At 39.1% G+C, this 288,358-nt stretch overlaps 2 protein-coding genes across 6 annotated transcripts; one reads left to right on the top strand and one right to left on the bottom strand.

Moving 5' to 3' along the window:
- The first annotated feature begins 73,117 nt into the window (after positions 1-73,117).
- Positions 73,118-214,257, top strand: BANK1 (B cell scaffold protein with ankyrin repeats 1). Its single transcript, XM_074904489.1, has 17 exons — positions 73,118-73,169; positions 75,667-76,065; positions 84,796-84,861; positions 98,140-98,288; positions 98,666-98,804; positions 100,834-100,976; positions 107,518-107,638; positions 120,543-120,739; positions 184,132-184,237; positions 185,786-186,085; positions 190,468-190,749; positions 201,260-201,332; positions 204,346-204,445; positions 206,180-206,243; positions 207,686-207,756; positions 211,150-211,199; positions 214,164-214,257. Exons 1-16 carry the CDS (start codon positions 73,118-73,120, stop codon positions 211,192-211,194), a joined length of 2,307 nt encoding a protein of 768 aa, XP_074760590.1. The 3' UTR covers positions 211,195-211,199; positions 214,164-214,257.
- Positions 214,258-253,698: 39,441 nt separating this feature from the next.
- On the bottom strand, positions 253,699-288,152 carry SLC39A8 (solute carrier family 39 member 8). 5 transcript variants are annotated; one of them, XM_074903996.1, is made up of 12 exons: positions 288,021-288,152; positions 286,459-286,524; positions 283,825-283,889; positions 280,424-280,471; positions 278,311-278,432; positions 269,830-269,998; positions 264,831-265,000; positions 264,170-264,292; positions 262,871-263,038; positions 257,907-258,114; positions 257,223-257,407; positions 253,699-254,613 (listed from the first exon to the last, which is right to left on the bottom strand). In XM_074903996.1, exons 5-12 carry the CDS (start codon positions 278,329-278,331, stop codon positions 254,467-254,469), a joined length of 1,191 nt encoding a protein of 396 aa, XP_074760097.1. In that variant the 5' UTR covers positions 278,332-278,432; positions 280,424-280,471; positions 283,825-283,889; positions 286,459-286,524; positions 288,021-288,152; the 3' UTR covers positions 253,699-254,466. The 5 variants fall into 5 exon arrangements, 4 of the variants coding, with proteins under 4 accessions (XP_074760097.1, XP_074760098.1, XP_074760095.1 ...); XM_074903997.1 differs by lacking the exon at positions 286,459-286,524; XR_012633490.1 differs by lacking the exons at positions 280,424-280,471; positions 283,825-283,889; positions 286,459-286,524; positions 288,021-288,152 and adding an exon at positions 255,800-255,947 and having other exon boundaries at positions 254,500-254,613; positions 278,311-278,766.
- Positions 288,153-288,358: the final 206 nt, after the last annotated feature.

Below are 288,358 nucleotides of genomic sequence, written 5' to 3'. Positions count from 1 at the left end.
TGTTGCCTGAAGGTAAACTGCTGCCTTGGTAGCAAAAAACGAAGTACAGATGCCCTCTAGGCCAGAAGAACTAAAATGCTTAATAGTGCTGCATCCTGTACGCTTAAGTTTTGCTGTTAAACGTTAACACATACAGTCCAAAGCAGAGAATAACAAATGCTGACCTCTGCACTCAGGCATTTGTTTTTAACATCTACACCTCAAGAAGATTCAAACAGCTAGCAGAAACCTTAACATGAAAAACATAATATGTGAAAGACATGAAAGATGAGAACAAATACAAACATGAGATAGAAGTGCAACATGCATCCTGGTGCAAGTTCTGAGTATTTATAGTTCAAAGGATACTAAAACACACAGCTTCTGTACCTGTGGCAAAGGATAGTTTCTATTACTGAACTCTGCTGTGAACACTAATTTGTGCTGTGCCATATGCCTGTATGGTGATGTACAGCCCCACCCTTCGTTGTCTTGATTAATGCACAGTATTCAAAGACAGTAGTTACTGTTATGTTAAATACCTTGTCTCATGTATCTGTCTTGACTCTGATCCTGGATGCAGAAGTCTTTTCAAAGTTTTCCTCTGTGGCCTAATAAGGTCACTCTTTGGCTTAAGAGGTTAGGGTGTCTCTGGGATGTGGTCACTTTCCGCATTACCAACATATAATGTATCACATACACTGGCCCTTGGCATCAGCATGACATTCAAATCAGCACATGGCACAGCACATAACCCTTTTGTATTTCTGGACACTAGCCCAGGATATTTCACTGTGCTATGTCACCAAAGAGCCAAACTTTGTGCAGTAATGACAGGATTTCCTAGTGTCTGCCCTGTATATTGAAGGTGTTGCTGAACTGCCAAGAGTAAAAGCATATACACACAAACTATCATAGCCATCTTGTTCATACCAGTTGTGCTTCAACTATTTTGTTCCTATTTTTTTTTATTTCAGTGAATTAGAATAGCTGTCTATGTATGTTTAGAGAAGTATATTCATTTATGCTCAGCTCATCTTTGCATCTTACACCAAATACACAGCGACCCAAATATACAAATTTACACAAGATTTTATAGAGATCATAGTATTATGCACAATCCTGAAAGCATTCATTCAATACGTAAGAAAGATTTTCATTTAATCTACTTTGGCAGGGGAGGCAGGGGGGGAGAGACACAAAGTGCCTCTTCCATAAACTAAATTAAATTGCTTTTCATTGACTCAGGCTACCCTGGGCACTGCTCATTCTAATGCAGCCTTATTAAATTCAGGGAAAGCTGCTACAGTCAAGTCTGGGTTAAACTAAACAGTGTTCAGATGCTACACTTCAGATACATATTTCAGATGCTGTCTTTGAAGAATGACATGTAATGGAAATAGTGCTTAACTTGCACCAGGAATGCATCTTTAAAAAGTCTTCTGCTGTCTAATTACAGCAACTCAAAGACATTTAAGCTAGAAAGGTCATTAACATTTTAAACATACACTACGCCATGACTACTGCATATTTCCTGATGTTCCTATAAAACCTAGTGCTCTTGGGAAACTGATGGCTCATGGGGTTGTTAATGAGTGAGAGACCCTTTGCCTCTTGATCACTGGTCCGAATTTTGTTTAATTTGGAAGCAGCAAAAAACTGTCAGTGGCTGATGGTGTTTATGAATTAATCTGATAACTACTTTTGGTTTAGACTGTAGCAGCAAAATGTCCCAATTTAAAAACCTTTTCTTACCTTCCTTGCCCCCTTATTCATTAAATCATCTCTGATGTGTCTGGATCAGCATGGCATAGAGAGCTACAGACTCCTACAAAAGACTGCGCAGACAAGATGTCAGTAGTCATACAGCTTCATCTTCAACTTGCTGAGGTGACAGTATAGCTCACTGGGTACACAAAAGGTCCTACTGACTCCAGGTCAGATTAAAAACTCTTTTTTCTTCCCAAAGATACCACTGTGTTCTGGAAAGAAAGATTCTCCTTTATGAATGAGAAAGATCAAGTTACATGATTTGCTTTAAGGATTGTGCTGGGTGCTTCTGGAAAACATTTTTCAGAAAGGGCATTTCCCCCTTATTACCTCATTTGCTTGTAATGAAGTTTTCCTCTAAAACATGTTTTTGGTAGAGATGGTTATAAAATCCCTTTTCTTGCAACTTGCCAGACACACAACCCAGACATGGCCCCAAAAGTGGTCTGTTTCCCTGGCATATGGGACTTAAAAATGCATTAGGGAAGAAACATCCTGGAGGGGTAAGTAACAGAGGTGGCACTCCTCTTACCTGGCAGACCAAGGCAAAGATTCTCCTCCCTTTCTGCTTCCGCTTCTCTTTCCTCTCTTTTTGTGCCATACCTGTGAAAAAATAGTATGAATTACAAAGGAAGAATGGTCTGAATCACACAAGGTATCACGAGATGGTTCCCACTATCTTTCTACTGCACGTCATTCTACTATTTGCTTTTCAGCCTGGTTAAAGCACCTTCCTAATATATTGAATTAATACCTTCCTATGACATCTAAAACAAGGAGCATTATTAGACCATCTATGAAACAGCAGTATCTCCAGGTAAAAAGACTGATCCGTTCTATACGATAGACATTATATTTGTTATATAACTATATAGGCTTCTCCATGTATTGGTACCCACCTTTCATTCTGAAGACAGAGATTCTCTTAGGCTGCGTCTAAAGTGATATGTGGATGTGTGCAATGATGTTGTCACGTGACCTGTGATCATCCAGACTTCAGACAAGCTCAGAGCAGACCAGGATTTCTATCCATTCCATATGCCAAGATTCCCACTCAGTAGAAATCAAGGCACCAAGAAGTGGAGAACCTAATGAATGCTTAAGTTTTACCCAATATGCAGCTGGGATGAGGCTAAGTGGGACACACCAACTATATATATCTAGTCTCCAAAAATGTACAGCAAGTGATTTTTTGAGTCTTTTTCTGTTAACCTGGTAGAGTTTTAAGTACTAAGAAGGAAATTCTGACTCCACTGGAGACTATGATGAAGCTCCCATTGACTTAAGCAAGGATAGCACATTAATCTGGTAACAGCATTGCTTAGCTTCGCACTCTTCTAAAAGTTCTTCCTGGTTCGTCTCTGATCTACAAGGAGGCCACAGTTTACACCACCCACAGCTCTGCAGTCCCCAGATCAAAATATTTTGCTTCTGTTTTCTGACATTATCTTACTGTAGTTAAGTCTAGCAGCTGCCTGCTCAGAGAGACAGAATGGGAATAAGTGTGATAGAATGTAAAACATTGCTAAGTCTATATTGCTTCTCACCTTTTCTTAATTACAGGATCAGTAGAGAGAATCATTCCTCACCTAATTTTCCTGCCCCTTCATCTGCCGTATGCAACTGGCTACAGAAATCAGCTCACTAAGTAACTGTATGTGGCCCAGCATCAAGACTGATTCCACAGTGATCTGAGATTAATATTAATGACTATTTTTAATTAAATTGGTATAGGATGGAGATTGTTGAGAACAAACTCAAGATGCTATAAAATGGGAAAGGATGACAAATTATTTAAGGATAAGATTAAAGTGCATCACAGTTAATGAATGAGAGAACCAGACACAATCAGTGGGGCAAAATATGGGTAGTAGCTGAGATCCCAGTAGAAGATGGAGTATCCCAACCTTCTCGGTGGCTCCTATTCCTCAGGTACAGTTTGTGAGAAACCAGAGAAAGTCAAGTGTGCTAGGGAGGCTTCTTGGTCATTACCTGCTGTCTAAAAATGGTTCTGAATTACCTCGAAGCTGTCGTTATGTCTGTACAAGTTTACCATATGTCTAAAGAGGGCATGAATTTCAGCACTAGATCATGACCATTTATATTGTCTAATTGTTCGCATACTGCTTTGCACAGATTTGGTCCATACCAATTAGTGCTCCACCAGACAATGCTACAGCATGGCTCAGCAGTAGGACAAGGTCCATCTTCTGTAAGTAACAAGGACAGATTATACCAGAAGACCTTAGTCATATAGTTATAAGCTCTGACATGACTCTGCCAGAGACCAGGCCATGGCATTATAATGTTTATTAGCACAAAGAGATGCAGCCCACATATTTGCATCGTGGCATGCCTCTGGAGGAAAACCGCATATGCAACAAATCTATCCATTTCCTCTCTTTTTAAAATAAAGTTGTTATTGTCTTTGAAGGCGGACCAGATATTGTACAGAAATACTAATAAATGAGATGTCTTATGCTACTTCAGACTATACAGACAATAGCCTCAATGTATGTGTCATAAGAACTGTAGAAACCAGCTTTGCAGAAACTAACTAGTGCGTGAAGCAGTATGGGTGTTCCCCCAGCCATGAGACATTATCCCAAACATAGATGTCTTTTTATAGTTAATGATTCCTTCTGAACACATATTTGTAGCTGCAACAACAATGATAGAGCTGTGTCTGATGGATCTTGAAACAATACATTTCTAAAGTCTCAACCAAAAGGACCATATTGCTAAGGTGTGTCATTCCCAGTCATCACTGGGTGTATGCAAAGCACCACAGTGAAAACTGTGGGCAATCCCTTGTTCAACTATAACATGGCCAGAGTCTGGCACCCATTGTTATCCTCACCTGAGGAACAAGCCTCCTGCCTTCCTGCTTCATGTCCACAAAGCCTGTTGACTTTCTTGTCCAAAGTCTGTTGACCTTCTTGTCCAAGTTGTTAACCTTCAGGTCTTTCTTCAGGCTGGGTTGTTTTTCCTAGTCTCTTGGGGAGAGATGCAGTTTATGACGAGTTTACAAGTTTTTGGTGAGATTCTGGTTGTAAGATGTGCATTATTTTGGTGACAGAGTTACTTCTGTAATGCATAGTATGTCTAGAACATGCAACGGGCAGGGTTTTTACATTTCTTTTTATGCTGGTATGTTTAAAAGGTTTATTTTTCCTGTCAAATTTAGCTATGCTTTCAAAAGCGCAAACATTTCTTGATAGGACAGCAGACATACTTGTAAGAAACTCCAATTTGTTTCCATCGCCCACTCCCCATTTTAGATCATCTTTCACATGGGAACAGCTTCCCTCCTCCTCACACACCTCCTCCTCCAAAAAATTTCTGACATCTGTTCCTTTACCTCTCTAGCAGCCACCCTCCCCTCATCATTTGCCTTTTATTTTATGGTACCCACTTGTGTACTTCATTCTATGCTCTTTGGGGTACTAAGCTGTTATGTGTGTTGCACTTCTAACCCTTTGTAAAGCATCTTAAATATTGTAGACATTTACAGCACAATGTAAATGATAATGTAGTTAGACTGGAAAGGCAATTCCCTAGTTAACACCTCCCACATGTGGTGATTAAGTACTAGGCTCAAAAGCATACAGCAAACCCAGTGCAGATACATCTCTAGAAAGAGACTGCAAATTCCTAACTCCAGATGGTCTGCAGTTGGTGAATTATTACATGGATTGTTTGGTGCTTCACTAATCAATCATGACAGCAACAAGGAGAAAAAGCATGTCTGGCTAAAGGAAAATGTCCTTTGGATAAACCCCAAGTTATCATTTTGTGCATTTGATTTGCTCATCAAACATAATTTTTTTCACCTTTTCTGGTCTTACGCTGTTCTTAATTGTTTAAAAATAAACCCAGAAAAAGCAATTGGTTTTTACCCTATAAAATACACAAGAGGGGAGGCTGAACAGCATCAGCATGACTGCAAAGCTGCATTGTACTTCACAGAATGCAAAAATTATAAATGGGAGAGGAAGAGGCAGAGAATTCATCTCCTGCATTAAGTTCTGGAGACTTCTCCAACTATTTCTGTAACATCAGCACAAAACCTGCAATTTAGGATGTAGAAAACAAGGACTGGAAGGAAGAATGCCAGTCTCCAAATTTCTTCCTCACAGCATGAGAAGAGTTTGATTTTAAACAAATAAAATTAATTATCTAAATCAGATCATAAGCAATGAATATAGGGTTAGCTTTAACTGAAACATACAAAACAAAGTCCAACATTATCTTGGTTACATAGTGTCCAGTTTATTTTGATTGCTCTGTGCATCAAAAGGAGAGACACAGTATAATTAAATACCTAAAAGATAGAAAGGGTGGATGGAGATACAGAAGGAGTCAGAAGTAGATTAGGTGGTCTGGGGGTTTTATTTGCTGGGGGGAAGGGAAAAAAGTACTAAAAAGTCCAGTTACCCTACTGATTCTGTTGTTCTGAGTGCAGATATCTTTGTGGTTCCTTGAACGTGTGTACAGTATTTTGCAACCTAGTATGTGCAAATGGCCCCAGGTAACTTAGAAAACCTCCATTTTCTTCCAAAGCAGTAAGTCTTGAAGAAATGAACTGCAAGGCAGTAGACACAATAAATTATAATAAGCATGATAAACTGTGTGGCTGTTGTTCAAAGTTTTCACATAAGAGCAGCAGAGAGCAGAGACACAATGTGCTGTATTTCAATCTGTCTGGATTTTCCATCAAATAAGCAAAACTGGTTTTCAATTACTGTAGGCATGACTCAGAAAAATATAAGTGGGCAATATAGAAAGTCTGTGAAAGCAGTGAGGTAAGAAGGGCAGAATAACTGGATTGCAAAGATCTAAAATTACAGAAAATTTATCATATTAAGGCTAATTACTGTTTGTCTCTCTGTAGTACTTCATTAGAGTCCTGTAGCATATACCTGACCTGATCTTCTTAGGGAGGACAGTTGCCAAAAGGTGTATATAGTGCACACTGATGACATTAATACTTCCTTCTCGTACCAGCCTAAGTAATTTTGAATGAGATCTATATAAATTATGTGCAGATACTGCTGGTGGCAGTGCTTTTGCTAATATTTTAGAAGGTATGCCCACAACACGGGCTAAGCTAACAAAATACTTACCCATGTATTATACAATGGGAAGAAAATTAGGTGAAGAATAAGCTTTTATCTGCTTTTCTTCATTACCTTGGACTTAAAATGTGTTGAAAAAAGTCTAAAATAGAACAGTAACTCATAGAATCATAGAACCATGGAATAGTTTGGCTTGGAAAGGACCTGAGGGCCCCAGAGCTAGACACAGCACTGCAGGTGGGGTCTCACAAGAGTGAAGGGGAAGAATCCCCTCTGTCAACCTGCTGGCCACACTTCTGATGCAGCCCAGGACACAATTGGCTTTCTGGGCTGTGAGTGCACATTGCTGGCTCACAGTCAGTTTTCCATCCACTAATACCCCAAGTCCTTCTCCACAGGGCTGCTCTCCATCCACTCCTCGCCCAGCCTGTATTTGTGCTTGGGATTGCCCCGACCCATGTGCAGAGCCTTGCACTTGGCCTTGCTGAACTTCATGAGGTTTGCACAGGCCCACCTCTCCAGCCTGTCCAGGTCCCTCTGGATGGCAAATCCCTTCCCTCCAGCGTGTCGACCTCACCACACAGCTTGGTGTTGTTGGAAAACTTACTGAGGGTGCACTCAATCCCACTGTCCATGTTGCCAATAAAGATGTTAAACAGCGCCAGTCCCAACACCGACCCCTGAGGAACACCACTTGTCACTGCTCTCCACTTGGACATCGAGCCATCGACTGCAACTCTGAGTGCGACCATCCGGCCAATTCCTTATCCACTGAGTGGTCCATCCACCAAATCTGTGTCTCTCTAATTTAGAGACAAGGATGTCATGAAGGACAGTATCAGAAGCTTTGCACAAGTCCACATAGATGACATCAGTTGCTCTTCCCTTATCCACCAATGCTGTAACCCCATTGTAGAAGGCCACCAGATTTGTCAGGCATGATTTACCCTTAGTGAAGCCACACTGGCTGTCATCAATCACTTCTGTATTTTCCATGTGCCTTAGCATACTTTCCAGGATGATCCACTCCATGGTCTCTCCAGGCACAGAGATGAAACTGTCTGGCCTGTAGTTCCCTGGGTCTTCCTTTCTTCCCTTTCTAAAAACGGGGGTTATGTTTCCCTTTTCCAGTCATCAGGAACTTCACTGGACTACCACAACTTCCCAAGTATGATGGATGGTGGCTTAGCCACTTCATCCACCAGTTCCCTCAGGACCCGTGGATACATCTCATCAGGTTCCATGGACTCGTGCACCTTCAGGTTCCTTAGATGGTTTTGAACCTGATCATCTCCAACAGTGGGCGGTTCTTCATTCTCCCAGTCCCCACCTTTACCTTCTGCGAATTGGGTGGTGTGGCTGGAGCACTTGCTGGTGAAGCCTGAAGAAAAAAAGCCACTGAATACCTCAGCTTTCTCTAGATCCCAGGTAACCAGGTCTCCTGTTTCCTTCCAGAGAGGGCCCACATTTTCACTAGTCTTCCTTTCATCACTGATGTACCTATTAAAGCTTTTCTTGTTGCCCTTGATGTAACTCTATCAGGGCTTTCTCATTCCTAAACTGATCCCTGGCTGGTCGGACAGTTTTTCTGTATTCCTCCCAGGCTACCTGTCCTTGCTTCCACCCTCTGTAGGCTTCCTTTTTGTGTTTGAACTTGTCCAGGAGCTCCTCGTTCATCCCTGCAGGCCTCCTGGAGGTCTTAACTGACCTCCTCTTTGTTGGGATTAATCACTCCTGAGCTTGCAGGAGGTAACCCTTGATTATTAACCAGCTTTCTTGGGCCCCTCTTCCCTCCAGGGTTTTATCCCATGGTACTCTTCCCAAGCAGATCCCTGAAGAGGCCAAAGTCTGCTCTCCTCAAGTCCAGGGCAGTGAGTTTTCTGTGTACCCTCCTTGCTGCCCTAAGGTTCTTGAACTCCACCATTTCATGGTCACTGCAGCAAAGGCTGCCCTTGAGTTTGACACTCCCGACCAGCCCCCCCTTGTTGGTGAGAACAAGGTCCAGCACAGCACCTCTCCTTGTTGGCTCCTCTATTCCTTGGAGAAGTGATAATCTTTTATTGTTCCAAATGACCAAAGTTGCTTTTCTTACATTCATTTGCTTACAGACCACTATATGGTCTATTTCACTATGTGTCCTGATCAAAGGGGACTCATCTTTAAACAATGTTTTTTAAGGTGGCATCTAAAGCAAGCCACTGAGAAGCTAACAAGAAACGCAAGAGAGTTCAGGACTGGTCAACTCTGAACAGTAAAAGGAAGAGCAATGGATTTAGCTGGGAGTATTTCTGATGGAATTTTTAGAAGGCTTCTTGAAAGAATGCATTGTTGAGATGCAGAATACAACACAGTACATGCCACCTTTCTGTATCATTCTAGTTGTTCCCATCTGGTACAAAGCACTGTCATTCCCTCCTTTGTAAACCTCTCATTCTCTCTTCTTTATGTCTTAAGCACCGATACCCAAGTTCATAGAATCACAGAATCGTTTGGGTTGGAAGGGACCTTAAAGACCATCTAGTTCCACCCCCCCTGCCATGGGCAGGGACACCTTCCACTAGCCCAGGTTGCTCAACGCCCCGTCCAGCCTGGCCTTGAACACTGCCAGGGAGGGGACAGTCACAGCTTCTCTGGGCAACCTGTGCCAGTGTCTCACCACCCTCACAGGAAAGAATTTCTTTCTTAGATCTAATCTAAATCTACTCGTTTTCAGTTTAAAACCATAACCTCTCATCCTATCCCTACACTCCCTGAGGCAGAGTCCCTCCCCATCTTTCCTGTAGCCCCCTTGCAGTACTGGAAGGCCGCTATAAGGTCTCCCTGGAGCCTTCTCTTCTCCAGGCTGAAAAACCCCGACTCTCTCAGCCTGTCCTCACAGGGGAGGTGCTCCAGCCCCCCGATCATCTTCGTGGCCTCCTCTGGACCTGCTTGAACTGGTCCATGTCCTTGTGATGTTGGGAGCCCCATAGCTGGACACGGTACCGCAGGTGGGGTCTCACAAGAGTGGAGTAAAGGGGGAGAATCTCTCCCTTGGCCTGCTGGCCACACTTCTCTTGATGCAGCGCAGGATATGGTTGGTTTTCTGGGTTGTGAGTGCACATGGACAGCTCACAGTGAATTTTCCATCCAGTTGCTCCTGCTTCTCTCTTACAGAAGATCATTCCTATCTTTCAATATTTCTACCAAGCATTTTTATTCTTTTCTATCTACAATATGCGTACAGGTTACACATCTCAGCTGTCTTTCTGTGATCAGGCTTAGTTTCCTACAATTTGCTTCTCTAAGCCAGTGTTGAAAAAAATTAAGCTTTTCACCTGTTGAACCTTTGTACTTTTCTAAATGCTTCTAGGGTTTCCCATGCTTTTCTCTGTGGGAAGATACAGCTGAATCACAATTCTGCCTCCACTTCCCTTTTAATATCTTTGTGGTTGAATGTAAAAATTTCCAGATAACTGAACTTATCTATTGTTTCTGCAGTTGATCACTAGGTAATGTTTGTTTGCATGCTATCTGTGATAACTGAGTCAGGATACAGGCGTTTCATTCCCTCCCACATTAAGGTCCTTAATGTGCTTTTTGCGGTTTTCACTAACTCCAGCATTTGCTGCCTGTTATCTAGGATGCAGCATACCTTGTTATCTCATCAGCACATCTGACTTGTTCCCCATTTGGGGGGGAGGGGTGTGGGACATTCTATTCCTTGTTAGTTTGCAAAGCATTTCAGAGATTCTCTCAAAGCAGTTTCTCTATACACACTGAAAAATTCTGGGCAGCATATGTTACTGTTTCACACGCCACCGGATCAAATGGTTGCTTGCTGCTCTTCACAGATGTTCAGAGTCCAGTACTGACTTATCAGGAGGTGTTTATTGGTAGCTTACACTTGGCAGTTTTATTCCATAGCCCATTTGGGTTAACTGACTACTCCTCCATGCCAATACCACCAACCTCCTCTGGATAGACATCACACAGATTTTTCTGCCTCTGGACAAGAAGGAATGAGCTCCTGAATATCGATCTTTTGAAATTCTAAAATCTAACAACTGATCTTCCAACTCAGGGTGTCTTTGCTTGCTACATGTTTATCTTTCAGCATCACTTGGCTCTTAGCTGTGATACCATACTCATCTGTACAAATATCTCGGTCATTCAATTTAGGTGTTAAATGAAGAATGAATGAACATGAAAGCAACAAAGATCAACCAGCTGCCTCTTTCATTCAGTAAACCAAGACGAGTAGTCATTTCCCGATACTTCTATTGGAGAGCTTATACATCCCACAGCCAAACTTTCACAGTTAGGTCCCCAGTTGCAAGGGTGATAGCTTTTCTTCATTTTTAATGAATGTCTCTTCAAGCTGTTGATAGAACTCATCAACTGCGTCTTTGTCATCTGCTATCGTAGGAGTGTTAATCTGTATGATCGACATATTGACTGGATTTGCTAGAAAAAGAACTGTAATGATTTTATAGCTGATTGGATTATATCCAAGCATATACTTTGATCTCCTCTTGGATATGACAAACACAGTGCAAGTTTCTTCTAATTTTTCTGAGCTAAAGCAGCACCCTGAGTAGCTGTTCATCATCCTAGAATGACACCTATTATTCCACTGTAGCACTGATTCTATATTTATCTACTTCAGATTTTTCCCATTCTTTTGTCACAATAATGCACTTTTTCCCCCCACGCATTTCATGTTCTTACATTAAATGCTTGATCTGCAAAAGACTGGTGGTATAACCATCAGGAATTATCTCCCTAGAGGCTTGGTAGAACCACAAATACTCTATATAACCAAGGACTCTATATGACCAAATACTCTATATGAACGTCTTCTGAGCTGTAGTGTCTTGCATTCCATCATGGGAGAAAGATAAGAGGATGGATCTGTTGACCATTGCTCTGCCATGCTCTTTTCCTAACCCAGCACCCTCTCCAGTTGTCATCTACTCTGTATTTACATACTGAATTTTTTCAATTTACCTGTACCATAATCAGCACTTGGAATTTGCATACTCCAGGTGAATATTTGATCCAGAAAAAAGACTGATGAAAGTGTAAGTAGAAAAGGGATGGATTTGGTAACTGATGGAGTGGGTCACAGAAGTTGGAGGAAGTACAGAGCAGTTGAAAACCAAATTGAGAGTTTGAATATTGAACAAGTTACTTTAAGGAATGCATATATGTGTTGTTTAGCTGTAAGTGCAAGTTGGGTGAGCACTGTGAAACCTCCAAAATGTAGTAGATGTAGTTGACACACCTATGCTCAATCTTCTTTTGCATCTCATAACATTTTATATTTATATTTGATCTGGAAACACAGCAAATGTCAAATTACTTAAAATCAGAACAGTATTCAAACTAAAGCTATGACTCAAGTTCATTTTTAAACTGATTCCATGCTTGATAGAGCATGTTTCTCCTTTGAAGGTACTTCTTTGCTACAGAGCACAAAATGGTAGCTTAAGGAAAAATTAAAAACCAAACCAAACCAAACAAAAAACCCAAAACCAACTTCCTAGTCTTTCTTGAATGCTTACATAATATTTTAAATGTGTTTTTCTGAATTGAAATAAATTTTACTTCTAGGGCGAAACCACCCACTGATGTTCCACTAAAACATTTTACTTTTCTGGGGTGCAAGTCAAAGCAGAATTTGGAATATTTCTGGGTTATCTTTGTAATTTCACATTATATTCCTCAGTGGCTTTCCTGGCTTCATCTTCATGACTTCTCTCATATTCATTTTTTTAATTAACCTTTTTCTTCCTTCAGGTACCTGTGGATATGACCTTGTAGACAAAACAGTGGTGTCAATATTTTCAGTTCAGTCTGTAATTTCTTCCATCAATCCCTCTTCATGAGAAAAAGAAACAAGTGAATTACAGGATCAGAGACTGCATTTTATTGATCATTATAAGATGTTATTAGGACAGATTGCTTGCTTTTTTTTTTTTTTTTTGCTGTTTACCTGAACATGCTACAATTTCACAGAATCAGAGAATCGTTTAGGTTGAAAAAGACCTTGAAGATCATCTAGTCCAAACGTTAACCCAGCACTGACAGTTCCCAACTACACCATATCCCTCAGTGCTATGTCGACCCGACTCTTAAACACCTCCAGGGATGGGGACTCCACCACCTCCCTGGGCAGCCCATTCCAACGCCCAACAACCCCTTCTGTAAAGAAATGCTTCCTAATATCTAGTCTAAACCTTCCCTGGTGCAACTTGAGGCCATTCCCTCTTGTCCTGTCACTTATTACTTGGTTCAAGAGGCTCATCCCCAGCTCTCTGCAACCTCCTTTCAGGGAGCTGTAGAGGGCGATAAGGTCTCCCCTCAGCCTCCTCTTCTCCAGACTAAACACCCCCAGTTCCCTCAGCCGCTCCTCGTACGACCTGTGCTCCAGACCCTGCACCAGCTCCGTTGCCCTTCTCTGGACACGCTCGAGTCATTCAATGTCCTTTTTGTAGTGAGGGCCCCAAAACTGAACACAGGAATCGAGGGGCGGCCTCACCAGTGCCGAGTACAGGGGTCAGATCCCTTCCCTGTCCCTGCTGGCCACGCATTGCTGACACAAGCCAGGATGCCACTGGCCTTCTTGGCCACTTGGGCACACTGCTGGCTCATGTTCTCTTAAGGATTTGTTGACTCTAAGCTGTGATGCAGATATTTTAGGAAACTATATACATTACCAGAAAAAGATAATTCTGATTGAGTCCACCCACTGGTCTAACTCTCTGTCACAGATCTCAGGTTCAGCAGCTGCCTAGAGGCTCTCCATATGACCACAGAAACCTTTAGATGGTAACAAAACCACTGCAATGTGAATTAGGACCTGGTGCTGGCAATTAAAGTAGAATCTGTTTAGTCTGTTCTTCTCAGGTTCTTCGTGTACTTCTCCAGAGCAATCCTGCAATGCAGGAAGTCTCATTGGTTTAAGTAGACTCTTTCGCTTGGAAAGGCCGCACATGAGATTTGAAAAGTAAAAAATTGTTATGTCTAATCTTCTATCAGAAGAATTTCATAGATTTATGTAGCCACTTGTTTAAACTGCTTAGAATGATATCTTGGTTCTCTGAAAAAAATGTTTTCAATATGTATAATATAAATCCATAACCTTTACCTCAGATTTCTGAAATATAGAAAAGAACTATTCTTTTTCTTCTCATTTTTGCAGTATAGTAAGCAATCATGAATGATATTTTATAGACAGATACTCACCCACAGTCAAAAAATCATTATAATTTTCATTACCACCAATTAAAATACAACAATCATTTCAGATACGCTTCATTCTTCTCAGAGGCTACATCCTTGTAGCTGCAGTATCATAAAAATCAACAGGAAGTAAACGAAAATGCAAAAATATGAATGAGGATCAGTAAAGAACTCAGAGAAACCACCTGGCTGGATCCTATCTCAGGAAAGTTTGAGTGGAGCTGCAGCGTTGTCAAATCTTACAGAACTCTGAAAAGAACCCCAGAAGAGTCATTGTAGTGGGTGACTCCACTCTAAGGGGTGTCGAAGGCCCCATATGCAGACCAGACCCACTTCATAGGGAAGTCTGCTGCCTCCCTGGGACCCGCATCAAGGACCTCATGGCAAAACTCCCCGCTCTAGTGAGACCCAAGGACTACTGTCCTCTTTTAGTTTTTCAGGTAGGTAGCGACGACATTACCAGGAGAAGTCCTAAAGCAATGAAGAGAGATTTCAGGTCCTTGGGGAAACTGATTAAGGGGTAGGGGGCACAAATTGTGTTCTCCTCCATCCCTTTGGTTGGGGGGACGGATGAGGAAGTTTACAGGAGAATTCAGCAGATGAATGGGTGGCTCCAAGACTGGTGTTACCATCAGGGCTTTGGATTCTTCAATCATGGGTTGGTATACAGGGCACCAGACCTTTTGACATTAGACAGGATGCACCTGTCCCGGAGAGGGAAGGGGATTTTGGGGCAGGAGTTAGCTGGGCTCATTGACAGAGCTTTAAACTAGATTTGAAGGGGGAAGGGGCAAAACATCGGCCCATCTGAAGTGCATGTATACCAATGCACACAGCATGGGTAACAAACAGGAGGAGCTTGTAGCCGTGATGAAACAGAAAAATTACGATGTTGTTGCTATTACAGAAACATGGTGGGATGTCTGCCAGGACTGGAGTGCACCAGTTGATGGCTACAAGCTCTTTAGGAGGGACAGACAGGGAAGGAGAGGTGGTGGGGTGGCGCTGTATGTTAAGGGCTGTTATGATTGCTTCGAGCACAGGTGTAGTGAAGACAGGGTAGAGTGTCTGCATTAGAATCAGGGGGAAGGCCAACAGGGCAGATGTTGTAGTAGGAGTCCACTATAGGCCACCCAACCAGGACAGAGAGATGGACGAGATATTTTATAGGCACTTAGGTAAAATCTCACGATCACTTGCCCTTGTTCTTGTGGGCGACTTTAACTTCCCAGACATCTGCTGGAAATACAACACGGCAGAACGAGACCAGTCCTGGAGATTCCTAGAATGTGTGGGAGACAACTTCCTGATACAGCTGGTGAGAGAACCGACCAGAGAAGGTGCCCTGCTGGATCTCCTCTTTGTGAACAGAGAAGGACTGGTGGACAACATGGAGGTTGGAGGCCGACTAGGGCACAGCAATAATGAAATAATAGAGTTCTCCATTCTTAGAGAGATCAGGAGAGGGCTAAGCAGGACTGACATCCTGGATTTAAGAAGGGCTGACTTTGTCTTGTTTAGGCACCTGCTTGAAAGGATCCCCTGGGAGACTGTCCTGAAGGGTATAGGGGTCCAGGAAGGCTGGGTGCTCTTTAAGAAGGAAGTTTTAATCGCTCAGGAGCAGGCGGTCCCCAGGTGCTCTAAGAGAAGCCGACGCCAGAGAAGACCACCCTGGCTGAACAGGGAGCTTTGGCCGCAACTCAGGGAGAAAAGGAGAGTTTACAGCCTTTGGAAGAAGGGGCTAGCCACTCACAGTGATTACAGAGAGGCTGTGAGGCTATGCAGGGTGGAAATCAGAAGGGCTAAAGCCCAGCTGGAAATTAATTTGGCCTCTGCAATCAAGGATAACAAGAAAAGTTTCTATGTCAGTATCAAAAGAAAGTCCAGGGAGAGTCTCCATCCCCTGCTAGATGGAGGAGGAAACTTGGTAACAAGTGATGAGGAGAAGGCTGAGGTGCTTAATGCCTTCTTTGTCTCGGTCTTTAATGACAAGATTAGTTGTATTGATGAAATCCAGCCTCCACAGCCAGAATACAGAGACTAGGAGAATGACCCCCCCTGCAATCCAGGAGACAGTCAGGGACCTGCTGCATCACACAGACACACACAAGTCTATGGGACCAGACGGGATACACCTGAGGGTGCTGAAGGAGCTGGCTGGGGTGCTCGCCAGGCCACTTTCTATCATTTACCAGCAGTCCTGGCTGACCGCGGAGGTCCCGACTGATTGGAAATTAGCCAGTGTGACGCCCATCTGTAAGAAGGGTCAGAAGGATGATCCGGGAAATTACAGGCCTGTCAGCTTGACTTCGCTGCCCGGGAAGCTGATGGAGCAACTCATCCTAAACACCATCATGCAACACATGCGGGACAACCAGATGCTCAGGCCCAGTCAGCATGGGTTTATGAAAGGCAGGTCCTGCCTGACAAACCTGATCTCCTTCTACGACAGGGCGACATGCTTATTGGATGGGGGAAAGGCTGTGGATGTTGTTTACCTTGACTTTAGCAAGGCTTTTGACACCGTTTCCCACAGCATTCTCTTGGCAAGAATGACTGCTCGAGGTTTGGACAATCGCACACTTCGCTGGGTAAAAAACTGGCTGGGCGGCTGGGCCCAGAGAGTTGTGGTAAATGGAGTTAAATCCAGTTGGTGGCCGGTCACAAGTGGTGTCCTCCAGGGCTCGGTGTTGGGGCCACTCCTGTTCAACATCTTTATTGATGACCTAGACGAGGGGATTGAGTGCACCCTCAGTCAGTTTGCAGATGACACCGAGTTGGGTGGGAGTGTTGATCTGCTCGAGGGTAGGGAGGCTCTGCAGAGAGACCTGGACAGGCTGGAGCCATGGGCTGAGGCCAACTGGAGGAGTTTCAATCAGGCCAAATGCCGGGGGCTGCCCTTGGGCCACAACACCCCCCAGCAGCGCTACAGGCTTGGGGAGGAGTGGCTGGAGAGCTGCCAGTCAGAGAGGGACCTGGGGGGATTGGTTGACAGACGGCTGAACAGGAGCCAGGAGTGTGCCCAGGTGGCCAAGAATGCCAATGGGATCCTGGCTTGTATCAGGATTAGTGTGGCCAGCAGGGCCAGGGAAGTGATCTTGCCCCTGTACTTGGCACTGGTGAGGCCACACCTCGATTCCTGTGTTCAGTTTTGGGCCCCTCACTACAAAAAGGATATTGAATGACTCGAGCGTGTCCAGAGAAGGGCAACGGAGCTGGTGCAGGGTCTGGAGCACAGGTCGTACGGGGAGCGGCTGAGGGAACTGGGGGTGTTTAGTCTGGAGAAGAGGAGGCTGAGGGGAGACCTCATCGCCCTCTACAGCTACCTGAAAGGAGGGTGCAGAGAGCTGGGGATGAGCCTCTTTAACCTAGTAGAAAGTGACAGGACAAGAGGGAGTGGCCTCACATTGCACCAGGGAAAGTTCAGACTAGATATTAGGAAGCATTTCTTTCCAGAATGGGTTGTTGGGCATTGGAATGGGCTGCCCAGGGAGGTGGTGGAGTCCCCATCCCTGGAGGTATTCAAGAGTAGGGTCGATTTAGAGCTTAAGGATATGCTGTAGGTGGGAACTGTGCTAGGCGAACGGTTGGACTAGATGATCTCCAGAGTCCCTTCTAATCTAGATGATTCTGTGATTCTGTGAACTCATTTTTTATAGCCATGTTATCATGCACCTTATTATTTTTGTTAAATTGTGGGTTTGGGTTTTTTTAATTACTTGAGAATATGGAGAAGAGTCAGTCAGCAAAAAAAGTCAGGTTAACCATTTTATTTAGAATGTAAAGATTTTTTAAGTTGACCTGATGATAACCCATGTGTTGTCATTGTTTGGGAAGCCTGTATAAAAGACACAGTGACCAAATCCATACTGCCAGCATGAAGTATGGTACTGACCTACAAAGCTCCTTGGCCGTTATTTAATTTCTGGTGAGGACAACTGACTACAACACATACTAGTATGAAATATTAGGGCTGCTGTATCTGCAGAAGCAGAGATGACAACTTTCTCTTTTCCTATTGCTATTGCAGCTCATAACTGGTATGTTCTGGTGCACCAGTAAGGAAATATCTTTGTTTACCCTTACTCCTGCAGTTGTACTATTCCTGACTTCAGCTGCACAGACCTTATGCAGCATACGTGTCACATTATGTTGGAGGATAAACTTTTAGAACAATGTAGCAATATTATGCTTAGGTCAAGAAAGATGTTCTTTGTGTATGTTAAAGCTAAAGGCATCCCTAGTCAGAAGAAAAAGTAGATATCCTTCTTTGAGCAAGGACATCCAGGAACCATTAGACCTTGAGAGGATACACTGAGAACTTGGCAAGCAAACTCAAGGTCTATGTATATACAGCCCAAGAAGTGCCATTGGTGCTTGATTTGTTGAAAACCACTGAGCACCTAGGCTTGCGCAACACTAAAATAAATAAGCAATGTCTCTCCTGAGGGTGTGATTATTGACCGGGTGACAAATCCACTTTTTGGACAACAGTTTTGCTGGCCTCCTGACTAAATGTCTCTTTCTGACCAGGGAAAATGCCAGCACTAGGAAAGTAAGCACTAACATAGTATTTTGGTCAAAGTCAATGTCCACATTAGGGCTTTTCAAGCCACACCTAAGAAAGCAACGGTGTTTTAGCTGTAATGATGCAGAAAGTGTTCATTCCCTGTTTTGCCACACAGTTCTGGTGTTACTTTGAGCAGTGATGGAATTACAGAGCTTGGGCTAGGAAAGAGCTCATGAGGTTATTAAGTCCATCTATCTGCCCTGAGGCCGGATCAGCTGCACCTCTGCCAAGTTTTGTCTAACTGCTCTTAAAAAACACTCAGTGACCAGGGCTCTAAATCCTCTATGCAGTCTATTTCTGCGATTAATTAATCCTTACCTTTAGGAAGATTTTTTTTTTTCCTCCTAATGTCTAGCTTAAACCTCCTTTACTACAATTTAAGCCTGTTACTTTTGTCTTATCCAGCATGGACTGAGAAATATTTTCCTTCATTTTCAGCAAGTTATTAAGCATTTGAAGAATGTCAGTGAATCTCCACTCTTCACACCTCAAGTCTAAACAGTATGTAAACAGTTTAGATGTGTAAACCCACGTTTCAGAAATTACTTAGCTGGGTGGTATACCGCACATATCCCTTCACCAAAGGGTGTTCATACCTGCAAAGCCATTGTTAATATCAGATACTGTACTTCTAGGAACAGGACTGTTGCCATTGCCAACTTCCACCAACAGTCTTTCAGTAGTCTTTTCATTAACAGCTTCAGCTAGAACACAATGGTTTTGTATTTAAAAGTCAGCCAACTCAGCTGTTTACCACTGATATGCAACAAGGACAAATGGACAAGTGCCAAAAGGACTATTTAAAAGTGAGATTATGATTGTAAGATTTACCTAAGCAGTAAAGTTCCAGAAAAAAACATCCAGAGACTCCTAAGTACCAGTTTGTGGAAGTCCTTCAGGAAATCTGCATATTGAAGTATTTTAAGAAACATGAAGAGCTTGTGGGGGTAGCAAGTTCAGAACAAGGCTTCCTTGTGTTCAAGTGGGCTGGAGAATAAGAAAACTGAAACACGCTAACTGCTTTTTAAATACTGACAAAAGAGATTTGTTCTAATGGATTTTGCAGTGAACAATCTTGAAGTTCTTACTCAGAATTTACATTTACCTAGTCTCCAAATTTCAGGAAGATCTCTACAGAAGATATAAGGATTTTCATGTACAATTTATGCTTGTACACGTGAAACATACCTCATGTCAGGAGGACACAACCTGTTAAGAGGAAAGTACTGTCCCATGTAAAACAGTAAATAGAGGCAGTGATAACCAGAAGGCTGCCTGATAAACCAGAAGGCTGCTTGATAACTCAGAAGAGTTGTGTTCCTCTGTGCTTTGTACGAGTAAGGATCCTTCCCCCCTCCACCTCCAGGGACAACTGTTCTTTCAAGAAGAGAATTTTGAATAGTAAGAAATGTATTCAAGTAGAATTGAAGGGAGGAGCGCAAGAGGAAAATGATTCATTACCATAACTGAAGTAGAAGAATAACCCATTCATATGCAAGGTCATCTGTTGTTCTATGTCATTGTGCTAATGAATCACCGTTTGTTTATACACTGGGAGTAGTACCTTGCCAGTACAGAGAGGAAACAGAGACTATTTGCAGCAGGGATTATGCCAGTAATTTTAGTGAATACCTCTGATTTCAAAACACCCGGCCGAAGAAAGGGCTGTATTCATACCTAAACCTGCAGAGACTTCCCCACTTCTTTGGGCTGTGTGAGATTTCAACATATTTGTCCTAGTGCCAGATCTGTGGCCATCTGATCTGAAGCAGAATCTGACAGTGCAGACACTGATCTACTATGAAATGCCAAAAGTACAAACTAGGGAGCACAATGTTTGTGCTTCTTCTACAACTAAGTTTTCATTAGTGGTTTAGAGGAGAAGAAAAATGGAAAGGCTGTGGCAAGGAGTAATTTTACAGGCAATATGACTAATTTATGCTTTAATTTTCCATCTAAAAGTTTTATGAAATAAGTTACATCAACTATGAGCCATTTATTCCAATAACTCTTCATCTGGATATTTAGGAATTTTTCGGTATGTTCAAATGTTGCCAAATAATCTAAACAGAGAGAATCTCTTAGCTAAATTCCCAAGAGATGATCTCTTGATTTGACTAGACCAGTTCAAGGGGCTGCTCTCTGAAGAGGACTCTTTTCTGAGTTGGTTTGTGGACATGAAAACCTATGATTTGACTAAACAAGTGTTGAATTCCAGCCAAAGCCTAAGTGACAAAAGACATATCAATGAAGTTTAGGAATATTTTTCTGATAAAAGCTCTTTTTCTTCCTCAACATGGTAGATTTCTCAGTTTTAAAAACCATTTTTTTTTCCTTGATCCACATGATTTGAGGATTCCTCAAGGCCAAATTCTGAGGTCAGAATGCACTTCTTTGAACTGAGCACATTCTTGAGAATCACTGTGGGATCAGGACGCTATCTGTCTTGGATAAGCTGGTTGCAATGTTCAGTCATAATCATCACAGGCCAGATTTTGTCATCCTTCCTCAATGGAGAACTCTTGCATTAAATGTCCAACCAGGTTGGCACTACATAGATAAACTTTTGCTTTAGGAACCTGTTTTCAGTCATGGTCAGTGTATTTGGGAACCTGTTGCCTAAAAGTATACAATGGCATCCTTCAGGTGCTTGACATTTCTGAGATTCTCAGACACTCCACATTTAAAGAAAAAAAAAATCATGTATGATTTAAATACATTTTTTAAGGTTTGGAAGGAAAAGCCTTGTTTACTAGCCTGATATATAAAGCACAAAGTAATCCCACCCCCAGACATAAATGTTAGAAAATCCAAATGTGGGAAAGATTAATAATTACACATTTACAGAATTACAATCAATGGCATTGCAAAATGCCTTTTTTATCCCCCTCTGTCATAGGAGCCCACTGCATGGACGCTTATCCTAACTTTATCTGAAAGACTATAAAACAGAAGTGGCAAACAACAAGAGTCTGGATTAATTTGAGGACTTTCATGTACTTCTCCTTTGTTACTGTTTAAATGAGGAGTATGTGCAGGGAACAGTTTGTATTTTTTAACAATTGTTCTGAAACCTGAAGGGGTGTCACTTACATGCTTCATGAGGCGCAACCATGGGCCTCCCACTGTATCTCACTTCCTGACATGCAAAAGTAATTCAAGATTCAACGATACATTCCTTCAGTCCTCTACTGATTTTTGGGGAGAAAAAAAAAAACACTCAGGAAACAACTTCGGTACACATTCTCACACCCTTGTGAAAACTGAACAACACAGGTGGTACTGCAGAATTTCAACTTTCACTGCCAGATCTACGAGCAATGGACAAATAACTACCCTAGCAGGAACAGAGTAGAGACAGGAATGAGGCAGATATGTACTTCATCTGGTACTCCATAAAGCCATGTACCTCTGAAAAGAGCCTGGCACTATCCATCTATCTGTACATGATGAATGCTCCACAGCCCTTCAGACCTCCTAGTTCTTTCAAGGGATCAAGCTCATGTTATTGTCCAGCTTTCCATGTGAGCTGCTAAGCCCTAGATTTGCTTCATTACTCCCTCCTCTAAATCTCTGAGAGAACTCCCAGGCTCCTGGTGATCAAGTCAGACATCCTCTTACAAGAAAAAACATGGAACATATTGTATCCAATTAAAGACACAAAAGAGCCACCCAGAAACAACCAAAAATGGTACCTTGGCTTGATACCCAGGGAAAGTTTCAGATATATCAGTACATTCATAAAACTATAGTTCTTGTTATGAATTAAAAAACCAGAAAGAGTATGGTTTAGGGAGTGGTAGGAATAGAAATTGTGGGGGAATTATAACAGATGAAAAACATTTTAATGTTACCTTCAGGAGAGAAACTGAATGGAATTTTTAATAGTTTCATAGAAGGCAAATGGTTAAATTATTACTAATAGGCCCTTTCTCTAGTTGTAAATTTATTCAAAGAGAATAAGAGAATAACAACATTTTCTTTTTTTTCCCCCTAACATTGCAGGGGAAGGTATTTGGTAAGCACTTCGCAAACAAACAGAAGACAAGGAGTTGTGCTTGTTGCTTAAATTTTTGATGCTTAAATATACTAACTACTTCACTATTTCATAAACTTAGTTATAGTTTCACCTAAGTTTAAACACCTGCTTTACTTTGTTACAGCTGTGGACTAATAACTTTTATAAATACCTCAAAGAAACTTTGCCTTTCTTTTCTTTTGTTTGCTTGTTTCTCTATTAGACTGTCTATCCTAGAAGATGTTTGCAAAAATAAATTTAGAATGTAAAGGAAGAAACCCATTATAATATCTTCATCTTCCGATTCATGGGAAGATGGGGAAGAAATCAGAAAAGACAAATGACACAAATGACCTTATCTGGATGAAAACGGAGTTGTTGATAAAGATTTGGAATAACCTGGCTGAACAAAATGGGCTTGATATGTCAGCTCTGCACAATATCATTAGAAAATTCAAGAGGAAGAACAGGTTATGCTCAAACATTACAGGGCAGAAGGAATCTTCACATCTTTGCAGAAATTCCAAGACACTATTCAAAACTTCAAGTATTTAGCCTTCTGCTTCTCTCCAGGATCTACTTAACCATAAATATACTATCATCAGCATGGCTTGGGTTAGCCACAAAAAATAAGCCCTAATTTATGTCTTGAATACTAGAAGATATTGCTAACTCTTGTAGCTGTAGTTGAACCTTATCTTTTCACATTTACTAGCCACTATACTGCATATACTGTTACACACAATAAAGTAGTTCATTAAATAAGTCAGTCAAACGAGGTAATCAAAAAAGGTAAAGAAGAATGAGAAAAATATGAGGGCCATCTTCCCCCTACACTTTGAACTCACTCATAAGCTGGTGGAGAAGACTGTATTTCTTTTGGAGTAGAATAATTCCATAAACTTCCTGTCAGGTCAATAAGAAAGTTACACAATTAAGTTTATACTAATAAATTAAGCAGTGCCAGAGTATGTTTTCAAGCTTGGCACGCTCATCTCTACAGCTGAATTACTAAAACTGTCCCTGGCACAGGTTTGTCCTGTACCAACTTGTGCTCTTCTAAGCATTTCCAGGGATGTTTAAGGTGTGAACACAGATGCAAAGCCACTTCCAGTAGCAATTTAGACAGAATGACAAATAGAGATATGGCCTATATAGGGCATGCATACCAGTATGGCCCTTATGGATCTCTTCAGACTACAGGCATAAGCAGCTAGAAAATCACATGAAAAGATTAGGGCATCTGCACAAACACAAAATGTCTATCCCATCATATATTGGGCCACAGACACCTAAGTATTAATTACAGTCATGTTAATTTCTCTTGGCCATTCTTGCAGAATGGGCATACATAATATCCATTTCAGGCAACAGTGTTCCACCTTTCTTTGATATGTGTGACGTAAGGCAGCTATTAGTACATGTATGCAAGTTTTATAAAGGACTGTGCCAGAGTTCACAGAACAAAACTCTACCATTAAGTGTCTCAGAGTTACACACATCTGAAAATCATTGAACTGCAAGATAATAATGCTTAGTAGGCCAGCGAAGCATAAACACAGGCATTGCTAAAACCAGTTTCTTTTAAATGGTACAAATAACTATGCAGTTCTTATAAAGAACTCACCTACTGATCTGGAGAAAAAGATCTGTTCAAATATAACTTCATTGAAATGGATTATCTTCAATTTCAGTCTGTTACAGAGTAATTCTATTTAAGAGCTGAATTCCTCATTTTTCCCCTACTAGGGATGTTAGTCAGTTCCTTGATATGATATTAGTTGTATTTAGCTTGAAAGGAGATGGATTCACTCATGCTTACATGACTAACTCCGTTAAAACATCAACAGAACAGAAAATCTACCACGTAGATTGTAACTAACTAACAAAGGCCACGTTTTGAGATTCAGGGCCCTAAAATGTCAATAACATTAAGTCTGTGACAAACAAAAAACAGTAAGTGCAAAGGATGACCCTCTTAATGTGTACTTAAATGAAAAGGTAAAAAAGAATATACACCTTACACTTTATTACAATTTAGCCCATACTCTAAAGGTTTTCAGAGACACAGCTGTCTATTCCAAGCAAATCAAGTGGCATTTAAGCCACCTGAACTTTATATAGTCAGAGACCTGAACATTCCACAAATTAACAGATGCTAATTTTACCAGGTATTTCATTTCTTGGTACAGACTTACACTGTGGACTTAGACCTCTATCTTGACAAAGCCTTTGATTTGTTTTGACACAAGGGAGACTATTAGAAGGGTTTAACTGTACCCTGATGTGTTAAAGATTCAGAAGACAACTCTGACTTCACTGATGGAATACAGTTGATACCACTGGGGACTAGTGAACTCAATCCCACCATTTCTTTCCACCCTTGTGTCTTCTTGATTATGCAGGGCAGAAAATGTTTTTCAAAGGAAGCAGAGCAGAATACATTTCTCATAGAGATCCAGTATTTCCCAAACTTCTGGTTTATATGCACTAGGTGGAAAGAGGTTCAGGAATTATCATCTGCAGAGAGTAATAAACTGTCTTTGAGAAGAAAGACCTTGCCACCTCTCATTCTAACAATAAGTCAAGGAATAGAAAGGCCATCAGTATTTCCAAATAGTTTTTCCTGGCAGCTCTGCTAATACAGTTTGCTGCTTCTAACTCTTAAAACAAACGACCCCCAAAACCATATTTGGGTGTGGGAGGGTACCAGAAAAAAGTATTATCCAAAATAAGAGACAAAGAATTCTGTGTTCATCTATTTGGTTGATTTAGTCAAGTTTCCCGGTCACTACAGTGAGGTTTAAGGCTCAATACAAATCTTTAGCCATCCTGTGCTTTAGGATATATATTCCCCACTAGCCTCTAGCTGTCATTCCAGAAGGGTATAAAGCCCTTGTAGGGTTTGTGACATAACTCATCCATCTAAATGTATAAAACTGCACTAGATGCCTTGGTTTAAGCATCTGCACAGAGGTGAATTACCTAAACTCTGAAGTATTTGAAGTGGTTTTCTGTGGTGGCAAACTGGATTGGTTACAATTCAGATCAAATTAGGTGCACCACACAGGCACTCTTCCCTTTTTCACTGATGAATAGGTGGCTGAACTAGAATTTTCCCCAGGAATTCTTCTTTTTCCTCTCTCTTCATTACTGCTCATTATTACAAGAAGGTTTTTACAGAGGCCAAACATTTGTCCTGAAGGCATTAGAGAAGGCTATCATATCTTTTGCAGAAAACACCCTGATACACACATACCCCCCCCACTTACTCCATCAGTGAGTTTCGTCCTTCTTAATCATGACTAGAGGCAGGTTGGGACATCCTGGACACAAAATCAGGTTTTGGTTTCATTTGGTTTGGTTTGGTGGGGTTTTTTTAAAAGATCAATAGTAAGAGTTTAGATTTCATTGTCTTCTGATACACTGGAAACCAGAACCCCAAATCAACATGCTGGACAACCTGCTTGGTGATAAATAATCCATCTTCTGGATGTGGCATGAGTTACTGAGGTTTCACAGTTTAATTATTATGAAAGTATAATCATGTAACTAGAAATCAATGCCCCAGCCTAGTAATTAAAAATATATTGATCGGAACTGTGTTTGAAAGAACTCGCTTAAAGATTGAAGATAGTTTTATTTGCTATTACTAATAGGTCCCCACCAATTCTGTGTATCCAAAGTCACAACCTTTGAAAACACAGCCCCTCACCTGACTAGTCAAGCACCGCAACAGACCTGCAATCTGTTTGCAAGAGCCTGCCTCCAGTCAATTTACAATCACAGAGTGTGTAGTTTGTTTCATTCTAGTTTAACATTTTAATCTAGAAATAGACTAAATCTTTAAAATCAGAGCATTCTGCCTGGGTTATTAAATCAGTAGTCTAGATGAATAAAACTAAGAGTGGGTAATACATTCCTTATTTAAATAATCCTAAATTCTCTCTCTCTTTGTCTGAATAGATAGTCAATATTTCAGTGTACAACCATGGGTGCCCCAAATACTTAACTCAAAACACAAATACTTTAGGATTTCTACCTCCTAAACAGTGCCACAGTGCTACTGTAAGACAGTTTTCCTTAATTACAACAAACTACTAAGACTGACTTACACTGCTATGGAAAAAACAATGCATTAGCACTTGCATTTCCTTCCCCTTAAACTCCAACCATGGTTCTTGGCAGGCAACACTGGGCCTTTCTAAGCACCAAGGGCTGTGGTCTCTGAGGTTTAAAGGAAATAGAAAATTGGTCCTCCTGGATCACACTCTTTGGCTCAGGCAGTCAACTTGCACCAACCTGAGCTGAGCTGCAATCACTGCTTCCAACAGGACTCGTGGTTTTGCCTTCTGAACTCCCACAGCTGCTAATGCCAAGAGGACCCACACTGGAGTTCACGAGGCTAAATATCTGTTTCCTACCAGTGATATTGTTTGGTTACATGCTGTAAAACACACAAGCAAGAGAACAAGCTAAAACCTTTTTTTCTGGAGGCACAGTTGCTGAGGAAACCATCTTCTCTCTGTATTCAGTACTTCAATAACACTTTAGCTTCAATAAAACAAACAAACCATGGTCAATTTGCCTAGGAGCATGCATAGCATTAATGCTATTATTTTTTTGTCTTGCACCTCCAAGGCAACAGCTTTTCCTTTACAAGTTGTACTGGTTGATATGCCTATTTTCTGTCTGTCACTGTACTGCCACACTTATTTTTGAACACAGATGTAAACCAAATATATACAGTGTAACACCATTCATACTAGTTTGCTTCAGACAAGGTAAGCTGTGGAATTTGTTTTAGCCATTACAACAGAAAAGCCTATGTACCTGTAAGATCTGCTGAAGTGAGTGGGGAAGCAGAAGCAGCAGAAGGAACCTGACAGATGAAAATGGAAATGGTCTTCCTAAGAAATTCTGCAGCCTGATCGCCCCTGTTTAATGGTTTTACTATTGCTCTCAGTGACTCTGGAGATAGTATCATTTAAGAAACACTACCCTTACCTCTAGCCTCAGACAGTCTCAATTACTTTAAATTGCAGCGAATGAAACAGGTCAGGTTCAAGCCTGCAGGAAACCATCACACATTTGAAAATTTTTCAGAGGACCACATGCTTATGTCTGTAAGGCTGTTTCTCCTGACTGAATCCTCTGCAAGATCATGGCTCTGCTTTGCATCTCCTTACTTCATGAGCTTAATGTATCTTCAGATGAATATAAATTTTGTCTTCATATTATAATAGAACTGGGGTATTTATTTGAAATTATTTCTTACTTTTTAACACTGAATAAGCAGTACTGTGTTTATTTACAATGGCTACTGCTATTATGTTCTTGAAAGCCACCGAACATAAAAAAAAATCTTCCTAATATTGCAGATTTTGAATAACCTCTGTCAGCAAACATCATGACCTTAGATTAGGATGCATTTATAAACTTGTAGTAGTGAATGAAGAATTATATAAACATGCTTAAAAATTCTTGTCCTGATTTTGCAAACTACAATTATTGCTCTGTTTAAATGCACATGAATTTCTCCATTAGGTTTAACACCAATTACCTCTTTGTAATTGTAAACACTTGGGTTATTATTTCATGCCCTCCCCTGAAATTATCTTCTGAAAATTATTTTGGAAAAAAAAAGCACAACAAAACCTCATCCCAAATACAGATATCAAGAACAAGAGCAGTGCAAGCTGAAATAATTTGATTTACAGTAACAACAGACTGGAGCTACCCACTACTTGTTTTAACTACAAATCACTATACAGAATAACCATTAGTTATGCAACCTGAGATGAAGCTCATTTTTCCTGCTATATAAAACAGACATAAATGACCAAAAATGTACGATGAGTTTGTTAATTAAAACAGTGGCAGCATTCCAGTAGGACTACTTTATGAAGTTTATTATAATATAATCTCTTTTGAGTCTAATAATGAATGTAAATTATCATATAATTTTACCGGTTTGCAGAAAGGATGGTTTTTAATTTTTGCCTTTTAAAAACTGAACATGAAAAAGTTCTTCCTAGTTCAAGTTAGTCTTACTTACTTCATTTCTTTCCTCTCTTTTTGTGAAACACTAACCAAGACATTTAAAGTTCTATACAAGAAACTATTCCTTTCCATTCCTTCCAGTGTGAAATTGCACACTGCATGCTAGCCTCTCAAACATTATGCAGGAGTTTGTATGTAGGATTACTGCAGTGCATGGAGAGGATACAGCAACCAGACCTAATGGGCTGCCTGTTACCCAGCTGTCTCTTTACATTTTGTATGTAATGCAGCGAGGGCTCAGTGCCTTCAGCCATTCAGGAACTGCCCAGTTGTGCAAAAAACCAAGCACATTTAGCATGTTTAGAGCAAATTAATATTGGAAATCTCATTTTGCCAAACAGAGCAAGAAGACAAGGGAACCAAGGCCTAGCTAGGCTGAAGTTTTAATTACCTTCACAAACCTGGAATTATAACCACTAATTCTGACCAAAGAATTATGCTGAATGACTAACTGTAATGAATGTGTTTATTCTCCTATAATCTGGACCTTTCATAATGTTTTTGCCTATCTCAGAGGCTGTTCTTTTTATAAGTGCTTGGGAAATGGTAGGAACACCTTCATGCCAGCCATGAGGAGTGTAGACTTCCATTCCACAGCCCCTGAGGCCTCTCCCATACTTCATCTATCAGGAAAATTATACCTCTCCACAACCTTCTGTACAATGCACCTTCAGGTATGCATCATCACCTCCTCAACATAGCTTGACACAAACCTCTTTGCCAAGACCTGGGTTACTGACAGAAAACCCACTAAAGCCTTCCAAAAACTTGAGCTAATGAAAACATCTAATTCCTTGCTATAAAACATTTCCAGCATGAGCCCAAAGAGAAGACCCCATAGTCAGTCTCACCCCAGCCAAACAAAAGAAAAGGCTGTCATTGCAAAACAGCACTTAGATATCCAGGCTTAAAAACCCTTTCCTCACATGCAGGAGGCCACAGCATTATTAGCTGGCAATATTCCCCCTTAGTGCTCCCAGATTCATGAGGTAGCTGAGCATATCCAGGATGGCATCCTTTTTACAGAAAGGCTTCTTTTTCTTGCTAGCTCATGCTGTTGCCTTTTGCATAAGCTGTGATCTTATACATCAACCTGAGGTGGTGTCAGATCTTTGGGTTTAGTTCTTCATTAGAAAACTGTTTTATACTGCTTCAGAAACCCTGCTTTGTACTTACCTTCTCATTTGCTCTCTAGAGGAAAGTATCTGCTTCCTGTGGGATTATTCTCTTTATGCAATTTATTTGGCCTGCAAGGTGAGCACACTCCATAGACTACTCCCTGTAGGCTAACACACCTTTAATATTTTGTCTAAAAGCCACATAACACCCCATTTTATCTTATTTTTATTTCCCGATCTAAGGCTCCTCTAACTATTTCCTTAATCCTTTTAAGTAGTCTTGCTAAATTACTTGTGCTAATCAAGTGATCTAATTGCTGACAGAGAATGAAGTGGTCTCCAGGTTAGTTTACCAAATGCTGATCTTGCACATATACCACAACTTCTAACCGGGAGCCAGTATGTCTGCTGACAGGTGGTAACTCCTCCAGGATCTCCTGAGTTGTTTTCTTGGCTTATTCATTTATTTCCTGAAGAAAGAAATAGGATCCTTCATAACTTTTGCTTGTTAAGCCTGGCTCATGTGCTCTCTGTGGCTTTGGCCAGGAACCATGTGGTTGGAGGATTTATATGAAGTGAAAAGGTTGTGAGTCTAGTAAGAAATCCACAGGACCCATCAGCTATGATTTATTGGTCCCTACAATGACCTAAAAATATGTTGAATGGCTATATTCTTTCAGCCAGTGCTCAGCATTTGAAAACAACACTTTTTCAGGTGATGCAAGAATGCCTTCACATCAGTGCACTGGGGAAAAAATTTTTCAGTAATGATTGTTAATGTCTGTAAGACATGCACTGTAAGGCTATTGTGATGAGTCACGACAAAGTCTTGTCTACCTGATACTTCTGCTCAAATTTTTAGGCTTTTATTGACATTACTGCAAGTCCATTGTTTAAAACAATACACTCCTAGGGCACATAACTAATAAAATTAACCTGTCTACTGTGGGCATACAGCTGTCATAATCAGAGAGCTTTTATGTCACATTCCTTTACAACTACTCGGATATTTACTGTCCCTGTCCCCTTACTGCCACATCCAAGTGTTTTCCAGGCAGTATGGAATGTCTCTTTCGGGATGGAAGGAGAGGGTAGACATCACAGAAAGACAAAGTAGAAAAGGGGTTATATACCAAACAAAAGAGATAAAATTGTCTAAGGTGCCTTAGCAGAATTTAGGAGGATGTGGCCAAAACCAGTCCTGAAACCTAGCTGTTTGTCAGCAAACTCCAGAGCTTTTGGCCTTTCAGTGCTGTCAGTGTCAAAAGCTCTCTTCTATGAATATGCCAAAGCCCATCATCACTGCATGGTGCATACTTCTTCAGCCTTCTCTTCCATCTTTGTCTCATTGTGTGTTGGAAATTCAGTGGTTGTCACCTATATCCTTGAACATGCTTGATAGGCTCATCAGACACCCTCCTCTCCTAACAGTGCCCTGACCACCATGCTATTGACAGCTCCTAGCCCTTGTGTAGCTGACTGCTTTCTGCACAGTGACACATCTTCAAAATACGGGGAGAGAAGGAGAAAACAGAACAAACACAATCCTGCAGCAGTTATAGGCCTAGTCTCTGCTCAAAGGACCAATTTTGCAGTTTTCTATTAAACATTCATCAAACAATGCAGAATTCTGTGTAGAGGGACTAGAGCCCAGGTCTGCCTCTCCTTTCCCTGTAATAAACAGTGCTCTATCTATTAGGCAGCACCTTTTCCTTCCTGTCAGACAATGTTAATTCAGGGAAGGATGAAGTCCTGGATATAGTAGAGGGCAGAGAAAACAAACAGTAAAACACTCCGACAGCATTTTTTTTTTTGGTAAATCATGTAAGTCTGAACCTGCCACACAGCAACTCAGTTCCTCCTCAGAAATACCCTCAACCAAGCTGCTTAACCAAGCATTCTCCAGTGCCACTCCAGAGGCTGTGCAGTGATCAGAAGTACTTATCCCCATGCTATTTACAGTGACCAACTGATGCTGTTATGCTACTAGGAAAAGACTACTGGACCAGCACAGCACAGCATTTATATCCCTTTCTCAACCCTGCTCTTATATCCCCAAACAGCCTTCATTGCTAACCAATCAGAATATTAGTCAGGAAACTAACCTTTTACAACACAGTACAAAACACAAAACCAAATGTTCTAATAAAAATATATTACCTTTCACTTGTTCATGCTCTTCTGTTAATAAAGTGCACACAAAAAAACATGTTTATTTATTTCAACTCCAGTACAACTGCTAAATTCATGCAGTGATGCAAGTGCTCTGTCTTCCAGCTTTTCAGTGCCTAACATGGACTTTTCAAAAGATCAAAGCAATTAAAAAAGAAATGAGTGTATGAAACTAGCCTCAAAACTGTCTCAGTTCTCCTGCTGTTCCTGATGTTTTTAATGTGACTTTTTCTGCTTTCTTCTTTCTGCATCTCTGTTCACAGAGTGAAGAGCTATGGCCACACACAGGGTTTCCTTAAGAAAGGTTTCTACATGGTACCGATAAGAGGAGAGTTTTCCTTCTGTATAAATTGTATACAGGCTTTTTAATCTCCACTGAGAATTACTTTTATATTAGATAATCAAAGAAGACATTCCCACTCTATCTGGACTGTGATTTGAATTTGATTTGTGTTGCAAGAGCAGTTAAGTTACTACACCTAGCTGAGCTGGAGCTGATAGCATTCACTCTCATAAACAGTATGAATTAGATACAATCCTTTACAGAGGTCTCTTTCTTTCTGCTAGCATGCAGAAGGGACTTTAAAATTTACTGGAAAAGTTCATTTTTGAATTGATTAAGATCTGTGGACCATATTCAGATCCTGTAGTTTGGCTGTAGCAAACCAGCTCATTTTTCTCTAAGATTTTGTGGACCTAGGAGCTACAAACAGAACTACAGGTGGTTCCTAGCTGAATAGTTTTCTGGACCTCACAGTCAGTTTCTTTGAACCTCTTGAATAGTGAATATATTAGATTTTACTTTTTCCAATAGACTTTTAAATGTCAGGAGATCTGTTATTGTGAAAATGTAAATCTCACTGAGGAAGTTTGGGATCTATCCAGAAGCTGCTGAAATTGGTGGAAGTCACGTGAATGATTTTGACATGCAGATCAGAATTCCTGTGGATATAGGAACATGCTGATGAATATCACAGAAGATGATTCTTTACCACATAGAGTTGTTGCCTCCTTTGTTTTAAGGAAAGGAGGAGATCAAAAGTTTTTTCCTTTATTTTTGACACAGCTGGACACACTGGAGACTTACTTGCTTCATAGCGTCATCTTTTTCAAAATAGTCAGGGAACCAACCAGGGACTTTTTAACATGCTTGGAAACAAAAATTTCTCAGCCAACATACTCTAAAATCTTTAGCAATGTTCATATCTCATCCTTTTACACTGAAGAGTTATTTCCCATGCTTAAATATGAATCAAGAGTTTTTAAAACAGTATAGTTCTAGATCTGTTTGTTTAATTCTCTCTGTGTAATTCAAAATAGAGCTTGAGAGCTAAGCAAAATTCTCATAAAACAAACTTAGACACATTACAAAACACTACAGCATTTACAGAGTCAAAGAAAATGTCATATATAGTCTGTCAGGTCTTTTTCCCCAGGATTTCTTTAAATGAATGTTTCATAAAACCTCAGGATTGCTCAGTCCGGTTTATGATTGGTCCTTACCTCAATTTGATTAACCACAATCAGAATTTTGGCATCATTTCACCAGTGAATTCCCTGAAGTTGTATCTGTACACCAAAGAAAAACATGCTTTCAGATTACTCGTGATACAAGGTATAGCAAATTAAAAGTTGTATGCCTTATACTATGTAATTGTGAAAAGAGGTAATTTATGGTTTGGGGTTTTTTTTTTAACTTTTGCTTTTCTAGAGGACAGAGAAGAGAAGGAAAGATTATTATAATGGCAAAGGTAGCTGAGTTGTCGTCACACTTACAAAAGCGTAAGCATGCACTGTGCAGTGCAGCACCAACTTGTAGGCTCAGGGCTGGCGATTCTGGATGGCAGATAACCACTGGGGTGAATTCCATTGAATATGGGTAAAAGTAATAAATTTTGTGCTGTTCTGAAAGAGCTGAAGCTAGTGCAGTGCCTGAGTCAGTTGTCCATTAACAGCTCTGTCGTGCCCTTGAGTCTGTTCACCTCATCTCGCCCTCATGGCAGGCTGAGCATCCCTTCCCAGCAGTGCACTACTACACACTTCCTTCCACTGGCTGTGCTGGTTACAGTAAAGGCAACAAAAGTACATGCTTAGTAGGACACTGGAGTAACATCATCAGTTTTATAGACATCTTTTAAAAAGAAAAGCAACTACAAAATATCTTTCACTAGGTTAAATTGCTTTTCTTGGACCTTGGACTTCTGACATTTTCTTGGAATAACATGTATTTCTTGCTGTTAAGACTGAATTTCTGTTACAATTGCCAACACAGCATTTATAGTTATTAAGAAAGCATCCATCGATACAATCCAGTATAGCAGAGGGTCTGCAACATTGTTGACTTTTATCCTATTATATATAAAGAGTGAAAGTAAATTATCATAATAAAAAATAACAACCTATTTTGTAATTTTAAAAGCATGAAGGCAGGTGAACTTTCATCTTTTCTGTTCTGAATATAAGTACAGGCATGATTTACTTCTAATGAAGACCATGGCTATCACTGTTAGTAAACACTGGATTAGCCTAAAAAGATAATAAAAGAAGTGGTTCGTAGTTCACATTCAGTCTTTTGAGCTCTGCTGTTAAAATTTACATAACACAAGATATAAATAACAAAAGAAAATGCCTTGTAGAAATGAAAGCATTCAAGATACCCTGATATCTTTATCTTGGTAAATGGTCAATACTGCCATGCCCTGCTTTACAAAGCATGTGTTATCTGTGCAGCAAACTGTGAACAAGTGAGGGGTTATCCTTGTTCCCACTCATAGTCCACCTGAAGTAGGAAAGAAGAAAAAGGTTTGCATGTGGTCCACATAGCTGCTGTGCAGAGGAAAAGACAAAAGCTCAAACCTGCTGATATGAAGTCTAAACGACTAAACTTCCCAGCTTTGCAAAGCAGAATGTAAAAGAAGTGAGAACAACATCTGTAAAGAGGGAAATGTAAAACAGTGGCAAGATGGTTGGGTTTTTTTCAGTCCTGGTATCAGTGCCTGATGATGAAGACTTCTAAAATGAACTTTTCTAGTCTTGCAGTCTTTGAAAGAAAGAAACAATGCTTGATTTTCTGGTCAACAACTAAGATGCCAAAATATTTCTAAATGAAATAGGAGTTTTCACTTAGAGACTGTTAAAAAATCACAAGAAATTTAAATTTATATTTTTATATTTATGTATACATAGAATAATTATATTATATGATTATATAATTTTATATTATTAATGATAACCTACATAAATAAAAAGCCAAATATAAGAACTAATCTATCAAATTCCTATGTTCTGCCTCCCTAACATTAAAAATATTTCTAGGCCGGCCAGTGGTAGTTGGCCACCAGAGGGAGCCTGCACAACTTCAAAATTTGCAGAGAGACAGTAAGATTGACAAAAGAAAAAATGTCTATGTGTTTTGTATAGCGACTAAGAGGGTAAGTGAAGTCTTGAAGTATTTTTCAGGTTCCACGGAAACGTTGCACATAGAACCCTGGCTTCATGTGACATTATTTTGCTGCTTCAGTGTGGAAAATATACGAAGCTATTCCAAGTGAATGAAGATACTGAAAAAACTTGCAGTAATCATGCAAGAAAGGGGACAATAAACAGCTAACTAGTTCAGCTTCATATAAAACATGTAAAATAGGAAAATAATAATTTATAATGTTAATTCCATCATATTCCTACCTCTGTTCTGTTTGTATAGGGCCTTATCTGCCTACAGTGGAAGCCATTTCAGAAAAGGAATTCTCTCATTTCGTATCGGCACAAGTATGGACAATATGGGTACAATGAATAAGAAACAAAGCAACAGACTGTCTGCACTTGTACTTCTCCAAATACCTGATATTGCTTCAACAAATGTCTTTATGAATGAGAAAAAACACTTCTGGTTATTCTAAAAGTAAAAAAACCTGCAGATCTTGAGAACAGATTTATAACTTTCATCATCCACTGGTCAGATTTGCTTCTCTGAAGATCACTGTACCTTTGGATGCCTTTTATTTACAGTCATAGCATTCTAAACACATTCAGTTATTTCTTCTCAAGCAACCCTGTGAAATGCCAAGTTGATGTTTATGAACGTGGTAAGATTTATGAAATGCTCATTCAGAACAGATTAGACATTTCCTGTGATGTCTTAATGGGAAAAAGGTCAAGGAAACATCTCTCTAATAATATTGATGTTGTTATGATGGTTACTGTGTATTTTCCTGTGGGACATGGAAATGAAAAAACATCAAAAGGGAATGGGGAAAGTGGGCAAGAGATGAAGCATGGAAGGGAAATGAAGGCAAATGGCAGGGTGGTCAATCTAGGTAATCAAACTGTCCAGAAACTACATGCAGTGGTAAAAGAGGAAGCAAAAAAGGCAATGTGTATGTGAGATGTCGGCATCTTGAATTCAACCTATTACACAACATCCACCAGTGGAACTATTAGTGCCTCCTGACACCTCACTAGAGAGGCCTGCCGTCTTCTTGAATTACAGCTTCAGTGCCAATAGGACTATTCCTGCTGACTGCAACAGATGCAATATGAATAGATGGCCACATACTCCCTCCCTGCTTGTCACAGAGGGTGATTAAGCTCCTTAGAGGCCTACATCCAGGCTCTGATTTCTGCTCAATCCAGCAACCGCTGGATGTATGGCAAAAGTCAAAAGACATATGTCTTGGGCCTGACAATCAGTGGAACAAAAATACTGTGGTATCCTAGAGTCAAGTGTCTTCACTCACAACTTTGACTCTAGCTACTGGTAGGCTACCATAACATTGTGCTTGCTTACACTGTTTTTCTAAATTCTCAGGTCCTTTATATATCTTTCCCAATGTCATCCCACACTATAAATGTCTCAGGTAGTTGGAAAAATTGCCACAGGTCATAAAAAAGTCGAAGGTTTGGTTTCTCATTTCTACATTTTTGAAGAAATAGCCACTATGATTAGGCCTGTTTGCCAGTTATGAGTTTCAATCTGTTAGGAAACTATAATTTCAAGCATATTTCTTCCATTTCTCACCACCTACAACAGCATATATTGGCAGAATGAGCAGTACAGAGAGCTAAGAAGCTTTGATTAAAAAAAAAAAGGTCCAATATTACCTCATCCTAACTACAGGACACCCCTTCTGCAGTGACTAGAACAGCCTGTTTAATTGCTCTCCAACTTCGGCAGTTTGCTGTTACAGGAAAATTTTATAGTATTTGATATTTTTTTCTTTTGGGTCAAGTATTGCAGTCAGTAGAGCCCATGGAGAATCTCAGTTTTCACTTCTAAAGAAACTGACGCTTCTGCATGGTGCAGTTCTGATTTACCTCCAAGAGCACCCAGTATTAGAAAGTAATTAGAAGAATCAAACAGCTCTTGTACATTTTAAGTTTCGTACGATTCTGTGGGGCCAGACACATTTCCTATCTGACTGATTTTCTGATGATTTTCAGTTTTCATTGTTGGAGGTGGTGGTGCAGGACTGATACAGCACTGACAGCCACATGGACCATGCTTTACACAAAGCAAGCCAGGGTTCAGAGCCTCAGTGTTGGCAAACACCACACAGAGGATTTCTTAAGTTCTTCCTTCTTACACTTCTGACAGACTTTTCAACTGACCAAGTTACAAATGAAAGAAAAGCACTGAAAACTTTACAGAAAACAAAAGAATGCAGGCATGGGCTTTGCACTGAACATTTTAGTTCTTGCATTGGAAGACCTTATATTGTTCAGATCAAATACAAGATTTGACTCGGAGAAGTCAGTGGTATCTTCAGTTCCTACTTTCCTAATCCAAATAATAAAAGGAGGTATTTTAAGGGCCCTAAATCATCTGAATAGAAGCCTGAGCATTTGGGATCTGACATCATGGCTACTTTGCAGTGAGGCATTCATCTCTCTTCACGCAGATGCTTCTTTGCACATTTAGTATGTTTTACAAGGTTCTTTTGTTCTCTCCCCTACACTAAGACAGACACTGAAATGTTGCTTCACAGTGTCCCACATAACATACTATCTAAGTGATGTTCTGTACCCACCTGCCTTGCTACACTCATGCAACCCACTTAAATAAAAAGCAGCATTTTTCAAATAGGAAAAAACAGCAAGAAGTTAATTTTAAAACTCATTAACTTGGAGCTTCAATTTAATATTCTTTGTTACCTGCAATGTTTGAATAATCAGATTATCTCCTGAGGCCTGCAGTAGTTTCACATTACAAATTGTACTGGTAAATCAGGACTTGGGTTGGAGAGATGAAGGCTTTAAGTTTAAACCCTTTACACCACTTGTGAACTAAGTATCTCAGTGTGCTGCTATGTTTTGATATCAAATTGTATTTGCATGTATTTTTAGTATTTATACGAGAATGTCCAACTGAGATGCAATGTTTTGTTAATAGGAACATCTGCTGGGTTCCATTACAACATACTAATAATGGGAACATGCCTGGTATATTTAAAAAATAGAATTATGTGTATCTGTGGATACTGCATAGATGTGGTGTACATATACACACACAGGATTTTCAATTACACACACTGATTTTATGTGTCTCTCCTGTTTATTCTCTAAAAATTGAAGAGGCAAATAATTTTGGGTTAAGCACTTAGAATTATGTATATGGTAGACGATTATGTTTGAGTAGAGATCTAAAAATGAGAATACATGAATGCTATAAATATTGACCATATTTTAAAAAGAATAGACATAGCACTCCATCCCACATCCAAAGCTGCCACTTTATATTTGGAAAGAAAAGTGATACCTTTATGAAGCATACACATGCATCTCCTTTGCTGCGTTACCTCCTTATTCAGCAAAGATCATATTCTCTTCACTTTCCATTCCAATTCAACTGTAGGGAAAAACTGTATGTACACAGTGTTGACCTTTTATAAGGAAGAAAATAAATATGTAAAACTGCTTAGAAGGGGTCAAGTAAAAAACCTACCACATCTAGTGTATTAAAATTGTGAACTGCCCTGCTTTTATTTAATCAAATACATAAGAGGAAAACAATCTGTTACAAGGCTATACAATACTTTCAAGGTATTGCACAAACATGCGTAGCCTGGATATGAAATAGGTAGTACCTGTGGTGTGACATGAGTTTAGGTGGCAAGAAATGCACCAAATTATCCATGAACAGCATAGCAATTAAAGCATAACAAATGACTGCCACTAAAACCACTATTCAGCAAACACAATTTACTGTACACAATTGTTTCAGAAATATTTTAAGAAATTTTATGTGTGTGTGTCTGTATCAGTATTTTTAATTCATACATATACATATATTTATATTTCAACATTTGATTTTGCATCCTTCTGCATCTACAGCCAGCTACAGATCTAAAGGACCAATCTAATATCCACTAATGCCGACAAGAATCTTTCCACTGTTTTCAGTGGACTTGGTTAACTGGTTTCAAAAGGAGAGAAAAAGAATGATCAATAAAGCACACCAAAATTCCAGAAAGAACAGTTGCCTGGAACACAAGTATGCCATTGTTTTTCGGTGTAATATTGCCTAGCTTTTTAAGCTAAATCTTTCATTTCTAGTCGCTCCAAACAGACATTGCACCATAGCTTCCACCTAGGCTGTCTGCCTCAACAATAATTATTGTTCTTCCTCCTAAAGCAGCACTAGCCACAGCCACAGACAAAAAACATACGACTAAATGGCTCCTCATTGTGCACCATAATTCTAATTTTGGTGATAAAAACCTGACTAACTCTGAGGATTTCAAATATACAATACTGCATACAGTTGCTGCACATCACATCTCATCTTCCCTGTTCTGCACAAACATAATGGGTGAAAGGGCTCAGATGAACAATTGTTTGCTTTCTACACCATAAAAGTCAGCAACTGCCTGCCTTCACTTTGTAGCTTTTATTGCCTTACTTGCTTAGTGTCCAATAATCCCTATGAGCCATGACAGAGTTTCACATCTCTGAGCTACTTTCACACAGCCCACGCACCACTCGGCATCCTGCTGCCACAATAGTTATTTCCAAAAACTTGTTTTGAAACAGTATATTTAAAAGGCAAGTCCCACAGAACTGCATACTAGCAGAAAGCACAGCACAATTTATTCTGAAGCATGGGAACATGACAGGAGAGTCAGTATTGCCCAAAACCTTTGATTTTGTATCGGCACATGCACCATAAAACTCTTCACATGAGACTGAAAACTGCATAAACCATTTGCTTACTGCTTAGGATACTAAAGTAGGTGGGTGAGAAATAATGGCTCCAATCCAATGCTTTTACTTGCAATAATACGTGTACGTATTCTTGCATATATGAACTGATGGAAGAAGGTATGACGTATTACTGATAAGGGAGAAAAGCTAACTTTTGCTCTCCCCTGGAGCACAGAGAAGCAGGAGAGAAAGGTACTGTAATTCTGTATTTCACCTTTTGTATATCTAGTCCAGAATATTGTCCCTGATAGTAGTTAGCACCAGAAGTTTGAAATAAAGGTGACAGATACCTTCCATCATCTATATCTAAGGTCTTGTCCTAACCTCAATATCTCATATTTAATCTCACTTCCAAAGTTTTTATTTCAAAGTACTGTCACTTTGGATTTGTTTCCAGCAGTCTTCAGATCTGCATAATTTTTGACCTTGATACTATTCTGTTTAGCTAGAATCTGCATAAGAAGTATTTAAGGAAAGTCATTTTTGGTGAACTACGACCCAGTGGTGTAGCTCTGAATCACCGTGGCCCTGAGAGTTACTCGCAGGGCATGACAAGAACAGCTTCAGGCAACATGGCCTTCCAAGAGCTTGGAAATATAAAAAGGTCAGTGGTTTCCTTTCCCCTACAACACTACTTCCTTTTTCACTTTGGCACAGCCCATACCATGCCCTCTACCCTAAGCTGATCATACACTCATGCCCTGGTCCATTAGAGCTTGCTCTGACTCTGCACACTGCAATGCACTGCAACACTCAGGGTAGGTGAACACTGGTAGCCCATGACCTACCAATTCCAATAAAAGGGGCATACGAAAGAGGCAGCAGTAAAAAAGGTGATGCAGAGAGGTGGAGAGTAGTGAGGGACGAAGACAACTATCATGCTTGGTCTGTGGAGGCCTTGGAAATCCTGGGGGTTTGCCTAGTTGGGGGCCTCCTGTTGTCAACTGCTGTAAAGCAGCCAAACATGCGGATACATTGCAGGTCAGTTAAAAGTCAATTGAAGTAGCATTACAGGGTGATTACACAGCTCTAACAGTGCTGATTACATGGGCAGACCGCCATCAGCATAAACCACAAGAACAACTGCTGAATCAGCTCCTTCTCTAAGGAAAATAAAGACAACCTATAAATCCCAGCAGGTACCCCACTAAGTCAAAGAGGATCATCCCCACCACAACCCCTTCCTTCCATTTTAATTTAGTCAGCAATGAAATGCAGGGAGATTATTCATTGGAAAATAACTCATTCAAATACTCATGAGGGCTGTTTGGTAGCTGGACTCCAATTCATACACAAAATTCCAGCATATAACAAGGAGCTCAGTAAGGCAGCTACTTCCAAACACAAGAGTGCCAGATGATGGGGGAAAAATTCTTTGTTCGATCATCAGTACACGGTACATATTTTACCTTCTCATCCCTAAAAGAAAATAAATGGTTGTTACTCTCATTGCCTGAGGCGAGTTTCCCTGGGTCATATCCTTAAAGACATAAGTTTTTATTTTAATTTATCATATATGTACTTTGGAGAGTTGAGTTCTGCTGTGATAATTCCCCTGGAGTCTTTGAAAACTTAGCTTAAGGAAGCTGTGACAAGATCGGTTTTGTGAGACAATAAACACCTCAGATCTGTCCAGGTTTTGAAGGAAGTCCATTCCTCAAAGAATGATTTCTCTGTGTCCACTGCAGGAGTTATAGGATTTGTGAAACTCTCATTCTAATCTGGTTTTTGTAGCTTGCATTTATCTTCATTTGTATTGTCTGCCTTTTGCATGACATTCATAGTTCTTCTGTATAACGGTCCCAGCCTGAACAATTCTGCCAGCAGAAATGAAAAACTACAAAAACATGTATTACTGTAGAAGTTACTACTGATTCATAGGATGTAAACAAACACGCAACCATCTGTAGGTCTCCGTGTAAAACAAGTTTAAAAATGTTAAGTGCAGAATTGGGCAGACATATTCTGATTGCTTTTAAATTTGTGATTGTAGACGTGCCAGATATTAACTTTATTGTATTTTGTCTTTGTCCTGGTTCAGCTAGGATAGGGTTAAGTTTCCCCAGCAGAGAAGGGGGAAGGGATCTCCAGCTGTCAGGTCTGGCGCAGCAGCGCGGGGAACTTTTTCCTTTGTGGCTTTGGTCGCGGGGAGCACGGGGCTGTCTGTATCCATTGCGGTATTTCTCTGTATATCTTTTGTCTTGTTCACTGTTATTGCTCTTTATTGTTGTCATCATTGCTACTGTTGTTGTTCAGATTGTTTGTCATACTGTTGTATTAAATTTCTTCTTATTTTAACTGGGGGTTTGTGCCCTACTTGTGTCCGAGGGTGGGGGAAGGACAACAGCAACGTGGTCTCCAGTGTTGGAAGGGCCTAAACCAACACAGTCTTATACAAACAGATTCAAGGCTATTTGTCAATTATGGCACATCCTCCTCAGATTACAAAAAACAAGCAATGGACATTCCCCAAGTACATTCTTCAATACAAAGCTACAATCATTAACCAATGTTTTAGCCATCTATGATGGGCTGTTTCCATTTTAACATAAAAGGAATTGCTGATGACCGTGGCTTGCTGGGATTAAGTGCTTTGTTATGTATCTCTTTGATTTTACTTTAGAAACTCAGCTATTATGAATATCAGGCAATTTTGATTGTCTTCATCATTTGTCCTCTAAACCTGTAATTGAGAAAAAATCTAACAAGCAACTACAGCATTCATCAAACAACATTAATATATATTGTAAAGAGAGGGGATGGGAAGAGGGAGTGAGGGACAGAGAGATCTCCTAGAGCACACTGTGCCATGTGGGAAATTACATAATCTAGGCAAAGCGTGATGCAAATATTTCTTCTTTTTATGTGTGTCTGTGTGAAGGAAAATATAACATCAGCTTCATTCTTTTTCACGCCTCCTCTTCATAAAGCAAAAAACCTGCTGTCCACTGTAATAGGAGGTGGTTCTGGGCATTTTGTGTACTGAAATGCTACCCATAAACAAGAAAAAGGCAGCATTTTGTTGCATTTGGCCTGGGATATATAGTACTCAACACTATAATATGTTCTCCAGTGGCCTAGATATCAGGGTCTAACTTGGATGTAGATGAAGATCTTTAGTTTTTAATTAATAATACATAATGCAGAATCTGAAAGGCAATCTATAATTTATGTATTAGTGTCTCAAAAGCAGTCGTTCATACATTACATATTCAGACAGAAAATTATCTCACTTCTATTCTCCAATAAAAAGTATATTAAGATGTTACTATGTACCCTCCAAAATGGATCAGTGTTACCCAGAGCTTCATAGCTCTCAAAAATGCCAGGTTCCACTGAGTTCTGTTTGCTAGAAGAGGTTGAATGTGCAGAAGTATTACTGACTGGGCATCTCTCTCTTCTGATGGGCTTTTAAAAACGATCAAGCCATTTCTTGTATATGTGCTAATTTAACCATAGAGGGACAGATAATATGAGAAAAAAAAAAAAAAAAAAAGTTTATAAAAAGGGAAGGAAATGATTTAACAATAAGGGGTTTCCAAACTGGACTTTAGAAAAACTGCTTATGGTAATATATCACAAGACTCCTATAAAACAGAGGAAGAAAAAAGTAATTTTTTTAATACAAGTTTATGCAAAGCTATTGCATATAAAGTATGTTTAATATTAACAGTCATCATGCTGTCCTATTTTCTAAGCACCCACCTACTTATGGGCACTTTAAAAAGTAAAAATAAAAAATGCATACTGTGTATGCCAAACATGCAACTCTTAAAAGTTGCTTTCAATGCTATATTTTCACCCTCTCTCTATCAAGTAGCAAAGCCTAAAAATTCTGTATTTTCTCCCTCTCTCTATCAAGCCACAAAGCCTAAAATAGTGATACCAGGCTACACGGTGCAAAGAAAGTCAGTCTGTGTTACACTACAGTCTTTGTCACGCCACTTTTATGTGTAAAACAATGTAGACAAGATGCCAGCAGGATCAGTCAAGCCCTCCCTCCTGCCTCAGGTGCTGCGGAGGTCATTTCTGGGTGGCTGGGACTCCCAGATAATCTGACAGACTGTCTGAACTCATTCAGTCCGGGACACAGAGAAAGGAGTCACAACTCCACTTGCTTTGCTGCAGCTCCACCACAGCAGACAGGGGACCAGCCAAACTATGAGTTGTGGTTTTTTCAGACTTGCCCCTCTTCCATGTTCTACACCTCTAAAAAACTGTTCATTTTCTTCTCCTAAAGCACTGAAATAATCCAGCCTCAACGGCAATTTAGTGTAACTGAGATAAGAAATATTCTCCCATCTCAAAAGGGCAAGGAGATAATTAATTAATATTTGTCATGCATCTGGATGTATGATGATTTGTATGTAGTGAGACAGTGAGGTGGGAGATTAAAATTCACAAGACAACTTGCAACAAAGCGAGAAAAGGAATATCAACGCACACAGAAAGAAGGTATAAAAATTATCAATTTTTGAACGTGGATCTAAATTTGCCATCTGAATTTTACTTCCTCAGTACAATAATATTTTGGAGAAAACAAACCAAAAGAGTTCAGCATGACCTACAAGCAAACAATTATCACCTCTCAGAATTTAAACTTGGGGATGGAAGGACTTTTGAGAGACATTATTATTAGTAGACTGAGGTGTTATCAAACAGAATATTTAACTTGACTAGTCTAAAATCATTGCATATTTTTCCTTCACAATTTTTAGCTCAATAACTAGGATTACCAACTGGCTCTTAGCAGTTATTTTGAAGATTATAGTAATTACACGTCAATGAATTTCTTCATAATCATCTGCTTCTTGGTATAGTAAAATTTTAGAATATTACAGTGTATGAATTAGCAGGTAGTTACTACAGAACTCTGGAATACAGCAATCCAAATCCACCTCTCTTTGAATTTTGAAATATTATTTCTTAACCTTTTAAAATGTCCACTCTGGTGGTGAACAGCTTCTAATTTAGTTTTTTTTAATCTCTGATGAGAATCTTTTTTTTCTATTCTGTAAATTTGCATCACTAGGTATTTTAAATAATCTCACATGTTTTTCCTTGTAGGACTCTAATGACAGTTTTTGCATGACTATGCTACAAAGTTGTACTTCTCTGATATGGAATCAGTAAGAGGAAAAAAGATGATGAGGGAAAAAAAATCTATTTTATCATATTTATCAACCATTCTAAAAAAAGCTTTTAAAAAGCCCTGTGAAACCTCAAACTAAGGCAAATATGAGAAAGAACTGTATCTTTGCAAGTAGTTAACTGCCGGCAAATGGCAATGTATGTATGCTGAAATTGCTTCTGCAACAGGAACTGTTGCATTTTCTCATTAGTTGAAAAGTAAAATATTGGCAAATTAGACTATAATTTCAGCAAAAACCTCTTAGGTCACATGGTCTATTTCTTCTATTCTGACAGGACTGAGCTGTTCATTTTGAAGTGTTTTGTACAACCTGGTTTTGAGTAACTCCAATTAAAAATTGAATAAGATCATTCCAGTGAAAGGTTCTTTATAATTCATTTGCCACCTGACAAGTTGTCTTTGAAAACTACCACAAAGTACCTAAACTTCATGCTATTAGAAAAAACTCCTTAATAGACACGTTATTGGTTTCTTCTTAATGCTTCAGTTGTATCTGAAAAGGTATTTCTGACTTGAAGAATAATGCCTGTAATCTGGACTAAATTAATTCTATGGTCAATGGTCAAAAGTATGCACATCACTAAACTCACAGGAAGCGGCTGTAAATCAATGTTATTTCAACAAAACATTACAGGACAATAATTACATTCTGAAAAACTACAAATAGTCCTCAACAAATCAAATGCCAGAACTACATAATGTTACATGGAGAAGAAAATAATGTCACCTTAGTCTCCCAGGCACATACGATCAATAAGAAGCGAGTGCTGAGTATTGGTCAGGAACTGTACATCACCTTTGCTCTGATTTCATTATTGGATATCTCGCTTTGCAATGCCAAACATTGAAGTCAATAACCTCATTAGTTTTAAATCTTCACATGTTGCTACGATCCTATTAAGTCTTAAATTAGTCCTTCCCTGATTGCAACATGTACATTTGCTATTTTTCAAGAATGCAATTCAAGTGTCCCCTTCCTTTATCTTCCAGACTACTCTTAACAACCGATTTTAAAGACAACCCAAACATTACTCCTGTGTCGTTCAAGCAGTCACTAGTTTGCTAGACATACTGGCAGATATTTCACTAATTTGAAAAGAACATACAATATGATACAAAGGAAGAGTGATGCAAAGGAAGGTATGTCCACAGACTTTGAGGAGAGTGAAGAGGGAATAAACCTGACTTGCATCAGCCAAGAATACAGCCCAAAGACACTGAGTAATCTAGGTCTAACAAATCCAGGATGTATGAATCCAGTGATACCTTCACTGAAGCGAAGAAACACAGTACTCTGCTACTGGGGGTCTGAACTGACTTGAACAACTATTTATTGCCTCTCTGGTCATTCTTTTGTTTGTGGGTTGCATATGGGAAGACAGTTCATTTATGACCAAGCTTTACTTATAATCCACGAGCCTCTCTGTTGTCTATTTTATGGGATTTGAGTCCAAATCAATTAAATCTAAATTTTTCTAACATCCTGTTGGGCACGGCATCAAGTGATCTATTAGCAGTGTAGTTCTTCAATACAGATTTTCAAATAAAGGTATAAACCAAGCATGATGGCAGGCATTAAAAATTCATATTTACCAACAATTATCATGACATAGACAAGATAGGAGGCATTACCTTCCCAAGTACGTGAGTACCTTTTTATACAGCATTATATTGCAGCATTGACTTTCTTATGCTGTGAATGGCATTTGACCTGTTTCCTAATCACAACATGATTAATTCAGCTGGTTACCACTAAAGGCTTAAATGTCACCCAATTCATAGATTTTTGTTAAGCAAAATCTTGAGGATTAACATGACCTGTACATGCGTACCAAAACTTAAATCGCAATAACAGGTAATTCTACATGAAGCTATATTCCACAGATTGGAGGGAGGGGAGGGAGAATTTAATTTCTGTTCTCTGTTACACCTGTAAAGTGACTTTTTTTAAATCCACACAGAAGTATCATGTATGTGAAGTTTCTTCAAAACTATATAAAACCCTGTTGTGACCACTAAGGACACTATAGGAGGAAACAGAATATTTTTCTATATAAGAATGGAATTAAAGAATTACACAAATAATTTTCATTATATACTGGCAGTGGTTTTATATTCCAGGCCATGTATTTTATATTCTCTATATTTCATTGCTGTCATTAACCAATTTAATCATAATAGTGCTAGAGAAAGAAGCTATTAGATTTGTCTCACTTGACTCATTTTTTCCTTAACTGACAGTGTTACTGTGTACTGTAACATTTTCTTTTGGACTCATGTTCCCTTCTAGATCTGCTTTATTATCATTTTAGTAGGCGTGAACTTAAGTAACAGAAGGAAGGTCTCAAGCACTATTTTCTTGCTTCCTTGAAAGCTATCATACAAACTGAGTAACATTCTTTATTTCTTTTATATCTCTTCATAAGATTTAACCAATATTTAAAAATATATCATGTACTTAGTTTCTCCTTTTTTTTCCACTACACAAGAAGAGTGGACACTCAGCTAAATCCATGTTATTTCCTATAGTAAAGTCTGATACCAAAATCAAGTATCTGTGTACATGGGCAGATAAACTAACATGACTACAGCTGAATTTTAAAAACCTCTCATGCATATATAAAACCCTGCTAAAAAACAAAACCAAACAGTATCACCTGAAATGCAATACTCCAAACGGCTTATATTAGCGATTATAGCAATATTACCTGCATTGTAGTATAACCCAGCAATATTATTTTACAATGAAAGCTGCAAGTAAAATTAGGAGTTAATAATGAACTGTGAATAAATCAAGACCACTTCAAGCTTTTTAACAGACAAAAAGTTGTTCAAACCTTAGCAGACCTGTAGGAAACAAACATGTAATATATGTAGGAAATTATACTGGCAATGTATTGAAGATTAATTATATCCAAATGAGAAGCCACTATTCCAACAATAGCAGTATATTATGAAGGGGAAAAAACCCAACAGCATTAGCAAGAAATTCATTTTGAGAAGATCAGTGAGAAACTAAAGCTAAAAAGCATTACAGAAGTATATAATTATCCCCAAATGAGTGTTATGAATCTAGGATGTTTGGAGGCAAGCTTAGCCTTGAAGTAAATTTATTAAAATTGAAGTTTGAAATTCATATTGAGGCCACCCAGACAACTTGAACACAACACTGACGTCATTCCAAAGATGTGTTTTTCATGTTTTAACATGGATTTTTTTGTTTGTTTTCCAGTACAGCACCACTTCATGACAAGTGCTAGGTTGCTTAATAATTTAACTGTTTTTTTCTTGCCTAGAAACAGTGAGTGTTTTTACACCTCCAACATGAATTATAAATTCCTTGATTTTATGATATATACAAAGTGTAGTCATTAGGAGGTTGAAGAATTGGGAAAACCTAATTCCTCTGTTGGGCTTGTAAGAGAAGACCTCGATGTGAGAGATTTCACAGCAAAGTCCATTTGTCAGCAGGAGTCTTTGCTGGAAACGGCATTGGCAGTAATATCTACTCATATGCAGACGTTACACCTCACCAGAGAAAACCTTCATGACTGGGCTGCTATAGGAAGAAGTATAAGCTGATGGCAATAACCCTGCAGTTAGAAAATTCAGCTGCTTTGTTCTTAGAAATAAGGCTGCTGGCTGTAGGCCTCACTATACCCAATAATGTCTTGAGTTGCAGAGACCAGAACCATACCCCTGTTCTCATCATTGTCCTGGACAGGCCAGCATCACTGTCTCAAAAGCTCTGATGGCAGCACCATAGCTCAGGAAAACTGTGTTCAAGTGAACACTAGTTCAGCTCAGTAGCAAAGGCTCAGTCAGGTTCAATTAAAAGCACAGACCCAACACATACAGCCTGTCATCAGGTAGGGCTTAAAGTGCACAGCCCATGACAATCTGCATTAAAACTGCCTCAATCCTCATCAGGTTTTATCCTCTCTTAAACTGTGATCTAACAACCCAACTCCTGCATTATGTTCCATCTCCATCTTCTCAGCAACCTGTCCTAGATGGCCTCCTTCCAGCCTTATCTGGATCACCCTACACCCAGCAGCATCCTTCCTTTTTCCCCCTGGATGAGAAAACACATTTTGCCCATACCATTGCAAGCCTTTGTGCATGCCATGCGCATCAACTAATGCTCCAGCAAGGCCTCCATGTGGAGTGGAGCTTCTTGCTTTTGGACTCTGCTGAAAGCTTATCTTTCTAGGACTAGTAGAAGCCTGCCTGTTTGGTTTAAAATCTGAGTAGAGCAAATCTTCCTTTCAGGATTCATTTCCACAGTGCTGGCTTACTTTTCTTTCCTCTCAAAATGTAAATAGTGGGCCTATTACAATTCCGTTTTGTCCGTCATCCCAACACCCTGGAAAAACTCCCAATTTTGTTTTATTTTTACTGGAATGAGAAAGTTTCAAGTTCCATTTTAGTTATTTTTATATTTAAATACATTTATTATCTTTTTTCTTTTTATAAATGATTTCTACAGTGAAGGTCATCACAGTTCAGACAGCTAAATCATCCCAACCACATCCAACCACATTATCTAACCTGTCTTTTAAGAAGCAACAATCATTATTGCCTTGGCAAAATAGTCAGATACAGTATTTCCAAACGTTTTATCTTTGACATATTGCTTCCTCCACTATAAGGTATCTCTTTCCTGTTCATCCTGCTCACAACTGACTACTACTGACACTGTAGTGCTGCAGACCCTGTGTCCAAAAATACAGTACCGGAATGAGGTATTGCCTAGATACCTGTCACTTCAGTGAATGAAACCTGAAGGGAAAAATGAGCAGAAAGGAACAATGGGAGGTATTCCAGGCTCTTCTCAATGTTCATGAGGACTGACATGAATTGATCGATTCTGGATTTTCCCTGTGTATGTGTAGCTAGAGGTTTTGTCTGTGTGGTAGGCCAGGCCAAGACAGACGTTCACCAGAAACACCCACTCATTGGCAAAAGCATAATGAAAATAAAAAACACCCAAGACCACCATAACAAATAAAAATCAAGTATCTACCTGTGTAATGACAGAAACAGGAACAGCTTATGATGGTTCAGCTTTTCACATATTTCAGTTCAACATGGTCCCTGCAGTGTGCAAGGGCTTTACAGAAGTAGATTTTTGACTGTCCAGGCTCCTGCAGATTTGTGGTTTGTGGTTGATTGCAAACTGTGAGGGCTTTGCCATGCTGAGCCATCGATAAAGACTGCCTCTGTGTGTTTTTTACTTTTTCTGATACTGTTTGTATTCACTCTGCAGCCTTCAGATCAGAGAGAACTGAGCATTTATCTCCTCTATTTTGGACACCCACATTCCTGAAGCTGATACTTAGCAACTTCATCTCTGAGATCTTTAAAACCTTTGACAAATTTCACTAAAATCAGCCACAAAGCATTTAAGTTCTGGTAGGGAAGGGGAACATGTAAGTTCAGATGGGCGAGAAGCATGCATCCGTGCACTAAGTGCAGTCAAACAAGCCTTGCTTCCTTTGGACACCAATTTAATAATTTTTTCTTCCAGAAGGTACTTCTGGTTCTCCTGTAATCCTATTTTAAGGGGCAACTCCAGCTCCACGTGGTGGGCCTGGCCTTTAGTTTGAACTTGGAAAGATGCTACCTTTATCAACGGCTCCGGACTAAATTTGAGAGCCAGCATTCCAGTGAGCGAAGTGTTTGCAGTCTCTCTCACAGGTTACTTTGTCTCACTTCTTTAGGTTTTGATTTTCGTCTGTGTCACATAAAAAAAACAAATATATTGCTTAGTGCCGTGGAGGTGTTAAAATCACGCCACACCCCGTCCTGGCAGGGCACTGAAACTGTGATGCTATGAGAGAGATCTCGGGGGATATCGCCCAGGCACCCTTCGTGCGCGGTGGGCTTTCCACGCAAGGTGGCGGCTCCCTGGGATGGCCTGTGGTCCCTGCTGCAGCCTCGTACCGACCTCTGAACCCTGCAGAGCTGGAAAGGCCCGGTTCCCTCCTCATTTTCTCTCCACAGCCAACCAACTTCGACGGTCGAGGGCTCTCACCGCGTCTAACGGAGAGACGGGGCTTCAGCGGGCGTTCCCCTCACACTCCTGCCTCAGAGCCGGGCGGCGACGCTTCCCGCCGAGGCATACGGAGGGGCCGGGGCGGGCAGCGGAGCCCCACGGCCGGGAGGAGCCGGGGGCGGCCCCACGCTTCCGGCCCCGGCGGCGGCGACCTCAGCGCCCGGCGGCGGCGAGCAGCGGCGTTGGCGCCATGCGCCCGGCAGGTCGGTGCGGGCGGCGCCGCCACGGGGTGTGAGGGAGGGAGGGAGGAGGGTGGATGGGCGCGCGGCCGGCCGAGGGCAGCGGCCCCCCGCCACGGCCGCCATCTCCCGGCCCGGGCGGGGCAGGGTGCGGCGGGGCTACAGCCCCGCACGGGAAGGCGTCGTGGATGAGGAGGTTACTTTAGAGCTCGGCGTGAAGGAGGGTTTTGCTGCCGCACGGATGAGGCGGGTTTCTCCAGGGCTGCCCCCCGGGGCTCGCGGGGGTAGGCAGTGGTGTGTGGTGGGATTCCTGTGGAGAAAAGGGATGCGCGGCTCCCCGGGAAGGGCCTTTGCTTCCCAGGGTGTTGTCCCAGTGTCATGTTGGGGAGTGGAGAAACCTACATGAGGGATTCTCTGCCTTTTCTTGATAAAGCGGGGTGCTTAGTGGGTGTGTACCCTGTTATCATGGCTAGTCCAAAAAAATGTTTTTCCCTTTTGATATTTCATCTTATGTTACCTGTTTGCTGTTTGAATGACAAATTATGCCAGAGTTTTTACTGAGGCCGCCATTCTTAGTACCTCGAGACAGTTTTAGATAACTAACTATTCCTTGAAAACAGTCCTCAGTTGCGAGTGGTGTTCAATGCACCTATTATTGTTTTGCAGTACACAATGTAACTTTTCTGAAGAGTGGAAAATCTGGCACCAAAAAGTTAAGAAATGAAAGAATAAAAGTTGTATGAGCAATGTTAATTCTGTCCTACATGTATATCCACTCTGGGATAGTCTTAATTGGCTAATCACATGCTATGTTATTAATTAAAAATTGATCATCCTTTTTCAGTCTCAGCACTGAAAATGGGATCTAGCCTTATTTTATACTGTACAGCAAAACCCTGATAGACTTTGCACAGCAGTATTCATTTCCTTATTTATGTTTTCACTGGTGTTTGTTGCATTATCTCTGTGCCTCAAAACGGTGTATATTTTGTTATCCCTTGGTAGTATTGGAATGTATTATCATCCCATTTACTGGCAGAAAAAATTGATGAAAAGATAAAATTACTTACAAAGGTCACATGTAAATCAGAAGCAGTCGTGAATCTGAACCAGGAACCCCTGGCTCCTTGTCCCTGTGTTCATGCTTCCCAGTCCTGTTTCCTTATTCACAGAAATACTATGTATTTACTGCTCCCATTTTCTTCATGTGCATTTGCAAGGCTCAGCAACACAATCTAACCAGTGACTGCAAAGCTGGGCACTCAATAAAGGGGAAATAAAACATGTACAGCCAGATGCCAGAGGTTTGACTTGCTTGCAGCAGGGAGCTCACCTTTATCTTTGTGTCTCTTATATTAGTTGGGATGATATTTTATCCTCGTTTTATGAATGAGGAATCAAGAAAGAGAGATCTGAAGGCCGGACTCTGCAAAGGTGACTCAGTGCTTTGGTTTACTGTTCTGGTTCATCATTTTAAATGACTGCTTCAGATGTCAAGACAGTTTTTTTCAGAGTACCTAATATTTTATATCCTTTTATAACATCCAAGTAACCATATTAGATAATAATTATCAAATGCAGCATCCTAATGACATTACCATTGCAAGACATCTCTACCTACTACTCTCATTTACAGAGAAATAAGGCAAAGTGACTTTCCTAGCTGTTGTGTAATAAGTTAGTTGTAGATAAAATATCAAAACTGCTTTGCTTTCTACCCAAGGCTGGTTGTAAAATGGGTATAGTTATTGTACTAGTATCTAGCCTTTGACAGATGGGATTTTCTATCTAGAATCGACCTGCAGTATTGCAGGCTTCTTTAAAGAAACGCAGTGTGCATGAGCAAAACCACATGTTTAATAGCATTTCAAAATATGCATGTACTATCCCAGTTATTAGGCAGACAGATATTTCTAGATATGAACAGTCAGTTGCATTCGGGTAATCACAGACATTTGCTTAGTGATCATTTTATATAAATGACAGTATGCAGTTGTGCGTGCCCTGGGGACATCCAGTTTAAAGTCTGGCTTATGGTGTATAAAGGCAGTCAAATCCTGCGTATGCATGTGAAATTGCTGGGGTAGTTGCTGAGCAAATACATAAGAGCATCAGAGAGGGATGGCCAATTTCCCAGCTGCTTGCAGCCGGTTGCACTCATTGGCATTGGCAGGGAAACAAAACTGTAGGTTCGGCCAGCAGTGAATGTGCTGGCCTTCTACTCTGTCATCATTTGTCTGTCATTTTTTTCACGTATTGCTCTGTACAAGCCTCATCCACCTGGGACCTCCATGCATAGGCCCCTCTCTTGCAGTTTTACCACAGCACCAAACCTTTCTTTCCACAATGACAAGAGGTCTGTTTTTTCCTGATGGGACACTAGCTTTGAGGTATTAAAGTTGCGTTCGGTGGATTGCCCAAGACCTAGTCTAACTCAGATCTGAAGACTGTTTGGGATGCTCGGTGGGAGAGGCAGACGTGTTACTTGTCAGCACTTTGTACAAAACCTTAGCTTAGATGAAGATTTTTATGCAAATTCTGCTAAACATGCTGTACCTAGTAGAGTAGAGATAAAACATCCGTAGCGCATGATCCTTGATGACATCTGTCTTCACTTGAGACAGGAGGCACTGACAGGATAACATGTTAATGGATATGCCATGTTTGAGTTATCACTGTTCTCGACACTCACATGAACAGAAATATCACCCCTGAAATCTTCCACTGTGTGCTCTTTCTTTACATGATGTACATTTCTGTGCCTCCAACTGTTTCTGGGACAGTGTTTACATGATGGATGTTCTGCAAGGGAATGGAGCCAGTGAATAGACACAAATAATACTTGATTTTTGTTTTTCTCAAGAATTAGGGATTGCTTGAATTTTTATTAGTCTTAAAAATTTCTAGGCTCCTTCACTTTTAGGAACAAAATAGGTTTCAGACCATGATTTGATTAAAAATCTAAGGGGACTAGTGGTGGAGTTTTGAAGCAGATTCGAATAACATTATAATATGAATAATTAATATTACTACTAATAATATATTAGTAATTTGAGTATCAAACTGAAAAAGCTGTGGTCATCTGTTTACAGTCTTACTATTCTGAAAGGGAGTTCCTGTTTTTTATTATTGATGAAATATTTTGATATTCCTGCAGTGAGAAAAAAAATGGGAATATTCAGATATTTTTAAAGCTGAAATATGTGTCCTTAAAATGTAGAAGTGGTTGAAGAAGTTATATACTCCATTTTCAGATGAGTCTGTTGGCTAGAAAGTAGAATTTTATATTTTAAAAAAATATTGTATGAGAAAAAAGAAAAATAGGATCATTAAGCTTTGAAACTCAAGTGGCTTATAAGTAACACAAAGCTATCATTTGTCTTCAGAAGCATTGGGTTGCTGAGTCTGATTCAAAAGTGGATCCTATCAGGATCTTTTCCTTATGCTAATCCTCTCCCATTTCCCATTGTTGCAAGCAGTGGTTACTGAAGTTTGCATATAAGCAATTGACCACCCACATTAGAAAAACTATCACTGATGCCAGAATAAAGGTGAAAGAAAAAGCAGCAATCTTAAGTTTCTGAAAAGAAGAACGTCAGGAGCCACAGTGTCACTGTTTTCTTGTCTGTGTATCTCTTGAAGCTGGTTTTGGAGCATTTGGTTAGCTTATATGCTCCTTTATTTCCTTGTAGGTAATAAATAATGTTTTAACTCCTCTAATAAGCTTAGTGCCACAATGTGAACAGCAGCAATAGCTTGTGATATAATTATATCCTCCTGGGAGATCCAGTCATTTCTGACTATCATTTAAAAGAAAAAAAGTTGTCCTGACCTTTTGTATAAATTAAAATCAGACTATTACAATGTGATCTGTGATTAAACAGGTGGGTGTTGTTAAATGTAAATAAGTTCAGAATGATATTTTAAATACCTCAGCATTTTGAAACTGACATGAAGAAGGGAGTCACAAATACCAAGATCTAAATTTTAAACCAGGATCTATTTCATGTAATAATATTGATGATTATTTAGTGGTTATTGGTTCCCTGTATAGTAAGAAAGCAAGGCTTTGTATTAAGCCAGAGTATAATTTATGCTATCCTGGGCTTGACAGTTAAAGCAACTTGGTCTTAAGCGGTTCCATCATTACTTTCTTTTTCAATGTTTCTGTGAGTCCTTGTGTACAATCAAATAAGGTTTACACATGTTTGGCATTATGATAGTTCAGGCAGAGGTATAGCTGAGTTTGGAAAGCACCCTTTTGCTTTCAGATCACATGCTTAACAGCTCTAAATGACTCAAAACTTTATACAGGTGTTTATAAATAGCTACAGTTTGTGGTTATGGTTCATAGCTTCTTGTAAGCTTAGGGGTGATGGGCAGTTGTTTTTATTATATGACCAATTGTTAATTAATGACATATTAAAAGCAAATTTACAACAGCAAGTACAATTAATTTGAGCAGTATCTTGAAGTTACTTTTATAATAAATGAGAACTCAGAACATATCTATATGAAATATAGTTAACTGAGTATAAACTACTTGGAATATCAGCTATTCAGTAATACTCAGTTACTGCCATCATCAGAGAACCGTGTTTTAGTGGTATACCATCTGAGCACTGATTCAGAGCATTCAGTCCCTGAAGTACACAGTAATGTATATTGCCATTAGAAAAGGAAATCAAACTTCCTCCTTCCTTCCTTTTTGGATCGTGAAAATGGTATCAGTGTACTTAAAAAATATAAGTAAATGACAGATGTTATTAAAAAATATGCCAAGCATGTAGTGCCAAGTAGTTCCCATTATTTTTAGGAGATGAGCTTATCTGAATATTTGGTATAGACAGTTCACAGATAGATTTTCTGAAATATCCACATGTTTTTTAAGAGCCTGTTTATTTACCTTCCTTGAAGTACTTGTGATTTCTCTTCAGAATGCTTAGGAATTGCTGTTATGCTTTACCACAGGTAGAGTACTCAGAGTGAGAGTACTCAGTCTTTTTGAAGGGAAATCTTAGATGGGTAATGCGGATACTGAAAATATTCAGGTCTGCAGTAAACGTTAACTGGTCAGTTGCATGAGAACTTCCAGGACAGTACCCTTCAACATGTGGGGAAACAAAACATTAAAAGGATAAAAATATATTTATTGTTTGATTTCTGTGTTCATTATGACTTGCGTCTGTGGCCTGTTTATAAAATTGACTTGAACATGGTTATTAGAGTGGTATCTCTTATTTGCATATAAAATGCTAGAAAACTGTTGTTAATGTTCAGGTATATGTGGAAGACACATTAGTGTCTTATATCAGGTCAGAGCAAAAATTGTTGTGAATACACTTAATTACAGGTCCCACACTGTTCTAAGCAAATAAAATGTAATTCTGATGAGGGCAGAAAGAGTCAAGTATTCAGGGTGCTGTAATAGTTTGAAAAAAGCAGAAGGTAAGTCTTCATACAGCAGTTGTTTGCTGTGCAGATAGCACAGGAATATGTTAGCATATTCCCAAGAATATGATAGTCCTAGCAATAAGAATTCCCTTGGGTGGGATGCTGCACAGAAGGATTTTGTTCTTTTCAGTATTTGGTAGAATCACAGAATGGTTTGGTTTGGAAGGGACCTTAAAGACCATCTAGTTCCACCCCCCTGCCATGGGCAGGGCCACCTTCCACTAGCCCAGGTTGCTCAAAGCCCCGTCCAGCCTGGCCTTGAACACTGCCAGGGAGGGGGCAGCCACAGCTTCTCTGGGCAACCTGTGCCAGTGTCTCACCACCCTTGCAGTGAAGAATTTCTTCCTTAGATGTAATCTAAATCTGTCCATTTTCAGTTTAAAGCCATTACTCCTTGTCCTATCACTTCATGCCCTTGTAAAAGGTCCCTCCCCATCTTTCCTGCAGCCCCCTTGCAGTACTGGAAGGCCGCTATAAGGTCTCCCCAGAGCCTTCTCTTCTCCGGGCTGAACAACCCCAACTCTCTCAGCCTGTCCTCACAGGGGAGGTGCTCCAGCCCCCTGATCATCTTTGTGGCCTCCTCTGGACCCGTTCGAGCAGGTCCATGTCCTTCATATGGTGGGGGGGGCCCAGAGCTGGACACAGTACTCCAATTGGGGTCTCACAAGAGTGGAGTAGAGAGGGAGAATCCCCTCCCTCGACCTGCTGGCCACACTTCTCTTGATGCAGTCCAGGATATGGTTGGCTTTCTGGGATTCAAGCGCACATTGCTGGGTCATGTTGAGGTTCTTGTCAACCAACACTGCCAAGTCCTTCTCCACAGGACTAGTTTCAATCCATTCATCACCCAGCCTGTATTTGTGCTTGGGATTGCTCTGACCCATGTGCAGGACCTTGCACTTGGCCTTGCTGAACTTCATGAGGTTTGCACGGACCCACCTGTCAAGCCTGTTCAAGTCCCTCTGGATGGCATCTCTTCTCCCCAGCGTGTTGACTGTACCACACAGCTTGGTGTCATCAGCAAACTTGCTGAGGGTGCACTCAATCCCACTGTCCATGTTGCCAATAAAGATGTTAAACAGCGCCAGTCCCAACACCGACCCCTGAGGAACACCACTTGTCACTGCTCTCCACTTGGACATCGAGCCATCGACTGCAACTCTGAATGCGACCATCCGGCCAATTCCTTATCCACTGAGTGGTCCATCCATCAAATCTGTGTCTCTCCAGTTTAGAGACAAGGATGTCATGTGACACAGTGTCAAAGGCTTTGCACAAATCCAGGCAGATTTCATCAGTTGCTCTACCCTTTTTTTATGGTAGTTCAGTGAAACTTGTTATGTTATCTTCATGTTGAATGACTCACTTTTTGACTACAGTACTCAATTGCAGTCTTTTTGAGCATCAATACAGAATTGGGACACAGTGGTGGTATGCAATGTGCAGTGCAGGGATTAGCTTTCCTGTTCAGAGAAGCTCTTAGAGGATACTGAGATGAGAAAGGTGATGGTTTGACAGGCTTATATTCCACCATCAGTGCAGTAGCAGGTTCCTCAAAGCAGGTAAGAGTAGTGGGCTTTTCTCTGAATGCTGGTTTTAGCATATCCAGCTGTCATGATGTACTACCCCACAGTTTTATTTCTACAGCTGAGATCTATGTTTGTATCAACCACAGATTCATATGCAATTTTTCATTTTTACTATTGATAAATACAACACTAAAATGGGGAAATAAAAAAGCGCTCAAGAAAACATTGAAAAATTGCTAGAACTTCATTGGTGATCTGTTGGTATTTTAAATATTTCCTTTGTATGTGGTCAGTGTGATGTGCGTGTGTTTGTGTGAAAATGTGTATGTATATACCTAAGGATGTGGTTTAGGAAGGGAGAATGGAGATGTTCATAACTGCTGTTGTGTCTTTTTAAGAACTAGAGACAATTCATGTAAGACTATGAAGCTGAAAGGCAATACCTTTGTTAAGTTTTATATTTTTCCCTATGTACCTACTGGTAAATGTATTTCAAATGAGTTGCTTAATCTTGCAGATTTTCATAGCTAAAAAAGAAGAACTGCAAATGTGTTACCCTTTTCCACTAGAATGTCTTAGTAGATATTGTTATTTCTTAATTCCTTCATCTTATAAGAAAACTTTTCTTCCTCTGCCTCTGAAGTCCATTGGTCCTGCAAATACTTCTTGTTCTTCTCTTTGCCCTTGTGAAACCTGGGCAGTTTCCTGATTTTATGCATGAGTTTGGAGTAAAGAATTTGGAAGGAAAGAAGAGGCTGTATTCTTAGAAGGTTCGCCATCTGACTCTATTTAGCAAAACCTCTTAAAACCATAAGGAAAACATCCATCTCATCAGCCCCTACATCATTTTTATGGACATGTCTGGTCTTTTTGCTGAAGTGTACCACAGATTCTGTCCTGCTCACATTCTTGGATTTTCTTTCTATGGAAGGCAACATCAGAGGAGGGAAGGAAGAGAGGTTTTCATGGATGTCCCAGTTTTGCCCTGACATCAAGTTAAGATGCAACTGAATAGTGCAGCTGGATCTAGGAGCTAATAGCTGATCTTAGATCCTCTACTCCAGACAAACTGTATTAACCGAAGAAAAAAATCTGCCTACAAGAAATAGATGCAGGAGGAAATTTGGTAACAAGTGATGAGGAGAAGGCTGAGGTGCTTAATTCCTTCTTTGCCTCAGTCTTTAATGACAAGATTAGTTATATTGATGAAATCCAGCCTCCACAGCCAGAATACAGAGACTGGGAGAATGACCCCCCCTGCAATCCAGGAGGAGACAGTCAGGGACCTGCTGCATCACACAGACACACACAAGTCTATGGGACCAGATGGGATACACCTGAGAGTGCTGAAGGAGCTGGCTGGGGTGCTCGCCAGGCCACTTTCCATCATTTACCAGCAGTCCTGGCTGACCGTGGAGGTCCCGACTGATTGGAAATTAGCCAGTGTGACGCCCATCTGTAAGAAGGGTCGGAAGGATGATCCGGGAAATTACAGGCCTGTCAGCTTGACTTCGCTGCCCGGGAAGCTGATGGAGCAGCTCATCCTAAAAACCATCATGCAACACATGAGGGACAACCAGATGCTCAGGCCCAGTCAGCATGGGTTTATGAAAGGCAGGTCCTGCCTGACAAACCTGATCTCCTGCTATGACAGAGCGACCTGCTTATTGGATGGGGGAAAGGCTGTGGATGTAATTTACCTTGACTGTAGCAAGGCTTTTGACACCGTTTCCCCCAGTATTCTTCCGGCAAAAATGGCTGCTCGAGGCTTGGACAATCGCACACTTCGCTGGGTAAAAAACTGGCTGGGCGGCCGGGCCCAGAGAGTTGTAGTGAACGGAGTTAAATCCAGCTGGCGGCCGGTCACGAGTGGTGTCCCCCAGGGCTCGGTTTTGGGGCCACTCCTGTTCAACATCTTTATTGATGATCTGGACGAGGGGATCGAGTGCACCCTCAGTCAGTTTGCAGATGACACCAGGTTGGGTGGGAGTGTTGATCTGCTCGAGGGTAGGGAGGCTCTGCAGAGAGACCTGGACAGGCTGGAGCCATGGGCTGAGGCCAACTGGAGGAGTTTCAATCAGGCCAAATGCCGGGGGCTGCCCTTGGGCCACAACAACCCCCAGCAGCGCTACAGGCTTGGGGAGGAGTGGCTGGAGAGCTGCCAGTCAGAGAGGGACCTGGGGGGGTTGATTGACAGACGGCTGAACAGAAGCCAGCAGTGTGCCCAGGTGGCCAAGAATGCCAATGGGATCCTGGCTTGTATCAGGATTAGTGTGGCCAGCAGGGCCAGGGAAGTGATCTTGCCCCTGTACTTGGCACTGGTGAGGCCACACCTCGATTCCTGGGTTCAGTTTTGGGCCCCTCACTACAAAAAGGACATTGAATGACTCGAGCGTGTCCAGAGAAGGGCAACGGAGCTGGTGCAGGGTCTGGAGCACAGGTCGTACGGGGAGCGGCTGAGGGAACTGGGGGTGTTTAGTCTGGAGAAGAGGAGGCTGAGGGGAGACCTCATCGCCCTCTACAGCTACCTGAAAGGAGGGTGCAGAGAGCTGGGGATGAGTCTCTTTAACCAAGTAACAAGCAACAGGACAAGAGGGAATGGCCTCAAGTTGCACCAGGGAAAGTTCAGACTAGATATTAGGAAGCATTTCTTTCCAGAAGGGGTTGTTGGGCGTTGGAATGGGCTGCCCAGGGAGGTGGTGGAGTCCCCATCCCTGGAGGTGTTCAAGAGTTGGGTTGATTTAGAGCTTAAGGATATGCTGTAGGTGGGAACTGTGCTACGCGAATGGTTGGACTAGATGATCTCCAGGGTCCTTTCCAACCTAGATGATTCTATGATTCTATGAAATAATGTCAGACTAAAAGATAAACAACACCACCCCTCCAAAACCTGACTGGGATCCTGTCAAAGGCTCTTTAACCCATTCAGGTCCCTGTGTGAGAATATACATATGGTTTGGTTCATGCCTTAATGTACTTCACTCTCCAGGTTTCTCAGTGTTTGGGCCATGCGTGTGTTCTGTCTCTTGAACAAAGCAAGCTATTTTCCTATCAAAATGCAATGAAGTAATGATATTTTCACTTGCTATTTATCGTTATACTTTCCTCCAAATAGCAACCTCCACTGAATATTACATTTTTTAGTTACTCTCTATGGCACAGGGGGAATGTTAACTCATGAAGAATAAATAATTCAAGTTTGTTACTATAGTCAATAAAAAGTGGTGGGGTTTGTTGGGTTTTTTTTAAATATCAGATTAGAGGTACGATTGAAACAGTAAGCATTATTTATTTTCTAATGGAAAATATCAAAAATTCCAGAAGCTTTTGAAAAACTAGAAAAATATATGGAACGGCATTTAAAAATTGAACTGTTAAGAAATGGAATAATATATATGTTAAACATATTTTCATATAGTGCACTCTTCTGTTATTCATCATTTTCATTTATTAATGCAACGTTTACAGCTTAAATAGCTGAAAGGAAAAAATATAGTATGCCTAGAGTGAATTGAACAAGGACAATTTTGATTCATTTGAGGACAGAAAATAAAACTCCCCGTCTTAAGCAATACTAGTGTCTTCTGTAAAAATGAAAGGCTAAATAAAGGACAGGCTTCAAAGTAGTTTAATGCTAATGTGATAGTGGGTACTAAATGAAAGCAAGCAGTACGTCTATCAGAAGCCGCAAGTGTGGTGTTCCTCTGATTTATTAAGATTTATGTGATTGAAAAGACTTGGGCACTTGCTCTTTGTTAAACTATAATAGGCATGACTGATAGAAACCAATTTTTTTTTAATTAACAAAACCATGCAAACAGCAAAACACACATATCTTCTGACTTCGATTAGCTTCCTTTTAAAAATATGAAATACAGTGGGAAACTGGTAGGTATGCAGTATTCATTATAAAATCCTTCATGACATAGTGATTTCTCTAAGATTTTGTTACTAAGATTTTTTTTTAAGTACTTGCAATAGCATTCACATAATTTGGTTATGAGTGATAAGCACGTAATGCTAACCAGGAGTGTATGCTTGAGCATATGTATGAAAAATCCTGAGAAGGTGGCCAGTGCAGCTAGCGGTATACAAAAAGACTGTGTCTACCGAGAACACCTTCTTCCCGTTATAAAGCTCAGTTTAATTGATCATTTAAAGAGAGGCTGGCTCAATAAGATCTAACACATTTACAACTTTGGAGATGACTTAAAAAAACCCCAAAACAACCCACAACACAAAAACCCCTCTGGAAAATGACTGTTTGATCATCATTCTTTCTCAAATGCCTTTTGTTTGTTCAAGGGAACTAAAATAAACAATCCATGTGATTTATGAGTCTCAATTCACATCTACTTCAAAACAAGTTGATTAGACCTTTGATTAAACCAGATAGACCACACAACATCTTTGTGAGTGTCTAAATGATATTAGCTATGTCCAGAAAGTAATTTCTAGCAGCTTAATCTTGCTTTTACTATATAATTTACATTTAAAATTTATCTGAATCTTTTAAACAGTATTTTTAAAAGGTAGGGCTACATTACCAGAAAATTTAATAAATATTAAATCAAAGAAAAGAAAAAGTCTTACTTGGAAATGATGTTCAATATCATCTAGAAAATCCAGTAAAAATGCAGAAAAGGTAATATACCTTTTTTCCTTCACCCCCCCCAAGATGTTTGCTGCTAGAGCATTTCACTGAATCTCCAGTGATAGATGCTTCCTCCCTATAAAAATGTAAGGCTAATTCCCCAGCTATTCCTGTCAGAATAGCTCTGTTTAATCAATGAAGCCTTGTTGCTGTGCACTATCAAAGGAAATTTTGTCAGTGTTTTTAATCAAAACTTCTTAAGGTTTTCATACTTGCATTCTGGTTTTGTAACACCATAATCTTATTGTCAATACTTCCAAACTTGTTTCCTTATCAGTTCTGTTTCCTGTTCAAGATAAACCATTTTAGAGGAGGCCAAATATAATTTGGCTTTGAATGCATGAAACAACCTGTGAAGATTGAATTGGAGAAAAGATACTTTCTGTGAAAGTTTAAGCAGATCCTATATTTATCAGTATGGAAACAGAAGTATTTTCTGCTTACAGGGTACATTCAGGACAGCTTCATTTAAATTTTCTGTAGCACTCTTGCCAAGCTATTGTCAGTTGGTTTTCTACGAAAGTTTAAAATGAGCTCTGTTTCACTGGCAAACTTGCAGCCTGTATTTCAACACTGAAGCTTATAGCATTCACTAAAATGGCAATCTGTATTCCTGTATTTTAGCTTGCAAGTAGGTAGTGTATACCATAAATTTTGTACTCCCACCTGCGGTTAAACTCATATTGTTCTTTGTGGATAACATGTATAATAACCATTATTATTCATTTTGTACACAACCTCTTCTTTAAAACATGGCTTAAATAACATATAAGGCAGAACTATCCTTTGAAGCTGTGACAATGCATTAATTGGATTTAAAGTTTTGGAGACTTCTGTGAAAAGCTTGTCCCTTTTATCAGAAATCAAGGGTTAAACATTAACCATATGTAAATACTTTGAAAGTCAATTATACTATTTTATTTATTTTACCACAATTATGTCACAGATGAGCATCGTAAAATTTAAATGGCCAAACAAACTTTCCCCAAAACAGGCTGTTTTGCTTGGTACACTGAAAAAAGCAGTTTTCACACTTACCTTGCCTGAAACAATCCAGTACTGGATAAATGACACTTAAGAATCTGTCTTTAATAAAGCAGTAGGAGACTTTAAGTTTCCAAACTTAAATTCCTCTCTTTTTATAGGTTTATGTTTCTTACTGGAAGATCAGATGGATGAAAAATTTCACAAGAGGTTTAAGCAACTGTCATTTTTTGAAAATGACTTTAAAATGTTGTTTTCTTTCTGGATATTTCCATTCTTAGTATATTGTTAAAGTCTTGTTCACTGAATTTTAATTTCATAATAAGCATTTAATTTAGTGTTTCATTTCGTTACAGTCCTAATTAGCCAATTCAGGTACCTGTAAGTGTATTAAATACTACAGGATCATATGGCATTGCAGTCTGTACCAGCTATGAATTCAGTGTTCAAAAGTGTCTCTTGAGGAACCTGCTTTGGCACAAGTGTGCAAGAGTGAGCAGGACCTTAGATGCACACTCACATTACGGTACTTTATCATTGAGTGGCTGTGGCCAAGTCAGTGGGCACTCTCACAACTTGGTTTCCCAGATGCTGTAGGGCTGCTTCCACAGTTTTAAATAGTGCTCCCTACAGAATAGGATTTGTCGAGGCCAGCAGTAGGTGCTAAGGACCTGACAGCCGTGCAGGGTACATTGAAGGGAGCTTATTTTGAACTCGGTCTAGTCTGGTCCTGTGGCACTAGCAGGTAGCATGCATTAAGTGTGATTCTGTAGCACGGGTTCTGCTTTGCTTTCAGCTGAAAGGTACGCAGTTTATGTGCTCCAGGGCCAGTCAGTAAGGTGAAGCAAAGCCTGGTAAGTGAAGACAGTCAGATGATTTGTTTTAAAAGTATACTCATGATCTTAAGTGAATATTAATGTTGACTCACTCTAAGCCATAGCTGTTGCTGCAAGTGGCAATCTTCTCCTCCCGTTAACTTCAGAGGCTGAAATTTATCCTATGCCTTGTTTTCCCTTTTGTCAACAGAAGTGTTTAGGCAACTGCAAGGCAAAGCAGGCTGGCGAGATGATTGAAGTAGCAAATTAAAAAGTTGCCAGGATGGGTATAAGCAACTGTAGAGTAGGGATGCGTAGGACTGCCCCTTCTAGTAGTGGTGAGAATTTTTTGTGTGTGTTTTTAAGATGTTTGTGCAGTTATTGTAGTAATCTGCAGTAAATGGAAGATGGAGCATGGGCAGTATAAACCCATGGAGGTTGTATGGAGGAAAAATTTAAGACTGCACATTGTATTTCATATCTATACCCAAACATGCAATCAGCTATTGCTGAGCAGCTGGCGTGTGCTAGCAGGTTAAACCGTGGTATCTTGAGGGATCTTAGATTAGATGCTAATAAAATGTATGTACAAAGAAGATGGTGATAGACCTATGACAGCATCAGCCTGATTTTTTTAAGATTTATCTTTTTCTGGATATTCAAGAGGAAAGTAAAAATTTGGTTATATAGATTTGGTCAAACAATGAGGGGCTTGATCATGTAAAAAGCAGGATGCTTCATAATACCTTAGTCCTGTCCTGTATCCTCAAGCTTCTGAGTTTTATTATATTTGAACTACATAGGTTCTCTGTCTGTAGTGAGATAAGGTTTAATCTGGTCTCAGAAACGGCTCAAGAAGGATTTGTTTTCACTTTATATTCTGTATTTTTCTAACTAGAAATGGAAGATAGTGTGCTTGAAAAGCTAAAAGTACAGGTGAGAGAGTTTTCTTCCAGTTTACATAATTATGTAGGTATAGTTTTCCTGTTTCTATCCAACAGTGAGAATATATGGTAATAACAGTAAAGTATGGTAGGTAGGTACATATGGTATGATAAATTTGTTTGCTAGAACCTGAACATACAGAACTTCTAATTGATTCATTTCCAGGAAGCAACCTATTTAGTCAAAGGCAATTAGTTATATTAAACCTTTCTGTGAAGACTGTCCTCTAGAGGAGTACCCAAAATTCATACCCAGGTAACTCTCCAATTTTTTCCTATTGTAGGACTGGTAATTATTTGACAATTTCTATTTTGCAGGGGGGGAAAAGATAATTACATGTGTTAAACTTATACTGAGGAGATGTGCTTGCTGCAGAAATGTCTTTTGAATCACATGTAAGCTTTAACAGTATTTGGGCATTGTGGTTGATTTTGCAATCCTCTGGGTGACTTGTGAGAAGGCAGGCTTCCATTCATGTGACTAACTCAATTTCTTTCTGTCTGATGGGCAGAAATAAAAGTCGTTTGTTATATAGCTAGTGTCTAGAATCTTTGTCTTAAGGCAGTAGAGAAGAAGATGAGATGGGTTTAATATAGAGAAGTCAGCTTTCTACTGAGGTAGCTGCTGAATGTTTTATTTAGCTTGGTTTCTAACTCATGGCTGTCATTACTCATTTTATGAAGATACACATTTATGTAATGATTTTCTACTTCATTTACTTCTGTGTGCATCATTAGCATGAATGCTGTTAAAAAGGTCAATACAAAAATATAAAGTTTTCATCCAACACTCATTAGATATTTGCCTTGGGTTTTTGTTGTTGTTACTGTTTGGGTTTTGGTTTGGTTTTTTTTTTTTTTTTTGGTGACTGTCAGGTATTTGTCAGAAAGGGATAAAAGAAAAGAGCTGAAACCAGAGGACACTTTCTTCAACAGCCTCATAGCTTAGAAGTGTTATATATCAAATAGAAACTGATTCTCACACTTCCTTTAATTTCTGGGTGAATGCTCAAGTGAATGAGATGCATAAAAAATGGATTAAAAACCAGTCTGCAAAAGCAGGAGAAGATCAAGCCATTTGGTTTATGAGGTGTTGGAAGCCCTCCCTGGATACTCTGATGACTGGCTGCCCCCTCCCTGGCAGTGTTCAAGGCCAGGTTGGACGAGGCTTTGAGCAACCTGGGCTAGTGGAAGGTGTCCCTGCCCATGGCAGGGGGGGTGGAACTAGATGACGTTTAAGGTCCCTTACAACCCAAAATGCTCTATGATTCTATGACTGCTTAAGAGAGTTCTATCAAGGCAGATTTCTTGTATCAGTGATAATCTGTAATTTAGAAACTGTTGGGATGTCATCTATGATTAATTCAGTGTATTTGACCACGTTACAAATTCAGGGAACACAGAAATCTTGGAGCAGAAATTGCAATAAGTGGTGATATTTATTGAAAAGCATTGTCATATAATGGTGATTGTCTGATGATCAGACAGTCTGCAAAGTCCCTGGTGTACAAATTATGCTACGTAATTTGTAAGACTTTTTTCCTTGTGTTCGATACAACAGTGCTACTCTTTGACATCACCATATCACAGCAGTTGGAATCACAACAACTTGCCCAAAATGGTATTGCTTGCAAGATCAGTGCTTTCTGTTTTGTTGTATATGCACGATTTTCTGTGGTATCTGCTCTTGTGATAGAGGTAAATGTACTGGTTTTCATGAGACTGTTTCCCCTGGTGCTAATTAATATCTGCAGAACACGTTTTCCATTCTCTGTTTCAAATGAATTAGATATAAGAATTTGCAAGAAACTGAAGTAAAAATGGTATCAAAGGTGGCAGAAAAAAGCAGCAGAAGGCAGAATAAAAAGCAAAGAAGCTGAATTTAAACAAGCAGAGTTTGAATGCGATCATAAATCCAAAAATCCCCAGGGTAAGTCAGGATGGACGCATCTAGAAAGATGCTGCTAAGAGAAACACTGGCAATTTAAAAAAAAAAAAAAAAAAAAAAAAAGCACACTTTGGTTTATCCTAACAGTGAAATTTTGAAATTGAGGGTTTTTTTAAATGTTTCAGGCTTATACAACTATAGTTATAGTGATAGTGTAAGTGAACAGTAAGGGACATTCTAAGTTCAGGTGGTGGTTGTTTCTAGTAGTAATAGCATCAGTTAAGACAAAGCTGAGACATCTTGTTCAGGTTTTCATATGACCTTAAAGACTTGTTCTACAGCAATCATATAAAAAAGTAGGGTATTACTTCAGTTCTTTATACTGTCATTACAGTGTATTTTTCTCTTCATGATTTGTTCATGTCTAAAGCATTTCTGAATTACCTGATTGTGTTCTGCTAAAATTTACCAAAGGGGTGATTTCCTCTCAAGGAAGTGAGTGTGATGACACAAAATTTTGCCTCATTGTGATGGTGATAAAGGAGGAGGTGTACCTGGAGATAGAGAACTGAGTTCTGACCTTTATCTTGTTCATTAGAAATGAGAGCACCAGTCCATCGATAGGTATTCAGCTGTGGATGGACAAGACCTCCACAGGTGAGGATGCTGTGCTAATCATTACACTTGTGTATGCAGGACAGATCAGAGAGACCTAAACCAGGGAATAAGGCCATATTACTCTTCAGGAGAAACAGGTTTTTGGGCATAATGTTAGCTTTGTCAGGTATCTTTCTAGTCTACCTGGGTCAGGTCAGTGCCCCAGGAACTTAATTTGGTTCTGTGTTCCCATTGTCACTGTAGAGAAGGTCAAAAGAATTTCTTTTCAGAGAAAGCCCACCAGATCAAGCGAAAATTCATCCCGTTTGTAGAATTATTTCTCTGTGTAGAACCTCATTTTGCCTGTGCCAGACCTCACTGAGCTTAGTGAGAAGAGTGACGAAGATGAGGCTTGATTTTATACAGCTAGAGCAAGTATTTGCTTTCACACACAACTTAGCAATTAGCAGCAGAAGGTACATAAACAATGAAAATGTTCTTATTACATGTTAGGTAAATAGGCATTTGAGAATAGAAGTGCAGCCACTCTGCTGTCTGATATGAGAGATGGCAGGAATGTCCCATGCTTTAGGATAATTGCTTTAATTGAAACAGGTGTGCCACTGCGCTGCAGCAATTTAGCTACTTGGTGATCTCACTCTAAAGTTTACAAGCAGGCTTTTATGATTTTCACTTCCATTAGTGGAACATCTCAGAGAAGCAACATGACTTACTTGAAAACGTTTTCCATTATTTGCAAGTACTTCTAAAGTGCTTTCTGCTGTCCTTCCCACGATGAATCCATTTTGGCTTGCTTCAGGGGATTTGCCTTGCAGAATTCCAGCAACCAAGAGCTAGAGATGCATTTTGAAATACATTTACTGGATGTGTGTCAGGTGTGCTGACTGGGAAAATTAATGCTTTCTGCATGAGTGAGGGGCAGTTCATTATGCTAAGGCCACTGATTAGTGCTGAATTAAATGTTCTCATTCTGTTTCCAAATGTTAAATTGCAGGGGTTGTTTGAAGTGCTAGTGAAACTTTTACCATAGTTCCTTATTATGTCATTTTAGGTGATCAGGGCAAGCAGTATGACGAGATGGATGGCTGAATCTTTGTGAAAAGATTGCAAAGGGGACAAGAGACTAAAGGTCTTTTATTTCTGGAGTCTCATTTGAACTAGTGTGTATGCTTGCCATTCTCATTCTATTCACAGCCCAAATGGAAAAGAATCTTCTTAAGAACTGAAGAAAGGTTTTGCAAATTTCTGAGGAAAGATGGGAGTCTGGATCTCTTATGCTTCCTTACATTTCCCATGCTCCATTTTTTGTCATTGTGTCATGACCCTTGACTACACCCATAGTTTTATCCTATATGGTGAAAGGAATGTGGGGGAAAGGGAGAGCAGAGGAGCTGCCTCAGAGGGAAAACAAGACTTTTTCAAACCCTAGCAGTTTTAAAAAACATGGACTTAAGACTCTCAAGATGAAGAAGGCATGTTTCTGTAGAATGGGAACTAATCACAGAATGTTATGCATTCATCTTGGGTGACATTTCATTTGGACAGTGAAACTAGAATCTTAAGATATGTGAAAGTCTAATCAGATGAGTGCAACTGACTTCTAAAGTCTTCGATTTCCCTACCCTGGCTCTCCTTGACAGGAAAAAAATACTATTCTTTTTGTGTTAAGTTCTTCAGCATACAAGATACTCATGGTAACCCTGGAAGGTGTAGTCTGCTATTCACAAAAGAATTAAAGACATAGTGGATGTCATTCCATATTGCTTATGTTGCCCAAATTTTCCATCAGTATATTACGAGAAAGTGAGCAAGAACTTCCATTCTGTGCTTTTTCCACCTCCTCTTTGAGATACTCAGCAACTGTACTTATTTTAACAAATTTTTGCTGATGGACAGTAGCTCATTACATGCTGACAGAGTTCATACACTTCCTTCTCAGATGTCTTTCAAGACTGCCATTTAGAAAAAAAAAAAAGAGACAACCTCCCCTTCCCCAAGTGAGGACATCTGGGATAGGAAGAAATAAAATGGATGAATTTATTTTCTTTAGTAGTTGATCCTCTCATTTCTCATTATAGTGTCTGAGAACAATTTGAAAGGGAAGTTTTCACACAGATATCAAAAGCTAATACGATTGAGGCAAGAATTGTAAACAGACTTGGATTACTTTTTCATTAGGGTTGACTGTGTCAAGTTTATTGTGTGTTTGTAGGAATTTCTGGGCAGCTGAATGAACATCAGGGAATGACTTTGTTGTGCTCCAGTGCCCTAAATGGAGAAGGTTGACCCTGAGAAATATAGTGATCCATCTTTCTGTTAAAACTTGGGTTAAAAATGATGTTTAAGTGTCACTTTTTTATCAAAGCGTACTAAGGCAGTGGGACTGTAGAACCAGTTTTTAAACCCTAGCCTAATTGAAATCAGCCTTATTTAAGTCAAACAAAGTATATTAATGCTGATTTGCTGGAAACAACTGTAGTAAAATGCAAATAGCCAGAAGTAAAGCACATCATCCACAAACATTAAGCCTTTAAAAGAGGGGGAATAAGTTGGCATCTGTGCAGAGAACTAGCTTTTCTGAATCTATCATTGTTATCAAAAATGAGTGTTACCAAGTACTTCTTGCTCACTTCTAAACACATAGAAACTATCTTTTCCAAGATTGCAAGATTCATAAACTGAGATACCTGTTTAAGAATAGCCACCAGACCCCAATCTTTGTTTCCTTTGTCTTCTTGATGTGTTTAGTGCATTACAGAGTTCTTGAGATTTCCTTTCACTTTGTAATATACTTGTCTTTTTTTTTTTCCTCCATACAATACATTTTAATTGTTGCCTTAAAAAACATGTTCTTTCTCTTTATATGTGCAAGGTTTTGGTTCCTGCTTGGTCACGCTAGTCTGCAAAGATGTTCTCATCTTGTTTGGTTTTCATAAAATTCACAGGTATTTTTCAAAGGGGGCTTCAGATGTCATGTTTCATGAGATGTGTTTTTTTGGGCAACCTTACACCAGTAACTATAGTTTTGCATGTCAGAAGAACCCTTTCAAGTTATGGATGACTGCATAAATTCTCTTACTGTTTCTCATTGCTGAACGAATAATACGTTTTATTTCTACCTTTGAGTCAGTTTCTAAGTTGTTGAAGCATGGCTTAATTTTTTCAGGATATGATAGTTTCTATTACATTAACTTTCAAGAGAACAAAATTCATCTCAACATTATAATCCAAGTGCAGTAACTTCAAAGAAATATTCAGTGAGAGGTGAAAGTGATGTAAGGGGAAGAAACTCTAGTTGAAAAGTTAATCATTGTTAATGTGTGTTCAATATTGGGTAATATTGCATTAAAGCTAGACTTCAACTTTTGTTGTTTCAGGTTAAAATGATACTGTTTTGAAGGCAGAGTTTTGGGTGGGCTTTAATTTTCAGGTTCGCTGCATTCAAGCATCTACATCTTAGTAAAATTTCTGAAAGCAAACATGTTGTGTAACAGGAAGACCTAAAGGCACGTGAAGTAGATTTTGGATAAGGGACTTCTTAACTGTTCCTAGGATAAACTTTGACTCTACATTTGAAGTCAGGTAGGCATTTAAAAATAGTGATATTTCATCTTCTAATACAATTTTGGGGAGGTAAGATGTAAGATGTCTTACATTTCTGCTTAACATCAAAGTTAACATCAATCTAGAAAGTAGATCAATGGCAGAAAAAACCCTCAACCATATAATCCAAAACAAACCCTCATTTGGTTTCCCACAGGTAACCTGATAGCAGTAGCTGCTTTCTTCAGACCAATAAACATTGCACCAAACTGTAGCATGAAATAGCTTGCTTGTATGAGATTCTTCTCAATAGTATGACTTCCCTCTATATATAGATAGAAAAGACAAATTAGATATGGCAGCCATATTAAATTAAAGTTTTATGAGATGTATGTTGCAGGGCCTTTCTTCCATCAAGTGTGGTGTTAGATATATTTCACTCCCTTTTCTTATATCAATAAAGCTTTTTCTCATATATAAACATAAATATAGTTAAAAAGAAATGCAGTTGAGCCTTCAATAAACATCTTAAAGCCCCTTTCTCATTCACACTTAGCTAAGATCAAAGCTGCAGACTTAGGTGCAGATACACTGTATGGAAATAGAATTACTTCATCTTTTAGTATTTCAATGCAACTTCCTCACTTTTTTCTTTAGAATTTCTTGAGTACTCAAGACTTGTATTGTCCATTTGCACAAGGGTGAACTTTATACCTTATGTATATTTTTATTATGAATGTTATATAATGTCAGCTCTTTAAGAATATTTCTACCAAAGGACTTACTCCTCCATGCCCAGCACACAATAAGCTCTTTAACTGTGCCTGAATAATGGGTCCCGCAGTTATTTCTGGCTCTGGGGTATGCAAATGCCTTTTAGGTGCTTCCAGTCTGCATGGGGATGAGACACAGATGTACACCATTCCTTACCAGAGCTCTCCTACATGGAGAGGAAATTTAGGATCTTGGCCAAGTGGGTACTGTGGAAGACACCAGTAGATCCCTCTTCTGCACAATTAGGCCACCAGGATTCTGTGAAGATCTAAAAATGTATCATTCAGTTTAAACATGCTTTTTTACCCCAAACACAGCTGAGCAGGAACTTAAAATGAGACCTTTTAACTTAAAGACTGAATTTGAACTTTCTGTGCATATCCAAGGTAAACTCAAGCGAGATTATTTTAGTTTTCCCATACATTGTATCAAAGAACTCCTACTCTGTATACAGTTTTGGGTTCCTCAAAAAAGTATTTTAACAGGCAGGAGAGTTCGCAAAAGTGCCGAAAGAATGGCAGGAGTTCTACAAAGCCTCTCTTGTAGTGGGAAGAGTAATAATCCCAGTTTACAAACTGTAATGAAGGCAAGGCTAAGAGTCACTTCAGGAGAGTCCTGATGACCTTAGGGGACAGATTTCTGGAGCAGATAATTTTTTTAAGCTTGCAGAAATAGATAAAACTATATTCCGTGGCTGGAAGTTGAGACTAAACAAATTCAAATGAAGTATAAAGAAAGAATTCTTAAATCTTCTTCATGGATTAAGCATCCTCTTTAAATCCATATTTTTAAAGGACCACTATGGTGCTTTTAGTAAATAGGGACTGAAAATGGAAGGTATTTGGTAATTCCATTTCCTGTGATATGAAACGGTGTGGTCAGACTGAAAGAGCTTCTGACTTTACAACTCTGTTAATGTAATTTCTTCTCTTGAAATTGTCCAACAAGCTTCATAGCTTTTTGTTTCTATTTTTTTGTGTGTGCAAGATTTACAGAAAATCAAATGAGATTCTGAAAACAAATAACATTGCAGCACTGCAGCAAGTGGCTTATCCTAATGTCATAAAACACATAACTTTCCTCTGAGTTAAATGAGAATACACTACTATTTATTTTTACAATTAAACTTCAGCATTTCAGCAGAAATGGGCATTTTTCAGAATGCTTTTACCATGGAAAATGTATCAGTCACCTTTCCAAATACATTTTGACAAATATTACCCTGCTCTAATGTATTGGTCAGGGTCAGTCATCTTGAAATATCATCATCCACTACCATATTAAGCATGGCTCTATATGATTTCCTGTGACAGAAAACTTTCTGAAAGGGTGAGTGTTACAAATGTTTAAAAGATGGCAGCTCTCCTCCAAGCAGTTTATAGACATGTATTTGAACTCAAGAGACTAATCTATAGTGTCCCTATTCTGCAAGTTTCAGTTAGCCTTCAGCTGGGTAAACTTTGTTTGAGATATCTCCTGAGTAAAGAATGAATGAACAAAATTTAGAAATAAGTTTTTCAAAAAAAGAAGGGAAGTCCATTAACTAAAGCAGTAATCCTGGACTGCAGATCTAGGTTCAGTTTCCTTTTTCTATATGAGGACTTACGTGGGATCCTTGACAAGTTTTCTGTCCTCCTTAGCTACATCTGTACTATGCTTCCAACAGTGCATCCCACTCTCCAGATCTGTTGTGTGCCCAATAAACATTTTAATTCTCTGTATGCTCACCATTTCCATTTTTCTTAATATTCACAAAGAAGTAGCTTAGATACTCACCTGCAAAGAAGCTCTGGCGCACTGCAGACAAGTGCAGGTCAGGTTGCCTGACCCATCAGGAGCCTGGGAGACACAGTGAAGTTCAGTGGAGGTGAAGTGCAGCAGCTGTATCTATTCCTGCGTCTCCTATTGTTGCTCCAGAGGGCTGTGATTGTGAACTATTCCAGGGGTATTAAGCTACCCTGGCATTTTAATGTATACTGTATTGGTCAGCAAATCAGTTTTTTATGGTTTCACAGAATCACAAAATGGTTAAGGGAACCATGAAAGGGACATCTGGAGGCCATCTTGTACAACCGCCTTGCCCAAATAGGGCCACCTAGAGCTTGGGACCTTGTCCAGGCACCTTTTGAGTAGCTCCAAGGAGGGAGATTCCACAGCCTCCTTGGGCAGCCTGTGCCAGTGCTTACAGTAAAAAAAGCATTTCCTGATGCTCAGAGGGAGCCTCCTGTGTTTCAGCCTGTTGCCTCTGTTTCGCACTGTCACCCTCGTAACAATGTGGAAGAGTATTAATCTTCTTACTAGATTCATGGTTTACATCTTAAAAGGAAAGCAGAACTAAAAAAATGTAGTTCTAAATTTATTTTTTTCAGGTTCTTAAGTAATTTTCTTAGAATAAGGACAGTGAAGAAAGATCACTAATGACTATCCTAATACCACGCTGCCAAAATATCCTAAACATACCGATCCTGTTTCTAATGAAGTCAGATCATGTCCAGTGTTCAAATATATGTTTTTGTGCCCTTAAAAGCTAACTGCTGCATTTTTAATATTATCACCTATTTGTCAAGAATCTAGGAGTGAGCAGAATGCATGAACATGCTCAGCTTTCTAAACTGCAATTTCAGTATTTCTTCTGAAATACTAGTTGAAGCTGTTCTGAACATAAAATATTCTGAGGTATTTTATCAGCTTCTCTGTGGATGATCTTTCTGCTTTGGTCTAGAAATAAGCAGGTGGTTGTCAATTCAAGGTAATGACCTGTTCTGTTTCTTCAGCACCTCAAGTTTTTAAGAGGAAGGAAAAAATAATGAACTGCCTGCTGATGTTTATAATGGATTCAAAGTGCATTGGATTATTTTTTTAAAAATGTTTTCTTCTCTCTAGAAAATACGAAGGATATTCTCGTGATATATGAACAAGAAGCAGAAGAGTGGGCTCTGTATTTAAAATCTCTTTTTGGACATGTAGTGAACGAAGGAGGAATCTTACTCTACAACCTAAAGACTTCATCTTTCAAGGACCAGGAGCTATTCACTTTACCGTGTTACAAATGTAAACTCCTGATACTATCATGTGGACTTCTTAACTGCCTGAATCGAAAGAGAAGTTATTTTCTGGAACAAGTTCTAAAACCTTCGGATAATGTGGTCATTCTACTTTGTGGGGTGGAGAATTCAGAGATTCTTTATGAGATAGTGACCTTAGATGAAGGCAGCAAAGAGATTTCCACTGATCAGGAGCCCGAGGAATATCTCTCTGTTGTTGCTGGAATTATTCAACCAGGTAATCTAAAAATTAAAATTTTGTATGATTATTAAACAAATTTTCTTAGCTGTATTATCATTTGGAAGAGAAAAAAAGTGATAATTCAGATTTTCTGGAGAAATTATCTCTTCAGCTTGGTCCAAGCAGTTTTAGTTTGATATATTTGTCACTGAAGTGTGATGAAACTGTTGTACTCTTAGTCCAGCTTCCTTTTCACAGGGAAACAGCTCTGGAAAGTTTAAAAGCTGCCACTGACACCTGTGAATCTACCATTACTACTTAATGGTAAGACTGTTGAACTGACATACACATACACTTGTTTCTCTGTTCCCTGAGTTTACGAATCTCAGAAACTGTACAAAACTGCTTCAGCTCTTTCAAAATGCTCTAATGTGACAGTGCATATATCTTTTTAGATAAATCTGGCAAACTGAAAAATAATTACTAAGACCCAGTTTTGTGGATGGCAACATTTCCTGAGTGACACAGAAAAGCTGTAAGAGCAGAAGTTCCCCTTCCCTTTCACCAGCCCAAGTAATAAGTCTGTACTGGAAGGACTACATCTCTCCAGCTTGTATGTATTTGCACACCCCTGGAAACTACAGAGAAACATTAATGTAAAAATAGCACTTCTGAAATGTAAGAGAAACCCTTCTCCTGAGGGTGAGAGGTACTGAAATGGGAAAGTCTGTGCACACAGTTTAGTTTAACCCAAAGTTTAACTTTGCCAGGCTGCACAAATGGAACCAAGAAATAGCTTTAGAAAGACAGATGCATGGGCCACTTTGGAACCACAATGTAAGTTGTGCACAGGTTTGGGGTAGATGGCTATGTGTTTTCCTCTGAGAGCATATTGGCTACTGCTTCTTTGTAGTCTCTAAGTCTCTTACCTCCTCCTAGATCTTACTATTTTGTCATGATAATCATCTACTAAGCAGAACATTGTGCTTCTGTCTTTGTTACCAGCAAGCTGCCATTTTACTGTCAGGGGAGCTTGTGCTTGAGAAAGTTCAGGAGTTTTACTTAGAAATTAACCTGGTTTGGGATGCAGATGAACAATCGAGAATATTCTTTTGAGCACCAGGGTAGAGAGACTCCAGCTGGGTTAGTGACCTAGCTGCATATGCATGCTGCTTTGTGCTTGAACAGATAAGCCTAAGCATACTATAAGGCCCAGAATGTGTCTACACACTGTCTGGCTATATCAGATCAGTGCTATCAAAACTGAGTTTTAGACTCCTCTTTCCCAACCATCTCCTGTTTTAACATTTCTTACTGTTCAGTATTTATTAACATTTTCCTCAGTATATCTTTTTTTGAGCATCTCAAAGACTTAAAGTTTTGGGGGTAATTAACAGTTGCCTGGTTTGGCTTCAGGAGGTAATGTTTGCAAGTTCTGACTGTGTCTGATACGTAGCTTCAGACTGAAGTTCCTTGGCAGCTTTTTAGTGGAATGAAAACAGTGGGTCTAGACTATGCGTGTGTATATATAGGAAGGAACTGGGCCCAGAGACAGTTAGTTGACTCATGCACAGGAAATTGCAAACTTTTATGCAAAGATAAACAGTTTCCTAGAAGACAGATGATGGTTCTTTGCTTAGGTCTGTGCATTCACAAAAATATTTATTGCATCTGCCCTTGGGATTTTACTTATATTGCAATCTCAAGTGACTAATAAGTGCTCAAATGATCTTTTCTTTGGCAGTGGTCAGTATCAGCATCTTCAGAGATGAATACAAAGCTGAATTAATGAATAGTTGTTGAAGGCCTCAGACAGTGTGTACATCTTTACCAGGGATGCATAGACTGTCGCTGGGATCAGGCAAGTTCAATTGATTGAACTAGATCCAGTACTGGGAGCAGTGTTGCTGCCTGACGCTTCAGGGTGTAAACCCTGCTCCATACCCGTAGCTGAGAACTTCTCTGGCCCTGTTTTTTCTGTACTGGTGTACCTTGGCCATCAGGCAGGCCAGCTCAGATCAGTGCTTGCTACGTCGCAGACCTCTGCACTGCTCCCTGTTGCGCAGTGAAAGTATTCTAAGTGCAAGGTTTGCAGTCTCCTGGGTGTTGATTTAAGCTCTGAGGAATGGAGATGTGCATGTCTTATCATTATTTACCTCTGCTTAAAGATAATAGTGACTCTTTGTAGTGTTTGTACTTACGATGCTCTTTTGTAGAATTAGGCTATCTTAGCCTTTGTGATATCTGTGCAGGAATTTTGACAGATTACGCATCTGGGAAAAAGATTTTCCCCCTGTATTTAAAATGGCTTGCAAAGGGGTTATTAAGTATACTTGCATTATTTTTCCTTTGGAGCAATTTTTTTATGCCTTTCTTCAGGACTGTGCACTCACAAGTTTTCCCATCTCTCTTCATATGGATCATCACCTTCTGTCACTTATAATTGTTTTTAGTGTTTATCCCTCATCCCTTATATTTCTGGTTTTGGAGATAGTGATGAAAACACTTTTGTGTGCATTCTTCATGCTTTTCTGTTCCTTTTTTTCCGCTAAACTGTTCATTGCTGTTAACTTGTTCCTCCGTGCATTTCTACCTCCTTGTCTCCTCAGTATAAACGAGCTGTCACTCTACCAAAATCTGAAAATTAATGATGTGCTTTGCTTACAATGATTACATGGCACCATGCTGTTGTGCACTACCACAGCTAAATTCTGTTAATCCCTTAGGACAGCAGGCCATCGAGATCCTAGGTCTAATTGATGCCAGGGCTCAGGAGTGGCTTGTGGGTAGTTAGAACAACTGAAGATGGATGCTAAATCAGGTTATTACCTCACAGTCCTGAAGTGTTAATACCAACATAGTTTAGGTGCTAGTAATCACCACCCTTCCACTGCAGCTTTCTCCATAGTCTGCCCTAGGCAAGGTAAGTTCTCATCTATCTCTTCTCTCCTAGATGCTATTCTCTTTGCATTGTCTCTACAGTGTGAGATGGGAAGAGTGCAAAATAAATCTAATTTTAAATGCCCTCTGAATTATTTTGCCAAAACCTTTTGCCTACCAGATGGTGCCAATTTCATCATGTTGGAGCAGGTAGGGCTCTTTGTTAAAACTTCTTTCTTCCTCTAAAGTAGTATATATGCCAAAAATTCTAGGCAAAAAACAACACTAATTAAAATGTTCTGTAAAACTAAATAAAATGAAAGATGCAGTGGTTTTTGTACTCAGCAGAGAGCTTGTTTGTCCTGTAATTTGATTCGAACACAAAATCTGAAGAGTTTGACGTTCCTATTTGAGCATGTTCTTGGAGGAGTAAAGGGAGAACTGGGACATGGAAACTGGCCTAACATGTTTCCTGGATGGTTACAAATTTTATTATATTCACCTTCTGCATGAGGAAGAATGCAAATATTTTTATTGTTGTCAAAAGGTTTCTTTAGTAGTACTTGTTCACAAGATACCTCACTGTCTGAAACTGCTACGTTCAGATTTACAGTTGGTTTTTAATTTTGTGTAAGGACATGTTGTCATAAAAAAAAATAAATCTTTGGGAAAGAGTAGAATGCACAGAAATTTTATTATTGTATGTTAACATCTAAGATGGCCCAATATGACTCTAGAATTCTGACTTTGCTTTAACAGCTTTCCCTAATATTGCTTAAAGTAGAATCAGGAACCACATTTTGTTTGCACCTGTCTTTTCCTTCCCGTTTTTCTTTCTACAGCTTCCCCTTGGTCTGCTGAACTGTGTAGCTCTTTTTATATTGAGTTGACATGCTTTCAGTGTATTAATTCAGGACCCTGGGGGTTTTTAGCCTAGACATAGCTGGGTTTTTTGTTTAGTCCTGAAATACTTCCCCTTCAAATTCAGGCTAGCCATATGTTTAAGCAGAGGATTTGCAGATACAGATAGATATTTGCAGCTGGATATAGTTACTTAGATCTTTAAATGTCCTGAATTCCTCCTGTAGTTATTTGTGCCTCAGCACTGATGATGCAAAAAGAGAACAGGTCTTTTCTAATACAAATGATTTTCTGTGACACTGTTTCTAAAGTGTGCTTACACTTCTATGAGACTTCTTGGTGGGACTTCTCAGTACAGCTCAGAAGTCTTAAGTATCCATTAGTCTGCTTGCTGTTTTATTAGGTTTCATTGTTCACATCTCAACAAAACAATCCTTGTCACTTCCACTTCCAGCCTTTTCTCTGAGCAGTGTTGTCCTCTTTTTTTGCCAAAATATGAAGAGAATCTGCTTCTATAAAATTCGATAGTTGAGAACTGCTCAACAAACCTACATGTATCCATTCATTACTTGCTATTGTACCAAAAAATGAGAGGAGGTGTATAAAGTAACATAACCAAATAGAAAACTGTATCCACGGTATTTGACAGCCCAGGAAAGTTTATCAGAATTAATATGTAACTTTCACCTGAGACAGCAATATGCCATTGATTTCTGATCATTACCTAGAAAGTATTCAGTGTACCTGCACCCAGTTTTCATCACCAAGAAGAATAATGTTAAGGAAACTACTTTTGCAACCACTAGTAAGGTACAGATCTGGAATAATGAGATACTGGCATTGAGTATTTGTCTCTAATATGTAAATGTAGGACAAACAGGCTGGGAGCTTAAAATAGGGCTTAACATATGCAAATCTTCAACACGCTTAAAATATGGTGTTAATTTCCATTGTACAGGTCACAGAAAAGAGAAATAAATAAACTATATTTTTACCATAAGCTTTTATGCCTCCTGTTTCATTTGTAGTGCAGTGGCATGGATTTTATTGGAATTGTACCAGGAATTTGGGTATAATGTTGAATAGTGAAGTAATACTTCACATTTTGAATCCACTGCTTTGCTTGTTCTCCTGTAAAATCGACTTCACATTGGTACTCAAATGAGTAACCAATGATGATGCATTTTCTTAGGCTGTCAGCAAGACTTGTGCTGATGAGCTAAAACCCATAATTTAAGCAGGAACTTTATCATTGTCTTCAGTGAGCAAGTGTTTCACCTGAATTTTGACCTGACTTGGAGTCTACAAAGAAATGACGCTAAAGTGCTAATAAGAACCAAATTTAAAGGAGAAACATAATCACTAGATTATTTAGTTTTGTTTGTGAATAGTGAATACAGCATGGTTTTCTGTGTGTGTGAACTAAAGTCTTGGTGGTAAGGATTTCTCAGATGGACACACAAAACTGTGTAAATAGAGGGAAGCTGGTAGGGAAGGGAGGTTGCAGTAGATGAGAGCACACAGTTGTGCCTCACTTTCCTCCTTCCTTAATGTATTTACATTCAGACAGTGCATATATCACTGCTTTAAGCAGTGAGGTCATCTGCTTATGGAGGAGCACCTCAAATGCCAATTAAACTTTTTTATTAAACTGAAAATAATCTGTATGAATTTATTGCAAGCAGAAGAGCAGAAGGGGCATTTTGTTAGCTGAAGTATGTTATGGTATAGTCCTCATTTATATTTTGCCCTGCCAGAACTGCTCTGCAGAGACTGCTGCTAAGATTACCAGATTACTAAAACTTCCTGAGATGATGCGTTTCTCCATCTCCACTCTGAATTATCACCGGCTTGCTAGGGCAGTTATGGGGATTTGTAACAGGGATGATGTCAACAAAAAAATGTGGTTAATGTCACTAACTTGTTTCATCTGGCACGTGATCCTGGCTATTTCAAACCAGAAGAAAAACTGAAGTGGCAGCCTGGAGGTGTCAACTGTAGATAGGATGATGAGACTGCCATCCCTTGCTGCTTAAATTGTTTAAGTTAGTTCTTCCTTCTCTTATTTCTGCAAAATCCAGAGAAGATTTGTCATTATATAATCAGGTTTCCTAGCAGCTCATGTTTCGATCTGTCTAGCCAGTCATGGTGACCTGTATACATCATGTATGTGATTTTTTTCACTCTTGTTTTTGATACTAATTGGATGAAAACTGCTTACACCTGGAAAAGTGAATGCACTGACATCTTAAAGTGAATGATTTTTAACAGCATTTAGGACAAGCTCATAAAAAGTTTTTTTTAATAATAAAAGTCAAATGACTAGAACATAAGCATTACTGCAACAACATGTACTAAATTAAGTTAATGTACTGTGATTTTACTGTTGTTTATTTAGGTTATAAATTTTTTATTTTTAAAATGTATTAATGGATTTGTCATCATTAGTCTGCTCTTTCAAGGTTGCAAGTGGACACCATCCAAATTCATGTCTTGTTTATGGCACAACAGTCATCAGTCAGTATTTAGTTGCAGTTATGGGGCTATTTCTAAAGCTTACAAATAGGTTAGGATTTCCAGTAGATATTTTGCAGATAGAACTGCAAAATGGCTGTGTGAATCTGTACTCTTGCATGTCCTTCATATAATGTTTTATTGACTCTTGTCAGGTTTTGCACTGTGGTTACCAATCACAATTACTGAAAATTATTATTGGAATTAATAATTATTATTGTAAGACATCTAGAGAAGTCCTCTGGAAATGTCTTCTTAGTATATTTTCTGGCACACAAGTGTTGTTACTACCAAATTGCTATTTGTAGTTTCACCATGATGTATTCATGTTAAGTTAGTGTCAGCTTCCTGGAAATAGGATAAAATAAGGGGGGGGTGTGTTTTCCAGATTTAAAAAATTGTATCACCTGTTCCTGAAAAATTGAAGTGTAGCACGTATTTAAGTTCACACTGAAAAAAAATATTATGATAGCAAGAGAACAACTTCTTTTTGTATAGAGTAAGATTTTGTTCCTGGTAGGATATCTCTTCTACTTACCTAAATGGCTATGAGGATAGAACTTGGTCCAGAAAATGTTATTACAGTTACAAAGTTAGGTGTTCAAAAGTCAAAAAGTTACAAGTACAAAGTAGCTTATTAAACTTTAGTTATGACCCTTGTTCATAGCATTGATTGCCTTTAATTATGTAGGTGCATTCTTCCCACCCCCCTGCCAAGAACCTGCCCTCATTAGTGCACAGGATAAATAGTGCTCAGTTAATTAGCAGTTACCTGATACTTTGTTTTGTATTTGAGTTTGTGGTTGCATTATTTATGTATTGAATGCCATTCAAATCCTTCTGAAAAAACAATTACTAATTTCTTAATGTGCTTTCCTGTAGAACTTTTTTCTCTATTGAGTGCTGTCCAGACATTATTTTATTTTATCATCATTGTACATACTAGTCGTTAGAAAGATTAGGGTGAAGCATTTCTTCCATTTCTGATACCACTCTAAAACATTACTTTTCGTAACATGACTATATAGTATTTTTAACATCCATATTCAAACTCCCTTTAATTTCAGATGCATTTGTGACTGCTCAGATGTCTGCAGGTCAGCTGTAAGGTCTTTCACAGAAAGTGCAATACAAAACTAATGAGTGCTTCTGAAAAGCATGTTTTAAAAACCTTCTAGCTTTTTGCCTCAAAACTTCAGGATAAAATTACCTGAATTCTCTAGAGCAGCAATCAACTAATATCACTGTCCTTCCTCTCACTGGAACCCTCTCCTCATTCACTCAACACTTGTTAGTACAAATATAACTGAATCAGAATACAGTAAACAACGCCTTCCTTAAGTATAAAACTACAAGTCCATGCCAGAGTAGGTGTAACTTGTGCACTGTCCACAGTACAGATCAATATAAAAGAAATGGTCAACAATATACTACAGAGGAGAAAGACTGCTTTTGAGTGTTTGGTTTTATGCAACCTTAATAATCCCAGGCTCTTCTTCTCATTTTAGCCTTGGTGTCTGTATCCAGTGACTTACTTTTCAGTCTTGGGCCCTTGTTGTAATATTAGTTATTAATTCTGGAGTACCCAGCAATCAGGGTCCCACAGATGCTGTACAACAGCACGTTTGTCGAATTAGCTGGATCTCACAGTATGGAGCTCAAGCAGGCCTTATATCTCTTATGTCAGTGTTACCTCAGATATGGAAAAACAGGTGCTAACTTGATCCAACATAAAGAGTGGCATAGACAGATATTGCATAATATGGCAAAGTCTCCTGGTAGTTATTAAGGCAGAGTTTTTTAAATATTTGACCAGTGCTTTAGATAATTCCATTACTTTTTTGACCCATTACTGAGAACTCTAGCCAGATTTATTGTATTATCAAACACAGCCCTGCACAGTTGTCTTGTCTTCCAACCACCTGCATCCATTTTCCATTTCTCATTTTCCTGCACATGATTCCATTCTCCTTCCTTTTGCTTAACTCCTCTCCCATTTTTTGCTCTATTTACTGTCAGGGAAACTCCTCTTCTTCCTCAAGCCCATATTTCTTACCTACTATACTAAATTGAAAAAGTCAGTCACAGGGATGTTTACTGAAAACGCATAAATACTGCTCCATATAAAGATCTCTCTAGGCTTGTTCCTCTCCACTAGCCCTTGGATTTTATTTTTTAAATTATTTTTTTCTATCTGCAAAACTGTAGCTTTAAAATAGCTCTATCTTACATCTAAAATAGCATACAGAATTTCATCTAAAAGAAGAAAGTGGAAATCGGTGTAATGGTATTTCCTTATTTCTGATGGTTTAGGTTGCTTGTCCATTTGTTTTCTTGACTCTTTTATTTTCTTTTATTTTTGCAGTTTTTTCTTTTTTTTTCTCAGCTTGATTTCCAATGCCAATATCTTCTTTAGAGTAAGCTAAACATTCTGTGAAGCAATAAATGAAGCGATGATCACTGTCGTCAGAGTTGATGACCAGTTACAGATATTTATGTTGATACCATTAAAGAATTACTCTTTTTCCCTAGGTAAGCCACAGAATGAAAATCCTGAAGACTCTTTGTCTTACATCTATGAAGCAGTTCTTGCAGATGGTGAGTTGAATTCCCCTTGTATTTCTCAAATAAAGCCAGCACCCTTCAGAAAATTAAATTTGTTTTCTTACATGTTGTCAGACATGAAAGATAATAAACTAACCTTACCATAGCATACAGTTGTGAGGAGGAACATCCCTTGTTCTCAAACATCCGCCCACACATCTATACCCACATATTCTTGTGAGGGGTGTGAAATGGGGAGGAGATTCAACAGGGAGGTTTCCTTTTTCTTTTAATTTCAGAGTAGAGAAAAAGGAAGAGATGGAGAGCTTTCCTTTTCTGCTCCCAGCATAAGGAGTTTCACTTGTAATAAAGAGAAAGCTGATTTGAAATTTCAGATAGGTCAGTCCTGCTCGCATTACATTTGCAGCATCATTCATTGGCAGCCAGTGGTTGGGAGAAACTCTGCATCATGACTTCAGCACCTGTTGACATTTGCCATTCTGGTTTATTTATATTTGGGAAAACCCATAAAGAGTCTCAGTAGGGAAAACAGCCTGGCAAAATCTCCACCTGCTTTTAGTAAAGAGTTACATAACATGTTTCCTATCCCAGTTCTTACTTAAATAATTTTATTTCTGGGTTGACACTGTTGTGAAGTGATCGGCTTAACAGCACCAGCATGCTGACTAATGAAAAGGACAAGTAAGTTATTTCAGAATTCCTGGCATGGCAGTTCTGTGCTGCTGGACTCTGAGGTTACTGGTTCTGTGGGTCTGTTTTGCTGGCAAGGTGTAAGGGCAGAAGGATGCTGCAAGCTCACTGGCTCTTCCTTACTGTCAAAAATTCAATATACATGTCAGTGATGTATGGCGTTTAGAATTTTAGCTTCTTCAGTTAATTTCAAGACACAAGCATCAACCTGTGTGCTTTTAAATACTTCAGTCATTCCTGCTCACCATGCTTTGCTTCACAGTGCAGAACAATCTTGGAGCATGTGGACTGGATTCCTTTCAGATAAAACTAAAAGGGAAAGTGCACTCAGGGATCTCACTGGGTGCACATCAGACACTAAAAGGTGTCATTTTGGTCTGGTCCAGACCAGAACTAGTTGGAAATATGCCCCTTTAAAATGTGTATTGTGTGGATGGGAGTATTTAGCACCAGCCGTTTCTCTCTACTGAATCTTCTCCTATTAGCTCCCCCTCCTTTCTGATAGGGACTGTGCGTGACTCTCTTGGCATCTCGCGTGTATTAGTGGGATCTTAAGCAGAAAGCTGCTGTAAAGCTGCACTGTTTTATCCCTACAGACCTATTGCTAAGGTTTCTAAGGATGTCTCTTTTTGTTCTGTGTTGAATGTGCCATGGGTTGGTACATTGTAGAAGTTCATTGGTAGAAAGAAGGCTTTTTGTCATTACTGGCTCATCATCTAGGTGCTCAGTAAGCTGGCATCAATGTTCCTCTCATTCAGGCTCATGATGTCCAAAAAATGAGACAATGAGAGGGTGAATGGTCAGAGAAAACAGAGAATCACAAGAAAAGAAAGGACTGGGGAGATATTCCTCCAAGCTACTCCTGCTTTAAACCCTGACTTTTTATATTAATCCTTTTCTGCTTTTATATGGGAACTTGAAGAGCAGCTTTAAGTCCAAGTTTCCCATCACATGAATGGTTGATATTGTCATCAAGTGAATTGACGATTTTCCAGCTAAAAGTCTTGCATTAAAAGCAAAAATTTCACTTGAAATCTTTGCTGAAGTTGCCTGGACCCTGGTTCTCAGTCAGATTTTGACAGTCATCTTGATAGCACTGATTGTATGTAGCCTCTGCTGGTTAATGATGTCTGGTTATTGCTAAGAGGACCAAAGCAATTCTCAGCTGCTGTGATGAGTGAAAGGGACAACTAGAAAAGAGGGATCTCCAATAATTGTTTCCTGTATGTAAGGTTAAGACTGACTACTGAATGAATGTAAGGAGATAGGTAGTCAACATTTTTTCTGTGGTGGTGCAACAGGGAGCAGTTATCTGATACTACTGCAGAACTTTGGAGGGAAAATAGCCCAAGAAGTGAAATGATTGCAGTTTCCAAGATTCAGCATGTCAGTCTTTACAAAGTGAAGAAAGGTAAGACAGCAGCTGCAAATGAGCCAGTGTTTGTGCCCTGCAGAAAGTAGGTGAATCTTTGGGTAACCAGACAGGATTTGACTTTGGATGAATTGTGAAAAAATGTTTCCAGGGACTCTCCTCTTTGCTTCTTCCTTAGAAGGAAGTGTATGCAGTGCTAAATTCTATGTGTAAGACGAAACAGAAGTGTCAGGAGAAATTATAAACCAAGAAAGGATTTTTGCTAGAACCCTATAAAATCATAAAAGAACAGCACTTTATGTAAGGTCTTAAGTGGTGACTTCAGCTCAAAGCTGAAGTTTGAGTATACAGATACTGTACAAAAGAAAGGATAAGTTAAGGGAAGATGGAATTTAGACTTGAACTGGAATGGAAATTGAACAGATCAGAAGTATAAAGCTAAATGAGAAGTCTAAAGCAACAAGGGTGGAAAGAGCAACAAGTGGATGACAGGACATGCTAAAAAAAACCCCTGACAATCGTAAACAAACTATATACGATAAAGCAGAGATAGATGGGGAATGAGCAAGCGTTAACAATCAATGAGAAGTGATTGACTGAAGTGAATTGTGCAAGGCCTTGAGGGAAAAGGTCAGACAGTACATTGGAAAATGGAAAACCAATATAATCCTTGAGATCCTTTAGGGAAATATGAGCTATAAGCACATGTGAAAACAATTGATTTGCTAGTGAGTGATGGAAAAGATCCAGTTGTGGATGCTAATGACTATGATATGAATGTATGAGAACTCATTCCTGTAGGTGATAACTGAACAAATTGTCTCTTTAACTACTCACAAATGTGTTTATTTCTGGCTTTTATATAAGAAGACTTTTATTACTAGAAATCTGTATTTTGAGAAATTCTTTTCTGATTCCTTAGGAAATTTTCTGCTCTCCAAAGAATCATTATTTATAATTTGTAATAAGGTTGGAAAAGTGAAGCAATCTTACTAGGATCTGGGTATACAGCCTTGTAACCACATGGAAAAAATGTGAATGCCTTATTGTGGAATTGGCATTCATAATTTTACCGGCAAAATAGAGCTAACATCAGAATTAGATACCCATTAGGTGATACTCAGCTTCAGAAAAAGCTGCTCCCCTTCTGCAGAACAGCTTTGTCTTTTTTAACATTTACCATTAAGGCTTGTATCCTAGCACTAATTAACTGGAGCAATTAGGGGTGGGCAAGTGGAGCACAAAAAGATTATTTGAAAGACTGTAATAGCTGTCTGCCTGTTCAGTTAAACAGCAGACGTCTTTTGGTCCTGCTCAGAGGTCTCATCAAACTAACATATATATGCATACTGTTACCTGTATCCTTTGTCAAACTAAACTAGAGAAAGGCCAGTACTTAAACAGAATAGATGGCATCCCTTCTGCAGATAAAGAATAACTATCAGAGTACCTCTGCTGAGCTATTCTTTCCTATACTGGTATCTGAAATCCTGTTTTAGTAAAATGTGCCTATTCTGGGGTCTGATTTGTGAAGGTGTTGGATTAAAGGACAGTGTTTTAAAAGATAAAGAATTCAGATTATTTTCCTATTCATAACCCTAACAAAAGGAAAATAATCAGGAGTTGGAAAGCAAGCATTGTTTTCAGATGTGTCTAAAAATACCACTCTTGATTGTGTTCCTGAGAGACCAGTGTACCTTTTAGCCTGCTTTAAGGGTCAATAGATCTTAGCTATTTCAAACCAAAGGTGGGAGTAAATTGCAAAGCAGCCTGTCCCCTAGTGAGTCAGTCTTGCTGACAACTCACTTTTTTTTTTTTCTTCTTTAATACCAAATGTGTCTGGCATGAGTCTTTCTGCTGACAGCAGCTGTGGCAGCATGGCACAGGGAGATGTGGTCCCTTGATAGACAGGTCCCATGCAATTTAGAGCTGTACAGATCAAGAACAGCATCATAAATTTCATCCAGGCATTGATAAGAGCCCTCTGCAGGTATTGGAGCTCTGCTGTCATACTCAGCTAAGATATACTATTTGGTAAATGAGCTGCTGCAGTCCAAGCCAGCTTCTGTTGCCAGATTGATTTAAAGGATGCTATAACATGGACTATATTGTCTTGTGTTAGTAAATGTTTGGGTACTATTAATGATGTGTATCCTGTACTTGGAATAGGGTGAAGGCTGAGAATGCCAGCCACCAGTGTCTCTCCCCAGAGCCTCTCCCGATGCAGTTGTTTAAGGACTTTTCAGATATGTTAAACTTCATGACCTTTCATCCATGTCATTTTTTTTAACTTTGTTGACTGTCAGGAATATTCTTCATCAAGACAATAGCTTCAAACATGGCCAAGAGGGGAAAGTTTGGCTACTTACTAGGAATTTCTTGAAGGTGATACCTGTAAAATCTTAAACCAGGCCTGAAATTTGAGCATCTGTCCTGCCTGCCAGTTGTGCTTCCCTGAAGTAGAACTTGATTATAAAATGCTCCTCTCTATCTGTGTTCTTTTTTATCTATATAATTCAAAATGTGGCCACGTGCCACTTCTGTGTCCAAGCATAGTGTGCAGTTTGTGCCAGGCCACTTATAAGAGGCTTGAATTGTGGTTTAGAGATAATAGAGCCACTAGGCAGCTGGATTTGGCCCCTTTGGAATAATAAGGAAGTTGCAGGACTATTTTATCAGGCAAAAAAATTTTGTAGGTCTTCTCACAACCTTTGGATGCTCTGCTATCAGTCCTTTTGTCTTTGGTGGTAATTTCAGTCAGCAACAGGAGGATAGCCTATCTCTGTTGTTGTAACAGCCCGTCTCAGATTTTGGGTAATGTTTAGTGTCGTATAATCCTTCACTGAAACAGAGGTGAGATATGTGTGTGCTGATACCACAGAGAAATGGAACAGAAATGCCAAAGTGTTCTTCCTGTGATAGAACTCCAGTAGCTCTTTAGTGGATAGATGGACTCTTTAATAAAACATTAGGCTTTAATAACTGAGAACTGCTGGTACACACAAAGGGCCAGACTTCAGTTTGCTTCTCCCTGGAGAAGAGACAGGATGAAAGTATGCAGAATGTAGAAACTGGAAGTAACAGACTCGGGCTCCAACAACAGTTCTGCTCAGCACCTAAATGACCTCAGACAGGTAGTTATTATTTCCAAACTAATCAGTGTGCTTAATCGTTTAGAAACTCTTTGAGACAGTCGGTATGTGTCAGAAGCTCAGCAGAGCGGTTATATTATTAGTGCTGCTCCTGCAGCTGAAAATCATTTATTTGATTGCAGTGAAAATAATAACATGAATTGATATATAGTAAAAGATAAACTTAGTCCCAAAAAAGCCTCTAAATGTATGCATCCTAACCAAAGCACTGGTTGCTGAGTTTAAGCCAAATCTTTCTTCCAAGCCACAGACAGGTTAGGAGGTGATTGTCATAGCCTTAGATTGCCTCTGAATATACAGTTAAAATCATATGCAAGTGTGTGTGTGTGTGTGTGTATATGTAATGGAACACCTACAGTTTCATGCAAATTATTTCTTAAATATTATTGATAAATTCATGGTAAATTACTTTGTGCTGTTTTGCACTTGTTTGAAGGCAGAATATTTTGGTTTTACTATCAGATCCAATATGGCTACACATAATAAGACTTTTATATTGTGTTTAGATGCTTTTACTATGACTCCATTAGGCTACAATTAAATCAGATTTAATTGTACAATTTAATAGTTGTGTACAAAAGCAAAACTGATAATAGAAGAACAGGTGGGTATGCACCTTGGCAATCAACTCTGTCTTTGCCTAGACGTATATAGTAATGCATAAAACAATAGATGTGGGGGGGTTCCAGGGATTGCTCCATTTTGGGAGAGAAATAGACATGAATGAAAACTGCAGCGCCATCCATTGCTAAGATGACATAAACACCTACACCATATATTCAGAAAAGGAAAAACTGTTCTTCGTAACTTTTAAGGGAACTGTCAATTTGATGCTTATTTGAAAGAAAAATTGTTCACCGTAAATAAAGTAATAGAAACATTTTGGAGACATGGGCAAAATAGGCCAACTCACAGGAAGCTACTCTTTTTGACAAGAACTCAACCATGCAGGAGAAACTGAGACTGAGAATGCTTTTGAGAAAAACAAAGATAACTGACAATGTATTTGCAAAAGACAGATGATTCAGCATAGAGAGAAACATTTAAAGCTTGTTCAATAATGAATAAGTTTACCCTGGTCTAGAATTTATACATGATAGAAAACAAATATAAAAAATTAAGATTTAAGTTAGATGTTTATATGTTTGAGTGTGTATTTAATAATTTTCTATATTTTTTAGGAAACTTTCTATTCCTAAGCCATCTCTCACCATCAATAAAATAAATCTTTTCAGCAGAGCTTTGAAATCATATCCTAGAAAGGGCTTGTGGTAAAAATGAATAAATCCTGTGTTCATGCTGAGGAAAACATGCTCACTGAATGAAACCCAGTGTGGTAGATTTTTTCTGTCTCCATGTTTCTCACAGCCTTTCTTGGGTCATTTGTAGAGCAATTTATGCAGTTAGAGGCCGCCTTTCAATCCCACTCTGCTGCACTCTCTGCTGAGCTCATACAGCATTTACAAATACCCTACTTTAAGAGGATTAACTTTCATAAATATCTATGGTAAACTTATGGTGGATTGGAGGAAGAATATGATGTGCATAAGTATTTTTTCCTGATTTTTCCACATTACAGAAGATTACTTTGTTTTTTTTCTGTATGACTATACTTTCATCCATACTTCTGCAGAGCACTAACACACGTTTGACCTGAAGCTTTTGAATTGCAAGGAAGTCACTTACACATGAGCACCTTTTTTTTCAGTTATACCTCACAGAACCCAGTTGGACTGCCTCTGCCTTTACCTCTGTGGTGGTTTAACCGTGGCTAAGTGCTCACTCTATCACTTCCCCCTGCTTCCACCTTTTTTTCCCAACAGGGCAAAGAGGGGAAAGAAAATAAGATAGGGAAAAAAACCCCAATCCTTGTGGGTAAAACAAAAGCAGTTTTAATATAAGAAAAAGCAAAGCAAAGGTCCGCGTGCAGAAGCAAAAAAAAAAGAAAACAGATTTATTCTCTCCTTCCCATGAAGAGGCGATGTCGGGCCTTCTTAGGGACCAGGGCTCCAATACACGTAGTGGTTGCCTTGGAGGACCGAGGGTGACCCTGCCCCTTTCCTCCTTTTTCCCAGTTTTATACTGAGCAGACGTCACGTGGTCTGGAATATCCCTTTGGTCAGTTCGGGTCAGCTGTCCTGGCTGTGTCCCCTCCCAAGATCTTGCCCACCCCGTCCCACTGGGGGGGAAATGTTGGAAAGAGCCTTGGTGCTGTGTAAGCCCTGCTCAGCAGCAGCCACAACACCAGGGTGCTATCAACACCCTGCCAGCTCCCACCATAAAACACAGCACCATGAGGGCTGCTATAGGGGAAACTAATTCTGGCTCAGCCAGACCCAGTACAACCTCACATTGTGCGGTGGAGTGGTCCTACCATATTACATGGGATGACTCCTACACTTAAATGATCTGCTGAATTTAGCCTAAGCGCTCTTCTCTGTAATCCTTTTTATTTTAATCTTTGACACTGAAACACCCTATCTTTTCTTTCATGTGGTAAGCTGGCCACATGTACTTAATTACCTTTCCATTCCGAGTCATCTGCCTAACCTGATTTGCCCATATTTCTCATTCTATTGATACAGGGTTAAATGAGGACCTTTTTGTAATACAATTTCAGTTCTTCTGTTCAAGCTAGCCTTGCTTTAGCAAGACTGGAGGAAAAACTGAAATTTGTAAAGCTAGCAGACATTTTGCTTTTGTAAAACCAGCTATATTTTGGCAGTGACATTCATTCCATGGGTAGCCTTAGAAAACACATAAATCTTTCATAAGTTTATTTTTTCTGCTATTTTTAATACCCCAGATCTGTCACATACATTGTTGACTCAAAACATGTAGCTAGAACCAAGTAATCAAATACACAGACAATTTATAATGCTCATGTACACTGCAGTAGGGATAGCTAAAGAGTGTATTTGAAAAGTTAGAAATTGGGGGTGGGGTAGTGGTTGGTTGTGGCATGGAAGTTGTTCAGAAGCCATGGTGAGGCATTAATTGTTGAATCCACAAGAGGCTAGAGAGGCTTCATTAATATTTCTGAGCTTATGCAAAGGAATGCAATTTCAAAGTCATTTCAAGAATTCAGTTAAAAATGTTAAATTGAAAGCAGTAATGCATTCAAAAAGGTTTTGTGTAAAATATACCAACTTGATGTATTGAAGTTACATAACTTGAGAGCACATTGAAGTAAAATTGAAAACATCAGCACTGTACCCAATTAAGTGAATAACTGTTACAGTAAATGTGTGTAATATTTTATTACTTAAATATGAACTTAAATTTCAGATCAGTCCTTGCAGTGTGACCATCAGCAGTAGATATTTGTCAAAAGTAAGCCAGTAAAAGTAACCTGATGGAAATGGAACATTACGCTCTCTAATAGATGATAATTCCCAATAGCACTGCCCTGAATATTCAAGGGACAATTATCAAAGATTTCCCTTTTTTTTAGCTTCTAGCTCATAGTACTGTCTAAGCATCATTAGATATGGTTAATAATTTCTTATACTTCGATCCTACAAAAAAGGGTCTGGTTTTATTAATCCATTATTTTAATCATTACAGCTACATTTTAAGAACCTCACAGATAGGTCACCATTATATGAAACATTAAAAGAACAGATTCACCAAACCACAAATACCGTTTCATAAATCCTCTCTCTTAGATATTCCAGCATTATAATGATGTTCCTTTTATGTTTCTTTTAAGTTAATATTCACCTACAATTGTAAATTCTTGTTAAATGATAATTTTTCTGAGAGCCTTAGCAATTAGTGGAGCTCCCTAGCCATTACTTTCAGGACTGTAAAGAGGATTCACAGTGGAGATGTCCAAAATTTAAGTGTTCAAAAGACCTGTACATCAGGTGACACCTTCTGCCCACACTAAACAAACGTTGTCTACATATTGCTTCATTTGTATTACTAGAATGTTATTAATTTAATATTAAGCCCTTATGAGCTACATTGTTTTAGTTAATATGCCATCGAGAGAAGGCTTGCTTAATCTCTGGTGTGTTTCTTGTTCAGCATTTACTAATAACACTTTACATGGTTGTTTCGTGTTCCACATTTTAGGACAGATAGTGTGCAGCTGGTAGGAATCTGAGTGCAGAAGATGGTGGCTCTGGAGTTTGGTTATTAAATATATAGTGGTGATAATATAGATCCTTCTTATTCTTGGACTGCTGTACATGGCTTTCATTGATTATCAGGTAGACCTGACATATAATGAAAGAGGTCTTGCTTGATGGTTTTTAGCTAAAAAATTGCTAACCACGTTCACAGTCAGCAGGGGAATCGCTCATTCTCTTAAATATCCTAGACTTTTATGTAAGAGCCACATTTCTTAATAATTTGTGTAAATTCTAGGGCTGTGCAGTCCCAGTACTGACTGGGTTGGAGTTCTGATATTGTAGTTATATGTCACTAGGCATAATAAAAATACTAAAGTGGAACTAATGTGGGAGGAAAACGTTATCCTAATTTAAACCAACTTGTCAGCACAGGCATTGACTTTCTCAGTAGATGAGTTACTGTGGACATGAAAAGGCGAAGGTAACTACTGTCACCTTCAATAAGTAGAGTGCAGACTGTAGAAATAAAGTTGCCATGAACTTCACATAGATTAGAATGAATCCACACGATCCTTGAAGAATAATCACTGACAGAAAACTGACATCTGAGAATCCAGTGCCTACCAGATCTGTTCTTCAGTCCTTCCATTTTGTCAATCTAATAATGAGATGTTTCTTGTCTTTGCAAGACTCCTTTTCCTGAAGGGACAGAAAAAATTTCAGAAGCAGTTTGCACCTCATATGAGTTTTCTTCTGAAACAAGTTCTCTGTGCTTAACTGTAAGATTTATGAGTGCCTTAAAATATGAACACATAATATTCCCAAAGTATGTGCTGCAGGCATACAGTATCCTAACTGTTTTCTTCAGCAAGGATGCAGGCCTTCCTTATTCTGAAGGGTGATGCTAAATAAAGTCTAGTTTTCATAGTGATAATCAAAGGAATTAAGGTACTTACCTTTTGAGCTGGGTTAGTTAAACTGCACTGGACTGTGGGTGGATTCTCATTCAGAATCAAAATCATCTTTGTTCAGTGTAACCTATTAAACTTCAAAAATAAATTAAAGCAAATGGAATTACAACTTTCAGTAAAGTATGTCTACACATAGGTTTAGTGTAATTTTATCAATCTGCACTGAATTCACAGCTTAAATTCAGAATTAGTTTGCCTTAAAGGCATGAGAATATAAGCAGGAATAGTCTGGGAAGATTTTACTAGGTGGTGATGAACACTGAGCCTTAGGTGTTCTGAGAGCCTTTAACTTCCTAAAGAAACATCGACATGATTCTTTTCTTTTCTTTTCTTTTCTTTTCTTTTCTTTTCTTTTCTTTTCTTTTCTTTTCTTTTCTTTTCTTTTCTTTTCTTTTCTTTTCTTTTCTTTTCTTTTCTTTTCTTTTCTTTTCTTTTCTTTTCTTTTCTTTTCTTTTCTTTTCTTTTCTTTTCTTTTCTTTTCTTTTCTTTTCTTTTCTTTTCTTGAGATCTCACTAACAATCAAAGCACATCTCTGGGAAGAAAAAATCTGCATCAGACATAGCATACCCAAGTTTCTGTACTACATTCCCTGGCATAACTTCACTTAGCAGGCACATTTATTACAGAAGTTTATTAAATCTGTGTCTTCTTAAGCAAGGTAAGGTTGGTAAGAAAAGGGAACACTGTATCTGACAAACTGTTACATATGAGGAAAATAAAGGCAAGCAAGAAGTAAGAAAACTAACTGTAAATTACCAATACTGATGCTGAATTGAAAGAGTTCTGTGCTGCTTAGAATCACTGTGTGGCTTGTGTACCTCAGTACTTGGGCACTTTTGGAAAAAAATTAAAATGGCTGTGGTACTTGTTTGAGCAAAAGCAAATTGCTACTGTTCTGTATTCTGCCCATCACTAATTTATATTAATATTCTACATCTATTTAAGAGCAAAAGATGTGCCTTAAAAGTTATTTGTGTCCTTGAATGTAATTCACTGTGAGTGTTCCATAATTTACAGTAATACAAGATACTGCTGATGTCTCTCAGGATATTTTCTCACCAGCCAGTCAGGATTTTTTAACTCTGAGCTGCTTGGAATGGTATCATTAATCTAACTAGGTGACTGCAATATGCTGGGTAATCCTGCATGATGAAGAGCTGCTGCAGTCCTTTGAGATGGGTGGCAAGACCGTTTTGTATGGGGTAATAGAGTGTCTGGAAAGAAGTAGTAATGATACAGCTGAGAAGTAGCAGGTGTGAAGAATAGCTTATCTAAAACAGAGGCTTAGTCAGAGCTCTGCAGAAGCAGTTGTCAGTTCTTTTATATTTCCTCATTAAAATTCTGTGATTTGGTGAAGGATTCACTATGGCTTGCAGGCCTTTACTGGTACAGCAAAACAGAAAATAAACTGGATCTGTATGACTGGCATAGCATTTCCAAACCCAGAATATCCTACACAAAATATGTATGCCTTCAGTCCATCGTTCTGTCTGTGAAGGAAGACAAAGACTTTGGAGTCTGTGTCAAGGAAATCTCTGTCTGCTGTCATAGTTACCTGGTCACAGGTATCACTGCCCTCACATAAATCCTTACTGTACACAGGTGGACTGGTGTAAACATGTAGCATCTTCTTATTATCATATAGGGAAAACAAGACTGGTAAAAATCTGTGTTGGGTTTGTGAATTGCGGGGATTTTTGGTAGCAGAGGAAGGAGCTACAGCAGTGGCCCCCCCCATGTGAGAAGCTTCCTGAAGCTCCCCCGGCTCCAGGTCAGATCCACCTCTGCAACAAGACCAAGCCACTTAGCAATGGTGTCTGTGCCTCTGCGATAACGTATTTAAGAAGGGGAACCTGGACAGAGAAGTGGGAGTTGTGAGGAGAAGTTGTGAAGGAGACACCTATGCAAACACCGAGGTCAGTGGAAGAAAAGAGGAGGAAGAGGGGGAGGTGAGCAGGAGCAGAGACCCCCCTGCACCCATGGGTGAGAGGGCAGGGCCTCCCGCGCTGCTGCCCATGGAGGTCACCAGTGGAGCAGATGTCAACCTGCAGCCCATGGAGGACCCCACACCGGAGCAGGTGGCTGCGCCCAAAGAAGGCAGGGACTCTGGGGGAAGAAGCCCCCGCTGTTGTAGTTTGGCAGTCGGAAGATAGATGCACAGGAGGCATCTACACCAGAGCAGCTCTGGAAGAGCTGAAGCCCATGGGAAGGACTCATGTGAGATTGTGGAGGACTATCTCCTGTGAGAGGGACCCCATGCTCAGAGCAGAGGAAGAATACGAGTTCCACTCCCCCCAAGGAGGACTGACTGTAACCCCTTCCCTGCCTCTCTGTCCTGCTAGAGGGGAGGAGGTAGAGAATCTGGCAGCAAAGCTGAGCCTGAGAACAAGGGAGGGGTGAGGGAAAGGTGTTTTTAAGATGTGGTTATACTTTTCACTGTCCTGCTCTGTTTGTTAAGTGTTGTTGTTAGTGTTTGAATTAAATTGATGTTCTTTTTTTTCCCCTAATGAGTCTGTCTTTTGCCCATGACCATAATGGGTGAGCCATCTCTCCCCATCCTTATCTTGATTCCCAAGCCTTTTGCATTATTCTCTCCTTCCCATTCCTGAGGGGGAAGGGGTGAGTGAGCAGCTGTGTTGTGCTCAGTTGCCCTCTAGGCTCAAACTATGACAAAATCCCAGTTTATTCCAGTGTCTGAGAGTTTGTTCTTTTGAGACTATGAAACTGGCTGATCTCTGTGACCTCGTTGGTCATAATGACTTTGTTCTAAAGGCTACATCCCTTTTGACTTTATCAAGACAAAGCATATGAGCAGAACTTGTTCATATATATAAAGGCTTCAGGATCAGAACTTCAGAGGCCAGCTCTTCATCAAAGGGGGAAATCTCACTACATTTACATGAAAAGGAATTTTGCCAGGCTTTGGTGCAACACGCTTAATGTGTCTCCAAATGCCATATGAGTAATAAGTTAGAAACCACATCATTGCCATGTTTTGTTGATCTGTGATTATTAACAATGTCCTCATTCCATGTTATTTATTTCAGATAACCAGACTAACTCTGATGTTAACTTGTCAGATGTCAGGGGAGCATCAGAAAAAACAGACCTCAGTTCTAAAACAGAGGTACTTTCTGAAACCTTAGAAACTAATGACCAGTCGATATTGGTGCTTCCAGGAAGAATATCATGTGAGGTAAGGTTTTTGGATGCTCAAAACTTCGGGATAAGAGTCAGTGTTCTTCTCCTCTTTCTGCTGCAACCTCATTCATACTGTAACAGTTTTGAAAACAAATCGCAGATAAGGGGCCAAAATGAGAGTGTCCCTGTGTAATTTAAAATACTGTTTTAAAAGATTATTAGGTAAGCTGAATTTAAAATACTACATTAATTGTGTCATTTATGCCAGTAAAATACAAAAGGCTAACACTGAGATGGCATCATGTTTGGGTATTAATATTATTTTGTGTGAAGCTGTTGGTAAAGGAACTTTCTTTCCAACTTATGTTTTGCGTTTTACACTTCCAGTATAATTTTCTGAAGGACTAATGGGAACCTATTTTAATTTTATAGAACCCTGGTGAAATATTCATTTTGTTGAAAGATGAAATAGATGACGAAACTTTAGAAATTGAATTCATAGCAGATAATCAACGAATTAGGACACAGCCATGCTCTTGGAATAAGAATGTGAAGTACATGAAAGCCTTAGGTAAGAAAAACATTCTTTACCTTTAAGTAAACAGAAAATTTTGGTCTCCCTTCACTTTTTCTGATAAGTAGTTTCACTTCCCACTATTTTGTAGCTGTTTCCTGTACATGGGTTTTGCACACAGTACATTTATTAATAATGCAGAAAAGCAAGGCCTTGTGATTTATGGGAAACTAGGTTCTGTTAGATTGTTTTTGTGTGGTTAAATGGCAGGTGGCAGACTTAAAATGTCATTGATTAGTCACAGATTAACATTCTTCAAAATTACTGCCATAAAACGCAAAGCTAATATTCTTTTCTTACTATTCTATTACTAAAATGTTTCATTTTATATTCAATGCAGTAAACTTGGTTATACTTCTCTTTATAATTCTTACTGATACAGAAAATAATTTCTTTTCTTTGTTCATGTCCATGCCTTTTCTCAGATCACTCAGCTCTGCTGGTTTCTAATGATTTTTTAAACTGCTCCATCCATAGCTAGTTGCCAGCAGTTTCAACTATTTAACAACAGTTTCGCTTAGGAGATGTGTGCAGATTTAAGGGCCACATGTATCCCCACTCACTTGGTGTTGGTTAAGATTTAAAGAATTTTTCACCTAAGTATTCAGTGTAGCTTGCTACTGCACTACATGCTGTGAATTCCCAAAGAAACTTATACTTTATTCTAAAACCATTGCAATATAACATCAGATAGGAAGAATTACATATATATGTGGCTGCAGTTTTCAACTGTGGCTTCTTGGAGCTACATTTGCTAATTCTGTGGCCTGATTTTCTTCCTGAACACTGTCCTGAGATGATGGCCACATAATTGCCTGAGAGTTCTTTATCAGCGTGATGGTGCAGAGAGTTTGTTTTTAGAGACCTGATTGGGAAGTACTTGGTCAACAAGAAACTTTCATCTGTAACTGGATTTCAGAGAAGGAAAGCTGAAATCCTCATTCACAAATCTTAAAAGATTCTTCCAGAATTATTCTGTGAGAACATTGTTTATCACAGGAAGGTTTCTATAGTGGATGGAGAAATAAAATATGAACAGAAAATGAAATATTATGAAAAGTTTGGCAGAGCGCTGCAGCCCAAGTTTGATTTTGTTTCTTCTATCATTTGTATTTAATGCTTCTCTCTAGGGTTTTTTTCTATTTCAAAATCTGGAAAAGCTGGATGTTTGGAAGTACTCTTTTTTAATAAGGGTCCAGCTGATCTGATGTTATAAGAAAAATAGGGGGTTTTATTTGAGGGGAAAAAAAAAAAAGCATTTCCATTGAAGTGATTTAAGGTGGTGTTCTATTCATTTAGTTTCTTTGGCCCTATTACTCTTCTCCATTTTCAGGGTTGCCCATTTTTATCGCTCTTTTGTGGGCAGAGTTAGAATTTCAAGAAAACCGTGCTAGTGCTGGTATGGTACAGCAGGATGCCTGGCACAATGAATACTAATGAATTATAAAATGTGCTCATAAAGAGGGCTTATGCTGCATACACAGAGCAAGTCATACTTAAGTAACAGACTGTACAAATGCTGCTTTCCTTTGCTTTTACTAGGTAAACAACTGGAATGGAAGTAATTATACTGCAATTGCTGCAGCCTAGTTCAAATCCAATTTTGAGAACCTTGCCTGCAGTTAAGAAAAATGTTTCAAAAGATGAATAGCAATTCCACTATTTATAATAAATTAACTTTTCCTTAATTTGTAGGCATAAGGGAGCTGATTATAGGTCATCAATCTATCAAAGGAAGGTTGGAAATTTGAAGCATACCATTTTCATCTTTCTAATGTGAAGCAATACAATAGCTTTGTTTTATACAGATGTACAGATACATATTTTCTTTTGCCAGATTTTTAATGTTAGACTGAAAGACCTGGATAAAAAACTAACTATGCTGAGTCGTCTGTGAAATGCAGATCCAGTTTGTTGACTTTGTGCATTTTCTGTTATATATTCCTGTTCTTTCACTCATTCCCCAAGACCTCCAATCTGAAACTTAAAATATTTTCACCTACTGTTCTGATTTGTGTTTTATAAGATTTTCCTGCTGGCCTTGTATATGTAAATGTCTACTGTGGGGGAGACATTAAGGCCACAGCGCAGATCGAGTACTATACTTCACTAGAGGAGATTGAGCACATATTTAAGAAAGTGGCTGACCCAATAGCTTTCACTTGTCAGGTAAGTTGACTTCTGCATTTTTAATAAAAAGTAGAATATAAGTGCCTATATGAGCTAAGAGATAACACACAGTCTTTTGATTGCACAGTAATGAGTAATGGCTCAGTAATAGGCAGAGGATTACAGAGGCCTGTCTTTGAGATGCCTTGTTGTAAGTATGTCAAGCAAGTGAAAATAAATTTTCTCTCTTCTTTTGTTTCTGTTTAGAGAGTGATATAAACATCCTCTGTGCTGTATATCCCCAATGAACAACATCCTGCATTACACAGGATGAAAATAATAACAAACAGTAGCAATGTCACTCTCCATGTAACGTGTTCTTTTTAGTATGTTCTAAACTTAATAGAAGCAAGTAGTCTCAAATCACATTGTATTTGGAAGATTATTACTCATTGACTAGAAAGCGGGATTTTTCTGGAATAGCTTGTATGGAAGACAGTAGGTTGCTGTTCATATAGAGTCCATTTACAGCTGCTGAATTATCATTCGTATGGTTTGCTGGTTGCCATGCACATTCTTTGCATATATTTAGAAGAATTCAGGTTTTGAGCTGGGTTTCAAATCAGCACAGCAGGCTGCAGTGCTCTGCAGCAAGTCCAATGGTATATACAAAATAATAATAAAAAAAAGCATCTGTTAAGAAAGGATGGAATCTCAAGTATCATTTGTTGAATGGTGGGTAGCCCAAGCAGACTTGTCATGATGTCTATATTGTAATTGCAGAGCCAGAACAAAAATAATAGTCTGTGTTTCCAGTGCAGGCAGTCTCATTTTCCTGTTACAAATCTACCTTATCTACCACCTAAGGCATTACACTCATAATGAAAGGATTAATAAAAAATGATGTATTACATTATTAGTGTTCTATTAAGGATGGGAGTAGATTTCTTCCAAGTACAAGTCACTTCTGTTTTAAGAAAACGGGCTGTTGCACAACAAGAGTGCAGCTCTAAGTACAAATCCGTTCTTAAAATCTTTAGAATATCCATCATTCTTTAGTCTGTAATTTGAAGGACATTGAAGTAAGCTTCTAACAATTTTCATTTAAAATTTTATGCATAAGTGTGTTGTAATGATTTAAAAAATTATAATTAACATGGTAACCTAGATACCTACAACACAGCTGGTATTTCCACTGGAGAATTATTTGCGTTATTCAAGAGTTTGACCCTTCATTTAACCAGCATGACTAATATTTAATAAGACACATGCAATTCAAATTATGTTCAAATGCAAAAATAATCCTGTGCAGAGCAGTAGTGCACACCATGATATACAGCTGTAGTGTTATGCCTAGCAGGTATATTTAACAGTTTCCTCACCTTTACTCATCTGGATAATAAGCAAAGGTTTAAATGAGGAGACGCTGTTTACCTGCTCTTAATTTTATTGTTTTAGCAACTGAAGAATTAATGCTGTGAAAATTTTTATAATTGGGTAAGTTTTACAATCCACACAGAATCTGCTCTGTGTAAATGTATACTAATGGTAATTCTTTTGTAAGTGTACATATGGGTTGGAATGTTTATCATCATTTGCTGGACCACAGAGTGAGGTACACTAACTAGCTAGGTAAGCTAAACTATTTCCACAAACTTTTAAAATACTTTAGGCTCTGATGTAAACCTGATTTAATGGCAATAAGATAGGTCATAAAGATGCAAATTTACAGAACATGATTTAACTTAATCTTTAAAAATATGTTCACACAAGGAAAAATAAGACTTGATACTAATTAGAATTCTATCAAGTAGCAGGAGTAGTAGTAACTTTTATTTAACCAGGCTAATGAAAACCTTTGAGACTATCATCTTATTTGCAAAAGTATCCTAGGGCAACAGTGGTTTATCTATACAAAGTAACAATATAACACAATAGAACAAAAATTAAAATAAAATAGAAAAGCTTACAGCAATTATTGATCAAAGCAAAATCACTCTGTTGTTCAAAAAAAAGTTCAAGATTTTAGAAATGCTTGCAACCTGAGAAGTATCTCCATATTAAAATTCTGTGATGAAAGCAAATCGCTACAATAATGCATACCAAAACCACAATGGTTTGGTAAAATTCTCTCATTTGTAAATTCACTGGATGAAGTTCTTTGCCACATCTGATAGATTGTAATTTTCTATGTTCCAAATTTGTCTGAGTTTAAAAAGCATTTACCAACATTACCAAGACATTTTAAACAACCAAATAAACATTTAAAATGTAAGGAGATAAATAGAGTAAAAAATTAAATAAGTTTCTTTGCATATATTTTCAAAGAAAAATACCTGACATTTTATAGTCAAGTAGGAAGAGATAACTGAATCAATGAACTTACTATCCGTATATATGAGGGTGCGCATTGGCTAAAGGCCATGAATTTTTTTGTTCTCTCACTCTACTATAATTCTACATTAAAGAAACTCCCTTAGGGAGTTTGTGTTCTTACAGTAACCCAGTGCACAGACTGATTTTAAGGTTCTCATAATTCATAAATGAACTTTTTCATATTTTATTTTGTTGTTTTCATCAACTTCTCATTTCAGCATTCTACGGGATTGACATGCTGTGTTGATTTTTCTCTCACACTTTCTACCACGTGATTCAATTATTCAGTGTTAGGGTTTCCTGGTAGTGATTTCTTAGGGTTTCAAAAAAAATTGAAACTAAGGTCATATCCTTATTACTGGAATTGATGGGTTCATGTTAGTTTGAGTATCTTAGAATATCTGGAGAGATGCAAGTCTTCATGACAAACTTTGGTTGAATAATACTGCTAGGATTCTGAGACGTTTGGCATCTTAAAGGATGTTTTTATCATAGTCATCAAACAGGATTCCAGTTACAGTGTATATTGAAGAAGAATGAAAATAAACTGCAGCCTTTTTTATGAAAACTTGTAAAAAATAGCTATATGGCTTATGTGGTGATACTATGTATGTGCCTTTCCCTGCTCCCCAGAGATATTTCCTTTGAAACTGTTTTTAATATTTCAACCTTGTAAGCTCCATCAGTAGCTCTAATTTTAAAATGTTTCTTTCTTTTCCTCTAAGTATGAAACCTCTCCGTATTCTGTCACTGGCTAAAATTGTCAGAAATGCCAAAGTGATTTTTAAGCCCAGCCTATTCTGTTTGGCAGAAGTAATCTAGATATTGAAGTGCATATAAAGAAGTATCTAATATGTAAGAACTACGGAAGAAGTTAATTTTTATGAAAATGTAACTTTGTTAGTACTGTTAAAGCCAGTGAGAAATATGTTAATTTGTTGGCTGCGTATGCTCTGTTTCAGTGGTACACCTTTTCAGGGCTTTGTTAACTGTTAAACTTTGTTAACTGTTAGTTGTTAAAGAATGTAGATCATCTTGTTGACAAAAGTTGCAAAATATGTGCCTGGTCTTCTCCTTTTCAAATATGTTTTTGGAAGGCCAGGTGTGATGCTAAGCATTTAGGGCTTCTCTGTTGTTCACAGCTGTGTCCTGTTGCTCTAAAAAGGAGGAAAGGGAATGGAGATAGTGCCTACACCTGGGGAGGTGATACTGAGCGAGGACAAGTTGCTGGTGATGAGTTTTGGGACAGGTATTGTTTGCAGAAGGACTGAGATTGAAGGGTGGAGTAGAGACCAGCTGGCTGTGCTTTGGAGAGCATGGGGGAATTTCCTACAAACTCTAGCATAATTCTGAGCAGCTCCTAGAAAGAACTTGCCTGCAAGGACACAGGAAGAAGATGGTACTTTTATTTCTTCTCTGTCATGTTTTAAATCTTTATTCATATAAAATGTGGGCTCTTTCAAACTCCCTACTGGTTCAATGTTCACAGAATGTTTTAAGTGTTTAACTTTAAATACTTTTGGTGGATTTGGTGAAGCTTCAGTATGAACTCCAGGTGTGTAGAGTTGGTGGAATTTCTTGGGAAGATTTCATGGGCCTCTGGAGATCTGTGTAAGGTACATCAAACTAAGTAAATGCACCATACTTAGAGTCTATGAGTGCTCTGGAGCAGGAATGGACAGTAAAGTAGAAGTCTCTAAACTGAATTTCTTCTTGGGGGAGGTGACCTTTATGTTAGTATGGAGCTGGATAGTGCAGGGTGGTCCTATTGCTAGTTCTCTTTCACTGTTATTTCTGTTATTATTGTCACATAGGTACTCTAATGGGTGCCTCTGTATGTGAGATAAAAAATGTTAATGTATACTTTCTTTTTAAAAATAACTAGATTTTCCTACTGTGTAGAGCAACAGAACAAAGCTACTATGCTTTAGTTAACAAGATAGCTTGTTAAATCATTGCTTGGGCCTTCAGATTTTAGACCCATGGAGTAAGAGAAAAAAATCTGAGGTGGAAAACTTGAAGCAGTTTGCACTGATAACTCTTACAAGGAGGTGTATTGTGCCTGATTTGGGAATCATAGAAATGGATAGGCTGGTCATTGGAAGGCAGGCCTGTTAAAGCATGGGAAGTTTAGCTCTAATTTAATCTGTTACCTTTGAGAGATCAGACAACCTAACTTCTGCCTCAGCAGTTTGTAAAAACTGAGCTAGCCTGCTGTGGTTAAGCCATGCAACTGTTTATGGCCTTGCAAATTTTGCTGCGGTATTCTCATTTCAAGAACTTGTTCCATCTCAGTTTGTGAAACAATTTGGTTGTCTGAGTGCAAAGTAAGAGTTATACACTCTTAAGGTACTCCTCCCCCAGATTTTTGTCTGAATAAAAGGAAGAAGGAAGGATTCCTGCCTCAACTCATTAAAAAGCAGAGGAGCTTTGTAGGCAAGATTACCCTCAGTGCTTTCTGAAAAGAGACTGTGGAGTGTTTATTTGGCTTTCTTATACAAGGCAGTCTGAAATGGATTCTGTCTGAAATTGCTTCTTGGGCATTTCAGGACAGATGGTAAGAGGCAGGTGTTGCTGGGGTGTGTGCTTGTTCATTTTCTTTTGAACAGAGAGAGCTAGATAGGTAGCAAAATGTGTAAGGGGTGTCCCTGCCATTTTAAATGGAAACTAAAAATAAAGTTCAGGTTTAGTTTGTCTAGAAGCCCACCTATATATTTATTCTCTGTTTAGTGGAATTTTTGCTTTACAGTTGTTTCAGTGAATACCATTGGTTTTGAGCTTCTTTCTTCATGGCACGATATTTGCATATACACACAGCTGAGCTAGTTCCAGTGCTACTACATTTTTGTCCTATTTTAGATTGAACTCTGTTAAGGGAGTACCAATGATGATACCATATCGAATAAGACCTACTTGAAATAAGAGAGAATAGTACAGTTTCCTAACTGAGTTTTAATATTCCTTTTAATGTGGTTATTCACGGGGGGGAGTTGATAGATAATCCAAGGAGGTTTTGCATAACTTTTCTCAATTCCCACTGTAAATCTGGTAAGGACCAGTATTATTTGTGGGGAAAATAAACAATCTTATTTCATTATTGGTAGCTCCCTACCTGCATGAACCTGGCTTCGAATTTTGGGTAGAACTCAGGTGAAAATTATATCCTGCCTGTGTACTCAACATTTTCATATCATGTCGTACTTATTCACTTTCAACAGGATTGGGAATTAAACTTCATGTTTCATCAGTAGAGACCTCTGTCCTTTTCTCCTTCTGTCAGTCACAGAGTTTCTTTTTAAGTTTATATGCTAAGTGTGTCTGCAGATATTCCCTGTTAGTGATCCCAGAATTGTCTTTACCAGAAACAGTTCAGCTATGGGAAGGCAGACTTCAATGCAGGGCTGCTGATATCTGAGCAGAGTAAGCCAACTCCTCCTGAGCACTTGTCTGCTGTGGCTGAGCTCTTTTTGGCACCCAGTGCAGCACAGACTAGACTAGTACCATAGTATTCAGTGTAAAATGTCCTTACTGTTCAAATCTCTGTAGTCTTGCTTCTCTTGTCACACCAAACAAAGAAACACCATTAGGGATAGATCTTGGCCTTCTGTCCAGAAAGAGGCAATCAAAAAATGGTAGTCAGTGAGGTTTTCCCTTGTCTGAAGGCTATGTATTTAGTAGGAAGCTAATCTAACTGGTTGCTATCAGTTTCTTAATCTGTCAGCATGTTACGCTTTGCCTGATGGAACTGAAGGTGTTTCCTGCCTAGGAAAGTACGCAATCTTAATGTAAAGATTTCAGGTAACAGAGAGCTGCTGTAGTCTTTAACTCAATTACTGCTATAGTAAGACCTTGGATTTATTGGCACCTCACATCTGTCAGAACAGTTCTTGGTTTTTACATTGCATTGTTGTAGCTAAATTGAGAGCTGATGAATACAAAGCTTCCTGTCCTTACACTTACACTCCTTACCCAATCCAGAAGTTTTTGGTCACAGCTAAACTTCATAAGTTACAATACCTGTTTTTCTTCAATTGGATCATGTTACCGTGATCCTTCTATATTAGAATATTTCTTCTGTAGCTTTCAAAAACTATGCTGCGGTTACTAAGATTGAGTTTGTGATAATAACTGTTTTGAGTAATTTGATTCACCAGCACTCAGGATAAAGTTAAAAATACACGCACAACAAATGCCCTAATTTAAAAAAATTTTTTCTTTTAAACAGGCTTTTAAATTTTCTTCTGTAGAGAAGCTGGACAATGTTCTGACTTTGTTACTGAAGAGCAAGATATATGCTTATGAATTCAGCCCAGTCCAAAGTGAAGAGGAGCACTGTCAACGAGCTAGTGAGTCACTTGTTGTATGCATTGATTTTTATTACTGATGCTATGGTTATTACTTATAAATGTTAATAAGATGATCTTTTAAGTATTTAAAGCCACTAGTGAAATGAGGAATCCACAATAAAGACAACGTAACCAGGAAAAATGGGAAGAATAGTTCTGTAAATCATTACTTCGTGACTCAGTACTATGTATTTATACTTCTCCGGATGTTTGATCAGTTTTGGATTAACTGCAAATTGACAGCTTTACAGCCAAGCAAGTTCATACTTAGAGAGAGCAAGCAATAAGAGACATGAGGAGGAGATGCCTGTACACTATATATTTTTTTACTAACTGCTCTTCCACAATACAATTAAAACTTCACTTTCTCAGAGTTTGGTGACATAAAAAGAAAATCGAAATATTTGTTTATCTGAAGAGAAAAGATGACTTTTGAACTTAAAACAGCACTAAACTTCTCCATTCGCTTTCATACCTATGCACTTAGTAGTTTCTGTTGCTTCTGGCCAAAAGATAGTGGTTTTTTTTTAAGGGGCATCCCAGTGAGTCAAAATAGGATTTGTCTATAAAGTAGATACACTGTGCGCAATTCAATAGTGTATCAACAGAAGCTACTGTTTAGTACCAAATGGAGGGTCCTGGTTGATTTCATTAACCATTTAAGGATTCAAATGGATTTGCAATAAACCGGGAGTGTGATTATTTAGCTTGTGTTTTGAAAGCATCATTACAATGTTATTTCAGCTGTGTGTTAGACATCAGCTTTTCTAAAAATCTTTTTGGGGAAAAAAGCCAGGAAAACGTGTTTCCCTTCTGAAATACTTGAGAAAGATGTGTTTGAGTTGTTGCCTGACTCCTTGTACATGAACTATGATTTTGAGAGAAAATAAGCTCACTAGAATCAAATACAACATAATACTACTTATAACCAAATCTAACAAGTTTTGAAGGTAGCCCTACTGTGATCACTATCATGGTTCACTTTTTTTGCAGTGAGGTTTCTTTGGAATTCACCCCTCTGTACTAGATAAACATGATTCCACTTGTATTTTAAAAATGAGCTTAAGTATGAGTCTGGGTTAGTGGAAACAAACAAGTAGGGTGTTACAGGTAGGGTGCTAAGTGAGGCACCTGCCCTTGACATTTTCCTGTGCAAGGCTGCAGGATGGGGGTGTATGGGACACATTAAAGACTCATTCCCAATGTGAAATGTTAGTTCTGATGAATGAAGGATTTTCTGCTTCTCTAGTAACCAGTTAGATCTGGGCATGCTTTTGAATATTGAGAGTAATGCTTACCAACCTGCAATCCCTCCCTAAAAGGCATGCGTGGTTCAAGAGCAGGTTGATTGCTTGTGAGCTTTAGTCAAGTAGTGACCTTTTTAAAATGAACTGGTTTGATGTACAGCACAACAAGAAAGTACATAGATGCCTAGATTCTCCATGAAAGAAAGATGTGGTTGCAGAGCTGAAAGCACTCAGAATGTGGGAGGCCTTCGACTCTGATCCCCCTTCTGCCTGAAAGGTAGTTTGAGCATCACAAGCAGGCATTACACATATTGGGTATAATAGAGGACTATCATCTACTTGTTCAGCCATTTTTATAGCATTCTATTCCAAGCACCAATTTTTCTTCCAAAGACAAAATATCAAAGAATAAAAACTAATTAAATACTTCTGGGAAGGAAATGAAGCTATCGGAAGAAAAGCTCTTTAGCACTGAGATGAGTTATTCTTGTATCTCTGAACAGGCAGATGAATCAGTCCTAATTTCACAATTCCTGTATGTGGTCAAAATAGGCTAACTTATGCCAGAAATCCAGTTGTCTGTTTCCAGGGGAAACACAGACACTTTTAATTGAGACATACTTGGCTGAAAGAGGCATGTCAGTAAGTCAGAATACAGATACACTTTCAGTGACTACCTGTATGTGAATTCTACAGGATTCCTGCCCGCTTCCTAATTTTGCTTCTAAAGGCTTTAAAACCGATGGAACTCAATAAAGGTTCTGATTAGACTTGGTATCAAATGCTTAGTTCATAAAGCTTTGAATATATAATTTTTTTTCAAAAGCTGCAGTGAGTTTTTTGTGCATCTAGCATCTAATGGACTGTACTTAGTAATCTTCTGTCTTTCCAGTCTGGAAAGACTAGCTTAGTCTTATATTACCTATAGCTCTAGCTTAACAATAATACCTCTACTCAAAGGTAGATGCACTCCTTGGAAGCTAGATGCTTCCAAAGTAAAGATGCACTCTTTTCAACCTCAATGCTAAAAAAAAAAGTTTACATCTCTTTAAATCTTATCCTTTGGAGACTGTTTCATGACTCCAGTCATGGCCATGACTACAGGAGGTCAATCCTGCAGCATGAGGCATAGATAAGAGAAACATTTCTCAGTATAGTTTTACCATGATACATTATTTTAACATTATAGCTAGCACATCAGGGTATAGCTGATAAATTGCTGTACTTGAGAGTTCTCAATGTGTACTCAAAGTGAAAAAATAATGAAGAACTCATGATTAATTTTATTGGATACTAATGAATTGCATAGTTTGATTTCTCTCAAAGTATATAGCTGTGTGATTAAAAACTTAGGAGTGTAAAAAAAAAAATAAAAAATATAAGATCTAATAGGGAAAATGTGTGTGATGTAATCAAAGAAAAATGCAGTGTGATGCTTGCCTCTATTAACAGTGGTTTAGATATAAAGACGTCACCAGATGCATGATGCTTACATAATTTTTCAAGAGCCACTCCCTTCCCCAGAATGGCTTTTCAACAGTTTCTTAGTATGATGAATGCAGTACTTGCAAGAGGTCGGTGTCTAGGCTGGCAATGTCAAAATAGATGGCAAAAGCGGAGAAGGTCAACTCTGATAACATCTTATTTTCAATGCATCTATTACAAATGTCTGAATAATCCTCTCAGCTAGCACTTCTTTGCTTAATTCACTCTTCAGTGCATAGTTTCAGGTTGCCTAACTTAAGGTAATCTTATAACTGTCTGTATTTTGAATGCAGAATTTCCACCAGAAATGAAATGTCATCATTCTAGATGATAAGAATGAAAGTATGTATGTGATGCTGCTATAGCTCTCACTGTGTGTTTCCTGTCATACACATACATGATCAATATTTACAGTCTTTTTTCTTACAAACCCTGAGGCTGTTTACTTGTCTTTCAGATTACATTCATTCAAATTAAGTTGGAGACTTTGAACACTTGATGACAGGCCTTATGTGTCGTTCCTTGTTTAATATGGTCTTTTCTGAATGGTCTGTTATACCCAGTCTAGTATATCGATATAACCAGGTCTCATAAACATGTGTGATTACCTGTCTCTATACTAACATATGTATATGCAAGCACGCCTATAAATAAGATGTGCATAGGGTAAAATCATCCATTGTTAAGTCCCTGGGGTACACCCAGCTAGAGTATTTTCAGTATTCCTATTGCTTTTAAATACTAATTAAAAAAGCAAGATGTACTGACAAACTTACTATGTTACCATCTAGCAGAACAACTTTACTTGCTTAGAATAGGTATAGCGCTGAATGCAATAATTTCTGATAAGGGAAGTTTTTCAAAAGATGCCATGGATCTCAGATATGTATTCTGGAAATCTGAATCTCTTGACATCAAAGCAAGGAGAACTTTTTTTAGCAGCCCACCAGACTTGGAGAAATTCCTTGCAATATGAAAACCTAGGGCTATAGCCCTACAAGCACTTTAAGATGTACATCATATTCTTTCTCTATGGTATCTCACTTGTTGGACTATGTGCAGGAAGAAAATTACATCTCTACCTAAATGGAGGCAATGATGATGCTATATCTTTACTTGCTGTTTGACCTCCTTTTTAGTTTGTCAGTATTATTCAAAATAAATTGGTTTATAAAAAAAGCAGCAATTGGAAATGGTAAAAATAGACATTTGTGCTGATGGTTTCCAGTGATAGGCATTGGAATGTATTTTGCCATGCCTAAGATGAGTTTCATTTGCTTGCTTTTGATGAAGTATCGTATTGTAATAGTTACTGTAGTAACCAAAAAGTAAATTTTGAGTCTCTACCAGAAAAATACTGTTGGAACTGCCGTATATGTAAAAGCTTGTCAGAAGTAAAGTACACACTTAAGACCTGAACTGTGCCTTTTTTTGTTTAAATTGCCTTTTTGTTGTTGTGATAGTTTTACTTAATTCTAAAGAATATAGAAGTATCTGAACAGTGTCAAAATATATTTAGGATTATGCATGGATATTACCTACTAGCATATACAAGAATTTAGATAAAGACTTTTATTCAGCTTATCAAGGGGAGGAATGTTTTATTAATGTGTGATATTTAAAGAGATTATTATGCAGTCTCTGAAGGGGAATACTGGAAGCCCAATCAGGTAAGAAAGCTAAACACAGACTGGATAGGAGCCCCTGGAAAAACATTGTGTTTAATAACAGCATTAACTGAAAGACAGATCTAAGTCATTTATGGGATTTTTATTGGTGGTGGTGTCTTCCATCCCTTGTGGAAGCATGTAAATAAAACTGGAGGTACTCTCCCGAATGTTTTAAGTTCTGTACCAAACTGATTTCAGGGTACCTTGCATGTATATTATTCCTTCATATTCTGGTAATAGAAACATACCAACAAATCCAAACTCCTTTTCCAAAACTTTTCTTGAGCTTGGGAAGCTCTGATTCTGCTCTTGAATCCACAGGTTTAAGAATTCTTGCTGCATCAATTCCTGTCCAAGAAATGGCAATTTACTTGAGGAAAACCATGTTTCTTTTTCCACTATTTTTACAAGTTACCTGTTACTATTTCTCTGATCGAACTCAAACATCAAGGCTTATGAAAAGTCCCAAATTTACTCTCTTTGTAGAAAATAGCGCTTTTTGTCACCTAACACTGCTAGCAATATAAGTCCTATCCTGATTTTTGTAATTCCTTCTTTCATGCTGAAACACCTATCTCAAAAGCAGAGATACAGTCTGAGTTTTCAGCTGCTAGTGAAACAATGGATGAAAAGATAGACTGGGGAGAAGAAATATACGGAGCTTTAAGTATTTCTTTGGTTTAATTGATATTGACACTGTAGAATTAATTTTGTCTGTTTAAATTGCGTTTAAAAAAAGTAATGTCCTGTATCAACAATTTGGGATGTAAAAGAAGGATGTCTTACAAGACATGCAGAAATATCACCGTAGGCTGTTCTGTTTGTTTATTGCAATTTTATGAAAATTCCCACAGGCTATGACAGTACTACAATATAGTAATATTAGATTTTGTGCTCTCTTTTGTAGATAAGGTATTCCAGAATGCTTGGCAGAGAAGAGTAGAGAAGGGATTAGGACAGGACAAAACAGCAATTCCCTTTTAACCTTGTGTATGTGAACTAAAACTTTAATTAAAAGCAAGCATGGGCCTTAAAGTAAGTTGAAGAAGCCACCTTAATGAACTTGAAAATATGCCACTTGGGCACTTTCTCTTTAACCTTTCCTTCCTGCTTATGATCATCAGCTAACTAGTTCTTAGTGGAGGTGCCAGTGTGGCTGCTTTTCGCTGTTAACAGTCTTCATTAAAGGACTGCTGCTGACTAAAAGCTGTTCACTTCTGGTTACCCTAATAACTGCTACTTTTGTTCAGTTCTGTATATTTAGCTGAAATGTATCAGTTGTACCAGTTTCACAGCTGACAAAAGTTCCAGCAATTTTCCCCAATTCAGTGTGACAAACTTGTAAGTTCAAGAATGGTATTTTCTGCCTGAAGCATGTGTGCTTTCAAATAATTATAGCCTCTTCCTACTGTGTATAATACAAAACTTCAGTTAAAGCAGTTAAACACAGTATGGTGGAAATTTCTTTACAGTAGAACATCTAATTTGTCTGAAGAGCTCACTGAATTTTGTGAATTGGCCATTAAGTGAACAATTATAATTTTAAAAAGACCCAAACAGATCTTGCAGTGGGTTATTCTTACTTGGTTGTTTTGACAATGGTACCCTTACTTGTCACTGATGTTTGCTGCACAACCTGGAGAAGAGAGATAACTACTTCAGCTTTGTCAGGTGACTTGGGATGGATTTAAACAGTTAGTGGTGCCTCTTTTCAGAGTGAGGGCAAATAGACCAATAGGCTTCAGCTATCTCTTTTGAGGTCATTAACCTTTCTGAGTTTTTTGATTAAATATGTATGTAGGGAGGGAATTTCTGAGTAATCAAGTCCAACATCTTTTTCTCCTCACTGCACAGGTGGCAAAGACATCTCATTCTCAGCCACAAGGCATAGAATGACTCTACTGGTACCATGGCTGCATGTGGAAATGGGCACTGAGGTGTTACTGAGGTTGCTCAATGAACAGCAGCCATCTCAACTGTTAGTATAGCATTTACCAAGGGAGCAATTGTACCAGGGTGGCCTTCAGTAGTTAAGAGTTTTCTATTGGCAAGATTTGGAAAGTTGAACTCTTGGATCCTACTTTGTGTAAGTGTGGGGGGTTGCCAGTTGTGTTGCCTGAAAAGGTTTTGCAAATCAGAATGTTAAAAGCTGTCTTAAATTGGTGGAGCTCAGTGTGGTCATCGGATGATCCTCACAATAACTTTTTGCCTTGTGTCACAGCTTGATGGCACCAGGCTTCTGTTTCATGGTCCACTTGAACCAATCAATAAAGCCTTTTCATGGGTCTGCTCTAATGGGCAACTGATCCTGCACAACACAAAAATAAGATGTGGAAGTCCTCCTTTTCTGAGAGTAAGGCTGGTGGTGCTATAGCAACCACTATGAAGATGACATGAGGTTAGCACCTGCAGATTGAGGGCTTGCTTATTTTCTCTATTATCAATATACCACCATATAGGGCAAGGTGACAAGTCAGGGGCCTTCTAATCCCAGCTGGTGATCTATGTAACTAAAGGAAAAACAGTGTGCAACTGTGTGTTGAACCTGAAGACACTCTTACTGTCCTAAAGTGTTGTGATAACTAAATGAAATGGAGTCTGAAAGCCCAGGACCACGATACAAAGATGCATACCTGCTTTCCCCACAAGTTTATGGTGTTTGTGTGGCTCCATCCCTCCACACCACATGCTATATATGAACCATCTGTGGGAATAGCTAGTACAGTTTGATGTCTGAAACAGTTCGTGGCTGAGTGGAATGCAGAAACAGCCATCCTCGTGGCTGTTACGCTTTATGCTCCTATATTGTTCATTGCTGAACCTTGAACTCTACAGCAGCAATTGGATCATCCTCATGCCTAGCATTAATTCTTTGAGAGGAAGAAAAAAGAAGTCTGAACAGATCTTTCCCTGCTTCTAATCCCAACCTTCTTAGTAGCCATCCTAGGCTAGAGATGAAATATTATCATGCCCAAAAGAAAGCACCTAAGTCCAGAGTAAGGTACTGGGAATAGCATGATGTTGTGTTTCAGCAATGTTTGGATTCCTTAAAGGAAGAGCCTACCCAGGTGGTCTCTTGAGTTAGAAGTCTGTATTTCTTGTCAACAGAGTTTTTGGTCGCTCATTTGGGAGTAGGGACACCTGGTTAAGGAGAGCATGATGGTGAGTTCTGTTAGCCAGGATTACCAGTTTAGGGTGGTAGGACTTTCATGATTCAGCTGTTTTCAGACAGCTCTTTGCTCTTAGTGCATCTGTACAATAGGAAGCCCCAGAAGCCATGTGTGTGCTTATCTGATGTGCGTTTTTCTAGAAAGTGTCCATGTAACCACCCTACTGCATGAGGCCTGTGTAGTTTAGATTTTGTTGCACAAGAAAATAGGTCTTTGGGTTCTGCTTGTTTTGAGCAGAGTAGAAGCACCAAGAAGTTCAGTAATGTCTAAGGGGAAGGACTTGAAACTTCTGAATGTGGCTGTGCATTGTGTGTTGTGATCATGTCCTCTAGCTGACAGTGATACTATATACGATGTTGCATGGCCCTGGAAAAATCCAGTGTTTTGTCAATACCATATTTTGCTAAATCTTTGCTGGGAAGAAGAGTGTGTTCATACAGTTATGTTACTAAAAAGGAACTGTGTTTAAGTTCATGGCTAAAGAAATACAGTCATTGAAAGCACAAACTATTATTTAGCAATACAAAATATTTCAGGCAGCCAATTTTACTCTGTATTGCTTCTCATAACAGTATAGCAATAATGGTATAAATATGATTTATTTTTTTCCTCAGAGCATTCAATTCCTGTTAAAATTGCCATTATGTCATCATTTTCTATATTACTAAAATACTTTGAATTCAAGGGTCAGTTATTCATTTATTTATCGATAATAAAGCTATATTTATTATAGAAATGGATTTCACCACAATATTTAAATTTATCTGTAACAATAGGTGTTGCAGAGAGAGCTCTTGAATTAAATTAGAAGATGGGTTACAATAATTTTGTAATCCCAGTGCAATTTCTGTTATTTGTCCTCTCTGGATTTAGGGTCTTTTGACAGCACTCTTGTCTGTTGCACCTGTTTTAAGCATCATGGGGTGGAAATTCATTCTGAAAAAGTCTTTTGAATTGCTCTGTGAACAGAAATTTTCCTTTTATGCTCTTTTTTGAAGTGAATGCTATGAAAAAATAGAAAAGATGAAATTTATTTGTAATCACTGTCAGTAGAATTATGTCTCAAGCAAGATTTGTATCCTGGAATTAACATTTGAATAATTAAATTCAGTCTTTACATTTAACACACTCCCAAGAAAATAATGTAATCCTTGTAGCTTCTTTGTTCAGAGATGTAATAGTGATGCTTGTTTAAAATTAACCTCTTAAGAAATTGCCTTTCAATCTAACATTTCGTTGGGTCTTGTACAAAAAGAAAATTCCTCTGCTATTGAATAAAAACAGTCCTGCCTGTATCTGCATATATGTATGGAATTTTGTCGCATTATTGCACAAAGTTGCTGACTGATAGGTAGGCATGTAGCAGTAGCACTATCCTCAATGACTTCTTCACAAATGGTTATAACTAGAACCAAGATTTTGAAGCTGTATGATCTTATAATAAAGCTCATGTAGCCCAAATAGTTGGGAAGGTGTACAAGTCAGATTTATCTGAATACTCATTCTCAAAATAAGAAACAAATAATTTTTATCTCCTGTTCTTGATTAAAGTGCTTTCATATTATGTTGTGTTAAAAACATTTGTTTCACTTATGTCTTTTCTAAGTGTTAGGTAAAAGGTCTCCCTACCGGTGCTGCTCTTAAAGTTTTCGTACCTGAAGACAGCCTTTTTTTTTTTTCCCTGCTTACTGCAAGAAGTAATAAAAAGTTTATTTTAGGAAACTGGTTTATTGATTTACTTTTTTTTACCATCCTCCATGGCTGGCTGTGGTGTTTCATCTGTTAATGATGTAGTCTTCTGTAGTGTTCAAAGTATGCAAGTGTAGCAATCCTAGCTGGGGAAGAGTTTGAGTGGTGAGCAGAAAAACAGCTCAACTGCGAAGGAGCTGAAGGGGTTTTTGGAGTAAGTTTTTTTGGATACCTCTGTTTTGTGTTACTTTGGAAACTTAGATATAAGCCTAGAACAGGCATATGAATACCACTGACTCTTTTCTCTTTACATTGATGAAGAGATCATAGCATTGGTAATATAGACTTGATTCCCTGTTTGGATTTGTAACCAATTGTTTCAGCTTTCATTATCACGAGTGGAAATTATTTTGTTTCAGCTTTCATTATCACGAGTGGAAATTATTTTAGAGCATGTTATTAATATTTTGTTAAGGCTCTTTTTTCTGACTGTATTTGACCTTGTAGAGTCTGCAATCAGGATGCAGACTAATGAGAGTTCATGTAATTTGCTCTTGTTTAAAATTACTACTCAACTCCTGTTTCTTTGCTGGGCATGTCCAAAAAACCAAACCAAAACAAAACCCCAAAAGACAGAAGAAAAGCAATTTGACAATGATTTGTGGATATTTTTTTAAATATTAGCTTGGGCTTGGACACATTTTTGTTTAAGAGAATCCTGTGTAATATGTAAAAGTAGTTTTAGCTTTGCTGTCATCTCAGCATCAAAATTACTTGCATACATTTTTACGGCTCATGTGTCAGCTCCTTAAGTTGGTGTATATCTGCGGGGTGGGGGGGGAGGTTAGTTTTTCCCTGCAGTTATTAAAGTGTAGACAAAAATAAGAAGTCAAATGGCTATACTCTAGGTAACATTTATAGTTATTGTAATTACAGAATTAAATCCAGTTAGTGGAACTTCAGTTAAAATGTTGAGTAATAAGCAGTAAAGAAGTTGTGCAGCACCTACTTATCTCAAAAACCTTGGTTGCTATACAGTTTTAAGATTCCCTGTTGTAACTCAAAGGATTTTAAATCACGCTGCAATTACAAAGGAATATAAGCTAAAACATGCCTGTTGACAGAAGCTCAGCCTGCTAAGGCTTTTAAAATGAGTTACGTGATTTACACAGGTGCTGTGTATTTACAGTTTCTTGGTTGGGTATTTGGTTGTCTGGTGGAAATGAAAGTCAGAAAACATTCAATTAGTTTAAAAATCAGTCTAGGGTTGTTGATATGACTTTTGACTAAAACGTGGCCCACTCAAATAGCTTGTGTCAAAACTATTGGAGTGGGATAGTGGTGGAATATTATTTGTCCAAAATACAGTCAAGAATTGTCCTAACAATTTTTCTGGTCCATCAGTACTTAGCTATGCCTGTTCCAAGAACTGTTCTTGTTTCTTGAATCCTTATATCTAATGGTGGGGTGACATTTTGTGCTCTTTTGTTGTAGTGTTCTGCAGTAGAAGAAAGGGGGAGAGGGAGGAGTACACAAATTCACCACCACTGAGCCAAATCTTAGTATGTAGGAGAATGTAAAAATTAGAAGGCTTGTTAAAGAATGGCAGCTAAGATAATTCTGAAAGAAGTCATAACTACTATTGAATCTTTCTTCTAGCACACAAATAGCTGAAAATGTGCTGGCTAGCCTGTAGGACAACTGATGACTGGGATATAAAAGACAACTCAAGAAAGCTAGAAGAAAATGTGTAGGTTCCTGAGCTGTAGTCCTGGCTGGGAGACACATGGAAAGAGACTGTCTGTAGTTGAAGGAATCATGAAGTTATAGCAAAAATGGGCAGGTTGAGCATTGCCAGGACTGGTATTCATTAAGAGCTCTGAGGAAATTTAGAAGTAAAATAGCTGGATTTCTAACAGTAGTGTGCAGTTTTTCAGTCCTGTAGTACTAGTTAACTGTGGTGTCAAAACCCAATTTCTCTGGGGACCTTGAGAACTAGAAGCAGGTTAATGTGTTGTCTCTACCAGAAAAATTAATAGAAACTGTAATAAAATTTCTGTAATGTGGAGTCTTGCTTTATAGATTTCTTGTAGTTTTTTGTAGGAAACAGCAAACCCGATCAAGTCAGTAATTGATTGGGCATGGCCAAAACCAGGAGGCAGAAAGTTGGAAAAAACTTATGCTAGTGATACAGTGTTCAGGGTAGTAAGGAAGAGGGTTAATTGGGGGGGGGGAAGGCCTTATGAGACTTAGTAATTATGTAGTAAAATGTCAGATGATATTCATTGTAGGTAAAAATAAAATGATGCAAGTAGAAAAAGCAGCCCTATGTTGTCATACAAAATGAGAGGCTTTGAGCAGACTATTAGCACTAAGGAATAAGACCATGCAGTTATGTGATAACATCAACTTGTTGCTAGGCAGCAGATCAAAAAGCAAATGAAATACTAGGAATTATTAGAAAAGGAATAGAGAACAGGACATAATTATGACAATGCATAAATTACATGGCTCACGCACAAGTTGAGTATCGTGTGCAGCTCTTCTCCTATCATCTCAAAATAGTTGCATTAATGCTGGAAAACGTTCAGAAAAGAACAGTGGGGGTGATGGAGTTGACTTTCTGTAAGACACAATTAAGTAGACTGGAGTTCTTCAAGAAAGAAATTCTGGGAATAAGTAAATCACTAGAAGTGCAGAGAGGGCAGAGAAGGATGGAGAACAAGATGAATTAGGGACTATGTGTTGAACCTCACAGGAGCCAGGTTCAAAACCAACTAGAGGAAGCACTTTTTCAGGCAGTGAGTAGTAAAGATGATGCCAAAAGACCCTCAAGGTGCAAGAAGCTAACGGTGCTTGGGGCAGGCTGGATGCATACTTGGAAAAAAGGTACAGTGCATGCTGATGTATAGGCAAATCACTACACAGCAAACCACAAGTGTTTAGAAAGTAGAGTATGAAGGCAGAGAAAGGCATTATTTATGGTTGATCTTTTTGATTGTTTGTTTTGTTGTTATATGTAACTTGTGGCCACTTGTACAGTTAGAATACAGGACTATGCTGAAATAATAAACCTTTAGCCTTGTCCCAGTTCTCAGAGGTGAAAAATAAAGTCTGTGATTAAAAATTAATATCATGCTGTTTCAGACAAATCCTAAAAACCATTACCAGATACATTAATATTAAAATAATCTGATATTTCATTTCAGGGATAAGCAAATTTTTGCAAGTCTCTGGTAGTGACGTGAATTTTCAGAACCTATAAAGGTGTCCCATTCAAATGTCTCAAAAGTATTCTTAAAGCAGTAAATAATGTACACTTAGGCAAAAGTGTGTCTTAGCTGTAGAATTTTCTCCCCTTGCAAGAAAACTCATTTCTTAATAGAACCAAAGTACTTTAGAATCTCTCTGCAGAAAAAAAGAAAGATTTCTCAGTTACCCTAAAGGCTCCTTTATTAAAATATGTATGTGAATTGTAAAACTGTTAGTTGGAGGAATTGTTCTGTAGATGACAGTTCTGCATTGCCAGTTAGATAACTGTGATTCTGTAGTACTAATATTCAAAGGACTTCAGTAAAAGAAGGTGGAAGGTCTTCTATAAAAGCAAAACTGTTCTTTACGAGAACTTTGTTTCCATATACAGATAGCCATTTGGAAGAATTTCCTACTCTCCTTCACTGCGCAGCCAGGTTTGGATTAAGGAACCTTGCAACACTGCTGCTTAATTGTCCTGAGGCTATGCGAGCTTGCAAGATAACAAACAAATATGGAGATGATCCAGCAAGTATCGCTGAGAAGCACGGGCACAGGGACCTAAGAAAATTAATCAGAGAATTGTCTGTAAGTCCATATGCTTTTTTTCTATGTCGTTTCTAACCAGGGAACTACAATGATGCACTACAGAGATCACATAGTATCGCCTCTTGTAAAGCCTAATATATTTTAGTCCTTCTGCCTGAAAATTTTATTATATTCCTTTTGTCTCAGAAAGAGGGGGTCGAAATGGGGTACAGCCACTTTCTTTGTGCACTGTTGTAATGGAGATGAGGTTTTTGCACTGCTTATGTTTTAGGCATGTAATGGAAGGGGAACAGTGAATCAGAAGTAGCTCATGTGGCTTAGCTAGATTGGTGCTTTCAGCACCCAAACAGTGGTTGTATTGTAAGTAGTTTAGACAAACCTTCTAGAGTATGAGATAAAGACTACGTTAAGAGAGTTCAAAATCACTTTTAGCATTGCCATTCTTGAGCATTCAACAAAGGGTGGTTGCCCTGCCTTGGCTGCCCACTCCACTGTGAAAGAAGTCTAAATTATATCACCCTTTGTTAGATGGAGCAAATCTTTCTTCAGCCAGGTATGCAGGAGGGGTTTTGGGCAATAGTTGCCTTTCCACATGAAAGATAATGGTAGAATAAAGGTCTGTGCATAGTTCTAGCATGGAAATTATTGCCAATAAAATCTAACAGAATTGGTAGTATAAAAAGAAATATACTGTAGTAATGTTTGAGAGTCTTTATTGTGCTAAATATAATATCAGCAGAGGTGGTAATTCTTGCCCCAGAGGTTCTAAAGACTAGAGAAAATTTCAGGTAAATCATATATCCAAAGAAAGACAGGATATGAACATTAGTGTTAAGTAAGCCTGTGTTGTGAAAGCCTGGTGCAGCTTTGCTGATGGTGTGACTTTTCTTACTGTTTGTTTGGTTTTGGTGCCAAACTCCATGTTCACAGACAAATGCTAACAACAGATACTTAAGAGGAGAAAATACAGGAGTGAGAAAGCCAGAAGTTTCACTTTTCTATTAACCAGTCATTTTGGTATAGACATAAGACCAAAGATGGCATTTGAAAAAATGTAGGGCGGAATGTTTTGCATGACTAAGGAGGAAAGTGCAAGAAACTTAAGGGTGGTTTAATGTAGAAAGACCTATCATAAGGAATGGAAACACTGGTTGACTGAGGTGAAATGACTTACCAAAATTCTAGAACAAGGTCATACGGATTGGTAAAGATTTTTCTTTGATAGAGTTGGCACCTGGTGTGAAGGTGAAGGACAGGTACTGGAAAAACTGAAGACAAGTTTACTGTGATCAGTGTTGAACCATGAAGATGGCTTTAGCCGTGTCTTACAAGCAGATTTTTTTTTTCAGTGAGTTCAAGGGAACAAAATTGCAGACCCTAGAGCCTGAAGGTAAGGCATTTTGGCAACGGTCAAGATGCTGGATGAGAATGCTATTTAACATGTTGTTGAACAGCTGTCGATACGGGCTCTGAAAACACTGAGGGTGGGAGAACATCTGCCAAGCAGGTATTTCTCCTTTTCTAATACTGTTAAAGTCTGTACCTAATTGAGGATGTGATTTAGTGTCTTTTCTGAAGTGGCAGAATATCTTCTTGCATTTACTGGACAATGAACCTGATCAGATCTCAGAAGCACTGCAGAGCTTTTTCTATTGATGGAGTGCAAAGGGGTGTTGTACTAGAGATGATGCTTTTACCTCAGTTTTTGATACTGTAGTTGAGATCAAATTTAGCTGAAGAAAATGTGATCCTCCTTACCATCCAGCATAAAGCTGACCACAAAACCAGGCCGTCTTCCTGGATCAACATGTTACTAATTTCACATTTAACAATTTCTAATTGCCGTAGTTGTCTCAGTCACCCAAGCACTAGTTGGAGAACTCGTGCAAGTAGCAGTCTGATGTATAAGGTCAGGCCCCTCAGCTTTTGGAGTTTAATAGTTTGCACTGAAGAGAGTGGAATAGTGTTCCCCAACATCCGTACTTGTGGATCTGGATAGATCTTTGTATGGTCAGGTACCCCCAGTACATGCTATGTGTAAAGAATTAGTAAAACTAGGCAGAATATGAATAAGGTGATATTTACCTCTCAGTGAGACACCTAGACTTCTTTTCTAAGATGATCATATGAGTCGGAGTTGAGCATGGAAGCATAGTTTCTATGGTTAATTTACTGTGTTTAATGATAATGGTTAATTCCATGGGACGCTTACTTTCTATGCTACACCCCTGCACTTCAGATGTGGTTTTGCTGTGCACCCTACATGGAACTGGATACTTCAGAAAATGAACAGTTTTCTTTTTATCCTTAGAAATGTACTCATGTTCAACCTCATGCTACAGTTTGGGGCCTCTGTAAGAGGAGATATAAGCACATGTGATACAGGCAGACTACAACTGATATGCACTGAGAGAGTATGTTATACTTGTATTTTTATATTTTGGTAGACAGTGACAGAAAGCAGTGTTTGTGATGGTGATATATTTCACTCTAAAAAGCATGCAAAGTATGTGCATAGGTCTGATTAGGTTTTCTTTTTTAGTAGGATTATTAATTGTCCTAATAAAGTCTCAGTATAAAATCATCAATCAAACATATAAATGGATTTATAATGGTTATTCTGGCTGTATAAATTGTAATTTTTCATTAAAAGGGTTCCTTCATGGTACATATCTGCAATTGTTTGCACATAAATAGTTAACAGTAGTTGTTCTCTGTTCATTATGACTGTTCTCCCAAGTGTGAATACTTACACCATCACTGAAAGCAACTCTACTACCATTGTAAGCATGTGTAGTCTGGTTAGGGCATGCAGTTGCACTGCCCATTTTCAGTTGATTCAAATGGCATGGATTACTAATGCAACACAGTTAAAAACTAGAGCATGCTTCAAGTCTGCCAAATGTGTGATATGGTATGTTAGAAATGTTAGCTCCAACCACTGGAAGAAAAATGGCTTATTTGTGTCCTCTGTAATAGTGCACTTCAGAACATAACTGCTTACTGTACTTCAGTAATTGATGGGAATGTGGAAAAGAAATATTTGCATGGCTCTGAGCCGAGCAGAATTTAGTTTAAACACATTCCAGGAACTTCCCTTTACAGCTGGAATATTGAAATTGCTCGTTATTACAATAGAAGTACTTCTGTATGTGGCATACCTCTCACTGTTATAGTTACCTGTGTTTTGCCATTTCTTTAAGGAATAGCCCCAAAATATATACCATAATTCATCGTTTCTATCTCAGAGAAGTAGGGTTCCAGAAAAATGAGTGTATTAAAACGTACATTCAATTTGTCCAAAATCACAGAAAGTGTTTTTCATTTATTTGCCTTTGTGATTGGAGTATCCTTAGGGAAGTAAGAATTGCCTGAAATGGTTATAGAGAGCAAGAGCAGCAAAAGAAGTGGCAATACCATGGCTACTATTTCTACCTGCAAGCCGGGGGCTTTGCAGTGCCCTCTTTGGTGGCTGGTGAGCAGATCTGTGCTCAGGATTCTTGGTGATGCAGCTTTGCTGGTAAGGACCTTCGGCTTCCATGGCCAGCAGGCTCATGGGCAAGGTGCTCAGGTCTCTGTTGGCAAAAGCAAGCTGTAGGACGTGCTGACTTGCACACAGGGCATAAGTTCCCTGTCCTTCTTTAAAGGGAAAATGTCTTTCTGGAACCGGACACTGACAGTGTTGGTGTGAGGAGTGTTACAGCCACAGAAGACAGATCTGGAGTGCCTGGTGGGCTTGCTGGGAGCCAGTCTCCTGATTTGCATCAAAACAAAGCAGAACGGAAAGATCATGTAACATGTGGCATGCTTTTGTTGATACAGCTCTGTGAATGGTGGGGAAGGAGGTTTTCCCCTTTTAGTACCAAAATTATATGCAGGGTCATTCAATGCGAAAACATCACACCCTTTGAGAACCTGTATAAATGTGTGCTTCCACAAGTGGTAGTGTCTGCCTTCTGTCAGAAATTCTGCGTTTGAAACGCTCCTTGAAAATGTCTCCTTTGTGCTGAGGGAACACTGCAAGACTTGATCCATTTGTGTTAAAGATACTAAATTGATGGAGCTGTCCCTAAAAAAGTCTTTAATGGGGATTATGATAAAGCAAGTTGTATTATTTGAGCACAAAGCCACCTAAATGAACATTCATTTCCAATTTCTATGTGTTTGATTATAGTTTAGATGAAGTAATTCCCTCTTCTATAGCATAAAACAGAGATACCACTTAACATTCTGTGATAACATCCTGAATTGTTACTTTGTCTTGTGATTTTATTCCTCTATAGAACCAAGTACTTGAGTATTTTCCATATCTGCTTTTAGGTTGGATTGCTTGAATCAAGTATGTGAATTGAACTAGTAGGAGACATTCAGTAGGAATACTGGCAGGAATCCTTGTCTTGGAGTATCTGAACAGGGGAAATAATGACCCTTTTAAGTTTAGTTGATCCAGCTGATGACTCAAATGTTAGTAAGAAAGACCAAAGTACTTTGCTTTCCATTAGCCACAGGCTTGAAACATTATCTGCAGTCAGTTGTTACTGTAACCATGATGGGTAGTAGTACCTTGGAAAGCTGCAGTAGTTTCTTTGGATATCAGGGCCCTTTTCCACATGTTTCTTTTGCGTATGCTCTGTCCCTGAAAGCTACTTTGACACTAGCTTGTTATTTTTGCCAACTGTGGTCTTCTAAGCCTGTGTAAAAGTACCACCTCCAGAAAATAAAGAAATCACTTACGTTCTTATCCACCACACAAAGGAAAACTAAAAAATAGATGAAAGAAAATCTTGAAGCATAAAGTGACTAATGAGGGGAGTGTGTTCAATTTATGACCTAATGGCTTAAAATTCAAGGTTGCACTTATAGCCAGTTTAGGCACTTATGCTTTGGTATGGGCATAATTCTTTCTTTCAACACTTTGGGTTGCTAATTTCCCCTTTCTTTTACCAAGAACTGTGCTGCTGAATGTGTCAAAGTCAGAAGATTACTGTGTACCACTTGTAGTATACATCACAATTTCTAAGAAAAATAGAATTCAGAAAGTGTTTTATTGGTTGTTTAATGCAGATAACTTCTGATTGTTGGCTTTGGCCTTTAAAGCAGGTTCCTAAGGATGAGATAAATGTTATTTAAATATAAAACTCAGAACAGTCTTCTCATGTTGCAATCACACAGTCAAGACAGCACAAATTCATTTTTATTTTTAAATTACCTTCTAACATTTCAGATTTGGTTTCCTGAAATCTAAGGCAGAAAATGCAGGTAAATTGAGCTTTTTTTAACCTTCCCAAGATCTGTGGCCAGGCCTGTGACAGTCTAAGGTGGAACAGTGGACTTATGGAAGAATCTTCTTCCTCTGCCACCAGCAAAACTCTGTCTGGTTTTCTTGTTTAACATTATTTTCTCTCTGCCTACTTCAGGCATCCCTTAAGCAGTTTTTGAAAATATAGTAGGTATTTGATTCTGCACATATTGGTGAAGTTCCTTTAGAATTGCATAGATGGAGACAGTGCCCTGGATAGACCTTTGACAAGAATCTGGGGGTTTTTTTCCAGAAGGCAGAGTTAACATCAATTCCTCTCTAACTCTCTTGAGGTGCATCCTGCAAAATCTAGATTTGTAGTTAGTGAGTTCACTCCTGTTAGCAGTTCCCTCAGTAGCAGAGAGAAACATAATCATACAGACGGTTATAATTTTCACTTGGAGCCTGTTTTATGCAAGACATGTTTTGGATAAACTTGGGGGGGGGGGTAGTTTTTATTTTGAAAATGTCAAGTTATATTTTTATTAATCTTAGTGAACTTAAAGGATGGGCAGGGATGTAGGTTGACAAGTAATTCACCATTGTACATCTCTCCCATCTCATGTCTGTCTTATTTTGAAGTGAGTGGTTGAACTAGAATACAGAATTTCTTCTAGTATCTTCAACTTGATGAAATAGAAAAGAATTTACAAAAAAAGTGTATTGTGGAAATTAAGGGTACATTTTTCCTCAGTTGTTTTACGCTAAAAGAATCTTATCTGACTTTGTAGCTACTATCACCAAATGACAATAAATCTTTAGATGGCAAGAATCCTTCCAAGGGTCCTCATGATTTGCTAGGGAGTTCTAGAAGGTCATTGAGGAATCAGCTTTTTTGAGCACAGAAGTATTATTCTTACATTTACATTTAGCTTTGTGTTTCTGTAAAAGGCTACATGATATGGCAGAGCTCCTCAGCACGAAACTATTATATTTTTTAATCTGGTTGCGATATCTGCCCGAGCTGTTAATTTGCTGCTGGGCAAGGACCATGTGTAGACAGATGAACTTGAGATATATATTAGACTCTTAAATTAATCTGGTTGCTATCAATATTTGTTTAATTACTTTAAATGCTACTGTAGTATTGCAGTGGCCCATAGCTCATTATTTTCAAGTAGCTGGAAGAGTATGTGAAAGAGAAAAAGATTAGTCTGGCTTCTGAAATTCATGTTAATCCACTGGTGATTCTTCAGTGAGGCCAGCTGGGATTTTATTCTTACCACAGTATTTTAACACTCAGAAATGTTGGTTACATGCATCCTTTGGTACACCGCAAGTTACTTAACTGAAATGTGTAAGTGAACGTATTCTTTGATACTTCTGTAGTGGCTGGATATTCACAAATCAAATTCTTAAACTTCTTGAGGAATTGGAGCTAAATCCTATGAGTTTCTGCCAACTGATAGGCAAATATTATCATATGATTTCTGTCAGATATTTATTCACTGGGTTCCATTTCTTTTCCAGAATTGCTTGTGAAGAGGCTTTGCAAGATTTGGTTTGGGGAGTTTATTTTTATTTTTACTGGCTGACAGGGTTTCCCTCTTTTTCACATGTTCTCAGAGGGACCATGTGCCCTGTAATAATAACTTGCTGAACTTTTGAAGTCAGTTTACATTTTAGTGGAGAGAATAAGGTTCAGACTGAGCATGAAAAAGCTTGGCTTTCAGGAGAAAAGGCTAGATTTCTCATTTTTAAAAAATCACTGTCATTACATTAAACACACTTTTGAAGTTTCTATGTAGACTTTTATTCAGGCTAGAACCTTGCACCTTAACAGTGATTAAATCTTCTGTCATAACTATGCAATTGAATACAGCCTTCTTGCAAAAAGAATGATAAATGGAACTGCAGATTTGGAAACCTTACTTCTGTATGAAATGCCTATTGAAATTTGTGTGTAATTTAAAATGAGCTAGGATGGTTTTTCCAAAGAATTGTCTGGTATTTTGTCTCATCTTTTGATATGCTATAACTATAGCAGTGACACAGTGGAAGTCAGTTATTTGCGATTCATTATTTCAAAAAGCTTTTACAATTTTAAGGGAAATGTGAATACTAATGGAATTTCAGGCAAAATGCTTGTGAATTAGGAGCAGGGTTATGTGGTGACACTTCTGTTTTTAAATGTGTTTAGGTTTGTAAAGCCAAGGGGTTTCCAGAGGTCCTTATGACTGTTTTGTTGACAGGGCAATATCAGCAAAGATACTTAAGGAAGGGAGTTTTTAGGAAAGTGGGATGGGGAGCATCCAGTTTTTCAGAAGTAGTATTTAGGCTGAAAAGATTCACCTGCATTATTAGGTTCTGAATTTTTTTGAACGTGTTAAAAACATTTGACTGAGCTGTTGATGTTAATGAAAAATGCAAATACAATACTTTACAGAAGTGAGAGAAAATCAAAGTGACCATGTTATGTTGTTGTAGAAATCAATGGCATTCCTATGTCAAATATGGCCTCCACTTTTTTTAAAGAAGTGTGGAAATAAATAAGGTCCTGGTTGACAAACCTGATCTCCTCCTACAACAGGGTGACCTGCTTATTGGATGAGGGAAAGGCTGTGGATGTTGTTTACCTTGACTTTGACACCATTTCCCACAGCATTCTCCTAGCAAAACTGGCTGCTTGAGGCTTGGATGATAACACGCTCCACTGGGTAAAAAAAACTGTCTGGATGGCGGGGCCAAAGAGTTGTAGTGAATGGAGTTAAATCCCGTTGGCGGCCTGTCACGAGTGGTGTCCCCCAGGGCTCGGTGTTGGGGCCACTCCTGTTTAACATCTTTATTGATGATCTGGACGAGGGGATCGAGTGCACCCTCAGTCAGTTTGCAGATGACACCGAGTTGGGTGGGAGTGTTGATCTGCTCGAGGGTAGGGAGGCTCTGCAGAGAGACCTGGACAGGCTGGAGCCATGGGCTGAGGCCAACTGGAGGAGTTTCAATCAGGCCAAATGCCGGGGGCTGCCCTTGGGCCACAACAACCCCCAGCAGCGCTACAGGCTTGGGGAGGAGTGGCTGGAGAGCTGCCAGTCAGAGAGGGACCTGGGGGTGCTGATTGACAGCTGGCTGCACAGGAGCCAGGAGTGTGCCCGGGTGGCCAAGAAGGCCAATGGCATCCTGGCTTGTGTCAGCAATAGCGTGGCCAGCAGGGACAGGGAAGGGATCTGACCCCTGTACTCGGCACTGGGGAGGCCGCCCCTGGATTCCTGTGTTCAGTTTTGGGGCCCTCACTACAAAAAGGACATTGAATGACTCGAGCGTGTCCGGAGAAGGGCAACGAAGCTGGCGCAGGGTCTGGAGCACAGGTCGTACGAGGAGCGGCTGAGGGAACTGGGGGTGTTTAGTCTGGAGGAGGCTGAGGGGAGACCTCATCACCCTCTACAGCTACCTGAGAGGAGGTTGCAGAGAGCTGGGGATGAGTCTTTTGAACCAAGTAATAAGCAATAGGACAAGAGGGAATGGCCTGAAGTTGCACCAGGGAAAGTTCAGACTATATATTAGGAAGCATTTCTTTACAGAAGGGGTTGTTGGGTGTTGGAATGGGCTGCCCAGGGAGGTGGTGGAGTCCCCATCCCTGGACGTGTTTAAGAGTTGGGTCAACATAGCGCTGAGAGATACGGTGTAGTTGGGAGCTGTCATTGTTAAGATTAATCTTCGGACTAGATGATCTTCAAGGTCTTTCCAACCTTGATGATTCTGTGATTATGTTTCTGTGTTCAGGTAAACGAAGATTCTGTACTGGTCTGAAGAGGTCTTAGAAGGTATATTGTGAAGATATGTAGAATAATGTTTTGAAAGTAAATGAGCTGCTTCTGATTAACTTCTCATGGTTAGTAAACAAACAAATAACATAAAGTACTGTTCTGTGTAAGATGTATAAGAATTTTTCTATTCAGCCAGTTAAGATACTGTTGAAGCTAGAAGCATAGGAAGGATTCAACAAGCTAGAGATTTTTGTGGATGTTGAGAACTTTTAGTCACTGTGTAGTGTGGTGTTTCCATCATGAGTGCCTGAATCCTCTATCTCAGTTGCAAACTGGTTGCATTAGTGTGGTGGTTTAGTCCCTGCTGGGACCTGAGACGATGCTGCCGTTGTTCCTTCCCCACCCTCAGACGGGATGGGGCAGGAAGTGAGATACAAACCCCAGGGCTGAGATAAGGAAAAATGTAATACAGCAATGCAACAATTAATAAACCAAACAACAACAATAACAGTAAGCGGTAATAACAATAAACAGGACAAAAGATATACAGAGATACACCGACAGGGTAGAGCAGCCCCGTCGCAGGTACTCTCTGGGACAAAAGCAACACACAAACTGTTCCCGTGCTTGGGCGCCTGGACCTGATGTCAGCATGGTATTGAATAACTTGGCTGGAGATCCCTTCCCACTGCTGGGGAAACTTAACCATATCCTAGCTGAACCAGGACAGTGAGGTTAAGGAAGAAATTTTCCCAAGGAGGAGCTACCCCATAGTTGTCCATTAAAGCAACTTTACTTGCAGCTTTCCATCAATTTTGTTGCACTGACTGTTCCAATAACTGTATTACTAGGTGAGAAGGTTGCCTTTTTATTTCTTCTTCCTCAAATACGAACATCTCGGAAGCCCTTGCAATGCAAAGGAAAGGGCAAAATGATCTAATAATCTGCCAGCTCCAGTTTTGTTACGAAAGGAAGGATTGTTGGGGCATTCCAATGGGAAGTCCGGAAGGAAGTATTGGGTCTTCCCTCTGTCACTTGAATTAATTTGAAGGTATATGTGTAACTGTCAAAAAGCAGGTTTACCTTGATACAGTGTATTCTCTCAGTGAGACTGTCTGGAGTATGCCCTTTGGCTGCCTCCCAGTGATCTAGAAGGAATCGGACATCAGTCACATCTTACAAGTTGTTGAGCACAAAGAAAGATAGCATATCAACAACACTTTTTTTTCCAGCCCCTCAGAAGGGGGGGAAGGAAAAAAACAACACCCGAAAACACAAATAACAAGAAAACCAAACAAAAAACACATAGCAAAACTGTAATAAGGGGGTTTCAGCTTCATGGGGGAAAATGAAGGAAAATTAGGTGGGGGAAGGAGCTGTTAAAGTTATTGTGGTAAATAAAATCTGTGAGCCAGAACCACCTACCTTCAGAGTGACGCTGTGAGGTCTGAAGGGAGCTTTTGATCTCAAAGCTCTAAGAAGGTGGAGAAGCAAGAATTAATGAGTAGAGTTAGGTAAGAGGCTTGCTGTGTCCTTAGCAGTCTGAAGGTTCAGAGTTCTGCACAGATCTAATAGTGACTTAACAGACTTTCTTACAGCTGTAATTCATTGCTTAATTAGAAAAATTGTCATTAGGCTCTACATCAATAGAATGGCCATTAGGGAAAGGCATTTCTCAAAGCTACCAAGCCTGTTATATGGAAACTGCTTAAGAAAATCCATTTCTGTCCTGCATAGTGTTAGTTCTGTTTAACACAGCCATGTACAGCCTCAATTAATAATGCTGAGGACTTTACACAGAAGGCACGCTCTTTATATTGCCTTGTATTCTTCTCGCCCCCACATATTGTTTTACAATAAGTAATGCGGTATTTCATTGCCAGGTCTATAGGCTGTTTAGCAATAATAATTTCCTTTTCTTATGTTTGATGCAAACTTAAAAATGGCCTCTGAGTTCCCACACTACCAAACTCAGTAGAACATGCAGCAATTAACATACATTCACTTTTATAAAGAAAGCAAGTATCTTAATAGATTGCTTCATGTTTAATAACCATGTTTAATAACCATCACAATTGCTATAATTGAAATTGTATGCTGTGTCTGCATGGGCAGCCTTCTTCAACCCCATGAGCTATGTGCCAGAATCTTCATTTGGTTGGCAGCAGCAGTGTATGTATGTCAGAGGTCTGGAAGTTGTTCAAGCAGAAGTTGTTAATGGTTCTTTATAGGTCTTTCTGTAAGTGTGAGGTTGTTGGGGTAGGTAGTGGATCCTAGCACTCTCTGATGATGACGATCTTATGAGCCACACTGGCTTTATTTTACTTGCTCCTGAGATTTCAGGTTATTTTGCTGCCTCTATATAGTCTTGGGGTGACCTGGGAGATATTAGAGAACTGCTTAAGACCTGCAGTTGGCCACCTGTGGCCTTTTGAATTCAAACAGAGTTCATCTGCTGTTAATAAATACCACTTTCTGAGACCCACAAGAGTGAAAGTAAGCAGAAAAGTGTCCTGCCATATGGAAGACACTAGCAAGTTCCCTTCAGGCTGCCTAAGAAAACACAGAAATCAGTATCTGTACCAGGCATGGAAGTAATAAGTAAGTGTGATTCCTAATTGGATCACTTAATCAAACCTTCAAAGATCTCTTTTAATGGAATATATTTTTTAAAAATGCTGTCAGTTGATAGCATGTACTGTCTTACGTAAATAGGTCAAAGGATTGACAAAAGTTTCCATGGAGACTTTATATGACTCCAAGGTGCTTTCCAAATTTAATTAAGTCTTGTGTTGCAAGGAAAAGAGGTTAAAGGCAACAAAATCTAGTACTGGTATATAGATCTGCAGCCAGTTCTGGCAAGCTTGTCCTAGGGACACCTGTCATCATTGACAACATAGTGAGTGAAGTTAAAACTGTAAACACTAGTGATTTTTATTGATTTCTTTGTTCCTCTCTTTAGAAAAGTTGAACAAGACAGACCTAGGTGCAGGCCTGAGCTTATCATGCACAGGTAGAACAAGAAAAACGTCGTCTTCTGAAAAATCCAAAATAGATAATTTCAGAATTTTGAAATAAGTCATGATTGCGCTGGTTAGTGAGAACTGTTCACCTCATTTTTTTTCCAAATTATTAAAGAATAGGGTTTTATTTTGTTTTTTCCTTTTGGGCATGTTAAATGCATCCATGTAATGCAAAGAGAAAGGTGATATTCCTTACTAGCTTTTTAGTAAATAAAATTACAGAAGCAAGTGTGCATATACAGTACATTGAGACTGCATTATGTTGTGTTGCGGCTCATGAAATATGATGTGTTTAGTTAGAGCTTGGGGACTCAGTGAAATAGGCTTCTGTCAGGCCCTTGACTGTGAATCATTACTGAAGAACAAATAATGCACAGTGCCAGGAGCAAAATGCAGCGCATTGTTCAGGCAGCACTTAACTAGAAAGAGTAGTTAAAAGACTTATTAGAGTTGAAAATCTCCAGAAAGGTGGTAAACAACTGGGTAGAGTTTTAAGTGATTCATGCTGTATCTGCAAGCAGTAGATGCCGGCAAGAAAAGTAGTTGGTAGAAGTGCATGAGCAAAGGATTTAAGCAATCTTGGAAAAATGCAGAGCTCGTGGGATACTGTGGAATAAAAACATTCATTCCACATACCCAGGGCATAAATGAACAAAACCTTACCTTCATAAGAGCTGAAGTTTTAATTACCTGCCATAGTAGAGGTGAAAAAAAATAGGAATTTGGGACAGTAGTTACAGGTATTTGCACTTACTTGGAACTGAAAATTCGGTTTTAGGGAATCTCTTCCAATTTGGCTCTTTCCACCAGCAACTGAAGATCACTGGGGGTGAAAACAGACATTGGACAAGGTGTGGTGATCTATGTAGAGATGGAGAAGCTAAAAATGATCACTAAAGTATGGAGTTCTGAGGTACTGTGACTGAGCATCAGTTATACTGCATGGCACCATGTTCTTATAAGCATATGGTCAAAATCTAGTGCTTGTGGTTTCTGTAGCATGACCACTAGTAAAAATAAATGCTGCTATATCAAGCAAATTAGAAGGTTTTAGCAGGATTCCAAGAATTTTTAAATATTAATATCCTTTTGAGAAGCTTGTGTTAAATGAAAGGGATTATACTGCTGTTGCCTGAGGAGTCCATGAGGAAGGCTAGTTAGGGATTCATGGTCTGAACACCATACGTGGCAGTCTGGTTATAAAGGAAAAATTTAAAAGTATGTATTGGATTTGGGGAAAGTGAACTTTGTTATCTGCTGCAAAAAGGGCTGTGGAGGGTTTGCAGATAGTAATGATGACAATAGTACAAAGCAACAATGGTTGCCAGTTATTACAATAATAAGTAGCTTTTCTGCTATATAGGTGGAATTTCTTCTCTTTAACTGGGTGAGACTGGAAACTCTTATACTGTTTTGGGTCAATACATTATAAAGGATACAAAAGAACATGAATGCATTTAATAACAGAAGAATCTAGGGCAGGGGAGGCAGAGATTTTTTTTTTTAATAATTGTGTTGAATGAGCCATATAATTGGAGACACAGCTAAGACTTTTCATATATGTTAAAAATATAGGCCAGGTCAAGTGAAAGAAATAATTGTTGATAGTTTATGAAGAATTAGTTCCCTAGAGAAAAGTAGACATAGGTTTATTTATATTGCCAGGGGCAGGAGGAGTTGTGTATTCTATATTTATATTTTAATTTTCATTTCCTTAAGAGAGTTTCAAAATACCTTTCAGTAGCTCTCACAGCAAATGTAGATAAACTAGTGATTGGATATATCAGATCTTGGGTTTGCTAGATAATGCTATACTTCACCTAATAATATATGAAAATTGACCATATTTATGTGGGCAAGAGTGAATGGCTTTGCAATTAGATTCATGTTTAAAAAGCTGAGTGCTGTTATTCATTATGTTCATTCTTACACGGCCAGTGAAAAATTAGATCTAAAAGTAGCTATATGCTATCAGACTATAGAATTAAACATGGATCTTTATTAAATCCTGTAAATTGGCAGAATAATGCAAATGAATCATGGATTGTCATTTTCTGTAACCAAAAAGGTTGTGCTCTTGGTGGTAGAAGAGAGTTGCTGTAAATGTGAAGGGCTACAGCGACAGTCAGAACTCAACCTAATTTTGTGATCTAGCAGATCTCTACGCAAGACTGTTATTAGGGTGGTCTCAGTGATGGCAGATATCAGGGTTTTTTCACAAAAAGTAGTGGACTATTTTGCAGACTAAAAGACTACCATAAAAAACTGAAGCATCAAAATTTCAGGATCTAACCTACCTAGAAAAAAGAAATGGGTTGTTGCTACCTGACAGCGGTGATGTTGACATTTTTGAAGAATTGGAAATCTACCCACATTTACAAGGAATCACATGGACTATTTGAATGCTACTAGTTTGTTTAGTTACTAAATTGTAAGAATTCTAATTGCCAAAAACCCTGGCTTCATGATACTCGTTTCAAACATTTTCTCTGATATTTTGTGAGACTTGAATTCATCATAGCCTCAGTAAGTTTGTGAGTCATTTTTGATATTCAGAATTGTAATTTGACCTTTCTTTTGGATTTCTCTAGTTACAGATATTTCCATTTCTAATATTTAATAGTTGGAAACTTTGTATTCATTATAATTCAGTCAGCAGTGAAATATTAATTGAATAATGCTAGTTTGTTTAGATAATAGCTCTAGATTAATTTGCAGATTTTTCTGATTGGAGGAAGTTTTGTATTAGATTGGTACACAAATTATTGTAATGGTCTTATAACTGTTACTGATTCTATTAGTACTGCACCAAATTCATAACATGCTTGTATATAGGATAGGAATGTGGTTAAGAATTGTTCCTGAGTCATTTGGGGAGTAAATGCTTCTATAATTACTGAATTTTTCAATTTTTGGTCTTGGCACTGAGAGGAAATGTATATGAACATCCCTATCTCTAAATCAGTGTCAATAGCGCTATTTAACAAAATTATTCTAGTCTTTGCCTCATAACATTTCCAGTTCTATGTTCTTAGTGAAACATTTTGTAATTTTAAACATGTTCTTGATTATATCCTTCAGTTGTTGCTTTACACATATCAGTGTAGCTTGTATGTAAAAGTACATGGTGATATTTCCTAGAGATTAGACACATGAAATGTCATGCATTAAAATGGGATATTATGAATAACAACTATACTTACCTCACATTACAAAAATCTGCCAGTATTTGTCATCCTATATATCAACGGTTAATTACCAAACTGTATACTAAACTTTTGTTCCAGCTCTTGCATGTTTAAAGCATTGCATGCTCAGAGTATGCTAACTCTTTTCAAGATTTAAAGCTTGGAGTTCATTTGATAAATACACATTTTATACAGATTAGACACCCTCTGCTGCCATCACTTTGAATGATCTACAAAGATGACTAGAGATCTGAGTTCAGAAATCGCGATAAAATTATTGCCTTGACCTATTAAGCTCATATTCTGCATCTGGATGCAGAAGAGGGATAGAGACAAACTGAGTTCAGACTTTACATGTGTTATTCCACATTTTAGCTGTCTGTAGCTACCAAGAGGAGTGGATGTCAGAGCAGTGCCTATGAAAACATTTATTTTTGAGAAATGGGCCTACAGAATCTCAGCCTTCCTCTTATTTGCAAGTTTGAGTCTAGCTGGCTTTCTGTTACTCCCATCACAGCTAGTCTCTGAAACAGGCCAGAGTTTGCATGGTGTAACATGCGTGACACAATAAAAATGCAGATTCCATTTGTGATTTTGATCTATTTCTAATTATAATCACATTTTTTGATAATGGGGCTGATTAGGCATGAGGTGCAATTTCATTAAAGATTTTTCCCATTAACACTAGGATTGTGGATATTTTAACATCATAAATAAGGAACTTACTCTACCCAAAACCCAATACCAACAATACGCAAAATAGTGATAGTTATGTGCAACTTTTGAGTAGTGTTTACAGGAACACAAAACTGTGATGGAGAATCCGTTTTCCCTTGTTCAGGTTGTACGTGATGGTTAGGCATTATTGCTAAGTAAGGTTGGTTGGTCTGAGATTGAAGAGGCCTAAATTTTATTCCTAGAGAAGCTTTAGGTTCTGGGAGAGGCCTTTGTATATAATTTTTTGTAAAATATGTTGTTGCGATCCCAGTTATATCCATGTGAAGAAGCTAAGATTTTTCCTCAGGGTGGTGCTTGAAGCTACTCATTTTACCTTTATCAGTTCTTTTATTCTGTCTTTTTACTATTACTTTATCTCTATGCACAGGAAGCTAGTAAAAAAAAAAACAACGTAAGTGTTAAGAGTCTTTAAACCAACCTCTGTCTGGGCCTTAATCTTGCACTGTGCTTTGCAGTCTGGCACTTGTAGACTTAATTGTGCTTTGAGAATACTCAGCAAGTGGAGTATTGGGCCCCTGAAGCATCATAGGTTCTGTGGATGCCACTAAGCCTTTGGAAAGGAGAAAATGTCCTTCAGAAAAGTTCTTCAGGAAAAGCTTCTTTTCCTAACCTTTTTATACAGAAAGGACTGAAGTAAGTAGAAGAATGAAATGGAAACAAAGCAATATTTAGGTGAGAGTCCTAACAGTATTTGCAAAGCATAGGGCAGTGTTGAGCAGAAGGCAGAACGCAGGTAGGACTCATCTGTGGGCTAAGCAGAGATCAACAGGAGGAGGAGGAGAAATCAGTGCAGAAATCTAACAATTATTTCTAAGATACCAACCAGTTCTGCTGCATAGATGTTTTATATGTTACATACATAAAATTTAGATTGGTAATCAGGTCATTGTTTATTTTTCTCCACACTAAAATTTATGATACGTTGTCATGAAGTTGCTGAAGTTACAGAAACAGATTTGTGGGCATCTCTGAGAGTCGGCTTGTAACTCCTGTCTGAGTGGGATGTGACAACATCTACCCAATTCTTTACAGTTTTGGCAAGTGACAGTGCTATGACTTGCCCATGACATGAGCTTATGTCCTTTGGGCTGAGTGAGTAGATGATTCTGTCCCAGGAAACTTGGTAGATAAAGAATGGAATTCCCAGTTGAATATAAAGTTATGAAAGTTAACTCTGATTATTGTTTTTTGTTAGACCTGGTTGCTGTTTTTACTGAAAACCATTTATTTGTTTTTTTTTTTTTAAATATGTGTTCAGTTTATCAATTTATTCACAGCTACTGCATTTTGTTATGACTGTTACATAGTTCTAAGCCCTCTGTAAACATGTCATAGTTTAAGTGGTTTCACTGTTGTTTCTTCTTTGTCACTTCTTTCCTCAGTCAAAATTATGTTCTTTTTTTCTGTTGAATTGTGAAGTGCAACACTAACTAAGGAAAGGATGAATGTCATTGGGGCTGTCAGGTTTTACTTTCTACACAGAAATAGTAGGAAGGAGTCTTCTACGGTTAGATAAAGGTAAAGGGAGTAGAAGTCAGGAAATTTTGGGGGGGGGGTGTATATATATATATGGGGGTTTTATGTATGTGAGCTTTTTGTTTAGTGCTGCTTAAATTATGCATGCTAATAAAATTATAGTACTTGTATAAGATGCTTTTGTATTAATTATGTATAATGTGGATATGTTAAGGTGTGAAGCTGTTTTAGTCTGGTGTCAATTTTCTGACCTAGCAGAGCGCTGACTGTTGGGCTTGGAACATGATAGAGCTGCTCTTCAGCCTCGTGCATTCTTATTCCATACAGAGGAATGTTTCATACCTTTACATCAGAAGAGTCTCTTAGTTTGAGGTGTGGGTCTCTGACCTCTCTCTCTTCCCCATTGTAACTCCACTTACTGCCTTCAGTAATATTATGATGAATTGATGAATAAATGATATTACCCTTGGACACTACCCCTGAAATAGGTCTGGAAAAAAGGCAGTGAATCTGCCCTTTTGAAATTACAAGTTACCCTATTCAATGCTGCTTGTGTTGCTTATCAGCATACCAAAAGAAGAAATAGCTGGAGCAGAGGTTTGAGCATAGTTTTGCCTAGCATTTTCAGTGATAACAAGCAGCAGTGATCTGCTCCAACATGAACAGCTATATATTTGTCTGTTTTCTACACTTTGAGGAATATTAAGGCAGCCAGGCTTTTGATGTTCATATCATGAACAAGGACTTGATAGTTTCCTGAACACAGGAAACTTGACCTAGGCAGTTATCTGATTGGAGGGTGATGCGGGTTAGAGCATTATTTCTGAAGAGAAGGAATTTGTGTGTCCATATGCCATGTCTATCTGTCTTTGGAGAGAAAAGCAGATAGTGCTCTGGGAAGATAATGCAGATAGCCTAGAAAAGAAGGAAAAGTAGGTATCCTGAGGTTAATAGCGGTGGACACAGAAGCATTTTGTAGCAGCTTTATATGCCAGTGTGGGAGTTAAAAATTTTGCAAATGTATGCATTCTCCAAGCAAATGTTCTACAAGAAAATGACTAGAAAGATTAACCAGCTTCATAAAAAGAGACATGACTGCTAAGTTCAGAATTTAAATTCAAGTATAGCTTGTTTTCCTGTGAATTCATGCAAAAAGTAGCCTTTTTGCATGAGGTTTTGTTCTTTGTATACAGACTTGCACTTCTTTGATTATACTGGTCTTCTGAGTGAAATAGATTATTCTCTAGGTAGCTGTTCAGTACAGTAGCTGTTCCACATATAAACGTTGCTGCTAAATTTCTGTATCTTCAAATCCTGACTTAGCTGAATAAACATAGTATCCTCATCAAATGATCTCAGCCACGTAGCTGGCAGTGCAAAGTATTCCTGTGTGTATACTCTGTATGTGTTCTCTAAAACACTTGAGCACTTACATGACAAAACAGAAAATTAATTCTAAGTATTATATATGTCCACAATAGTGGAAGCTGGCAGACAGGAAGGCATTATTTGACAATCAGTGTTTTTTTAAGTGCTTCCAAATCTTAGTCCCACTGTAAGTCTACTAGTAGACTGAAGATAAACAGCTAGAGATGAATACAGCTGAAAATGCTTATGTAAACCTCTGTTTGCAGATCAAATGTATTATAAAAGAATACAAGTGCAGGTGAGCTCAGAGAGGTGGAATGCTTCAAACTGCTAAATGGGAAGAACTGCAAAAGTAAAAACTACTTTTACAGAAGTAAAATTTATTTTGATACTTAAGAAAAGTCTAGGTAAGCCTCTCGTTTGCTTGGTATCTTTTGCCTGGTGTGATTTCTTTGTGCTTTTCCCTCACACAAAGTCTGTGGACATGTAAGTGAGTTAAGGACCTATAGAATGAGATGCTACTGTGTATTACAGTGATAGCTTGAAAACATTTTATAGATTATGGTGTTAATTGTAGAGTCCCAAAATTCACAGCCATATTAAGGGAACAGAGTGACTTCAGTGACAACTGAGATGTTATCCATTTGTTTATATTTAGATGATTCATCATATATTCTGTAATTTGCCAAGTCTTTATCTAACAGCAAAGATTAGCTAGAGTTAGAGGATGAAAACCAGCAATCTATTTTAAAAATAATAATAAAAAAAAAGGCAGGACAAAATATCAGAAGGAAGCTCTTCTTCAGAACAAAATTAGTCCTGGAAGCTATATTTGACATCCAGTGGAAGCAGCATGACAAGGCTCCTGCTTGGTTTTTTTGTGCTGCCATGACCAATAAAATGTAGTCAATAAAGGTAGTGAAAGGTTTGTGCTTTTTTTGGCTTCTGAGTCATGTCCAAAATTGGTTTGTGCATGTTATCTTGCCTCTCATTTTCATAAAGGAACTGTAGGCTGTGCTTTAAAAAACTGGGGAAGTGGCCGGTGTGTTATGCCATGTATGCAGTGAGATGGCAAGGTTTTCTGAGAAGCCAGACTGCATATGAGAAGCTTGAGGAAAGGTTACATATCTGCTATCGCTCTCCAATCTCCATGCTACAGAAGAGTTGTATAAGAGGGAAAAATGAAGGCAAAGGAAAGGAGCTGCTTTCCCTGTACTTCATCTGTCTTGCCCCTCCTTTTTTTCCTTTTCTGGGTGACTTTGAAGGATCCAGAGAACAGCAGATTGTGCTAGTCTAGGAATAGTCTATTTCTGTGTTTGCACTTCCCAAAACTTGCAGTATTACCAAGATGTTTTGATCGGGGCTTTCTAAATGGTGTTTACTGTAGCTGATGATTCATTCACAGCTGTTTCAGTAACTGTTACTGTATCATTTATACATTTCATACAAAACAGACAAATTAAGTTTGGCAGGAACTCATGCAATAGGAGCGGAAGATTTCAAACTGATGCAGGAATCCTGTCTCTTTGGTGAAACGATCCAATAAGGAAGGCCTTTTGACTTTAAGGACTAGTTTTGTTTTTCATTTTTCATATTGTGGGTCTGCCATGTCTCCTATGAATGGAGCAATGGAGGGAGGAATCTCCCTGTCCTTTGCCTGCTTGAGTGTGAGGGGAGAAATGTTTTGCTGTTGATCAATGCAAAGTTGTGCTACCCAGGTTCCCTTATGTTGTAGTGCACACTCAGAACCTCCTTGTTTTGGGATCATGGGAAAGGGCCAGCATATAAACACTGAGAGAAATTTGAGGGTGCCTGCAGGTAGGCCAGTGGGTTTTTTACCATCTTCTGTTGACACTGATAAATTGAACAACTCAAATTGTGATTTATACTGCAACAGTTAAAAAAAACTCAGACTGATACACGGATGTTTACTGAGGATTTCAGAATAATAACATAGAATTTGTTAGTATCAGAACTGCTGTGGCTTGTGCAGAAGGCTCTTTCTTGCTCCATTTTTACATACGAGTATGTGTATTTTTAATCCAGTTTAGAGACCAGTGCCTGTCTGAATTTGCTAATCTGATGTCTGCTAATCCATATTTGGGATCTGGGATTCCCCACTCTGTTCTGGGTTACCCATTCTGCAGACAGAGATGAGTCATACTTTCCTTGTGAGTCTATTAAGACTTTTTTGGAACTGGAATTGGAACTAAATCACACAGGAGGTTCTGCAGAGTCATATGATAAGAAAAGTGCATACTACTTGTCTATAATTCAGTTGCTTGGGGAGAAAACAGCAGTACTTAATGGTTCAGAATTGAAGAGGCTGAAAGAAAAGGAAGCCTTGATAAGTGTGATTTTTAAATGTAAATCATTATTTTTTTAACCTGACGGTAAGAATTATGAGGGTTTAGTTCTTAATCCATACTAGTTTTAAGTAATATAGCACCATATTATGCCAAATCATTGGTAATATCCTCTAACGTTAGTGATGGTGAAAATGTATTATCCTTTTGATTTATTTTAAATCAAATTAATCCCCTGAATATTTATTTTCAATTCATTTGCTTTACCTCTGGAGTTAGTCTGTCTTTAGTCCATTGTATGCAGGAGATACACACACACACACACACACACACACACACACACACCTTTTAGCAATTTTTACAAATTTCTCGGTAACAGAGTTATTTTTCTGCTTTTCCAGTAAGGTCTCTGTATTAGTAGATAACTTCCTCTTTATAGGATACCTTTTAAAGGATCTGAAATGTTAGACATACAAACCTTCTGCAGATACATACTTGAAAGCATAAAAGCTAAAAATAAGTATTCACAAAACATTTGATTGTGGTTCTTTGTGAAGTGGGTTTGTGTTTTCTCTTTTCTTTTTCTTTATGTGAGTATTCTAGAAAATGCTTAAACATCAGAAATACCTAGAACGTGATGCAAGCAGAGTAAGACTTTCATGGAGTGAAATACGACATTATGGAATCATCAGCATTATTTGTTATGGCACCTTCATGAAAAATTTTAGTAGTGACTGTCACTTATATCCATATGAGAGATTACCACCAAGGCAAATATGACTAGTCAGTAATGTCGTCTTTGTAAAGCCCTCTTCTCCCTCTCTACAGTACAACAATATTTAACAAAATAGTCTTTCTCTAAATACTTTAATACTTGCTCATTGAGATATATGACTCCCAGGCCGTGAATATTTGTTTATTTTAACTTTTGCATATCTGCTTACTGTCTTAACCTTTGAACAAAACAGTGCAGGGCTTCAATAAAACAAATGTAAAGATGAAGAGGAATGCATAAGGAATAGACAAGCTATCAGAGAACTTGAGGGTACTTTACAGTTCTGTGCATGCTTATACATGCCTGAAATGCTGTGCTAGCTGTGATATTAGAGGTGTTATGTTGGACCTTGTTCTCACCAACAAGGGGGGGCTGGTGGGGAGTGTGGAACTCAAGGGCAGCTTCAGCTGCAGTGACCATGAAATGGTAGAGCTCAAGATCCTTAGGACAGTGAGGAGGGTGCACAGCAAGTTTGCTGCCCTGAACTTGAAGAGAGCAGACTTTGGCCTCTTCAGGGATCTGCTTGGGAAGAGTACCATGGGATAAAACCCTGGAGGGAAGAGGGGCCCAAGAAAGCTGGTTGGTATTCAAGGATCACCTCCTCCAAGCTCAGGAGCGATCTGCCCCAACAATGAGGAAGTCAGATAAGACCTGCAGGAGCCCTGCAGGGATGAACGAGGAGCTAGCTCCTGGACAAGCTCAAACACAAAAAAGCCACCTACAGAGAGTGGAAGCAAGGTCAGGTAGCCTGGGAGTGATACTGAGCAGCCAGGGATCAGTTTAGGAATGAGAAAGCCCTGATAGAGTTACATCAAGGGCAACAAGAAAAGCTTTAATAGGTACATCAGTGATGAAAGGAAGACTAGTGAAAATGTGGGCCCTCTCTGGAAGGAAACAGGAGACCTGGTTACCTGGGATCTAGAGAAAGCTGAGGTATTCAGTGGCTTTTTTTCTTCAGGCTTCACCAGCAAGTGCTCCAGCCACACCACCCAATTCGCAGAAGGTAAAGGTGGGGACTGGGAGAATGAAGAACCGCCCACTGTTGGAGATGATCAGGTTCAAAACCATCTAAGGAACCTGAAGGTGCACGAGTCCATGGAACCTGATGAGATGCATCCACGGGTCCTGAGGGAACTGGTGGATGAAGTGGCTAAGCCACCATCCATCATACTTGGGAAGTTGTGGTAGTCCAGTGAAGTTCCTGATGACTGGAAAAGGGAAACATAACCCCCGTTTTTAGAAAGGGAAGAAAGGAAGACCCAGGGAACTACAGGCCAGACAGTTTCATCTCTGTGCCTGGAGAGACCATGGAGTGGATCATCCTGGAAAGTATGCTAAGGCACATGGAAAATACAGAAGTGATTGATGACAGCCAGTGTGGCTTCACTAAGGGTAAATCATGCCTGACAAATCTGGTGGCCTTCTACAATGGGGTTACAGCATTGGTGGATAAGGGAAGAGCAACTGATGTCATCTGTATGGACTTGTGCAAAGCTTCTGATACTGTCCTTCATGACATCCTTGTCTCCAATTTAGAGAGACACAGATTTGGTGGATGGACCACTCAGTGGATAAGGAATTGGCCGGATGGTCACACTCAGAGTTGCAGTCGATGGCTCGATGTCCAAGTGGAGAGCAGTGACAAGTGGTGTCCCTCAGGGGTCGGTGTTGGGACTGGCGCTGTTTAGCATCTTTGTTCGCAACATGGACAGTGGGATTGAGTGCACCCTCAGCAAGTTTGCTGATGACACCAAGCTGTGTGGTACAGTTGACACACTGGAGGGAAGGGATGTGCCATCCAGAGGGACCTGGACAGGCTGGAGAGGTGGGCCTGTGCAAACTTCATGAAGTTCAACAAGGCCAAGTGCCAGGTCCTGCACATGGGTCGGGCAATCCCAAGCACAAATACAGGCTGTGTGATGAATGGATTGAAACTAGTCCTGTGGAGAAGGACTTGGGGTATTAGTGGATGGGAAACTGTCTATGAGCCAGCAGTGTGCTCTCTCAGCCCAGAACCGTATCCTGGGCTGCATCACGAGAAGTGTGGCCAGCAGGTCGGGGGAGGTGATTCTCCCCCTCTACTCCACTCTCATGAGACCCCACCTGGAGGGCTGTGTCCAGCTCTGGGGCCCCCAACATCACAAGGACATGGACCTGCTCAAGGTGGTCCAGAGGAGGCCACGCAGATGATCAGGGGGCTGGAGCACCTCCCCTGTGAGGACAGGCTGAGAGAGTTGGGGTTGTTCAGCCCGGAGAAGAGAAGGCTCCAGGGAGACCTTATAACGGCCTTCCAGTACTGCAAGGGGGCTGCAGGAAAGATGGGGAGGGACTCTGCCTCAGGGAGTGTAGGGAGAGGACGAGGGGTAATGGTTTTAAACTGGAAGAGGATAGATTTATATTTAAGAAAGAAATTCTTCACTGTGTGGGTGGTGAGGCACTGGCACAGGCTGCCCAGAGAAGCTGTGACTGTCCCCTCCCTGGCAGTGTTCAAGGCCAGGTTGGACGGGGCTTTGAGCAACCTGGGCTAGTGGAAGGTGTCCATGGCAGGGGGCTTAGAACTAGATAATGTTTAAGGTCCCTTCTAACCCAAACCATTCTATGATTTTGAAGATGACTTCAGCTAAAATTATTTGATGCTGACTGTCAAAATACAGCTGAGGAACAGAGTCTGATTTCACAGCCTTGATGATGTTTTCTAAGCAGGTGTTTTCAGTTTTTATAATACTATTGATCTTAGTTTTAGAAACACAGTCTGAACTGGTGCAAATATGTTCAGATGGCATATGTATGTGGGAAGTAGTTTTGTCAGAATGTCTCAAGCATGATTGTTCTAGAGATGCTTATGACAGGAGGTCACTATTTAGCCATCAGTATTCATGGCTGAAGTATATTTTAGAGCATAGATTTAATTTGACTTGACACGTGGCAGAAGACATCTGTCATCTGCTGTTTTTATCACTTCCCCCTACTTGTGTATTTTTAAAATAATAGAAAAATAGTGGAAAATATATATTTTTTTATGATGAGAAAATGTTGTCATTTTACCTTTTAGCCTTAGTGCTGATTTCCCAGAACTTTAGTTGTAAGCCATTTTAATTTTTTCATTTTTGTTTTATAACTTCTTGAAAAGAATTGTGTCCTTTTTGCAGCTCAAGCATTGATTAATTTGATCCTAATTTGTGGAACTAATGCCAGTAATGCAGTTCTTTTCTTTTCCATCAGACAGGCTAAAAGATTACGATTTTCTGTACCCTTTTTTATTGTTCTAGTAAAGCAGTGCTATTATTATATTTCTCCTATTTTTAGAAGTAAAAGATTGCATAGAAATTTTTATCATTAGCTGAAGTTATTTTTCATTTGGAGATGAGGAAGTTCCTGACCTGGGTCAGAAGTTATCTGAATAATGAGATAGTTTTCTCTAACCTCTGCAGTAGTTGCAGTATGAAAAATTTTTTTCATCATTCTAATACATATATAACACAGTCTTGAAGTGCAGATTGAATCTTATCCTCTTTATTCACGTCTCATCTCATTAAACTGGGTCCTGTTCATACACATGTATCTATGGATTTATCATAAATATTCTGTATACATGGCTGAGGAGGTAGTCTTGTGTCATGTTTGCTCTGTATTTGTTACAGTACTTCTGTATATAGCAATGCATACAGTTGAAGAGAGCCCCAAGTTGTACACCGCTTTATATTCAGTTTCTGCTACAAGAATACCAAAAGATAAGACTAGAGAGTCTGTTTCCTGCGGGGGGTGGGAAGTTTGCCTTGTTGGCATTAGACCCAGGAGTAGGAGCTCTTTAGAGTCTATAGGGAAGAGAGGTTAGATATCCTCCAACGTTTGGAATTGGATACTATTTAGGCTCAGAGCTGTGCATCTATTGGGTTACTGAGCAGTTCTCTTGAGCCTCCATGAAAACACTAAGGCAGAGGTTAACATGTTCCTTCTGGCCAGGGACTTGTTGGCTACTTGGTTTAGAGCATGCATTGAGTTTTTCTTCTGGAGCATGCAGGTGATAATTCTGTTTTACATATGCCGATACTTTCTGGGAAACATTAATGCAACCATCAGGAAACCATATGTAGTGTACTGTAGGAAAGGAGGGGACTATTCCCCCCACCCCCAGTGTATATGAGTCCAAGACAACATCCAGTTAAGGCAGTAACTTCATGGTTTACATTGTAGAGGGTTTTACTGGTATGACTGTAAAGCCTGAGTTCACATTTGAGGGTCAGAAGAGATAGAGTTCATTATATAAGTAGCCTGCGTTGTTTATATATCTTGCATTACTGCTGCTGTGCTGACCTTTCAGCTCTGGAACTGATATGGCCTCCGGGGTTTAAGGCAATATACTTTCTCCAGATTCAATTGTGTCTTACAAAACTATTTGCTCTAAGACAGTGCTTCCTGCAGAGCTAGTGGGTAGAAGGGGAAGATCAAGGGGATGTGAATGGGTGGTTTAGATTGCTGAAAGGACCACTGTCAAAGGTATTGGAAAACTGGGTTTAATATGATATTGTGAAAGTGTGACTTAACAAAGTTCAATGGCAAGGTTCACTCTTACTGTACAGCACAATCACTTGAACAGTGATTCAAAACTACCAGAGCGCAAATCACGGTTACCATGCTACAAGGTTATGTGCGGTATCAGTTGCTTACCAAAGATAAGCCATTGATATAAGGTTTTTCTACCTCGAGGAGCAACCTTGAGAGGCAACCCAGCTCAGGGGGAGATCACCGCCATGCAGCCACACTGCCTAGCAGGGAGAGCTCAAAAAAGGCTCACTTAAGCTGTCATAAAGTGGTTGGCTCATAGTGTAATTACATGTGATGGGAAAGGTGTGCGTGAGACTCCTTGTACTCACAACTTTCTTTGCTCCTTGATAAATGAGTCTTGGAAAAGCCACCCACTATTCATGTGTTAATCGCATGATCGGTGTTCCAAGTTCATATGCATCAATGCTCACTGTGTCACTCGGCTCCTTTGTGGCTCAGGCCTCTACCTTCTCTGGGGTGTGTACCAAATTACTGCTAGTTTGGTTAAGGGATCAAGTGCATTTGTCACACAAGGATTTAGGAAACTATGTATTTATTCCCCTTATCCTCTCCTGAGTCCCATAGAGGACTGAGTAGGTCCCAGCTGTGGCAGAAAGGAAATCCTCTAAAATTAGAAGATACAGAAGACAAAGGGTGGGCAGAAATAAACATCGTAGCTGCTTTGGATATTTCCAGATTTCATTCCTCTGCAGGAAGTTTCTCCTTCACTTTTGAGTTTGTAGGTGGAGAAGAAACAGATGATGGACAGCAGCAGCAGCTCAAATCTCTGTACTAGCTAAATTGTACAGCACAGTGCTGGGCACTTATCATCAGTGTTGACAGCAGCAGAGCCTGGGGGTGGACAAATGATTACTAGAATAGCATGTGTATCACCAGGAGGATGTAGTCCACCAAATGTGGGAGATATTCCTGCTTTTTGAGACACTAACCAACTCCTTACTTCTAATAGAGATTGGCTGTGCATTACCCAAGGGGTTAAGCTGTTCTGTGTTCAGGCCACCCTTTTACACATTGTAGGAGAATAATGTGTTGCAAGGTATTTAATTTCCTTGCCTAATTAAACTAGAAGGAAAATTAGTGCAGTTGTACAAAGAGTAAATTCCTCAGTGTTTTGTTTCATGTTAAGTAGATCTGTGTAGAAATTCTTCTTTGTTGCATGGAAACTAAATGGTTCCTATCTGCAGTGCCATCTGTCTAGATTAGCCATTCAGATCTAGCCCATGTCAGCAAAGACTGAAAGGTGACAGCCAGAATTTAATTTAACTCTTCGTATTCTGCAAAAGTAAAGCAAAGAATATCACTACTGCAGTTACTTGATGTCTTTTTTGAGCATCTCGATGGAAAGGCCAAACCATGTTCTCTTGGATGATGGACTGCCAAGCCAGAGTTTATAGCCAGAGCAGGGTGGGAAACCGGTAGAGTTTCCCTCTCGTAGCTAAACAGACAAATAAATCAGCCTTCAACTGACAATTTACTATCTTTGAGTAATGCACTGGATGTTTATTAAATGTAAAAAGAATAAAGTCTACAACTTTCATCTGGAAAATATCAGAATACTTGAATATATTACAAGCTAAGCTACATGGGATGCTGTAATTCTTATAAGAAAGTGTAGAGCAGATTTTCAGAATATTAATTGCCTAGTGACTTGAATGAAGGAAAAAAATGCAGTCATATTGCAGAATTGTAGGGAAAAACAAGAGGCAGCACTGAGCTGAATAAATAACCCTGTATGGACTCATGGCTTTAAGAGCAGAGAAATGTTTTTCATTTGTGACAGCATGTTAGCAGTTTGGTATCATTTTATTGAGGTTGTTACTGTCCAGTCCCTGATATATCGCAGAAGAAAACGTCTTTCGTCCTGTTTCGATTTTCTTGACTGGAAATTTCTGTATTGGTCTAGGGTGTTTATTTACATAAAGATGGTCCACAGTTGCACACTCACTTCTGCTTATAAATGTTTTGGGGTATATTAAAGAAGTAGCAATGATTACAAATGCATAAGATTTAGCTACAGATGGGTTTATGTTTACTAAACAAAAACAGAAAACTAAAGTTTAATGCAGTTCATGTGTGGGGGGAAGCAACAGGAAAGGCTTTGATACCTACATTTTTTTAAATGTGCCAGAAGAGGGAGACTGTCATGCATCCGAACACAGCAGTATTGATAATGAGCCAATGAGGTAAAAGGAGACATCAATGTTGTCCAAATGTGGGCTAACTACCATGCTCAGAGGAGTGTGCTACGCCTTGAAAACCATAATTAGATGATTCCAGTACAGTGTGTGATACTCTTTGGGCAGATGGTCCCCATGAATTATTCCAATAAGGACTCAATACAAAGCTTCATTAGAAGGGTCCTTCTCTGAAAACCCCATAGGTGCCAAATGAAGCAACTGCAACCTGAAAGGCACTTGTGTGCTTTTCTGTTCCCATTCATCTCTAGGTAGAGGTGATTAGATTAACTAGTTCCAGTCGACATTGATGTAGTTGTTCAGAGTTTACTTGGTGTTGCAAAGCAATTGAATGAAGAGGCTCACATTGCCTTCATCTACTAGATTAAGAAGAAAAAACATTGAACTGCAGTCTGTCAAAGACTAGCAGACTTAGAAGAATTTAAAGCATCAATTGACAAATGGGGTAAAGGAACAAAATCTGAGACTGCAGTTTGTTTAAAAACTGTTGCTTTTGACTGTTGGGGTGAATGCAGTTCGCTAGAGTTATCTTTTCCAGAATCCTCCAGCACTACTGCTGCTTGACAGAATGACAATGATGTGATGATTCCAGTATCTTATTGTGTCTATAAAACCATATATTAGTTATACAACGTGCTTTAACATATTGAAAGCGATGGTCTTCAGATCAGGAGGGCATGAGTCAGATTTCAGGATGATACATTTCACTTAGATACCACTGGGATTTAAATGTCAGACGTCTTTAATTTTCTCTTCCATGTATTTGGAAGATTTTTGGGCATTGATGATTTATTTTTTTTTTTTAAATGCCCAAGCACTAAATAATATGCTGGCTGCAAGAAACTGACTCTTCCTATTGTTCTTGTTCACTGACCACCAAACTCTGTGTGTCATAGTTCTGTGTACAGGTTAGGGTTTGATTATTTGATTTAATTTTTTCAGATTTTCATTCTGTCTTCACTCTGTATTGTTTACATCAGCTGAACTGGCAAGCTGGTAACAGTAAAAATATTAAGTGGTCTCTGTGAACAAATCTCTAGCAATCCCAGTGGATCCCAATACTGGCACTTTACTCTTATCTCACGGGTAACATGGGAAAAGAAGAAAAAGTAAAAAGAATAAAAAGTTATGATCATTGGTTAATAAAAATTATATATTGCTAACAATAAAGTTTAGTCTGCGGAAAAGTTAGGATTTGGCTTTTGAACTTGGACCTTTGCTCCCCTGTATCCTCTTTCTTTGTCTAGGATGATAATTACCTGTGTGCTAGGTCAGAACAAGGTATGTATTGTAAAAAGAAAAGGATGTATGAATATGCGTAATATGAATTCACCATTTGTCACCTGTCTGCTCACTCATTCATTTGGGGTTTTTTTTAGAGTTCTTCTGGAGCTATGTTCTAAAACGTGAAATGAAGCACTTCCAGTCATAATTAAACAAATTAACCATAACTTTAGAATTTAACCATTCACACAACACGTACAGTCTTATAATCTGTGTGAAGGGCTCATTCAAGAATATCCTAGAGACCACACATCCATTTGACTGGATTTCTTAATGTTTGTAGATGATTCCTTTGGCCTGTATACAGTAGGTAGCAGTACAAGATCTGTGAATGGAAGGAGTACATTTCCTCCTAGGTCTTTATTTTGAATACCATGTTGTGATTTTTATTTTTGTTTGTCATCCTTTGAAAGTTGTGTTTGCTGAGTGTTGATGTGGTAGGCAAGTATATTTGACAATCTGACTCTCCTACACCTCTCTAGGAGGACAAGAAGTCATAACTTTTTTAATATTTTTCCATTAATAAGCTGCATTTTTTTTAAGTTTTTACCTCTGCATGTTATTGAGAAGGGATACATTTTCTGTGTTTAAAGTCTGTAGAATTTTGTTGAAGGCTGTGTGGAAAACAACCTGATGTGAAGCCCATGTGTACATCATTGACAGAGTCCTCTATTTGCTCTGCTTAGTGTAAACTTGTAGTATCTCTACTAGTGTTAATTTAATTACATTATTATAACCCCTTGAGCTACCAAAACTTTTTAGGTGAGACTTATTTGAAAGATGTAAACAAGATTTAGGCATTCAACATTTTTCTTCCCCATAAGCACCAAATATTTGCTTAGTTTTCAGTCAAGCTAGTTTCATCTGTCAGGTGCTTATAGATTGTGGATGTGTGGCTTACTTGGAATCTGAAAGACGGAAGAATAAGGTCTTGAGAGGTTCAAACAACTGCTTCTAATGACATGTTCCAAAGAATATGTATTGTGCAAAAATAGCAAGCTTTCAGATCACAAGGAAAATATTATCTATAGATGGTTTTTTCTCAGAACACTTTCTAGAAAAACAAATGCTTGTCTGGTGTTACATAATCTTTAAAAATGTACTTTTAAACAAAATTCATCTTGCATGTTTTACACTTAGTGGCAAGCAGTTCTGTTGTACAATACTTAGGAGAAAATCAAGTCTATCTCGTATTCATACCACAAGAACGAGTTAAAAATTATAGACCATCTTTAGGACTTGTTTAATGAAGCTGTAAGTTAGAGAAACAATGCTGACCTATCAAAAAAGTTAGAACTGCATCCTCCTTTTTAATATACTTGACGTGTCAGCATTGTGAAATAATTTCTTCCGCAGTGTACAGAGTGATAGTTTGCCATGTCGAAGTAAATCCTAAAAGCCAGGCCTAAAGAAGGAGTCGCTGTTTTGAGATCTCTCTTTCTGCCTAGCTGCGTGGAAGGGTGCTGCAGTGCACCTAATCAGCTGTGACAGGAAAGCTAATGTGGCGTGCATTATTTGTCATGATAGTGTGATGTGTTTTCTCCTTTTGTAAAATGTAAAGCTGGAGAAACATGGAAAATGTCCTGCCACTAAAACCCCTTTTACATGTGGAGAAAACTTGCATCTCACATTATTATTGTCTAATACCACCCCATTTAAGACATCAGTTTAGTGAAAGAAATTCAAACAACTGAGCTATACAATAGATGAGGTACTTGCAAATGTAGCACAGCAAAATATAGTGCAAGTTGTGTGTAATCACAATACTGTAATGTGGTACCAGAGAATACATATTTTGGGAATCTTATGGCATTCACCTGATAATACATAATAGGTTTAAGCTGCTTTTATTATTGTATTATCTATATTTCTTAAGGGTCTTCAGGATGTTCAGTACAAAGTCTTTTTTTCTGTTCACTTGCAGACGCTTACACTGGTCATTTGCAATAGTTTTGATATTCCCCAGTAAATGTGTAAAAGTAATATTTTCCTTACAAGATTTGCCATAACTATAAAAATAAACCTGGACTTAGGTTTGTCGGTCCATTTCCAATTCACTACAACGAATGGTGTCATAGGATTTGGTGGAAAGGAATTTAACTACTGTTACCTTTTAAAGATGTTTGCTTTCTGCAGATTTTGTAAGAAGAGATGACAAGTGTAGAGGAGAAACCCTTGAGATTGTACTCCGAGGAGGAAAGCAGCCCATGTGAGCTCATGCCCCGCTACTGAGCACTCTCACAAGTTGTTATATGCTAGTGAGGATAAATCTTTGCTTGCAATTTGACTGTATTATAGATAACAAAGTTCACTCTTCAGTCTGGCTTTGTTTCCTGTAATGTGTGTCCAGGTCTGGGGGAGCTCATCTTGCAGACTTAGTATTGATGTGATAAACAATACCTTTAGGAGCAGAGACCACAACTAAATCCATTTCCATTACTAGGATACAGGTAGTCATATACAATAAACAGATCGCATGCCTTAGCTGAAATCAAGTGTGCGCACACGCAAAAAAGCACTACTTCCTTGCTTCTCTCACTTCCTAGTAAATATAATCTCCAGTTAACAAAAGCTAAAGTCAAGTGTATTTACTGTAAGGTGTGACAGAGAAAACAGAATATAAAATACTTTTAAAAGAAACTATACTGAAATATAACATTTTGCTAAGACAACTTTTTTTTTCTTCTCCTTCGTGACCTGTGCGGGAAAGTACATTCTAGTTTATACTCATTTGTTACTATCTTGCTATAGTCATTTCCTTAGAAATACTAAGACACTATTATTTGTATATGGTTCATTATTTATTTCGAACAGAGTCCTTTGATCTTTAGACATTTCATTTGCTTTCAACTAAGTGGCTCAAATTAGGTGCAGCTTCAAAATCTAAATAGTGAAATTATGGTGATTAAAAGCGGTTGATATCAGAACAAGTCTGCAATTGTAATGCTTCTGAACTCCCATGTGACCCATTTGACTAAAATAAAAAAATAGAGAAAAGTCAAATATTGACATTTCCAGGCCAAAGATTAATTCAGATGGCCAAATCTGTCTGCTTATGTTGTCAGCCTGAAATGGTATTTCTACCCTTAGACTGTTTAGTCTATCAGAAAACTTTGAAACAACTGGAAAGCTTTAAATATTCCACTCTCAATTCTTACACAGTGTTGTGTTTGAACCCAAAGCCCAAGGAACGTTAACTCTATCCTGGCCGAAACAATTACTTTATGGATTTGATATCTTGGGAAATAGTGCAATGGGAAAGGTTAATAGACCATAATGTGTAATGATTTGGAATTAACATTCAGAATCATCACCACTTTCATGCCATACAGTTAAGAGATTTTAATTTTTAGTTTTCTTACACCCTTCTCCTGAAAATACACTCCAATCTAATTAGTGGAAAGCTCGTTCTTTTAATTGAAAGAACAAAGGTAGTTGTCAAAGATTAATAACAGCATTTCTATTTTAAATGGGGACTAGCTCTGAAAGCCCACTTACTGTTCCCACTCTTCACAATACTTTTCCTCGCCTCCCTTCTTATGTTGATTTCTGAGCTCATTGTATATTAGAGTGCTTGACTTCAATGAAGGATGCCAAAGGCTCAGGCTCTGATTTTCTGGATTCAGGGAGCTCCTAGCCATGAAATCTGTTTGCTGACTGTTCTGCCCTCCTGGGCCAAAATGTAATAAATGTATTCTCACTGAGTGTGGCTTTGCAACAAAACGCTAAATTAATGCAGTGCTCTATTCTAGTGAAATAATACTTAATGTCATTTTGTGTACTTCAGGCGAAGAATGAATTGAGAACATGCTAGCATCAAAACACAGCTGCATTGCCCACAGTGTTTTTTAATAACAGAACACACTAGCTTTGTCTAAGGGTCACAGCAGGCCTCACTGTGGCAGGGATTTGACGAGGCTGATATCAGAAAGTGTGGACAGTGCTACGAGAAAATGAAAACATGATTGCCTGCTTTCAATTAGTTCATTTGCAACCTTTTGACTGTCAGGCATGTTTTAATGTCTTGTTCTCAAAACTTTAATTTGACTCAGGAAACAGTTGAGTACCTTAACGGTTCATAGCTTTCTATAATATTTGGAACAAGATAAATTGTGTCTGTTTAAATGAAATTATGGCACCTTGCTTACCAGCAGCTCTTAAAGTATTTGTTCCTGCAAAGTGATGAGCCCTGATTCAGCAGAGGGCTCTGTCCTGAGTTCATTACAGCACTGACTGCTGAAATTGAACACAAAGCATGCAAAATTTATAAACTCATGTCTAGCTGAATGCAGTAGATTTACAAAAGCATCTCTGACTAAAAATGATAAGCTATTTTGATGGGACTTGGATACCTAAGTTCTTCAGGTGATAGCGTTTTTTAAAAACTTTCCCCAATTTCATCACTATAACTCATCTGTAACCTTTGTATTCTTTTTAACTGATAGACTGACGATAAAAGTGAAATCCGAATTAATTGGGTGTTTTGCCTTAAAACTAACTCCTGAATTTTCATAGCAGAATTTAGAGAAGCCTGTGCACAATTATGGTGATTGTGGTGGTGATATTTCTAATTTAACTGTAATTTATGTAGAAAATCGGGTCTAGAGAGTTTGCTACATTTTTCTGGACTTCTGAAGGTGAAGAAGCAGAAGGTGATACAGCATGACAGCTCAGTGATGTGAAGCGTTAGGAACTGGTGTTGATTTCATTACAATTCCTTGGTCTGCAGTGGAATTGCTTCTGACTTATACTGTGTATAAATCAACTGAGAATTAGGCTGAAAGAACAGACAAGGTAAAGCCACAAATTTTGTTTGATAAAATAAGCAAGGGCAGTCTAACACAGTGTTTGTAGAGAAACATTGAAGTGATTATTTGATCCCTATGAGTAGCGCCAGGAGCTTTACAAAGACTTCTCTTGTTTGAAACCCCAATTTCACTACTGCCATGGGAATACTAAGATATAGATTCCAAACAGGGACTGAGAGCAAAGCAACCAAAATAATTCTGTTTGGTTTGTATTGCCCTACATCATCATATTAAAATAAGTAGTAGTGTTCTTTAAGGAGCACATGACATAACATGATAGATTTAATGGTGTGTGTAATAAGAACATTTTCAGTTAGATGTATTTTAGTGACCAAAGACCTTCATGTTGACAAAAGTTATTCCATGATTTTATGACTGTTAGAAAATGTAGCTTTATAATCCTAGTCCCAGGAAAATATTTTATTGAATCTTTTGAACAAGAATTTTTAGTGTGGATAGAACTGAAGAATGTTGTTTGCATTTTTATATTTTATAATTCTGAAACAGCCAGGAGGATTTTTATTACACTTTTTTGAAGCACAGAAGAATAAAATACAGTTCTGTCAAGAATTTGACAATTCTGTCAAGAAGAGGTTTTAGCAGTAGTAGTACTTTTACAGATCTTTGATTTGCTTGATGCAATTTACTTTGTAAAGGAGCAGCTCTCAGGGAAGGATATTTGTGTCAGCTAAAGAGCTGATAGTTTATTTTGGAAAAGAAGATACTATTACATGAGCACTGAGACAGATCTTTTAATTAATTTTTAATCACAGTAAAAACAGTGAGTATAGGTAAAATTAGGATTCCTTTATCAGTCTTGGGGCAAGACTGATGGAGTTGTATCAGAATATATGCTTATGGAAGAACTTGCTTTACATAAGTAGTGTTCTTCAGCAATATTTCAGTAGGTGAGAATAGAAGAGGGGAGGGAGACACACATCTTTAAGGGCAGGGAGTGGGGAGGTAGACATCCCTCCATGAGCATCTCTTCTGTTGCAAGAGCTTGGAAGCTTTGAGTGAAACTGGTAAGAGCTGAGTTCAAGACAGGTTATTTTTTACAGAGCAGACAATATACTCCTGAAAATCATTGCCACAGGGTGCTGTGAATGCTCAGAGTTTAAAAGTGTGTCCCTTGTGTCAAGGGGAGATTGGGTTAGTACTTTGAAGAGAAAATCATGGTGGGTTAATAAGTAGAGGGAAACAATATTTGGCTCAGGAAATCTCTTGAGCTGAAAATGGTTGATATGGTGTTTTGCCCTGTCTACTGTTGGGACTGGGTTGACCCAGTATATTAATTTTTATTTTCCAATTGAATTAAATGTTGTAAGACAGTTTGTTTGCCCTGGGATTCCGGATGAGATGGTAAGTAGCGATAACAGCTAGTGTGGTAATACTTTCTGATAGAGCAGTGCATGGTGGCCACATCAGGCTGTTACAGAATCCAACTGGAACCAATATCAAACCCTTTCTAACATTGGCCCTTGACTGACTTGTTGAATGGAAAAGGGAAGTGGATTCAGACTCACTAATATTCTTTGTTTCATGTGCTCTGATAGCAGAATTTGCCTGTCTAGTTTTACCTTAATAAAGGTGATCACTCAATCCCCAAACTAAATAAAAGCAAAGACAATTAACAGCATTTAAATCTCAAAGAGAAGAACAGAATTATATCTCCCTTTGTAAAGATACCATTTCAGTATTTACAGCAGTATTCTTTGTCAGTCATCCAGAGATGAGTGCTAGTTGTGGATTTTCATAAACTGCTCTGTTTATAGCCTCCCATGGTTAGAGTTTCTTTCAGTTTTATTCAGGTGGCTATGTAAATTCTGTAACTGGGCCAATTTGCTGTGTATTTTAAGATCTGTGACACTTTGCATTTGCATATGTACCAGAGCAAGAAATGAAAGATAAGTTTATAAGCAGCCAGTTTTTTGCTCAAGAAATTCTGGTACAAAGCTCCACTCACAGCATTATCTTCCAAAAGACATAGTTTATTACATACTTTCATTATTGTGATTATAACTTTGCCATTATTTTTTCTTGTCTGCTATTTTTTTATGGAACTGTCAGACCCCCAGATTAGAAAAGCCTGTTTTGGCTAGAATCCTCCTATTAATCTTCTTTTGCTATTTGTCGTATTGTTTCTGCTAATTTAGTGGGGAACTTACTGTTTGAGATCAGAAAACTTAATTTAAGCTTGCATCTTTTAGTATATGTCTTTCTTCCTTATATTAAAAACGTACTCCCTCCTTAAGGAAATGTGTGCATAAAATCATAAACATGAAAAGAAATAAAATAACTGTAGAAGTTGTCGTTATCAGTAGATGACACAAGCTCTGTGTTTTTGCAGTACTTGTACAGAATTCCATTTTGGGTCTCATTGTGTAAAGGCAAAGATTTGCATTTTAATGGGGAAAGCATGAAACACAGGCCCTGCAACTGTTGGATTGTTTTTTAACAAAGGGGCACTGTTCAGACTGTAGAGTGTTTTGTTTTAAACAGTTGGTGGTAAAGTAGTGCAGGGCAGGTCTACACTTTTTGTCACTGAAAATAGGACATGTGGGTATATGTGTGCTTGACACATACATGCGCCTCAAGTTTTACTGTTATCTTCAACTGTTTGCACTATGGTGTGTTGAATAGAAATCGCTTCAATCCATGTGAGAAGTGGAAAACTCAGCTTCCATTGCACATCAAAGTGGGCATAGAGGCAGCTGGAGTATTCTGCAGATAGGCACCCCAGGAGCAACAATTTCATCTCTTTCAACCTCAAAATGGGAGAATGGCTTTTAATTTCCACCTCTTCTTTTAACAGTCCTTAGTTTTCCCTGTAGGCTTCAGTCTTTGATGTCTGTCTACCCTTATCTGGATCTTCAGACTGTAGTGTTTTTAGGGAAATGAGGCAGTTCCCTTTTAGGGAAGCGAGACAAACCTCATACTACATTTGCATGGCTTTGGAAATGTTGTGTTAGTCTTCCACTTCTGGTCACCAACTGGACAGGGAAAGCACGTGTACTGTGTGTTTTGGCCTATGCTGCATATAAGCCTCTAGTGAGCTGATTTAGATGTTTCTGTGCAGGAATAATATACTCCTGTGCGTATCTGTGGTTACTTCACATTGATTTTGAAGTTACAAGTGGCCTTGATTTTAGACAAAGCAAGAGCATAGTAGTGTCTGCTTTATATTCCATGGGAGGTAATATTTGCTATTTCTTTGAATGTTGAGAGAAGAAGAGATTATTGCTACTCTCTTGGTTTAACTAGGATGCCACTTTTCCTTCCAGTACACTGAATTAATATTTTGGTAAGAGGAGACTCCATGGTATAGCTTAATACACAGGCTGAATGCAAAGAAAATCTGACATCAGAAAAGAATGTGCACAGAGCTTTGAAGTAACTTCTCTTGGTCAAAACCTGTAAAACTGAACACATGTGGCTTGGGCATGACAGCAGTTCTGAGACTAGCTGCCCTCGAAGAGACACATACTAATCTTTCATGGAGACATTGCATTTTTTTCTCCTTGTTTTCCCTAATATAAAAAGTAATTCAGAATAAAAGTGCATTTTTCACAGGGAACAGAAAAGCTTAACAGCAATGTGAACGTTACTCCACTGTGTTAGAATTAGCAAGTCTGTGTGTGTGTGTATTGGGGGAACTAATGTAATCAGTCAATAAAACAATAATGCATTGGGACATGGGTTGTGCAGCTGCTTGTAGAAGTTACATTATGCATCACAGTATAAAAACAGTTAAAATAGTACACTGAACAGTATCAGTAGTCATGAATATAGTCCATTAAATCCCTCGAATAATAATTGGATGTCTAGTCAAGAGGTACAGAAGTAAATAAGTGCATTGACATTCTCAGTTTAATGTAAGATTCAGTCTCATAAGGCAGCTCCTCAGCTGACATAAATAGATTTCAGGGCTCTAAATCGCTGTCTGAGGATCTGCCCCACAGAATAGAATACAGTCAAGGTTTGTGTGCTCAGTCACAAATATTCATCATCTTTAAGCTATAACTGTTGCTTACAGAGGACTTTCTATTTTAGGTTAAATATTATCACTCCTTACTGTATTATCTTCCAGCTTACAGCATAAAAATTGATAGCGATTGTAAGGTCCCTTGTGGAACCTTTTATCTTTTTTCAGTGAAACTCTTGATATTTCTTTTTGTAATGTTTTATTGCAATTTCATTATTGTTTCGCAGTTCTAAGTGAGGCTGGATTTTGAAGGGTGAAAGCACAGATACAACAGAGACATAATGCAAATATGTTGAATGCCACAATATAAATACAAAAATGAATTTGATTTCTTTTGGAAGGAGAGCAAACTTAGTATAAGCTGAGCTTCATGCTTTGTTGCACCCTACTATCCTTTTTAATGTCTTTACTTTGTTTATAATCTCCAAGAAATCTTAACACTTCTAGGGAAACACATCCCAGCCTGGTTCTGAATTCCCACCTGGCACACAGTTCCTACTAATGGCAGTGATGGCATGCCTGGGCGCATAGGACACAGTGCCTCGTGGCCTTTCTCTTCTGGGCAATAAATGGTTATCCAATCAACCTGCAGGCCTCATTCTCTTTTATGACTGTAGAGACATTAGTGGCAAATACATGGCCTCCAGAATAAGAGTCTCTTATGAGACAGCATCTGAAAAATACATAAAGGCCATGTTTAAATTACAGGGCAGATGCCTCAGTCTGGATTCCCAGGCAGGGTCTCTGGAACGCCCCTCAGTGGGAAATGTGCACATGCATGTGGGAAGGAAGCAGTTGTGCATTCTGGTAGATCCCCTCTGTGGTCGTTGACAGATGTAGACAGATGATAAAAGATGCTTTCCAGAACAAAAATGGCCTCTAGAACAGCAAGCTTGAAACAGTTTCCTGTGTAAGCTTGTTCTGTGTGCTTCCAGCTTTTTAGCTATTTTAAGTTACTTTTGTGTATCTTTATCAGCTAGATTATTTTTAACACTGAGGCCAGAGTTTTCACGCCTTTATTCACTGTCAGTAGTCCTTTATCTTGCAAGCACTTGCACAGTAAAAAGCAGGAATGTAATGCTAGCTAATGAAAATAAGGCTGTTGGAGATAGTTCCTATGGTAAACATACTCATTTTCGAACCTTGCACTACTGTTATGGCCCAGTTGATTGCTAAATTCATTTTTCTTTTTCTGTTGTTCAAATTGTCATTTTTATTTAAGGTCCTGATGTTGTTTTCTCCAAATTTGTCTATGAAATTCAGTTCCCAATGCTGTAGGAGCAACATCAAATTCCTGCTAAAGACAGTGGAAGTATTCCTATCGACTGATGTGGTAGGTGGGGGCAGAAGCAAGATTTTGCTATGGATCTTTATCCGTGTATCTCCCAAAGCAATGTCCTGTCTTTGTTACATAAGTTATTCCATGTGCTTAGCTGGAGAAGCCAAAGTAGTGAGTTTGTGAGGAATGCATGTTGGTGGGTGTATCTGCAAGGTAAACTGGCAGCATGTTAACAGCCAGCACTGTTCTTTCCACCCTGAGCTAGGAAGAAAAAAGGGTTGAGGAATCCAAAACCAAAACAGCATTTTGTATTGCAGTTGTGAAATTCATGGCTGGACGTAGGGAAGAGTTTGTACAACATTTTGTTGTGGTCTGGAACCACTAACTACTTCTCCAAGAATACAGACTGAGAAACAAATCTAGTGCTAATCAGATGTCATATTGTAGACAGTTGGCTACCTTCAGGAGTCAAGGAAGGGAAAAGCTTTTGTCTCATGTTCTCTGTTTCTTGAGGCTCCACTTGTGGGTGCTTAGGGAATCTGGAATAATTCAGCTGAGACAGCAGGAATTAGTGTGGCTTACAACTAGCAAACAACTGGGGAATAAGAATCAGGTCTGTAACTGCAGATTTTGAGGAAAGAATAGGGATGATCTAGGGAGATTTGAAAGATTCTGTGTAAGATCAAATTGTAATGAATTTCAGTTCTGATGGAAACACGCAGAACAAGTTCATACATCACCTAGCAGCATGGTGTTAGCTGATTTCTGAACTACTATAAAAAATACAGCTGGCACAGTTAGCTCCATGTAAAACAAACCCACATTTTTAGCATGTTCTCCAGGTTTGTCACATGCCATTAAAATATGAGGCTTTTCTTGAGTTTTTGTGCAGCATGGGACTTCTCTTCAGTGCTGGGAACAGTCTGCATCAAGCTGCAAACCTCACTTTGAACATGGAGTTTGGTTTCTTTCTTGGCAGCCTCTGTTCCTGTATTGTTATAAAATCTACTAGGGAAAAGAGGGAGAGTATCTGCAGTGTCAGAAAGCAAAAATAACAGGTCATTTTAACTACAATGAACATGTATTTAAATAGAATGATATTTTACAAAAAGTTGGCCATTGCCCCAGACAGATTGTTTTTGATTCTGAAACATAGAGGAGCAGTAACTAGGCAGCAGATCAGCTGGTGGGACTTGGATCACCTAAGGAGGCTGATGAGAGAGTCCTCAGGTGAAAGGGATGGGGATTATAAAACAAAAATGCTTGCAGTAGGGAAGTTTGGAGAGGAGAAGAATAGAAAACAGGTTGCTTTAAAAAGGGGGAACTTTTCTCACGAGAAGCTGTGCACTGAACCTCTGACCTAGGCCCAAGGAGGGATGAAATATGGCGAGGAATTTAAGCGTAGTAGGACATGTGCACATCTGTTGTTTCATAGATACCTATATTTTTTATGTTGATGCTTTAGGTAAAGAGTCTGGACTCCTCGAAAAGCTCATACAGTCTCTAAGTTTTAACTTATCCCCTTATGTGCAAAGTTGGAGCTCTTGACAAATGAATGCCTAAGGAATTATGAGGTCTCAGGAGCCAACACTGCTCCAAGACCACTAGAGAAAGGAACTAGAGTTTTTGCAGAGATTTAAGGAAAAAAAAAACCAAACCGCCTAAGCATTATAGGACACCAAAGCAGAGATGTGGCTATCCAGCAGGCAGAATATGATCAAGACCATATATCACCTTGTATAGATATTTAAGAGCTTTAGCTTTCAGAAAAGGAGGAGGATTTGATTTTTTTTTTAATACCACGCATTTCAGCTTCAGCGCTTTTTAAAATTATTTCAGAATGAGAGGAGTAGAAAAAAGCCATTTTACGTCTATATTTGCCGGAACCTTTTTCTACAGGTCCACTACAATAAAAACGCAGCAAGAGTTTCTCTGCTGTGAGTGAATAGAAGATAACATGCTTTTCTTCGTCACTTGTGGAAATTGGTCATCCTAATTGTTGGCTTTTGAAGACGAAGTTTAAGTGGTGGTATTTGTGGTTGACAGGAGGTAAAATTGGCATCAGTGCAATAGGATCCACTGAAGCCACTGCAAAACTTGCTTGCTTTAGTGGGTGTTGGGTCATGGCTTTTATACTTCTCTGTCTTGGTTGGAAGTTGCCTCACTGTTAATTTAGTTGGTCAAGGAAGGTCAGCTGCTACCCTTTGTTTGCATGCACAGTCTTGCTGTTCTGCATCACATTTAGTCAGTATATCAGGATGGTTCTTCTGCTTGCTTACTGGAACTCCCAGGGGATATTCTCATTTCTGTTGTTTCCAGTTCTTCAACAAGGATCACTGCAGTTATCTCCAGATACTCTCTCTTTTTTCTTTTTGAACCCCACAAAAGAAACAAAAGAACTTGTCTTCAGATGGGTGTGCTAAGTGTAAAAGATGAGATGGCTGTGCTGCTCCACCTATGTTTAAGGAATTGCTATGTTTGCAAAATGCTACTTGTAATGTAATGACTATTTACCTTCAGCCACAGATGTCGTAAGTGGTTTCATAAGTATCACACATGTGTGTACGTACAAAACCCTCTTAGCATATGAAGAGCATTAACTAAATTATTTGCTAAATTTGAGTTATGGAAGTTATCTCTTCTGCCTGAAGAGGAGGCACAGTATTCTGACTATTCTGTTGAAAAACACTATAGCTTGATTAAATGTTATTTTCTCTTTATTACTTATTCTCTTTCTTTCTCTTCTCATCTGGCTCTCATTTTGCCTCTACTTGGTGGCTATTTATAATTTTGTGGTACATTAGTTGGAGGTTTGGAAAGAGTTCTTTTTATTTTAACTTCTTTTTGTAAAATACCTTTCAAGTATTGAATTCTTCACTTAACCATTGCAACAGTTGATAAGTGACACCTTTACTACTGTAAATAAGAGAGAATTTGTCTGCTCAATTAATTTTTGCTCTGTAATTCAATGAAAGCCTTTTTTCAAATATACCCTGCAAAGACTTGGGTGTGACTCAGGTCTCCCACAAGATGTGCTGATGTAGATGAACTTCTGTAATTATATTGCATTAATGCATTCTGTGTGTTATTTTGGGGTGTTGTCTGAAGGTGCACAATATTTTAGGCTATGATATCTGTTTTCATGTGAACGAATTTGACAGAAAACTACAAGGTTTTGTGAGACAAAAACTTTACACAAATAATTTCTCTGGTGAGTTTTTCTTTTCTGGCTATATAGGACATTGCCTGAAAATCTACTGGGTTGGTAAACAATCTTCTGGTATGTTGATGAGAATAGGGGCCTTAAAGTTATTAAACATGAGATAAAAGATAGCTCATTCCCTAGAATTTCTCTCTGTTGGTCTTAATAGGTTTCTCCTAGTTAGTTGCTTGCTTTTAAACTCAATGGGTGCATACTTTGGGTGTGAGTTTTGGAATACACAATCCTGCACTGAGAACTGTGAGGACAAATACTTTGTTGAAGCCTCCCAAGCTGTTTGGAGGCACAAGAGACTCTCCCTGAGCCCTTTCTGTGCCAAAGCTTTGGGGTCCTGGAGAGCTCTAGTTTTCATGGCTTTCTATTTGTTTTTCTTATATTAACAAAAAAAAAAAATTGATATTACACATTTTTTCTAAACTGGGCATTTGCACCTTAAACATTGACAGTGTTTTATTGTGTAAGGCAAAAAAAGGGAAATATAAATGTCTTGACTGGTTAAACAGCCAAGCATGCAAAGCAAAACAAAATGAAATGAAAAATGTAAATAAAAGCTGCCCCTAAAGCTTGTAAATTGTCTGTTTCATTAAATTAGCATGAAAAGTCATTGTCACTATTTAAGCATATGGAGATGGGTTGTGACGAAGAACACTGTACTATTTCCTTGAAATAATCTCTTCAGGTCATATTATTTTCCCTCTGAAATATGAGTCTTTTGTGTTAACTTTGGTCATTCCTTTAGTCTACTACAGTGTATAAGTACTAATACTTTAAGTACTAAAACTTCCTCTCCCTAGAAACATCAATGCCTTGTCATAGAAACAAGATTGTCATTCATCTATTAAGTTTTTAATTGAGTCAATAAATAATCATCTTGAGTTTCTACACTGGAGGATTTCTGAAGTATAAAATCTCTATTCAGTCTCTTGTGTTTAATCATTTGTTATTAGACTGTGAGTTTGGTAATGTGTGTTCATCTGTTCCCTCATCCTTTTCTTAAACATTTTATTGTCTCTGCTCTCTCACTTTAAAGACAAATCTAGGGCACAGAGGACTCCATGGTTTTTAAAACTGTGTGGCTTGGACTGCACAGGAGAGAGGTATGACTTTATTATATTTTTCCTACTTTGTCTTCCCTTATGGAAGGGAAAATGATGTGAGGTTTGTGTCCCTTGGGCTATGGAGTCCAGTTCCATGATTTGCTTTCTGACAGCATGTCATGGGGTTTTGAGTCCTGTAGGATCTTGGGAAGAAGATCCCAAGCAAGAGAACCTGCTTGTATTTCAGGTTTTTTCTCCTTACTTCCAGACGTGTCAAGCCATTATCATTGTTAGTGAAATGGGTTTTGGAGAAGTGTCTTCTACTTCTGCTGGAAAAAAGTAGGTCGTGTTTGTATTCTTTTGGGTTTTCTATTGCATCAGTCATACAAAGCACTTGTATAACTGCAGATGATGGCAACAAAGTAATTAAATCACAGAATCAGCTAGGTTGGAAAGGACCTTGAAGATCATCCAGTCCAACCGTTAACCTAACACTGACAGTTCCCAACTCCACCATATCCCTCAGTGCTATGTCTACCCGACTCTTAAACACCTCCAGGGATGGGGACTCCACCACCTCCCTGGGCAGCCCATTCCAATGCCCAACAACCCCTTCTGCAAAGAAATGCTTCCTAATATCTAGTCTAAACCTTCCCTGGTGCAAATTGAGGCCATTACCTCTTGTCCTGTTGCTTGTTACTTGGTTAAAGAGACTCATCCCCAGCTCTCTGCACCCTCCTTTCAGGTAGCTGTAGAGGGTGATGAGGTCTCCCCTCAGCCTCCTCTTCTCCAGACTAAACACCCCCAGTTCCCTCAGCCGCTCCTCGTACGACCTGTGCTCCAGACCCTGCACCAGCTTCTTTGACCTTCTCTGGACACGCTCGAGTCATCAATGTCCTTTTTGTAGTGAGGGGCCCAAAACTGAACACAGGAATCGAGGGGCGGCCTCCCCAGTGCCGAGTACAGGGGTCAGATCCCTTCCCTGTCCCTGCTGGCCACGCTATTGCTGACACAAGCCAGGATGCCATTGGCCTTCTTGGCCACCTGGGCACACTGCTGGCTCCTGTTCAGCCAGCTGTCAATCAACCCCCCCAGGTCCCTCTCTGACTGGCAGCTCTCCAGCCACTCCTCCCCAAGCCTGTAGCGCTGCTGGGGGTTGTTGGGTCTGCTCAGTACTCATGAGCCAGTTTTCATTTATTAAACCTGAGCTCATCTACAGTATAATAAGCATGAGTTGAAAAGCCTGCAGCCACCCTAAGGTATGAAGCATTAAGTTACCCATGGAACACTGAACTGCAGTGATGACCAAGTGTAATAGCCATGTATCTTCTGTATTGATGATATCTGTTCCTCTGTTTTGCTACTTCAGCATGAGTTAGCAAGAGGCTGGTGCTCCACAGTGTAGCAAGTCAATGAATTCGTAACTCAGGCCTCAGGTCCTTGTTTGGATGTCAATCTCTAGCTCTCCCTTCTGTCAGTCAGTCTGTCTACCTAGTTGCTGAAGTAGAGACAGACTGGAAATTGAGCAGAATTGCAAGTTTCATATTAATCTGTGTGACTATTTTTCAGGAATGCTTGGGTATTTTAAACTAGTTTGTTAAAGCTAGATATTTGTATTGTATCTCCCTCCTGCCCCTGAGATATGTTGTTAATTATTTCTGTGTTTATCTTGGGTTCCTCAACACCCAACAACACAATGGTTCATCCAGCACTCATAAGGAAATGAATCTTTCAAGCATTTTAGGCAGGAGTGGAAATATCAATATGAAATACACTTGGGTTATGCTGGTTTTCATATTCTTTAAACTGTAATTCCCCTGCAGTAGCATTGTCTCTTCTTTATGATGTCTGCTAAAGCTTTTGAATTTAAAAATATATTGAATTTTAAGGTTTGTTACTCACTCATTCCTCTTCAACCAGCAAAGTTATATCTCTCAATGCTCCACAACTGCCTGCTGTGATAATAAATAACCTCTCTTCAGTATCAGAGATTATTTAGAAATAGTTTTCACTCCACAATAAATCTGACTTCTAAACTTCCTCAGATCATATGCTGCTGTATGAAGTTACACATACTGTGAGGTTGTTCAGCAAAACATGAATGTCAAAGATTTACCTATTACAGGAATTGCGTGTCAGAGTTTATATGCGTAATTAGATTTCCACAAAAGGGAATTTACACTGTACCGGAGAAACAAAAAGCCAAGTTGGGACACTCAGCAATCCATCGAAAAACAATACCAGAGCATTATGGGCAACAGGTTATATAGTGCCATCTCTATCTCGCTTTTTTTATTTGTGCCTGCCAGGGTAATGACATTTAAGCAGGAGGTCAGCTGTGACAAATGACCTTGAAGTGATAGTTGGTAGCAGTAGTCCATTTGTCTGGAACTCTTTTTTTTTTTTCCTCCACAGACCCATTTTTATAGATACATTTTATAGATATTTAGGTTCAGACATTCTTCCTACATTGCTACACATTTTAGACAAAAAATAAGCTTTAGAGTTTCATATAAAGTATTTTAGTCCCTCTGAGGTTGACATATGTTACTACTCATGAAGATCTGCTCTATGTTATCCTGCATGCACATGTTGCAGCAAAGTGCGTGCAACATGGCTGGCAGGGGCCCTAGGGAAGCGAATAAAATAGGACTTTTTGTAAGTGGTTGCTACTGTTCTTCCCATTTGCTGCTGGGGTCCTTGCAGCTCCTGAACTCTCATAAAGTTACCGAGTCTTTACACTCTATAGATACTTTCTGTGTGATGCTATGGGGAGAAGAGAAGGGGAATAGGTTAGTTAAAAATTGCTGTTATGTCCTGTTAGGGGAAAAAGCAAAAACTCTCTTAAAACTAAAGTGAAAAAAAGTAGAATCCAATTGCTTAGTAGCTCCAATATCTCTGTTTGCTTATACTGCTTTTCTGTTATATACTGTTGTATTATCGATAGTGGTGGCTACAAGGTGTCTGAGAGAGAGGCAAAAACAGGAAAAAAACAGTCCACTAATGTATTACATTCCAGGTTCATTAGCATCTTGTTTTACTCTAATGCAGCAGGTATGTCTGCCAAATGCAAAACTTGGCCCACTGCTCTAAATTATAAAGCTGAGTAACTAAGCTTCTGTATCCTGACTGTGAATTAGAAGAATGTAAGAGACAGTAAAGGTGATTGCAGTAGACTAACACTACTGGTATTAAATAAGAATGTGATGCTGTAAGAAGCCACACACAGGGTGTCAGATGTAAGTTGCTTTCCCCTCTTCCTTCTTGCTTTGTAGTCTCTTCCCGCCTTGGCTGTTACTTTGTTCTTTGCTGCTTCTTTCTGGTCTTGAGAACTGAAAGTGCTCACTGAAGGTAATATTTGAGATCCATATTCATGTCATGTTCTAATCTAGTAGCAGCTGCCTTTAAAATGACTGTCAAATATGTTTTTAGTGAGCTGTGCTCATTAAGGATTTTCTAATACTCATGCCATTAGCATAAAAAAGAGTGATTACCCAAGTTTGATGTTTCCCCCCTTAAGAAGAAAAAATATTACAGACTTTTTTAAACAGAAATTACATAGATCAATATCTTAGTTATAACTTGTCTTTACATCTCTCTTGCCCTCTTGAAGCAGAAGTAGGCCTCAACATGTCATACGATCAAAAGTAATTTTTATATCTTTTAGTAGGTACCCAGTTGCTTCCTGCAAGTGGCAACTAATTTTATTTAAGTCATAAGTCAGAGAATGTATTTCTTTCAGATTAATGCAAAACATATTTGTTTAACCTTTCTTCAACTGTGACAGATTTGTGGTATATAGCATACAGTTCAGTGCATTATCCTGTTCAAGCCTTATTTGTTCATATAAAATTCTGATGGGATACAGTGCCACAGGTAACACATACTTAGATGTTTCTTGGGTTTATATGGAAAGAAAGTAGTTACAGTTGATGGCAGGCTGTGGTAAAGATGGAAAAAATGCAACACTATAGATCAAGAAGGATGCTCTAATCTAGAGGCAGGGACCACATACCACAGCAGGCTTCACAACAGGTCACCAAGAGTCAAAGTACATATGGCTCCTAGTACAAATCACATAGATCTACTCTCGTAAAGACTATCAAAGCACAGGTGCTCACACTGTTGGTTTGTTGCTGTTCATAGAGCAAAGGTAAGAGGATTATTTTCCTTGCAATATGAGGGCATATCAGAGAGAGAAATACCTTATAAAATTAGGACAAATAAACCTTTAGTTCTTTTAACAGCATCTTCTGTGAACTGACATTCTTGCTCGAACATTAGGTTTTTTTCTCTATAGAAATATTCAAGTGAAACGTAGTGTTGCTTTATGTTACATAACAGATTATTGAAAAGAAGTTTGGTTTGCTGAGTTGCAAGTATCTTACTTTTGACTTTTAAAAAGTAACTTGATATTTTTTTTCTCTATTGCCACCACCTCTCCAGTGCTTTGGCATCTGGATTGTCAGAGGGCTTGTAGAAGCCATGAAGATGAACTTCATATGCTTTGCATTCTATATGCAAAATGGACTCAAACTGGACTTTTTTTTGCCTTTTAGCTGTTTTCTGTACATTTCTGAGACAATGGATTACAGTTTGAAAGTAGTAAATATATTGCCATCAAATAAAACCGTCAATGAAAAAGCAACAAAGCACCTTAAAAGGAAATTATTTGTCTGAAGACAGTAGTGTAGAGGTCACTGATCAAATGTATAGATTGCCTTTTGGGGAGAGAGAGAAGAGCTTTCACTTAAATTGAAGTCCAGAGGTCTCAGAGTAGTTTGCAGCCTGTTTCCAGGTCCTGAAACTTGCTTACAGAATAAAAAAATTGTCATCTCCATTTTACATAAAGAGAAGGACATGTAGTCTCTAGCTGAGCCTGTCTTCTGATTTGCTTTGTATTGTTTTGACTACAGTATCACCTTCCTTCAGTTCATACATGAAGATGTACCAGAACTACAACAATAACACAGAATGGCCAGGGTACTCTAACATTATGATAGTTGACTTTGAAAGATGACACATGTGCCAACTTTTAGACACATCCAGAGGTAAGCAAAAATAAGAGAAGGACCTTGGTTGGCCTTTGAAAATCAAATTCTACAGAGTCTAATTATTTATCTGATTGACCAGAGGTGTAATTTACGTGATACATCTTTCAAAGGGAAAATTGTGGTTTAGCTTTTTTCCTGCTTTTGTTTCTCATTACAGGTCTAATTTTACTACATGCTGTACCAGTGTTTTACCCACAGAAGAAATGTTTCACTAGATAATTTTTACTGGTGTGTGTATATGCACAGCCTGAGAACAGTAGCTTTTTAATTGACACAATTGAATGTAGTACAGATAATAACTTAGCTATTGTTTAGGAATGTAAAGATGATTTTAAGAACCTGAATATAAAATCCTGTGTCTGAAAATTCTTGACTATTGATAGCACATGTATGTGGAACATATTCTAGAAATACCATGGCATTTCACAGATTTAGGCACTTTATCCCACTCCCCTTTAATTCAATATTAAAAAAAAAAAAAATGGCTAAACAGCAAAACTCCCTCTGGTTTCTGTGAAAGAACAACAATCTCTGGGCATGTAGCAGGATCGGGGGAAGGAGCTGAATCTCAGGGGTCACTGGAGAGCTTAGAAATTCCTCTTACTTGAGCGCAAATGACAAACAATACGGTGACTATCAGCATCTAAAATATAGTTCTTCTGGTGCAAAATACAGCATCTGCTTAACGTGTTAAAGTATCACTGTACAGTGTATACATAGAATACAGGGCAGAAAATGAGGAATAATTTATTGATGCTGCAGAGCTAGAACCCACTGATAAATGATAAATATTCTGCAAGTAGCGTATATGCAACTATCTTACTCCAGCAACTATCTTACTCCAGCCCATGATGTACTTTTAAGTAATCTGGAGCACAAGGCTTTGAAACACACCACACGGAAAGACTGCATGTTCTTTTCCTCAGCCAGACCATGTTCATTCTTGTTACACTGGAAAGGGGTTGAAAAACTCGCGGGCTGTAGGCACATTTGATGCATTTACTCAAGGCCTTCTCCATCCTCTTCCTTTCCTTCCAGGTAGTCACTGATTATTTCAGCAGCCCAAATCCTTGCTAAATGCCAGTTATTTACTCTCTTTTTTAAGCATAAGATGTTCAATTGTGCTGATCTTAGATTTTCCACAAGTGTTGCTCTTCCACTAGCTGGTTACCCTTTCAGATGCCTTTCAATTTACCCATTATTTAGCTTCTCTTCCCTTGCAGTATTTAAAACATTTGACACCCCTAGATGATGATATGGTCATGTGAAACATAATTATGCTTTACAAAGAAAAAATTCTTATCTGTTCATATTATTGCTATCTAAGAGAATTAAAGCTCTTCAGAATTAATGAGCTTTATCTTGCTTTGGATTAAAAAATGTTTTAATATGTGCCATCTAGGAAAAACAAAAGCAGAAATATATAGGTATGAGAACTGAAATTCTGGTTTATTCTCTGTCAGCCAGGCACTGTAAATGCTCTCTTAAGCTGAGGAACCTCTATAATAGGTATAGCATTTTTGTTCCATTACAGGATGAGATTTGGAGGTGCTAGGAGTCTAGATGAAGCTATGCCAAAGCTGGCTAGCAGCCTCTTGAGAACTGTCATGAACTGATGGGAGGAAGTATTCACTGTATAGTGGCTGATACCTGAAAAGCTTTAGAAATTAATGTTATGCCACACATGTCCCTTTTTAGAGGGGTATACTTATCTAATGTGGTGAAATGACCATAGCCAGTAGTTAAGCACCCACACTACTGTTCACTCGCCCCCCTGCTCCGCCTCCAGTGGGATGAGAGAATAGGAAGAGCAACAGCAAGAACACTCGTGCATCAAGATAAATACAGTCTAGTAAGTGAAGGAAAGGGGGGAGGGGGGCGAACAAGTGAAGCAAAGGAAATCATTCACCACCTCCCACAGGCAGACTAATGCCCACCTGGTCTCTAAACAGTCACCTTAAAAGCCAAAAAAGCCTGCCCTCTTCTTTCTCCACCCATTTTTATTGTTTAGCATGACATTATATGGCATGGAATACACACTGGGCTATGTCCCCTCCTAACTTGCCCATCTCAGCCTATTCACCAGGAGGGGTACGGAGGAGGAAAAAGAGAAGGCCTTGAGGGTGGTACAAGCACTCTTCAGTAGTAACCAAAGCGTGTGTCTTATCAACACTGTTTTAGTCAACAAATCCACAACACAGCACCATAGGGGCTGCTATGAAGATAGATAACTGTGTTCCAGCCAGACCCAGTACATCAGTATTTATCAATCCTGTTCGGATTCCTCCAGGAGATCCTCATGGAAAAGGTTCTTCATCTCACAGCATGCACAAACCCTAGATGTTACTTGACCTTCTGCCTTTTCTTTCTGGTACTGGTCAGTCTCCTAAGGGAGCAGTGATTTAGTAACTACACTGAAAGCTCAAACAGTGCAATTGTCATCAAGTATAAAAGAGAAGCTCTCTGGAGAATGGTTATCATTTTGCCCAGAAAAAAATTAAGAAAAGCAAGAAAAATTCTTATCCTACTAGATTGAAAAATTAACCTGTTGGCGAGATGGGAGTGCTTTTGTGGAGTTTGCAGTGATTACACAGCCTGTCAAACAGCAGTGGATATTTTGTTCAGCAGAATCAGTACTCTATAAGATTTGAAAGTCTTTCAGAAAGTAGTGTGGGTGTGTGAAAAGTGAAATAACTAGAATTGTTGTTAAAGGAGAAACAAGCTAAAATGAGTCTGAGAAGGAATTTTATTTTTGAATGCTCGGAAGAAAAATCTCTTGATACTCAGTAGTTAGAGAACACTACAAAGGCTTAGAAAAGAGAAAGTGAGCACAAGTTCAAATGGAGAGTGCAGTGATTTGATTTTATTAAAAAAAAAAAAAACCACACAAACATTTTTGTATATACCAGTAAATCAAGTTCTGTGATTAGAAGTCCCTTTTGCTTTCTCCTGAAGTGATGTTTTTCTCTTAAATCTGTAGTCATGAGGGCTGTATAATAATAATAAATGGGCATTTAAAACACAAAGAGGTATAGGGTTATTGACACACCAGGCTTTCACTTAGTTTGGTTTTTGTTTATTGTTTGTTTCTCAGTGGTGATGAATTTGCACAAAGGGAGGGCTTTTTTCCTAGAAATCCAGTTAAAAGAAGGAATTAAAGTTGCAGAAAGTTTACTATTATTTCATAGACAGGCATACAAAGTAAGTATAAAGTTACAGAGAATAACGATGCAAAAGGAATCAGTTCAGAGATGCTAGATGCCTGATATGCAGTTCAGTAAATCCACTTGTAGTGAAGTTAAAGGCAGAGTTACAAATGTTTAGTAAGAGAGCCCAGAAGGAAATTACTTAAGATTACAATAGATTATTTCAAATGAAGCAATTCTTTTTGCTCTTATTAAAATATCTGAGCCCAAAGTTGGGTATTCACTGATTGTTTAATTTGTGTAGTTTCTTAAAATACTGTAAGTCATCTGTTTCAGTCATACATTTACTCCAGACTCATCCCAAAATCATTAGATTTTGGCAGTGGAGTGTTTCATGCCTCATTTCTTTTATTCTGTTTAATAGTCTGCCTTTGGTAGTTGTGCGTTTATATGCTTTCAGCACATTGATGTGAGAATTCTAACACTTCATTATCTTTTAGTATTGTAGAAATATGGTAGCTGTTGGGAGTTATGGCAAACTATATGCAGAAGGAACTTTACAAATTATTGTGAATGTCACAACACTATTTTAGTGTCATTTTGTGTCCTTGCTTGGTTTTCTACCTAACTTAGTATGTGTTTGTTTTGTTTGAGTTTGTTAGGGTTAATCAGAGCATAAGTATGCTTATTCATTAGATCATGAGATACTCCTGATTTGAACTCATATGAACAAAGCAGAAGGTGGCTGGTTAAACTGAAATCTGTACAGATAAATAAAGCAATTATACACAGCTGTGGCCCAAGAAGAGAAATCTGTGTTCTGTGAAAGGTGATGCTGCAGTTTTACACAATGGGAATGTGCCTTTGAAGGAAAATCTTCTGTACTCTTGAGGTAGAATCAGAGAATGGTTTGGATCAAAAGGGAATATTGAAAGATCATCTAATCCAACCCTCCTGCCATGGACAGGAACATCTTCCACTAGATCATGTTGCTCGAAGTCCTGTCCAACCTGACTTTGAATACTTCAAAGTGTTAGGAGTTAAAACATCATGGGTGTATGTTAAGGTCATAATGGGGGTAGGAGTCATATATTTAAGAAGCAACAACACTGCTGCTTTTATTATGTCCTGGCACCTGATAAAAAGCTGCGTGGTGTAAGCAGCTGCATGAGAGACCAGAAAGGCATGAGGGGTTTGCATTAAGTTATGATTGCTTGTTGCTCTGAGAAGTCATTTTGAGTAATGGAGCAACTGCTGCCTTTTGTTCATAGAATGAGCAATTTTATTCAAAAATACAATTATAGATCTTAAATACCCGTTCCTTTTGAGGTCTGACTTGTGTGGCGCACACACAGGTTTGGGTCAGTTGCTTCTCACTCACCTGGCTAATGGATGTTAATGGCACTGTGGATGCTGTCATCTTGTATTGATATCACAAGGCCTCAACGAGGCATGGAAAACAAAGGAAATAATGGAAAAAATATCACTGAACAGCATCAGTGAGAAAAAGCCCAGGAACTTTTTATGCCCTTACACTTTACCTGTAAACAGATAGAGCAGAAAGGGGTCTCTAACGCATTGCTGGGTGTTGGATGTGCTGATCTCTGTGGCTTAGCAGTGCTGCTGCATGTGCAGCTCCTGGGCACAGCCTGAGATATGCATGATGATGTAGAGCTGAGGTGCTGGGGCACGCATGCTCCCTTGTCCATGGTGAAGCAGAGAAGGAAGCTGAGGGCCCACCTTGTACAGCAGCGTGGAGTACATTGGGGATGGCTCAGCCATGCTCTTTGAGAAGGCAGAGTGCATTGCGTATCACACAGCTTGCTCTGACAGGTGGGGAGCAAACAGGAGAAGGCAGCAGTTTTGGTTGGCAGGATAATAATGTATGTTGTTCTTGGCTTTCCGTAAGACAAGTCTTGCTTGGGTCAGGAGGCCAAGTTCAAGTGTTGCAAGGGCTTCATCCAGCCTCCATACTCAGTGCACACTATTTTAAACTGCTCTCTATTTCAGCATTTAATGGCAGAACATGTGCAGCAAAACCTCTCTACCTCCTTTCTTCCACCTGCCCAATTTTAAAACCAGGTTAGATTCCAAAGTGGTTTTTGTCTTTGATTATAACACTGTATTAAATGTTTCACTGCACTCATGCTTTACAGAAATCTGTTTTCTCATCTATCTTTTTTGCAAGCATGAGTTATCAAGCAGGGTAAAGTAAAAGTGCTTAACGTTAATAAAGCTGGTGAACAATGATGCTGGATCTGTCCTCATGCATGCAATCAATTTTATGAAGCTGGCTTCTTCAGTCATTTCTCCAGGTGCTCATACAGTGCCCTGGGAAAAAGGAATAATAAATACTTAAACACTTCCAATACTTTGATGAATATTTTACATTGTAGAATATGTGAATATTAGTAACATTACTGCAGACTTGAGAGAAAAAAAATTTATAACTGGAATGGGTGGTCACTGAGCTGTAGCTTAAGGATATGGGTGGAACTGAACGAAAGAAAGTCCTTGCCAAATTGCTTGCATTTCATGAAGTACTGAGCGTGAAAATGGAAAATGTTTGCAAGAGTGTATCTAGTTCTCACATTTGCATTCTGGAAAGCTCTGGCGGGCTCAATGACAAAAGATAGGCTAGACCACAGTAAGAGTGAGACAAAAGGAGCAATAACTGTGAAGGTGGATGCCAAATGGCAGTATATTTGAGGTCTCCTCTGCTTCAGTTGCTGCATCTAGGGTCTATGGAGTCAGTGCTGGCAGGTCTGAGGAGTGGTACAAGCAGATCACCTGGGACTGGGAAAAAAGTCTACTGAGTTTCTATCTGGTTTCTCTGTAATTATTTCTAAAGTATTTCTCTAAATACTTTAGAAAGCAAGTCTGGTATGCCTGACAGGGAAATGGAGGAAACAGCCAGCTAAGGAAAACAATTTTTTTCTGTCTTGAGGTTCTGAGATGACATAACCTATTTCCATTCTGCTTTCCTCTGTGCTTAAGTTTACTCCTAGTGAGAGGATGCTATAGCTGTGGTTGTGGTCTGTTAAGCAGTGCAAGTTTCCCACCTCTGTAATCCCTGCCTGGTGAGGTCTGTATCCACCTCAGCCAGAAATGCACCGAAGCCCTCTGGTTAATAAAGTCTTTAGAGCATAGGAGAGGACTGTTCCCCTGGGAGGCACCCAGCATCCTGCTTGGGCTAGAGGACAGAGCTTCTGTTTTTTTCTAGCACAGTTCACCTCTCATGGAAATAAATAACCTGCTAAGTATGCCACTTGATATCTGGTAACAAAGAAAAGCAGTGGTTTGTTTTTGCTACACCCTTCTGGGAGCAGATGGCATAGAGGAGGCCAGCTCTTACATGTGGGCCAGAGGGAAAGCCCTTTCTTTTGGGAAAGCAACATCAGTTCTCACTGGAAGGCAAGATTGTCACCAAAGTGGGAATGCTTGACCATCAGAAATTACCCTGAAGTACTCCATAAAGTTAGCCTTGAAGTTGTTATTCTGGTAGGACTTAAGAGAGTTGGAATCTAGCCCTGTTTTTGCAGAATTTAAGTCTTTTCTAAATGAAATGTGGATATGTCACCCATCCAAAACCATCTAACATTAAATCGCGGAGTTGGCTGTGTAGAAGGCACTGGAAGCAGTATAGGCAGGGATAAGAAATATATTATGTTGATGCCTTAATGACAGGTAAGGAAGAGAGCTGAGTTTCCAAATGAGCATGTTAGGGTCAAAACAGACAAATGATTCAGTAATGAAACATGAACTGATGGAATCATTTAAGAAAATATTTTTCTGCTCCTGAGATCAGGAACACCAACTTAGGGCATAGAATGTGAAGTGTGGCAGTAATTTGAATTATATTTAATCCATTTCTACATCTTTACAGCATACATAAAAGTAGATTTTGTGAGAAGACCAGCTGAGATTTTTCTATGAGGCTTTTTTTTTTTTTAATCGGAGGCAATACTGAGTTTCAGTTGTGCAGTTTGTGAAAAGATCAGTTGGGTTTCCATTAGGTCAGGAAGTCACATGGAAAAGGCTATGAAATTACTGAAAAGTTGTGTCACTCAGGAAAAACAGGTTAGTTGTTTTCTTTTTAAATTATCTGGAAGAGTCTTTCCACTTTGCACTAGAGAGGGTGTAGAAACTGTTTGTGGGTGTGTTGTTTCTTTTAACAAGTTGACCTTTTTTAGAAAGGTCCAGCAAACTTTTTTAGAAGGAAGCCAGTGTATCTCCTTTTGGTGTTCATACACTGAACAGATGAAAAAATCATCCCACTCTACTGGAGTAGCGAAATTCTCATGATTGTCTTAAGGCTTGTTCTCAAAAATAAATTGAGGCTCTTCTAGAATCTCCCTTTTCTAGAATCTTAAATGCTGATCAGCAGTGATTTGTATTGTCTGCAAAGTGAGAAGGCAGAATTTTCTTTACAATTTCATTTGGAGGGGATTTTTAGCCTAAAGAAATAATAAGGAAGGGAAAAGTAGGTCAGTGCTCAAAAAAACTGGGTACTTGGATAAAAATTCTAAAAACACAGAAATTAAGATAAGGCTACAGTTCTTCTTTGTGACCAACTTGCTACTAATTCATGTAACAGAGCTGATGGGATAATTTATTTATATGAAAGAGTTATAGCTTGTTCGGGAAACACAGTCAAGGGGAAGCAGGGAAAAGTGCTGTTTTTGTGTACCAGCGATGTGTAGGCTTGCCCTGGAGTCCAGATCACCAGCATCTGCCTGGAAAGGAATACAGCAGGAGACATTATCCAGCAAGTTTTTAAATGCATTGGTAAGGTTTTTACGTTTCAGGTGAAGGAAATAGCTAGAGGACTACTCTTTGTAAATAAAGAGAAAGTCACTGAGGATGTCCAAACAGGGTAACATTGGTTAGAGCAAGATATGTTATTATATACTGTTCCTATGATGGGAATGGAAAATTACAGCATAATAGCAGTAGATTTAAAAAAAAAAAAAAAAAAAAAAAAAGCATATCTAAGTGCAAACTTACCTCACTGTGGAGGAAAGCTTGAAAGTGTAGTAAGAGAACAACCCCAAATAGGAGAATGACCTCCATAGGAAGTAGAAACTGTATCAGGTTACTAAGGTCGAAGACAGAAGTATAGCACAGGCACTTAAGGATGTTATGAGAAAGACCAAGGCACAAAATGAAATGCAGCTAACAAGAGAAACCAGAGTAACAAGAAATGTTTTTATAAGGCTAGTTTTCAGCAATTCATTGTCAAAATGGAAAGGCTTATTGATTAGAGTAGTCCTGGTTCCTGTACTATTCAGTATCCTATTAGCAATTTAGATAATAGAAATATTTTACAAATTCCTCCCAACTCCACAATCCAGTGTCGTGATTTATGGGTAGGCCTACTCTTATCCAGTTACATGAAGTTTTGAAATGTTGCCACTTCACATCTACTTCAAGGTTTTCAAAGCTGTTGATTTTACTTTCAAGAAAGGACTGTATTCAGTATTGAGGTCTGCACTGAAGAGAAAAAAAAGAAAAGGCACTGAAAGTATAAGTGCAAATGAGTCCATATCCAGTTGGTTTTCTTTTATAATAATATTTAGAGAAAATAGTGATTTTTCTTTAGGCTGCACAGACCCCAAAGATGCATCAATGTACCTGCACAGTTGTTATCAGATAGTTTTAAAAGCACTGTTGCAGTAGCATGTGGGCTCTATATGCCTTCACAGCCTTTCTAGCAAGCCCGTATAGACTGTGATAGCTCTAACCAGCATTTGGCAACTTCTTTCTCATAGTCCCAGGAGAATCAGGGCTCCAAATCAGCAGAGGGAGAGGGCAGCTGTAGAGTTGTTCAGGCTGGTGCATCTCAAGGAAGCCATACGGTGGAAACTGTTTCTCTTCTGGTGTTCAACCCAGATTCAACTCCATGTGACCAGCAATGTTATATTGTTGCTTAACAATCAGAAGATGCCTAAAGTTGTACCTGTAGGACAGCCTTATCAAGGTTGTCCTCTGATCTGAAATGCCAAGCTACGGAGCAGTGGGAGACAGATGAATGAGCAATGCTTCTCTTGGCAGAGCTGCAGACTTAGAATGTTGGAAGTGGTATAAGAAGGAATGTTGTGGTGACATGTTATAAACAAATCAAGCAACCAGATCTGTCTCAGCTCTGAAAGAACAGGCCTTAGTGTGACTGGATAATATTTTTGAGATGTCTGATAGCAAGCCTGAAAGCTATCCAACAGGCAGCTGGAAATGCCCTGGAGTCCAAAACAAGATTAGATAGTATTTTTCCTAAAAAATTCAAGGCAGCAGCTTTAGTTTAATCTAGTGTTTGAAGTCTTGCTTCTCCCAGAAAAAAAGCTTAATCAAGAAAACTGGTAAGCAGATGGACTAACTGAGGTGTGAAAACTGAATTGGAATTAAGATTAGAATTAAAAGATGTGGACTGTGGTAATCCGATAAATTGTGGGCTTTGTGAGACTGGCTGCAGGGAGCTGCCTTTTTGTGCTCTCCTACTTGATATACTGACTACAAGAAAGATAATTTGTACTGAAAAGGAGGGGATCACCTAGCTCAGCTAGTAATGCACTGACGTTCAGGAAAGAAAATCTTGTTTTGAGAAAGGGACACAATGTTCTTTGAGCATCTTTTACACAGAATGCAAGAACATTTCATCATGAAGCAGAGGATATCTGGGGAGAATGCTGCAGTCTATCATGGTAGGCCTGGCAGAGTCTGCCTTACATGTAGGGAAGAAAATAGTCTACATTCCAGTGTTCAATGGAAAGATTCACTGCAGGGCCCCACAGAATATATATTTCATTTAGTGTTTTAAGTGCTTCTTCATTAATGTGCCTTGTTCGGATTGAAGGAGTTTGCCAAGGCGGTATGTGAGCTATCAGGTACAATGACACTGAACAGCACAGAGCTGTGACTTGAGAAGACAAAGTCTGCAAGAAACAGGAGGGTAATCAACACAAGGGGGGATGACAGATTTGTCAACACAGAGACAGAAAACTGCTGAGTCTGTCAGCATTTTAATGCTGTACTTGATATTCAAGCCTAAACAAGCAACTCTTTGTTAGTTCATACAATTTAAATCTTCCAGTGCACTTCTATGAGCTACCCTATATGACATTAGGGAGCTAACTTCCATGGAATAATAATTATTTTTTAATTCAGCCCTACCTAAAGGGTATGTCTTGTCAAAATGATCAATTAGAATTTGACAAGCAATGGTAGGGATTTTCTCCAGCAGTTTTCCTAATTGTTGCAACCCAGAAAAACTGAGGACATAGGAGAAAGCATGAATTCCCAAATTACAAGTACGTAGACATGGAAGCCTCTGCTGCATGAAACAGAGACGTGAGTCTGAATTTAGCCTCACAGGAAATGTAATTACTCAGTATAGAGAGACAGATACACACAGTTGAATTTCAACTTATTAAGGGCCAATTTTCTGGAAGACAACTAATAAGGAAACAATTGGAAAACAATGGAATCAAGCACATAATCACATGAATTAAAGAATTATTACCCTAAACTTTGTCCTAGGCCAAATTTAAGCATGAAGATCTGATTTTGAAAGCTGTTGAGCAATGTACCATAAGGAGTTCTATGTTACTTTGTTTCTAGGAATATAAGGGATGGATATATTGAGAGAGAGAGAGATCCATTTATATCTTATACATAAAGGCTAATGTGAGCTGTGATTGATGTATTTAGCTGTGAGTTACTGTTTATAAATGAAGTTCTGATGTCCAGGTGCTTCTCACTCTTGCCATAACTTGATACATAACTTGATACACTGCTGGATTACATTCCTCTGAATTGGTTAATGTTTCACTCCTCGCTGTACAAGAAAGTACAACGCACCAAATTTCAATGGTGTGTGCCCTTGCCACGAGAAGGATTCCCTCTCAGTACATACACACTGGAGAGAAATATTTTTAAGGGGTAAGAAAATCCTTTGTATAATAAGGAGGAAATCTTTAGAAAATGTGCCTTAAAGGTGGCTTTTCAAAGAGCATAGCAAAAAAATGCTGACATGTTTGTAATAATTTTCCTAATATCACTCCTGAGTAAATAACTGAGATAAATCATTTCAAGCTTTGTATAAGAGGGACAGCTTTGAAGCTATTAAAAAAACTTGCCCTTTTTGAAAGTCTTTAGTTTGACATGAAGCTTAATCAAGACAGTTAAAATACCTACCTGGAAGACAATGAAGTATCTACCTTTTGATGTTGAGAGGTAGCATTTAATCTTAGGACTTGAAACATTATCAGTCTCTCAGAGGACTTTCAATTCATTCCAACATTCCTGTTGCATCTTGAAGTAAGGAAATTTTATTGTTAGCTCACAAACTAGAGTTTCAGAACTTCAGAGCCCTTTTCAGTAGTCTGTTGTGAGCAGTCATGTGCTGACAACAACTTTTAAATAGATTTATTTGGTAATACCGGTTTCCAGTAAAGCTACTTCATCCTTTGGAAGGTGGCTTGACATCCGTAAGAAATCAAAGAGCCATTTTCAGCCAAACAGACTCCAAAGACTTTAAAGTTCAGGTCTATGTGCATATTGCACGCCATACCCTAAATTCTACTGTAGAAACATCATGCTGGCTATGCTGTTATATTCAAATTACGTGACCCAGCACACATAAAAGACACTCCAAACGTAAAAATAACGGGCATTCGTTGAGGACACCATGGCAAGGTTTGCAAGCTGAGCCATGGCATTATTCTGATTTAGCAGTGTTGCTGTGCATTCTTAAAAGTTCTTAAAAACACTCTCCACTGCTTTTGGAGATGCTGCACCATTTTCAGCTGTACGATACCATTATGCCCAGTGTCACAGGAGGCTTTTATCAATAATTTATTAATTATACAGAACCTCTTTCTACTGTAAACATATTTAGTTAAAGACTGTTTCCATCTGTTCAGCTTTTCTGTGTCTCAGGTCCGGGAAACTTTTAGGAAGTGTACTCAACGGAATTACACATGGAATTCCCTAAGATTCAGCATTGTCAGTGGAGCCACTATAAGCTAGCAGGGCAGACTGAACTTCAGTCATCTGAAACACTGAGGTTTCAAAGATGCATGTTAATCATATCAATTCTGTTGCTTTCCTGTGAGTCACCAGGTTTTCTTTAGCTAAGAAATATCTATGACAAAAAAGGAAAATCAGGAAGTGCCATTTGTTTTCTCCACTTACCCTTTTGACCTCATTCTACCAACTATACGTCCATGCATACTTCATGTTTGCAGAGACAAAAAAAGATAAAACCTTGAAATAATTTCCCTGGTGTGGTACTCCACTTACTAGCAGAGAAGCTTAATACATCTAGAGCTCTGCTTGTATGATTTCTTCTGCACACATCCTCTGTTCACGGGAAAAATGCAGAACTTGATAAGTTCTGATAGAAGACTTTTTCTTTTTTTCCCTAGCTGTACAGTTATATTTAGCACATGCAGGCCTAAATCTTTTGAAAATAAATATTCTGAAAAGCTCTAACTTCAGGGCTTTTAAGAGGTATCCAGTTTCTGTGAAGTACAGAAGAAACAGGTAAGTGATGGGGAAGCTCAAGCAGAACAGAGGATCCTGTCACTGATGTGCACATTATACAGGTATAGAAGACAGAGGTTAATACTTTATTGTTGGAGGTAGGTATAGCTTTGTGGAGATTCAGGCGTATTCTTAAAGCAGCAAAGCAAATGGGCCAGAGAGGCACCTGATGCACATTCTTATGGCTGCTCTGTTTTAAGACACAGATGGCTGTGTACAAGCAGAGAAGAAGGCATTCTCAGTTCCCCAGAAAAACCCACTACTTCTCCAAATTTTTTCCCCTTTCAGACAGTGAGAACTCCGTGCCTGAGACAGTGGCTGTGGATGCCAGGAGTCAGCGGGATACTAGGAACAAACTCCCTGAGAGTCTGACAGAAGCTCATGAGAATCAGTTTCTGCACCATGCAGAAAGTTGCTTATCAGTTCTGCCTCTTGACTTCAATGCCCACTAACCTGCTTGTAACTAATCTTGCGGACTGGATGATGTACGGACCATGCTGTTTCCCTACCTGCTTTGGGGCTGGTGTATTCAAATCCCCCCAGACTTAACATTTTATGAGTCAGTATTCTTGAATAATTATGGAGGGCTCCGTTGTGCTGGTGCAGGATAGTTTCATGTTACACTTACATGAGAATCAAGGTCCTGCTGAACTCCTTAAAAAAACCTGTCACCTTTTGAAATTCCAGTTGTTTCTGAAAATCAGCAATTAGCAAGTATGTGTTCCATATTTTAAGACAACAGAACTGTCTGTACTTGTCTTACAAGTTTGCTCTTAGGGTGAGCAGAAGTTTGTATCTCTTCTGCTTGAAGAAATACACTGACAACATTTTGGAGAACCGATTGTTCTGACTCTCCTGAGGCTAATTTGGAATAGCGCTGTATGAATGTAACACCTTTCTAGAGGAACAAAAAACAATGCTTTACCACATTTGGGTGCTGAAGTAAAACTGCTAATGTGCTTTCCAATCCTGTTGGTTTGGGGTTTTTTTGGTGCACGTGCAGCTTTTGGTACCAACCACTGGGATACAGGAACTGTTTCTAATGAGCTCTCCAGAGATTTCTTGGACTCTGAGAATCCTTCAGTTATTCAGTAATGTCCTATAGACTTTCCATTTTTCTGTTACTGATCTTTCTCATTACTTCTGAATGCTGTAGAGTTGGGAACTGCCTGGACAGCCCAGTGCAGTGCTAAGGAAAGATCAATTAGCTTCAATCCTTGCTGTGCAGACTTGGATATCGCTTCATGGCAGAACTTTGTGTCCTTTATATGTACCCAGATATACACATCCCTGTTGCCTGTATGTATAGTGGTATGTATACCACTACATAGTTGCAAACACTGCTGTCTCCACTGTTCCCTTAGTAGAACATTGAATATTATAGTGAAGGTGGGAGATGATGTCACCAAAACAAATGTTCCCCTTTATTTTTCCTTCTAGATTAATACAGCAGATAATTTTACCAACTGCGAGGAGGAAGCAGAAGATGATGATACTTACATGCTTATGTTAGGCTCGAAAACTCAACCAGCCATGAGTAAGTCATGTTGTTAGCTTTATTGGTAACAAAGCGTGTGCTGTATTGAGTGAGTGGGATGATGGACAAAGGGGGCAAATAATTTTAATACTTTCAATTTCCACATGTTACTGCAACTTCCAGGGGGAGGGCAGATGTCTTAGGAGAAGGAAGGCAGATGAGGGATTCAGTCATGATAACAAAGTCATTGCTCAGTAAGACAGACCTCAGTGCAACCCCACCCCTCCTGGTAAATTCTGAAAATTTGTACTCTCTGCTCTGAATCTAAAAAACCACTGAATTCTCCAAGTTATCAGAGAGCAGCTTTCATGTAAGGGGAGGCACCTCTTACAGGTGCGGCCAACTCCTCTGTGGAGGCACACATAGTAGACATTTTGCAGCTTGATGTTCATACATCTAAGCATAGATTTATGACAACCTTGTTGGTAATCTGTGTTGTCATATGCTCTTGAGAACTGCAAACCAAGTTGCTTGTTTGCATTTATTGATGGTGTATATTTTGTTCATGTTTTACAGTATCGTGGATCTGTAAAGCTAAATTTAATCCTGTTTCTTTATTACCTGTGTGTTGGTAATTTTATCTTTTCAATTGTGTCATATTCTATATGAAAAGGATGGTTTTTTCTAATTTGCTAACTTTAAACCAGTTGCTTTAGCACATCTTAGGTAGGTGATAGATACTGTGAAAATGTGAGCTAGGAACCTGGTTACCACGACACATTTTCACTGTCTCTGTCATGCTGTATATGGGAACACCTCAGGATGGACACATGGAAGAGCACAGATTGCAACAGCTGGCCTAACCTCCCATTTGAATCAGTGGTGAAAGAAAGGCATCACTGAAGGATAACTCAGAATGGAAACCTCCTATCTCAAGGGCTTGGTATTACCTGCTATGCATTGAGTGTAAGTCTGCTGACACACTTGTATTGTTTACTCTGTTATGTTACTGAGGTTGGCTACCCCAATCTTGATGCTGTACATAATGATTAAAATGTATGCTTTCACATCTCTCCCCTATATTCTTGTTCTGTGGTCCATTGGCCACTAAAGACAGAAGAGCACTATTTCCACAGGAGTACAGCCATGTCTGCCAGGGGCAATGTTTTAGAGAGATTTAAATAACGCCCAGACCCCATTATATTAAAAAAAAAAAAAATAAATAAAAAAAAAAATTAGAGGGCTGTGTGAGCTATGGCTTTATTTTATTGAGTGTTGCATTGCACTGTGCTGCATTGAAAGGCAAGTAATAGAAATTATGGAGGCAAGGTAAGTGTGTGTGACTTCACTCTTGACAGCAACTCCGGAAAAGTTTAACACTGCATGCAGGAAGATGGTGTGTATCAGAGTAGCAAGGTACAATAAAAGCTTCCACTGTTGATTTGGTAAATATTTAAAAAGCTGTTCACTGACAGTATGTATTTGACAGCTTTTCTGTTGTATCAGTTCATAAAAGTTTTATTAGCCATTGTGTTGCTTCTGTGGGAATCCTTGAAACAGGAAATGTTTCCAGATGGCAAATTTTAAATGAAATAATGCATTCTTCTACATTAAAAGCCAAGCAGAACCCAGGAGATCAATATGGAATTGGATCCAGATGCCCACAAGAAGCTGAGGTGGATGATGACAAGGAAGATGATGTAGAAGACAGCAGAGAGGAGACAGAACATGAAGATCAGGAAGAAGAAGAAGATTCATACAGCTTTTGCAACAGTCCTGACAGTTTGTATGCCAGCATACCTGATGATCTCGAAGAGAACAGAAGAGACCACCTTTTCTGTAAGAGGCCACCCCCTCCTCCCCCTCGAAATCTGCCTGGCATGCTAAGACAGGACAATCTGCACAGTTTATCACAAGGTACGATCTTAGGAGGAAAATAACCCCAGATACAAACACGTGCAAGTGCAGACTAGGTGCTGCTGTAGAGATCATGGATGATCACTTCTTCTAACAGCAGTAGCTAGGCAGTATGGCCGCAATTCTGCAAAGCAGGCATGTGCATATGAACTTCGCTGCATCAAGATATTCATGACCAGGTATGTCAGTTAATGCTGTGGTATGGGCTGCTGAGTTCAGGTTTTCCTCACTCTGCCCATCTTGGAGACCTGCCAGATAATACATGATGCATTGGATTTACAAGAGAGGCTTGAAACAAAGATTGAGCTTGTATTTTTGTCAAGTTGGCTTAAGCATTTACCATTTAAAAATACTAAATACTAGCTTGATTTAGTACAGTTTGGAATTTCACAGGTAGAGTTAATAGAAAGTGACTGTGTGGAGAGAAATAATAGTAATTTATTACACTTTAGCAATGTTGTGGTTAGAAGGCAAAAGTTATATTGTGTTGCAGATTGAAAAGAGAGAAACTGTGACCTTCAATGAAATGCTTTGCCTTTTTTTTTTTCTTTTTTCTTTGATACTTCTGCCCCAGATTGTAAATCTAAAATTTAGTATTGTAGTTTGATTCAAGTGACGAAAAGCCCAAAATACTATTTGCATCCATTTCAGAAGAGATGATTATAATTTTTCTCATTGGGAAGAATAGGTATGCAAAACAATTCAAGCTTAAATACCAGTCTTAAAGAGTCACATAAGGAAAAAAAAACCCTTCTTATTTGTCATGGACACTACGGATAAGTGTGCACACGAATTGCTTCTGTTTCTCCACTTAATGAACTCTGTTTTTAAATGTGGTATAACCTATTAGAGTCTTAAATTACCATCACCAAGCACTTTGAAGTTCACATAAGTAGATAGAAATCATTTTCTAGCCTTATAGCCTGCTCTAGGTTTTCTCCCAGTTTTCTGCTGTGAAAGAAAAAGCCAGCTATATGAAGGAAGTCATAGGTGGATTCTAAGAGAAAGAGGGGCAGAATAAGATTAATGTTAAAAAGATGCATTTTGCTTCCCATTAAATACCAACTGTAGCTAAATGTGTTCATAAATTGAGGGGTCAGGCTTGGCATACAGGATTTGTTAGCGTATGTTTGATATAAATGACTGTTTTGAAATAGCTGTCACATGGCTGTACCATCAAGTAGTAATATGACCCTCTCTGCCAAATGCTGGTTGTCTGTATGTGGGTTCCAGCAGAGAAAGCTTCTCAGCTACCTAGTATCCTGTGCTGAATCCTGTGCTGGTAAGGCAGAGTTTGTCTAAAAATGCTTCGGTGTGAATAGTTCAGGAAAATTCACATCATGTCTTAAATGAGGTGTTAGCCTTGGTTTTATCATGGGGGAATGGAGGGTGGGGAGTATCAGAATTCCTCTGAATGAGGGTAATGCTTGCTTTCAAGGAGGGGTTCTAATGAGTCGTGCTATGTATTTTTAGTTAGTTGCTTGCTTTAGGTGTTGCTGTGGAATACACAAAAGACAAGTCCCCTCTTTCTTAAGTCTTTGTTTTGGCAGTAGCATGTCAGTGTCCCCTGTGGGAGTTAAAAGAAAGAATATACTACAGAGGAAGAAAGAGAACTTTTATGGTGACATGGAAACAAAATACTTTTCATATTAAATATGGCAGGTGTATTAATCCCACTTGTTGTTTTAAAACATTTTTATATCTTAGCCAGAATACATATTGATAGTACGTATTAATAATATGTCCCAGTTACAAATGACACATCCCATTTCTAAATGTGTCCCACTTGCAAAGATTGTTTAGCTCCTCTGAAGCCATAAACAGATAAAACAGTTCTTTAAATAGCAGCCAAAGGATTGAAAACACCAGTAGTGACCATGGCCTAGTTTAGCAGATACACGTGTACAGGCAGTACATTACAACACGAGGAAAACATGACTCAGTACAAGAATCCAAGGCAGGACTACTGGTTTTGGAGGAAAGATGGGTAATCAGCACAAGGAAGTTACAGATATTTATGGGAACACCAGCCTTGGTAAGAGCTTCTAGCTCTTAGCAGTTTATGGAGTTTTTAAAGACAAATCAAACCAAACCCAGGTATCAGGAAACTCATCAGTTCCTTTTAATGCTGTAAAATGTACAAGCTAAAGGAAAGCAAGTTCTGAGTAGTTGTATTATGAACTATTTGAACTGTAGGGAGTACAGACTGTCAGGGAAGTAACTGAAGGAGAGGGTGGGTAGGGTGGGGTAGGTAGTCTTAGCATAGATTATAAGAGGCCATAAATCCCCCTAGCAATCCAGGAGACAGTCAGGGACCTGCTGCATCTCACAGACACACACAAGTCTATGGGACCAGACGGGATACAGCTGAGGGTGCTGAAGGAGCTGGCTGGGGTGCTCGCCAAGCCGCTTTACATCATTTACCAGCAGTCTTGGCTGACCGGGGGGGTCCCGACAGATTGGAAATCGGCCAATGTGACGCCCATCTGTAAGAAGGGTCGGAAGGATGATCCAGGAATTTACAGGCCTGTCAGCTTGACTTCAGTGCCCAGGAAGCTGATGGAGCAGCTCATCCTGAGTGCCATCACACATCACATGCGGGACAACCAGATGCTCAGGCCCAGTCAGCATGGGTTTATGAAAGGCAGGTACTGCCTGACAAACCTGATCTCCTTCTACGACAGGGCGAACTGCTTATTGGATGAGGGAAAGGCTGTGGATGTAATTTACCTTGATTTTAGCAAGGCCTTTGACACTATGTCCCACAGCATTCTCCTGGCAAAACTGGCTGCTCGAGGCTTGGATGATCACACGCTCCACTGGGTAAAAAAAACTGTGTGGATGGCCGGGCCCAGAGAGTTGTGGTGAAAGGAGTTAAATCCGGTTGGCGGCCGGTCACGAGTGGTGTCCCCCAGGGCTCGGTGTTGGGGCCACTCCTGTTTAACATCTTTATTGACGATCTAGATGAGGGGATCGAGTGCACCCTCAGTCAGTTTGCAGATGACACCAGGTTGGGTGGGAGTGTTGATCTGCTCGAGGGTAGGGAGGCTCTGCAGAGAGACCTGGACAGGCTGGAGCCATGGGCTGAGGCCAACTGGAGGAGTTTCAATCAGGCCAAATGCCGGGGGCTGCCCTTGGGCCACAACAACCCCCAGCAGCGCTACAGGCTTGGGGAGGAGTGGCTGGAGAGCTGCCAGTCAGAGAGGGACCTGGGGGGGTTGATTGACAGCTGGCTGAACAGGAGCCAGCAGTGTGCCCAGGTGGCCAAGAAGGCCAATGGCATCCTGGCTTGTGTCAGCAATAGCGTGGCCAGTAGGGACAGGGAAGGGATCTTACCCCTGTACTCGGCACTGCTGAGGCCGCCCCTCGATTCCTGTGTTCAGTTTTGGGCCCCTCACTACACAAAGGACATTGAATGACTCGAGCGTGTCCAGAGAAGGGCAACGAAGCTGGTGCAGGGTCTGGAGCACAGGTCGTACGAGGAGCGGCTGAGGGAACTGGGGGTGTTTAGTCTGGAGAAGAGGAGGCTGAGGGGAGACCTCATCGCCCTCTACAGCTCCCTGAAAGGAGGGTGCAGAGAGCTGGGGATGAGCCTCTTGAACCAAGTAACAAGCAACAGGACAAGAGGGAATGGCCTCAAGTTGTGCCAGGGAAGGTTTAGACTGGATATTAGGAAGCATTTCTTTACAGAAGGGGTTGTTGGGCGTTGGAATGGGCTGCCCAGGGAGGTGGTGGAGTCCCCATCCCTGGAGGTGTTTAAGAGTCAGGTCGACATAGCGTTGAGGGATACGGTGTAGCTGGGAACTGTCAGTGTTAGGTTAACGTTTGGACTAGATGATCTTCAAGGTCCTTTCCAACCTAGTTGATTCTATGAAATTTCATTTATGCTATGAGGGCCTTTTAAGATCTTTTTCACCTACTCCTACAGTACACCTTTGCAAAGTCCTCAAACCCAGGTGGGATATTGAAGATATAGAAAAGGCAAAATCTAACATTTTCCAAAATAAGTTTTAATTCTTAAGTTATTGTTGCAACAGCTAACAAATAGCCTGCCTTCAAAAATGTCAAGGGCCACACGTTTCACTTACTTGGCTTCACCATTAAAGAACATGTTCATGTGACTCTTGTGGGAGCAACTGATGACTAAGCCTCTATTTTTTGATAATGTGATATGAAGTTTTGAGCAGGCCCTGAAGTTGGATTTATTACTTCAGGACATCCTCTCTAGTGACTTAATGATCAGAAACCTCTGAAGATCAGGGTGCTTTAGTTTAAAAGTGAAATTAGGTCTCTGAGTTACTTTAGGAAACACTAAAGCCTTAAATTGTCCCAATCTCCTTTCTTTACCCTATATATGGAACACAATTCCTTTTTTTTTTCAGAGAGGAATTTTGTGGAGGACAGAAGTGAAAGAGAGTGTGGTGATGGACTCATAACAGCATGCTACAGACAAGACCAAGATACATGCGAGGAGGATGGCGAGGAGGAACACCTCTACACTTTTGCAAAACTGGATGAATCTGTGTACGATTTCATACTGGCTGAGGAGGAGGAAGAGAAAAGGAAAGAACGCAGGTCTTTTATCATGAACAGGCCACCAGCACCTGCCCCTCGTCCCATATGTTCACCAGTCAGAGAGGAGAACACTCCCTATATAGTACAAGGTTAGTGCTGCTGCTTTGTAAATATTTGCTGGTAGAATATAGATGTGTCTCTTCTATTTGATGACTAATATTTTTTTTAAAGACTCAGATCCTTGTTAAGCTACTTTCAAACCAACAAATTGGTTGATTCAGCCAACCTATTCTCACCTTTCAAATAAACTGAGAACACCTCTGACTAATGTTCATTTTCAACTTGCATCTCATATAGCATCATTTTTTTGGTTTAGTTTTACAGAAAATATGACAGTATGATGGAAAACTAAGAATTACTGGGCTAGCTGTGAGTGTGTCTGTTTTAATAGTGTGTTATAGAATGTGCTATTTGAGTTGCCTTTCCTTTCAGTTTCTTTATCAAAATGTTTTTATTTTATTCTAAGAGAGAGATTTTAGCCATTTTTTTTCTGATGAGAACAGTAGGGAGAAATACCTGTGTGAGATCTCCTCTTTCAGATAGATATCCTTTCTGCAATGCAAAATGCTAGAAAAGGCCACTTGAGGGAGGATTATGTCCTGTTACCATTTGTGTGAAAACTGGAGGACATTTTTGAACTTAGGAAATGTAAGGCTGGAAGAGTTTTCTGGTATCTTGTTGTTCAATTTACACTGAAGCTAAATTTCAAAGCAATAAAAGGAATTGCATTGAATCTACTGCAGAGATCTCTGTGTAAGCCCCAAAATCCATACTGCCTGCGTTTCCAGCCTCCTCTACAAAAATCTGCTACTGAGTAAGAATGTGCGTAAGAATCAATGGTAGAAAACCAGGCTGAGAAAGAATACCAGTAGATTGCTTACTCCATCCAGCGGATGGTTTGCACTAAAACAGGATTAATACCACCCAAATCATCCTACAAAATCAGAGGAGCACCTCTTTTTTCATGCCCATTTCAGCCAGTGATTTCTTTTATTCTTCGTAGCCAGTTCTCTTCCTCCAAGTTGTATAACTCCACCTCAGGGCCAGAATGCATGAGTTAATGAGTTCATCATTTAGTTGCTCTTCCTTCATCATGTTCAGGAGGTATAAATAAGACTCATTACAGTAGTTAAAGGGTAATCCAAGAACGGATGTGTGTAGAGGGCCTGTTACAACTACAAATGTCCTGAAATGGCTGCTTTTACTGAGATTGCTAGAGCAGTGTCTCAAATCTCAGTCCATTATCATAGACAGGCCAGTGACTTGAAAACCCTTACCATCAAGATGCATTATTTGGGAGACTGCTTTTACTGTCTTTTATTGCACTAGAGTGTTTCTGCGTTGTCTACCCGAACTGTTCACTAAGGAAGAGACTATCAGAGGAACTGCTTTGATAGGGCTGTGGTTCTTTTACACAACCTATGTATATACACATGTGTGCATCCCCAAGGTTTTTAGCTTTACTTTTATAAGCAGGTAGTGATAGACAAGTTAGTTTCCTGTTGTTTTGTGAAATCAGCCTCTGGCTGAAGTTCATTTACTTATACAATAAATGAAAAAAGTGGGAGTGCTTCAAGAAAGCTTCACTTGATCACACAAGCCTCTGTTTTGCCTGGCTGTCTTGCTAGTTTCAGATCTGGAGTTTCTCACTCTCCTGTTTTATGCAGGCATTCCTGAGATAGACAGTGACATTTTAGACAGATGATTTTTCTTGCTACTTGGATTGGCAATTTTTGTCCTTCTCCACAGGGGCTGAAAAATTCTTCATCCAGTCCAGCAACATACCAGTTTCCAGTTTAATATATTAAAACTGTTTATAATCAGGAAAAAAAATATTTTAGCTGTAAGAACCAGAAAATTTTATCCCAGTCCATCATTAAAATCTGCATATGTTTGCAGCTATTGCTTTATAATTTAATTGGTGTAAATTAAATTACTCTGGCTCGTGCATATACACATTTTTCATCTCTCAAATAAATTAATGATAGTTTCAGGTTTTGTTTTCATATGTTAAAAAGAGCATTGTGGAAGTTGCAAAGCCAAATAATCAAGAAGTTAGAATTTAGGCTAGTTATGCTGTTTTACTACTTCTCCCTGCCACAAACATTACAGTACAGTCCTTGAGTATATATCCATGTGCTGGTATTTATCACAGATACTTTGTTTCGTCTAGTGTTTAGAGTGGGTGAGCGTAAGATGCAAAACTCTTCAGTGCTTTTCATTCCCATTTTTGTTTAAAATAGAATTCATGCCTGCCTTAGGTTCAGTGTGTTGTTTCAGAGCCTTATGCTGTAAACTTTGTTCTGTATCGATTGGTTTTTTGAATGCCCCGTATGAAGTAACTAAGATGCCATTCTTGAGATTAACAGCACTGTATAATACTGCACTCATTCAGAGCAGAGATCCCATTTATTTCAGTGGCCACTACGAGTGCTTAGAACTTCCAACTAAATCATTAGTGTTGTCCAGTCAGCACCCTAATGTCAAGGATTCATGAGCTGGGTTAAATAACTTGTCTGGGGTTATGCTGGGGCTTTGTTGGAGAGGGAAGTCCTGTTCAAGTGAATTTCCCTGAAAGCTTTCACCACACATCGAAATCCATGAAGTTACAAAAGAGTATCTGCTTTAAACAAAAGTAGTGATGTTCCATGAGACTAGCAACAAAGACAGTGAATAGGTAGACCTTTTTGCAATTAAGTAGCTTTGAAATATATGGAAGCTCAAGTTTACACCAGGTGAAAAGCCTACTCTGTGTAGATTACCACTTGGTGCTCTGCAGAATAGGATAGTGGAACTGTTGATCTACAGAGAACAAACATGGAACTTCACCAGCCTGTTTTTAGAGTCTCTTTCAGAGCAGGGTCCACACTTCAAAACCTAGACAGTAGACACTCAGCGATGCAAGCTGTCATAACTGAACTACTGCAGTTTACAGTTTGAGCATTCAACCTGAATTTGCTGACAAATAAATTCTGGGAAACATGAGCAGGTTGCAGGATTTAAAACATAGTGTTCTCATCGCTTTTACTCAGTTTCATTTATTCTATTTTCAAATTTTAATGAACTTCCAAACTGCTGGCTTGAACACTGCTAAACGTACTGCATCTTTAACAAACAGAGTACATTTGTTCTTTAATTTAGACCACTGCAAGAATTCTGCCTTCTGTGTGAAAGGCTCATCAACCAATGGAGCTGCAAATTGGTGCCAAATAGCTTGTTGTCCAGATGGCGTGCACTCTTACTGTGCTCCCTTTCCATTCCTGAAGTGCTTAGTATTCCTCTGTAGGTTATTTTGGTGTTTTTTCAATTTTGTGCTGCCAAAACAACTGTTAAATAAATGTATGAAGGTGGTGTGTTTTCAGTTTACCGTGCAATTTTAATGTTCCGTGTTGATACCAGATTTGATTGAGCTGGCAACTGAAGTCCTCCATGTATTCTTAGGACAGGTGCATGAGTTTCTGTAATGCCTCCCTACCATTTCTGAAGTCTGACCTACCAGGACTGCCTTAGGGCTTAAGGAGTACATTACTGTCCTGGTTTGATCATTCACCTCTTATCAGAGACCACTAGTCTAAGAGTGGTCCTCTCTGCAGCAAGAACACGTGTCCTACAACAGCATAAATAAAACTGTACACTATAGCCTTTGTTCCTTTGCAAACCTCTCACAAATCCCTGAAGGCATACATTTCCCCTCTGTGCACTGGAAACATTTTACTATTGAAAGATGGCTGTCTGTGGGACTTCACACTAGGGTTAAAAGCAGAAAAATATGTTTCCCGGTTACTATCCCAGAAGAGAACAGCATTCTCATTGCTCATCAAAATCACAGCGTATGCAGAAAAAGTAGCAGCCAGTGAATATCTTTAGGGAGACAGAATAGCTCATGTACAGAATAGACAAATCCAAATGAAATGAAAAAACAAAATCCAGAACAGAACTGTTAGTGTCTTGGAAAATTATCAGGCTGATTACTGGGAACTATAGTGATCTCATCTTGAGTTAGTAATTCTGTTATGCAGATTGCTTAAATGCTCTAAAGCAGGGGTTTCCAAATTGAAGCCTCAGAGCCCATGCAAACTGCAAAGCATTTATGTCCCACAGAGGGATTTTGTAGTACTTTCCTACAGTGAGCATAAAGTACTGCACTGCAGATGAATTTCACTATATATCCTCAACTTAAGGGTGTTTTTTCTGTTAATAAAATACTAGGAACCACTGGCAGCTATCTTGGAGCACTTAGACTGGTTTTACACACTGGGTTGGGAAGTGTTATTCTGGCTTCATCTACTGTATTTATTCAATCAGATTTTTTGCTATCTCAACTTTGATAGATTGAAACAGGTACTGAATAAGGTTCACAGAGAGAAAATATTTAGAGGATGCTGCCTGGTTGAAAAGCAAACTGTTCTAAATAGCATATTTCAGGTAAAATCAGATACAGAGTCTTCCCCTTTCTGCTTTTCTCTACTAAAGGAAAATGGGACTGCAGAAATATATTCAGGTTTTACAAGCTGCAGCAAATATTCTTGAGTATATTGCAAGAGTCCTTCCAGCTTCCATAATTCACTAAGTTAAATGTCTGACAGGACCAACAGTGGGAGACTTCACTGTACATGGTTCAGCAAGTACATTGGCACCGCCTTCTGAACAGCATCGTAAACTAACCGCTGGTACCTATTCTTCTCGCTCACTCCTTACCCCTTCTATAAAAAGGGGTTCTGGTATTACTTTTATTATCTTGCTTCAGTGTAGGGAAGTCATCTCCTGTGTAATTTCCTGAGGTCCCTCCCTGACCAGGGTTGCTGGAATTCTAACAGATTTGAGCTCATATTTGAGAGATTCAGAATCTCACTGCAAATTGGGAAGAGAATTGCTGGTGAGCATGTGTTTATTTTTGGATTATTCTTTTTACATTGTCATTACACTGTGATTCTTTTTAAAGTAATTTTACTTTTGATCTGGGAAAACTGATTTTTCAATCTCAACTGACTCATTATGTGGAAGTGGAAGGTAGAGGCTGACAACAGCCTGTGTAAGTTGTGATGAGTGGATGTGATGCTGTAGCTGAAAAACTCAAGCAGCATGCATTAGGCCACTGCAAATAACGGAGTGGCATGGCAGTTTGATATTTCCACAAGTGTGTTTGACATCACCTAGTCTTTATTCTGATGAAATGACTGTTGTGTGTTCTTACAAATATCTTGAGCGTCAGGCAGCACATGTAGAACAGATCAGAACTTCTGTACCAGTTTAGATGTGGTCATGCTGGTTTTCTCAGACCGGTGCAGTTAAAACTGGCCAGTCTTTTTTCCCCTTGCTTTCATTCAGAACCAATGCTACCAGGACAAGACAGCTTCTGGGGCTGGAGCCTTTGTTACCTTGCACAGCACAGCACAGCCATCCCTCTTCTACAATGCTTGGACCTCACTAGACAGACTTGTGAAGCATGCTGATACACTTTTGTTCTGTGCTCAACTGTGTTGCCTCAGAAAAATAAAAAAGGTCATACTGTTTACAGTATCCCATTTCCTTAGTTGATTTAATGTTATGAATCACTAGAATTTTTTTGTTTGATCTTAAATATGTGAAATATTTTGTATAAATGTTGGGGGAGTCCTTAATCATCTCTCACAAAACTTACTGGTTAGCATTGGATTGATGACCTCTGTCTAGTCATCGTGCTGAGTGATGCTCAGTATGTTAGCAAACAAAACAGACCAAAAAAAAAAAAAGAGATCTAAAAAGATGTGAACAAACATCTGCAGAGTTCTCATCTCCTGAATAATAAGCATCATTCTACTATATTCTTTCCTTAGTATTCTCTGTGTATTTGTCATCCCTTGCTGTGCTACATCTAATTTATAATCTAATACCTACCAGAAAAAGAACTTGAAAGTTTTATTTGCCTAGGTACTATGCGCACACAGTTTAAATGTTAAATGTTTAAATAATGGGGGAAAAAATGGAGTGGGCAAAGATAGGAGTCTGCAACACAACCCCTCCTTCTCCATTCTTCCATTCATCATAAATTAATTGCATGACAATTCTAAAATGAATGAAGCAAAATCCTACTAAGACAGGAAACTTAAAAGTCACTGTGATTTGCAACTGAGTTGAGATGTGTTAATAAGTGCAACCCTAGTGGATTAATTAATTTGCGTTATCACTTAGCCTTGTGTTTCTATAAAGATTTTGTTCTCCTGGATTTTAATTTTGAATGTTTCCTAAATAAAACAGTCATGGAGATAGATAATTTTGTTCTGAACATCAGCTCAATGAAGCTGATGAATAAAATGCATCTTGATTTTTCCTGAGCAAACTGAATTCAAATTAGTGATATTTACTGATTTTTTTTTTTTTCATTGTGTCTTTTCTCCTTTGTGTCATTCTGCTGAAAGTGTTAAGTAGGTGAGTATTAGGTATGATTAGCTCACATATTCTTCCAGAGGGTACATTCATTGGTCTAGTTTTATTTGAATCGCTAGTATATAGTGGCAAACTGTTGTTTGATTTTTAGAGGTAACTTGCTAATACAACAAATTAGGCAACATCCCTCATAGTTTTAATAAGTAAAATGTAAATTAGAAACCATATCTTGGTTGATCACTGCTTCTTAACTAATATGAGTTGTCCTCTCTTACAATGTAACTCTTTCCATGTTTTGATTACCTGTGTTTCTAATTATATCACTTCTTACTGGCCTTATCACTAAGCAATTTTTGAAATGTCATAGTGCATCCATCATTCTTTACCATTATGGCTTTGTGTTGGAACCTCAATTAATTCTGAAAATCAAATTCCTTTTCGTCAACCTGCTGCTGTTGTAAAGAAAAAGTAATTCCCTTTCTAGACCCTTTATATTCATCACAGTTTCTTGCAGTGTCTAACTATAAAACATTCTTACTGGTACACACTTATACACAAGAGACATGGGTATCAAATGTTTCTAGCCCTTCTATTTGTGGTGATAACCATGAAAATATTTAACCACATTTCAAGCCTCACAGCATTATTTACCTGCATGTGCGGACAGCATGAAACAACATCTGTAGGTAATCTGATTGTGATAAAAAAGGCAATTCAGAGTTCCTTTGATCCCACTCACTTTCCAAGCCTTCTGTTAGGGACTTTCCCAGAGTTCTGCATATTTGCCACAAAATTTGCATTTTGTCACACTTCTAAAATGTTGTTTTCAGGTTTCTTGTCCTACTAGAAAATATTGCAGTAGTTTCTTAATCTCTGAGTTTGCTTTACTGGAGAAATATTGAGGATACATTACACCCCTAAAAAGTGATCTTAGTACCTAAGACATAAAAATGTATGGAGGGCATGCAAAGAACTTCATCTGTGTCCTGTAGCAACTGAAGGGAGGAGAGGGAATGAAGTGAAATTACTTGTTAGTTCTCTCTGCCTCCTTTAATTCTGAGAAACTGAGAGAGGAGATACGTCATAAACAAAAATTATATAGCATATATCAGGACAGGACATTTAATTTGTAGATTTTGACCTACAAGCATCTGTGGGTACTTTAGCCAGTCACAATGTGATTAAAAATTCAAAAGCACTCTCAGATCATAAAAGGTGCACATTAAGTAAAAAACCATTATAGAAGTACTCCAACTTTTAAAAATCAGACTATCTATGGCATATAGGCTCTGAAAATACAAAAATATATATCCTTCCTCAGTTGAAGGGCTGTGGGATTCTGACACTTTAAAAAAATGTCTGTATTAACATCACTTTGCTGAAGGAATATTCACCTTATCTTCCATGAGAAATAATGGAATTATTGGGCAAGATACCTGTTTCTTTCATTCCACTACTGTATTTGAGCAGTCGTAAGTAATTAGAATGTGGGAATGAAAGAATAAATTGATGGAGTATTCCCTAAACCTGTGGTGTGTGCATACCACTTTCCAGGCATTCCAGAAACAGGAATTTGTTTTCATTGACCTCACCTACACTGAATACTTGCTGCCAGCTAAAATCATTTCAGCAAGATGAGGCATCTAAAGTGGTTTTAACAATTTTACTTTCAACTGGAAGAGTAATTCCATTTTTGATTACTCAAACACTGCAGAACTCAGCAAAAATTTCAAAGCCTATCAATTAAAGTGCTTTCCAATCAGGGACATTGTTGAGTATATCCCTTCTTCTTAAGCAGTAAAATTCCGGCTGTCTGCATTACCTCTGTGTTCTGGTTATTTTAATTTCTTCTTTAAAAAGAGACCACTATTTCAACTATAGAAGAAAACACTGCAACCATATTTAGCAGGATTCATTGAGAATTACAGAGAGGAGTATTACACAAGTTAAAGCCTAACAGTGTTAGGCTGAAGCTAGAGACAACATCAGCAGAATGTGCTGCCTGTATGTTTCATTTACTCTCTTCATTTAGCCTGAGAACATTTTAAGGAACATCAAGTCCCCAGCTGTTTTCATTCATCATCACCTTCCATACAAGTCTACTCAGGACTTAGTATAAAGACTTTATTCTGCAGCATAGAAAATACATGCTTAGGAACTGCTCCTTCATCACCTCTGCGTGTAGTATATGCAGAGTTTTGATGTCACAGTGGCCTTGATCGTCTGTTTTAGAGGTTTCACTGAGAGAAGCAGGTGCATCATACAAGGCAGCCTGAGCAGGCTGAGAGGGAGCAAACCAAGGTCCACTGGGTTTCCCTGGTCAGCAGGAGCAAGAAGCCAGGATTCCAGGGTACCATGCAGAGCGTGCCTGCTCTGCCGCTTGAGCAAATGTTGCACTGGGCCTTGGTCCCCAAGCAAATATTTGCTCCATTGAACTGGCATGTTTGCTGCATTGCAGTGACCTCAGATTACTTAATGTGAAGGAATTATTTTAGATCATCTGTTTGTTTAGCAAAAATTAGAACTGAGACTTAAGAGGGAAAGCCTATATGGCAGTAGCTAAGTCAGAAACCAAGCAGTTCCCACCTTCTGGGTTTTATATATGCTGCCAGCAGAAGTATGATTGCAGTATTTCAGAACGTATCCACAGAATCAACTAGGTTGGAAAGGACCTTGAAGATCACCCAGTCCAAACGTTAACCTAACACTGACAGTTCCCAACTACACCATATTCCTCAGCGCTATATCGACCCGACTCTTAAACACCTCCAGGCATGGGGACTCCACCACCTCCCTGGGCAGCCCATTCCAACGCCCAACAACCCCTTCTGTAAAGAAATGCTTCCTGATATCCAGTCTAAACCTTCCCTGGTGCAACTTGAGGCCATTCCTTCTTGTCCTATTGCTTATTACTTGGTTAAAGAGACTCATCCCCAGCTCTCTGCACCCTCCTTTCAGGGAGCTGTAGAGGGCGATGAGGTCTCCCCTCAGCCTCCTCTTCTCCAGACTAAACCCCCCCAGTTCCCTCAGCCGCTCCCCGTACGACCTGTGCTCCAGACCCTGCACCAACTTCGTTGCCCTTCTCTGGACACGCTCGAGTCATTCAATGTCCTTTGTGTAGTGAGGGGCCCAAAACTGAACACAGGAATCGAGGGGCGGCCTCAGCAGTGCCGAGTACAGGGGTCAGATCCCTTCCCTGTCCCTGCTGGCCACGCTATTGCTGACACAAGCCAGGATGCCATTGGCCTTCTTGGCCACCTGGGCACGCTGCTGGCTCCTGTTCAGCCAGCTGTCAATCAACCCCCCCAGGTCCCTCTCTGACTGGCAGCTCTCCAGCCCCTCCTCCCCAAGCCTGTAGCGCTGCTGGGGGTTGTTGTGGCCCAAGGGCAGCCCCCAGCATTTGGCCTGATTGAAACTCCTCCAGTTGGCCTCAGCCCATGGCTCCAGCCTGTCCAGGTCTCTCTGCAGAGCCTCCCTACCCTCGAGCAGATCAACACTCCCACCCAACTCGGTGTCATCTGCAAACTGACTGAGGGTGCACTCGATCCCCTCGTCCAGATCATCAATAAAGATGTTGAACAGGAGTGGCCCCAAAACCGAGCCCTGGGGGACACCACTCGTGACCAGCCGCCAGCTGGATTTAACTCCGTTCACTACAACTCTCTGAGCCCAGCCATCCACGCAGTTTTTTACCCAGTTTTTTATCCAGGCTGGCTGTATTCTGGGCACCTCACAGGAATGGGGATGGTGGGCTATGCTAATGAAATAAGTGATCATGCTTTGCTATTCCTAGTGCCTGGATAAAGCAGACAAAAATATAGTCTTTCTTAAGCAGTGTCATTATTCTCACCTAGTACTATTGTGGTTTTCTGCCTTAGCTTTCTCCATAAAATAAGAAACAGACTACAGTAAGTGCCTGTACCATGTGAAGAACTCCAAGATCTAGCTGTTTTTTCTAAACAAGTAATATGTTAATGTGATAAGTCTATTTTATTTTCTTCAGAGCTTCTTGACATGTTATCTGTAATATCAGTAATCTTGCCACTCTATGCAACATAACAATTTTTCAAGTAATTAATATTAGACTGACAAGTGGGTTGAGTAGTACTCCTAGGCTAGAACAAGGAATTTATTCCAGCCTGTTTTTATGAGCCTTCTTCCTTTGTTCAGAATGTGTGATGTTTTTTATTGCTATTTTCCACTAACTGTCTTATATTTTTAATTTTGTTGTAGTGTTTCAGCAAAAGGCCACTCGAGTGCCCATTGAAAACAGCAGGACATACTGTGATGCCAGGAAGCCCGGTACTGAATTTAATTTAGCTCCTTAACTGCCTTGATTCTTTTCAGTAGAACTAGTAGAGATTTGCTGTGACTTGATTTTTGACTGATTTATCATCTATTTTCCTATATATGATTTATATCCTTAATGGTATTGCAGCATTAAGAAATTAGATTAAAGAAAGAAAAATAGAAGTTACAGTCTTATGGGAAAGATTTGAAGAGTCAGAGTTACTTTATGCTTTTCTGTTTCTTTTCTCCATTGTGATTAAAACCAAGAAAAGGAAGGACAGGAGGGCTCAGCTGTGCACTACTTCCAGCCATGGAAAGGCATTAGTGTAGGGAGCTACAGTTCTCTCCTGGGTACCCCAAGATTCAGGTAAAATGAATTATTTGTGGCAGCCCAAGTATTTGAGTTGCAGCATGTCAAAATGCTGCTACGATAAATTCTATTAATGGTGCCCTAAAATAATTAACAATGTTATGTACAAAATGAATGAACACTGAGTGAAGATTTTTTCTTCCCTCTTCTGTTAACAAGTAGAAGGTCAGGATTAAAGCATATAGAGCAGCATGTAATCGCCTATTTATTTCTGCAGCAGGGAACTGCAGTCTGTAGTGCTACTGACGTTACTTTTCATGACTGCTAAACCACTTAGGAAAAGAATACAAGAACTTCTAGATCTTACTATGTTGGAATATTGGTAGCATACCTCTGCAAACCAACCTAGTGGCCTTCTATGATGGGGTAACTACATCAGTGGAGAAGGGAAAAGCTATGGATGTCATTTGAACTTCTGTAAGGCCTTTGACACGGTCTACCACAACATCCTTCTCTCTAAATGGGAGAGAGATGGTTTTGATGGGTGACTGTTCGGTGGATGAAGGAGTTGGCTGGATGGTCACATCCAGAGATAGCGGTCAATGGCTCAATGTCCAGATGGAGGTCAGTGATGAGTGGTGTCCCTCAGAGGTCTGTACTGGGACCAGTACTGTTTTAATATCTTCATCAGTGACATAGACAGTGGCATCGAGTGCACCTTCAGCAAGTTTGCAGATGACACCAAGCTGCAGTTGACACACCTGAGGGATGGGGTTCCATCTAGAGGGACCTGGACAAGCTCGAGCAGTGGGTCCATGTGAACCTCATGAGGTTCAACAAGGCCAAGTGCGAGGTTCTGCACATGGGTTGGGGCAACCCCCAGTATCAATACAGGTGGGGGGATGAAGGGATTGAGAGCAGCACTGTTGAGAAGGACTTGGGGGTACTGCTGGATGAAAAGCTGGACATGAGCCGGCAATGTGCACTTGCAGCCCAGAAAGCCAAACATGTCCTGGGCTGCATCAAGAGAAGCATGGCCAGCAGGTCAAGAGAGGGGACTCTCCCCCCTCTATTCCGCTCTGGTGAGACCCCACCTGGAGTCCAGCTCTGAAGTCCTCATCACAGGAAAGACATGGACCTGATGGAGTGGGTCCAGAGGAGGCCACAAAAATGACCAGGGAGCTGGAGCACCTTCCCTATGAGGACAGGCTGAGAGAGTTGGGGTTGTTCAGCCTGGAGAAGAGAAGGCTCCAGAAGACCTTATAGTGGCCTTCCAGTACTTCAAGGGGGCCTGCAGGAAAGATGGGGACAAACTTTTTAGTAGGCCCTGTTGTGACTGGACAAGAGGCAATGGTTTTAAACTAAAAGAGGGTAGATTCAGACTCTAGATCTAAGGAATAAATTTTTTACAATAGGAGTGGTGAGACACTGGACCAGGTTGCCCAGAGAAGTCATGGATGTCCCGTTGCTGGAAACATTCAAGCTTAGGTTGGATGGGGCTCTGAGCAACCTGATCTATAATAGTTGAAGGTGTCCCTGCTCACTGCAGGGGGATTGGACTAGATAATTGTTAAAGGTCCCTTCCAACCCAAACCGTTCTTTGATAAAGCAGAGTAGTTTTTATGGGTCTGAGGAAATACACACACACACCCATTTTGCTGACATGAAAAATGCAGTTTTGCCTAAACTGGTCTGACCTCCAAATAATCTTAGCAGTTCAAGGCATTAGGGTCATTACTGCATCAAAATACAAACAATTAGCTGAGATGGAAAAGAGTAGAGAATCATGCCTAATATGTGCTAGTATGATCAAAAGGAGGGAGTGGGAGAAGCCACCAGTAGATGGTTTTTCACTTCCTTAGTGTGTTTCCCTTTGCACAATCCTTCCTCACTTAAAGTTGCTGATGCATAGCAGCAGCAAACCCACCGCAATTCATACTTATGGTTTGAACTTTTATCCTGGCTGCATTCTCTGCTTTATGGCACCTTTGCAACAGCCTCATGCAGTGCTCAAAAGACCCCTGTTTCATGGCTGCTCATGTGTTCTGGGTCAACCATTTCAGTATCAGTATCCTGGAGATACCTGGTGCCACACCTCCTTGGACTGAGCTGTGAATCTGATAACACATGTCTCCCTGTACTTTCCCTTCAGTTGCGCACCTGTATCATAATCTCTAGGAGGACGAGGTTGTAACATTTTCTTGTCACTGCAATGTATTTCATAATTTGGGGGAAAGAAATCATGTGAAATTTCAAAATACTTTCTGACCAAATTTTAGCTCTAGCTTTTGAGAAATGTAGTGTGTGAAGTTGGGGAAGGAAGGGAAAAGAAGGCACTGTGGATATTTTTTGTCTTAACATAGCAACAATTTCCTTTAAAATGTCAGTACTATAGCTGTAGCTCTAGAAGGAAGTTCTTACTTGAACAGACAGTAATGGAGAATCCATAGCAATAGTAATGAAATATTTTAGATGCTACTCTGCTGCCAAAGAGGTAAAATTCTCATTGATTTGTTGCATTTCTCTTACTGAAATTAAAAAACACCAAACAGAAAGGAAGAAAAGGGAAGAAGGGAGCCACCCTAAAGATGCTATGTTTTTATTGATGTCAGATTATGAAATCACTGCTTACATGCCTTTGTTGAAAAAAGTGCTTGCATCATAGAGGGAGGAATGAAGAGGGTTAATTATATTTTTTTACCTTTATCTTTCTACATTTTGTAGCAGCACACCGAGGCCCCCCTAACACAGGAACTGATAGCAGTGCAAAACACAACATCCCTGCTGAACAGGAAGAACTCATCCACCTGCAGGAACAGGTGAAAAAGGGGACAATTTCTGTGGATGAAGCCCTTGACAGATTTAAACAGTGGCAGAATGAAAAACGGAGACTACAGTCCACTCAACAGGTAAGAGTCTAAAATTTATGTTTCTTGACAGGAATCTTGATCAGAAGTTCCAGAAACAAACTCTTGTATTTTGACTTCTACATGTGAGGTCAAAAATGAGAGTCATGATTTATATGCCCATCAGCCCCCAAGGAACTTGCTGCTTCTGGTTCTGAATCTTCTAGATACCCATTTTCACTGTTGTTTGATTACTTGAGAGGCTTCCAGAATTTATTTTGTCTAACTTCAGGTGCTGTTCCATTTGGTTAAAATTCTGAGTTAAGTATGTTCCTCTTTTAAGACTTTTATTCTAAACTGCTAGATGATGCTTAGGTCTGTGCATCTTTTATGAAACCACAAACCTTCTATAGCTGAACAAACCAAATGCACTATTGAACAGTGTCAGCTAACAGAAACATAACTGTATCAAGCATACATTGTTAATATATATTGACGTACATCAGGCTTTATGCCTGTCTGAAAGTGGTGAATCTAATTAGAGAAATTCACAATTGTTAGCAGGGCTCTTTGGCTCCTTTATATTCAATGTATGGAGTAAATTGAGGTGCACAAAAATGGGATTTATAAAAGCCCACACACTGAGTCATTGAAAGAACTGCATCAAAGCTAGAAGCTAAGGAGAAAGGCATGGTGAGGAAGTTTGTTAATTACCTCTAACAAGACAGCTGAAGGAAGAGGTTATGGCCTCATTTTATATGAGGTTGTGCTTTAACAAAAATATTTTCTTGTTGTCCTTTAAGTGCATTAGTAGAAAGAGGAAAACCAAAGCTGGTCTACTACTTTAGATTGGGAGAGCTATCAGATACTGCCAACAAGGAGAGATTAAATGCTCTTTGTGTTTCCATTTACTGAAAAAAGATAGTATGAGCTTTGTCATCACAATGAGACACTTAACAGCAAAAGTGCAAGGGTGCCCAGTTCACCAGCTGGGCACCCACAGCACTGGCTGTTTGGCAGCAGTGTCAGAGCATGGTGGCTGCCCCCTTCCAAATCTGTCTGCACACAGGTAGGAATTGCTGTTACTGCTCTATCAGCCAGGGGAGTTACTTCTGGAGGAAGATGATATCTAATCTGTGCAAAGATAAAAGCACTAAGTCTTAAGTCTTTTTGTTCTTGGTTAACTAGAAGATGCCTGTAATTCAAGGAGGATTCACTTGGCCTGTTTTCACTGCTTCAGGAGAAAAGCTACTTTCTAGTGGTGGTTTATACCCTGCATTGCCTGTGTGACACTCCTTTGGTTTTATACCACAGAAAAGTCTTTCACTGTTAGCCCAATATGAACATGATGAATTTACTTCATGATGTCAGTGCAGTTTTCTGGTCTTCACTGGGTTTTTTGAGGAAAAATTTCTTGTCCAAAGCAAAATATAAACCCCCAAGCCTCTGTAATCTAGTGCCAGAATCAGTGTAACTTACTGATGGAAAACAACTCTACAAGATTCTCAGGTATAAATGCTAAAATTAGCATCTACTTACAGTGCATCACAGACGTTTTTTCAGTCTTTTAAAATAATTTTCCTGGAGAGAGAAGCTTGCTGTTCAGAACGCTGAAGAATACAGCTTTTTATAGTTATTCATTATTTCTACAGTAAATTTCCATTACTGATTTCTGCAGCTGGTTTTATGTTTATTTTTTACTTAAAGGAAAAAGTGCACCACCTTAGAGACACCATTACTGGAAACAGACTAGAAAAGGAAAATCTGAATGGTAAGTTGTACTTTCTTTGCCTTTCAGAACACTGAAGCCTTGAACTGTAATTATACTGCAAAGGTCTGATCCAAAGCATAAGCAGACTTTTGGATCAGGCATGGAATTTGTAATGAGCATTTTCTGTATCTGACTGCATTTAAGTTGTTTTAGTGTAATCAGGCCTTCAGCAGGGTCAAGATTTCATCCCAAAGATGAGCTCACTGAAAATTAATGGGGCAGAAACTTTCCCAAGTTTTTGCAGCTCAGCTTTTCTGTAGCCTGTTTCCTACTACTTCATCACAATTAGGGTAGATGATTTCTTTAGAACAATTTACTTGATGACTTCGATATTTTATTTGTGAAACAGCAGTTTAGTATTGTGAGTCATTAATAAAAGCTGTACCACTGGTCATTTAGGATGCTTTCTTGCCTTGGTGATTGAATGTCATCTGCTGCAGTATAAATCACCTGCATTTCCTGCAAATTATTTTCTCTTGTTGTTATGAAAAGATTGTATTAGATGGTATTGACTTTAGGCCTATAATCTCTGTAAACTTCAGTGCATACCCATTCTTGGAAGGGAAATTTAGTATTTCTCTTTCACATTGGACTTAGTACTGTATCACTATTTAGAATTATCACCTAAATGTGTTCTTTCCTTACTTGCAAGGGAGGAAAAATAATCCACAGTACTGTTTTCATTATTTCTGTTACAGTGTTGTATTTATATAGACTTGTGAGATAACTGTAATGAAGGGAAATTCTTGCTGGCCCAGTGGAGAGTTGCAGTCCAGACTGTTTATATTTCAGCTTTAATACCCATCATGGTTGGTAGGGGTGCAGCATCCTGAGCACAGGAACAGAGTCAGCCCATAAGCCTTCACAAGGCCCTTGGAGCCTGAGGGCCCACGATCACTGTATTTGTTCCTACCATGTTTTCTGTGGGCAAGGCAAATCTCATGATGACATGAGGATGATTCTTGGAAAGTATGTCTGTAGGGTTTTCTTTTAAGGCCACCTCAATCCTGCCTCTGTAACTGTCCTCACTCTCCAGAGATACCAGCAGAAATGTAGTATCAACACCAGAATTGTAAATCTTGTGAAATTATCCAGTAACTCAGATAATGATCACTGTGTTCCCTTCTGCTCCTAACCTCTCTGCCCTCTGTTACACTGTCTTCTATCCAGTGATATGCATATAGATCAGCAGCTTTGCATTGCAGAAGCACAATGGGAAGAATCATTAAGGAGGTCCCTGTCTTGTCCAGCTTGTTGGACTTTATTATCAAATACTTAAATTCTTGAAAATAAGAACTTCTAAAAGATGAAACTCCCTCTACAGCTGAAGGCATAGTGATGGCAAGAGTAAAGAAAGATCTCAGAATACCAGTACCTAAGTCCAGACACAAATAAATTGCCTGAAACAAAAATGACAAATCACATTCTTTTCTCTTTCATAGATCCTAAGGAAAGCAGACCAGAGAGCATACATTTTAGAGACTTTTTGTTCCACATGCCATTTAATAAAGCGGTATGTATGAATGTTAGCATTCTCAGATTTGTTTAATGAATTCCTTTTTTACATCTGTATACAGACCCTCCATCTGTACCTTTAAAAACACATGACTCCCTCTTCAGATCCCATGTTTGAAATCAGGATTTGGATAGGCTTTTTCATAGGTGGTTTTTGAAAACTTGATTAAGGATTTAAAGAGATCACATCAGAAGTCTGTTAGAAAAGGAATTTGATTTTACTTTAATGAGAAAATAAAATGGCTCCTATAAATTAGTATGGAACATAATTTTTAGTTTCTGGGTAAGTTTGATCTTGCTTCCACTTAATGAAAGTTAATAATGAGAGTGGCAGTCAGTTCAATCTTCCATTATAACATTTGATGCTATCTCAAAGTTCATGTCTCATTTTGCAACAGTTTAATATGAGACTGAATAACACCCCCCCAAAAAAATATCAACTGCCAAGCAAAAAGTTCTGTCACTCTGAGAGTGAAATATCTACAAGAACCTATTTTAAGAACAACTAAATACGGACTAAGCATGTAGAATGTTCATTTGCAGAAAGCACAGGCACAATGGTTTATCTCATTACTATATAATATACATATGGTCTTGCCCATGATAATATCTTTTTTTCAAGAAGGGAAGTAAGGTATTAGCCAACAGAACAACAACACAAAATACCTTTAATAAAATTCCATGGAAATAAAAAATGATAAATAATGATTTGGAGACAAAAGCTCTGTGTTGAAATCTGAGTGGGCCACATTTTTTAAGGTATTTAAGGTTTTCCTTGGCATCTTTTGTGACACCACCAAAGTACTGACCTAGAAGTAGCCTAGTGCCTATGGCAAACTTTATCTGTAAGCAAGGCTTGTTGGAACTATTTGGAAAACCACCTTGCCAACATTGAAAGTAGTAGGAGACGAGGAAGAATGGAGAGGACAAAAAAATTGAAATAGTTGAACTGATGAGGTATGTCTTGGCATTTGAAGTCCTCAGCCATAGGTGTCCTCTGGGAAATGTTACCAAATGGGGACAGCCAGAGTGTGCCCACAATGAGGTAGGTACATGCTGCTCTCACAGAAAGATGCTGTGCTCTCACACCAAGTTGGATTCATGCTGCTGCTGTGGGGTCCCACAGGGCATGAGCATACAAATCTGGTTAGACTTCAGCTTACTCTGTGGTAACTGATTCCTCACCTATACCCTTAAGGCCTTGAGAGTCTTGGGTTTGTGCATGTCCACTAACAGAATGAATGGCAGCAGCTTAGACAGTGTTTATGTAAGGATGACTAGATGAGTTTCCTTTAAAGTCTTAAAAGACAATGCAGCTTTCACATGCATTCCATGCCCATACTTTCCAGCACATGGGAATTTTTAAAAAACCTCTGTGATGTCTATCTGCATCTTTGGACATTTGAATTACCTATGTGAGTCGCATTTAGCTGTTTCTGAAAATGAGATTTCAAAATCTGCCTTCTATTGCAGTTACATTATGGCACCTTATGTGCCACATCCCACAGATTTAGTCATCCAGCATCTAAAAATAAGTGCAAGATTGCCGAAACTACATAAGACAGTTTGAATTGCTTGTAGTTAGTTATCCCCTCATAGCTAATCTCTGTAGAACTTTGAACTTGGTCTTTAGGAATACAGCTAGTATAGTGTAAGATTCCTCATCAAAATGGGGAACGACTGATACTCTGTTCTCTACTCTTGGCATAGCAACAAAAACTGATTAGTAGGTGTCACTGCTTTACTGCTAAGTAATGAGCAAGATAAAGGCCACAGAACACAAACTATAACTCAGATGGACTTCAGAAGACCAATACTGCATTAAGCCAATATTAAGCTTGACATTATTATTAGTATTAGTATTATTTCAATGCCAATAACTTACATAATAGTTTTAAATGAAGGTTGGTCTTGGGAAACATGTTAGATGCTTAGTAGTCCTCCAATGACAAATATACCCCTGAGGCAAATGAGTAATTTGGTCTTTACATCTGTTCCAGTCTTGGGATCATTGGCAAGACTGGCAAGGTCAGTGGCCTGCTGTGGAAAGGTCACAAGCTTTTTCCAGAGAGCTCAGCTGAAACTATTTATTTCTTAGCTATTAAAATCCGTAGGATCAGAAGGGTACTTGTACTGAAAGTGGCCTTCGTACATCCAAGGAGGAGAACTCTACTATCTGTTGCTGTATACTATTCAATACTGACCCACTCCTGTAAGGCACTGTAAACAGCCAGGTCATCCACTGCAGTAAAGGCATCCTCCACAGAATTCCTTCTTCCAGGTTTTGATTTCCAGATTTGTAGATGCCTATGACAGCAAAACAGGTCTAGTTTAATTAAGTTTGCTCAACCAGATGCCAAAGACCAAATCTCTTCCTTGGATTCATCCAAAAAACACTCAGAAGAGCACTATGCACCTTTCACAAATTGGCAGGTTATTGATTATGTTTGCTATCCTAAATGTCTGGCTTCATTCCTCAACCCGCATCAGCACCTTGTTTTTAGTCCAAGTTGCTAACAGATTGCTTATTCATCAGTTGATGCCACTCCAGCTTGCAGGTGGAGTTCCCTGAAAACTGAAAAAAACCACACAGCAATTAATTTTAAACACATTAACCAATTTCTGTTGTCTCTGATAGGTCAGTAGGAAGATGAATAATGACAGACTAATTTTGACATTTGGATCCATGAGAACTCAAACTTTACTCAACCCAATTAGCAAAGTGGAAATAACTCAGAATCATGAAGCACATACAAAAGCTTGTATGTGTGGAGAGTGAGGATGTCATAGAAAATAATTTTTTTCTTCATTACTTCAATAGTATGTATTTCAGTCAGGACCTCTAGTCTTGAAAATACTTATTTGTTGCTGTTTACAACAGTGTCCATTGGACTTGTGAAGCTACATCTTTAGCCTGTCTTATTTCCAGTTTCTTAAATATTTTGTAGCTGCACATGATGTCAAATTTAAAATCAAGAAAATAACAAAAATCAGTTTCCTGCCCATTTGTCACAAAAACAGGTCTTCATAAGGCAAGCCCCCAGTCAAACTGTTGACTGAAGAGTTTATCAAGACAACTGAATATCCATGTACCCCTCAGCCTCTCCTAATTGCCAGCAATAAAGACCAGCCATTATGGTAGAAGTAAGATTTGTACAAAATCCACCTTATGTCATCCTCCCACACAACACCTGCTGATTTTTGTGGATGTCTCTTGCTCCCCTGCACCCAGGGATGTGTGTTGTGTTCAGATTTGAAGTAAAAAACATAAAAAGTGACTCATCCTAGGTATGTATTTTGTGAATTATTCAATTTTGAAAGACATTCTTCACTGGCCTAATTTATCGTTGATATACATGACTATTTATTAATTACATCTGTTTCTTTTTAGTCTCCGACTAGGAACCCAACAGACAAGGAACAGATGCCTAATTAACAGAGGTAAAAGCATGTATATGAACACACAGAGAGAGACATTATTTGTCATGGAAACTAACGCTTGTGGAAGTGCTTTCCATCAGAGTGCATTTGCATAATCATAGAATGGGGGTGCATCTCAGAGGTCTGATTTCACCAGATAAACCATAACATCATACATTCTGGTTTATACTAGAACTTATTTTTTGTCAGATATCAACCTATTCTTGTTACTGCAGGGCAGATTTGCAAGCAGACAGACACATACTTGACTTGTGGATGCAGCTGAAGAGAGTTCCCATTAATTCCTGCAACTAACAAGCTTACACAACTAAAAGCTGTATTAGAGTGTAGTCCTATATCCTGATGGCATGTGCAGTATCAAACGTACTGAATATCAAAATAAAGTTGAGAGGTAGAGATGGAAGGATGTGTCCAGAAGTGCTGATCAGCCAAGAGACCAATGGTCATTTAAGTGTTGGAGAGCTTACAGGTGATGATACAGCAGCATTTTCTTATGTTTGTGTTAGTGATTGTGAGTTTCTTGGGTTTGGGCATCTAATGAGATCTTTAATAGTTGGGGTTTTTAATTACTATTTGCTACCTGTGTGCTTCCATGCATATCTCATACCAGTTTTAAAACTATGTCTATCTTTCAGTGAAACTTGATCATTAAGCTTGCTGCTAGGAGGTAAAAGTAAATAAATCTGGTGTACAGCAGCATTCATTGGGTTTTGGGGGGTTTGGTGATCATGTTTTGTGGATTTTTTTAAATCAGTTCGGTTTCAATATTTGTGCTGAGAACAAACTTACCAGAAACTGAACTTAGATCACAATCCAAGGTTGTAGACCTCATGAGTTATCTTGCATTCATTTTCAGAATATGGTACAGTGAAATAATTACCTGGAAAATTTTGTATTTTGCTAATTCCTCTGACAATGAAGGAGTCTTATGTGTGGAAGGATGATTGACATTGAAAGTTTAAGGCCAAGAACATGTCTGCTTTCTGTTAACATATGTGCAAATCTTTTCCTTGAGATCTTTAACAAATTTCCAATCCCTGAGTTTTCTTAGGCACTGAATTTCTTCAGTTTGTTGTTTTCTGCAAGAAGAGTCTGTGCTGAACAGCTCCGAAAGTCAGAGTTAGATTGTCTTCTTCAGTTTCCTTTCTTTCAGATGAGTTTAGGACCTGAAAGTTTCAAATTTAAAGTTTACCATTTTAGATAGGAGCAGTATTTGTAATTTTGCATTATTAGAGTTATAAAAGGGATTAAATAATATTTTTTCACATGAACAAAATGATACAGTTTATTCCTGAAGATAAATGTAATTTTAAAGACTTTGTTAGCCTTTTTGTTATTTTGATTCAGTTTGCCTCTCCAGCTTTTCCAGATGGGGGGAATAACATGTTATATACTCTTGTAGCACTATTTTTGTGGTATCTTCAGTGAGGTCTTTTCTGTCACCCTTGTCTCATGTAAAGGAGAAGGCAGTTGCTTCTTGCGAGAATTGTGTTTCCCTGTCTCATTTCTGCAGCCAGCTGCCCTCCTGCTTACTGGAGTACGGTGTCCACACCATAAAATAGTAGGTACCTCCTCTGCTGCTGCTTCTCCTCTAAATCACTTGTTCAGGCCCCCTCTTCCAAAGTGCTCCTAAGACGCAAAAAATTAGTCTTATGACATGAACTGAAAATTAAAAATTATTACTCTTCGTTCAAGAGGCAGCTCAGCTCCTGTATGGGCTTTCTTAACAGAGCTGTTGTCACCTTCACTAAATGGCTAAAAGCTTTGAATGTTAAAAGCTCTGAAGCTGGCAAAAACTATTATGAAAAATTTGGTAACAGCAGAGCTGCTTATAAATTGCAGATTGCTAAAGTGAGATGAATCATTCAAGGGGGGAGTGGGAATTACCCCAGGGTCAGAATAGGTGATCTCTGTCACTTTTAGAAAATTGTTAGGTGGGAGAGAGAAGGTGAATTAAGTGTGGGAGACCTTGCAAAATACAATTTATCCAGCACAATCAATCAGTTCTGTTTTTTGAATTATCCACACCAAACTCCAAGGTTCTCCTCTTCTGCAAAGTATAGCCTCTCCATAGCTTTCTTGCTGCTGCCTGTCTTCAGATTGGTTCAGAAGCCTTTAATACCATAGCACTAAACATACTAGTATTTGAAAAGCAAAGAGTTTATGTAGAAGCACATGTGCCACAGCTGTGACATAGTAGAATAGCCCTGGCAAGGTTAAAAAAACCATAGTGGTTTAGGGGTTGTGGTTTTTTCTTCTCTCTTTTACACCACTTTTAAGGTACTGTTAACATAACATATTAACAGAAAAATAACAAGAGTTGGAAAGGGAATTTTCATTTACCCCCATCCACTGGAAAACATGCATTTAGAGTGAAACTGTGAGATTTCTCCTCTGAGAAACTAACTACGTGTCTGAAATTTATGCTTTCAGTACAAACCTCCCACAGTGAAGTCTTACTTTTTTTTTTTTCCCCAAAGACTCCAGTATTCTTTCCAAATGTGATGAAATACATTCAGTGATGTATACAATACTGTGTATACCACTTAAGAGGACTGGACCTTTCTTGTAGAAAAAGAAAAAAAAATGACAGACCACTATTTTTTTATTACTAATTTCAGGGAGATTTTTGAGTGTTTGGTTATTGCCAAAAAATTGCAGATAGAACAATCAGAAATTACATTTCTGTTGATAACATTCTGACTCTCGAAGCAGTCAAGCCTCCAACTCCAGTGCAAAGTTCTTAGCTGTGTTGCTCATACCTGCCTGTAGATCATCCCACTTTCCTTATGCAAGGGGGGAGGAGAATAACAGAGTTGAGATCCAGCTGGCAGATCTGAAGGAGGATTACACTGTGGTTTTGATTCTCTCATACTCATTTCAACAAATAACAGTGTTTGATCTTACTCTAAACAAACATGACCAGTCTGTTGAATAACAGGCATTTTTCGTTGTTTCTTGCAGTGGGATTCTTAAGCCAGCTGCACATCAGTTTCCTCTGCTTGACATCCCACATGTCTCCAAGCTGTGCCCTGACCACCTCAGGCTCCAGCGTGACACGGCTCTGAGATCATCCTTGCACTTCCAGTGTCTTGGAATCTCTCACCTGGACCAACTCTGGAAGAAGTCCAGTATCACTAAAGCAAATTAATAAGACTTTTTGTGAAGTCAGCACTGAATTTTCAGATTTGTTTTTTACCAATTTTTTTCAAGATGACAGTTGAGGATTTATATAAAAGATAGATTGCACACTTTGGTTAATTATTTTTAAACTCTTCAACTTTTCTGTAATGCTTGATAGTTGTTTAAAAGTAGATTTTATGCACAAGATGATGATCATGAAAAGTTAGCAAGATTATGAAGTTATAATACATAAAATTTAGCGTTTACTTTTTGTTAAGACATCTTTCTGGAAACTTCATATATAAATTTGTCTTTCCTAAGAATAACATTTGTACTCCATTGCTAGTTTAAATAATTGTACTTAAAGTAAACCTAATTTCTGAAGTCAAACTATGTAAATCAGTACTAATTATCTACTAATGTATTAAAGCAATTACAAAAATTGGGTTTACAAGGAAACTGTGGGTTTTTTAATAAGTTGCTTCAGGTAAGTGATACCCAAACCAAAACCAAAAGAATCTCTACTGTGTTTACACAGCAAGAGTAGATGAATAAATATGGTTAATGGTTATAATGGTCTGCATTACCCACAGTGATATACTCCAAAATTTAGGTGAGCGTGTGCTAATACAGGAGTACACACAAAAACCAGAAAAAAGATCTCATATGCTACCTGTAAAGGGTGTAAGAGAGTATTTTAGCTTTCAGGCAAGTAGAAGATTAAACAGACTTTCTCCACCCTGGTTATTTGAGCTTTGCACAAGCCTTCTTAAAAAGCAGGTAAACATGCTATTAGCCAAAGATGCCTCCACAGAGATCTTGATCTTTACTAACCTCATAGCTGTGTGTTATTCCCAGACATCTTTAGGAACCTGAATTGTTCATAGCAAGCCTCCCCTCAAGCTCTCAGTAGTGCTGAATTCCTGCCTTGCATGTACTAAGACATGCTTGCACTTAAACTTCAGTTAGGAAAAACTGAAAACTACTTACACTCAGAAACTCTTAAATATAAATAAATGTTGCTCCTTAACTACATGTTAATGTGACTCCTAGATTTGGAAGAGAGGAGTGGCTTCGATGTTCAGACTTAAAAGCCTTGAGGGGTCGTATTATTTTTCCGATTTCAATAAATTATTGTGCCAAGAACAATTACAAATAAAAATAAGCCCAAAAAAAGACAATTTTGGGATTTTAAAATAGTGACAGAATCTTGCAAGGTTGTATCCCACATATAGTGTTGGGCTAATTAAAATTCTGTTGTAAATGGGTCAATTAAATTTTTAAAAAAATATCTGTTCTCTGGGAAAACCCCTTATTTCTATTAGAAACACTCCCACAAATACTGCAGATGTGTGCAGTATTGCTATGAAGTCATAAATATTCAGTGACTGCTGTATTAGTGTGGCAGCATAGCTTTGTATTCCATACAAAGGCTTCTCTGGACCCATTCAAACTCCAGCAAAGTCCTGGAAAGGTATAACATGCCCCAGCCCTGGAAATACAGTGGGTGTCTATGAACTGAGGGACCCGAGACTGTCAGGCTTTACAGGACAGGAGCTGTGATGTTTTAAGACTTACCTGGCCATGTGGAAATGGAGTGGGGAGAATTACTTGAACCTAAATGTGTATAAGATGTTGTTTTCCAAAAAAACGCATTTATGTTCTTATAAACATAGCTGGTCAATGTACCCCCTGCAGGCATTCCTGAGGAGCTGACATATAAATTGAAAAGAGAATTCAAATCATGAATAGTTTCTTCAGGTCAGTATCTGGTGTCATTTCTGAAGTTTGTTGCTTGTTTCTGTAGCAAAGGAGATGAAGGGACCTTTGGCAGGGGGAGTGTGTCAGTCCCCACAGACCTCCAGGCAGGGTACAGGTGCTCTCTGTGCTCCCAAGGGAGAGGCAGGGGCCTGGTGGCCCCTCTGCCCCAGTCAGAGGGCACCTGGGAAAGGTAGTGATTTGAGGTCAATGGTAAGAAACTAACAGAACAGGAAATTTACAAAAATAAAGCACAGAAAGTTACATTAAGGAAACTCTATGGCTTTCCTATGGAAAAGGAGTGTAACGATACATCAACAGTGCCAAACAGCAACTAGAAGCCAGAGTGTAGTTCCCCTCAGAAAATAAAATTTTAAAAATAATAATAAAAGGTGTGTGCTCTCTAGGGCTGTACAAGTATTTGCATCTATAATGCACGGTGTGACACACCACAACTTCCAGCCCAGGGTAGTTCAGGATTACCCATGATAAAGCAACTCTTGTTCTCTGCTTTTGCTGCTTCATCTGGGCACAGCTCTGAGTGTACCAAGTACAATCACACCAGCGTTACACGTTTCAGCAGCGTCCAACCCCAGCGCCAGTTCCAGCTGGGAATACAACCAGGGAATTCCCATTTGCTGAAAACTGAAGCACAGAAGAAACTATTGCCTTGTTACAGAGTACCAACAGCAAAGAGGATTTTAACATTTTAAAGGCCAAAGTCAAGCCCCAGCAACATTAATGAGATTTAAAAGGCAAAAAGCTTCAGTAATCCTTCAATAGGAAGGGTAGGAGGACAGGCAGAGGGACCTCATGTTTTCATCAATGAAGCATTTGCTTAGTAGGGAATTTTCATTAGCAAGCTTTAGCTGCTGAAGACACTGACAAATTTCAGGCTAGCCCTCCCTGCCAATACAGTCTCTTTTTTTTGTTTTTTAATCTCCCCGCAATCTTCTAAGGCTATGTCATTCTTTCAGGCAGCAAGTGCACCTAGTGGCTGACGGACACAACATCTCACTGTTGCACAAGAAAAGTATAACAGGAAATATTTAAACTAGCTAAAGCTGTCACTAAAGTTGTTTTCAGTCTTGAGCCCTGATGTACAAAAAGCAATTGTATTTGCAGTTCCTGCAGCTGCAACAGCTACTTTTGCCACTGTCACAGAAGTACAACTGTCACACAGAGTCATCTCACAAAGATATAAGAAATCAATGGGGAAGACATGCAGTGTCACTCTAGTGAAGAAATATGTTTGCTACACTACAGGTTTGCTTGCTTTCATCACTCTGATCTTCATCCAGAGGTAGGTTTGATACAAATAGTTTAATGTTTCCTCTGACTCCTAGTATTTTAATGAAGAAAGAAAATAAAACCACCCCACTCTTTCAGTCTTACATGTCCTATATCTCAGATCAATTGTTATCAGCGTACAAAACTTTTCTGACAAATTGTATGTAATCCATGACAGTATCATTTCTGTAGTATGAAATTCCACAATGGCTAAGCAGTAAGTTGAGAACTGGGCTTTTGTTCATTTGTTTTTTGTCACAGAATTCCCACCCACCCACCTACCCATCCTCTGAGGCAGCCAGCCAAGGCCCCAGAGCAGGAATGAAGGAAAGGATCTTTCTTTCCCCATCCTCCAAAGGGAATTTTTTATTTTCAGAGTAATTACATGCAAGCTACAAGTAAAATCATTATACTCTTACAAAAATAAAAGCACCTGTTCCCCACCCCTCTCATGTTCAGTATTCATGCTTCATTTTCTGCTGCAGGATTTCCCTATATTTCCCCAAGATGTGCCACTAAACATCAGACATGTTCATAAGCAGACATTCTGACACAAAGGAAGTCCTGAAGTTTTGCTAATCAAATGTGCATCACTAACAGACAACATCAGCGAGTGTCTGTTAAGCAGTGCATGAATGACAAAGTGAATCACAAGGGCCAGCCTGAAAGCCTAGCCGACGCAAGATCCCTGTTGCAGGAGCTCTAAAATATTACCTTCATTGTAAGCTAGGAGATTCACTAATTGACCCATCAGCAAAATAACACCAACTCTACCCTTCCAGCTGCATTCTATTAAACTTCAACCAATAATCCCTTCAAAAAAAAAAAATTATTTTAAACATGGTAACAACCAACTGAAAGAAAACAACACAAAGAGGTTCACAATGACCATAGTTATCAGCAAGCCAAAACTCATGTCAGGATCCTGTGGACAGACTGGCTGATCTGCCAGGAGGAGCCTCATGACAGGAAAGGTTTCACTGGGTCATCAGTGCTCAAAGATTGTCCACTTCTTGCTGAAGTCAGTCAGTCACCATTCAGATGTAGGCTGTCATTCATGAGGGCACAGTATGGCCTTGCTGGATGTTCGCACTATGGAAAAAATACTAGTAACATTTATACAATTGTAATATATAGCAGAATGAGAATAAATCTAAAGTCCTTTCTTCATTTTATTAAAGAAGATATAATCCTTGCAGGAACATAAGTGATGCTGAAGATACATTTCAGTCTTGGTAGGAAACCTCTACTGTGATAAGAGCAGGAGCAAAATGACAAGAATTGTCCAGACAGTCCTTGAGGGGGTGTTAATAATGAAGAGGAGAGGCAGGACCACGCAAACTGACTGCTCATCCCCTTCATTTACTGTAACCAACATTCATCCTGACAAACTTCAGCGTTACTGAAATGCAACTCTGAAGTGAATCATTCCAGAAACAGGCTCCAAGACAAGCCATCAACAAGCGAGGTGGAGGGACATACTTGTTCTCATTCCACTCCAGACACACTGAGCTTCAGTAACTGAAATTAAGAACTGCATCAAGATAGCAGGGAAGAGTTTAATGAAGACAAGAAGATGGTCCTGGGGAAGGAACAATCAGTTTATGCCAGACTCCTAGTACAAGAAATCCAAAGACCTATACCAACATCATTGCCAGCTCTCAACAGTTATTCCAAAAGCTTGGATAAGCTGCTTCTTACAGAAGAGAAAACCCTGGAATAGAGTACCCAGGTCTTGGCTCACTTCTGCAAAGACCCCATACGTAACAGAAAAAAATACATGTATTAGCTGCAATTGTTTGCAGATGCAAGTGACATAAGATACTTGCTCATATAGGATATCTAAGCCAGATTAGTTGTCTAAAAAAAAAAAAAAAATAATAATAATAAAACCAGGTGTGGAAAAGTTTTCCCAGCAGAAAAAGTTCACTGTTGCCATCTATACAGAGAACATGCAAAAAACCCCCAACAAACAAAAAAAACCCAAAACAAAAAAACCCACCAGTATTTTTAATCCAGCAGTATTCAAGTTATCAATTGTAATGTTAAAATGACTCATTATGAACCTCAGGTTTCACTCCTGGCAGAGACGAGCCAGAACTTTTCGCCCCAGGGCACTAACCTCTGAAGTTTGGTTACAACAGCTTGTCAGAAAGTAACCTTGGATCCAGTGCATTCCAAGCTAAGACACACAGGTCTAAAAACTCTCTGAAGGACTTGTTCCTAGCAGAGATTTGTCTAACTCCATTCTCTGACTTGCAATGGCTTGCTCTGTTAGATTAAATGCTGTTATCAGAAGTCTTTTCATACAAAGATATTGCTAGATAAAGGAAAAAAAAAAGCTTAACAACCCACAGCTTTGAAAACATCCTTTCCCTTCTTAAACTGAGATCACAAAGCAGACTTGATAAGCTTTGTTGTAGTTCTTGAAGTTACAACACAGGGTTGTACCTGCAGGGCACAGGCTGTCACACACCGCTGCTGTTTACTGACAGCACAGGAAAACCCACACGCCTCAGTCTGGAGGTGAGGGGACACACACGTAACACACGGGGCCCCACTCCACACCTTAGATTTCAGTCACATTCAGAAGACAAGAATTGGGGACCACAAGGTAGCAGTAAGTAACCAAACAAACAGCATTACTGCAATAACCACACCTCTCTCATGTTGCCATGTTAGTAGGGGTTTGTACCCTTTTTCATACAAAGGCGGTGGCTGTTCAATCCTAGACACCCAAGGAATGCAGGCACCCAAATGAGCGTGTGAATGCCACTGCTGGAAGTGAATACCGTAAGTCTGGTGTACAGCATGCAGTATTTTTGCATCTAAGTTCCTTTACGCATACTGGGATACTTTGGGGCATCCTTCATGTTCCCCTATGAGGCAGAACTGTTGTGAACAAAACTGCAATACAGATGGCTGGGCACTCAAGCATGATTTTAAACAAAAAAAAACAAACAAACAAACAAAAAATCAAGATCCATGTAAGTACCAGTGGTTATGCCATGAACACAAGCTGCAGGTTAGCCTAAAAATTCCCTACCTGATGTTACCCAGCCAATACCAGCAGCTGCCTAGCTGCAAAACAGCTGCATCAGCTATCATTCCCCAGGTTTTGAGCTTATGGCACACAAAGGCAGTATGGAGAGACACAGACTGCTCTGGCAAAGGAGATAGAGGAGGGAAAGGATTAGGAAAGGGGTGAATGGCACCATTAGTGCTAAGTATGCCCTCAAAAACTCCATCACAGCCAATACAGCCGACAACTTACATTAGTCTTCTATTTTAGGGTAGATTCAGTCAATCTATAACCACAGGATGCAATAAATGAAGTTTCTAATGCTTTTTTTACTGATCAATTAAATCTATTTGGAGCCAAGCAAGCTTCTTCATTAGTAACAACACCATTTAAAACAAACTTTTTGCAGCCCTAACACACTAAAAAAACCCTTTTGAAGTGATATTAATACACAGATGGCACACAGGTACTACAGGGAAATCCACAAACTGCAGTGCATATTTTAGCTTGCACAACTTCCACAGCCTTCCTCTTCAATAGTTTTAATCTCACTTAATGTATCAGGCCCAACAGTGGTGCAAGTGTTAAGCCAGACTGACAAAAAGTGATGAGACCAAAACAGGTGAGCACCTTCTGCCTCAGCTCTACAGAGGATCCTTCTCTCCTTTATCTATCTGAGGAGTCTTAAGTTGCCTTTACACCATATCTGACTTGCCTTAGTTTATTAAGAGGAGGCTAAAATCACACCAACATAATCCACCCCCTGTGGCAAAAGTAACTGAAGTATTTTTATTTCTCAGCACCTGGGATAACAGCAGAATGAAGGGAAAGAAAGAAGCAACAACATTCCTCTGGTCTGGTAATTCTGTTGCCATTTGAGAATTGCCACATCATTTCTTATTTTCTCCTGCCCACCTAAAATAGAACTTTACAAGATGTGAACATGCTGTAAAAAGAGTCTCAGAGGAAAGATACATTATAAAACTTCTCAGGCAGGATTATTTCTTTTCTTGATATGTTTTGTTAGTATTTCCTGCTAAGTGAGCTGGAATACTGATTTCACTTGCCATCACACAGCATGCGTGCGTTACCTCAATTTTTATGGTTTTTTGTTTGTTTGTTTTGCACAAGTGTTATTAACAACATCTTGTATTCTATTTCTGACTGTTGATCTGAATACAGTTCCTCTCTCTTTTGCCAGTTTCACATACTAGATGTCAGAGTTGTGTCTAATCATAGGCCTTGCAAACGCACACAAGATAAACAAAACTGCACACTGGAGGCATTTCAGAGCAAAACCACATACTGTTTGCAAAATTAAGCTGAGATCAGAATTCTAAGAAAATGAGCTCTCTAGAGCATGGGTCGGTTTCCCAAAATAGTCTTAGAGAAAGCTACCCTTCTGCCTCTGCCACCCCTACCCCACCAAGAATCAGCTATTTTGAAACAGTAAGTAACACTTTCCACAGCCCACTGCTGTGAACACTCTTTTGACTTGTAAGGACAGCAGGTGTAGTATTTTTATAAAACAAGGTAAGTCAAAAAGTTTGTGGATCCAAGGCAGGCTCCCTTCCTCCTCCCAAACGAGAAAGATGGATTGACCACAGCATGGGAGTTCATGTTTAATATCCCTTGTGCTGGTATACTCCCCTCCAAGTCTTGCCTTTCCAGCTCATCCAAAGCTGTGACTGAATTGTTATTTTTCACTTCAGACCAGGGTTAACTGGATGAAGGCTGAAATAAGTTTACAAATTTCTGATGTTTAAGTGGTAAGAAAGACATAGCTCTCCATTTGCAGCACAGATCAGCTCATACTTCAGAGGTGAAATTTGACTGTTCTAAATGTCATGTCCACAACCACAATACTGTCAGTCAGTTATCCAGGCCTGATAGTCATTGTCACACCCTGAGATTTTTAATTTCACAGGGTCACTACTCTCTAATTGACCTTTGAGTGTAAGATGTCTGGCTTGCATCAAATAACCCATATTATGAGCTTTTACGATCTTAACTATTAAAGTGTTTATGGCACTACTGAAGAAAAAGCAGAAATTTGACCTGCAGAGTCTATCTGGTCCAACTGAAGTCAAAGTAAAGTTTGACCAAATTTTGTATGGTTATAGAAAGCTCCACTTCTCCAAGCTAATTTAAGCAGTCCCCTTCTTTTTCAGCAAAATATTGGAACAAAACACGTTGGTGTTCATGATGAGGCACGTGAATTGAATTACATTCATAAGACTGTATGCATATTCTGTGGCAACAACAGGGTGAAAAGAAACTGCTTTGCTGTTGGGAGGAGAATTGGAATTGTCACTGACCAGATTAATAACTCCAAGGTTACAAAGCAAACCACAATCAAGAGTACAAGATACCTTTTTTTACAGGCAGTTGACAGAAGGCATTTGAGATACTGTACCATTTTCCACAGGATACCAAATTAGCATAAATGAAAATCAAGGCTAATGAGACTAGATAGGGCTAGAGCAAGTTACACACTGCAGGAAAGCATGTAAGTCCCCAAGCTCAAAGGAAGTCACACAATAATGTTTGCTTCTCTCCTGCTCTACCTTGTTCAAACACTTACTGCATCTGTAGGAACAGCTTAGCCTAGAGCCCTCTCCTCCCGCGATTCCCTCCCATCTTAGCTTGACATGTGCCTTGAGGAAGAAAAGCCAATATCCCACCCACATACTTCTTACTTCTCCCTTCTGCTTGGTTGCCTACCCAGGCGGCCATAAAGGACATGCTTTCCCGCATGGCGTGCCAGCTAACCCTTCTGCAGCCACACACAGATCAAGTTCTTTTTTATTCTCCCTTAAATCTCTGCAAGGCAGCTACAGCCAAACCGCAACATAGCCTGGAGAGAAACCAGTTCGATGGTGGGAAACGTTCCTTTTTCTTTTTTTTCTTCCATGAACAGGTCAAAGATACCATCAAATTGAACAGCTAATGAAAACATCCACACATCTGTTTTACTTCACTGACCTAATCTGCTTGCTAAAGACTCTGGGGTTTAGGATATCAGAAAATCCCATAGTCAGTTTCTTGCTCAGCCTCACACAGCCAAGCTTTCCTTATCTAGCAGCTTTCCATGGAGCATTAAGTTAAGCAAGATTCCCTGCACTCACTACAGGAACTGCAGCTTATTTATTCAGGAAATTCAATCACACTTTTAAGAACACTGGCAGCCAGGGCATTTTCCCCATTCCTAAAGAGAGTGCAGAAACAAAAATAGGCCCAAGACAAAACCACATTCAATTAAAATGGCTGGGGGAGTAAAGACCCCTCCATCCTCTTCACAATTGTATACATCATTGTAAAGAACATATTAACGTGGTGGGTGAGCCAATTTCAAGCCTTCTCTTCCCACCCACAGCTTTTGTTGCATTTACCTCTGTTCAATCATTCATTCATGCTCCCTCAACCACTCGCCCACATGTATTCCTTGCTGACAGCCCAGCTGCACATATGCATTCAGAATTACAGTAACAGCTTTTGTGATTCTGGTATTGAGAGAATAAGAGAAGCAGTGGGGAGAGAAGGCTCTAAAAGGCTGTACAGGATGGACCGTCATGGGTTTACATCACATACACATGTCATGCGCCAGTGTTCAAGCTAACTGATGCAAAGCCACCGAAACAGCCCCCAGGGGCTATTTGCAAGAGTAAGTAGATGCTAATTTTAGAACAGAGGCAGCATCAGTAACCATCAAACATGGAAAGTGGGGTTTTCAAAGAAGCTGAAGGCAGCTGAAATTCAAGAGCTTGAACTTGAAGAGTTCAGCCTTAATAGCCATGGAAAAGGCAGCTCCCCATTACAGTCTCTGGGTTGGGGGTACCCCTGCTCACCCAGCGGACCCATCATACAGGAATACCAGGACAAACCACATGGTCCTTTCCAGAGGCAAAGGCAGCTGCCCAGGGCCTCACCAGCATCGCACAGAGCATAACCCTCCCACCACCGAGCCTGGAGACCTGTGCTGAACAGCTCGCTCTTCCTAGGGCAGACACATGCTGGCAGTACCTTCACCCCAGCTCCAGGGATTTTGTTATTCAACGGGACAGCTACAGCCCAAATGCATGAGCAAGGACAGGCAAAGTCCTTTTGAGTGCACTTTCTCTGCCACAGCCCCAATCCCAGCACCTGGGTGAAGAGGACTCCTGACCCTTGTGACAGACTAAACCTGGTTATGCTTTTGCTTGCCACTGTGTCCTTTGGCAAGAGAGCTGATACCTTCTGCACTGGAATCATGCAGGGATGAGAGATGAAGGCAAGTTAACCATTGCTTCTTGTGTCACATTGCCCAGCCCTTCACGCCTCTGCACCAGATGTATTTGCCTCTCACCCCGTCCCTCCCCATGCATTCCACTTCACATAATAAACAGTCATTACTGAAGAAATTCAATACAAAAAAATGTTAGGAGGCAAAGGAACCGTCTTCTACAGGCACCATTAGAACCGTAACATCTGGGCAGACCCAGGCCCACCCCTTTTTTTCCTCATGTTTTTCTAGCAACATTTTTTTCCTTTTCCCTCAGGGTTCAAGACAAGCTTTGAGACAATACAGTTTTGCCTCACATAGCAAAGCATCTAGCCTGACCCAGCAGTGAGCCACACAAACAGCCCTGCAAGCAGTATTGCAAGCTCTCAAAACCCCACTTTGTGAACTTGGGCGTTACTAGCACCACATGACATATGCAGTAGCAAAGGGGAGACATAATGGGGCACAGACATGGAGCATAATAGCAGGAATGGCATAATTCCCTTACTTTATCTTTGTTATTTGACAGTTCACCATCTCTTCAGGATGAAACCCACAATCTCTTATCAGCTGATGTGCTCAGCTGATTGCAGTGACACAGACTACAGTAAATTCTCCAGCAACCAGACTGTAACAACCCCCACTGCTGCTACAGATTGAAAGTGACATTTTAAATCTATTTGGTTTTCTCAGTGGATATGGGTTTCATATGAGTCATTGTGTCTTAGCGTAGCAGAGGGCCTGGATTACAACTCAGCTAGTAACCAGCAGAGAACTGTATAGCAACGTGATATGCAAAGCATGGAAAAATAATGATCAAGCTAAGGCTTTCAACCCTGAACGCACGAAACCAAGCTTCTAAATTATAACAGACCATTTAATAAGTACACCAATTTCAAACGTGGTGACTACCCGCTAGGACTATATTGCAAAATTTACTCTCATTTTTAAAGAAATGAGGAGGAAAGAGAACGCCCTTGCTATTAAAGCACCAGCCAAGACACATTATCCTAGCATAGCAGCTATCACATGTAGTTTAATTCTATATTGTGGCTGTAAGCTGCCAACTGCATTTTTCCAGGGGTGCCACAGGTGCATGCATCTAACACCCAGGAAGATTTTGTCCTTGCGATTAATGCTCTCACAGGAGATGGGGAATTTACACTCAGAAGTTAATCCCAAATCTAAGCAAAGCACTTGGAGCCCAAAGGACACGGCTGAGCTCTAGCTTGAGTGCTTTGGTCACATTGCAGTGATTGAGGCCCACTCTAAGACACGCAACTCTGGGTGTACTGTAGCAAGGACCAAATGCCCATTTGCAGGTGTTACATGCCTAATTCCTTACAAACTCAGTGCTGAGAAGCTCACTGTCATAAGGCCTACCCAACTGTTTGGAAATCCAGCCTTCTCAAGTCTTCTTCAACAATTAGCAGTTTTCACCTAACCTAAAAAGCACAAAGCTGCTGAAATATAAAGCATGTAGATGCAAGGCTGAGACCTAAGAGCACGACAGCACATGCCAGATCTTGTTCAGGACAGAATACCAGACATCTTGAGCTGAGGGGGTGAAAAGCTCCCTTTTTGGCTATTCTACCTTAAATTGTTCACTTGTGGCTGAAATGTGTGGCACTTTTTCAGCTCCACATCTGGCTGCGCTGCAAAGATGGGTGAATGCATGTTATCCATAACCACTACAAGCCTCCTGGAGTCTAACTTTTTACTGTGAAAGGCATCTAGCAAATATAAGGTATTTCTTAGCAGCAGCAGCAGGGGAAGTAAATAACAGGGAGAACACTCTTTGGATGCTTCAAGATATTTGAATAAATGAGGCTTAAAAGCCATTTATTTTGAAACCACTGTTGTCAGTGATTAACATGTTCTAACAACTCAGCCTTGTGTTAATCTCTCTGGGTAGACAAAGAAACATTACATTAACCTACACTGTTTGTTCATAATTCTTAGACTGAAATTTCATAAGTTACTCTGGGACGCAGTAGACTCTAGAGGTCCAATGTAAATGGAATTTTCTTTTTTTTTTTCCCCCAATATCTATAACCTAAGGAGAGCAGGCTTTAAATTAGTACCTTGCATTAGATGAAATGGCTTCTCATTGTGCTCACTGAAAAATATGAATTAACAGAGAAACATCAGTAGCTGTGCTAGCAAATTATTTTATAATTCATCATACTTTAAGAGACACCCTGTGCTTTCTCTCCCCCACATTCACATAACTGCATTGTAGTAAAACTGGCAGAGGCTTGCCTCAGAGGACTCTGCTTTTGAAGGCGATTTTAATGATTGTATCAAGAGAATGCAGACATATGCAAGATCCAGGCAGGGGTTGACAGAGGGGGCGGGAGGGGGAAAGAGTTTGAGGGATTTTTTTTTTTTTTTTCTCAAAAGTACTAATATATTAGTGAGTGCAGTGCTCTAGCGGTGGAAGCAAAAAACAGGATGGATGATGCAAGAAGTCCTCCCAGTCTTAAGGTCTGTAAATGAAAGCCCAGAAAATACTTAAATTATAAAGAAATGGAGAAGGCTCAACTCAGCAGATATAACTGCACTTGTCAGTACCAATTCTGGATGTGAAAGCATAATTTATGATTAACATTTTAGCTGATACATTCTTTGTTAGTCCTAGTATTCATCCAGATAATATATCTGCTCAACATTATTTTTTAATTTTGGCAAATTGTTTTTGATCAATAGCATTCTTGCTAACAGTCAACTTCCTAAATGGCATCACAGCATAAGTTAAGCTTCTTGTCAGAATCACACTGGAATGGAGATCTCCCCCACATATACCTCTTTTCCAAGGTGCCTGCAACACCTACCTAGAATGAAAAATACAGACTCCCCTACTTGTTCAAGTCATATCTGCAGTTAAGTGTGGCTAAGACACACACATTAAATGTATCATTCTATATACATTAAACAATGGGTAGAGCTAATTAGACTACGTGGGGCAGCTGAGAATTCCAGAGCCCCAACCATCTCAGGTAACTTCTGACCAGCACCAAGGTGTGATGTCTTGATAAACCAAATCTCTCAGTAAACCTAGAAGAAAAATCCTGACAAGCTTCAGAACTGAATTCACAAGACAACAAGATGCCAGGTTGAGTTCATGTTCTGCAGCCGGGCACATTTTTATTTCCAGTTGGAATAAACGATACATTCTCCAGGATCTTGGATGAGCAACTTGAGAGAAACAGTTGGCAATCACTTTGAATAGTTCGATGAGAGATTCTGCTGAATCTGCAATTACTGCTAAAGCAAAAATCTTACACTGAAGTAAGAAAATGATGGAGGATAAAGCTGAAAAGACATAGCTATTTATGAAAATAATAATAAAAAAGATAACATGCTTTAAACCACCTCCACATACCCAATCTTCAAATCTGTTGTTCTTTTCCATGTCTTTCATATGCAAATAACTTGCACTAACAGTAATTGTGAAAGACTGGAAAGGGTTTGCTACTCTTATGATGAGAAAGTAAGAAAGGATAATACTGGAAGATCTGTGTAAAGATACAGAAAGAATGAACTTGACACATCTATTAACTGTACCTTCAAAATACAAAAGAGTGAACCCAAAAGACAACCTTAATGGAAAGAAAACGCATATAAAATTAGTCACTGTAATATTGCTAAAAATATAGTTGACACCAGGAATTCACCAATTTAAAAGAATATTTGACATGCATAGGTAATAAGATTTACACATTCAGAAAATATACCTCAGGACATACCTCAGCCACTGGATTGGGGAAAAAAAAAAATATATATATATAAATGGATATTTTATATCTATTTGCATCACATTTCTAATGTTCCTGCCTATTCTTTACAGCAGCCTGTGGTTATCATACCACCTGATAACCCCCAGCTAACAGTAGGAAAAAAAACACTTATTAACAGAGACTGCAGTACTCTGCTCTCATTTTATTTGGGAACCAGATGTATATAAGAAAATAATTAAATGTAAGAAATCGCATACCTTGTTTAAATGCAACCACAGGATTGTGATGTGCATAATATTTCAGCCCAATTTCTTAAAGATAAGGGAAACAGCATTTGTAGATTAAAGTAAAACTTTAAAAAAAATGAGAGAGAGAATGAATACTATAAGGCTTAATAAAAAATGCAAGCATTTAGACGCTCTTTTGAAATCCATTGGAAGGTAAGAAGTAACACATGGCTTTGTGAGCAGGTATCAGTTCTGGGAGAGACATCCTGAAAACTGGGGGAGTTTAAGTTATCCTGCCCCTGCTGAACTAGCAAGGGAAAAGCAGCCCTGGGGTGGCACTGCACCGCAGAGGGCTCCAGAAGGCACACCTCTGCCCTTTGGAAATAACACACTGGCTTCAAACTTCTCAACAATAATCAAAGCAATTTACAGGAAGCCAAAGAAAAAGCCTAGACAGAGCAGCACAAGCAGATCCCGTTCAAATCAAGTGCAGATTAGCAAGGCTCTTGCACATTACGCTGGATGTTTTGTTGGTCAGAAGAGGCCTATGTTGGAATTTCTTTGCCATCTAGTTTTCCAGATTATGTTCCAAAAGCAAATAAAATCAATAAATTATTGCAGTGAAGCAAATGAATTAGGAGTGACTGTGAGTATGTGTTAAATACTAAGGCTTTTGCTTCTTCTGAATTGACTTTACACCCTTGTTAAGTGATGCACTCTTACTCACCCCTCCCTACCTGTTCTCCAATATTCTATGACCCCAGGAAGCTGTACTCGTGCCACATCTCCCTCAGAGTGAAGCAAGTTTGGGAAAGGAATATTTACTGTGGGTAAAAATGTAATTGTGGTTGACAGATGTTGTATTTGCTTTGGCATGCTTCATCCCTCTCCCTCCACTAAAACAAAAGGAAACGTTATATTGTTTTCACTTCAGGAATGGAAGACAGCTCCACAAAATATCTGTTCTTTATGACCAAACTCTCATTTTCTTCCCTTTCAACTGCTATTAGAATTTTATTAAGGTTTTGAGTAGTTAGTGGTCAAAGATATATACACATACACAGGAAACTGAATGATCTTCTAAATAATCCATTATACATAGGATTGCCACCAGATTAGAGCAATTTATTGTAGCAGGGAGGCACCAAAGAAATCCACTGTTCTACTCCACATCCCCAAGTCGTGCCTGCTATGCCAAGAGGCCAACAAAATCCTCAATAGAAAGTTAGGACAGATTAGTAAATCTTAATCTCTTTGTAATATAGAATCTGGTTGTCTGTGTACAAAAACTGTGTAAAAGTGCTTTAAGTAAAAACTGACATAATTCATACTCATTTTACCATCCTTTGACAAAAGGGGGGTTTTAATTATGCAATATACATATAAAAGCGCAGTTCTGTTCATTTGATCTTTATCATACAAGAATATTTAAATTATCCCATCCCAAAACTTTTCATTTTTTGTTCCTCCCGTCAGGCTTTTGCAACTAAATTAGTCCTAGCATATCTGCAATCTCTGCTTTTTCCTTTACCTTGATGTTACATTTATTATTTGTATGACAACACAATGTAAGTCCCAGAAGACGCACTGCACATGTTCTCCTTAGGAAAGGGTCTGTCAAGCACTAGCCTAGTACATACATGAAAGTGTTAAGGCTCATTAGACAATAATTGTCCCCATCTTACACTTTGAATATTCATTCTTAGTTGTGCAGTCTGGCATAAAAATATTGCTGTCTTTCTTTAATTTTACTGTTGTAAAATATAAACAGTGAGGCAGTGGTATTTATTTTATTTTTAAATGAAGATGACAACTTGGGTATATTTGCCTAATTTCAGTGGCAGTTACGGATTTCAGCGGCAATTATGGATTTCAGCATAGGGACAAAGTTTGTAAGGACATGGTCTTACAACATTTGACTTTGATAACATGAAAACTTGGAAGCGCTTCAAGGCCTACCAGGAGGTATTTTATGCTAACTAGAGTTGCTTGTTGAAAATGCAACTCACAGCAGGTAACTGCTGCCCTTCTCCTAAGCAGATCCATGAATCCTAACTGCTGCTTGAATTGGTGGGAAATCGAGTCTCACCATGTACAGAGAGACTATGATATCCTTTCCTGTTTCTTGTATTCCCTATTGCCAGCCCTCTCCAATCCTGAAATACTGGAACCAATTTTTCCCAATTCACTCACCTTCCCAATTCAAAACGCAGTGCATTTTTGTATGCACACTTTTCAAACCTTTTGGAGAAGAAGTGGGAGTGGGTGGGAAACATCCCAATATTTAACACTACTAGATGAAAGTCTATTTGAGAAGAGCCAGGCAGATTCTGTTACTCCACCTCAGGGCTGGTTTGGAAATAGGATATAACTAGTTTCACTGATTTCACTGAAAACAATTGTGCTGCTGCTATCAAATTATTACCTACAGAGAAAAGTGATTTAACTTACCCCAAGAAGAGGGAATAAGATGTGATAGGATGGAATACTGAAAATATTTACTATAATTTAGAGTCATATGAAGACGGTGAAAAAAATTAAGCTTAGTTATATACATCACAGTGGTGGTCCAGGAGGCTGGTTGATTCATTGCCATTGGTATTCCTGTTCTTCCTACCTCTTGCAGCCATTCATTTAGGTGAAAGAGCTAAGCATTTTATTTCCTTACTTTCTCTTCCTTCCCTTCTTCTCCCACGCCCCAAAAGTCAGCTCAGTGAATTGCCTCTTCTAGCCAAGAGACTTAAATTCCAAAGATTATAGAAAGGCAGTTATGCCCATCACAAGAAAAACTACAGTCTATATTTTACAAATAGCTAGGATGTATTTCTAAAGGAAGACTATACCTGCTATAGATTTGTATAAGCCATTTCATGCCTGCATTCATTCAATCAATATAGATTTAATAAAGAAAAAAAATATATTTTTCAGCATGTTCCACTGTGCAAATCACTGAACAAACTTTTCCCAAGATCTCCTATCATTACTCTAAGATGATCAAAAATAAGATCTAGAACTTTTTTTTTAAAAAAGGAAATACCCAACAAGGGCAAAGCTGGGACTGCTGGAATGACCCAGACCTCAAGTCTATCTTTTCAGTTCAAAAACCACTCTGCTCCTTGTCCATGTTAACTGTGTTAGCATAAGACTGAGGATTATTCTGGAATAACCTACAAAAGAGACAGATTTCTTTCCAAACCTATTTTAGAGGTTGTTTTTTTTTACCTAAGCAAGTGACTCAAGTCTCAACGTCATTCTGTAAGCAACGTATCTGATACAAAAATAGTCGTTTATGCTACAAAAGTGTTACTACTGTCAGACTCCACTGAACAAAGAGCTGCACTTCCAGACCATGACTGCCTGTGCCTAAAGCAGTTTATAAGGGAGAAAGGAAGTGTAATCTCTGTATTCACATAAACTACCTTCAAGAAAAAGGTGAAGAACGTGAGACTGAGAACACAGCATTTATTTACATAATATACACAATAATCAAAACACAGACTATTCCTACAAATATAGATGCAAGCTCTCACAATACATCTCACATTTCATTGTTTAGAGGCTTAAGCCTGTTTTGAATATGTATTTAATTTTGCAACTGGTTGTCCTATTCTCTTTCACAATTTATTTTTTCTCACAGTAAGAAGTAAGATCACAGCAGGTTTAAAATCAAGCACACCTAATGTCCCATTAGGAGAAATGTCAAACTCTCTACATTGAAAGTGTAACTGATAGCAAATTTTATTCAATATAAAAATCCCTGTCTAGAAAAAACAGGCAAATGTCTGTATTGTATGAATGCGCCTCATTTGTTTGAGATTATAGCTTGCAGCCCAGAGTGCAAGCCATTTCTCGTTAAGATCCACAGCCCTTCAGCCAAAGCTGTGGTACTTGCTGTGTGCCAGCTCTTACCCAGCAGTAACTGAGGAACAAGTGATCTTTCATTTGCCAAGCAGTAAAACCCACACAGAATAATTACCGAGCAACAGCCAATGTGTTGTAAATCTGAAGTTGTTGCACAGCCATCCTCTCAGAGGTAGGAGATTTGCTGGCTGTGTTTCAGAGATCTGGCCTAGCCTGGATCTGGAGGAGACCATATCATGGTACAAGCACAGGCCTCAAAGAAAAAGCCTTCTCCCTGCTTGCTAGGCACCCCTCGGTGAGAGGGAAGTTGGAATGAATGCTCTTAAATCATTAAATCCCACTGCTCCTAGTAGCTCCCAAGCATCTAAGAACAATGTTGAATCCTTGACCAAACAAATTTTCCCCTCTCCCCTTAAGGTTTTCCAAGCCCATCTGCACTAGTCATAATAGAAGCCACCAGAAAAGGGTAGGAACAGGCTGGGAGAACTAATAGTAGGCATAATGGAAAGCCAATGCCACAAGAAAAAGCAGTTCCCAGAGGAGTCCTCTTTCTCAGGATCTTCACTTCCACGTGAGCTCACTGCACTAAGACCACTGAAAACGGAACTGTCCCCCTAAACTGCAGACTAGGGGTCCATTATCCACACAGCGCTGCTCAAAGATGAAGGCATCCAACTCTGGTAAAATTATCAAGGAATAAACCTTATCCCATGGTCTAAGCAACATGAGCCACAGTATTTAGTATCCTTTCAAAAAAGTATGGTCACAGAGTAGAAGACAGTGCTTTGAAAAACTGTGTAAACACATGTGAAGAACGATGGCCCAAATACTATGAGAAAACAGCCAATTCCCCAGCAGCACTTCATGTGGGATAAGTTCAGCAGGTTTGCTCACCACTGTCCACATCCATCCCAGGGAAGAGTGTGGGCCTCTCTGGGGTGACACTCATCCCCAACCCTCCTCCCACAGCCAAGTCATGTGGGATGCACCAAGTCACAACTGTTTTTTGACAAGGACTTTGCTGAGGACAGAAACCCCATGCCAAACTTTCTTAACAAGAAAAGGTCTACACTTGATCAATGATTATGTTCAGAACACTTCGAAATTGGATTTTGTTGGATTTTGTGTAGTTCATCATTATGATTTAAAGCAATCCTCATCATCACAGGGTCTGAGTCATGCCAGGCAGGGATAGGAAGGTGGCTAATTGGTCAAAAGGTCTAAATATCCGCAATACAAACCACATATAGGCCTGAAATGCTGGGGTTTCAACCCCAAGCCCCAAATTAAGGTTGACATATGGGTGATTCCCACAGCCCTTCACAAAGGGGGGGTGAGTTTGCCTTTAGGCTTCCCTCCAGGGTGGGGCCGGCCTTGCAGACAGAGCCATTGGGTAAATGAGCCCCAGGTGTCCCGCATTCAGTAAGCAAAGGTCAGGTGTCCCACTGAGGGATAAAAGCTGGGACCCCTTGCAGGCAGGGGCAGTGTCTGTCTGTGAGGTGGATGCCCTGTGTGCAGAGTTCCCTGTTGGGGAAGGACCTCCTGCCTCCCTGGGACTGGGCTCCAGTCAGGTCTGGCTTTTGTAGATGTGGGCTCTGTAGAGGTTCAGTATGTGGCTTCCTTGGTCTTATGTATTTGGCTTGTTGACTCGGTTGTCTCCCGTCCCTTCTATGGGAAACTGCATTTCACCATTTATTCCACCCATCGTTGGTCGTGCGGTGTCGTTGTTGGGGTCAGTGGGATTGATGTCAATTATGTATAATCTGATTGACTTGTTAGTACCCCCAGTGCTCACCCATGTACTGACCCTTTTGTATCAAATACAGTTTGGTTATTGGTTCATCTTTATGCTGGCTGTGTCCTTTATGCTAGGCCTAATAATTGGCAAAACAAGGCCACAGCTGCCATAAAAAGCCAAATCCATTTGTTCAACAGCACATTGTTGCCTCATGTAAAGCTATAAAGGATGGAAAGCTGTTGCCTGCCAGAAGTCTCCCATCACCCCTTCCACAATCTATTTACTCTGGTCTGCACAAAATAATTTCTTGGTCTTAATGGCTGTAACAAAGTAAAACTGTAATTGATATCAAACTGAAGTCTTCAGCAAATTCACTATTATTTTTACCAGGAATGGCTTCACTTTGGTGTTTAGAAATTATCTGTTACTGAAAACACCACGAAATTTCCAGAGAAATTACTAGTTTTCAGAGACAAATTAGTCTTTAGTCCAATGAAACTGAATCCACTAACACTGCTCTTTGGTGAGCCAAATTATTCCAAGAATTCATGCCCTGTGACTACAAAATACAAACTAACTTGCGGCAGATGTCACTTTCAGATTTATTCTAATTGAGGCCAACTCAGACTAGAAAATTCAGATCAATGCATAGCATGTACAGGCTCAGAGTGCTGGTGTGCTCAGCCCTTTATACAGTTTCAGCTGGGTGTAACACACATGCATGCACACACAAACTCACATTTACCCTGGAGCTTTTATCCATTGAAATTGCAAAGAGCATTGCTTCTTGCCCTTACTACTTGTTTGGCTGAATTTTCTATAAGCATAAAAGTTCTAAAAATGCTACAGATTTAAGTAAAATTAATCAAAATGTTTTGGGGGGTTTTTAACCAGGATATACAACTATTTGTGCAGTTAGTATTGCTCCCATATTTCTCTAGAGTAATGAATTACAAGGTTCTTCCCTCGCCTTTACAATCCAATTCCTTATTTTATCTCTTGATTTTTATTCTCTCTCCCACATGTTCTTCCCTTAATTACAACTTCAGACATTAGAGAAAAAATTGTCACAATGAATCAGATGGTTAGTCCATGAGGTGCGATATTCTATTTAATACTGATGTCAGACTGGCAGATCACTTGGAAACAACACTGTGTTGCAAGTCAGCTGAAGAGAAATTCTTGTAAACTTTTGAATAGTCAGTTCCTTCAGTTAAATCCAGTATGGAATCAACTAATGTAAACCAAAGGAAAGATAAAGAGACTGTCTGCAACAGCTGCCACACATGGATTTTGAATAGGTGGCATTTCTCTCTGATGGCAGCACAAGTTAGCTACAGAAAAGGCACAGCAATTGCTTCTGCAAAACACATTCATACACAAAAGTCAGCTTCCTACCAAGGCAAGATACTTCCCCTAAAGCATACCATTCTGTATGCTCAGGAAGAGACTAGAAAAAACAGACTAAATTCAGGCATTTGTCCTAGCAGAAAGTGTTAATCCCTCAAGAATTACATTTGCACTGTCTTTTCAACTATCTGCTTTTCAAACAACAAATCTTAACATTTCAGGGAAGTGAGAAGGTAAGTAACAGAGTTAAGTTAACCTAAAGGTCAGCAAGGTCTGCCTGAAGTCACAGGTGGTGCCAGGTTCAGTTTAATCTCAGGGTGAAAAGGTTTCCCAATTTCAAGTTTACTAGTTTTGAGCGTTCAGTAACTCTGGACAGAAACTTCAATGTAAAACTATTTCAGCATTATCCAGTGTCAATAGCTTCCCCAAAAAGAATCACACAGCTAGAGTTTTCATTTCAGATTGGTTCAGGATGTGTTTCATGAAGGAATAAGTGTAGAGCCTGTATAATTAGCTCTGCAGCAACTCTCCCCTCGGTTTACACGAAGCTAGAAACTGGATATTCCATATGTTTTTTGAAAGGTAAACACACATGAGAAACCTGAAGCGATTAAGACGCAAGACAACAAAGACATGGATAAGAAATTCTACAGAGATGCAGTTAAGACAAATATTGAGTCTTACAGTTCACAATTCAGCAACCTTTTCTAAAGATCCTGTTGTATATTCAGTGTGATCTCTCTAAAAAGGTTTTAGATAAACTAGGCCTTAGTGTAGCAGCAGGGTGTGCACCTGCAATCAGTAAGATGCTTCCACTCACCTTCACAAGAGCAAACTGAATTTTGAATAAGCCTTCTTGTTTATCATACACATACATACTGTTAACTTATTTAGAAGTTGGTTCTCTCCTTCCTGCCTAGGTAGGTACTCAGCAATTGCTGCACTCTAATACAGTTGGAATATATTTGAAGCATGAACCAGAAGATAATATTGCACATAGTGTTTTGTTAGGTAATTTATGATAGATTATATTCATTAAACCTGTGATTACTGTTTGCATTTACTGTGTTCCAAGAAAGGATTACAAACCAATTAACAGTCCTACAGACTTGCTAGAAGGCTTAATTGCAGAGTTGCTGTATCTGCACCACAAATTAAAAAGCAGAAAGTTACATTCTTTAGGCAAAATTAAAGTTTCTCCACACATACATACAGGTTTTTTTTTCTAGTTGCTGGATTTCACCATACTTTATTATACAGTCCTGATATATAAAAGGCTCCATTTCTGTACTCTGTATGGTGCTTCAGGGATTAGAAAAGGATAAATAAATGCAGCTGCACAAAACCTTAAAATGAATAACAGTGGTGGTGATACCTCTACTTAAAGCTGTCTTTTTTCACTTGAGATCAAAGTCCATCCAGGTATTTCTGCTAAGTTTTCTAAGGGCTGCACAGAATTATTTGGCTACATGGTGTCCAATCAAAGAAGTAAAAGTGCTTGTTATCATATGAAAAACTTACAGGTCATGGCAGGATGAAGTATGAAGAAAAGGATGAGAGCAGAAATATATTTAAAAAAAACCAAACCCAACCAACCCCTTTTCTCCAGTAGCTAACAATGTGTCTTTTACATGTCAGTAAGATTCAGGCATTGTCAGTTTTCATCCTTCTGAAGGCTGGTGCTATTTATTCAGCACTTCAAAGGGATTTGACTTTGTTTCAGCCTCAAACTGTGATTGCCTCTCGTGTAATTGGAAGAAAACCACTTCAGATTTGCAAAAGATTTTCAGCTTTTTCTCCCTACTATAGAGATCTTTCTGAAACACCTATGTCATATGAAAAGTATGGAAGTGACCAAGCTAGATGGATAGAAAATCTGTACGACTCATGTGCAGAGAGTTCTTAAGCAAAGCCCTTGTAACACTGTCATTTTTCCTGCATCAACCAATCCAGCTCTAAAGCCACGCTCCAAGGGAATGACACTGAGTCATTTCTAGTGAATACACATGAACAACACTGAAGCCGACTCTTCATGACAAACTGTGTACAAAGTAGTTATGTGCCAGAAGGGAATTCTGATAGTTTAGTGTTGTACACATCCATTGTAAGAGCAAGCGGCATATGTGGCAAGGCCATAGGGAATCAGGCTTGCAAGTGTTGTTGGGTGGAGGCCATCCTGTAACGCAGGGATAGCTCTTGCTGTCAGATGAGACCAGCCTACACCTCTACCCATCTGCAAAAACTTACAGTTGAGTTTGATGGGACAGCTTGAATAATCAAGTGCTCACACGTGTAGGAAATGGATGTACCTCCATGAGGGTTGAGTGCAATCTAGCACTAAGGAATTAAAAAGAAATTTTATATCCAAATAGGGCACAGATGTCATAATTGATTTTGGAGGATACTCAGAGGTATCAAGTGCCTCCATAAGCCAGAGATGACCATAGCAAAGTGGACTCTTCAAACATTCTTTAGAATTTTTCCATCATGAGCCAACACAGTTATCTTATTTCAGCATCTCAAAGATCTGCCCTGCACTGTGGGATATTTTTTTCTATTTAACAAAGCAGCTGGCCACTAGCAATTAGCTTGCTACCTCACAATTTAAAGCCAAATGTGTAATTATGTAAGCTATAAATAAGCACAGGTTTTGTGCAGCAAGAACCTTATTGCAGCAGTATAGCTATGCTGAGACAGGAAGTGATGTGATTAACTGATAAGTATCTGACAACTCGGTAACTTATTTTTGCCTTAGAATAACCTACAGCACCTTCCAAGTTCTGTAGTTAGCGTCTCTGTTGTGAGAGAATTAACACCAATAAAGGGGAAAATTGTTTCCAAACATGAGGAACAGCCAGTACATAGGCACCAAACATCTGCAGTTTAGCAAATGAAAAACTATTTTCCCTGGCATAGCTAGCCAGTGGTTTAATTGATGGCAAATTCCCTGATCAAAATTCTGTAAGGTGCTGCAAATTATGACAACAAATCCATTTCCAGTAATTTCCAAAGGATATTTTTCAACAGGTTATTAACAGGAACTCATCATGCATGCAGAGATAATGAATTCCTTTTTCTGTATGTGATTTTGTGATTTCCTTCTGAAGGGAGAGAGATAGTCACAATAGATGGAATCTGTCAAAGGAAGCATGAAAGTGGCCTTTATGTTACAGCCCCACGGAGACAGCAGTCCAACAAGAGGGATGAATATCACTGGTTTAAGCTCACAAAATCCCTCAGCCTCTGTTTATGAAACACGTATTTATGACTAAGAATTGGGGTGATGCTGTTGAGAGGAAGGTGTTACTCTTCTCCAATGCAGGCAGTATTTATAGGAGGGGACACTGCACAAAACCTCAGGGCAGCTTTGAGACCAAGGCAGATTTAAGCCAAGGGAGGAGCTCTCTCCCCTAAACCCATACATTATGCACAGTTGCATAACCAGTGTTACTTTTCTATAAAAGATGTCATATGGAAATCCAAAATGAGCAGACATTACAGTCATGAACCAGGTATTTCAGTGGCAATTCTCCCATGGAATCATCAGCCCAGTTGCCAGCAGCACTAAAGGCAGGAAAAGGTACTAAAGCACCAGCTGATCTGTAACACAGACAAGCATTATTCTTTGTTAGTAGCAAAGATGAGAAAATTGCAAGGAGAAAGGAGTTCAACGCTAGGAAACTAATTTTTCCAGCTGCTGTATCAGCCAGCAAGATCAGAAAGACTTAAGCCTCAGTTGATAACAGCTTCTTTCCTCTTGACATGCCTTGGAAACCACAACTAAATGGCCAACTGTGAGATAAAAGAAGTCCCCTATATTGTACTATATTTCCTATATTATTGAGCTGGAGAGTATCTCATGAACAAGGAATTTTTACCCTAATAGAATCAGTACAGTTTTATCAAGAGAATACTGAGAGTCACATTTCTTAGTTTGCCATCATAAGCAAAATTTGTTTCCTTTCTTTTCTTCTTGTTACTGGGTTAAAGGGAACACTAACACAGGACCCATCTTTCAAAAACACACCTTGATTTTTGAGAAGAATGTGTGGATGATCCTATCCAAGAAGGGCTTTGGGAAAGGCATTTTAAATAGAAGAAATCCCTAAGTTGCTCCAGTAGTTTCTCTCAATTAAGCTCAGGTCTTGGACTTATGCAGATTCCATTTTTCAATTACCTATACCACAAACAAGAACTTCAACAGCTTCAGCTGGCACCAGGAAGTTACAGCCCATGGTACTGTTGCCTGACCAAATATTCACATGGTGGATCGAGGCTTTTTTATCTTAATTTCAAGCAAGAACTACATAATTCAGTTTTAAGAATAAAACAGGCTAAGTATGACACTGTTGACTTCACCAAAACTTTTTGCACCAACACCAAGATCAAAGTTCCCAAAGAGGGAACAAACCAATAAATAGTCAAAAAAACCTGATTTAATTTACCAAAGGGGCAAGTGACATTAGCAGCTCAAGGATACCCAAATGTAAAGTTACAGTACAATAGGTCTTCAGTGAGAGATTGCCCATTCCAATGTTCTCTGCCATTAATTTTTCCCATTTATTCTGCAAAGGTTCAGTACAGCTTTGGGAGCTTTTTTAATAGCGAAAAGAAAGGAAGGTTGTAATTTTTTTTTTTCACGTTTAAGTACAATTTTGATGTATTATGGCTGAGCTTGAATATATCCTCACTTGCTTCTGTAGGGAAGCACAGTTGCACCCAGTTGCTAAAGCAAGACAGGAAGAGTTGTCACTTCTTACCCAGAAAACAGCCTAAGCAGCCATCAGCAAACTAGCAGTCAAATCTATCTCTGCTTTAAGTCTCCAGTGTCTGCCAGGCTCCAAACAGTTTCTCCAACTTGCTGTCTCTAAAATGACTTGCTGCAGACTTTCAGCAAGTTTGAGCTCTCAGCTGGGAGCATTATGGTCTAATGCTGTCTGCTCTTTTTCAGTCCAGGCTGCCTTTTCAGGTCCTTTTTCACAAATATCCCAGTGCACACCTCCTTGCTGGGATCTGAGCTTTCTGGTTTATTCCATAGCTTAAAAATCATGTTCACCCCTTCCGCCCCTATCTGCTGCTGCGTGACTCAGCAATCATTTCCCCACACCTGAATTTCCTCTAGCACTTAGTATCTTGGCTCAGTACTTAGAAGCTTCCCTGCCCTGCAGCCCACAGAGTTCAGCTCTGTTGCCAAGGGCCTGGCTAGCCCCATCATCCCAGTCTGCAGACATCAACAGCCACTCATGAAGACTGGACCTCCAACTTTCTTTTACTAGAAAGGCCACGACCAAGGTCTGGTCTACTCTATGAACAGGATGTGTTCAAGGAAGCCCATAGAAATTGCTGTAGAGGACACACTATATATATTCTTACAAATCCTACAGGAATTATGTTAATATCAGCCTTCAACTGAGGTCTATGTATTTCTGATGAAAGGAGGGTTTTTAACTTGACTAGATTCATCTATGAAATAAATAGCCTTGTTAAAAAGGAATGTTAGCTCATTTACCCTGACCCAGATATGGACCAAATCATCAATCTGGACTTGGATGTAGACAGACTGGACATCCTTTCAATTTTGCAAACCAGCTTGGACTCCTGCATTTGTCTATTCATGCTGAGAAACTTTCTGTGGTCTTTTTATCTTCTTTGAAGGGATCAAGAGCTTAAAAGTTCCGCTTAAGCTAAGCACTTTACTTATGTGACTAGATAGCTGCCACCTTGTCATCTTGGACCTTAGCATTTGAAACTAGAAAAGACACTTCTAGTTAGTTTGCCAGACAAATAAATGTTAAAGGCAGCAGCCAGCCATGCTAAACCCTACTCCTGTGGGAAGACCCAGGATTTAGCTGGGACTGCTCACTGAAGTAGCAAACATTGGGTTCTGACTTGCAGAACTGTGCAACACCTGTGGAGGGGAATTTCCTGTCTGGGGTAGGTAGGGAGAGCTGTAAGTCAGATTTATTAATTTCAACAGACAGGTTTTGATACTGACTAGTAGAAACACAGAAGGGCAGGACTATGACAGTACTCAGTATCCTTTATAAGAACTTCTTTTACTACCACCCACCTACTTCTCCCTGTTGGCTTCCAGCATATTGCACTTTGTTTTGCTGTTCCCAGATCTATTCAAAGGGCTCAACTTTATTTTTTTTTTTTATATCCTGAGAAACTTCCCTGCAACTTACTTGCCAAGAAGTAATACAGGAACAGAACACTGTTTTACCTCCAAGATTTGAAACACATTTCCTGGATTTGTGTATTTTTTTAAGAATAGACAACAAGTAGCTCTGTTGCCACTATGCAAGTCACAAATTGCCTCCCCAAGCAAAGGCCTCAGTGTTGTCAGGCCTGGGGTCGAAATATGGATCTGAGGCAAGTTGCTGCTGACATGCTTGTATTTCTGTGGTAGTAAGAGTGGAAATTTGATCTCACACAAGATGGCTATTCATTTTCTAAGGGTTTTACAAACATGAACAGTTTGCGATTAGCAATGCTCTAAACTGACAGACAAGATGGACCATTATTGCCATTTCAGGGGGGCAGCAGAAATAAAAGGATAAGGTAGATTTAAGTGATGTCCACAAAATCCAGCAGCAGCTAAACTCAGACTCAACTTGGAAACGTCATGTTGCCTTTGTGTAAAAGTCAACAAATATGCAAGTGGGATCACATGGGACTCACTAGTGTGATTTGGGGAGTAGCACAGCCAAGTTCTTCTGAACTCATACCCCATTTAACCAGACACTGGCTGCATTACCACATGAATACAGTCAGCCTTGCTATAGACACATGCTGTTGCAGACCCAGGGAGCTTGGGCATCTCTGTACTGTGTTCTCCATGCTTCCATTCAGAAATTACTATCAGCCAAGCTGAATGTTTACCTGCAGCGTCAACCAGTCACAGGATCTTAATCCTCCTTGACCTCTTATTTTCCAGAGAAAACAGAAAGCATTTGAAACCATTAAATTTAAATGTTACATATGATTTTCTGCATAGCAGTCACTACAAGATGTCAAAATTCATAAATATGTACAATACCACTCTTGGCAGATAGAAAGTTTTCAGCTTACATCTCAGAAACACAAGTAGAGAGCTCTCAACAGTCCCATCTTAAACACAGTATTTTCCATATTATTCATTCTCTTTACTTAGTTTTCAGTGACTTGCTGCTCCTCCCACCCAACAGTGAGCAGAGAGGAAGAGATAAAAGTAGTTTCCTAAATCCCTCTCTCCAATAAGGTACATCCATTAAAATTAAGCAAATACACTAAGGTTAAAAGGGACCCAATTGTTTAAGCTGGCAGACACCCCGAATGCCCACAACCTCCAGTGGCTCAATTCCCCATAGAAAACACTCAGCGCCTCAAAGGTTACCACCCTTATTACAACAGCAATAAAATAAAATAATTATTAAAAAAAATACCCTATAGTCTGGACACTTAACAGAACAGAATCATTTAAAAGAGAAAGAATGACATCTTCGTAAAACTTTGTATGTATAAGCAACCAAAAGGACTCATTAATAGTTCTCAGAAATCACAGTTCACGCCCTCTTAAAAATAACAAGCTGAACAGCAAAACAAAGAGAGGAAATTGTAAGCTATAAACCAATTGCTTAGCTCAGGCAGAGCAGAATGTGACCCCACCATTTCACTTACCCCATACCTGAGACAGCTCAAGTGGCAAGCGCATTGTTACCTGAACACCGTCCGCGTCCTGCTGAGCAACTCTCTCTGGCACTCAGCACAGCTGTAGCAAGCAGGGCAACAGATCTGAACTCAGGCACCCAACATCATCTTGTATTCAGCTGTACACTGATACAAAGCTGAATACATGGATCTGGACAAATACAAGTGACCCGCAGCTACTTTCCCCTCCACAATTACACCACAAATTATATGCCACAGCTATAACTGTAACGATTCAGAACAACAGTCTATAAAGATTTTGTTACAGGATTCCCTCAGAAGCACGCCATGCTGCAGGTACCACAACAGTGTACTGGCTCCTGGAGAAACCTGCCACAGCAGTCCCTTTGCCTCATGCACCCCTTGGGTTTTTCATATGCTGGGTTGGAGCACAGCTCTCTGGCCAACATCTTCAGCACCTCACTTCAGAAATAGCAGCAGCACCCAGCGTGGGTTCAGAAAAGCAGAAAAACACAATGTAGCTCCATACCACCCGCAGCGGTAGAGGCTCTTCAGTTTCTCTGGCTCACCTTTCCCAGCAATACTACCCCTCTTACCTCCTCCTCAGTTCAAGTCTATGCAGGAGTCCAAAGTGGTTCAAACTCTTCTCCAAGGTTTCCTGTTGTGATGCAGGCTCCAGTTGCTCCCTTTCCAAAGCCAGGCATTTTATTTCCTCAAAAGCCTTCAGGTAGCAAAGTCTTTCTTTGACTCATGTTTAATCCCAGCAGAAGTATGAGTAAAATGCCAATAAGGCCCAGAAGGAACCATCTGTTTTGTTACAAACACCCTTAAGAGTATTTCCTTATTTCATTTATGGCACAGCTTCCTCAGTTTTATGTAGTTACAGTTTTTAAAGTAGGTTGTTTCCCAGCCCTGCAAAGGCCTCCCTCAGCTCAGTTAGCCACCTGAACCAGCTGAGAGAAGCTGCAAAGTTAATTATTACAGCTAATGGCTTCATGCACACCAGCTGGCTGGGGCACTGCCTCCACACACGCTTGCCGTCCACACCAATGGGAGCCTCTTTTGTCAATGTATTGTTCACATTTGCAATACATACTACAGCATATATATATATATATAATTACCTCACTGATGTATTCTAACTCTGTAAGTCTCTCATGTGCCTCAACCTATATCTTTCCCACACTACAAGGCATCTTTTATGCTCCTTTCTTTCAATTCTTTATAGCATGTGCTCCAAATCCATGTGAGGTTACCAGAAATCAGGATAGGCATGACAGACTATAGTCACCCACCTATTCTACTTGCCCTTTTCCAGTCTAGATAAAGTATCAGCAGTCTTCCTGTTTTTCTTCTTGCAAGACGCAATCCATCACCCACATTATCCAACCCTGTTTTCTCAGTATACCTGCCCCCAAATCTTCCAGCTGACTCTTCCTTAAGTACTTCCATTCTCCCAGCAGCAACACTGCCAGCCCCAAGCCTTTGCTTCTCTTCATTACTTAGTTTCTCACCAATTGCTCCAAGATCCACCCTCCAGTTTTTAGTAGAGTTACAACTCCTCCTTAATTCCATACCCACCCCCCAACCCCCCCACCCCCAGCAGAAACAGTAGGTGCTGTGCCATTCCCTTCCCCTATTGACATTTCACCTTCTTCCCTTCCTTGTACCCACTGCTGGGGACTTCACCTTCCAGACTCTGGCTTGAGGCTGTTAATGCTGGGCACTACACTATGACTCCTGTTCATGCAGTACAGTGATCAGTTAGACTTCAGACGATGAGTTGAGCAGACCTCTCTCTCCTTCGCTCTTAGTGAAGTGAACAGTGCTCAGGGGAGCTAGAGCCTTCCACATGCTCCAATCCTTGGCTGCCTTTCTTAAAGAAACTGATTGTTGTTATTTAAAGTGTAAAACTACAACATTTCTTAGCCTCAAAAAGAAAGTCACTGTTCATTGTGCAAGGAGAAAGATCTATTTGAATCATCTTTCACTTCACAAGCCACAAATCACAATGTGTCCAAAACATTAATTACAGCATTTAGTGCAGAATTAAATTTATGTAAATAAAAGTAATTATCATAATTATTGCTACTGTGGTACAATTATATTACTAATTGTGCCCTCTCAAATTATGATCACCCCGACTTGCATTTCTGGTATCAGCTAAGTCTTTATATACTTTCCCCTCCCTCAGAGGGAAAAAGAACAAGTTCCTCCCTCACACACAGCATTTCATCACCTATCAAGAGTTTAACCATACTATCCTGTTTTGGCCTGCTAGTACAGATTCACAAATCTTGTTAGGTTTAGCTGTTCAGGAGACAAATAGAGTATATATAGCTGGGGGAAAAGCAGGATTTGTAGCTCATGGAGTGCCTTCTGTTATGTAGTTATGGATTAAATTTGCTACTAATACCAGTATTTTCAAGTTTCTTGCAAACTGGGATGCAGTTTCACTCTGAAGACCTAAAAGGATAATGTTTCTGAAACAGAGTATATCCTCTGAACCCTCTAGGCTGGGAACTTTGCAGGTATTTCACACCTACACAGGACAAGTAATTACTAGGCAAAAGTGGCTTCAGCTCCAATTGCTGCTCTATAGCTGTATTAGTACCTATGTTTGTGTATAAATCACAAGGCAAGTCTGCTCTGGATAGTAAACCACAGTCCCAGGTACGCCAGTTGCCTAAAGCAAACAAGTTACAGATCTACCCACACTGGCAAGCCACTTTCCTTCCAGTGGAAAACAGAGTGGACACAGAAGGTAAGAGGGTGGAGGAAGGATGTTACTTACCTGGGTCTCATCTCCATATGGTCTCAAGATGTACCTGAACACCCATCCAGTTATCAGCTAAGAAATACTCTGCACTGGTGAGATCTGCCTTATAAATAGATTGACATCTCTGTGTTGAGTTTTACTCTATAAGCTTTCTCCTCAGCATGGCTAAGTAGACTAGGAAATAGGACTTCAACTAAGAAGCAAGGCTGCAACCCAGCAAGTGATTAAAAAGTCTTCAGGAACTGACGCCTTATGAAGTGTTGTAGACAGCATGTTGAACCAGTATTACATGATGGTGCAGGAAGTACCAAAGGTTGTCATTTTTCAGATATGGTGCAAAATGCAGGTTCTGCTTACCGTGACCATTGTTAGCCTTTCAAAACTTCGGAGCTTTACTCCTAACAAGCAAAAGGAAGCAAAAGGATGACATGAGGAATAAGGAAAAGTTCCTCATGTTATCTTTTTTCACTGTTTTGTAGAACTGTTTCATACTATCTGGTAGCTGTATTCTACACATTCTATCTGAAAAGAAAAAAAAAAAAAAAAAAGAGTATGCTAAACTGAAGAGTGAGCGTGTTGGTCTACAGGCAGCTTTTGTAGCGCAGTAAGCTCCAATACTCTACACATTTAAGACAGAAAATCCTGTGCCTGATTCTTACTATTCAAATACTATCACTTCATGGAGATATACTACCACTATGTCACAAAGAGATGTTGTCATTTCATGACACAGTACACCTTTCTTATTAAGGTTGACTGCTTTATCAATACGGCTGCCCTTCTTCCTGCATACACCATTTATGAACACATACTGCTCTGTTTATTGGAGCTAGTATGGATCTCTCTCAGCACAACCCTTCACTGGGCAGCACAGACGTACCCATTCAACATGTCAAGCAAGAGGTTCTATTCAGTGAAAGTCCAACAGTACCACAGTGGTTTCTAAGTTCACAAAACAATCTTGGCAGAAGACAACTTCAAAGACACACATTTTCAAGTATGAAATATGGTGATTAAGGTCATATTTCGAAATCAGCTCTGTGCATCCTGCATACCCAAAGCTCTCTCTAAAATATAGAAGAAATTTGTTACAAGTACTTCAGTGAACAAGGCCCTTGGTTGTTATCAATGAAAGTCATTTGAGTTGCTAAGTGATTTTTATAGTAAGATAAGCAACCATAGATTTAGCTAGAACTTGAAGAGCAATAAGAAGGCAAAAAGCAGAAGTAATTTTTATGGACTGATTTTTTTAAAAAACAAAAAAGACTCAGGGAACATTATATACCTCATCTAATTACACACCAATTCAGCAGGAGCTGTAGTTTTGATTTCACTAACATACCAATGAGGTCAAAATTACAAAGTCTCTGCTGAATGGAGGATAATTTCTCTGTTGGCACAGAGAACCATGCTTTTTAATACAAGAATATTAATTGTGATAGAATCATTTTTTTGCATGTGGGTCTCCTGTTTGTAAAAAGAAGTTTCAAACAAATCACACCATAACTTAATTCTAATGAACACTTACCTATTGTAAATCACTACCAACATTTTTACAACCAAAAAAAGACCTGTATTATCTGATAAATGTTACAAAATCTAATTAATTTCAGTAGACAAAAACCTGAGAAATAATTTCAAAATCTTCTCAGCATCACACACAAAGTATGATTCTCTCAAAGATAAAAGAAATGTTCTAAAAAAAGTTTTCATTACAATTAAGTCAGCTTAGTGCAAGTCATTGAAAGGACAAAAAATATACAAATCAGTGATGCAGCAATAATGTTTTTGTCTTACAGAAACAACTTAGAAATTATTTACCTTTCTCTAGACAGTATTTTGTTGTTGTATTTACTTGAGCAAAAATTCCATTAGCTTTCACCCATGAACTGGAAAAGTGGATTTTAGTGCAGTTTCTGTATCCTTTAGGCCAATGACATCAAAGCCATTTGGCATTTTCTAACTAAATATGCTTGACTCATATAATCTCATTTCATGTTTCTTCTAATTAGATTGGTTTTCTCACTCTTTAGCAGCAGGGGAACACCACAGTGCATGTTTTCTTCTCAAGAACCAACCTAAACAGAGATGACTGCTGCTGTCTCTCCAATTGACTAAGGCTAGCTGTATATAAATACATTTTCTTCTTGTCTTTAATTGTCTGTATCACTACTGTTCTACATAATAAAGTATCTGGTATAATAACTAAATGCTTTTATTGAACAGGATTACTAAATATTATTGTTTCTTTTTAATAACTCAGGCATTGCCGAGACCAACTCAACAAAACTGGCTAATTTTCAGCAACTTTGTAGGTCCAACTATACTTTCTCAGCAAACAAAAATCATGATGGGCTCCTCCTCACACTTGCTAAGATGGTAAAACAGTAATTCAGAATGGAAAACATGTAGCTGCCATCAGTAGATACTGGCTGTGAATAATGAGGTCAAACCATGATAAAACAGAGATAGCAGAAATGAGGTGATCAGATTTTGGCATTTCCGAGAAGCAGTTATGTTTTTGATCTCAGGCAAGAGCCATTCATAAATGTAACATTTTTCCATGTATTCAAGGTCTGGACTTTATTGCTGGAGAACAGCATCTTTTTCTCCTTTAAACTAAACCACATTTATGGATGTGTTGCTCCCAGTGTCATTAGCAACAAGCGTACATGCACAAAAACTACAGAAAATGGACAGACTGTAACCAATACTTTTTAAAAGAGGGCAATAAACAATCAAGGAGAGTTTCTGATGATGCTAGCTTTTGGGGTGTCACCAACCTTCTCAGATGGTCTAAAGGATAGCTAACAAATATAGACAGAAGGTTCATATTCTACTCCTAACTCTGTTTCTTGCCTTCTTCTGGATAGCTGTTTCATGTTTTTTTTACTTACTTTCCTTATCTGTAATCTATGCTATTTATACAGACTCACTTTTATGAGACAATTTGTGATCTAGATCTGAAATAAGTACATGAGAACTAAACAGTTCAGTCTGAAGTCAACACAATAAAGTAATATGCAATGGATTTTATAGTGATAATCACTGTAAAAGGAACAAGCTTATAAAACTCTTTTCTCTTAGGATATTATTAATAGCAGGAATAATTAATATTGTTTTATAAGCTTAATTAATAGAGCACAGGTGCTCTAGGAACAATACTGACAGTTTAAGCAACTTAGGCTGTATAATGAAAAGCTAGACATAGATTAAGTGTATGTTAAATAGAACATTTTGAGTCTTTCCTCAGAAGTCTAAAAGTGAATTATGATGAAGATCATTCAGAAGATAAGTAACCATGATGCCCGCAGACTGCATCAATGAGCAGCAGCCTCCAAAGAGGAATTAGAACGGAATGATAAGAACTAGTCAAAGCTGTGGACTACAATGGACTTTTGACATTGATGATGAACTGAGAGCTGAAAGTTCTTGGAAAATCACCAAAGACTCTTTGTATTGTATGTTATATCATATATATAGAGGGTGCTTTTCGTTAGCCATTGCCACTCACTAAGGTGATGGCCCAACTCTGAGTTGTTAATAAAGCAAGTCTAGAGATACCCACAGTCTGGTGAAATCCTTTTAACAATCACAATAAAAATATTTTAGATTCAAAACTCAGAGAAGAACCCAATCAAGCACAGGCACAAGAGCAGCTACACTACATCATAGAAGGGGTTAGTTGTTTTTTCAACATTAAGTACAAATAACTACATATTTTTCTTCTACCACAAGCTAAGATCACAAGTTAGAAGACCGAGCAAGATAGCTAGTAATCAGTAGGAAATTATTAAAAATTATCCATGGAGGTAGTCAAGATGAGGAAAACCAGTATTGGACTGGAATTAAACAGGGTGAAATAACTGAAAGTTTTTGTTCATCTGTGTAGGACATTCAGATACAAAAGTCTTGTTTGTGGTTCAGAGAAACAAAATAGGAATAAAAATTTCAGAGAAAATGTTTTCTAAATTCTTTAATCTTGAGTTTAATCTAAAGAAGCAGCTCTCCAAGAGTTTTATTAAGCAGCTTCAGTAAGAAAACAAGCATTTTTCTAACAAATCAATTGTAATTTATATTGTTTCTTTGCACATACCCTGTATAATGAATTACGTCTTGGAGCATCTGCATCAGCACAGCACTTCTGATGTGTTTTTAGGTACAGTCTTTTTATTTTCTTGTACAGAAGCACCCAGAAGAGCCCCCTCCCAAAACATGCCGACCCAGCGGTCTCCTTAATTTCTAGAGGACGAGGAAAGAGCAAGTGGAATATTGAGCACCATGGAACCCACCATATCACTATTACAGATGCTGTTGTTCATCTGCATCCATGATTCTCCCTGTGAGAGACAACTCCCAAAGTCTTTTGTCACACACAAAAACTGCAAATGACACTGTCACAAGACAGAACAGCTTTTTGAGTGTGGTACAGACATCCAGGTCCCTTTGGATACTGTAGCTGCCTATACTCTGCTTTTTTGATTTAGTCTTCTACCTTGAAGTATGTAACAATCCCTACTTGAAGCCGTTTGTTGTTAAAGTCAGGAACTGTTACCACTCTAAAAGAAATGAAATTGGGGTCCTGTGAATCTTTCATAGTGCTTTCACCCAGAGCAGCAGTTAATAACTACATTACGGAGAATTACATTATCTCCTAAACTTACATACTATCCATAAATTCAAGCTACATACTCCCTGCGGTTCACTTCCTATGCCGTTCAATAACTCCTATTTTTACCCCAAAGTTTAAATGCTGTACCACTTAACTTTAAAATGAAAGATGTTGAAATTGTAGATTTTTTTAAATTAGAACAAAGCATCATGATCATAATAGGGACTACAAAACATGTAAATACTTTATCTTCTTCAAAAACACTGTAATAAGTAAAAAACAAAACAAAACACTATGTTGGGTACAAAAGAAATGTACTAGGGATTAAGCCCTAAAAATACAATGTAACCTTATCTTTGACAGATGCATTATATCTGCTGTTAGCAGACTTACAGATTTCTGTCTAGTTTTCATTTTAGCAACCTTTGTCAGCTTGTGACATCTGCACATTTTGAAATTAACCACAAGATAGGGAGAGGAATTTCTTCTCAAATCTTAAGATAGATAACTTGTGCATCAAGTATTTTAAGAGCTGATAAGGCAGTTACAGCGCTCCTGAAAACTTTGGAATATTATAGTAAAATAAAAGTCAAGAGCTACAAAATGCATTTGGTGCGTATGTATACATGAAACTGTTTGCTGGCACCTACCAATCTATACAGAGTAACCGCCTGCAGAAGGATAATCCAAGCCAGTGCCATTTTCCATATGTATTTCTGATTTCTGAAATAAAACATGCATTTCTAGAGACAATTTTTCTCTAGCTGCTTTTTTTCCAGTCAAACTTCCATTAAGGAATTCTGAACAATTTCAATCCTTTTGGAAATGGCCTCACAGCATCTGTGCTTTCTTGCACCTATCACACAGGCTGGAAGCTCAAACATCTGAAGCTGTTGCAACATACTCAAGGAATCAACTACAGCTGACTAGTTCCCATAATTGTAGAGAGGAGTAGAGACGAGTGGGACTCTGAGTCTCTTGTTATATGTTGTTGTTCTTACAATCAGATAGCTAAGTAGTTTTGACTTGATTTAAACTTTTTGTGGGATTATTATTTTTCTTAAGTTCCAAGGGAGCTGAAAGATTTCTTCAATTCTACTGCTTAGCATTATTGTCTAGAGTTAAAGGAAATGCTAGTTCAATCCATGTTTTAAATTTAGCAACAAGTTACATGTCCAGAGAAGTTAAAACTTGGCTCAACTCTGTAAATGGCTTCATTAGAATTGCATGGAGTAGAGAAACAGTCATCCAAGACTCTTGTCTCCCTGGATCTTAGTTGCCTTCAAATTCACACAGATGAGATGCTACAGTACAAGACAAAACAACATGCAGAGATGTAAGTCTGTTCACCTATGTACAGGTAAAGCCAGTGGTTTCTTAAAAAATTACAGACTGACATACAGAAATGGGCACACACAACTGCATTTTTATGTGTATCAAACAGATGTTTCCACTGCTATCATTAGCATAACTGAATGTAATTTATGCATGTTCAAGTCATCTTTAACTATGTAGATCAGGTTTTATAACTCTTTTAACTAAGGCAATGCAAAGCTTCAGGCAGGGCCAATACTTCAACATATAGACAACCACAATGAGTTCCAGACTACCCTTAGATTGGGCCTGATATTTAATTTAGCTGGTTATAGTTGAGACCAAATTTTTAGTTTGATGCTTTAAACCCTTATTCAGTAAAGAACTCATCAAAATGTCAAAAAGCCTAAACTTTAAGTACCAATTTAATTTAAAATGAATTGTTTCCTGAAATCATAGACAGTAATTATGAACTGCATTTTTGTCAGTTTTCTCCCATAGACCATTTTACTTTTCCGCATATCCCTTCTTCAAGGGATCAGAAGAACTCTAGGGTTTATCCTTTGTCCATGTTATTGTTCTTTATAAGCTTTTGGCTCCCAAATCAATTGTTCTTCCTTCTTTAGTGTCTTTTATAGGTGTGGGGGTTTTGTGGTGGTGAAATTTACTGAAGTGTGTCTAGTGAAATGCACTTCAGTGTGTATGTTTGGGTCATGAACCACATCATGAAAAAAGAGGAAACTTTAAAACAGTGATCTGTTTACAACAGTATGCTATCTACAACAGTACTGCTAACACAGAATACCTTCCCTTACCCCAGGGAAATGGCAAATGTTTAAAGGATTTAAAGGTGAAAAGTACCATGCAGGTGTATTATGATCATAATCTGATGAACTAGGAATGGTCAAATGGTTTTAGAAGTCAATGAACATTCATAATTACTGTATTATGTTCTTGTCACACACAAGAGTAGCATTTACAAACAGCTTATACCCAACCCAAGGAATCAACAAAAGAAAGAATTAAAGGAAAGAACATGGAGCAGGTGGACTCTTCTTCACAGAAACTCAGAGGGCATAAAGTGACTAATAAATGCTTTTTCCATACAGCAAATATCATAGATAACTATAACTACATTTTAACATTTATGTTTTAAAATATCATTTACAACTACTGTGCAGTTTCCCTTAAAGTTTTTATCAACCAGACACTTAAAGAAGTTATTTTATCTAATGTAATTACATATGAGATTCAAATAAAATATTAAAATAAATCCTTTACTTGATAGAAAATATATTTTAATAGTGAATTCAAAATAAAAGATTTGTCCTTTCCGACTGACAGAAAATATGTCAAGAAACAGTATCTTCTTTGAAGTTGTAAAACTTGCTTAAAAAACAATGAGAAAAGTATCTTACTACAGAATTACTATGCTTCTTTCAAAGCTCAGTAGTGACTGAAATAGAATATATTATGAATTTTCTTGCACACATCTTACAACACCAGAGTAGCTGAATTATTTATTTCAGAAGAACTCATACATATAAGCATGATTTTAGAAAGTTCACATGCAACCGATTGTGATAAGAGTTTGTATATTTTAGTATCACTTCACCCAACTGCACATAAAAAACCTATTTAAATTACAAAAAAGCTTACTGGAATGTTGATTTTAGCAATTTTTTTCTAAATTCCACTTTGTAAAAGTAGCAATAAATCTTTAAAAATTTTAACCCAAAATACTAATTTTTTTTAAAAGGGATATTTGTGGAACTTAAATATAAAACATTATAATTTTAATAAAATACAAAATGCCTGAACATTTTCTAAATAGTCAATGTTTCTAAAATATTATGGAGTTGATAAATTGTCATAAATTTAACACAGGTTCCCTCTAATTAAAGTGGTTCACAAAATAAATCAACAATTCCCTAGTGCACTTATAAAGAGAAAAGATCAAAAGCAGTAAACCAGTATCTTTCCTTCCAGTGTTAATTGGTAATTAAAAATCTTAGCTTCATTAGTACCTATTCTGAAATAGTTTGATTTTTTTTTTCCTGAGGGAAGGGGATGTTACACAGACAAATACTGCATGAAAATCATGAAAATTTACCAGTTTTGAAACTGCTTGCCTTCATCACAGTTAAAAAGGGATATGAGACTCCATTATTTTCTTTTAAATAAGCACCTTAGACCTCAGCTTTCATTTGGTCATGAGTTGCATGTACTACAGAATTCTACTGGCCAAGTAACATCCTTTCGCTATGACAGTTCAGATATTTTTATTTCTACTTAAAATTATCAGACATATTAGAATCCGTTCTTTGGCATAGTACTGAAGTTGACAGCTCTTACTATTTGAATTGACTGCAAATCCTAAAGAAGAATATCCTGTATTTGAAGTAAGAGGGACAGGACAGGACTTGTCGCCGTTTCAAGACCAAGTCGATTAAATGAATGTCCCTTTATGGATTTCAAGTGTCTTCCATTTGTAATTTACTTGAAGTCTTCAGTACTGAATCCATTTTCACTTGCATAATCACAGCTGAATATTTCCTGCATACAAGGTAATCAACAGTATAGCAGTAAACCCTGTCAGTAAACCAGCATTCTGAATAAGAAAGAATGTGAGATCCATCTTTCTTCCTGTCACTTTCTCTCGCAGCATATCGTTCATCTCTGGGAACTGAAAAAAGGAATATTTTTAGGTAAGTATTGCCATCTCGTGGTAGTGTGCATAACTTAAGGTATTAAAAACTGAACCATATTGACTTGGGACTGAGTATTAGAACTAACAGAAGGTGAAGGCCGTCACAGAACAGGTCATCCCAACTACCCTGAAAAACCACATCACTAAGGATTGTAAACTGAAATAGTGTTTTGTTCCTCTCTAATGCATCTCATGCAAATTTCCTCTTTTTGATTCCAGCAGTTTCATAAGGTCCAATTGTTGTCCATATGTTGCTAGGGGAAGCTGCCCTTGTATTGCTAAATGTTGTGTTTCTTCCTTCACTAGTACTAACAGAGAAATCCTTCTTCAAGGAAATGGAAGATTAGGATTCTCCTGATTTATCTATAAGTAAACGAAGTGAAGCTGAAAACACAGACAACCCCTCAGAAGTAAGAAATCTGTTACAAATAGGTCTGGTGGGCTGATGAGGTAGTGCTAAAGCAAGGACGAAGAATGTTGTAAAATTGGTGGTAACACATGCAATATTACAATACAGTGCAATGAAGGGATTCTTCATTCCATAACATGCATCTTAATATACAGCAAAAAACCCCTGCAGAAACAAAGATACTTCCTCTGAGCCAATGGAGGTGATGGCAAACGCTAGCGATAAAGGCTCCTGTATGGGGTGATTTGGGCTACGTGTTTGCTGCAGATAAAGTCAACTGCAGTGGATTTTGACAAACATACTCAAATAAACTTTAAACTCTTCTGTTGCTCTGAGAGTAGTATAGCCAGAATGCAATGAAGACTGTATATATCAGCATTAGGTTAGAAACCTTCAGTCTGGGTGACTCAGAAACCGTATCTTTCTTTGATCTCACAAGGCAAAAACAGCCCTTGAAGGTAATGCAATTCTTGAAGAACAGACTAAGGTTAGTGAGAAGCAGCCAAACCTTCCCAAAAATGACTCCAGAACTCCATAATCCTCTTGCACAAGAGGCAAAGACAACAAACCAGATCAGCTTCATGCCATACAGCAAGACTCATTTGTGCACACACCTCAGTGTACACATTCTCACATGCCCACAGCCTCAGCACACAGTGATCTTACTGGCAGAGGTTGGACTATGCCAATACTGAAGGAAAAAAGAACAGCAAAAAGAAAAGGAGGAAAGAATGACATTCTAGTTAATCCTACCTGCTTCTGGACAAGCAAACCAGAAGTGTGTGAAAATCGTAACAGAAAGTGGAAAGCCAGATCTCTGTACAGAGCACTTGAATACCCTATTTCAGACTTTTCAGGGGGAAGAAAAATTCAGATAGGTAACTGATAACAATCCAAAAACCTAGAAAAAGAGAGATTGGGGAGGAGGGGCAGGGAGAGAGACAGAAAGAAACAGAGAGAACAGGACAACAGATACAAAGAAAAGAATGTTACCTACTTTGATGGATTTAATAACAAATTTAAGTTGAGCCACTCTAAATTTATGCCATGAGTTTTATACATCATAGTTGAGTGCACTACTATTCATTATATGAGTGAAAATAAATGAAAAGCATTAGCAATTAAGGTATTGCAAACTTGTAAAATAAACTATTTATATTGTTCATTTAACATTATTACTTATTAAATCCTACATTATTACCTAAATCATAACAGTATTTAACGAAATAGTCACTATGACTATATGACAGTTCTGAAATGCATATAGAACCAGACTGGGGTCTCAAATCTTTCTAAATTCAGGCCTCGCTCTTCCAGTTTTACACTCAAATGGATTCTCATGTGGCAGCTGTAAAGACCTTTGCAGATACATCTGTTATTACCACACTGAATTAAACATAATAAAACTTTAAATTCTTGAAAGATCTCTCTCATTTTCAGATAAAACATCATCATAAGAGTACATTATGGAACAATGCTGACTGCCTGTGAATCCAGGTTTTATTTCCCAAGGTCTAAATCTGATCTGGATCTTAGCACAGTTTCTTTGGCTTACATCTTCTAGCACACTTTAAAAAATAGACTGTTCTGAATAGAGTTCAGCAAATTTTTTTAGTCTGAACCAAGAAACTGGGACTGGCACTGTTAATTTAAACCAGAATTTAAGTCAGGTTTTTCACTTAAACAATCCCAAAATTATTAAAATCCCAAATTATCACTGTGGTTACACACCACCTTGCCTTCAACTCAAACCTGAGTATTTTGTTTCATTTTGTTTACCTATCTTTTCTTTCAAAATATGGTTTAAATAGACAAATGAACCTTTTAAAAATAATGAGGTAAAACACTTTGCCACTTTAAGATGCTGAAACAAAGTATTTATACACTTTTTATTCTTTGATAAAACCAGCTCAGATTCATTAAAAGCTTGTCTCTCAAACTCTTCAACAATAATCTGATCAGCCCTATTTGTGAAGTGAAAGGCTTTCATGTTTCATGAATAAGCATAACTATCTGTGCACCTCTATTAAGGTTATAATTGATGATTTAAGGTCTAATGATAATTAGATGACACTGGCATGAAAGGGTCAAAATACTAAATTCTACTGGAGAGACTTAGTGCAGTCTTTGTTTTCTTGCAGAAAAATAAATAACTGAAAATGAAATTATATCTCACCATATCTGCCAAAGAGATGTACAGGAACATTCCACCAGCTACAGCAAAGATGATGTTAGGAGCAAAGTTGTTGCCTACCAATATACCAAAAGCCATCCCAAGGTAACAGGAACATGCAGACAGAAAGTTGAAAAACAGAGCCTGCCGAGTACTCATTCCTGCATTAAGCAATATGACAAAATCCCCTAAAAGAAAAAAAAAATCTTCAGAAAACAATACTGTGATTATTTTCTGATTTCAAAGGAAGTCTGAAGAAAATATATTATTTGTATATAAATTATAATCCCCTGCTGGTTTTCTTCATTCAAGTAATTGATGAGGATTTCCCTTCAATACTAAAGTAACTGTTATATTCTAAAGCAAGCAGGTGATACACAATTGAGCTAAGAGCACAGGAACACAGAACTACCTATAATGATCTAAAAAAAATTAACACAACAGTGTATGTAGCATACATGAACAGGGCAATTAATAGGTCTCTAATATATAAACCCAGCTTCCACCCACCTGTGCTTGGGAACTTCCTGTGCTAGACATGCATTTTGGTGCTTGGGAAGTTTTTGATATTTTTTTTTTCCCCCCATTAAATTGTCTAAACTTTCTACCTATGCCAACTTTTGGGCAGCACAGCCTCCTACAACAGAGATTTCCATAGAAAACAACATGCTGAATGAAGTTTCTTACCCAGTTCATGTGGAAACTCTTCACATAAGATGGCTATGGAGGTACTAAGCCCTTGAAGCAGAGATAAAGTGAAAGAAGCACCAATAGCCAAACCATCTATGAAATTATGTACAGCATCACTCAGTGTTACCATCCAAGCAATGGTCCCAATCTTGGACAATGGACGCCCGTGAAGACACTTGCATAAGCTGCCTTGGGTGGCCTCTTCCTGAAAAAAAAAACCACAATAGAGCAATTTCATAAAACACTGAATAAAGAAGCCAGTGAATCGCACTTCTGTCTTTAAATGAATGCCAAGCATAAAATAAAACACTACTGCATATAAAGACCAAAATGCTTGGTCCAAGAAGCAAAAGGCATAAGTAGCAGCAGCAAACATTTTCTGTTCCAACAAGTTAACATGCAGGGCCCAATCATTCTTCTGACTACAAAGCTTTACCCGAATGCCCTTCAGCTGAGACGGAAAGCAGTTCTGACTGTAGTGGTCCAAATGCCTCCCTGGAGTCTCTGTCAGATTAAGAGTGCCAAGGCTCCTCACAGCCTCCTCAGCCACCTCTACAAAGCATGTAGAGTCAGAAGGGTCTGATCACAGTGACTGACGGCATCTGTATTTCCCACCCAAACTACATCTGGACCAGTTACATACTGACAGTACATCACACTCTCAGAGACATGCTCAGCCACAACAGCCAGGTATATGTGAATACAGACACACATCCAGATACTAAACTTTATTTCTAATTTTGGGCAATGACAGTCAAGTCCAGCTATTCAAATAAGTTTCTACAGAGCACATGTTTAATAAAAACAGCAGTGTGTAATTCTGCCTGTGCAAGTTGAAGGCTCAGAGCATGAAAACAACAAACTAATATTACTGTGATGCCCATACACACCAGGGATCTCAGTAACTCCTCCCAGAAGTAGAAGTAATTTATACATGTGGTGCCACAAAATAATGAAAAACTTGAAGTAGATAAAAGGAACTGCCATTTTAGCCTGGAGCACAAACTAATCTCCTCTAAAAAAATCCTAATGATCCATTCTGATAAATTTCTGTACACACATGTACTGTAGTTACACAACATTTACAAGAATTATAGTATATCCCCCCCCCCCCCAAAAAAAAAAAAAAAAAAGGGATTTGCACATAAGGCTTTAATTAGAGCTTACTTACTTACTGGAATACATAAGCAGTAATATATACATGTTAAGCAGTAGTATATACATCTGTGTGCCCACAGACATATTTATACACTTCTTCTCTTGCAGGAGAAGGGTGTAGAATACCAGCTCTTCCTCCTCATGAAAAGGTCACAGATTATTCCAAGCAATTTTCCTTAGTTATTAAAAAGAACACTGCAAATTTTTTTAGTTTTGTCATATCAAATGCAAACACTACCAGGCAACTGAATTTTGAACTTCATGGAAATATAATGATTAATAAATTCTTACAAGATCTTTAATGACAGAGCAGTAAGTTCTGTCTGATGATTTGCTCACCAGACTCTTATCTGACATCCTTGTATGTAGGAGCTGCATTGGGACAGGACAGGAATTTGAGTCATATGCCTATTGCACCACTTGGAACTCGTAGCTAATAATGCTTTGGTTGAGTAGTGCCACAACTGCCATAAAGCACACTTAGAGCTCCTTATTCAGTGCACAGGAAGCCCTAAAATAATACTTCTATGGTGTGAAAATGAGCAATGGATCCAAAAATTGGAGAGTTTCCCTGATGACTCAAACACATAGGCTTTAGACTTGTACTACATGCTTGCCTTCAGTTTTTGGAGGTTTTCCTTTCAACATTTCATCTAACACACAAGTAATGCCAATCATATTTTGGGGATGATTAATTTATACCTATACTAATTCTGTTTGAGATAGGATCACTTATGAGTAACAGACCTCTCAATCCACCAAAACAACTTGAACTTTACTTTAAGAAAGAAATGTTACAAAAGCAAGCCAATAAAATACATATATTAGGTAACTGGAAGTAAAAAGAAGTTTAAAAAGAGTATAAGAAAATCCAAATACAATTAGAAAGCTCTTCCACCTATTCATCCAGCTCCCTGAGCCTAACTTCTGTTCCCCTACATTTTTCTTTGTTCGCTGGTGACCATCCTTCAAGCTTTCTAAGAATTGATGGAGGTATTGTTTTGTAGATCGTCCTGATTTCTGCCAAAAGCACATCTTTCTTGGGCATGTTTCTAGCTTCACTGAGGAAATGGAGTTTGAGACAATGCACCGATTTTAATTTTGAATAATTCATTCATTTAACTACTAAAAAAGAACACCGTTCTTTTGGAAACCACACACACACACAAAAAATCCAACACCAGCAAGTATTTTCTCATAAAGCAACAATATTAATCTCAGGAGACTGTATTTTGAAAAGGTGTACTAGCAACTCCTATTACACATAAGAAAGAGACATGGTGATAGTTTTTGTTCTGTGAAAACTTTCTATTACCAAAAAAAAATCTCACATCAAATGCCAAGCATCTCCAAAAAATCAATGGTTTTATGAAAAGAGTTTATTAGGACGAAAATTCCTAAAAGAGAAATGAAAACACTGAGCAGATGATACAAATGTGCAAAATGTCACCTGTACATACTTACTTATGTTTGTTCCCATCAATGCACATTTGTTTTATGTGGGAACCATGTGTGTGCCTACACTCTTCTGAGGGCTGTGGGGGCATAACTAGCTTAGACACAGAACTAAGTAAAAAAAACATTTTCTGGTACCAGCTGCACAGCTCAGAATTCCAATAACAGTCTTGAGCATTGCATATGTATGACAAACATAAAAACCTGAAGGGCTTTTTTGTTGAAATAAATAGTTTACAAATATACGTGCTGAACTTTCCATGCATCTGTGAAGAAAATGAACACTGAGTAACAAGATGTTATTAAGAATTAGCTGTTGAATTAATCAAGAACAGAATTGACTCAAAATGTGCTGAGGTTTGGGTTGTTTTATCTATGTACTTTTAAAATTTTTTTAAGTAATTGCAATTAATTTAGGTGAACAGTATTGATTTAATTCTAAAAATTACTTTCTTCATCCAATCTTTCAAAATGCAGAACAACTGTAGTCTAAAAACTAGGAATTGGGTTTCTAGGAATTGGTTGTGTTTGCCCTCTCTAATAAGCTTTATCTTACAAGGACACATTAAAATTCTATTAGGTATGTGTTGGCTTATGCCAAATGGTTCCTTCATAAACAGCAAATGCCTGTAAAGTTAAATGCATTATCTACCTTCATGGCACTACTATAACTGCCCCAAAATCCCTCAGACACCTTGGCCCTCCCCTGCCCCCTGATGACTCTGAAGGATATCTGTCCCCTCTGAACCTGCCTGGAGAAGGAAAAGAATAATGATGGCTTTTTTGTTGATACCTCCAATATCAGCAGTGGGCTATCTGCCACTGGGATTTCCTTGCCACCAGCCTTGGCTCCAGAGTGAATTTTACACTGTTACTTTTAGGAGGTTTTAATACAACATATTCTCTTCCCAGCTTCGGAGAAATGGAGGGGAAGAAAGAATGGAAAGCGTGAATTTTCATACGAACAATAAGTAGAGAAGAGCCTTTGTGAAATTTTATGTTCTTAAAGTCAAGACAATGTAAAAGATGTATGAGTATCCCACAAAGGATCTTGGGGTGACCTACAACACTTTATGATCACAAGCACTGCATCTAAACTAGTTGCTAGAAATAAATGCTATGTAGTTACATTTTATTATTATAATACATGGTATGATTTTGTTGTGTTTGTTATGTGTAAGCAGATGGCTAGCCAAAATGTAATAATGGAATAGGTCCAGATAAAAATTCTGGTAAACAGGGCAGAAAAACTCTTATACTGACTGCCTCTGCAGACAGTGGAGGGTTCTTTGGTATGTTTTATAAATCTCCAAAATACAGTTTAGGCACATTTATAATATTAATTCCGTCTTGGTGCCCATGCAATTTTAATTACTAAGCACGCTTCTCCACCACATTTGTATCCACGACAATTCATGACATTTCTACAGCAAGGACAGGTACAATTTTGGTACTTTAAACTGTGTGCATCAAATGCCCTGGTGAGCCTGCAGGGTCAATGCAGATCTCTCAGATTCTCTCCCAGCTGTTAGGGCCTGCCTCTGCCTCCTCACCACAAACAATTTACTGTCTAAAGAACATGGGTGGTAAAACAGAAATCTCTACTATATAAAAATCTGCCTTAGCCATCAGTGAATTGTTTCTATGTGTTCTTATTTTTTTAAAATAAGGGACAGTATTGCTCCTCCCAGTACAAGGAAAGAAATAAAGAAGGACACCAACTTTCTCTTTCTGCTTCTGTTTTCTTCTCAGACAGAAGGAAGTTGTATTTGTAGTATAAAAATGAACGCAGAGAAACAGAGAGAGCAAATCTGAAAAAGAATAATACTTAAACCAGGAGGAATGGCTTCTGTCTCAACATATTACCTCCATAATTCCCACAGTATCCAAATATACTGGACTAGCACAAGCAGTGCTCACAATATACTGCATGAAAGTTACTGTATTAGTTTTCTTCATTAATCATCGATTTGGAGGAATCAGGTTGTCACACTTTATGTAGTCAGGAACACAATATGAATCAACACTAAAACACACTATCACTCTTTAAGCAAAACAGTAACAACAACAAAACCAAAATTAACTGAATTATCTGAATATATACCTCTGTTGTACCCATCCCAACACTGATATCAATTAGCTCTTTTTTATTGGCTACAAATTGAATGCATCATTCAGCTTCTGTAAGTTTGCCTCAAATCCCCACATTTTTTTCATAGGGCTCAAGCAAGCTATAAACTGTAAATTTACAAACACTTGACAAAAGTAATAAAAATTCATATTAACTCTCCCCTCAGATAGGCTTAACATGATTGGCAGGGATAAAATAAGTAACACAATTTTCATACCTGTGCTGAGACCACACTGATGCTGTCAAAACCAAGATTTCCATTGCTCTCTATGACGGCTGAATTTGCATAACATGTGCCCCCATTGCTGGATGATAGTGGTTTGGGCGGGTTAGTCTTATCCTGAGAACAATTCTGTTCACCATTTTCGGAGTCATTATGGCTAGTCTAGATTAGACAAATAAATAAAAAGGTAGCTAATTAAAACAAAAGTAAAATAACAAACCTAAGAAAATAGAGACCAAAAAAGGAAAAGGTGGGGGCATCCTATTCATGCTGCCTTGCTTTCAACACCAAGTAAATGTTTAAATGGGCTGCAGTAAACATTTAAATTAACTCCAAACGTATCTAAGTTCTTAAATTATCTCTTAGTTAATCAGAATACCTGTGGGGATTTTTCATGTTTATACCTTTATACAGAACCTTCCAAGCTGAACACCTGACCATAAGTGATAAACACCTGCTACTTATTTACGGCTGCATGTCAAATAGAGCTTATCAGACTTGTCAACTGTTCCCAAAAATAAAGTGGGACAAAGTAATTTTCTTCTTTTTTTTTTTTTTTTTTGGTGCAGTTATTACAAACAAGGGCCAGTTGATCTTCATAATCTTCAATATCAGCAACAGTTTGGGAGGGGGGACCTTAAGTGAGGTAAGAGTAGGAAGACAGGACAGTTTTCATCACAAGACATGAGCAGAGAGGACCAAAAATTTTGAGAGGGCGTTCTCAGACAAATTCAGCCTCTCTCATCTGAGTACACAGCAAAGTACTCAGATGTATGAGTAGAAAGCAGAGCACTGTGCAACAGGGATAACTGCAGTGTCACTAAAGCAGGTCTGTGTACCAGAGCATGGGGAAACACAGAGCTGAAGTTACTGAAGGTGAGATTCAGGCACTGTCAGCACAGTTACACTTTACAGATGACTAAGAAGGCATATAAATCACATTGACTTCTCCTGCCCAAAGTGGAGCTCCAGGGGCAGACTCAAGTCTTTCCAGCTCTTATATATTCCCACTTTTTTCTGATGTGTTTATCTAGCACAGCAACAACTTGGCCATTTTGAGTGTGGTCTGCTGTCAGTTGCTCTCATCTGGATTCTATTCCCAGCTCTGCTTATAACCCCCTCAAAAAAGTGAGATTGCTTCCCCTATCCAAAAATACAGATTTTAAACAGATATATCAGAACATATGGTAAGGCTGAATTCCTCAGATAAAATGGAAAAAAACCCAACATTGTATTAAACTATAACACGTACTTTAAGGCAAGGCTTGTTCAGTTAGTGATATGTTTTGTTACCTGGTTATAGATCTTCAATGTCACTTTAAGAATCCTCTCCACAAAGAAGAGAATATAGAATCCACCAAAGACAGCAACTGCTTTCTCAATATAATTATCTACTTTCGGGTCAAACCCAAACGCCTAACAGTGAAGAAAAAAGCAATGCATATTAGTTTGCAATCTCAGTACATTTCCAGAAAAACAAACACACACAACCCCCAACAGGTACTCCTCTAAAATACAGACGGTCTCTCTACTGACCATGACTTTCCATGAGGCTGAAATTACAAAAGATCCTGATCTTTTAGATATTTTTTTTAAATTGGATTAAATGTTAACAGTGTTTTAATTTAGTAGAACTTTATATGTGGAATGTAGTAGCAATGTGCAAGATGAGGAGGGTCTAACCTGTAGCACATTAAAGTTCACTAGAATTTTATCCAATGCATTTCTCTTTCTGTCTAGAGGCAGAACAGTCCTTGGTCTTTTGCATGGCACAACTAGACATCGCTCTTAATGGTTCTGCTCACCCAGTCAGAAAGACATGGTAGCTAATGGCACTGAAGCTCACCCACAGCTCTTTGGAGATTGCAACCCACATGCAGAACCCCACTGCAGCATGCTTCTAAAATTAATACACTTTAGTAACTGGTATGCAAACCAAATAATTTTTGCTTACCTCTGGAATGAGCTGAAAAATTGCATTAGAAAAAAGAGTACCAATGGCCAAGCCCACAAAGTAGGTTAAAACCTTGGGAAAATATGACTTCTTTAAGAGGGGAGTTAAAATCAATCCCAGAAGAGATGCCAAGTTAATGATAGTCACAGCCAGGAACCCAAATCCCCAAACTGTGGATAAACAAGCAGAAATAGAAAATATTTTAGTATAACACCCACTTCAGGTTGTTTGTGATTTCTTTAACAGCTGGAATTTTTTTTAATAGGCATGGAATTGGGAAAAATAATAATTCCCTGGTTGAAATTATACTTCACAAATATAAAAATCTTAAAATGCATGGATACTTAAAATGCATATCTAAGGAAAATAAGTATCTGGAAACATCGTCTGGGACTACCATATTAAAAATGGAAACTGTGCTAGTGAGAGATCTGGGATAGCCTATCTGCTCATAGTATAAATCAGGTGTCTCTACAGTCAGTGAAGAGTAAAAATTAAAGGCTTAGGCCAACAGTCAAAGTAGCCATAGCATAGACATAAGACAAAAATTCTTATTAGTTCCAGGGTTATAGATCTAACCGCCATTTACTCCTAAACAACTCAAAGATTGAAAGTCTGCTGTCTTGGCTGTGCTAGATCCAAAAAAATCCTTCCTGATAAAAGATGACTCCTTCAAATCATCCTGAGGTGGTAAATTTCTGTTCCTAATGCTCCTTCTCCCTGTCTAACGCAAAGTAGTTCTGCTGGCTAAAAATGCTGCCCACCACTGCTTATCCAACAGGTGAGGTAGCAGATAGCTGATAATAGAGACAAGTATAATAGAGAAATTAAAGCATATAAAAAAAAGATGTTCTAGGTTCAAAAAGATGGAGATGTGATTTAGGTAAATAATGGGGAAAGCCTTTTCTAAGAAGTGGCAAATGCACCAGGGTTCACTGTAACTTAGCTTCCTTCACCATAAGCATAGTCTCAGAATTTTAGAGTTCAGATACCAGGACTTGAACGAAGCCATGCCATAATTATTCTGGATTCTGAATTACAGGATGGGGGTGGGGTTGCTGTTCTTCATAAGTATCTCAAAGTTGTACCTCTATGCACAACTACCGTTTTTCCCAGTGACATCTCAAGTCCCTGTGAGTACAGAGAAAAGCTCTAGAGGTTGCACTGAAGAGGTCTACAATACTGCAATTAAACAATGTCACAGAATCACAAAGTAATCCACACAGAAAGTGGGCTTGTCTGTAAAAATTACCTACAAATAATAATCAAAGCCAACACAATGTTTGCTGTATGAAAATAGTTCGGTATAATCCAGAAAGGTACATATTGTAAAGCTTATAATAATGCATGTAGAGAAGATTTCATAAATTCCTTTCTGCAGAGCAAAAACTAACAGATCAGATTACAATCTGCATCCTAACCTTCCTACAATACAATCGGCAAACACACTAAACTAGATTCCTCACCTGCAACTGAAATGGCTCTACTTTGTTTGCACAGTGTCACAATTTTTATATGTAATGAATTTTGTATTATGTCAAGAACAGAAAGCATTAGAAACATTTAAAGCATTTGCAGAAGATAAATCATTGCCAACTAGAACGTTAATTTGCCATTTTGGAGAGAGAAAACCACACAACTATATATGGGTAGATCCACTAATCTATACAGGAGATTAATTTCCATTAAAATAAATTACAACTGAACTTGTATCTTTTTGAAATCAAATCTATAATAAACAAACGAGCTTCCAATGCCATCATGAGTCACAAACTAGTGTTTACAGTTTGGGATTACTATAGAAGCAGGAGTCACTTTCAGTTTAGTATACAGACAACTCCTACACATTATTCTGTGCAAAATGTACATTTTAAATGTACTTTTTGTTCAAAACAGCAAAACATAGTGGGACACTTAACTTGAAGTACATGTTATAAATGATACAGTTGTGACCATTTTGTATGCTTAATGCAATGGGAGATGTCTCAATGTACTAAAGGAACTGTGCTCACAAGTAGGTACATATTCTAATCCACTGGTATGTAGTATCCCCTTTTGTCACCAAAAAAAAAAAAGTACAAGGAAGAGCCTTTCTTATTCCTGATTTATCAAAGATTAGGGGTGCCAAAATATAGATGTCATTTTACTTTTATTTGTACTAAATCTGGATGGCCCAAAGAACTTGGGATTTTACATACTGATATTTTGTTTCTGATTTACTCACCCAAAGTGGAAGAATGAGGAAGAATTAAAATAATCGATTAAATAACCTCAGACAATGAAAGAATAAATTATTATCCATCCTAGGCATTTTATAGATCCTGCAACGAGCCTCGGTAGTATGGGGAATAGTTAAAACTAATACAATTTTTAAAGGAATAAAATAATCTGAGATCTTTCTTAGACATTCTCCAGGAAACTCCTGGGCCTTGTGACAAGTTTTTCTTTGAGTTCAGAAAGACCTGAAGTGTAATTGGAAAGGAAACAAACAAACAAAATAACTACCACATAATTACAGGAACTGGTACTTCAAGAAAAGTACCACAACTTGGGGGGGGGGGCGTGGAGAGGGGGAAGTGATAACATGGTAACATTCCAAGACAACCCATGTTGCCAAAGTTCCTGCTTTATGGACTGTATTTCACAATATCATGCATGCACCACTGTCTTAAAATTGGTTTTATTCACTAAGACTCTATCTACGCTAAGCTTTCCATGAGTCCATGCATCTCAAAGCTGACTAGTCTGACTTTATGTATCAGAGCAGGGATGCACTAAAGACACACACTCTCTTCCCCTGAGACTGGTGGCACAGTCAGCTTTTGCCAACTACCATTATTCTTTCTGTCTCTAGAACTATAGCCCCAACAAAGAGACAGCCAAGATATCCAAAGCCACAGAAGTCAAAAAAAACCCACCCAAACCAAAAAACCTGACAGGAATGCAAGATGCCCCCTTCAGGGCACCATTGCTCAGCACTGTTCCTTGTAAGAATTGGGGAGGAATGCTCTGGGCCTTCCTGAGGCAAGCTCAAGCTCTTCCTTAGCCCTGTCCTGGGATCAAGAGGAAATTAGGGTATGAATACCTTTCTGAAGAAGCCAAGCAGAAGACCACTGAATCTGTTCATCTTGGACAGACAGAATGCCACTGGGCATTTCCAGCTATTTCATGCAGCTCTATACACCTCCCTATCATCTTTCAGAGAAGCAAGAAAGGGAGGCACATGAGTGTGCCTCAAAAGGTCAGTTAGGTTAGATATGAGTTATACAAACCCCAAGGCAAAAGACATGCTATATGCTGCCTTTTAACTTCTAATCTGCTTCGGCAGCATTTTTTTTTTTTATTGCAAGTATCTGTCCCGTAAAGCTTAATGTACTAATTTCTTCTGTATGTCTTGTCTGTTCATATTTTGGAAGACAGAATATTGTTAAGTGTGTGGGAGTCCCTGGGCAGAAAATTCACATAAGCACAGCTGGAAACATACATAGAGGATTTTGCTTCATAGTCAGTAATTCAAATCAGCTGGTCTCAATTCTGCCACAATACAGATTCATTCTGTGATGGGGTGGGAGTGTGTGTAAATCAACATCTGCATTTGGCACTGGGCCTTTCAAAATAGGTACCACTGTGTGTCACAGCCTCATACACTTGTGGTTTTAAAATACCCTAACCATGGGTCTTGCAGATTTCTTGCACCGCAGCCAAGAGAGGGGCAGGGAGAAGGCTGCCTTGCTTATCTGGCTACTGGACATTACTTCTGAGCTGGCAGGATTAAAAAAAAACAAACAAGTGGAATAGCATAAATAGCTTAGAAGGTTAACTGTATGTCAAGATTTCCATGCACAACCTACTTAAACAGCCCCAAACAAAAAAAACAAACAAAAAAGACCGATCCAACCCTCCTGTGCAGATATTATGGTCACCTTGATGATATGTACCCTCATGTGATACAAGCAATCTAGAACAACCATGATAATTGATGCCATGGTTTCAGTGATTAATGAAATATAATTCTAATTATTCACTGACACAGATAAGTTTTAGGAATGATCTATAATTCTTAATAAATATCATCACTTATATTAATCAGAATGTTATTAATACTAATATTTCAAAAGTTAAGAAAAAACCTGCTGTATCTCTACTCATGAATACTGACATTGGGCACCTGCTCATCCAACATTCTAATTTCTAACTTTAAATCAGATTAATTCCTTGGAACAATAAAGTTGTTTGGAATATTGAGTCAAATAAATAGGCCATTACATATTTGATACTTAACAGTGCAACAAGTAACTTCATTAACCAGCTACATCTTCCCTGTCCCACGTTTTTTTACTGCACTGTACAGTTCTGTGCACAGTAAGTACAGAAATAATAGCGAGAAAAATAAGAGAAAGCAAGATTAAGGCCACTCAGCCATGCGATGATGTTGCATGTGGAGGGGGCAGCACAGAAGATGACATGAAAGCAGGAGTCAGAGTTTCATATTTTTTCAATATGAGCATTTTTCCTCAATAAAACAGTCACTGGCTCCTCGGATGTCATGACTCCCACCTGCAAATAATTCCACTCAAATGCAGTCCCCTAATAATTTTACTCTGAGCTGCCTTGATACACACACATCCCATTAAGTCTGATTTCCCACTGCAAATCACCTGCACAAACTTCCCTTCTGCACTCCCATCTTCTCTCCTATTAACCAGCTATTTGCAAGAGTCCTTATGCGTCAAGGCACAAGCCATTATTCATGTAATGGGCAAATTATTCCATAACTAGCTACTCAGTTCTTTCACCTTTCTTTAAAACATTCTTAATAGATCAGGAGACAGGATATTTGTTTACATAGCCCACTAACCTAAAACCGGATTTTATATTCCGACTTTACAACTATATTCTCCTAAACAAGACACTCCTGCTAGGTATAGATAAATGCTTACTATTCCCATAAGAAAACCCCACTCCAGTCATAGTATTAATGCAATTAATATTAACTAACCTTGTAAAGAATGTGGTTTAGACGTATCCACAAAGTCTTCCTGATGATCGCACGGGTGAAAAATTAGCTGTTGCAAAACAGCAGGACATATTGTAGGGAAGCTTGAATTTGATACATGACTGTTGTTTGGTATTCCATGCAAAGAAAAAATTTCCTCGCCAGTCAAGCACTGAAACAAAAAGGGATTTTGCCAACTTAATACATTAATGCAAAACCACAAACTAAGACATACACTTAGAAATCCAAGAATTACAACAGAATACTGTAATGCATTTTCAAGGAAGTGCACACACTGTTTGTATGCTGTGCATGAAAACACTGTGATCATTTAATGTGAACAGAAGTGATTCAAAGTATTTTAAATAACATAAATCACAAATCAGTGAAACATATTTTAAATGGACATTTGCAGATCTTATGCCCTATGAACCAGGACAATTAAACTGCATGATTTATTTGGAAAAATAGCGTCAAAGTAATTAAAATCTCATGCAATTGCAAAATAATTAAATTTAAGAGCAGACCAGACATAGGTAAAAATCTCAGTGACAGAGTATGTCAAAAAACGTTTTCTAATTCAGTGACTGCTTATTCATGTAAGTGACTACTTTGCAACAACGCCTATTTATCTCCCCAAATTAGCTGTTTTAAAATGATCTAAATATTAGCAGCACTCAACATTTTTCATTAATTTTATAGCAATAATTGTTGCCAGCAAACATTGTTTTGTAAAACCATCCCATACTCCAATAAGATAAACTGTTATTTCAGATCTTCACTTTGCCCTCAGCTCAGGATGTACCAGTACCTAACAGGTCAAGGATAAATGTACTTAGCAGTAAGCTAAACCAGGTCAGGGGCAGGGCTGGTCGCTTTGTTCGTTATTTTCAACAAAAAAGATAAAAGACATAACATGAAATATCTTCAAACATACATCTGCAGAAAAAATGAGTATTTTAATATGGAATGTTCTATACCTATACCACTGTAATCTTTCATCTAACACTTTCTGTTTATTCACGTTCCCTACAATGATCAATAAGAAAAAAGTGTTATTTTTGGGGTGTAAACAAAAGTGATTTGGCTTATTTCTGTACACAAACACATACCAAGGCTGAGTCTCAAGACAAAAAAAAAAAGTCAAATGTTTTCCTTCCATATGAGAAATTGTTAAAGCATCACCCTCCCTGTAGCAAACCTCAGTCTGGCTGCAAAAAATAGAGCACTGGAAGCCTTAGCAAAATAAAAACAAATGGTCGCTCCCTGCACTTTGCAGTTTTGCTAGCCTTCAGATTCCACAGCACTTCTCCAATAATTCAAGATTATTATTTATAAAGCAAATTCCTTCTAGAGATAAGCAACTGCAAGCCATTTACTTCACCAGAGCTGCTTCCACTTCAGTTAATAAATATTTTTCTAGTATCGTCCAAAGGTGAAAGGCATACACACGCCATTTGAACGTGACTATTTCTGATTTAGCTTGGAAGAAGAGAACACGCAGGCCAATTCAAGTGACTTCAGTTAGATTGTATCCAGGACGTTTCTGTCCTTCCTCTTTAATGAGCCAGTCTAGCAGAGCACTTAAGTACATGCTTGAACTTAAACATAAGGATAAATTTTGTTAAGGCCATGAGACCTTGAAGACTCAAATATATACAAGCCATGTGCATATATTTTCATCTTTCAGTGTCAGTGTTAACGTCAAAGTATCACATATAAAATAAATATAGCCTGATAACAGAAAATGTTTTTCTGTTTTAAAGCACGTTGCTCCATTTAAGCTCAATGGAAATAGTGCACAGAGAAATCATCACTGAAGATAGAGTCTTTAAGAGCCCAATACGTGAACCTCTAGAGCTTTCTGAACTAGTTACGCACCTAATCATTTTACCGCTAACTCTGTATCATGGAATAATGCAAAATACATGGCTAATATATATGTCCAGTGTGAAACAAAGAGAGGATATCTGTGGTCTATAGGAATAGTTCCTATATGGTTCTTCTTGTATTACTGGCTCATAGAGCCATTTCTGGAAGTCTACAGTGAAAGCCCTTAGAAAAACAAGCCAGTAGAAGCTGAATATTCATAACATAACTATCTCTAAGAGACATCATCTTTAACTATCTCATTCCTAGAAATACAGAATGGATTATTAGTATTTTAAAATACTAATATATTAGTATTAATATTAGTTCATAAAAATCCAAACCACGTTGTAGGAAAAAAAAAAACAGATTATGGAAAGAAAATAAATCAGTAAACTTGAGACTTAGAACTTTTGCTACATACAAACAAAGAAGCAAGAAATACCATCAGACAAGAGCTCTCTTATGTGAAGATGAGAAACAGCATTTTATTTAATTACTATTATTATTTTGATCAGGGACAAACCCAGAAGATAATGATTCCTATAAATGATTCATTGTTATAAGTCACCCCATCCTCTCAGTAAACTCCTACATACATCCAAGAGCTAAAAAGCAAGCTTGCATGAGTTCACTGGCACAATTAAAGGATTAATTAAAAGATTAAATCTATTAGAAGCCTTGGATTGGAGCAACTCATGTTTGCACACTGCAAACTCTGCATTTATCTTTGGAGGATAAATACATTAGGACAGCCACACTGCTGTAAAAACATAAGCTATTTATTTTGTAAGACTGACAGATGATCTCAGCAGAAAGGAAATTTAGCCTCACGGAACAGGGGACTGAGAATGATGTCCTGGCTCACCAAGTCTACCATCATGCCTGCCCCCCACTATTCAGTAAGTACTATCATAAAGATTAGGTGAGGGGACTGGCTGCAATATGACTGTCACCCAGTGTTAACAAACATTGCAAAAAAGATATGACATAACCAATCATGTCCCTGAACTGTTAAAAAAACCACTGAGCTTTCCTCAAAATTGGCAAGGACTTAAATCAGTACAATTTACACAATTACAAACTATTCAGACTTTAAAAAAAACCAAACCATTCAACCAGGTTACTCAAACAGATGTTTACTTTTCTTCTAGTAAGGCTCTCACAAAAATGATTGACCAATGTGTGACTTTTTTTTTTTTTTTAATGGTAGACAAAATAAAGTGATGCCCAACTATCTAGAATCTCTTTACACCAGTATCTTTACAAATGACAATCAGATGCCAGCTCACCACATCCTTTGAAGAAAAGGATGGGATAATTGCTCAGACAAAAATAACTCAGAGAGGATCTCTAGCTGGAAAATTAACAAAAAATGCGACATTAACAACTATTCTGTAAATGCTTCAGTTCCTTTTCTGATCTTCCGCCAAGTTCTTATCTTTGTTCTACCTTTGTTTTATCTGTAGCATTCCACACATGAAGTACTAAGATACCCAACAGCAACCTGGACCGTAGTTTCTAAAAGCTGCCAGATTAAATACTAGCCTATCCCACACCAGGGGTGAGCAGTGGGTCACACAGCAAAGAAAGAATGCAGTGAATACCTATCTGACCGGCATTTTTTTTAAAATTAGCCTGAGCCTGGATAAGGCAAAATAGAAACATATGACTATGTCTTCCACAACTTACTTGTAACAAATGAAAGCACCTAGTGCTGACGTGGCGACCTTTTTGTCTCTCAGCACAGGTGAGAACTGGATGCTATAGGAGATGACCATGCCTTCAATAAGCAGCACTCCATGAGAAAGTCAAACCAGATAAAGCTGCTTGAATGCACTTTTGTGCTTCAGGCATTTCACACACACCTCAACATGTTCAAGGCAGCTGTTCATGCTGGGAGCTGAAAACGGTCGGTGGATCCTGAAATTTCCTGAAGGTGCTGTAGAAATAAGACACTTGGAGGGCAGAACAACTACGCCTGTTTATCTTCCCACTGGCCAGACAACATCAGATTGTGGTGTTGGATCAAGACCATAAGCCACACTCTGACAGATCATCCCCCTTCTTTCAAAAAGCACAAGTTGTAACTAGTGAACTATTAACAAAAAAAACCCAAAATCAAAGAACAGACTAGCCTGGTTCTAGTCTATCTGAAACACTAAAGTTACTGGGTTTTGACTCACCCTGAGGTGAAAATTAATTATTATCTGATTGTGAATATTAATAAAGATGTTAACCTCATTTTGTGCAAATGTTTTGTTCAAAAACTAAACTGCATTATATGAACACAGAGTATTCAGGCATAACATCTAGACACAAATATAGCTTTAGAGAAGTCGAAGAAGGGAATTGGAACATGATTTTAGCAGCTAGTGAGTACATCAAAGCATAAAATAAAGGTGATAGTTAACAAGCTTTCTTCCCAATGCCCATTTACCTTCCATGCATTTTTTGACCATGTCATTAAATCCTTCAGCACACACATGTATGGCTATCATACTACAATGAATCCAATGACAGAAATTCATATATAGTTTCACGGGTTTACATCTTGCTAATCATGTAAAATACAGAGTGAATAAACGTGCCAAGATCTATTATACTGAAATGGCTAATTTTATCCCTAATCGTAGGACTAAAATGTGTAGGAATTCCACAGTAAAATGTGAAAAAACAGCAGTGATCAGTATTTGAGTTTGCTCAGTAACTACTTATTTCTCTGACAGGGAGTCCTAGCTTATATATTAAGAAAAGGTGATAACAGAAAAATGGAAGAGCAAAGAAAACATAAGCACAAAATAAAGGGAATTATAAAAGTGCATGATAAAAGAAAAAAAAAAAAAGAGACTAAAAACATAAGGAATTGAAGGCAGTTCAATGAAAAATGCCAAAACGGTACTCAAAAAGTGTTTTCTTTGTTGTATTTTACAGGAAAAATAATTAGCATCCTCATGGACTCCACAGGACATAAGTTACCACAGATGCCTATACAAGCATACATTCAAACACCATCATCAACAAATTAAATATTTTTTTTCTTTTCCCCTATCTTCTCAAGTCAACCTAGTATCAAAGAAACCAGAAATCAAGCATCCGTCTTCTGGCTTACACATCCAGACTCTTTCAATCTTTAAGAAAATGGGATCAGCTTCTGGTGGATCTTCTCGTGTGAGATTAATAGGCTTACCAAAATTGTTATGAATGAAACATTCAAATTAAACACTAGTACTGGCATAAAACTGAGACCGTTCCTTCCTGCCAGTATTTGAAGTGTCATATCACCTGTTCATTACAGATCAGCTCTCCACTAAAAATTACTTCAGGCTTGGATGAGGGACTCCCTGATAGAGCAGGGGTGTGTTATCTTGGCTGGAAGAAAGGCCTGGGAGTCAGCCCACTAGCTCTGGACACTGAAGTTAAGAACTGAAAGTCTAAGATAAATCTTGTTTGTTCCCAAGCCAATATTTATGCATCCTGAATAGATTCAGCCTATCTGAGAAAGACCTAAATCACCCTCCAGAGGTACTTATTTTCCTTCATAGAGAATCGGTAGAGCTTAGGCCTCTGACGCATTCCAACATGAAGTTAGAGTAGGTCTCTTTATGTCTTCTGTCATAACCAGTAGATACTCTAAATTATCAACTTGTAAACACAAAGTGTTGCAGTATTTGAAAGTGATCACATATGATTTATTTGGTATGAGTATGCATTTGCATGCACCACCTGCCCGAAGTCATGCACCTAACATCTATAAAGGATCAAAAGCCAGGAGATAAAATGCACTTGCTTAAATGTTCCTAGCTGATGAAGCAGCTGTAAGGCCAGTTTTGGGAAAGAATACAAGTAACTCAGCAAAAAAGTATACACGTTTCAGTATGGTACCCTAGATATTATTCAACATGGACGCAACTAGAACAGGCCTGTAAAAAAAGTGTTTCAGTTAAACTTCATATGACTTATGAGGAGCATGCACTTACAGTAATAAAGAACACTGCCTTTTTTTCTTTTTTTTTTTTTTCCCCTCTGTAGCCTGTGCCAAAGCCTGTGTACGAGGGCTACGTGCTTTTGCAGAGGGAAAATCTGAAGGACTGAAGAATCTAGTCGTTTCTATGCCCTTCTAAAGAAAGCTCCTTTTCATAGCCACATTCAACACTGCAGACTTGTATTTAACATGTGTGGCTGGGGAGTGTTTATGTTTTTAATACACTGTGTTGGAACAGTGTTCAGTTTGTGAGATTTGAAAGCAGTGACTCTCACAAATATTGCCATGCTTATACCGAATCCTACACTGATTTTGGTGGCATAAACTCCCAGTTAAACCTCCACTAAGGGTAATGACATCAGAATTGCATGCTTTCTAAACCAAAGGGAGCTTATTTAAGGTTTGTCTCACAGCACGAGCAAAAGACCTACTACTCAAAACGTTAAAAAAAAATTCTCAAGGTCCCTAAAATCATGCTTGTTGTTTCTTAGGGAGTAGAACCAAACCAGAGCAAATAGTCATTCCTGCTTGCCTTTCATTTTCATGACTGACTTCTTGTCACTGATTCCTGAGCATAAGGAAATCTCCACCAGCCTCAAGACTCTCCTTCAAGGAAACGAATTTAGTCTAGGACACTACAGAGATGTGAAATTACGTAAGACTTTAACAGTAGGTCTGAGTTTTGAATATGGAGACGCTAAACAGAGTAAAATATTTCCATGGAAAGCAATATTCCTGTGATATTTAGTCAGTAAACTAAACATTTTAAACAGCTTTTAGCAGATTGATGGGCGTATGCTTTGTACTCAGATGAAAGGTGTGAAAAATTCTGAAAAAGTTTCTGTAAGTCAGTAGACCTGTCTACAACGAAGTTCGTGTTACTGCATCACGGTTGTATTTAACAAGTCCTGAAGATTTTCTTATGCAGCCCTTGTACGGAAACACCAGCTGACTCCCACACACTTTTTGCTGTTGTCCGGATGCTATTTACCAAGAAAAAGCGTCAGTGTAAGAGCTGACCAACTCAGAGCCAGAGCTAATCCCGCGGGCAGCCCCCGCACCGCAGGTCGAAGCAGTTCACCGACGGCTCGGCGCCTTCTCCCCTGCCGCACGCTGGGTTCACCTGTAGACCGGTCCCTTCACCCGAGCCCAGCGCCCCGGGAGCCCTTCCCTCCCTCCCTCCCCGCTTCACCGCGAGGAAACACGACGGCGACGAGGAGATTTAAGCGGCTACGGCGCTGCCCGGCCGGCTCGGCGCCCCGGCTCCCGGCCGCGCGTCTGAGCGCAGCCCTCACGGCCGCCGCCGCGCGACGGCGGGACGGACCCGGCTCGCGGTACCGCCGGCGCGCCGGTACCTGGTTGTGGTGGAGGTGGCTCAACGGCAGCACCCCGCTGAGGGTCGGCGCGGCGCCCAGCTGGTGCAGCAGCGCCGAGAGCTGCCCGGCCGACAGGCTGTGGTTGGCCCCGAAGAGGCGCAGCACGTCGTCGGCGAAGGTGGCGGTGGCCGGGGCGCCCCGCGCCGCCGCGCGCAGGAGCATCTCCAAGCCCCGCGGGACGCGGCGAGTGTGGCCGGGCCGGCGGCACGGCGCGCCCTGCCCTCGCGCCGCCCCTGCCCCCGCGCCCGCGGCGCCCGCCCGGCTCGGCCCCTCCCCGGGGGGCGTAGCGAGGGGGACGGGGCGGGGGGCGGCGGCGAGCGCGGCGGTGCTCCGCGGCCGGGACACGGGGCGGGGCGGGCGCCGCTCCCCCGCCGCGCTGCCCCTGCGGCAGCCCTCGGCCGGGCGCCGTCCCGCTCTTCGATCCCCGCCGCGGGCGTCGGGCCGCTTTGAGCCACCGTCAGGCTCGTCCCGGCGGCCCGTAACCCCGCGCGACGCCGGCGGGCTGGCACGGGGCTGGCCGCAGATGGCGCCACGCGCGGGACAAGGCTGCAAATACGCTCCCGATCGCCGCCAGCCCCGGCCCGGGGGCCAAGGGTCACAAAACCACCAGCCACATCCAGGGAGCCGCCGAGTCCTGCCCCGGCCGGGCCCGGCGCTGCTCCCCGGCGCGCACCTGCTGAGCTCAGCGTGCCCGCCGTGCCCTATCTGCCATGCGGCACCCTGCCCCCGCCTGCGCCCCACCGGCGGGCCCCGCGCCCGCCTGCCGCGACCCACGAACAGCCGATGGGATAGTCGAGGCCAAGGTCCAGGCCCAGGCCAGGCGCACAGGCACGTACAGCCCCGCCGTACACACCTCGCCGGCAGTATCTCCTCAGCCGAGGCAGCTGGACCTTGGAATGAGCAAGTCAGTTGGCAGCCAAGTTAGGCAACTCGCTTCTCGCGGGCCCCCTCCCTCCCGCAGGTCGAGACGGGGGTTGGCGTCTCGTCTACCTCTTTAGGAAGGTTTAACGCACCAAAAAAGCACGTTATTGCGGGCATGCTTTTTAACAGAGAAAACCGTGACTGCTCACAGGTACGTTCCTGGGGGCTGTCACTCGAGTGATAAAAATGCTCCTGTTCAGGACAGAGCCGTGTAGTAGCAGCTCTAGCTCAGGAGAGATTTGTAGTATTAACAAGTTATTCTGTAACTGCCTGTTACAAAATTTCTTGCGTATCCCTGTAGTGGGCAGAGAAAACACATTTTTGAAGAGGTACCTTTTTTAAGCAGATTCTCATATAGACCTCTGTGGAACTGTGCTGAATTACATGAGCTGAGACATTGTCCCCGATTCCAAATTTTCTGAAACCAGAATTTAGTACTGCATTTGCCAAGCAGTCTGGGTAACAGCAGTATGAAGGAGACATGGTTACTTCACAGGCAGCAAAACTCATTTGGATAAATTCTTCATAAACAACTTCCGTACCACAGTGCACAAAGCACCTACCAGAAAAAAAAAAAAAAAATGCCAGCAGCATAACCCACCACCAGGAAATTAAAGAAAATTCTAGAGAGTGCTAACAATCATATAAATTCTACTACTGAAAAACCTGTTACTCTCGACTGAGAGCCTGAAGAGCTAAGATAACTTTAATGCTTCCCTCATAATTGGCTGGTGGCAGCTAAAACAGCCCCAGCACAATTCAGCTGCAGGTTGCTCCAAATGACAGTCCCCATCTGCACTGGTTATACGTCTGCCCTACCCACCTCTCCATTTATGAGCGCATTTTGGGTCTTTTCCAGAGAAATCAGCAGCTAAGGGAATCGCAATATTCTTCTTCAGGCAGCAGCTGTGTCAGAAGCAGAACTGGCATCTCCTATACTTTCTTCTTCCGTGTGTCTATTTCTGAACACAACTCTAGTAACAGTTGATTATTGAAGGCATTCTGAAATTTTTAAAAGTCTATATTTGAAAAGTACCTTATGACCAGCAGATAAATTGAAAACAACTGCAAACTAATTAAAACAGGTAAAAACAGGCTGCTGGTTACATCAAAAAGATTTGCCAGTGCTTTGTTGTGCAGGGTTAAAGAGCTAATCTTAAAATTGATCATTTTAAGACTTCCTTTTTATCAGTAACAGAAATATAAAGGATTATTTGAATTAGTGTAATTAAACAAACTCATGTTTGCCTTAGTTCTTAGCCTCATATTTGCATAATTCTGAAAAGTTAAAGGAATTCCTGGATAATTCCATTAAGAATTATTCTCTGTTGACAATCCACTGCAGAATTAAAGTCCTGCTCTGTTTCTGAGACAGCCAAAATTTTCCCTCAAGGAGTGATGCTTAATTTAAAAGATAGAAAAAGTTTCTAAACTGAGTGTTACCGAAAAAGACCACAGGAGCTAAAATGACGTACTAAGAACAAGACCAGAGATCATGTACCTTTCAAACTGTATATATAGCACCTGAAAGACTGCTCCAGATTTTGTGTATATTCTTGTGATGTACAGACCCAATCAAAAAGTCTAATCTTTGTTCGTGTCAAGCCTGATAAAGCTTAGCCAAATACTAACAGAGACAAATTCTTTCTCAAACGGAAAGAACAATCTGTTTGTACACTGCAAACCAAGTATTTCCCAGCAGTACGTCACGGTCCTGATTCACTATTGTTCTGTTTCCTGCTTTTCGTACACCTGTGTGATGTTACTGTCACATTTAAACCACCACAAGGTGCCAGCGCACCAGATGGTGACTGGCAGTAGGCAAGACTACACGTAATCAGCTTTTCCAAACTTCCAAAGGGCCAAATCCTCTCTGAAGTGGGTTTCTCTTAGGAAATTCAGTGAAGCTGTCACTAATTACATCAAAGCTAACATGACTTGTAATCATGTTATTTACTTATCTCAAAGTCAGAAGAAGCCTATTTATTGTCATTCAAACCAATTGAAATAAACTTATTTGAAAACAGCAATCATAATTTTTTCGTTTGGCAGATAAAATATACACATCCATCCCTCCCTTGTATTAACACTTGCACCCTTTTCCTCTCAACTCTTAGCTGGATTAACTATTTAATAGGATTAAAAAATTATATCTTGTAACTAAACACCCTTGAATTAAATGACATATAGCAATGGATATTTCTAGGGGAAGTATCTAGATAGATAGATAAAAATATTGGACTGACACCTATTTTCACATATTTTCCCTAGGTAATTCTCTTCACTGTGATAAAATGAATTCCCAGCAGTTCTGTTTGTTCATTTTTAACTTGGCCAGGCAGACTCAAATACTCACAGCCACTATATTTTAACTTCCAGAGCCTCACAGTCAAACAAATTACAGATTAACAGCATGCTAAAATAGATACTCAGTTTCCAATATTACCAGCTCAGGAATCTTGTAGTTCTCCTCAATTCTGGGCTCTTGCAAATACTGAAAGGGAAAAATTCAGGGATTAGAGCTCTAGAAATACAGTCAAAGGGTACTGTGAAGACCCAAAACCACAGCGGCCAAGTAAAAAACATTGTTTAGCTTCAAAAACTTAAGATAAAGCCTGAATCTCATCAATCTGCAGGTCTTGACTCATTTTTGAAAGCTCGAGTTCATAGAAGTATATGTTCACTAGAAATATATCCTTATATAGCACAGTAGAAAAGTTTCTGAAATTACAGAATTAAAAGGAAACTTTCTTTAAGGCACGTTGGCCAAAATACCTTATATTGGTACAGTAACATTCAAAGGGAAAAGCAGGATCTCAAGTTTTACACAAGAGTTTGATTCTGCAATTTTAATAGTTTAATATTAAATTACAAGTGCTAGGGGCATGATATCAGCCCCCAAGTACAAGAGCTATAATGGCATCACTATGGTAAATCATAACTTGCTTCTTTTCTGAGGCTGCACTATCAGAACCATTTGTGTATTGTTCACTATCCTGAGAAGCTTGGCTCCCACAAAAGGTTAACATTATGCAATAGATTTCACCAGCAAGAGGTATTACTTGTTCTACAACACTCCACTAACCAGTTCATTAGCTCTCTGTGAAACTGTAAAATAGCCTGCTTCTGATAAGAGATGTGATCCATTTGCTCCTTAGGACTCAATATTGTTTAAGCAAGTATCTTTAAAGACAAAAATCTCTATAATAAAATTATCAGGTTTAAATCTTCACTGCTTACATGTTCGAGTACTAATACATAGAGATATTTAAGGATCTTCAACCACAACAAGAGTTGTCTTTAATGGTGATGCAGAGGAAATTGTCTTCAGTTCATAGCTGCCAACTAGAAAATAAGTTTAATAAAATTCCACTAACTCTTTAGAAATATTATCCGTCGTCGCCTTGTCAGCATAGGGTCAAGATTACTCACATCATATTTCTACTGTCAAAGCTTAAACTTGTTCTGAATCTAAAGATTTGGTCTAGGGTCATCCCTAATTTTCAGTTGGTAAACAGGTTTCTAACTTATACATCCAGCAGCTGTTGGGCTACAGCTTTGAATAGTATGCAGTGAGATAGTGCCTGGAGAACTGAGCCAACCTATAGCAGCTGTGGATCATGACTCAAAGTACCCAAGATAGGTGTGCAGAGAGATGGGAAGTAACAGACTTCCTTAAAAGAGAGCACTATTCACCGTGAAGACAAATACTGTTCACAATGCCTCGCATTGCTCAAATAATCTTTACCAGAAGAGTCATCTTCTGGACAAAATACAGCTCTTTTGCATTTTTTAGAAGAAAGCAAAAAGACACTACACATTCCTATTAGTTAAACTTCATTTTCTAACAAAGGGGAAGTTCAGCAGTTTGGAGTTCGTTTTCAAGGTAGCCTTATTTTGAACTGTAGCATTATAAAAAAGAAATTTTACATTTACAAATTCAAAGCGAAACATTTCAGTTGTTCTCCCCATGTCTTGCAAACACACTTTGAAATTTAAATTTTCTATTGTTCTAAAGTTAGATCAAAACCAAACTTAGTCTCAGAATCACTGATTAAACAATTCATGTTCTGTAGGAACATGCCTAGTAGTGACCTCTTACCTGGTGATGACCTTTAAATCCACCACAGGATCCCAAGGGAGGGTCAGTACATGACTGAAAGCTACCAGCTGGGATTATATTGACATATCTGCACTGAATTGTATGTATCTAAAGAACAAGGGTTACTAGAGAATAAAGGAGAAGCGGTCATATGTCAATATTAGTATGATTAGATAAGCAGAGTAGTGTCAGCAGGATGTCTGAGACACAACATGCTGGCGTTGTATTTTACAGGCTGGATTCTGCAGGGATCAAGATGAACCCTGTGAGACAGCAATACTAGACCAGCTGCAGGAGTCATTTAGGTTTTTTCCTCACAATCCAGTGGAAAAAGTGAGTAGAGTTTCTGGGGAGGGACCAAAACAGCCTTAACCATCTCCCATTACAGGAGCCATCAAGAAAAAAATCGTTCTGGACACTTTTCTAGATCAGTGGCCTTCAATACATCAGTCCCTTTCTTTGTTTCTTGGAAATACAGCTGCCAAACATGCTTGAATAAGCAAATTCTGTCTGAAAACATGAAAACTCAGCTCTGAGTTTGCAAATCATGTCAGTATGCTTAGCACATCTCCAAAATAGGTGCTGTACAGACCCCTGGGATTAGCAAATGTACATTGAACCCAGCCTAATTTTTCAACAACTGCCAATATGAGGAGGGAAAAGGTGCTACAAAGTAGAAGACATTTTACTTCAAAGGAAAACCACAGTTGTGGCTAACACTTTCCTAGTTTGTGATGCAGTGGGTTATCATACAGAATCAGGCCCTTCAGTCACTTCTCTTCTACACAGAAGGGACGCAGAGTCCCTCCCCATCTTTCCTGTAGCCCCCTTGCAGTACTGGAAGGCCGCTATAAGGTCTCCCCAGAGCCTTCTCTTCTCCGGGCTGAACAACCCCAACTGTCTCAGCCTGTCCTCACAGGGGAGGTGCTCCAGCCCCCTGATCATCTGCGTGGCCTCCTCTGGACCTGCTCAAGCAGGTCCATGTCCTTCTTATGTTGGGGGCCCCAGAGCTGGACACAGCCCTCCAGGTGGGGTCTCACAAGAGCGTAGTAGAGGAGAAGAATCCCCTCCCTCAATCTGCTGGCCACACTTCTCTTGATGCAGCTCAGGACAGGGTTGGCTTTCTGGGCTGTGGGCACACATTGCTGGCTCATAGTCAGTTTGCCATCCACTAATACCCCCAATTAATATTCCAACTCTGTCCGGAAGGAAAATAGGTTTTGTTTTGTTGAAAAGTATTAGAAAATAGGTTTTCTGAAACTGACAACTCAATTACACTGTAGAATACAGCCACTGGATGCCTTTGAGGCTAGATAAGAACTAAACAGGATTGAGTGTTGATCTTGATAATCAAAACATTCAGGTACATCAGATAGGACTTTATAAAATGAAAGAGAAAAGGGTACGAACCTATAGGTATAGAGGTTAGGTATGAGGTTGCATACAGACAACCTTACCAAGTCTGGATTTCATACATACCGAGGTGAAGCTTCTAATACCATAGAAGAAGCACACAAAGATACCGTATAGAGCACACTAGATCAACCAAAGGCAGTTCCTATTTCATCTTGCAGGTATTCAGATCTGAAGCATTTGAAGTATGAATTATTATGGACTTAATTCACACAACAGTGAAATCCATTTCCATGCTTATTTCACAAAATATGACTGTGCATAAACACAAACAGGAGAGGTGCTTAAAATATTCTACCACAGAATAATTTATAGCAAAATCTTTAACATACGCAGTCAGAGGTACAAGGACACCCATAGGCTATGCACAGCACTTGAAACCTAGTGTCTGAAGCACCTAGTAGAGAAAGAAGAAAAATTATTATACTCAGTGTTACTGTAAATAGAATTTGCAAATTTTTAAAAGTTATCTTAGAAATCTGAAATCTGTTAGTAGCTTAGGTACTTCATGTATTTTTAGAATGCTTGTCCCTTAAAGAAAAATAATACACAATTCAGTGAAACAGGCAGCTCTTAGTGCTTTTGATGTTATGTACATTGTTCCAAAGGGCATGGATGCATCCAGCTCCAGGGATTTAATTGAGTTTATGCTTGTGTGCTAAAAATCAGTGGAGTGGAATAAGCCCTGCCAAAGAGTAACACTGACACTAGGTCTTCCTTCAGCAATTAGAGCAGAAGCACCAAACAAATACCTGTTTCAGTTACATGTGTAAATCAATAAATTGATTCTATTTATGTAGCAGTGTGTCCCAGAGCTCAGGAGAACTTATGGGGAAAAAAGCCCCTCTGTGAGGGTTCCTCACATGCAGAAGGAAACAATACTTCTAGTTGCAAGTAGCTGTTCATCAGTGTTCATTCACCGGTTTCTCCTTTCTCTCCCTGGCAAATTTTCCAGTCAAGCAGAATATTTCAGCATCCACCCTTCCCACAGTGCCCTGTTTTCCAAGATATGTCACTCTGTTGAGCAAAGTACAAGAGGATATACAAAATTCATATATTCCCTTGGCAGTCTCACCTATCACTAGAGGAAAGTTGTATATACGCACAGCGGCATTTTACTATTATTTGACTAACTTGTCTGCAACAGCCTTTGGCAGTATAAAGTATAAGTTTGAACCTTCTCTCACTGGTGCCAAAATGTTAATGGAACAGATATTTCTGAAAAGCAAATATTTAATGTCTATCTACCTAGATGGTGGTTGTGATTTTCAGATTTGAATGTTTAATGTTTATGTAAGGATTTCTGATGTAACTTCATCATGGCATACCTGTTTTGAGTTTTATTTAGTGCTGGAGTTGGATGTTACAGAGTGTGTGTGTGTGTGTGTGTGTGTTTGGGGTTTTTTTAGGGGGGTGGGGGTGGTGGTGAGGAAACCCATTTATAAGTGACAACTTTCTGTTCATACTCAACTATTTTTGCTTGAAAACCTTGTATTCTCATCTAGGCCTAACGCCATTAAAACTAGCTTACTGAGGCAGGAGTTCTGCCAGCTCTGCTGAGTAGTCTTTATACACAACATGTAAAGAAGACCAAGGCTGAAGTCACGAATGTACCAGTGCATTGATTTTAAGTCATGACTGTACAGAACCAGAAAGGTTCTATGACTTAAAAAAAATATGCTCGAAAAAAGAAAAAAAGGGTTTGAAAGCTGTATATTAGCTTATCATCGGATCAGAAGACTAAAAAAACTTCCACAGAACTATCACCTTTGTTTACCACAACTCAAACATGAAAATGATTGACTCAAACCTTAAAAAGTAAAAGAAAAAAAAAAGTGAGGAAAAAACCTCCAAACAAACAAAACACACCACAACCTTCCAAAGTATATTTACTGTAAGTTGTGGAATACAAAGTGTTAAAATGGCTGAAGGATATCACAGTACAAACATTCGGCAGAAAATACTTCCTGAACAAATTACAAATTTTAAAAGTTGCAGATTTGCAACTGTGGGTCACATGAAAAAAATTCACCAAAAAACCCCCCAAAAAACCCAACCACAAGAACTAGTTCAATACCATTAACTTAAGGAAGCTGGCTACAGAAGTGTTCAATAATTTCACAGCTCAATTCGCACATTGGTTTATTATCATTCTAACCCTGCTGTAGAGGATTTATAGTCAATTAACACTTCTAAAGGTCTTTGAAGACTAAATACATTATGTTAAATCCTTTGTGTCAATTTGTGCTCTTCTGATATAAATCAGAGTAGAATCTTTCTGGTAAAGCAGAACAGAGGATAAACTGGAATCACAATTTCTAAATCAAAAATTAAGAGAGTTCCATAGTCTCCATTTCCTTGCCCTACAATAGGTGTCCTCTCAAGCAAGTCTAGCAGGGAAAAAAGAAACATAAGAGTTCAGGTCAGCTTGTTCCCTGTTTTGGTGAGCTTGTGAGGCAAATGTGTGGACACAGCATTTTTCCAAACTCTAGGCTACAGTCGCAGACAATAAATTTCTATAGATGAGGAAATGGCCTCTCTATATCCACCTGTATAGCTGTCAAAGTCTACCAACTTGAACAGATTATAAAGTTATTCAAAAGTAATTCTTATTTTTAGTACACAAGTACAGGAAGAACTGAAAAACTTGGTGAGTAAATGCTAATAACTGTAAGGGAGCCAATCTTAAAAACCCCCAAGTGGCCTTAAACAACTGCCCAAGAAATGATTCATTTTGAGGGTGGGTATAGACCACCACATGATAGAACAACACAGGACAAACAGTGAGAAAGCGTCTTAAGTAAACAAGTATCAGTCTACTGCTCAACACCAATGGTTGTTGAGATTCCAAACATAGTTGCTGGAAGTTAATTATGATTCTTTAGGAAAGACAGATTCACCATCTAATCCCTGTAAGTACACACGGTTTCAGTCCTCACTAAAAGGACAACTGAAGCAGTAGGCACCTCAAGTGTGACTTTCATCTGAGAATCTCAAGAACATTGAGTTTAACAAGTTCATCTTCCCAAAACCTGTGGGTGAAGGAAATATTACATTAGTTTTTACAGACTCAGAAACTTACAAATAGTGAGGTTCAATGATTTAAATGTAAAAAATGCACAGAATCCACTCTAACTACTACTGCATACCATCTCCTGCTGCTCTGTAGAGCAGGTCTTATACAAACACTATTCAACAAGGGCAAGGCTGTGTATAGGATTAAATTCCTAAGCAAGAGAAGCAGAAGCAGCGAGCTCAAAGTTTGAGAACTTTACCAAGAGAGGTTTTGTTTTGGTTTGTTTGTTTAATAAATTCACCTCAGGAGACAGAAAACACTGTTTAAGTACATGCTGTAGTTCTGTTGCTTAGGAGCAAGGAAGCAAAGTTAAACTTTGGTTGACAATAACATGAGAGAGGCACTAGTATCTCCTATTTCTAGTAACACGTTTTTAACTGTGCTAGGAGATGACCCTCCCTAACTGTTCCAAACTTTTAGCTGATCTCTTTTGTAGGGAAAGCATTCATCACCAACACCTGTGAGATAAACAACAGGCAAAGGATTTCATGTGTGGCAAAGCTGCCATGTCATGGAAATATCTGTCACTGGGTCAAGTGGCAACTGCTAAGAGGTCAGCTAAGTTTTCTTCCAAAGACCAGCTGAAGCAGAACATTAAAACATGATCTTTGAATTTTACAGCATAGAAGGAATAGGAAGTGAAGAATTTAGAAAGTATCAAATAACTCTTTGGGGGGCAGGAAGGGGGTGTTAAATCTGTTAACTACATTGCCAGAGAAATCCAAAATTAAACAATGGATCTCAAATGTGGCCCTGCATTTTCATTTTTTCATACTTTTGTCATTTCCAACATTCTTCTCGGAGTAAGAAACAAAATGATACCAAGTCCTGACAACCACTCAGATGGTGTTTGAGAAATCTGAAATAACCTCACAGACTGGAAACATCAGAAGCTGTCAGAAACAGAAGTGTTTAAGAGAGCAAAACCGGCCAACTTATTCCTGCAGTGCCCATTACAGATATCAGCTCAGGGCTAGCAAGCTCAGCATCATGTATTACCTTATTCTGACTAGAAGTATAGAGAACATTAAGAACAGATTCATTTATTTGTATTGGTATATCTTCTAGCACTTTCACGTTTTAAATTTTTAGAGAATTTGAACAGTATTGCTAAAGTATCTCACAACCCATCATTAGAAACCCAACAACAGGCACAAGTTTTGCACTGTAAAAATGCCAGTTCTGTGGCATTTTAGGACTTTCCAAGGCCTAAACTCTTAAAGTGCTATTGCAACGTCACATATGCTTCACTGAGTATTTTATTGGCATTTTAGCATCCTAGGTTTTTTCATTAAGAGAGGTTTAAAATTTTCATTGTGATGAAAATAATGGTTGAATTATAGTTCTGTTATTAAACACACAAGGAAAATTCAAAATTGATTTGTTTATACCTATCTAGGTGATCGAAGGTAACAAATAGAATTCAGATAATTTAGTGATGAGTATACATACCTTTGTTTACGGAGAAGAGATTCTGTCACAGTGTCAGCTAATACATATTGTGACTATGTACTTAAATACTTGCATCTCAATACTTCTGTCTTCTCAGACACACTATTTTCCTTACTGTTTATAAAGCAAACCTTTCCCCTCTCTGTCCTTCACTTGACTTGGTAGTAATATGAGAGTGTTTGAAATTAGAACAAAACCTCCTTGTCCTGAGAGTACAAGGGGCGGAGGAAGATGCAACTAGAGCAATAGGCTGTTCTTAGTGCCTTACGCCACCCCCTTTGACAAAAGCCAAAGGACAGGACACTAAAGAGGCCATGCAAGGGCAGCTATTCCTGGGT

The sequence above is a fragment of the Athene noctua genome, chromosome 4, assembly GCF_965140245.1.
Source record: "Athene noctua chromosome 4, bAthNoc1.hap1.1, whole genome shotgun sequence".
Lineage (NCBI taxonomy): Eukaryota > Metazoa > Chordata > Aves > Strigiformes > Strigidae > Athene > Athene noctua.
This window is presented reverse-complemented; position numbering and strand designations above follow the sequence as displayed.

Excerpts from the sequence above, each read along its gene's own strand:
- BANK1 (XM_074904489.1), top strand. The coding sequence starts at position 73,118 with ATGAGACCTTTTAACTTAAAGACTGAATTTGAACTTTCTGTGCATATC. Across the intron at positions 100,977-107,517 it reads CAATAGCTTTCACTTGTCAG|GCTTTTAAATTTTCTTCTGT; the intron begins GTAAGTTGACTT and ends TCTTTTAAACAG. Across the intron at positions 204,446-206,179 it reads TCATCCACCTGCAGGAACAG|GAAAAAGTGCACCACCTTAG; the intron begins GTGAAAAAGGGG and ends TTTTACTTAAAG.
- SLC39A8 (XM_074903994.1), bottom strand. The coding sequence starts at position 278,571 with ATGCTGCTGGCATTTTTTTTTTTTTTTTCTGGTAGGTGCTTTGTGCAC. Across the intron at positions 265,001-269,829 it reads TAAACCACATTCTTTACAAG|TTTGGGGATTTGGGTTCCTG; the intron begins GTTAGTTAATAT and ends GTTTATCCACAG. Across the intron at positions 257,408-257,906 it reads AGAGTTTCCACATGAACTGG|GGGATTTTGTCATATTGCTT; the intron begins GTAAGAAACTTC and ends TTTTTCTTTTAG.